The following is a 225,676-nucleotide window of genomic DNA, read 5'->3' on the forward strand; positions in this document are numbered from 1 at the left end:
CTGTGCACTAAATACCTTATAAATGGTGAGATGGAAGACAAAAGCCTAAAAGAATTGAATTAATGGAGGTTGAAAGACATGCTGACGATGAGGAAAAAAGCACTGACTTTTTATTACTAACATACATTTTGGGAACATGGTACCCTAATTCTGCTTTTAGCCACTGAAAAATCACTGTAGTTAAAAATGCCACTCTAGTTGCAAGCTCAAAAATAACTCTGGGCATGTTAAAACAAGGTGATACGATTAAAAGAATCATAGAAGCAGCGTATCTATAGCTTCAAAGAGAAAACCCTGCAGAAAGACCTTTCAGAGAAACAGAAGTTAATTTCCCACAAATAGTTCATTAGAATCCCACACTGAGTTTCAATAGTGAAACACGTATCTGTACAGTATGCAACACACATTTAATGAAGCAAGCATCTGTCATCCCCAATGCTCTCACAATAATGTGGTTCTAGAATTACAGTGATAATTGGACAGATGTATCAGATGTAGTACTGATACTACAAACAAAAGTATTTCAGGTTTGCACTGCTGTTCAGTGGGACAAAGATTTATGAGCCAACAAAACTCAGCCTCAAAGAATACACCAAGCATCCAAGCTTTTGCTTATTGGGAGGCCCAATAGAAGCCATAATCATTTAAGGGGAGGGGGTATGAAATGCCCACACCAGCAAAGTCCAGTACAGCAGGTGGCTCAGCACCATTACCTGACCAGCATCAAACAGTCAGTGGGGAACAAATATTTGGGAAGCAAAAATCAAATCCAAGTCAACAGTCAAGTTTACATTTCACAAATGTCACCGAAGTATTTGTAAAGGATTGCTGTGAAAAGAAACCAATGACTTACTGAATAGTTGTTGAGTTTGAAAATTCCTAACCAGCATGGATATTATCTGCTTTTCAAACTGCATTCAGAAAGAATTTTTAATGATTAAACTTTCCCATCACCCCAACTGACTCCACAAAAGGCTTTGGTAGATAATCAATAGACAGACAGCTATGCACTACACAGAATTTAATCTGCTGCCTTTCAGTACTACAGTAAACTGAAAATCCCATCTTCCAGCTCTACACTGCACCCTCCCAAGAAAGAAAACCAGTACAGCATTAGATAGAATCACAAATTTCCCAGCAGCAATATTACTATTTATAATTAAAGATATAAATAAGCATTAGCACAATGAAATCTAAGAGAATGGGGATTACAGGGGATTATAACCTTAACATATTGTGCAACAGCAGAGATTGATACCATGACCTGATTTACGAGTGTTCACTCTCTATGTACGGCACTGCAGTGCTTTGTAGGGCTTCAGTTTCAATTCTTAGTAATTTTTGGTAACATGAGCACAGGTATTTTATGGTTTGTGTTGCTTTGTTCCTCTTTATGAGAGTTTACTACCATTTAATCATTCCCTGCATGTTAATCCATTGGTTTTTAACTCTATCATCATATGCAGTAGAAAGTACAATGCTGCACAGAAGAAACAAAATTGGAAGAGAAATGACTGTTAAGTACTTTTACCTGAATTACTGCAATGTCATGTCCCACAAAAACAAATCACATGCCAGTAGCGCAGAAGCATCAGTCGTGCTCTTGCACCCTACTCTGGCATTTATCCTTTTGTACTGTATTCCCCTTCCCAGCTCAGCTTTAGGCAATCTTTCACTAATCCAAGTTTTCCATGTCACATAATCACATGATTTATTTGCATCCTATTCCTGTTTCAGTATGAAAAACCCACTGCTGTGCTAGCAGTGCAGGTGAGACAGTGTCTGCCTGAAGTTTGCAGTTAATAAAACAGGGTAAGATAGCACATCACTTCACTTTTTAAGAATTGTATTCATTGTTAGTACATACACAAACTTGCCACTTGATGGTAAGTAATATTCAAACAGTATTAACTTGACTATATGATGGCCAACAATTAATTTTACTGTCTCTGTTAACATGACTTCCTATCTCTGAGGTTGAATCCACTTTCTGCTTGCTGATAAAGATCTAATGTAATTCACATGAAGCAAAGGCCCACATTTTAATAATTAACACTATTCATTATCTTTAAAGAGGCTAAATATGCATTTAAAAACCCATTCCTGACAGCCAGTGTTTAAAGGAGTTGCTCAGAATACACAGTGCCTGTTCCACCTGTGTTTAAGCCAGCCTGAAACCCAGCCTCCATGCCAAGAACCATCCTTAATTCCCACGCCAGGAAACATAGGAGCCTGCAACAGTGACCAAGGGCAAAACATCAGTGAGGGACAGACACACAGGGAGGTCAGGTCTTCGTACATAACTGCTCCTGCAGCACAGTCCCTCTCCCCCCCAAGCAGGGCTTAGTTCCTATTAATGCCTTTGTTCTTCTCTGAAAGCTGCTTAATTGTCGAAAATAACTCCTATCAAAGCTACTCATTTGTCATTTGAAAGAATCCTAAAATACAAGACATGGCAGCAGCCAGCAGGGAACCCACAAGCCTTCCCTGCTGGAAATCCACCACCAGCTGTTGTGGGACAGCAGCTCCCTTTCTCCTTCCCTCTCTCAGCTAACACTAGGGAGGGCTTGTCTCTGGAATCTCCCCTCAGCAGCACTAGCAGAAGCACCCTTCAGCTCCACAGTCTGCTGGCACCACGCCAGGCACCGACAGCTGAGCCTCTGCCCACTCTACACCCAGCTACAAACACATCTGCTTCCCAGCCATCCTCTCCTACGTGTTTTTTCATCTTCCCGACCTCCTTTCCTCTTCTGCCTTTTCTCCCCAGACCCCTCTATCCCCCACAAGTGAAAGCAGCAAGTAAACAAAAGGCCATTCAGCACATCACCAGGGATGAAATGAACTCAACTGCTCTGCAAGAATGCTCCATCATTTTTTTCCCAAACTCATACATAAAATACAATCCTTAGTGTAACTGGGAAGCGAATATCATTTGCTGGTTGGTTCTTCAGCACATAAAACGGCCAGGATTGTGATAGAAGTAATGTAACATTTGGAGTAGAAAACCCACTAGTAAGTGATTCCTAAGGCAGGAATTTCAGATATTTGGTGAGGACATAGCATAGAAAACACTTTATTTATGATTTACAAAATCTGTTATTGTTTCCAGATAACACAAGATTAGAAAAGAAAATCCCATCATTTAAAGCCTACAAAAATCTAGAAGCTTAGATTATTTTCACGCAAGCATTCTCATTTATGGTATTTAATCACACGTGTTTTTACAACCATTGAAAATAAAACATTCCTTCCATTACTTGAAACTAGCTCTTTTTCGAGCATACAAGAGACACCATAAATTGGATTAAAGCAAACCTACACAACTTCGGAACCCATATGTCAAACTTACAAAGTTTAAGAAAGTTAGTTCTCTGAGGACCAGAACTCCAACACATTATAAAAGTTTTTCCAGGTGAACCATTTATGCGAAAAAAACCTAAAGAACAACTTTAAAGCTGACATAAAAACATGGAATGAAGTTCATTTCTGGTGCTATTCCATTCAGTTACAGCATGGGTCAACTTGTCCCATGATCTGTAGAAATACTGTCATGATTCATCACCGTAAAAAAACGACCAAAACCTTATTTAATTAAAGCATCAATTACATGTGATAAACTAGGAAACAACTGTCAGAAATATTTAAAATTAAAAGTACGATTTCCACCAGCATTAACTAAATTCAATCATCTTAAATGCCTTTTGATTTTATGTTCTCAGAGCAAATTTATTTTGTCAAATTACTAGAAGATGCAAACAAGAATGAGCTATTATAATGCCAATATTACCTTAGTCAAGCAGATTAACTCTTGCTAATTATTAAATTACACATCTGGCCTGCTGCATATTCTTAGCTGGCAACAAGTTCTAATTAGCCATTTGGAAGTGTTCAGGGTGGTAGCTGAACACCCTCTGTGCATAAGGATCGCTGTCCGCGGCCGGTTTCTGTGCCGTGTAGTGGTGGTAGCTGTCGGCATGGAAGTGCTCACAGTGCAGGCTAATCCACTCTCGCTCAGTACTGTACCTTTCAGCTTCGGCAAGGATCCTGGTGAGAGCCATGATGTAGCTCAGAGCCATCTGAAGAGTCTCGTACTTGGACAGCTTCTTATCTTGACCCCACTGTGGAACGACCTTTCTCAAGCGATCGAAGGCTGTGTTCAGTCCTTGCATCCGTCTCCTCTCGCGGGCATTGGCAGCCAGTCTTCTCTTGGCAGCGTTCTCCATCCTTTCCGAACTGCACTTCACAACACAGCCTGCTCCACTTCGGCACTGCGTGTCTGACTCCACACCTGAGTCCAGGTGACTGGATTTACAGGTTTTCATATTTGATGCAGCTTCACTTTCACACACACAAAGATTACCTAGCAAAAATTCAGTACCTAAAAAGGGGTAAGGAAAGCACGCATGTGAGTAGCCTTCGCACCTCTTGAATCTGTTTGCCAGTATCAACTACGGAGTATTTTTCTTAGCTTCAAAAAAAAAAAATATAATAAAATAAAAGTTCTTCTGGTTCTTCTGGAAATGTCTGAAAATTGTTTCTTATTGTTTAAAGAAAGAACAAAGAATTTTTTTATGTCTTATGCTTTCACTCTTTTAATTTCTTTAATCTCAAAGAGAGACAAAACAATAAAATCTCCATTCTCAAAATGTATGTTACTGAAGAAAATGGTCCGCTTAATCCAAGAAGGATCTTACTGGATTAAAGGCACAACTCCAAATGGCTATTTCAAATGAGAGAAGTTCTGATTCAGTTTAGGAGAGAATTTTGCAATGGCGAAGGGTTGCGATCTCAAGATGTAACTTCCTAGGAGAGATCTCTTTTTCCTTGGCTCCTGCTGGCCAGCAATGATTGTGTCGAGCAGACAAGATGAGGCTTTATAGAAACTGCAAAAGCTAAACAGGTGGTAGCAGGTGGGCGGGCGGCACGCTGCTTCCATCCCAGCACCTTCCCACCCTGGGAACTACAGGGGGAAAAAAAAACCAAACAGTAAAATCCCAACATTACAGCCTTCATCTGGTGAGAAGTCTTCCAAAGCCATTCTGTCCAGCCCTAACAACTTGCCATCTGGAGTAGTGTCTGGCTGGCCCCACAAGACACTGGGCAGTTAAGCAAAAGATCCTTTCAATGGATAATCTGTTGCAACTCAGGGGAAAAAAAAAAATCCCTGTGCATTGTAGTAATATACATTAAAACAAGTGAAAATTCTGGCTCAGTATTGAGGATAGAAGAAATAACTGTATTAACGAAAAAGGAGAAAGAGCTAAAAGATATGTGGCCAAGCCACTGTTTTGCACATATGGTACCAAAATAAGTAAACTCAAATTATTAGAAATCCTTCAGCACTCACAATTTAAATAAAGTACACAACATTTCAACCAGAGTAGTATCTTGAGAAAAAAGGGGATTATATATTTGTCTGTCAGCAAACTCAATGTCAGTAAAATAATTTAAATATATTTAAACAGTTAAAATGTAGCTACAGATTTATCTAATAATTGCAAAAATAGATAGGTTGTGATATACACAAACATGCAAGTATACAAATCACCTGAAAGCTGCCCTTTTTAATACACCAGATTAAAGTATATATGTATATTTTATGTGAATTAAAAGTGTCTTTTTAGTAATATCTCTATATAAGTGACAAGAATAAAAGAGGATATGAAAAAAAAATCTGCTTGCTGGTAGCAAGGGATCAATTCTGCTACCAACTGAAACAACAGAGGAGCCACCATATATACACACCCACGCCCCATAATCAAAACATTTTTCACTGTACTTGTATTATTAAAATCATAATTACATAAACTTACAAGGAAATACCATATGATCTTTTTATGATGTACACAAAAGGAAAAAAAAAAACCTGCCACACAATGATTTATTATCTGTATTGATTTCAAACTTAATTAAATTGTTACCAGCATTCATAAATTAGTAACTTTTTTCATTAGAGACTGAACATTGTATATTTAGAACTATAGCTCAATTGTTTTCATTATGACTCCAAAACTTGGTGTAGCTGTAAACAGCTGATTAATCCCTAGCAAAAGCAATGACAATGAAATGAGGTTGAATAATCCAAAAACAATAGGATGCAATTGAACACTAATGGACTCCAGCATGACAGATGTTGAACGTCGGCTGTTACGCCCAGTTGCTCTGCTCTTAATATTCCGCATCCTAATGATCATGAACAGAGACGATAGTTGGGGTAGGGAGTCTCCATTATTCCATTATCAAAATGTATGCCACTTCTTCAATTTTTAAAGAAGTACAACTTCATCACGTTTCATTAGAAATGTTCAACTTTGCTATCTGTGTGCACTGACCTATTCTCCCAAACATAAAGAGCTACTACCACATGCTAAAACGCCACTTTCTGACTGACAATTTCTGATTATCTGTGTGAGAACGGCTCCCTACAAAAACCCACAGAAACATATGTCTTTCTCAAAAGGATCAGCAATTAGAATTTGTGAGATTTCTGTTTCTGAAGATGCTCCATGGGAAGTACCGCATGTGTGGTAGAAAAGAAAATCCACATCTGACCTTCATGCTATTGCTAAAGCATGTTTTAGTGCTACTGCAGCCTTCTATCCCAACGAAGTTTGTTAGTTAAACCCTTCGTCTCTTACAATGAATCTCAAATGATTTTTCATGTAAAAGAACACCAGAGAATTAAGGTGTTCTGTAAGTTAACAAATATTGTGTGTTCTCATGAAATAGCTATTACTCAATTCAGGTAATTAATCACTCTTCATCTTAAGGGTGCTGCTAACTTCATACCATAAATACTAAAAACTCCCCTTTAAAATAGAATATTGTATTTTTTCACACGTCAGCAGTTTTCTTTAACTTAATATATCCTGCCAGTATAAATTACAATAAAGACTTCAAATATACTGAAAAACACAGTGCTTCAGAAACTTTGTATTTTACTTCACTAATGCACAGCACACAACAGTGCTGTTCATTTTCCCTTCCTAATTGATTCACCGCCATTATCATGCTTTGACTAACATACTGCTACAATCTCAAGAGAGAAGCTGTGATTTATCTCTCCTACTGAACACACTGTAACTTCAGCTTAAATGATTTACTATCAAATCACAGGACAAGAGCCAAGATCCATTTAGACTAATAACAAACTGCTAACAGGATTTTATAGCTCATAGGCAAAGCTAAAAAATGCTCTCTGGCTGATCAAGATACCTGCTTTTCCTCACTTAAAATTTCATAAAGTTTCTGCTTCATGAAAGAGAAATACAAAAAGTATGAAGGTCTTATCCACACCAATTTAGTTCATTTGCACAGCCTCCTTGCATAGCCTTATGACAATGTTACCTCAAACTAAAAAATAATCTGCTTTATTGCTCAATGAATAAGAGAAAAGGTATCAGTTGGAATTTTCACAGGTTTCTTTCTCTTGGTTTGATTTCCTCTATATTTCAGCTTGTCTCAGTTAGTGCTTACATAATTTTATTCCCTCCTCCCTTTACTTTTAACAATTTGTCATAGATATTACTGATTGAAATTTTTTTCAAATTATTATCAATATTTTTATTATACATTTTTTAAAAGCTATTAATATATCCTGATGTGATAAACTACTGTGGTGCTAAAAGCTTTTCTAAATCCCAACTTATTTAGTTTCATGCATTTTGTACATCAACCATTTCTCAAAAATTTCCCTTTTACTCTTTTTTTTTTTTGTCATAAAACAATCTCAAGCCAGAAAAACACCAGAATCACCAGAAAGAAGTTCTGTGTCTACCCAGTTGCTCAAATTTCAATCTTTGAATCTCTAACTATGCAGGCACCAATTTAGTGCTACTCAGTGATCCTGGCAGCATTATTCTGGAGTCATATTTTAATTCTAAAACAGTATAATTAATCAAAATATTATGTTTTCCTCAGAGAAAAACAAGAGACAGATAATGCTATTTCAGTCATAAACCAGATTATTTTAGCAACTTCAACTCACCACTGGTATTAGGAAAATAAAGCAGAGTTTCAATCCATCAAAGAAATTAGCTAGTTTCAGAATTTATGACTACATACATAAACCCATTCAAAATTGTCTGCTAGGTATCCAAGTTAAAAACTCAGATGCAATTAGCATAGCACCCACCAAGAGATGAATGTCTTTCACCTGTACTACTATGGAAAACACAATCAAATTACTTTTACTGGGAATTGACTGGAGCCAGATACTAAATTTAAAATTAAATGAAGGCAGTACTTCTGGTTGAAGTCTAATTCCTCCCTACTTTCTCTACCTGTATTTAAAAAAAAACATATACAAGCAATGTATCGAAACAAGAATCTTACCTCTCCCTTCTAGCCAGAACTCTTTCATCTCAGGTAGATCCTTTCTAAAAGCCTCAAGACTCCTCACCACTGTAGTTTACCCTGCACAAAGCAGAAAGACTGGCATGCTGTATGCTGCCTAATTAAGAGCAGGTGGGTAACTATGAAAATATGTCCATCCTTAAGGGCCCAATTTCTTGTAACATTTGACTCAGCTCACAAGACAGGCTAGAAATCCATGGTGCGCAGAATCACTTCCTTTCCTGCCTTGGTTATTTGCATTGTTTTCCCTGTCACAGCTATAGGACTATCCAATACCAACAATTCACAAGAGAATGCTGTATCCTGAAGGGACACTTAGACAGTAACTAATACTGGAAGTGGAACAACAATCTACAGCTGCAAGAGGAGTTTGCAGTCATTTCACCTGGGCCTTCCCACCCTGGTACTGGACACCCTTCCCTACAAAGTGCTTAGAACATTTCACTTTCCTCTTCAGTCTCTCTGAGGTAAGCTCTTCCTTCTAGAAGCTCACGTAACTGCCCCAACTACACTTAAGGCTCTACCTGCCATACTGCCCTCCAGTTACCACTTCTCAATTCACCCATTTCTCTTCTGTTCCACATTATCCTTCTCACCTCCCTCAGGTGAGGCTCAAAAAGCAGAGCTCTCCCCAGTGATCCTGCACAGAACACCCTTTCAACATAACTTTGTTTGAAAGCATGCTTTTGCAACAGGAGGTCAGAAACCTCTTAAAAAACCAAAAAGGAGAAAGGAGTCCTTTTACCACATTACTAGAGGAACATGTCTCAAACACTGAGCTGTTTCTCATTGACACTATACACTAAATTTGGTTACATTATGTACCTTTGTATACACACATGACAGATCATGAAAGAAGTTTCCACTTAGAATGATATTGCAACTCACTGCACCACTAAAGCAGCAAAATAAGCTCATTTACAAAGCCAGTGAATTTTCCAACTATCACCTACATCTCATGTGCTTAAAAATACAGTTATCTATCAAGGTCAACTCCACCTGCACACGCTCAGCAATCTGCAAAAGCTGTCCTGATGTTTTTCACATGGGGAGCTACAGACACAACACACCAGGGCACACGTGGTGACCTGGCACAATGTTCACTGGTCACTGCTCCACCAGAACTGTGCAAGGAAGCTTGGCTGCTACAGCACTACAGCTGTGGGAGGTTTGTTCCACAGCTGAACTGACTAGTCCGGGTAAAATACTGACTCTCTGTTTATCTTTCAGATGTGAATTAACCTGATCAGAACTATTTCCAGTAGCACTGGGCAATAAAAATTCAAAAAACAATTTAAAATACTTGTTAAGCATTACATAGGCATTCTGACACAGGCAAGAGCAGATCCCATTTATTTAAGATGTAATTCAGTTTCTTTAAGTACCTTTTATTTTCCTATATACTCAGTCTCAGAGAGACAAGAATCTTCCAGAAAAGACCTTCCATTATTATATAGCTTGAGACTTATTAAAAGCACTATGCATGCTATGCACCATGGAACAGATGAGGGAAGGAATCTAGTTTATCCTCCTGATTCCAGACAGGAATTACTGGTTTTTGATCTCCGATAGATGTTTTCCTAACCTGTTCTATAAAGCCTCTGACAGGGTAATTAGCAGCACAAGTGACAATTTATTACCTTTTCAGATATCAGGTACCTCAGGATTAGAAAGATCAAGTAGATGGTTGGGACATACTTAATCAGCTGATTTGACCATGCTACCTCGCAGCAGAAGGAAGTATAAACTCAGGACTCTTGGGTTCAGCTCCAGGTTCTAGAGAGAGCAATTTTCCAGCGGTTGTTTACCTTAGTCCTGAGGACCTTACCTTAGTCCTTCCCTCTCTTGTGGCCCCTCCCCTTTCTCTAACTTTTTCAGGAGTCTCTCATCCAGTTACCAACCTGCCCGTTCCTCACACCTGTGCATCACAGTCACCTCTGTAAAATACAAGGGGATCTTTGTGGTTACACGGATGTGAACTCCCATGTTTCACCCCTGTGCCCACTGCCCTCCAAATACAATTGCTGGTCCATTTAGCCTCAAACCAGAGATGTTTGTTCCAAATGGATTCTGCAGAGATGGCAACAGCCAAAGGCCAACAATTTTTGAACCTGAAAATGTTAACTAGGATGCATACAATTGTTTTTAAAAGTTTCTAAATGTAGCTAAATTTAATGAGACACATGACACTGAAGCACCACCAGTGCTACAAATGAAACAAAACCAAAAATCCCAAGCTTGCGGCAAAGAATGGATGAACCAAAACCTCTAAAAGGACATCAGCTGTGTTCTTCCTTAATCAATAGACATGGTCAGACAACCTCAAGTAGAGGATATGATTTGTTATTACATTTTACCTGCTGAAAGATCAACCTTTTGCTGGATCAGGTGGTGTTATGGCTTTCCTGTCCCTAGGAGCTCCTTCCTCCCAAACACCAGCAAGGGAGGCAACACAGCAGTCTTAGATTGAGTCCGTTTCCCATGCCAACTTTGTGAAAAAATAGTCTTTCTTACCCTGTAGTAAGTAACTCTTAAATTACCTGTTTGCTATGACATCAGAAGCACAAGAAACACATTAACATTATTGCAATCACTGTTAAAAAAAACCCCTCAATTTCAGTTGCTCTACATTTAAAAAAATACCAAGACCATTCACGAGTTAGCCTTTAATTTTTTTTTTCTTTGGAACTGAGAAGAAAGCCTACAAAAAGCCCTAAGAATAGAAACTGAATGGGTAACTATGCTGAGAGATAGTCTGGAAATTCATCATGGAACAACAAAAAAGCACTTTCCCTAGAAGGCTCTCCCTAGCCAGCAGTTTAAGATCATCAAATACCAAGGTGTGAAAACACAACCCCTTTTTATTTTCTGATAAACCTTTTTCTCTTAATATCTGGCGGTTGTCTTCCTGAAACACAGGAGAACTAAATCTGTTCATACAGTACCTACAGACTTTAGTATTGGCAATGAACTGACTTTATCACAGCCTAGGGAAGAGACAGCTGTTACAGGAGTGGAGCTTTCTGTTTACCCTTGAGGGACAAAGGGAAGCAGACAAAGGGAGATATAAAAGGTGTGTCACGGTATCAAAGGAGAGGAGTGTAAGAATGTGCTCCCACTGAGCTTCCCAAATACCTCATCAGAAAAAAATCTTATTTACAGTCAAACAAACAAAAACACTGGTTGTACATGCAGATTTTGGTCAAACAAGTAGTTTGATGTACTTCAAAGGAGACAAAAAAATTGCAGCATGTTACCTATTATATTAAAACTTTTCTGCATAATTTGTAACTGCGAAATAAATGCACTCCCTGAGTAAAAGCACTGTTTCTCTCCCCAGACATGAACAGCTAATCCATCTCATTTCCAGTAAGGTTTTCTCTCTCGTGTGCCAAATGTCCGCAGGACAGGACCAATAACAGCCACTCTGAACATTCAGATTTTTATTCCTTCCACCAAAAACATTGATTTTCTCCATTCTTTCCTACAGTGAAAAGTCACTGTCTATTGTCTATTCTCTACCAAGAGGCATAAAGACCTGAGACTGAAGCTGGTATCTTCCCTACACCTGTAGCCACAAGAACAAGGAGATGCGAAAGTGAGTGCTGCAATCCACTTATGGGACACTACGGCTTGCGTAAAGTTTCTGTACCGTAAAGACTTTGCAACCTGCATACTGCTTCACTCAAAGTACAGAAATAATTAATGTGCAGAACAATACAAGCTAGTTTAAGGATGAAAGTGAGTGTTGAAATTGTTGAAAAGAGAAATACTTCTTGATGAGTAGACAAAAAACAAAAGCCATAGGGAATGGTCCCCATTTTGAGAAGCGGAAAAGTACATAAGGAAGAAGCTCTGTGTGGGATAAAACATGGTGTCTAATGCCATGAGCCTCTAAAGACCTGAGTATATTTGATATTCCGCCCTAAGTAAACTCACTGAATTGAATGGCAGTCTGCTTACAGTATTAGACACCAGCACCTGGAATTTCAGGAAAAAGAGAAAAGCAATGAAAGGCAATGGGGAAAAACAAGGGCCACAAGATGAGATAAAAGCAGAGAGGCAGGCAGCAACAGAAAGTGATAATAATAAAACATGGGAAGGTTTCAAGTGGACTGAGCTGCAACAGTTTACAGTGGCAGGAACACTTGGTCCATAAGATTAGGAACTGTCCTTTGTTTTATTTCTTCTCATGCCCTCTGACTCATTGTTGTAATGTGAAGAAGAGAATGTAGTGCACCTTGGAAATGAATTAGTTATACAGCTGATTCCTAGCCAATTAGGAAGAAGACTCTCAAAACTCCTCATCTCCCAAAAACATAATTAATGTTGTTTACCCAAAACAAAATTGTGTATAGATGGTGCCACAGTTTATCGACTGTAATAAGAATACATGAAGGAACAATGATGAGAGTGATGCCATAGGATGCTGTAAGCTTTTTATAAAATCATTTTTCACTTCAGAAGGAGTTATTTTCTTGTGTAAACAGGCATAAAATTACTACCCAGTGCCCTGCTTCTCATTGATTTCTACTTGGCACAGTTTGCCAGATGCTGTTTGGTCTAAGTGTTGCCTTGACCTCCACTGGTGACGCTGGCCCCTTTTCGCTTTGTGGTGCAGTATTTTCCCAGCAGGGAGGTCCCACCCCTCTAATAGTTTGGTTGCAACTTTTGCTAAAGGCTTGGAGGTTACCCATATGTTGTAGAGGAAGGGCCAGCCTGGCTGGAATTAACTCAGGAGTGGCGTCCAGCTTTGTGGCTGGAGCTGGCCCAGAGGAGATTATAAGTGCCCCGAAACTAATTAAATATTTTGTCTCCTGCTGGTAAACAAAAGCGAATGAGGGCAAAAATACTAAATGCCTGATTTAACTAGGATCTGTAAGTAGCTTGACAACAGCAACCCTGAAGTCAGTGATGCATGATTTAAAAGCCCCTAATGGGTCAAAGCTGTTACACAAATGAGACTTTGGTCGATTATCCTTCACTTTATATATTTGCAAAACTGTTACATAAATGTACTTCCTATCAGTTTTCAGAGTGTTTCACAAGAGCATTTCTGGGGTAAGAGCCATGAAGCCCAGATATTTATTTGGAAGCATTCTTAACTTTCACTTTTGCACTAAAGAAATACAGAAAGTAAATATAACCACCAAGAAAATAAAGGTACAAATAAGAAGTGACAGTACTTTCAGTAACATTTTCAAGGATATGAACTGTCAAGTGTTGCTTCACAATTATGAAAGAGAAAAATTCTCTCAGTTAATAACATATCTAGTAAAATTTTTTCAATTCAATTTTCTCAGCTAAGTGCCTTCTTCTAGGCACTTCTATTAAAATATATATATAAAACATATAGAATATATATAATCAGTTAAATTATTTAAATGCAGAATAATATATATTTAATCACCTAAATTATTTAAATAATGGATCAAATGCTGTTGATATATACAATTCAGATTTAATGTATTCAGTTGTGTAAATCAAAAATCCACTCTCATGGCATTTTAAATATTGTATGTCCATAAGGGCATACTACGTTTTAAAATACCCTACTGCAGACTCAGTTTCTTTTCTTTTAGAAATATGTAAGAATTATCACATAAATATGCCATGACAATGTTTTAGAAGGTTAAGTGAAGAAAAGTCTTACAAAAATCTCATTACGAAAGAAAATGTGAATTCTGATTTGATGTTCTGTATACTAATTTCCCATGCATGCTTAACTTCATGTGTTTCTGTAATCCTACTGCAGCTAATGGGACTAATCCAGTATCCAAAGGTAAAAATAGCAGTAAGGTTTGATTGTCCAGGACCCCAATACATAATGCTGTGAACTAGAAAGTGACTTGTTAACGAAAGCAGAGCATTCACCTCATCTGCGAGGGCGTGTGTTCAATCTCTGTATTTTCCATAAGTCCAATTTTACTTGCTTTTTAAAAAAAACCCTTTACAATAAGGTTATCTTTATTTGCTGAAATTTGAAACTTACTGAAAAATGGCAAGGATCAAGTATATGAGTAAAAGAAAAGTAAACCTTAAAACCAATTGGTAGATATATTTACATATATATATATACACACATATAAAATATACAAAATATATATAGATCTCACTTCATTTTTATTGTACTTTACCATTAGATTTTTACTTTACAATTTAACTGTTATGCAAATTAAGTAATCCTCAGTCAGTTTAAGTAAAAGTTTATACTAAGGGCTGATGTTGCAATTACTGCTTTCCAAATTAAGGAGGAACTCTTGTAGCTCTCTTGGTCTGCGCCCTGCCCAGACAGCTGAGCGCCCATGCACACACTCATATTCCACATCTGCTCTTTTGTCTGGATGAACAGCAGGACGCCACAGAGGTTTCCCCATCAAAAGAAAGGCAATTCTAAAAGATTAAGATGTTCTAGTTAGGCACATGGTAACATTTGATGTTTCGGATTTTCAGCTCTCCCAAGTGTCACATTTGCGAGCTCTCACAAATTGGATGTGATGGGTGTATTCTAAAAGCTACCAGGAAAGGCAGTTGTGAATAAAGAAACACTTAATGTCATGCCTGCTAATAGATAGTACTGGGCTTAGAATGCACAAAGGACAATGTTTCCCATCAGGTACAAAGTGATAAGCCATGGCTAGAACAGCAAAAATCTCACTTCACCCCATGTATAAAGCAAAAGGACTGAACATTTGATACCAAAAAGCTTGTTGTTTGTTTTTTACTCCCGTGAAGCTAATTGCTTCTTTTAATTCCTAATTATTTCAGGATTTCAAGAGTCTTGAATGTCAGCATTCTATAGGATTTCACCGTAGTTTTCTTTTGAATTACACGAACTCGAGGATTGGAAAGTTTTCTCAGACTTAATTATTATCACAGTGGAAATTTCAAATTAGAAGTTGTAATAATTTTTTACAGAAGTATTTTCAGCCACTTCCCTTATACAAGTTTCCTTGTTTCCATACAAAATAAATTACACAATCATCCTCATTTAATTGCATACATCATCGTTTATGTCATCAACTACTCATGGACTTCAACTCCAGCAAAAAATGCAAGAAGGCAGCTCTATTTCTGTTGCAGCTGGCCTTATTCACATATAATTGAGAAGCAAAAAGATACATATTACTTTTTTCCCTTCTAATTTATAAAAAATGTCTGAGTACAGTAATAATTATATTTGTGTAATTCAGACTCAGTGAAAAATGTCTCAAATAAAGCTGCTATCAGTTTGAAAAATTAGGGATGCTATTAAAGTGAAACCCTAGGAAAACTTTTGAGGAATATGGGTGACAAAACAGGAACATGTGTGTCATGTAGACAGGGAACACAAGCTTGTCTCCACTTTTTTCAGCAAGGCTGTTTTCCAGAAATGGTGTTAATGTTTTCTCTCCCAAAGCAATAAGGTCTCAATACATTGCACAAGGCCTTTGCATAGGTCCAGTTGGAAGAAGCATGCAAGAAAATTTCTCCTAGTTAAGAAAAGACTGGCATAATCAGTCTCAGGTCTCACTAAAAGAATAACATCTGAAAACAATTGAGGAGGGGAAACAAACACCCAGAACTTATGATATCTCCTACTTTTCCTTGGCTGGCAGGAAAGGCTAACAGAAGCGATAAATTCATATTGTACTGTTCTAAGGATCAAGATCCCACTTTCTTTTTGTCCATCTCAAAATACAAGGGCATAGCACAACTTAATCCACACTCCCAATCAGCAGGAAATGTAGCAAAGATTACACCTCCTAAAGTATAATTCCCTTTGGAGCGCTTCCTGGAACTGACTGTATTATTCTTCAGTCGGTGCTAGTGCTTGATAAGACAACCGAAACCTTTGTTAAGAACTTCCAAAATTCAATAGAAATACCAATTAACTGGTATTCTGTCTGGAACTAATTTAATTCAAAGGTGTCATCTAGTACCTTGGGATATGGTGTGTTCTGCTTTGGAGAGAATCAATCAGTGAGAGATTGATGAAGGGGTGGTGAGGTCAGGTTTGCAAATACAGAACCATCTGCAGAGTCTCCTGGGTTGGTACCTGCAGCATAGTAATTTACAGGAGCAGGTGTTTCCTTTTAATCTACATTTTTTTTCTGCTGAAATTGTAACTCTATTGAAAAAGTGCCTGCAGTTTTTTATTAAGAGGGTACTTTGTTCATTTTTGCTATTAGCTAACTACTGAAAGGTTTCCAGAAGTTTTAATGCCCATAATCCTTAAAAATACAGTTCAGAGGCTGTGATGTTAAATATGGAAGTCAATCAGACATCTTCAGAAAGCTGCTACATATAAACATAATAAAGCCCAAAAGTCTGTTTTTAAAACAGAATTATATTGTTCAGGAATGAGCCATTTCTTCCCGAATATGGGTGACTGAAATTATCATAGTTGTTAAGATTACAATTTCTTTCTGTTTACAGCCATAAATAATTATGGAGAAAGGAAGCTTTCTGAAACAGAAAAAAAATTTCAAGACCTCCAGATGGAATTTCCCACCTGAGTTGAGCTTGGTAGGATGGGCACTTCCCCTTTGGTTTGGATCCAAAGCACGGCAAAAGGTCAGTAGAGAATATATTTGAATTTAAACTCAGGTTCCTGGGTTTGTTGCACCTCACACCCTGCTCCAGCTCTACTATGATCTACATTATCTCTTCTCTGGCCTAACATCTTTCAACCCGACTCCCACATCATCCAAACTGTCTTTGCACCATTGACATCAACTGGTGGCAAACAGGGACATTCTGCCCTTCAGGGTTTGAACAGTGCTCACATTCTACAGTCTCTACACAGGCATTACACCTCTTGCTTGGCACAAACCTCCTTCATTTCCTTAAAACTTCTGCCTCTTCAAAATTCTAGAGAATTGTTCTGGAGAATTTTCCTTGGATTTGCCTGGTGTATCTTATCTACTCTGCAACTCTTAACAGGACAAAAATGACATACAGAAAAGTAGTTTCTTGGTTTGCGTGTATCACCAAAAAAAGTCACAGAACACTGCAAAGTGAATAAAACTTGGGTTTATATGAATCGCAGCATTAAAACCCAAGGAACATCCTTCTTTGCCAATCAGTGAGGCAAAACCCAAGTAAAAGTGCACCTCTCACTAAAGAAACCAATCGAGTTAGAAATGTTTATTTTTAAATATTCTGTTTTAGACATTATATCTAAATGTCTTAGTCTAAAACAAACTTCCTAGGAAAAAAAACCATACACACTATTGACTATCTGTCATATACCAGATTTTGTTCTTTCACTTTCCTATTCTTTGGAAATTTTTATTTATGGTTGACAGTAAATGTCAGGAAATAAAAGGACAATGACTCAGCAATTGATAAAAATCCCTTGTTCTGTGTTTTGTTTAAGTCTCTTAATTAATTTCAAGACAGATTTACTCCTCTGGGGGAAAAAAAATAGATGTGAAAATCAAATGTGCTTAATTGGCAGATTTTTTCAGTTTTTAATTGAACTAATTTAATTTTTACCTGACCAAGCATCGCTCTTTATTTTAATTTAGGGGATTTTTTTACTTCTGGGAAGGTTCCCTCTGTTCCCGGTGTGCTTCCCTGTCATTCTGATGAATACTGAGACGAAGAAATCTTTCCTTTCCCACAAATAACTGCCTCATCTGTTGTTAATTTCCCATCCCATCCCTTATGGAACACATGGCTCCTTTCTATGACCTCTTGCTGTGTGCACATTCATGAAGTCTTTAATTTCCTCCTGCAAAATTTTCCAAATTTAATAACAACTTTAAATGTATGTTTTCTGTCTATTCTCATCTAAATAATACAAAAGAAATGCAAAGCATTTTCATGAATCCTTTAAGCAAATCTGTTAAATGGCTTATTGAATAAAAAAATGGCTTCCCATTTTCTTTACAACCCTTTTAGCTCGACATTCATTTCCACAGCAATAAACTTGTATGTTTTCTGTTGCTCACTAATGTTTCTTGTTTTGCCTCCCTCCTCATGGCTATGTGCTTTCCTCCTGGCCCCTACATGAGCAGTGCCTCTGCAGAGACACACTTTGCCAAAGAAGCAAAATAAGCAAATGTGCATTTAAATGTTCATGTCTGGGCTGTTGAATGTAGCCGTGGATTTACTCCAGCCTTACAGTGGCCTGAAACTTCTGTTGGACAGTCTCACAATAAATAACACTCAAGTGCACAGGAATTTTTGGAATTGTATTGCCCTTCACGTAATTTGCTCTTGGTTCAACACATCTCTATGCCACCAGTCCTAATTAAGAGAGCAGCACAAAACATTTCTGCAAATCCTCTGCACCAGAAACACTAAACAAATCCTTTACAAAAGATGTGAAACGAGGCCACACAAATTCTAAATAATCTTTAAGTTTGCACAACCTATTTTTTGTACTGGGAAAAACAGAATTTGTCACAACAACTAATTTCCTTTACTGTTAACTGAAAATGTGCAATATATTAAAATAAATCTTAGTGAATAATCAGGATCACCAGGTCAGCTACACAACATTTCATGAGAATAAAGTTGCTTCTCAGAAAATAAGTGCTCTTTTTCTTGCCACTCTCAGCAGCCTTACTTGTTTTGCATATGGTTGCATGTTTAATTAGCAATCTTTCTGTAAGTGTCTGCAATTAGACAATGATGATTAATAAAATAACTCCTTTAAAGCTCCATTTAGGCAGCAGAACTGCACAATCAGGTATAATTAATTCATCATTAATAAATCATGGTTGATTAACTAATATGTTGATTACAAACACATTACTGCATAGCCTCCCACCTGAGCTCTGGTGATTTTTCTACCCTGAAAAGAAACAAAGTAGTAGTAAACTATTAAAAAAAAAAAAAAAAGCTTTAAGCAGCAAAGATATTTGTTTGGTCAGGAAATTTATGTAACAAGCCTTTTTAAAATGTATGGACTTTGTTCATTATTAGTCCTCTTGAGTAAAACAAATAATTGCACTGTCTATTTGTTAAATGTGGATGGGTGAACAATAACTGGTTCTTTAGTTCATTTATATTCCTAAGGAAGGCTTTTTTTCCACAAGCATCTCCGATTATGGGCCAGGTTCAGTCTTTGTCTAAGGCAAGAAGAAGAATTAAATGCAGCACCACAAGGCTGCAGCACTGCTGCTCCAGAAGATCCAGGTCCCCTGCCAGAAAGGGAACAATCCGAGCTGTGGCTAGAGGAGGCCAAGGCTAAAGCTGCCGTAGCAGCCGGGCTGCTGAGCTGCCTCCACAGCTGTGATTTGCACCTGATAATACATCCACATCTATAAATCATATTTCAGCTCCACAAACTTCAGCAAGACTGAATACAGGAGAAGAACGTGCATTTCCATTTGGACTGCTTTTGCTTGCCACCTAGCCCCTGAGCTGAGTAGTGCGTTTAAATCACTTTTTTGGTATGTTCTTTGTAGCTGCTGGAGATAGAAAGTTCTGTTTAAGTTAATTCTAAGATTCTCACACTCTTACTACTTGTCCAGCTACTTGGACTTAAGTAAGATGTAAGTAACAAGTTCTGATAAAATCCAAAGTAAATGGAAGAAAGGGAACTTGGCACAGCTAAGTTCCTCATGATTTATAAAGGGATGACATCCAACTGTTCCCATAGTATGAGACTGTCTTTTGAATTCAAAACACTTCACCCTGAAATATTGCAAAGAACTAAAGCAAAGCTTAGGACAGAAGTGACTTGAAAGGGAAAACAGTTTTAGCTAGAGTAACTGAAAGTTCCATATTCCTAATTAATCCAGTGAAAGACAACATCATGGTAACAAAATCTAAAGCAGCACACTTCATGAAGATTATACAAGAAACGTTTAGTTTAGGAGAAAATCTTCAGGTTTGGAAAAGTAATCGACATTGCTGTAACCAATAAAGTTTCCTTTCAGATCTTAATCAGCTTTATGTGCATCACAATGTCAATCTGTTAAATCTTTCTTCTAAACCTTTAATTAAAAGTATCGACTAAGCATTAGTGCTATGATCAAAGGCAATACCATTCAACTTTGAAAAATACTGTTCATAAAAGAGAACCACAAGGTACGTTTCTAAACCATTTATATTTTTTCATATTTTAATTCAAATAAGTTGATGAACATGGCTGTCATTTCAATATATAGCAGAGAAAATACCACTTTTTTAAAAAATTAATTCAGATGTCATGAAAAATTATCAACATGGGAAACGTTTGATTATTTTATCAAACAGGTGTTTACAGTTTAATCCAGGAAGCAGTAAGGGCTTTTAACATGGAATTTGGAAATCAAGAGAAGAATGATTTAAAAGCAGAAAAATGAGATAGCTGCACTCAAACATTTTCATAGGTCAGTGTACATAGGAAGTGGCAAGATGGAAGTGAAGAATACCAAGGACCTTGAAGATCAGAAGTGAGTACTTTCAAGTAATTTTAAAAATGGATAATGAGTAATCTAAGACTTTTGAGAACAGTAGTGATTCACTGCCTAGAGCTGAGACAAAACCATCATAATCAGAGTATCATGGAGATTAGTGATTAGTGAGAGGAGAGGGAGATTGGTGTCAATTCCTTCAGAAAATCAGGTTTCCTTTTAATACAACAGCAGTTTGCCCTGCAATGTCAACTCTTCCGTCATTGCGCACGGAAATCTTCAACTCTCCTCCACGGCGGGAACATTGAAAAGCTAAACAGAAACAAGAGCCCAAAGTTAAAAAACTCGTGTGCATCACAAATTATTTAAAAATCCATGAAAACTCAGGGAAAGGAGGCTTCTGGCTCCAGAAAGCAAGCAGCACCAGGGACACCCTGGATGAATTGCCTTTATGGATGAAGGTCAGCTGAGGGTATATTTCCAGCTAGAACTTGCCTACTGAGTCTGACAAAACTGCTACTTAATACAAGCAGTGAAGTGTAGTTTGCTTTGTTGTAGCAAATTAAGTTTCTTCTGTGTATCTAAGAAGTCTTGAATTCACCCTTCACGGGATACAGTTTGTGGAGGGAAGAAGGAAGAACACCAAGTGTTATCTGCATGCAAATGAATACCATTTTACTGGCACTGAACACCCAAAGTTGATGCTACACTCAAAGAACGTGCCTGGCTAAAGGGTGAATAAGCTCACAAAGGCAGTGGGAAAAGTCTACAAAGAAACACAGATCCTGCTTCATCTGTCACAAACTGATGCCAAATTCTTACAGAGGCAGCAGCAGATAATGATTTGTAGAATCCTGAAGATATAATTTAATACAACTGGATAAACTTGAAGTAGAAACAGCCTTCTGCTTGTAATTAATTAGAGAACTAAGCTTTTGCCTGAACTGTTGAGTCCTACACAGGTGGGATGATAATGTTCACTTAGCATGTGGAGTCTCTAACTTGTTTCAGCAGTCTCATTTTAGTTGCACGGCTTGACCAGAAAATGGTCTGGTTCAGATGGCATTTAGAAAAGGTTTGAGTTTCAAGCAGTGCTGCTTTTGTGAAAGGCTCTAAATGGATGAAGAGGCAATAATGTTCACTCTCCTTACTCAATGAACTTCCAACTGCTCCAGAAATTGTCCAAAGCTAAAGGGCACATTTTTCCTCTCAAACCCACAATTTATAAATTGGGTAGAGGTTGCATTCAGATCCCAACAGAGCACAAGCTCTCTGATGGCATATATTCGGTATGCTTTAAAACTATTTCTCAGCCACTGCTGCTAAGACAACTCTCCTTTGATCAGGAGATTAGATTCTCAGACAAAGCAAGCACTCTAAAAGAGTGGAAACAGGAGCTATTTAGAGATTGAGATTGATACTTTCTGTTCTCTTCCATTTATAGAACCATGGGTTGTTTTTAACTTGTCAGAACACCATCTATGAATGGAGTAATGCTTTAACTTTTAGACTGTTGAAGATCCAGGCCTGCTAAAATTGATCAATTATTATTTCCAGGTGTGAAGACACACCTAAGCTATTCCACTCCAACCTGCTAGCAGATTTAAATAAAAGAGATTAATTATTCCAGCTCTTCAAAGGTTGGTTTGGTTTTTTCTTCTTTAAATGTTCAAACAGAACTGGCTCTTTCATGTCAGGATTACTGAGATTGTTTTGATATCGGTCCATTTTATCTTACTTTTAAAGAAAATAAGAAAAGTTTAAAGAAACTTCCAAAGCAGAAGAAAAACAAAAAATAACCCACAAAAGAAATTTTTAGCCAAGCTTATATAAAAATAATACTATATCTATTCCTTCTCTCACACAAAAGCACTGATATTTCACACTATGTCTAAGCATAAACAGGGCTGCATGGAACATTTCAATAACTAGAGGATTTCACTCAAAAGCAATGCCTCTGGAGGCATTCAGGCATCTCTGATGTGCACTCACCTTTTAGATCACAAACTTGTTGCAAGCCTATTCCATGTCTGTATTTGCTAGGAATACCTCATACTATACGCAGATTTTATACATATTTTCTACGAAAACAAATATGTACAATTGTAGAAACAACATCTAACAGCTGAACTCAGAGCCCTGGACTCCTCTCTGATTAACCTGACACAGAGGAAAGTTTAGAAGCAGCCACAAGGCCTGTGAGATTGAGTATGCTGATATCACAGTGTCACACACCCCTGCATTCACACATCAGCTGGTGGCCGTGTACTAACATTATCCTGCTGTGTTGGAGCTCCTTACCAGCCTAGATGTAGCTCAACAACCACTGCTTACAGAATTTAAGGACTAATGGAATTTCTTCATAACGTCATCAATGACATCAACTTAGGAAGAAATGACACTCTTGTAACAATATTTATTTTTTTAAAAAAGTCGTATTTTTTTTAAATTCCTAAACCCTATAGAGGAATGCTGAAAGAAACACTTGTTCCTTACGTAGGTGAAATTAAGATCTCCAAAACGTTTTTTTATTCTAAGAAAGAAGGTGGATAAATCTGGTGATTGATAGAGGGAAACACCTCTCCTTTGAAGAAATATTACACTTGTGCATAAACCTGATGTTGTCAATCTATATGTTGAGATTACTTGGAAAAGATGAAAGCTGCAATCAAAACTCTTGACTTCATAAGAATTCAAATTAGCAAAAACTTAAATACAGGTAGATTTATTGTACCTTAACGAAGCAACAGCTTCTGTCTTTTTATGTGTTTTGTTGTCGTTGGTAATGGTGGTGGTAATTTTTGTTTAGTTTCTGCCCCCCAAAAAACAACTCTTAAATGCTATAAACTTGTTCTATACTGGAAGAAATCAGAAAAGTTAAAAGCAGTAACAAGACAAAAATTTCCCCACAAATTAATACACTTGTGTGAAGTAAACAGGTATAGCAAGATTCCCCTATCTTAACCTGAGATTAAAAACTGTCCTCGATAAACCCTTTCTCATCACAATAATTTGAGAAGTCCTCCCTAATTTGTTTGGTTATATGGAATTCCTTATGCACATTTATAAATGTTACCTTAGAAATATGAAAACAATGTGAAGGGCTGGTACACAGTTGTTATACCCTGCATCCATTAGCAACTGTGAAAGTCTATATATCTCATATGAGAGATTATAATTTTCATACATTGCAGAGACTCCTCAAATGAAAGAAAGGCAAGGACTGATACAAAGCCCTGATTTAACCTGCAGCTTAAACTCAAGGACACGTACCCAGCTTCAAGAAAGATCATAAAGTATTTCACCATGTAAAAGTACTGGAAAATTCTCTTTGTAGTTAGTGGGGGTGGTTGTTTTTTGACAAGTCAGTCTAAAAAAAGTAGGAAGAGAACCCAAACACAGGAAATTAAGTCTGATGCTTCAGCGGAGCTGCAGCTGACCTCTTCCTAAAGGTCTCAATAGCCAGAGAGATCTGACAATAGATTTAATGTTCCTCATTTTTATATTATTTTGTATGTAATCTGTTTGGGAACTAACAGATCCTTCATTTTATGGAAGAAATTCTTCCTTTACTCTTGCAATAAAAAGTATCGGATATTACAGAAGCTACCCCAGAGGTTTCTAAAAAGTCCAAAGATCCTCTTATTTATTAATATTTGGTGATATGGAATGTCCGTGAATGCCAGCTATCTTTTCCAAATAATCTCATTAGCAATAGAATTTGCCAAGTACTACCTGATACCCCTCAGACAGACACATGTAAGGAAAAGTTATTTCTCATAAACATATATCAAATTAACTTGTCCTATTTAAAACAGTTTTGTATGATTTCTACCATAGAAGAAGTTTGAGGACATATATGCATGGAATATGAATTTTAAAAAAACCAACACAAACCTGTCTTATGGACAGATAGGACTGTTTTTGTGCTAGACACATTAAAGAAACTAATTACAGCATTAATTGCCTTGGCTGCTTGAGCTAGTTTCTCTAAAGTGGTAATGGGACAGTACACACAAAATACATGAAAATGCAAAACAGGTAGAAAGTGCCAATTGTAAGTGCAGACAGAATTCCAGTCTGAGTACTTAAAGAAGTAGTGTCTATAGATGGCATGGAGAGTTTAAATTCCACACTAACATCCAAAATGTCGAAATCTTCTGAGTCCGTAAGGACACATAACCAAAGGCACTTTTCATCTTCAGAAAATACGTTGAGATTTCCCCCCCCACCTCCCAAGATTATTTAAGCTATCACAGATTATTGTGTGGTGTAAATGCAAATGCAAGATCTTTGGGACAGAATGTTAAACCTTTCCTTCAGACCATGATGGAAAAGGTCTTGATCATGATGGATCCTTTACAGACCTTCCATCCTCAAGAAAATCCATTTTGAGATTCATTTGACCAAATACATGAAGGCTTATATTCAGGGTAGCTGTTTGTTCAGAAAAGTGTTTACTTTTATGGACAAAGAACCTTATTAGATCAAGTATCCAACCTCTGTTCTAAACTAAATGTGACCAAAGGCTTGTGTGCAGAATTGTCCTGGGTCCCCTCTTGGGGAACCAGGTAGGGGACGAGGGTATTTTGTATTGTTTCCCTTGTTCTTCTGTTCTCTGGCAAAGCACTAGAAACATGAGAAGCCAGGAGTCACCTAATACCTCTTCATCTAGCATTGTCATATATTAACGGTTTCTCTTGATTTTTTTCCACCAGGTTCTTAAGTTTCTTGCTTAATAACAAAGATGTGATCTAATAAGCATATCTCATTGATTGAATCAAAACACATAAAAAACATCAACTGAGGTTCACCAAGCTTCAGTTATGACGAAAGGCCATGAGAACTAAAGTCCAAAAGCCAAGATCAAAAACTAACTGCAGAGAGTTATGATCCAGAAGTCAACACTTCAAACACCCCAGGGCATGGTGTGTCATGGTGGTGGACAGGAAAGAAAGCAATTTCTCAAAGATTATCTCACACACAAAATATTACATAATATTCTATTCATCTTGAGGAAATGGATAGGGAGTTATTGCTACAGTTTGGATTGCAGTAGTAATACAACCTTTCCTTTACTAGTTAGTAGATTTACATAAATTGACAGCTTTGCAATAAAACAGTTTATCTTACCAAGCATTTCCTTCTTCCCCAGCTGCTCTGACCAGTAGCTGCTTAAAACAGCATGTGCAGATCCTTAAAAGAAATTGGAAAACAAAGTAGAGAATTAAATTATAAACACTACTTTACAGAGCAAGCATAGTCAAAATGTAAATATCATCAATCAAGGGCCACATGTGTTTAGAGTATAAAAACCTAGGAGTTTGCACAGCAGACAGAACTTAAGGCTTTAGAATTTCAATTATTTATGGCAAAGCAGTATTACTTCCACATCATCTAGCTTCAATGGAAATCTTGCTTAGATGAGGGCATCATCATTAGCCACAACTCTCAGCTGACTAATAATTAACCTGTAATGAAATGGTACCTAAGCAAAGAACACCATCCTTAGGCAATCATCACCACACCGAGTGCATCACACAACAGACAGTAACACATCTTGCTGCCCTAAGTGCACAGCTAGCTGAGTTCTCAAAGGCCTGAGAACAGAAACAGTTAAGTGTCATGAAACTAGAGAAGATCTCAGCTGAAATACGTAGGAAAAAACCCCCAAACAAACAAAAAATCCAAACCACCACCACAAAACAAAACAAAACAAAAAAAAAAACACCAACAGAAGTGGATATAAATTTCCACTGCAATACTCATCCAATACTGACCTAGTCTTTCACTTTTCTCTAACTGGAATACTTGAGGGAAAAAGATCTGAGAAAGACACAAGAATATGTGGCCTAATGACAGCAAGAAGCTGATTTGATTTTTTCTGAATGAGTTGGCCTCAGTCATGAAAGATTTTGACAAGCACTCCTTCTATCTATATAAACCAGTAATTTATAAGAGACTCCAGAGTACAAAAACAGATTAATGGATTTTAGTAAGAACCTTTGAACTGAACTGAAACAAAAGTATGAGTTGCTTATCATACAAACACATACCTGTAACAGGGTCTTCCAGAACTCCATACCAAGGTGCAAAATATCTGGAGTAAAAATCATGGCCTTTTCCACTGGAATTTCCCTTAACAGTGAGTATGAGTCCTTTCACTTTTCCGGTCTTTTCAGCTGACAAAAAGTGTTGTGCACTCACTTTCAATTCTTCCAACACAGACCTTGAATATAATTATTACATTTTAATAGCCCATATTCTTCATTTTACATGAATGTAAGTATTGAAAAGAAAAATAAAGCTATAGAATCATCTTCTCTATAATTCAAAACCAGCCCTAAAATATTAGGTGAGATAAGATTCCTAGCATTGTCCTCCCAATGGTATTTGACAGAAAATTACCCTGAATCTAATACACTGAGTGAACTCTGGAAAAATGCTCAAGCCATGCATTTCCTATTTATTTCTGAAACAGAGCACCCTGAAATATTAGGCACCAAAAAAAAAAAAAGAAAAATCACACTTTGTTTCAACATTTTAATCATTGAAAGAATTATTGCCTCACTACAGAATGTACCAAGTGTTCCACCTCCTTTCAGAGCAAGCAAATAACTAAATCATTCAGGTCTTCATGGCATTCTAAAGCAGTCTACAACTGTCTGATACCTCCGTACAAAACAGTCTGAAAGAATGAAAATAGCAAGTACTCAGCTGAGAATATTTCTCCCCATTACCTCAGACTTTAACCATGAATTAGGCCAAACTTCAAGTTCATAATTATAGTAATTTGGCCTGATTAAAGAAGTTGTGTTTCAGCAGTAAATACCTAAATCATACTTGAATTAACAATGAAATTCAGCTGAGATTAACAAATGCTTTGGACTAATTTGAATTGGAATTTCCTCTCTAAAGCTACTTATGGGGCTCTTAAGCATGTGTAAGCAGATTACAGTCCAATGGAAGTAAGAATCCCTGGCATTCTGTCAATGTGCCCTGAACTGAAGCAGGACTCCTAACTTCCTGCTAGGTTACTGGATCATTTTTGGACTCAGATGGATGGGAAAAATACACCATCATTTAAACTGTTTCCTACATCTCCTTCTCTTGAAGACAGATTTCAGAATGATCTTACTCAGCTTGCAGCTTCAATAAGTTCATATTAAAAAATAAAATAACCACTTTACACAGAAATTTAAAACAGAGGGTTTTAATCTCCACCTGATTTAAAACTAGATAGAAGAGCCTAGTGTGTAAGGAATAGAGATTAAACAAGCCAACTCAATTTCTGCACTCTTGATTGAGAAAACTGAAAAAGCGTAAGACACCTTTCGTAAGTATCACTGAGGCGGACTAAGAGTTTCTTTGTGTCAGGAGAGTAACAGAGATCTTGAACAATCATGTCACCAACGGCTGCCTGGTGGAAAATGTAAAGAAGACAGAGAAAAAAACCATCATCACTTGAATATAAAATATTATTTCCTTAGCATTTCTGTGAAGCACATTCCCTGCTAGAAGAGGGCTTATGCAAAGTCTTCCATGCAACCCTCAAGTTCCTGCAAGCAAGACAAGCAAATGCACCAAGTGCATTAATGGATATGGCTCAGTTACAAGCTCCATATATGTCTACTTGGAAAAAAAATCCAGGATCTAGAGGAGTGCAAGAACACAGACTGCCCCCTAATGCACACAAAAGGCTGAAAATGCCATTGAAATAAATATTGACACTTCAGTCAATGGTAATGGGAGACACAGGTTCAGCTGCAGCATTTTGGAGAATTACATTCCCTGACCTACTGAGTCATTACTCAGAGCTTTGAAGTTTGGTGTTTCAAATTCAGGAGTACATCAGGCAGTGCCTTGTCACCATTTTTTAGCCATTTTAATATATAAAAATAAGCAAAGCTATTATGAATGTTTTTCTAAGACAACTGATAGATTCTTTTTTTACCTTTATTAATTCTTCTACTTCCTTAAGTTCCTGAAGAAAAAAAAAAACACACTGTAAAAAATGGAATATATATGTATCTATCTATGCAACTATAGACAGACACATATACCTACATACAATACAAACACATACTTTCCTTGAAAACCTATCATGAATAAAATTTTGACTGACCTGGGGGTAGGCTGCGTAAAGCGGCAAGTCCAGGACAATATGATCTTTCACTTGTCTGGCCTTTAATTCCCCACTCAGTGTCACAAATGTGAGAACTGAATTTGTATTTTCTGGAGAGAAAACATCGCAACATTATCAAACATAAGAATTTTAATCTAAATTATTATAGCCCTAGGAGTAGCTCAGTATACTCAGAAAAAGTTAGTTATGCAGCTCAAATATATCTAGAGTAAGTCTGTATTCTGGGCAAAATTCCCAACTAACTCAATAAATCTGCTGAGGCTAATAAACACAGCAATGGTCACGGAATCCTTCCTGCACATGCCTAGAATGAATGAGAATGTCCTTTTAACAGAAAGAGCAATATTCCCTATTCATCAAATCCTACTGTACCTCTCCCAGGTGACATTCGCATACTTGGCACTTTTCTTAAACAAGAGTAATAGTAGGGCATTGAAATCAGAAGGTAGGCATCAGACTACAGCCTTGTAACGACAGAGCAGTTGTAAAAGGCAATACCCAGGGTATCTCCATTTGTGTTCCATAAATGTTCTGAATGTTCAATTGCCTTTTTGTAGAAAATGGAGATGTTAATTAGAAGTAAATGTTCTAAAAAGTTACAGTAATGCATAGTCTGTAAACATACTTTGTACGTGAAATAACACAGCAGCTGATGCAAGAGTTGCATGACCACAAAGAGGAACTTCATTGGCTGGGGTGAACCATCTGAGCCCAAAGCAGGAACCTTGAAAAAATAGAGTCTATTTAGTGCTGTGAAGTGGAAGAAGTCTATTTCTTCATTTTGTCTCAACATACATAGAGTGATGATGTTTCAGTTAATCAAAATGCATGTTACAATCAGTTTTGGTCCTAAACACACTTTTAGGTACCCATTTTGCACTGATTTTGCAGAATAGCTATCCCTTTTGAATCAGGTCAACAACCTTTGCATGCTGCAGAGATTTTTCTTTTTCCTAAATAGGTCTTATTTAGAAGATAAAGCCTCTATGCCCTTGTGTATTATGAAATCCTGAAAAGGCATAGTCATGATCTCTATACACCTGGAGGCTGGGTTACCATTTAGAGGTTATAAATGCTCTTGTTGGTATAATGGAACCTGTATTGGAGCTAGCTCAGTTATGAATTATTTTGCTTAAACCACTACTCAAGTCTGATAAAAGTCTCTAATGTCTACTCACCCTTCATTTCACTAGAAATCATATTTCTATTTGCCGTTTAAAAAATTTGGAACACACATGAACAATACTTGATTTCCTGTAACTTTTGCACATGCATTTCAAGTGAATAATTACCACACAAATGCAACTAAAAGTGGAAAAGAAACAAATGATACTTTTTTTTTTAAATCCAGTCTTGTAATTGCCACTGCAGAAAATTAATGCATTAAAGTCAGTCCCCTCTAATGAAAACAAATAGGAACCCAATAAAACCTTGTGGTGGAAACTAACGGCCACAGCAGTGAAGTGCTGTGAGGGGGGGCCCAGCCCCCAGCTGTGAGCCTGCTCCACTTGTTAATGCACTGCTCCAAGTGGAAACTGCAGCTGGGAGCAAGAGCACATGAAGGATCCATGCCCATGCCTGAGTGGAGACAGACAGCTCTGTGACCCAGAACACCTGCCTGGATGCTCAGACATACAGCTGGACTCGGACTGAGAGGACATTGAGTAATCTCATAAATTCACGTGTCCCTAAAATAACGGAGTTGATTGGTTTGGTTTTTTCTTTAATTAATATTAAATTAAACATACTGATCACAAATGCCTGCAAAAACATACACTGTATCCAGGAGCCCTCACCACACCAATTAATGTTCCAGAAGCAGATGATAAATGGCATTCTGATGTTCCTGGTTCACTCCCACCACCCCTCAACACAGCCAGTCTCAGGTGTAGCCGAGTGACTAAATTTTTTTGAAAGAACTTGTGCACCTCTTGGGCAGCTGTGTGGGTCTGAGGCCACAAGCTAGTCCATTAGATCAAAACCACTTTAATGATAAAGAAGTTGGCATTTTGTATCCTGTCAGATAAGGATGACTTGAAAATAAATGTGTTAAACATATTGGCAAAGTGCTAACATGAAAAATGGAAAGTATTATCCCTTCTTGCTCCAAGCGATTAGTCTAACCCTAAAACAAATTCCAATTTATTAACAACAGCAGCAAGCAATTATAGTTACTACTATCCTTAATATTTTTAATTACAGTGACTGTACCGCTCCCTGAACAATCTATCAAACAACAAAGATGATAAACATAACTCCTTAATCTGCAGTCTAGGTCCAGACTAGTGGAGTCCCAGCCCCTTGGCTCATTCCACCACACAACTGCCAAGTGAGCAGATTCAGCAAAATGATTCAGCTGAAAATGAATCCACAGAGTGAGTCTGAACAAATTCTGAATCTGTCTGACGTTTTCTGTCTTGCCCCGTGTCTCTCCAGTTCCTCTCCCAACATATCCACATGCCCTACCAACAAACACCAAAACTCCCTCCATTTAAACCAATCAAAGGAGCAGCCTAATGTGTAAGATTTGGACCACTTCAGAAATCTCAGCTTTGTTGGAAATCTGCATTTTCCAGTACTGGCTGCACAGACATCTTATGAGACTTCATGACAAACTCAAATAACATTATAGATGCCCCAGCAATGATTCTCTGAACAGCCAAGCCAGATTCTACTCACTTTGCAGTCCTGTGCATATGGAATGAGCATATTCCATCTCTATTCTTCTGATTGTATAAGGAATTATTTCAGGTTATTATTAGTAATAAGGGAAATACTAATTGAAAGATGTCTGCACAGCATTTTTAGGAGACTGTCTATAGACAACTTGCTTATTTAATAAAAGGCACTAAAACAAATGGTCTGAATTATGAATAAGTATGTTTATATTGTAAAATAAATTTGAGCACAAATACTTTCAAGAATCCACCTGCAATAGCCTTATTATAATCTTAAGATACATCGCAACTTCAAGACTTTGGTTTGCTGTCTTAAAAATTAGCACCATTCCTTATAAATGTACCCACAGTGTCCTCCTATTCCTTTGTTAGATATTTTGGAGAGTAAACAGAACCACTAACTTTTGGTAAAGTCATCTTCAGGTTTCAGTTTTCTGATGAAAGCTGTTTCTGAAAGGTTCATTTCTGTTGCAATTTTTTGGTGCAAATCTTCATCCAAGTCCTAGGGATTTAATAACAAATCCAATCAAGAGCAGGCTAAAAAATGCAGTCATTTAATTTTCTATTATAATAAAACATAGATTGAGTTTTAATTCAAAATACTTTCTGAGAGTAAAAAAAACTTTAAGCATAAAAATGGGATAATAATTGTGGTACACAGCAATTTCTAATATCTGCCCTATTAGTTTACAAATTCTTGGACTATGTAGAAAACAAAATCACCTAAAAACTAAACTCAGTCTTTCCAGGAACACAAATCTCTTTTGGTTGTTGTTAAAGTCACACAGAGAAGTTGTTATTACATAACCTAAAAAGAACTACAACTTTCTTTTTACAACTCTGAAAAATCCTTGCCAGCAAGAGGCCTGTAGTGCTGGCAAAGGCCAAGCCGGCTGCTCAGCCCTTACTGCTGTGCCCACGACACTACTCTTCAAAAACAGGAACAATATGCTCCCTCCGTAGGAGCTGAGAACAGATAAACTAGAAAAAAAATTTTAAAAACTGCTGAAGCTCACTAAGTGCCTGTGATTTAAGCCAGTGAACACTGATCCCAAGACACCCAAGCCCCAGGGATTGTATAACATTCTCCTTGGCCCATGTTCCACTGCTCTTTCCCCACAGTTATGATGACTGGCCAGGTTTGAGAATCTGATCTTTAAAATACTGAAATTCAAGTGAAACAAAGTACTAAAGGGACCCGGTCGCTCTCTAAGAGATAAAAATTTTCCCTTTTAACTTTATTTACTTCCCTTAATAACTAATCCTTTTCAGTCAATAATCCCATACTACAGATACAAACCAGTAACTGATCAGTACACTAGAGCTGTACTTGCAGACTGAATTCTATGCGGTTAAACAACATTCTAACATTTTACAGTACAGTTACATTCCCTTTATCCCAGTAAGAGTTCTGTCAGTTACTGTAAAGGTCCTAAACCAGAACAAAGACCAGTAAAAATGTTGTTAAAAATAACTCTTTTTAATAACACGAAACTTTATTGAAACACTGCCATCCTGTGGCACCTCTGAAACACAGAAAGGGCTGGTTTTGCCATTCTTGCATTTCTCCCGATTTTTTCTGTAAAGCATCTGCTGAGACTCTGGAGGGAGCAGAGAACAGTTGTTTTGCATGGCTGCATCACACTTTCTTGAAGCTTAGAATAAAACGCTGAATTAGGATCTCAGCTTTAGCTGTGACACTAAAGCCTCTACTTCCAGGAATTGTAGAAAAAATTTTTAAATGTCTGCATTCCAAAGTCATCATGCAAGTAAGTAGGCCTCAAGATATCTTAACGGAATAAAGTAAAATTAATATAAAAAATGCAATTAGAAACTCATAATTTCAAAGCAGAGATCATTTTGAGAGTATGTAGATTTTATGGGGCCAAAAATACCACCAAAGAGAGACATTCCCAGTCACACCTTTAGCTGACCTGGTAAGTAGGCAATGAGATTTAGACAGACTTAGGAACATCTAGAAAGGATTCATATTATCATTACAAGCCATTGCCATTGGCTGCTTTACATATATTTTCATATTTACAATTCTTATCAGGAGTTACAATACAAACAATACAAGGCTTTTATAAATTTCTAATCCATCTTAATAATTATTTTTGGTAGAAATCAGAACCAGTTAGTATCAACTGTTCACAACACCCAGATGAGGAGGATAACTACTGTCAACTGCAAGAAAACTACCACGCAACACTGAAGCAATATAAACTGGCTGTTTAAATTTGGCCAAAGCTGAACCCAACACACTAATGGTAAAAGACTCATACCCAGGTCAGTATCTGTTCTTTTTCTTTCCAGAGAAAGAGGAAAAATGAAAGAAAAAAAAGGGAGAAAACCCACACCAAAACCAAACCTCACAGTTTAATCCTCCTGTTTTACAGCATTACTTTTCAGATTTCACTCTGAATCCTTCTTAATTCTTCAGAATCTTTATTCTGAATCATTCTTGAAGAAATTAAGCCACTTTTTTACTTACTTCAAAAGAAATCCAGCCTATTCCTTAATAAAATATTTTTTAAAGCCCACAAAAAATTCAAATGTTGTCTTGTATGATATCGTTTTGATGAAAAAAAAGAAGAGCACCCCTATGCTAATTTCTCTGTATTCTGGAGCCACAGCAAACAAGTCTTGAAAGCAGAATTCCCGAGTAAAGAAAGCAAAGACTAATGCAATGCTGAGCACTCAGTCCAAGTACAGAATAGCAAATGTCATTGCAGTACCTCAGAAAACAGTTGAGGCTTTTTAAACTTACATTTTCAAGCAGACAAACTGCCGCAGGATTTCCAGAAAATGGCCGGTTTGTAAATGCATCAACCGTAAAAATTGGGATTTGCATTGTCCTGTGCACCTGTCTAGCCGCAGGCTATGTTCTGCAAGGTACTCTCTAACCTTTTTTACCCCAATGAACAGCAGAACTCCAAGTTAATGTTTCCCTGAGGGCAGGAGGAGTCAGCGGCCCATCCCGTCACTTCCTAGTGCCGACACGGATTGAGACTCCTTCCTAGGCCCCCGGCGCTCTGCACTGATTTTTTTTTTTTTAATTAAAACACACATTTTAGCCGCCCTCACCACTAGCCACCGAACTTTTCAACGCGCCCCTTCACCACAGCGCCCGGCCCAGTCTGCCCCGCACTGAAGGAGGCGGGGTCCTGCCCGGCTCGGCAGGTTTGCTGAGGAGACGTGGGCAGCCATTGCGTACGCCCACACCGGGCAACCTTCCTCATCCTCACTCCCTCCCAAAGCTGCGCCCGGGGAGAAGGACACGCTGAGCAGGACACAAGCTCCTGAGCACGACCGACCACCGCCACCGCGGGCTTGAGGCGATGGCGGCCGGAGGCGATGGCGGGGCACGCGCGCGCCACACCCCCACCTTGGGCCGCGCGCGCTCCCGCTTGGCGCCAAAACGAGCGGCGCCGGCCGCGTGACCGAGGGAAGAGCGCGCACGCGCTCGGGCGGCCCCTCGGCAGAGGAGGCGGTGAAAGGAAAGGGCGGGAACGCCCCCTCCCCTACCCCGCATGCGCCGTCGCTCCCTTCCACCATCCCCCCGCTTTCCCCCCGTGAATCGCGCGTGCGCGGGAGCTGCCTAGGCGGGTGTGAAGCGGCGCGCGCTGCCAGTATCGCGATAGTCGCGCGGCCCGGACGCTCCGCTGCCCGTGGGCGCTGCGCAGGTGTGGGGCCCGCCGGACGGCCGGGAGTGAGCGAAGAGGCGCGTCCTGCCCAGCGCGAGCGGGTGCCGGGGCAAGGCCAGGGGTGCGCGAGAGGCTCGCGGTGAGCGGAGAGGGCGAGCGGGCCGAGCGAGCGGCGGCGGGGCCCGCCCGGGGAGGGTTCCGCGGGCGAGGGGTGGTGACGGGGGGAGCTCTGGGCCCGCTCGGCGCCGGGTCGGGCCCGGCGCGCGCCCGCGGGCGGGGGAGGGGGGAGGCGGTGCGGAGCCTCGTTCCCGATCGCGGCCGCCATTTTGAGCGGCGGAGCCGAGGACGGCGGCGGCGGCGGCCCCAGGAAAGCCGTGGGCGGGGGTCTTGGGGCGGTGAGGGTGCACGGGCTGGGCGGCGCAGCACCTCCGAGGCAAGAGGTGGGCAGCGGGACGCGACGGGGGGCACGGCGGTAGCGGGGCAGGCGGGGGGCGGGCGCCCCGGGGAGGCGCGGTAAATGGCGGCGAGGAGCAGGCGAGGGGTCAGGGCCGCGGTGTCGGGAGGACGGTGGGAGGCGGGATCGCGATGGCTCCGTGCCTGACGAGGCGGCGATGGCGGCTCCCTTTGTGGGACGGTGGCGGTGCCCCCCCCCTTAACACGCCCTCGTCACACGCACACTTCCCCGCCGCCCCCGGCTGAGGGCAGACAAAGGAAGGCCCTGTGGTTCCAGCCCCTTTCTCAACTGTTACGCTCCAAGAAAAAAAACAACCAAAAAAAAAAAAACCCAGAAAGCTTTACGGAGCGGATGTGAAATGTACTCTTAGTAAATGCCGAGCTTCACGTGCCGTGCCTGCCCACGTGCTGCCCGCCGTCCACGCGGTGCTCCCCAGTGGCAGGGCTTAAATCCCCGTGGTGGGGGCTTTAGATACCATTGGGATATGTTTAGACGCAAAGTTTGAAATCGGGAACAGAAATAAAGCTCATGATCCATTATGCTAGTTATCTAAATAAACAAAACCCACCAGGTTTCTTTTTAAGGGAGGAACTTAAGCATGGATGGAATCTCAGTGGGTTTTTTTAATTTCTGTTTCGTTGGGGTTTTTTAGGATTTAAATTAAATAAAAGATGGACTGGAGTGGAAAACACAATGGGCCCAATGATACAACTAATGACGGAACAGTGGTACGACTCCGAGGCCTGCCATTTGGTTGCAGCAAAGAAGAGATTGTTCAGTTTTTCCAAGGTACCTCCAGTATAGTCGGAGTGTAGTGGGTTTCTTTAGAGTTTTCTTGTATCTTTTATGTAATGTTTTGTACACGTTTAATACCTGTTAATGGGGTGGATGGGGAGGGATTGTGCTAAATTAGTTTGTCTTAAGTAAGAATTATGTTCTGTAAATGAAGCATAGATAACCACAGATGTAGTAGAACACAGAATATATCTAATTTAGTCGAGGTGGGAAACATACTGTGCATATTGGGGTAACCTGAATGTTAGCATTTGGATCAGTTAAATTGCTTGATTGGTAGCTATATTTTCTTCGTGTAACTTAGGTGGTTGTATTTTTGCATAGTCTAAACAGAAAAGAAGTATGGCTAAATCCATAAATGTTTAATGAAAGATCATGGGCTTAAATTGTTGGGTGATGGGGGAAACAAGGTGGTTTTCTTTTTCGTTGTTGTTGTTTAGATATGCTTTAAGTATTTGCTACAGATGGGAATGTTTCAGCCTTTAACACTGTTCCCCTTGACGGGGTTATTTGTCCTTGGGTTAAAGGGTTGGAAATCGTGCCAAATGGGATAACATTGACGCTGGACTACCAGGGGAGAAGCACAGGGGAGGCCTTCGTGCAGTTTGCTTCAAAGGAGATAGCAGAAAATGCTCTGGGGAAACACAAGGAAAGAATAGGGCACAGGTGGGGATGGAGAGTTTGGGATGGTGTTAAATCTTTATTTTTTGGGGGTTGTGGGTCAGTAATGCTTTTGGGGGGTTGGGGACCATTGGGGAATTGGCTGTTTTTAAGAATTTTTGTAACTGATCCTAAGTTAACTTGGGAAATACAGTAGATTTGGGGGGTGGGGGAGACAGTATTGCACTGGGTAGTTTGCTAAACTCAGAAAATTGTTTCAATCGTTCTTATGTAGGGTAATTTGTGATAAATGCTGCTATAGCCAGACATTGTTTTTCAACAGTATGTTTCTCATACTGGAAAGACATGTTTTAAGCTTAATTTGTACAGCTAGAATTTTCACATAGTAATTTCTGCCACTGTAAAGTGGGTTTTTTTAATACACTTAAGATTCTTACAGTTTTGAGGAGAAACTTAAGTTGTATGGTATCTCTAGTCACTACTATTGGCTTGTACATTTAGTTCTAGAAAACGTAGTATGGCCTTTTGTAAAATTCAGACTGCTTCTGCCTGTGTTCTTACTGGTACCTTGAAAATCCTCTTTTATTAGATATATTGAAATCTTCAAAAGTAGTAAGAGCGAAATCAGAGGATTCTCTGACATGCCAAGAAGAATGATGGGACAACAGCGACCTGGACCATATGATAGACCATTAGGAGGAAGAGGGGGTTATTATGGAGCTGGGCGTGGAAGTATGTATGACAGAATGCGTCGAGGAGGTGGTGGATATGACGGTGGTATGTTCATCTAATGAACACAGGTTCTGTTGGCAGTTTCATGTTTCTGACATACTTGTCAAGAAATAAGAAATGGCAGTAGCTGTAATGCCCATTAGGTTTGATGTATTTATCTGAAAAAACTTGTATGTATATATCAAAACGTGTGGCTTAGTATTTAAGATGAACGTAAATAATAAGGGAGCTATTTTCAGCAGAATCTGATCTCTCCGTTTGCATGTTTTAGTCTCTGTTATATAAAAAATGTATTTTTGCACCGTGTTCAGAAATCCAGGTTTGACAGTCTGCAGAGGCTGTTTGCAAAGTGCTGGGTGCCCAAAGACTGCAAAATTGAGTGTTGTGTGTGCATTTCTCTGTGAATTTTGAGCAGTAATGTGATCGTTCCTTTCCTTCTCTCCATTGCACAGGATATGGTGGCTTTGATGATTATGGTGGCTATAATAACTATGGCTATGGAAACGACGGCTATGACGACAGAATGAGGGATGGGAGAGGTAAAAGAAATTAATAGTTTGTCTAAAAAGGTTTTCCTGTTACTTGAGTTGCAAGACACAGTATTTCCAAGACAGAAATAATAGCTTCATTCTATTTTGTAAAGAAGGTTGTTTAAAAAGGGGAGGGGATTGGGGAATCGTAAGAAAAGGTAAATAGATTGCTTAGGAGGGCTTCTGGTAAGGTTTGGGTTGATACATGGGGAGTGTAAACACCGTGCATTCAGTGGTATAATTCAGTGCTTTCAGAAAAAGAGTAGTGATGACTTTTGGCTTTTCATGATCTTAGAGGTGTGTGGGTTTTTTTGGTTTGGGTTTTCCAATAGGCATGGGAGGACATGGCTATGGAGCTGGAGATGCAGGGTCGGGGTTCCATGGTGGCGGTCATTTTGTTCACATGAGAGGGCTGCCTTTCCGAGCCACGGAAAACGATATTGCTAACGTAAGTACCACGGGGAAAAGGGCTTCCTCATGCCAGCAGTGTGCATGTCCCTATCTGTCCTAGTCCAAACTCGGGGAGAGTTCTCAAGTCACTGCTACATCTGCTGACTAAAGCCATGGCCCTTCACGTGAGTTGCACAAAGTGAATGAGCTTTTATAAAGCTACTGTCCGAGGTGGGATTACCAGAGAAGTCAGCAAAGCTATATTTAACGTTAATCCTTGCACTCTTTGCTCTTTTCATTTCCATAAAAGGTGTATTGCAGAGACAACAGTTGCTGCAATCAGTATCCTCATTTTAAGGCCTTCAGAATTTGTTTAAGCTTATCTGATTTTGTGAAAATGACAGAAGATGTGAAACTTAGATTGCTTAGTTTTGCGTATTTGTTTGTTGACCTGAGACTTTATTTCAGGAGGGACAGGGTGGGAAGGCTGTAGAGAGCTGTGTTGGCTTGGAGAGGACTGTACCCCTCCCCTTACTCATAAGAGATCAGGGTGATAGATAAAAGCACATCCGCAGGGTTTTGCGAATGTGTTCTTGTGTCAGTGCAGATGCATTGTTTGTAGGGGAAGAAGTTTTTTTGGGAGACGAGGCCTGGTTTAACATAGCATGTCCTTGGAGAGAGACTATATTGCTAGTTGCACGTATATATTATATACACAGAACTCCATTCTTAAGCTTGTGTTTGTTTTCTTTTGTGGGTGGGTTGGTTTACTTAAATGGAGGTGTATTTTCTTGTGTCAGTTTGATTGTTTCATTTAGGGGAAAGACTATTACAAGGGCTAAAAGTCAGGCTTTGATCTGGAGCAGTGAGGAAGAGCAGTCTGATTGACAGGCAGCTTTTCTTGAATTCCATGAATGAATCCTTGCGTTGAGAAATCTGAAGCAGCCGAGCGAAATTAAAACCAACTGATTATATTCCTGTCCAGGATGGTGTCGCATTTGACTTGTGTTGTTTAGAGCAGTGTGTGTGGGTAGGAGTTGTTTGTATCTTTGCTTTCAGAGAAAGCTCCTCAGGCTCTGTAGCTGCAGCGCTCCAAGCTGTGTAGTAATAATGGATTGTAAACGTAGGTTGACCTGATGTTCAATGTCCACACTCACTAAGTAATACTTGAGAAATTAGTGGTTAAATTTATGTGGCAGGATGACATTGAATTGATGCAATGCACCACTAACCAGGGGAACGGATACAAAGTACCTGGCCTTGAATTCTACATTAACGCAATTTGGTTTTTGTTTTTTCCTTAGTTTTTCTCACCATTGAACCCTATAAGAGTTCACATTGATATTGGAGCAGATGGAAGAGCTACGGGAGAGGCAGATGTGGAATTTGTAACACATGAGGATGCAGTAGCTGCGATGTCCAAGGATAAGAATCACATGCGTGAGTGTCGTGTTCCCTGATGCTGCCGTTTGGCCAGCCTCTAGCAGGGCTTTGAGCAGCAGATCCACCCTAAGGTTTTCCCCATTTACCACATTGCAGACTTGCTTGTTCGTGGCCTTCTGTCTGCTACCTGTAGGGGGGAGGGGAGTTGCTTTGTATCTCTGCTTCTGGTCTGGGAAATAAAATACAAAGTGAGGCTTTTTTTGCTTCTTACAGAGCATCGATATATTGAACTATTCCTGAATTCCACTGCTGGAGGTGGCTCTGGAATGGGAGGCTATGGCAGAGATGGAATGGGTATGCATCAATTGCACACTTAGCTGATTTTTTTGCCAAGTCTATTGAGTTCCAAGCTTGTAATGGTGCCCTCCTGGCTTTGCAGATCAAGGTTATGGCTCTGTTGGTAGAATGGGAATGGGTAGCAATTACAGTGGCGGATATGGAACTCCTGATGGCTTGGGCGGATATAGTAAGTACAAGTTCTCTTTTAAATGTTTGAGTGGAAACTGTAAATATCTGTTGTCTGACAGACAGGGGGCAAGGGTGGTGGGCTTTGGGCTGGGAGAAAAGAAGGAGGAGCAGTGGTTTTTTGTAACTAAATCTTTGGGGACTTTACACGCTGTACTACTGCAGCAAATGCTGGTTAAGAGCAGTAGTGCTGGCGTATTGTTAGTGTAAGTTGTCATCTTCGGTCAATTGTTCTGTATTACCCATCCCATTTTTTCTTTTTTTAAGGTATGTATGCGTGACCTTGTGTCAATTGTTTGCAGGTCGTGGCAGTGGAAATAGTGGAGGATACTATGGGCAAGGCAGTATGGGTGGAGGAGGATGGCGTGGGATGTATTGAAGGATAGCTTTGCTTCTGCAAAACACCTTGGAAGAAACAGTCTCTGGTCTACTAGACTTTCTTACAAAACTTAATTTCTTTTGTATTTTAAGAACTTTATAATGACTGAAGGAATGTGTTTTCACAATATTATTTGGTAAGCAACAGATTGTGATGGGAAAATCTGTTTTCTGTAGGTTTTATTTGTTGCATACTCTGACTTTAAATAAATTTTTATATTCAAACCACTGATGTTGATACTTTTTATACTAGTTACTCCTAAGGATGTATTACATATTCAAGACTACAGTCGGTTTAAAATGTTGTACTATGGTTCCATAAAGGTGGTTGTACTGTAACTCCTATGAACACTGATTCAGTTCTGTGTAATCTTGGTCTAGTGAACAAATTTAAACATTTACTTGTTTAAGGGGAGAAAGGTAGATGAATAGGTTAGTTTATTTGGTAATGACTTTCCTAAACCCTTTTGATAAGTTGTATGTAATAATTGCACCACGGCATAAAGCTGTGGAGGCGCAAAGGCATTGTTCTGGCTTCTTCCTCCTGCTGCCAGCACCCCCCAGCAAATGCACACCTGTGTAAATGAGCAGCACCCATTTTCTGCCTCCACACCACCAACCAAGCAGCTGCGTTTCTTCCCACACATTGCTGTAGTGTTTTAGAGCCTGCATTTCACACATGTAACCTGCAAATCAAACTGAAACACTAGCACAGCTTTTAGCTAACATGACATAGGTCAAATACTAGTTAATTTGAAGCTTTTTACTTAGTATTTTTTTTCACATACATGCTTTTAGGAAACGTGGGGGATTTGGAAGCAAGTTACTTCTTTTCTTTCTTGAATTTATTGTATTTAAACACGGTTCAGCTTTCTTTTTCACTGCACGGAGATGATTTGTCTGTATTTGTTCAAAGTTTGCCAAGCCATTCTACATAGGAGCTCATTAGAAGCCAAGATCTCTAAAGCATCTATAGGCCCAATACTCGCTCAGTAACACACAACCCAAACACATTGATAAAACTTCTTGTGCATTTGTGACATGTAAGATATGTAAGAAACTTACTGTTTGAAGACACTTAACATACCTGATGTGTAGTGGAAAAAGGTATTTATTCTTCTGAGCCAGTGTGATCTCCCCAATTAACTGCTTTGTCCTCAATGCCTCCCTTAAAATGTCAAATGTGATCTTGGGTATTGCAAGTCTGTCACCTGTTTTGCTAGTACTGTGTTATATCTGTAATAAATGTCTTCTTGTGGGAGAGAGGAGAATGGAATTTATTTCACTAGAGAATGGGTGTCAAAGGGACTGGAAGAGCTGAAAAGGGTAACTGGCATAGGAAGCTTTCCAAGCACTGGAGCAGTGCTGGCTAGGAAGGGGAGGGAAAAAGTTCGTAATCATTTGAACCATTATCGCTCTTCAGACCTAGGGGGTTGTTGGTCTGTTGCCAGGGAAGCTGAGGTGTTGCCCAAGTGGCAGTGGTAAGACCAGAGTTAATTCAATTGCAGGAAAAAATACCTCACAGGAAGGTGGAGGAAAGGTGCACTTGAAGGAAGCTGGTTTTTACCGTGGGTATAGCAGAGAGAAAATCCTGCCAGCTCTGCAGCGCCTCCTCGCTCGGGAACACCTGGGGTTCCATCTTGGGAGAAGCAGCCCTGACGCCTTTGGAGAGCAGGCTGGGGTTGTGCTTTGAGCTCTTTTGTACAACCAGGCAATCTGCAAAGAGACCACTGCTCTTCAGTCCCAGCCAACGCAATTGCACTGTGCAGGACAGCGAGTCCTGCCTGCCCGCCCTGTCCCTTCACCCTTAACGAGAGCAGCGTTCGGCCTCGAGCCTTTCAGCTCCCTGAAGCAGCATTTAAAGGGCAGAGGAATCGTTTCTGAGAGCCGTGAGCAGAGGTTGCCCAGTCCGTGAGGCCGGGGTAGTTTCATGGCCGTGTATTAATTACAGCCTCGGCTCTGGCAGCGCTGGGAGCTGCAGCGCTCCGCTCCTGCCGGGAAGCGCCTGTGCAGCGGCCACGTGAGGGCTGCCAGGAAGGGCCGGGCGATCCCTTCACTCCCGGGCAGGCGGAGCAAACACGGTCCGTCAGACCCTCGAGCCCTGCGCGGGGAGCAGCAGGAGGAACATCGGGTTGTCTCCGGGTGCTTGCTAATGCCCCCAGAGCAGGGAAGCAGAAGTCGCTACATTTCCCAAGAGGAATAAAATGCTGGTCTGATCCTGTCTGAACAGTTCCAGGCTCTCATGGGTACCCCCACAGTTCGTCCTGTGCACTGTGAGAAGGATTTGGAATCAAGAGCAGGGTTTTACAGAAAGACGAAGAAGATACAGCATTAATCGCAGTGGTGTCCAAAAACCTTAAAAGCAGGCCAGGTATGTAGTTTGATGCCAAGGGAAATGAAACCACATGGAACATCCAGCATTCATTTTGTTCAAGCCAGAAGTCTTACCTGCAGTCAGTAACAGCAATCTGAATAATTATACACTTTTCCCATGCAAATAGGGCAGCACAGAGGGGAGGAAAAGATGGCAGTTAAGCAACAGAAATTAATTTATTGCACATTATGGAAATGGACGATATTCTTATTTTAAAAGATTGCCTATTTTAAATTATTTCTGTTTAGTTGCATACCTTTTGACAAGTTACTTATTAAAGCAGTACAGATTAGCTTTATCCTACCATCTCTATCCTACACCAAACCCTACTGCCTCCATGCCCCACATACAGCCCACCTGAAAACACTCAGGAAGCATGTGAGCAGCAGCTGATTGTGTCTTTAGCAGAGTACCCCATTTCCCAGCATAGGCAAAGCTTTCTAAGCAACTTGAACAAGTCATAATAAAATAAAATACTCTGAATTACAAATTTAAATAAAGTAACATTATTCTCTTAGTTAAGTTGCAGATTACTTAAATTTATTTTTTTCCAAAAGTTATTTACAGATTTACAAGTATTTGTGTGATATTTTACAAAAGGTTACATCACGTCATTTTAAAAACATTTTTCTTTACAAAAGCTACATAAGCAACTACACTGAGGAGTTGAAAAGAATAGCTATGTTAGCTTTTAGGATATTCACTAAATTCCTATCCTCAGAGACAAAGCCAAGCTAAACAAAGTGCAAGGACAACTAAAAGACCTGTTTGCAAGCCTCCCTTCTGCTGTCAGCAATGCTACTCCAAGCCCATGGCTGAAGGAACTACGGGGCTGATAATTCTGGAGAGGGCTGGAGCCCATCCTAGGAGTGGCTAAAGGGAAGAGGGTGCAGTGCAGTCAGGTGGAAGTGACGGCAGTTTATCAAAGGATATTATTTCTATTTGCCTACGGAAAGAATAAGGATTTTCTGTTCCAGCAAAAGTTACCGTGTCAAGAGCAGTTAGACTCAGAAGGGCTCTAAAGTGCTCTGCAAAAACATGAAGTTTAGGAACCAACTCTGAAAGACGGTGACAAAACAAGGAAGAACCTTCCTGTCCAACACAAAAAGGATGTGGTCCCCAGTATTTAATCCCAGTCTTTCTAGGTGGTTTCTAGAGCTATGCAGTGACTACACGGACAAGCTTGAGAGCATGACTTGCATGAAAATAATGCAGAGACTTGTTCAAGGTTACAGACAATGTCAGACGAGGTCTGTGATGAACAGCTCCCTTTTAATGGAAACACAGATATATCAAATTAATAGTTCATGTGAAAAAATCATTCAGCAAAACACACCTTCCTTCAGCAAGTGCCCTGAGGCACTGTTTGTTCCCTGCCTGACAAAAGCTCCCCTTACACCTGTGACTGCACAGAACAGAGCTGCCAGTGCAATACTCTTGGATGTATCAAATCCTGGTAATGAAGTAAACTAATACACGGTATTTGGCAATAATTTCTCAGACCACTGCATTAATTGCCATACTTTTTTCCAGTACAATTGAAAACCAGCTACTGCATGGTTTTGCTTCACAACAGCCTATTACAGGCACACTCTGTGGCAGGATTAGGTTGAACTTGTGGCACATTAGCCTGTAAGAGTATCACCTTTCTCCAGATCATCTTAACAACTAAAATACTCATCCAATACACATTGACACTGAGTCTCCCATATAAACTGCCCTGCTTTCTCACAGAAGAGCTGCTGAGCCATTTGGCATCTGGATTTTTTTTCTTTTTATAGGTGCATTTTCTACATTTGGGTCCCATTTTCTGCATTTGTTTCAAGAGGAAGCAGAGCAGTAACTCATCCACAGTACCTCGAAATTGCAACTCTACACTGCTTACCTGAAAGTCTGGAAATACTGCTGTACACTCTTTAGTGGGTGTTTACAGGATGAGCTAAATACCAGAATTTATAAATATCTTATGGCACATTAGAAGAACACCTCTGTATAAGTATTGCATGGCAGGAATCACAGACTCGGACAGGCTTTGGTGAAGAGGGCAGAGGCAGTTCATTGTCAGAACAGGCATTGCAGAAGATCTCCCCACAGTTCCTACAGTGATGCTAAATAATGGGCAGAAGATTAAAAATTTAAATTTACAACAGAAATGTACCTGGTAATTGGATACCAACAACCAATACACACAAAGCAATCCAAAATGTAGTTCCTTTCACTTCTTGGGTCGGAGAATGGAGTTGGTTTGCAAAAGATAACTCATCTACATCCCAAACTATGATGCAATCCTACACAGATGTTTGTCTAGGATTGCACCACAGACAGATACATGGTCTGTCTAGGACCACATTATATATATATATATATATATATATGTATATATATATATGCTTTGAAGTTTTTATTCAAGACCTGAATTAAGAATATATTCTGCTACATAAAAATACAGCATGAACAATGATATTCAAAACAGTGGATGCTTCTGTCAGGTAGGTAATTGAGATTTAACATAGAAAGGTAAAGAAAACTTCCTGCACACATTAATAAAGCATGGAAATTATTGTCACATTTTACTTTAAAATGACAATAAACTCATATTTTCTTACTCTATTGTATAAAAAATGCCATAAAAAGACTTCTACACATGTCAAATTCTAACAGTGCCAGAGCTGATAAGAGTTTGAGATAACAATTCCACAAAGTAGTTAAATAATTTTTAACTAAGCTGCTTTGTGGAACTTCACCAAGACAGTGTTTCTTTTGAAATTAGGGCCCAGCTTCATTGTATGTTATCAAAGAACTAGAAAAACATCTGAAAAATAACTCTACATTCACCTGATCACTGACATTTCATGCCACACCTCTAAGATAATTAATAATTACATAATACTTGTGAACAAGTTGGGAGAAATTTTAAGTTTTACCTTCCTTTTGGAAAGTGAAAATTCCTTTTCACATAGCTTGCAATGAGTGGCCTCTTTGTCCTTCAACCAAACCTGGCCCTGGAGAAAAAATTATCATAATTTTATGTATCTGATGAAGTTAAACTTTGAGCTCCAGGGGACAAGACAAACCAAGAGCAGAACATTCACTGTTTGAATGCCCAGTGCCCTGGGACCAGTGTAATGTCACAAAGACACTCTAAAGCAGCACAGGACTGCTCCAAAACACTGCAAAACCTTAGGGGCCAAGACAGACCATAGGTGCAAAGAGAACATAGTAAAGCTGGGAAATGGCTGAGCTGGAAGAACAGTAAGGCATCCAAGCCTCAGAGTGAAGCCTATGTCCCTGCTCATCACGTGGGAACAGTCCTCAGGATGCAGGGAACCAAAACCAACCAGGACAGTATCAAGAACTGTCAATTTCCTTCTGTTTAAACCATTTAATAAACCCAGGAATCTGCTCAACCATTTCAGACACTTTTACTCAGACTGCAGTAATGTACCAGGTGACACCAGATTATCAAACGTGCAGACAAAAATCTCTGCTCTCAAGTGCTCCCTGCTGTCTTTAGAAAGTCCCAAACCTGTCAACATTACACATCACATTTTAACAGCTTTGGTGCTACAAGTTTACTTATTTCCTAGGATGATCAAATATTTATTGATCACTGAGGAGTACTATCTGTTTAAGCTCAGCTGGCTACACATTCTGTCCCAGATACACTCTGTAAATTAGAGAAGGGTGTGTGCCATGGCAAGAAAAGTGCCAAAATGCATAGCTGTGCATCAAACAAGGCTTTTTTCCAGGGGGTTACAGGGAGTCTGTGGTTCTCTCCCACTGGAGAAATCATACAATGAGTCTCTCTGGAGTAGTTGCTCTTGGAGAGAAGTCTTCTCAAGCTTATGAAAGATTTCAAAAAGAACAGTTAAAAAAAAAGTTTATTTTCTCAAAATGCTACTGACCTGCAATGCCTTGTTCGCTTCTTTTATATCTTCTATTTTCAGCTTTGATCTAAAGAATAAGATAATGCTGTTTCAAACTTCTACATGGTCAGTTATGCTCTAACAACTTAAAAACCTGGTTTGAGAACTTAAAAAATTTTAAGCCAAGTGCTCTGAAGAAGACCACATGATGTCATCATGGAGGAAGCAGCCTCCCCACAGCCATCCAGTGCCAACCCACTGAGAACTGAGTCATGGGAGACACACACAAAGTTATTCTATAGGGCATCAAAGGCCACGTAAATCACAGCAGAACTACTGAGAAGACAGAGATGATTAAATGAAACCTCAATACCACGTAAAAATAAGGAGAGTGGGGCTGGCCAGGTGACCCCTTCCATCCTCTACAGACTGTGCTGGTTCTGCCTGGGATAGAGTTCATTTCCTTCCCAGGGGCTGCAGGGTCTGTGTTTTGGATTTGTGCTGAACACAGGTTGATAACACAGAGATGTTGCTGTTATTGCTGAGCAGGGTTTACACAGAGCCAAGGCCTTTTCTGCTCCCTGTAGGGCCACGCTGGGGAGGAGACTGGGGGTGATGGGAAGCTGGGAGGGGACACAGCTGGGACAGAGGACCCCACTGATCAAAGGGGCATTCCAGACCTGATCATCATGCTCAGTATATCCAGTGGGGGAAAGGAGGAGGAAGAGGGGTGGGGGGGCACGCCAAGGTTTGGAGTGATGGAGTTTTGTCTTCCCAAGTCACCATTCCACGTGATGGGGCCCTGCTCTCCTGGGGGTGGTCGAACACCTGCCTGCCCATGGGAAGCACTGAATTAATTCCTTGTTTTGCTTTGCTTGCAAGTGTGGCTGTTCTTTTTCCTACTAAACTGTCTTTATCTCAACCCTCAATGAGTTTTCCAGCTTTTACCTTTCCAATTCTCTCTCCCTGGTGCGAACAGTGGGGAAGTGAGTGGGCAGCTGTGTGGGGCTTGGTGTCTGGCTGGGGCTCAAGAAGATCAGCACTGCCCTGCTGGAGCCAGAGCTGTTACCTTCTCCTTGAGGCTCTTCTGGGATTGCCACAAATGGCAAACCAGGCAACTGTTCTCACTGCGGAACAAAGCCTAATGCCCTTCAAACCAGGATTTTCTGTTCACAGCACTGTCCTTACCCAGGAACTTACAGGTACCCCACCAGCCAAAAATAAAAATTAACAGGCCTGACCTAACTAGACATACTGACTTCTGATAATAATATTGTCATATACTGTCTAATATGCATGACCACTGTCCCACTATTTTTCTTAATTCAAGTTTACATGACAAAAATAATATGTATAAATGATCATGAATAATGAAATTACTCGCTCAGCTTGGATGCCAGTTCTTGGAGAGCAGCTTCTTGGTCTTCACATATGCTTTTCAGTTGCTTGTTCTTTTCCTGAAGTTTAAGGAATTCCTTAAAACAAAACAAACAAAATAAAATTAAACCAAATTATTCTCAAATTGTGTTTGCCCTACTGCCTAGAAAGCTGCTCCTACTGAAGCTGCTCTTGCTGAGAAAGCCAGGTCCCTCACACTATTAAGGTTCCAAATCCAACCTGAACAGCAACTGCTCAGGATTAAACTCTCTTAGACCCCAAGAGATAAAGAAGCATTTCTGCTTCTGTAGCCCACTCGAGGGAGAAAATAAACCCAACTGACTGGAGAGCCCAAGACCACTAGAGAGCCATGGGTATGGAGTCAGAGAAAAGCTGAAGCACTTTCTGGCCTACACTGAGAAGGCAGAGCCTTCAACACAAATGAGAAGGGAAAACAACTATTTCATTTTTCCTTATCCAAAGTACTGAGTTCTGCTCTGAGGACTAAATGGGGAGTTAAAAGCCCACTTTTTTCCTTATTCTATTTGTGAGAATACATTAATGTAATTTTTCTTATATATTTGCAGAATTTTTTTAAAATACCATGTCTAAGTCCATAATTAACTTTGCAGTCAATTTCTAAATTACTAGTAAAAATTTGCTCCAGAATTTACTTTCTTAAGATTAACTATTTCTTGGGTCTCTGTTCTCAGATGAGATACAGTTTCCTTTTCCTTTTGAAGATCATCCTCTAGGGTTTGCCGCCACTCTTTCTCTATCTTCAAATCTGTTTCCAGCTGAAGCCTAGAACAGAGAAAACAAAACAGAACAAAAATCACTGTGCACAACAGTATCATTTTTAAAAACAAGACCAAGTTTATTTCTGCGTGCAATAGACTATTATCATAATAAACTATTAACTTACATGTTTTCTAAAACAGAAATAATGTGTCAATATAATGATATTTTAGATACCAGTGTAATAAACAAAGCACTGTCACTCACAAATGCTTTTCAAAGTAAGTTTATTTAAAGGACCAAGAACATGGCATAATTTTGAAGAGCTGACCTTTGAAATGAATAAGAGACAACTAATCACAAAATTCTGAAGTGTTTTTAAAACATGCATAAGGCAAAGCCCCTTAACTTTATACAGCTTGTTTCTAAAATAAACCAAACCAACCACAGTGTCATTGGTGATGCAGGAAATGATTGCAGGTATCTCTGATACCATAAAAGTTATTTAATTTTACACCCTTGGATGTGAATCTTCTATTTTAGACTAAGGTTTACGGCATTTTGAACAGAACTGAAAATAAAGGGGAAGGACTTTAATTTAGTATTTTTATTGAGCTTTCTACACAGGTGACGTTCAGCATAAAGAGGCATACAGATGCTATCAACTTAACTGAACTTCAGTTAAAGGAATTAGGACTACTCTGATGGCAGACCCATTCTAGCTGGAATTTTAGTATTGGTTTCACAGAAGAGTTGGTGTTTAGAATGTTATGGAGAATGCAAAGAGTGGAAGCACACTGCTCAACCTTCTAGATCTAAACTGTGCCAAAACAGTAAAAGAGGAAAAAAAAATCTCAGAGTATTCATGCAAGGTCTTTTGATGGGAAACCTACATCCACATTAATTTTCCTCTTTTAAAACCAAACCCACTTTTAAAGGAAAGACTTACATTTTGGGACACTACCACAGCATCTGGCTGGAAAAGAAGTGAACATGACCTGGAGGTTTCAGAACTGCAGAATTCTAAGGCTGGGGTCTGAACTGTTCTTTTGCCCAAATCTGCAGAGGTGACTGTGGTAGTAAAGTGAACATTTGTCATGACAGTTGAACAAGTGTATTAACATTCAGAGTTCTCAGAGGCAGGGGAGTGCTAATAGCTGGATTGGAAATCACTAATTTTTAAGCCCCAATCTTTGTGCCAGAGATTTACTTAAATAACTGATGCTTTATCTTCCCAAAGACGGAAAACACCTGTCCTTACAGGGAGCTTTTAACATTACATATTGATTTAAATTAGTACTGAAGGATGTAACGGGAGAAAGACTAGAGGGTTGGCTTTTACATTAGTTTTTAACTTTTATGACTCCAGTGGATTTTCACTTTTTATTTCCTGTGCAGAGGTCGTTAAACCCCTTCTACCTTATTCTTAAGCTGGATCAACCAAACCACTGCTATGCCATTTTAAGTTACTTGTGGGCTTTGTTAAAGCGTGTTTTACTACTACTCCACTACATATTTCCCCCACTTAGGATAATTTCCTACTGAATTAAGCTGGCACTTTTAGCCAAGAAATAATGCTGTTCTTCCCCTTCCTTTCAAGCTGTATGTCATTTTAGAGGCATCCAAAGCCAGCTTGGCTTTCTTGGAATGACATATTTCCATCTGCCTTGCCAGTACCTAACATAAAGACCTTTAGTATTTACATTCTGTTCAAAACCATTTAACAACAACCAGCCTGTATTAGGACAGAGGACATATTGCAATGTAGAATGTTTACTGCCGTGCATTTTTCCAAACAGGAAAGAAATACTCACAGCTGTTTCTCCTTCTGGGAGAATTCGTTCTGCAGGCTTTCAGATTTATTCACATACTCCTGTTTAAGTTTCTCATCCTCAGCCTCAGCCTCCATTTGAGCCTTCTCTGCTTGCTGCAATCTGGTGTAATTCAAATCAACTTTGGGTAAAACTGAAGCTAGAACTAGGGTGTAGAGGGTGAAGAAGACAAATAAAAGAAAAATGGGGAAATAGAAACATTTCTAAATAAAAACAAAGTTTGGGGGAAACTCACAAACTCAAACGAGAAGTCCATACAATGCCTAGGGAACTAGCTCCTGGGTTTGCATACAGTAAGAGAGTAATCACTGTAAGTAATCACTGTTTTATTTTATGCTCATGAATAACAGGTGCCAAAGCATGATACATATTTTAGAATTGAAGCATTTAACTTGATGCTTTTCTTTTTCCTTTAGCATATGTTCATATGTTATTTTTGAAGCTTTTTTTTCCCCCAAGTAAATCCTGTACTTGGCTTGCACTAATCACCCATTAAGACAGGGCAGAGCATGTGTTGTGCAAAAGCAGCTCAAAACAATTGAGGCATAAGGTTGCATACAGAGCACTGCAATCAGACAGCAAAAAACTTAACTAGCCTAACACAACAAAATACACCCTGACAGGTCCCACTACATTTATAGAACTACCTCAACTACATCATAATTAATTTAAATAGTCTGTATTAAAAATAATGCATTCTTACACTGGTTAAAATAGCTCCATATTATAGACAAATAAAAATGATTAATCAAGAAATGAGGGATTGTTTTTTGATTTAATCTTTTATTTCTGAATTCCAGGTTTGTTCAGCTGACACTTCCCTTGGAATGCATTAGTTCACTGTGGCTCCTCTCTGGTTACCTCTTCAAACCAAAAAAAGGTGTATGTAATGTAACAAAAGTAAATGTACTGAAAGGGGACTTGTGCTGTATCATGGTTGCACCTGTCTGGAGAACACAAGCACCTGTAAAATACCACTGAATGTCCCCATCTGATGCACCATGTTCTGCAAAACTGTTCTAAGGGCCTCTCAGGTAAGTGGTGGGAGAAATCAGTGAGATGGTTGATTTCTCCCTTCCCAGCCGCTCACCAAACACAGAACAAATCCCAACTTGCAGTGTCAGCTAAAAAAAAGATGTGTCAGCAACATGTTTGCACTTGTGCTTCTGCTGATGAAGTTGCACCAGAGGGAGTTTCCAAAAGCTGCCAGTAAACAAGTGAAAAAGGCTGGAGTGAAACTACCTTATAAAGGGTGCGCTATCTCACTTAACTATCCCAGGGGTTTTAAGAATGCTCTCAGTCACATTTGCAATGGTAGTGCACAGAGGGCCAAAACGTGGGAAGGACAGTATTGGGAAAAGCAGGTCCCTCCCCTGTGCAGAAGCTGAATGAAACTACAGAAGACATCAACACCAAAAGCACGTTAAACACTTTCCTAAATCACAAAATCAACTGCACAGTTGTTTCCACAAGCAAGGCAGAAAGGGAGCTTGCTACCCAGAAGCTGCAGCACCATCCCCTAGCCCAGAGCCAGGGCTGGCTGCTCTGCTGAAATTCAGGCAGATGCTGAGCTGGCCCCAGTTTGCAGCTGGATTTGCCATTCAGATGGTACTGGGGCAGATACTTGTTTGCATAATAACAGTGAGATGGATAAGGCTCCCCTTTCTGCTATGGCCTACCTGTTGTTCTCATTCAGTGTTTCTGATTTGGGTTTTCTTTGCAGATGGAAGATACTTATTTTTATTTTTCAGTAGCCAGCTCATGTTAAAGGCTTTTTCTGCCTCCAAACCAAGGAATAAGCTAGTACATAACCATGCAGTAGAAATCCTTTCTGTGTTATTGCATCCTGTCCCCACTTTTTCAAACACATCCCCTTCTGCTGCAAAACACAGATTATTTTCCCAGTCAGCTTCCACTACAAACTCCGAGCAAACATCAGGAAGCTTATTAAGGGCAGTCAGCAGCCTAAACTCTTCTTTCTGCAGTGCAGGCAAGCAGCAGCTCATAGCAGAAATATGAGTTGTAAAGGCTGCCTAATGATGCGTGGAGGGAGGGAAAAGGGTTTGGGCACAACCACAGGTGCTGATCTCAGTGTACACACAGCCAGGCAAGATCCTCAGCTGACAAACAGGTTAGGCAGCTTCAGGATCTGGGCCCTAATTGTAAATCCTACTCACTACTACACCTACACCAGGGCAGCTGTGCTAGGCAGGAGTCACAGCTACGGACTTTGCTGGAGCACTCTGTCTCTGTCTGGAGTCCCACACAAATCAGGCTCCAAACACATTTTCACTCTACGAGAGTATTTTACCCCACATGACATCAGGGAGATGGAACTGTGCTTTAACTGCTTGATGCCCAAAGCCTATCATTCCTTCACTGTACACACAGAACACAGATGCTGACACCACCCTCTTTTCTTACATCCATCATTCTGATAGAGCTCAACTCCTTTCCTCAAACTCCTGTCACTCTATTTAAGAAACAGTGCTAGTTACAACCACAAAACCCAACAGAGAGCGTGCTTTTGGGATAAATACAGCCTAAAAGTGAAAAGAATAAGCAGGGGAGAAGGGAAGTATTAGCCAGAAGGGCTACTTTTTAAATCTCTAGTACCAAAGAATCAGAAAAATCACTAATTAGAAACAAGCATCATAAAAATGTACAGTCAAAGTAAAGATATCTAACCTCTTAAAATAAAATTTGACAAAGAAGTGATTCAATAGCATTAGAAAACTAGCTTACATTTGCTTAATAATAGTGCAGTAATTTACTTTTTTTTCTCTCTTTTTTGTTTTTTTTAGGAGGGGTAAAGTGAGATCGGAGATGATGTTCTTTCAGAAAACAAAACAGAACCCAGCTACGATCAGTTACAGTGCAGGATTTCTAATACCACTTTAAAGTTTTAATTGGAAAATTCTGAAGTCCTATTTTATCAGCAATAATTTCAACACAAGAGATCTGGAGGAGCTTTCAGAATGATATATCCTTGACAAGTTTATACTGGTGCTGAGCCTCATTGCTGGCACATTTGACGAATGACATTGCAATAGTCCTAGTTTGAGTTAACAGATCTTTGTCACTTCATGAATGCAGTGGACAAAAATCAAAGACAGATGAAGGCAGCAAAACAGTAAAAACAAAAATTGGGATAAAAGAATAAAAAGAAAAAGAAAAAAGAGGAAAAAAGGATGTCAATAAAAGAATATTCATGTCACTAATTTTTTTAATACATAAGCATGTTTTTCATAATCAGATTTAAATGAAAAAAAAGACATGTCAAACACCGACATGACAGGGCTTATGGATATGTTATATTTTACAATTAAAAAGGTTAATGTTGCATATAAGGCCACTAAATTAAAACATATGAATCACATTTTAATATTATGTAGTACATGCAGTCTAACCATAATGTAAATTTGTATTTTGGAATTTTAGTCTTTCACTTTTCAACCTTTCAGCATGAAAACTCATTAAGTCATTGAAAATAATGGCACTTCCAAAGCAATGGACAACAATTACAACAGCTTCAGCAAACAACCAGTGATCCTTGAAGGCATTAATGTTTATATTAAGCATATGCTTAAGTATAAGCAAGATTAATGCTTCAGTTTCTATTGCATTTCATTCAGGTGGGGAAAAAAAAGTAGGCAATAATGAATCAGAATTTTGAAACAACTGAAAGAACAGCTTCTGATATCAGCATAAAAACCTAGGACCAGAAGAAAGATGGTAGAGGAAGAAAACTGAAAGATTGAGTTTGTATTTAAAGTGAGTGTGTTTGTCAAACAGGAAAAAAAAAATCCAACAGCAAAGCACTAATTAGAAGCTTCAGAAAAGTCTGGTGTAAATGTTCTAGTTGAAAATTATATTTCAATGGCTGTAGGAATGCAGTAGGATGTAAGGGGTTGGAGTAATGAATGAAGAGAAACAAAGATGGGGCTGTACCTTTGTTCTAGTTGTTTCATAGTTGCATTAATTTGATTGGTCTTATCCTCTAACCGACTAATTATTTCATTCTTTTCTTTCATAGCATCTTCAGAAACCTGTGTTATAAAAGAGGTTAAAACTGAAATTGGTATAATTACACCACTATCTCATGGGGGCTTTTTCTTCGGTATCTGAAGGGGAAAATGTTGAAATGGCTTCAGGTTTTGATTCTTTTTAAAGATTGCCTTCTAAAAACCCTTGAGGACAGTATGTAAAATCTTATGCCTAGAAAATTTGTAGTTTTATACTTTACAAGCGTAGATGCTATTTAATATTCAATAAGTAAAAATGTTCCCCTTTGGTTTCCTTCCTTAGTTAATCAGTTTGGAAATCAACTTAAATTCAGTGACCAAGTAGCCCTTCAGAACCTTACCAATAAAGAGCTAAGATGCTCAGTCCAGAAAATCACCAAGGTTCTCCGACAAATCAAACCCCCACAGATCCTAACACTGGAGAATATTCTCCTCGTATTTTTTTCTCCAGCTCTATTTCTGTTTCTCAACCTCCGGTCCAGTTTCCTCACACTTGCAGATGGAAAAGTAGAATCCCTTGTCCATCACCTCAATTGTCTCTCCGCAGCGTCCTAATTTTTTCCCCTCATTCTGCCACAGATTTGTCTGGTTTCTTGTGCTGGTTTTCATAATTTATTCCATACAGCAAATTCATGTTCAGCATAAATAACTCACTGGTATTTGGTCATTTGTTAACTGCATTTGGGGTCTCTGAGATCCATATTCTCCCAAAAAAGGGATTTCATTGTTAGAGATTTTTTTAATTTGTTAACAGAATTAAAAATAAACCCAAAAGTGTAATTAGCTTTTTCCATTTAACATAATCTTGTCTTCCTTCCCTTACTTTGGAAGGTCAGGGCTTCTCTTCAACTCTCCACTATGTGCCTACATTCTTCGGGCTTTTTAATACAACGCAGGCCAAAGAAAAGTCATTGCTACAGTACACTGTTACTCTCTCTGTTTCACATAGGATATTATTAGGCCATGATCTTATCCTCACACTTTTTTCTTGCCTAAACCCAGAAAGTGACTGCCTTAAGAACTTCTTTTTGTGAAGTTATGTTTGCATGGGTAATGTTCCAAAATGTCAAGCTGACCTAAGAAGCGCAAGGAAACCAAACCTCCAGGGACCAGCAGCATTCAACTGAACAGAATGGTAATAAAGCATTTCTCTCCCTTTGATCCTTTCAGCAGTTTAACAGCAGATTGTCCCTTTACCTGCAGCTTTTGGTACATTTCCATGTTAATTGCTTTAACTTCATCAAGCTGCTGCCGCAGGCCGATGAGGGTGTCCTGCTTTTCATGGATATCTTTCTCCAGCAACTTCATGGCAAGCTCTATCTCGTGTTTCATACTAACTTGAACCACTAGCTCATTCTCCATATCCTATAAAACACAAGCACAATGCAACACAAAGTATTTAAATAATTATGTAATGTTTTATTTCTGTTTTGAAACTCCAACAGAGCTGCAGCACCACCTATTTTACCACTTCAGAAATTCTGCCCCTCTTTAGCTTTGCAAATTACCCATACATGTTACACTCATACACTAACTGACCAATGGGGCTTTTTAACTTTGGGAGAAGACAACTCACATTTCAATAAATTACCCTGCCAATGTTGCACAGAGTTGCCTATATATTAATTACAAAAATAGAACTAAAGTATTTGTATTTTCACAAGAAAGATTTAGCATAGATAGAGAGCATACAGTATTGCTAAAAACTCACCTAAAAATTTATCAAAGAAAAATGTGGGGTTTTTACTGTTCTTCAGCAATATTATTATAGAAATATTGATGCTCTGTAAAAATTCCCTTTTTATTATAGGCAGTTAGAGAAAAGGCTACTGAAGTAAATTAAAGGCAGCATCTAAACTCAACAAAAGTAGAAATATTCCTACACTGAGCGTTCTGCAGCGCAGTCTGCTGCAGAGGCGCAGTGCCAGGGAACCCTCACCTGTCGCAGCTGTGCCTCCTCCCGGAGCTGCCTGCGTGCTTCATTGTACATCTCATCCAAGCCCTGCCTCGAGTGTTTGTATGTCTGAAGCTCTGCTTCAACATCCACTTTAGTTGCCTACAAAGATACAGAGGTTCTGTCTTTCTTCATTGCAAGTTCTGCAGTTTAATGGCATAAATTTAACACTTGTGAGGAAGATAAAGAAAAGCCTAAAAACACATTCTCCAAGCATGGGATAAACATAGAAAGAGCTGTTTCTGCTCTGTGGCCATTGGTTTGAGAATTGAAATGAGAATTGAGTAATATTAACATCTATACTGCAGTACTGTCCTCCTTCAGTGTCACTTGAATATGCAAAATATACATAAGGTAATAAAACAATCTAGTGTCCTAGAATTTTAATTTACTTATGCCATTTATAAAGCTCCACAGATTTAATAGGTCCTTTCCCTCATGAAAGTTATTTCAGATTTGGACATGTTAAGCTTACTTCAAGACAAGATGTACAAATTTTGAACAAAAATTAACCACATTATGTTAAAATACTAGAAGTGGTAAAACTAACATACCTCTAGATGATGCTGTGTCTTCATTAAAATCAGAGTATTTTCACTCCTTAATTGATGGTTTTCTTCCTGAAGTTTAATTATATTGTTTTTGGCTATTGCTAACTGAAAAGAAACAAACAAAAAAGCTCACTTTTTTGAGTAGAAATAAAGAAAAAAATATTCTGATGAATGCAAGACCAAGACACACTCTGCTCTATTCTCCCTGTCTGCCAAACAGAGGATTAGTTGTTTTTAAAGAAAACATAAAGCTCCTGGTTTTAGTAATGAGTCACTTTCATTACACAGCAGCAGCATGTTCAGGATACTTCACTGTTTCATGTCTGGTGAAGAACATGCTTTCGTTTCATTGCTTCATTATGACTTAAAGATACATTATGACTTAAAGACCCTCAACTCTCATTCCTCATCCTCAACTTTTTCTTTCCACTTGGCTTCAGGTTCATCCTGTTTTATTTCCCTTTTTTGGCATCTTAACATATCATACTGAGCAGCTTACATAAGAAAGCCTCCCCCACATGAAAAACGAACATATTTACAAAAGATGACACTTTATAACTGGGCCCTACAGTATATACACTTTAATGTCAGAATTATAAGCCAAAGAATCAAAACAGCTGGACAATTGGGCTGAAGGCTTGTAAAGGAACCAGAACACTCTGAGAAATAAACACTCAGAAAAAATGTTTTCACTCTCTCTGGGTACGTTATTCACAGAGTGAGCTAGCTATCCCTTCAGCAGCTGAATTTAGAGTTTTCAATTTTCCACTTCATTACCTTAAAAAGGTGCTCTGTCTTATAAAGCTAAAAATATTGGAAACTAGTCAAGTATTAAAGGTAACCAGAAATATAGGCTATAAACACAAACCCAGAACCAGACAAATCTAAAACCTGTATATAAGCACACAGTAAACAAGCAAGAAACAATCCTTTGGCTACAGCTGAGAACTGGAACAGAAATTGCTTGGTGAACTACTTTCTGTCTCTTTGTAGTAACTGGTGTCATCCATTCTGGACTAGTCATCTGCACAAATCAGACTGACATCTGGCATTAAGAAAGGATTCTCTTCTCATTTTTTCCAAAGTTGGAAACTGTAACATTCTACAGAATTAATTTACTGATGCTAGAGGCTACCTGGCAAGCCGACTTCAAAGCCCTGCAGCGGCTGCCCCTCTTCCTTAGGCCAAAATAAAGGTGAACATATTATCCAGAACTTCCATAGATTAAAATAATGCAAGTATATTTAGAAAAACAGTCTTTGAGAGAAAATAATATGCTATACATTACTAAAATAAAATAGTACCTCTTCAATCAGTTTAGTGTTTGACTTCTCCAGTGAGTCAACTCTTGCATGTAGACTGCTAACTGTGCTACTGAAAGAGAAAAAGAAACAATGGTATTCAAGATTACATCAAAACCCATTCAACCAAGCTCAAAAGCTTTAATGCAAGGTACAGTGACTAATGGTTAAGAGCTAAGAGGTCTGTTCCCATTATTGGAGGTTTTCCTAAGAAAATTACTCTCCTTTGTTGAACATTTATGTACTTCTTTCCAACTCTCAATGTCATCCCTCTAACTCAAACTCCTGGTTGGCTAAAACTTCCCATGTGCTCTCCCCTTCCTTTATCCTCACAACTATATTGCATCCAAAAGAAAAACAAGTTCCCTTAAAAGACAATCCCAGTGTTCTTTCGCCCATATAACAAAACCATTCTCCAGATTCTCTTCCTCCAAAACGCATTCCTTTTACAAAATCATTTGTTTCTCCGCATTTTTTTGAGATTTGTCCTCAGGCTATCTCTTTCTTGATGCTCCTTGACTTCATTTAGGAGTCTCATCAGAACTTTATTGCCTTTTATTACTCTGTTGTTTTTTACAGTATCAAATTACATCCAGGCCTTTTCCATAACCTGATTGCCTACTTCTACAGGAAGCACCTTTTTTCAGGCTGCACTTCACACACAGGAAAACAGAAAACCTATTCTGTAACACCATTTACTTTTTCACATATTTCTCTGTGGTGTCCTCGGAAGTTGCCAGTTCATTAAGAACGTCAGGGAAGAGAAGGTTAATGCATTTTAGGATGTCTAAAAAGGAACAGCTGAACTGAAGTAAAATAGAGGAGAGTTGCTGAATCACTGATCTGGCAGGAAATTCTATGCATAAACCAGCATACGAGAACACACAGAGGCTCACCTGGATAATGGCATCAAACAAATAACCACTGTTCTTACTTGTGGTAGTTCCTTTCTCCTCATTTTCTTTCACTTTGCTCAGATTTTCTGTGCTGTTGAAGGTTTCTGCTCAGTGACAACATTTCAGAGCAGAATATCCTTACTCCAACAGGAGCCTTATAGCAACCAACAATCCAGATTACCAGCATTAAAAACTTTAAAAGATGATTACATTTCAAAAAGGATCCAGATCACCTGTGGTACAGATTCTACAGAAGTTCTTTGTGGCTTTGTTGTTTGGTTTTGGTTTGTTGGGGTTTTTTAGCTTTTTAGCTCCTCAGACTGTCTAGTTTTGTACAATACTCCTCATAGAATTTAAATCACTGTTCTTCTATATTCACAGTAACAAACACAGTGGTGGACTAGGTTTGTTACATCCAGCAAAGTAAGGGGAAAATGCTGCTTTCCTGAAAATTGTTTCAACAGGAACCACAACCTACCACATACAAGTAGCTTCTAGCAAGCAACGAGCTTATTCAGTTTCAGTCCTAGGCATTAAAGCCAAAAACTAAAATATTCTGAAAGGCAAAGAAATAAAAATATACAGATTCACCAGAACACTCAAAACTACTTCTGACAAACTGTTAAATAGAACACAGTTAGAATCCAGACCAAGCTTTTCCTTCCCATGAAGTTATGAATCATGAGGACGTTCACCACTCTGGCCTGCTGGTTTTGTGTTTCTTTGAAGAATAAAGGTTTTGACTGTCCAAAAGCATGAAAACTGACACTTCCTGAGTCTCTCCAGAAGAGTGTCTTTTCCTACTTCACTAAATCTTCAGCCTAAACATGAAGAATTTGCAGCTCTTTCTCTGAAGTTCTCTCACAGAGCTGTGCTACAAAAGGCATTTACCTGTAAGCCTGCCCTGACACCCATACTTCAAAGTAATACTTACTTCAGTTGCCTGTTTAGTTCCTCAACATAATTCTTTTGGTCCAATATTGCAGCAATCTGTACATTTCTAAAGCAAGTACAAAATAAAATTAACTTTAACAACATGATGTGCTAAACTATGGACTGAAAATACACATATTTACCATGTGCAAATGTCCATCTTAATCGTGTTTTTAAAAAGAAAGGAAGCAACTTCATCTCACACTCATGAAGGCAATATATCAGTGAGACACAAAAAAATCCAATGCTTTAACTGCAAATGATTTCTCTACATGAAACATAACCTACACAGTCTGAGAAGGATAAGGATGTTTATTTACTCTGCCATAACTCTGGCTCTTTTAAACACTGACCAAACCCCAAGCTGAGGGCTTAAATGCCTGTAGGTTCCTTTTCACTGCCACCTGGCGAGCCTCCACTACTTGGGGGCAGTAGTGATGCTGCTGAGGTTTCCTTCAGACTGCAAATATTCTTCCAGCTGACTAGTAACACAGAACAACACACTGGGGCATTTTTCTCAGGATCAGAAGATTTCATCTTAAGGGAACGAGACTTATTTCTAAAAGAACAGGCCCCAGCCAAGAAATTGTTAACATGCAAAATTAGGAGGTATTTTGTGAGGACATACCTTTCTTTACCCCCAATGTCATCATCACTCTTCAAATACACAGAGAAATCGATCACCCCAACCTGGTGGAAAGCAAAGGTACAGCTTCATATCATACAAATAACTGTATGGTTATTTGGCTGTTGGTATTTACAGCCTTGTACTTATGCAATTGATAAAACCTCAGTTACAGCATTTTTAAGATTCGTCCACTTTCAGCCAGAAGCTGAAAAACCTGAACTATAACACTTTAAACAAGATTTTACTAAGTTTAGTGTTTACTTGGTTTATACAATGCTCTCCTGTCAGGATCCTGTTTGTTCTTTCCATGTCTTTTCTAAAAATCTCTCCTCCAAAAACTTTTTTAAAATATATTTTTCCTATTAAAGCAAAATACCATCGCTATTAAATAAGGTGAAATGTTCTATCTGTAAAAGTTACCTTAAATCAATTCACTATGGCTGCACAAACACATTTCACCACTGAGTAGTATTTTTTTAACATACCAAAACAACGCTCCTGGCTATGACTTCCATCAAGCTCCAGAAGTTTGCCTTTCTGCTCAATAAAACCTGCTGCTTCTGGCTTCTCTGAGAATGTGCCTTCTTCATACTACTCTTCACAAGCAGAATAATTCTGGATATTTTACAAATGTCAGATTTGGACAAATTGCATTCAGAATCTCATCTGCACAGCCACTACTACCTTCTCAAATCGAGTTTTATCTCTCATGCAGCAAGGCCACCAAATGACCTGGATAACAGAAGCATAGCTAGCAACAGATTTTGTGATCCATAATACACATTTAATTCTCAACGTGGAAGAGCAAGTTGATAAGTTTTCTGTAATTACAGGCCTGTTGATGTTATATTTTCTTTTACACAAGATCAGTGCCTGAAACCAATACTAGACAGTAACTAGAACGAACAACTGAGGACAAGTTAACCATGTGATTCAAAAGCACACACACCCAATTAGCTGTGACTTTTCTTTCCCAGAGGAACTGTTTTTTCATCAAATACATACTGAATATAGTAATAACCACTTAAACTATTATGATTCTTTTCCACAAAGAAGCTGAAAAAAAAAATCAGGGCTGAACACAGTCCACATTTATTTACAAATACAGGTGTATCTGCCTTTAAACAGAATCTGTTAATATTTTCTTGGAAAAGATTAAGGTTAAAAGTCAAAGCCCGTTGTAAAGCAGGAAGAATTCCAAGTCTTGCTTTGCAGAATCGAAGTAGTCACCCTCTTATGAGGTCATAAGTGAGTGTTTGTTTCAGGTCCTTGTATCATTCCTGTGATGTCCCAGAACAACAATAAATGAAGCAAGCAGGGTAAACTGATCATGGAACTATCCTTGTCCCACAGAGGAAAAAGATGGGTCACACAAGTGAGATGCAAAGAGCTCTGCATTGCTACAACAGCTCCCATTTGAGGACAAAGCACAAAACTTCACCCTTGCACTCTGACCATTATCTCAATCTAAACGTCTGACCCAGCTGGTGATAAGGGGGTAAGGCAACAGCCCCACAGATCCAGCAGCTGGATCATCACACCCTGAACAGTCTCTATGAAGATTTCTAACAAGTCACAACTCCAAAGTAACAAAATTCACTGCACAGGAAAATCTCACAGATTGCACATACATTGCTTTACCTGGATGGACTTACTTGTGAATCCAGATCTTCTCCCTTCACACACAGGTTGGCATCAATCACATTTAGCCCAACTAACAGCCCAACAATAACTGCTCCTTCTTCCTCCATCATTAGTGCGTGATACTCATAAAACTCACTGTGTTAAAGCAGAAAATTGCATCTTACTGATTTATTCATTATATATACATCCAGTAAATTAATAATAAGTGACATACACATCTAAATTTCTCTTATTCTAGCCTTACTACAACATCCTTAAAGATGAACTGTGCCTGCCCATACTTTCACCTCATAAATATTTAAAAATTCAAAGTGCATGGTTTGTCTCAGAGACTATTAAAAACAAGGATACTGCCTTTGGCTCCAGATGGCTGAGACATTGTTGGGGGGTGGGAGTAACAAGATTTACTTTGCCTTTAAAAGAAAAACCCAAAAACCCCAGAAAAGGCTCTACCCTACACCTGCTATTAGCCAGTTTTGAAGAGATACTGCAACAAACGGATGTTTGGCCACACTGAGTCAGACAACTCTTAAGTTGTTAAGAAGCAAGCAGTGCAAAAGAAGAATGGTAAAAAATTACTTTGTGTGAAACAATGTCTGGAATTTAATGAATACATGCTTGAAATTCAAGGAGCCAAGGAAGAGATTACATGGATTAAAGAGAAGCATAAATGGCTGAAATGCTATAAAGGTTTATAAAATATAAATACTTCACTAAACAAAAGAACATCAGGACTTTCTCCTCCTTGCACATTTTAAATAAAATTTTAGATTCTATGTAACAAACTGTGTTTCCAATGGAAAAGCCCATAGCTGCTGAACACCAATGACAACCTGACAAACCAGCATTATCTAGGCATACAAAGTAAATCTTAAAAATACGTATAGCTTATAAAATTGAAATTAAGATGAGAAGTATCCTTCGCTGTTTGTGCTTTAATTACTCCATCAGACAGGAAAAGTTATACTAGAAGCGAACAATGCCAGTGTTAGAACTGTGAAAGCAAAGTTCAAAGCAAGAGCCCTCTGTGCAATGGCAGCTCAGTGGAAACCACACGCATGGTAGGGATGTAGGGATGAATTCACCTCCTCTCCAGAGGTTTCAGCGCTAGTTCTGCACGGTGGGGGAACACAGGATTATTTTTTAGGAGACTAAACCTCTAAAAACAAATTGCAAACAAAATCTAATTAATTGTTTACCTGAGGAGATCTCTCTGAATGATTAAACAGCGAAGATAATCGGCCATTTTCTTCTGCATCAGTGCTAACCGTAACCAGGCCCGGGCACGGCCCAGCGGTGTCCTGAAACAAAGGGCATGAAGACAAACAGTCCCAAATTAATAACATATTGATTAAATCACGGTCTTTAACACCTTATTAGTCTACTGGTGGAGCAATTGGTGTTTCTGAAGGTGTATTTTAAACTATTAGTTGAGCATCACCATCTGAAAAGCCATAATGTTTAGGCTTTGACTCCAAGCTTTGGGACAACAGAAAAATTTTAAACTACTCAGCTGAGCTTGGGAGCAGACCCTGGAAAAAACAGGAGTATAGAATGCACAAGAGCCTGATAATCTTGAAAGTCCTGTTTTCTGCTGAAGTAAAATATTTGCAACTGTTGGGACTCCTTTCTGCAATTTGTTTATAAAGAGTTCAGGGGAAGTGCAAGAAAATGAATTGAATGCCCATCCAAGCCACCACGGCAGCTTCCCTTCCCAGTCCTACTCTCTGGCTCTACCCAACACTTTCTGAATCCTACCTTTACTAGTGAACAAATTCAGGGCTATCTTAGGAAGACAATGCAAAAAACCATGAAAACAGATGTAACTGGCAAACACTTATATCCAGCAAAGTACACCTGGACCTTTACAAGTTCCTCTTCTAGTGCTTGCATACTTACAAGTGGTAAGCACATAAATGAAAAAAACCTTCACAAGTTGTATTAAAATAAGAGCAACACACTTGGCAAAGGTTATTATTTCCTCTGGCCTGCCACAAGAGTAAATAATAATTTACATGCCTATGTGCTTTAGATAAGGTCTAAAGCTATAAATTAGAATCCTTATGCTGCCATATACCAATCACAGCATAACCAAGCCCTTTTGGAATTTCATGTATGGCCAATTATAAAGATAAATACAAAAGCAGAGTGCAGTGGAATGGGAGGAGAATAAATTTACTTCTGAGTAGGACACTGCAGGCAAGAATCTGAAAAGCTGCCTAATTCTTTCCTCTTTGGTATGTCACCTTTTGGTTTTATAGAGCCTTTGCTACCTGCACTCATTAATGTTTGCTGCAGTTCTAGATTGCAGGAGTGAGTGATACACAACCTGCTCCTTTTTGCATTGCTGTTATCCACCTTCCATTCACCTGTGCTCTCCCCCAACATCATGTGGTAGCTGTTCAAAGGCTTGATTAATGCCAAATAAAATCATGAGACACCTGCAGATTCTCAGTCAGGTCCTTTATTTTCCTGCTGCATTTTACCAATACTACTTACTTAAGGCCAGGCAAATCTCTGACACTTGCTGCTATTTCCTCAGCTTCTGGATATAATTTCTCCACAAGTTCCAGAGGACCCCAGATGGTTTTATTGTAACTTAGAAAGGATTTTCTTACTACAAAAAGAAAAATCAAGTAACTGAATTAATTGAAATTACTGGAGTAGCTTCCTTCAAACTAGCTGGTGTGTGAAAAGGTTAACTGCTGAGTCCAGACTTCCAGATAATTCCTAACTGAGACACTGGTCAGCTCACCAGTATCCAAAGCCAACTTCTAAATTACTTTGCTGTGAATATAAAATCGATGTGCTGAAATAAAATTAATATAGAAAGGACGTTTAGCTAAAAATATATGCTAAATACACACATGCAGCTGTGGTAATCCCTGGACCGCTTACAACAAATGGTGTACAAAAAACCAAGTTGGTAAATGTGGAAATATATGTGAAGAATTAATAATTACACTACTCATTATAAAAGGTGACCATTTGCATATTTTTCAATTCTTTATGCAACACTACATATTTTTTTACCTACTTCAAGAAAGAAAGGAAGAAAAATGGCATGTTTGGGATGAGAAATATGCAGCTAGACCAATTTCCACACCTTTCAGGCCATGCTTCAGGCAGTGCTCCATGACAACAAAGAACTGCTGCAAAGGTGGGTAGTCAGAATCCAGAGTGCGCCCAAAGCTCAAGGCTGATTCAATGAGTCCTTTGATACTCAATTTAGCCATGTTCAATAGATTTGCTCTTTCTACAGCTGTAGGGTCCTTTACAGCTAAGACAACAGAGAAAAAAATGTTATGGTTCAAGTGTTAGGAGTGACACAAAGAAATAAAGTGCTTCATAGCTGCCTTGTTCAAAGAAAAACTTACCTTAACCTAATAAACTCAATAGAACAATTCAGTAGGTGCTATAAACCACCATGTCATAGAAAAGCATCCCACGGAAAACACATTCCTAGTGTTTTAATAGGTGAATGAAGTCCCGAGAGTTCTTAGGTACCATGTTGTCTCACCAGGTCTCAGAAGCAGCCAAGTCACTGCAATTTAACACAGCACCTCTGCTGCACTCCAAACTGCTGCATGGCTGCAACCAGTGCCCCTCCCATGGTATCAAAGCAGCCTTCCTATTAATTTATGTATTTATTTGGTGTATTACAGCCTACCTACAGAAGCAGACATCACACTTTTTATATATTATCACTTTCCACTGCAGCTTTAATTTCACAGTGACATGAACACATGCCTTCCTTCTCAGGCTGTACAGAGTCGCTGCCACTAAACCAGGAGCATTTTCTAGAAAATATTACGTACTGAAAATTCAGTTTCTCATCTAGCCACAAAGTATTTTCTACATGGAAAATCTTAAGAATTAAAGGTTTTGCTTTAACTTGAAATTTTTGATAAACTTTACCAAGTGTACACTGCAAAAATACAATTGGGGATTAAATCTAGTCAGTAAAAAACCCACAGCTTTTTACAATCATCTTAGTCTGACAGAATGGACAAGGTTCCTCTTCTCAGAACTCCTGCTACTGAAAACAGAGTGCTCAGGAAATTCTTAAGCTTATTTTCATTTATAATGAAACAAGTCAAGCGTTCAGGCCAGACTATTTTCTCAGAGACAAAACAAGCCTCTGTTTATTCACTATGATCAAAGTAACCTGGAAAGAAACAAAAGAGTTGATGATTTACTGTTTAATTAAATCCAACAAATGAAGTAAAAAAAAACCACTTTTTTTTTTTGAGACATTGAGACATAGATGTCAAAATATCTGAGGAAAAAATATGCATCTGAGGAAAAAACGTGAGCCTGTTCCTCTGCAAATCTGAGTATAGGTATAGGGCCTTATCTGTTTGCACATCAGAAAGCACAAAGAGCCCAAATCATCATAACAAATGGATATTTTCTCAGCTCCTCAACAGCAATGAAACTACTTGTGTCATTTCCTGCACAGTTTAGGCATTTAGGGATTAGATACTAGAAACCCTGGAAATTACTATCTAGTATTCTGTTTCCCTAGTTGCCTGCCAAATACCCAACTACCCTACTATCATACAACATAACCTATCTCTGCTTTCTAGGAAAAAAAAAAAAAGACTGAGATTATGTACCTGAGACAGCCTTAAAAACTACTTTTATAGTTCCCCAGTACTTCAACAGAAAACCTCATAAGACATTAGAAAACAAACAGAGATAATTAGAGACAGGGCTCTGGCAAAACTGTACTCAGTTAGCAGCCACAGCCCACTGGTTCGTCTCTTCCTTCCTTCCTGCTCAGCTGCTGGGGACTGATCAACCCCACCAGGAGCAGCCACCAGCACAGCATCCCTGGCTGGGACAGGAGGAGGCTTGCAACAACAGGAGCCTTTGTGCTGGCAAAGCACACATCCTGCTTTTTTATTAGCTTTGCTACTGACAGTATTAAATACAAGTGTTAGTGTAGGAAACGCCTTGCTCAATGCAGACTTCAGGTGGGTAGCTCTCCCTTGCTACATATCCTGTCTATTTCCCTAAAGGCATCATAAAAATTCCTTTGTCAGGTGACCTCATTTTGACTTCTGGAGCTGATCCTCCTCAGACAGACTTCTATGTCTGCTATCCTTTTAATTATCAGCCCTCTTGTCTGTTCTTTCTGAGGTGAAATGCATTTTAGGTCTGTTTTTAAGTGCAGCGTACCTGCATGGTTTTTTTTAATCTGCTTCTTAAAAAATAAATGATAAACAAATATTTTAAAATTTAAAATCAAGATTTAGAATTTAACATCGTGTGTGAAATCCTAAATCGTAGCTGCTGCTCGAGTACTCTACGGGGTACTGCACAGACAGCAAAACAAGCTCTGCAGAGCTCTTCTCCCCGAAGCAGCAGCCCCCGAAAGGGCTATTTGCAGGTGGCACTGCTGTCGCCAGCATCACCGGGTCTGACGAGGGGCTCGGCCTAGGAGGCGACATTCCTCCGCGGCTGGATGAGCAGCCGAGCCCCTGCGTGCAGCCGCTCCGGCCGCGGGCTGAAGGCGCTGTCCCTGCGGCAGCGGGAGCGCAGCGGGAGCCTCTCCCCGCCGGCCGCAGCCCTCCCGGCGCGGTGCCCGCACACCGAGGCACCGCACGCACCGCGGGGCCCCGATACCGCCCCGTGCCCGCGCCCCTCGGCCCGAGCCTCAGCCCCGCGTTCCCCGGAGACCCCCCCGCCCATCACGGCCCCGCTCCCGGCGCCGCAGCCCCGCTCACCCATGGCTGGAGAGGAGGAGCCGCCGCCGCAGCCGCTCCGTGCGGGCCCGCGGCTCCTCCCGCCCCTCCGCCCGCGCGGCGCGGCGCCCCCGGCGGCGGGAGGACCCGCCCCCGGCCCTATCGCGATAGCCCCCCCGCCTCGGGCACTGCCGCACCGCGCCCGGCCCCAGCAGCCCGCCGGGAGAGCGGCATCGGCCGCAGGGATGGGCAAGAGCGCCAGGGCAGCCTTCGGCACAGGAAGGCTCGGACATGAGCTAAGCACAATCAAGCAGCACAAACTTGAGGCTTCTCTACCGTTCTCTTGTGACATAAAGCTTATATCCCTAGCATTTATTCCAAATAATAATTCTCTAGCATTGGATAACATGTATCAGGATAAATAGTAATGTTCTAGAAAAATCTGTGAGTTCAGTGCCTTCAAAGGTAACTTGCTGGGAATCAAAACCAGTATTAAAAAAAAAAAGTAAGTTTTTGGGGTTTAATTTTTAAAAGCCCTAAAATGTGAACCTGACTAGAAAAGAACCAAAATACGCTATGGTGTTTATCATCAAGCATGTTTGTCACATCCAGATGGAATCTCAGTTGATGCTTACTGCACCCTGAGCACTACAATATGGTCTGCTTAATAATTATTCTTTCCTCTCCCCTTTTTGGGCAAGATTAACCATCAACCTGTAAAATAAAAAGGTGTTCTTCACCTTGCCCAGCTTCAGAGACTGCACACAAACAGCAGAAAGGATATCACTGCCTGGGGCTGCAAGGGAGGACCAAAGGAAAAGGGCAACATAGGGATAGAACACAGCCCATGGTGACAGGGACACTTCTTATAGCCACCATTCCCACCTCTTAAAAGGAAAAAGGAATCTATACATTTAAACATTCAACGGTTCTAATAGTCATGCTCTGATTTTACTAGTCCGGCATAAAACAGCTTCCTTTTTTTTTCATTTTTGAGAATCCCAGCAGCATATAACACATTAGGCATGCATCTGCAGGTTTTCCAGCAGCATCTATGGCTGCTTCTGCATGAGGAAGCTGCTTTAAAGGCAGCACACAGAAAAAGTGGTCCTTTACTGCTAGAAGATACTCACTTGCTATGTATATTCATTAAAACATGAAGTGTTTTGGAGAATCGCATCTCAAATTTTGTTTGAGACTACCAGAGCAAAACATGGTTTCATATGTAGACTGCTGCTCAATCTAATTTTTACCACATGACTAGAAGCAAGGATGCATTTTAGAAGTAGATAAGGAAATGTTCTTGTGTTTGTTTCTCATGTAACTTCATGATGGGATGGCAATACCTCTAATTTATTTCTTAAGCTTTTATTAGCATGCACACGATTTCCTGGATAAGCATTACTTGGTGTAAGAAAACAGATTAGCCAAATCTTAAGAGTTTTCTACACATAGATCCTAAATACAGGGACAAAAAATCTCTTCTAAAAAAGTATTCTGATGTCACTGCTATAATAAAGAGTATATTTTACCCTATTTTTTTCATCTTTTGAAAGAGCCAGAGCACAGACACAGTTGATGAAGCATGTATAGTCACCTGAAAAAGGAGGATATCCTGTCAACTATTCAAATTATTGTTGTACTGTTCAAAATATTTGCCTTTATAAAGTGAAGTATTAGCAAAGTATAAACAACTGTAACAAAACCAACAGCAAACTTTTATTATTTCAAACATTACAAAAAGTTAGGGAGTAGTTTAAAAAAGTGAAAATGCTCACATTTAACAAATTTGTCTGCAACTATATGCACACAGCTACTTGACATTGATCCAAGAGAAAATAAATGCTAATGATTCTGAAGAATCAAAAAAATTGATGTTTCCACCAGCAACCTTGGAAAGAAACTCAGTCTCTTCAGTCTAGAATATGAGGTAGCTTAAAGAAATTAGCACAGATCTCTCAGGTTAAAAGTGTTTTCTGTTGTTTATATGCCATCATCTTTAAAAAAATAGAACCTGAGCATGTAAATGTCTTCGTCAGCAAGATGCACCTCTAGTTTTGTTTTCAGGGAAATTTTTGTTTTAAAGACTACAGATCAGATAAACTGAAAACAGAGTTTTACTATGAAGCATTTCACTTCAGATTGATCTGCTTAACACATTAGTTAATAATAGGGAACTAAGTGAATCAGCATCACATATCTCCCTGATGTATGCAAAATCAAGAGATTAGAAATGTCATCAAGGGATCTTCACATGAGAGATTAATTACATTATGTATATAAATATAAAAGGCTTCAGCATTTTTAAAAACAGTAGACTTCAAAGGACAATGTGAGGCTTTGAAGAAGAGGAACTTTTTCCTATTTTTTTTCCAAACAGCACAACACAGCACCTTAATTAGGAATTCTAACAGATGGAATAATTGTATGTAAACTACATTTTCAAGTTTTTAAAATCAAACTGAGCCCAGAAAACTGTGACTCAATACAACAATGGTTTACACTCCCTTCCTCTTCAAGTGTTTCCCCACTCACTTATGCAGATAACAGTTCACCAAGGTAAAAGAGAATATAGCAATTATCCAGTAGTGGAAAGAACAGAGTGCTTCAAATTTCTGGTTTGTCAGAAGTAAGGTGGGAGCTTTAGTAGCACTGTAACCATCAGCTTTTTCAATAAATATTTGTCATTTTACTGAAAGGAAACTTCCAAAATAATTGAATGTTTCCTGTTTTGGCTGCCTCCAGACTGAACAGTGCCCATCAGCACTGATACCCCAATAATCAGTTATTTCCATTAAAGAACAGCAGAAGAAAAGATACAAAGGCCTGTAAAACTTTCCATCTTCACACTCATAAGATGTTACACTTGTGGATACTTTCATGAGCTCCGGCTGGAAGATTCAAGATGTGGCAAGTTAAGGAAGAATTTTGACAGCATTTTGCTTTCACAAAACCTGTTTGAATATGCATTGGTGTTTGCAAAAAAAGCAGCTAACAAGGCTCTTGCTGTTTAAATAGGAGATGGAAACAGCAATAGCTAAAGCTTACTCAGTACAATGTCAGAGAGAAAGAAACAATTACCAAGTCATCTGAAAGTGACACTATTTTCCTTTCCACCAAGATTATTCATGAAACATGTGTTAAGTGGAAGAAAGCAATCACACTGACGTTAAGATGCCAAGAAACTAGAATGATCATGGGAAAAAATGCAAAAGCATTAAAAATTAAAAATTCAGTCTTCGAAATCAAAAAATTATGTCAAAGTTGACTTGCAAGTCAGCACTGACATTTTCTGCTTTCAAAGACAGAGAAGTATTACTGCAGGCCTGGGCCCTAGGGTATATCACCGTGTCCCGCAGCCATAGGGAGGAGGAGGAGAGAAGATCCAGCAGGCAGGAATTGTGCAGCAAGATTGATTTATTTAGTTATTTTTAAAACTCTTTTATAGACTTTTTTCTTCACAGTCTAATTGGACAAGGATCAGCCAGCCCTTGGGGGTGATTGGCTAAAATCCTAAAACATCCATTGTCAAAATATTTTTCTACTATACCATAAACAAGACTTTTCAAGGCTGCAGGTGTTTGGTTGTTTACATAACTCTGCTGCCTCTTCTGTGAGAGAGAAAAGTCTCTCATGGACTTAGAAAATAGCAAGAAAATCCTTGCTAGTAGCATTTTTGTATCTACAGAGAAGGTTCTAAATCCATCCACTAGCTTGATCTCAAGTATACGTCTGGCAAATTTAATCAGCACATTTTGTGCTGTGTTGCCCATCACTAAATAATCAAAGACCATCCCATCCTTACCTCAAATCTCAGTAAGTCAGTCTTACCTTTCCCCTTTCCCAAACCAGCGTGGAGAAAAAGGATATCATTGCCTGGGACTGCAAATGGCAGAGGAGCTTCTCCAAGGGAGGATAGCAGCACAGGGATGGAACACAACCCACCATGACCAGTTTGTGCTTGGCTCTTGTGATAGCAACATTCAGGCGGCGCCAGTCCTTCAGGAGGGTGCCAAGCTGTTAAATAAATGTCACTTGCTTTTATTTTTCCTATTTAATAGACATAAACCACTCATTTTCAAAATGCATCTAAACTGCTAAAATTGACTGAAACGAAGTTAATATGACCAACTTACATTTTCATCAATACTGCTCCTAACAAAAGACACAATTATTATACTTTTGTCTCTTCCTTGGTATTTGTCGACCGTGTTGACTTCCACTCTGTTCTCCTTCCATTTTGCCATCAAATCAGTGATTGTTTTTAGCTGATGTCTGTATGGGGATATAATGCCAATGTCTGAGGGCTTACAGCCAGCCTGAATGAAGAAGAAACAGGAGAAAAAATTTGTCACTGCAGTTGGCTTGGGAGACTCAGTACCATCAGAAGACCATCAAGGATTTTTTTAATTTAATTTTTTTTTAAACAGTGCTGCCAGATATTGTATCTACACCAATGGAACTGTAGGTGTGACTAAGCATGAACTAAAGAAGACAGGAAACATTGGTTACTGCAAGCTCCCAAGCTTTGTCTTAACTTAGCACAAAGACAAGATATCTTTGAAATCCTCACTTTTCCTTCATCTTTAAACTGCAAGGTTTACTCAGAGCTCCTAGTCTGTAATACTCCTGAAGCTGACTGGATGAAAAAAGGAACAAAGGCAAATCCTCTCCCCTCCCTCCCAAGAAAGTCCTCATCTCTTAAAAGAATTTGGCATCCAGCTTTTGTTTTTTGCATCTCAAATCCAACCAGGCAAGGGACAGGGAAGGGAACGCAACTCAGGCTCCTCACTACACTGACACGTAGCCAATCTTCAATTTATCCTTAAGATTATCCCCGAAAGAACTACCCGATACATACGGTCACCATTACTAAAGCAATGTAAAAATTAGTTATAAAGCTCTCCCTCCAAACCATGTAATAAAGCAAAATATACCTTAATAAACAAGGATGTGAGGAAAAGCACTATTTTAGCTTCTGTCACATTACTTATGCCACCTTTTTCTGCATGTTCTGGTGCTGGGACCTTTAAAGACAAAAAGAGAAAATAATGACTTTTGCTGTCTGTAATGGGGTACTATATTCTGTCCCTAACTCACTGAGTCATACGTGGATTTATACTAATGGTATTAATTTACAAAATTAAGTTAAATGCTAAATTTTACTAAACAGAAGAGCCTGTATTGTGAATTAACTTCAGAATACAGCATTTGCAAAACAAATTGGAACAATCCCCAAAATGAGTTTCTAGCACTGGATAGTCACCTTAAGAAACTGCCAGAGCTTAATCCTCTGACTTTACAGTTCACACATTATACATCATATATCAAAAAACCCAAAAATTGACATTTTCCAGTTGATAAGGTAAGAGACCAAATTATATTTTACATGGGACTTTTGCTTTAATGCTTTCCATACAACAATATTTACAATAAATTTTCCTCATCCCATAGCATAAAGGATAATTTTTTTAATGTTTTAAAACTACAGCAAGAACTATCCAAAATGGTAGTACTAAACTGAACTCCCAACCTTTAAATAAAGTATTCACTGAATTTACCATTTCTTAACTATTACCTCCCTTTCCCTACATCCTGTATGAATGAGGCCAACATGCTCAGGATGTAAACTCTTAGTCATTGTGGTGTCACAGTTTTGTAATTTTTTCTCCTTGCTTGGTTCTTGCCTTCTCTGAAGTTGAAGTAGCACCAATAAAAATGAAGGTGTCCCCGATGGAGGGGGAAGCCTCCAAAGTCCATGTGCTCAAGTTCTCTTCAAGCAGAAGAGCACTGTTTTACTGCACAGTTAATTTCTAACCACACTGGCATTAGTGTAGCTAAAAACTACACAAAAATCATTTTAGGAAAGAAGTACTAAAACCTCTGCCATGCTTATGGTAACACATGCTTACATTTATATTTCTCCTGTTCCCATAGGACACTGGCAGAACCCCCAACAAAAACAACTTAGGCCTAGAATTTCTCAAGAGACTTGCCCTAAATCAAGGATGTCATTTTTTAACAGCTAGCCCCAAGCTGTCAGAGAAGTGCAGACTGACACAGGGGTTGGCAGAAAAGAAAGAAATAGATTTCCGATTGCTGTCACAAACACGTTGCATTGTTAAGCAGAAAACAATAGAGGCATTTTTTTCTTTTTCTAAAAAGCCAGCATAATAAATGTAAGCTCCCTGGTGGCGTCATGGTGTTTTTTCCTCTTCTTTCTCTCTGTTTGCATCCCTCCCCCCAAGTCTATTTCTTCATAAGCTTTCCTTGGTTAAACACTAAAAAATACAGGGGAAAAAAAACCACTATGAAGTCAAAGAAAATAAATGCTGGTTTTGTTTGTTGTCATGTTTAGTGGGTTTTTTTTCCATTTCCCCCTCCATGACTACCACAATACATGGAGTTCTGGCAGGAAGTCCAAAAGGAGAAATGACATCATAACCTCACGTCTCAACAAATCTAGACTATTCTGGAAATAAAAACTTTCCTCCTGGCTCTAGGAAGAGGACAGCTGTCTTACACTCGAGATGGGCTTTCCAGGGAAAAAAAATGGAACAGAAACTCTAGTTTTCTCATTAGCAATTCTGCTGTGATTACTAGATGAACAGTGTTTCAGCCAGGTTCCTATTAACAAGCCTCTTCCCTGGGACCACCTGTCTGCTTTCCTGGGAAAGGGACTGCATCTGTCAAGGCATTCCTGGAAAATGTCTCTGTTTAGTTTAGACATTTTTAGAAATTTCTCTAAGTCATCAAAGTAAATACTGCTTCTCTTTAGGTCATTGAAGAGATTCTATCAGAACAGTTATAAAAAACATGAATCCTGTACAATGTCGTGGAGAGCATAGAAAGACTGGTGAATTCTAACCAGGGTCAGCATAAAAGATCATTAGTTGATGTAATTATTGGCAAAACACAGTATTAATAGGAATCAACATAAAACCTATTAAGGAGGAAGAAAGACTCAAATCATAATCCAATCACCAATTACAGTGACAAGTACTAGAGACCACAAACAGGTACTAATTTACTAATCTTTTTCCACACGGGTTTGAACTCTTCCTCGTTTTTCCTGCAAGTCAGTTTCTTTGCAGAAGTTTTATCCACACTAGAATTTTACTTTCCCAGCAAAATTTTGAGTCTCCGTGAAAGGACACACCTAAACCAATTTATTCCTCCCTTACACTTCAGTGTATAGAATGTCTGCAAAATTCCATGGAGAATTGCAGTTACTCCTGCCACTGGCACACAGCTTTGACACGCCTGACCCTCAGGTGCTGGAAATAAGGCCATTCCCTGGTTGCAAGGACATCCAGTATGGCTACACACTTTGAGATACACTGTACAGGAAAAACAAAGTTTACAGTCCATTCCATATTTTCTGAAGTATTATCTAGATTCAGGTTTTCAGCTGTTCTCAGATGCGATGTTTCCAGCAGCAGTTGTACCACCCCTGCTCAGCTATGCCAACAATACCAACTTTTTTGTGCTGCACACTTTACCCGGTCCTAGAAAACCGCTTTCTGAAGTTCCCTGTTGTACCCTACCTAAGCTGAATGAAGTTTTACATGTTGATTGTATTGAGAACTTGCCTCAAAATACAATGTTGAAAGAGCATAAGGAACTTTACCTTCTCCGTGTTCAGAAAACACACAGGGGTGTCTGGATCAAGGACTTCCTTCAGCCATGTCTTTGAAGCATCCCCAAGGTCCAGTTTCAATTTCTTTAGGTTGGGCAAGTTAACAGTGGCATTTGATACCTTCTCTGAGCCACATTCCAGTTTGCCTTCATATACCAGCATGTTACTCAATGACATAATCTTACTAAAGATATAAAAAACAAAAAAAAAGGCATAAAAATCTTGCTATTTCAATCCCACATTAAGAACACAATTTAATAAATGAAAGTTGTAAGTACCTATTCATTCTGTATTGCACAGTTAATTGGACAACAGCATTTTGGTTTTGTTCCAGCCTTTTAAATAAGCTTTCACTCATGCCAAGATCTCTGTTACAACACAAAAACAAAAATCAGAATGTGTCAATCAGAACAGTGCAAGAGCCTTCCCAGAATTTGTTATTAATAATTGTCCAGAAGCATTTTATCTTACCTTGCTTCTGCATTCAGCACAAGTGGAGGCAGCTGCTGATGATCCCCCACCAGCACAAACCTTTTGGAGCACAACAGTGGGCCCAGGCAGATGAGCTGGCTTATTTGGGAAGCTTCATCAACAATACAGAAGTCAAATTGCTTCTGAACAAAGATGGGGTGATTTACTCCCATGCAAGACGTTGCTACCACGGGCTGAAAATTGAGACGTGCTTTAAGGATAAGGTACACTTTATATCCTCTAGCACTATGTTCTCCATGTTAAAAAAAAAAATATTTCCCATTAAACTAAACTGTAAAATCAAAGAAATCAAATTATTAGTCCTCGAAATCAGACCAGCATAATTTAGATGTATATTGGCCTGACATATTCTTGCACCAATTGCAAGTGACAAACAAAACCAGCTTTAGAGCAGACTGTAGCAAATAACTTGTTCCTGTCATGTGTTCAGAATGATGCCAGGTTCTATTCATGTACAATTCACGGAGTGTGCTGAAATGACTACTGTGAAAAATCAGGAGGTTTGGGGTTTTTTTTTTTCAATACTGAACAGAGGATAAAACAACAACAGCAGCACAGTTCTTGCCATGGCTGTGCTTCCACTGCAATCCAAAACGACTAAAATAAGAAATGCTAAGTCATTCCCTTTATGACTTCAGTCATTCCCCTGCAATGTTTATCAATAAAAAGTAAATGGCACCTTTTGTGAAGCTGGCATTTAGTCCAACTACCATCAAGCTTTATTCTTTCAGCAAATTTAATTTAAAGCTGCCATATGACCCAGCTCCCATTATGGTTTGCATTAACATTCACACAGACAGCACTAATCTTTCAATCAAAAATAAGGGTTTGGCCCGGTCGCTCCACAGCATTCCACTTCCTCTTCCCCATCTGCTGATTGTACTGATGGCACAATGAGCACAAGTGGGAGGGAGAAGGGAAAAACAGCAGCGATATGTGAATAATGTTAAAGGAGGCTGCAGCAGCCCATTCACAAGATCTCAGATAAAAGCACTGGAGTCTTTGGGGCTTATTGCTTACAATGATGAGTTACTTTGTGTGGACATAAACAAAGCTTCCCAACTTTCGGACTTAATGTAGGTCATTACTGGCGATAAAGAAATTGAAACAATGCAGAGGTTGAGTATCTCTTTCAGCTCAGATTTCTTACAGCAGTACACACCCTTGGGATGGGTTCCTTCTCTGCAGCATCCAAAAAAATACTAATGTCATTATCTTTAATAATTTGTAGAGCTAGCAAAAAACATTTCTCTCACCTGACTATTATAGACCTCTTCCAAATCTGTTACAGACTTAACTGATTTGGACCTGCAAATTTCTTCTTCTGTATATTTCTGAATATCTGGATGAACCTTCTGAGCTCGCCCCAAGCGCAAGAAGCCAACTTTGAATTTGGCCAGTTTCAGAAGGACGTTGTCTACAGCTGTGTGTGTAAAACTGGTCAGAAGGACACTGAAGCCACAAGCAGAAAGAATTCTCACCTAATGAGTGGCAAAGGGAAAGAAAAGGAGAAGTTGTTAGTTTATCTAAAAGAATCAACAATCCCATGTCTAACAAGGTGAAAAACACGAGGGGTTTCAGAGGGAGCCAATAATAAGCATGTCTGACACATGATCTGCGTCAGTCGGCCAGATGTGTCAGTTGGCCATTGTCAGTAGTCTTGGAGGTTCCCATGAACAGCAGGCTCACAACACTGCTGCAAACAGTGAGAGCCAATATCTGGATGTGCACTCACAAGGAACTGCACTCTTAAGATCCCCACTGTAAGAACAAGCCATGCAGCCCATTCCCACAACACTGTTCTCCATGGCAATTTAGCCGGTACAGATTCAGTGGAATGGGCTGAAGATAGCACCAGCTGCCTGCTCTCCAGCCTGATGACAACTGGAAGCAGGATAACACTGCTGTTCTAAGAAAACCTCACTCAGCCCACAGTATAAATCCAGCATGCTCCTACAGGACATTCCTGGGGAAAAGAGAACCACCAACCAGAGGAGATGGTAGCAGACTGCACATAGATTCAGCCCCACAGGTTGATAAAATTTACAATGGACAAGTTACTGACTTCTCAAGAAGTCCCTCTTTTGAGCTATAACTCAAGATTTGAGGACTTGCTCATATTTGGAGCCAAAGAATTTTAGCACTAAAGCATCACAGAAGTGATTAAATATCACACTTCAATCTCCTCCCTCCCACATATACTCCTACGCAAGCAACAGACAACCCTACTCCACAAAATCTAGTTTTAGTTCCATCAAATATAGGTTAAGAAAAAGAAATGTGTTTTCTTCTTTGAAGTTATACAGATACTGTTAGATTAAGTCATGACACTACACTACACAGTTGGTTTAATGCTATCTTCTAAATCTCACCAAAAAAATTAAGCACCAAGGTACATGATCTTACTAGAGCACATATCGTAGTGGTTTTTCCTGTTCCAGGCATACCCACAATAAGTGTGTAGTCTTTTGAAAGTAGCACTTGTTTCATTGCCTGTTTCTGAGGCTTATTTAGACCTTTTAGAAGAAAAAGCAAAATTAAATTACTACACTTCATCATAATTGTAATAATTACTAAAGCTAGAACAAAACTATAATTTCCTCCTTCACTAAAGTCCTTAATAAAGACAAGAACTGAGCAAAGTCTGTAGGTTCTAATGAAGGTACGACATTAAACATAATACACAAGATAAGTAGTAAAGGGTCTGCACTACAGTCCTAGAAATAAGTTACTGAAGACATTTTTACTTTTAGATCTTTTATGACTTTTTTTTCTAATATCTTAATTGATCACCTCCATATATTGTGCCTGGGCACTTGTGTTTGATCATACCACTTTCACATTCAAACACACAGCTCACAGCAAGGGGTGATGAGTTGCACATACAGCAGCATCTTGTTTAGAACAAACATTACAGCAGAGCTTGTTCGCCCCAGTCTGATGCAAACAAGTAGCACATTTCACCAGCTTGGACTAGGCAAACTCAAGCAAAATAAGACTTCAAACTGAGTTGTTATAAAAAAGTTCAGTTTGCTCTAAGAGAATTCAGTTAAATTTATGTTTTGACAGGCAACTCTGTCAGAGAACAAGGAAATATTTCCATCAAATACAAGATACTGTCTCATACCTAAATAAGTTTTGTTTTTAAATAAAGCACAAAGCATCACACACCACAGAGCTCCCAAGTCAGCAAGAGCGATTATACAAGTGAATGCTTACACTAAAGCCCATCTCCTTCCTCTCCCTCAAGGTCAGCTTCCTCTATCCCAAGAGCTGTCTCTGTTCATTCCTTTTGTAAAGGTTACAGAGGTAATTATATGGCACTCTGTTTGCAACTGCAAGCTGCAGCAACTAACAAAAGTAAAAAAAAGTTGTAAACAAGTATCTGATCAAGTCTTCCTGTTATTAAATTAGTCTTCAACTAGTTAGAAGACATGCAAGGTAAGAACTTGGTTTTAATTTTTAAGCTGAAAATTATCACTGGACCCCAAAGTAGGAAAAACTTCTTATATTTATCATGATAAATACTTTGGCTATAGAGATATACTACCAAGCGAGCATTTGGGGGAAAGTCACTTTGTACCCTTTAAAATATTTGCAACAGTTTCTTTTGCTTCAGGAGGAAGGACAGAGCTCAAGTGCTGAATAAAACGCGGTTTCTGGAAGTCAATTATCAAGTTGCGGAGCCTTTCACTGTGGATAAAAATAAAACAAAACAGAGTTACAATAAGAGTAACCGGTTGAGAAACTTTATCTGAAAATATTGAAACCATGAAATTAATTTGATTTTTCATACCTGACTGGGGAATCTTTCATCAATTTAGAAAGATTTTCAAAAGGGACTCCTGTACCAACATCTCCTTCGTCGTGATCCAACCTAAATACGGTGTTCTTGGGGAGGTTTGACAAATTCCTGAAGGATGATAATAACATGGATAAAATAATTCAGTTTACCAGCAATATGTTGATTAAAGACTTATTACTACATGTTATATTACATCTTCCAGAGATCCCAGAGTGAAGCAATACCTAATAGAAATACACTATTAACTGATCTAAATAAAGCATGATCCCAATGAGGGATAATAAAACATAAGCCAAATTTAAAGAAAATATAGACTGAATAATGAAAGTTACTATTAACACAGTAATCACTGTGTCCATATAGTTTCATGTTAGAGACATAAGCAAATACAGTTTAAATGTGCTTTTATTCAAACAACCTAGTTAAATAGACAGGCATATATTGACCAAGTAGTGACATTTTCAATCAAGACAAGAGAATTTCTGGAGGGTACCCCAAAGCCAGTAGGAAGAGTCAGGATATGTCACAGCTTTTTGGACACCTAGTAGTACCCTTCCTCAAGCCAGTACAAGAGTGTTTACAAACAGATATTTTTCTTTTTATCTTATTACCTGCCCAACAAACAGGAGACTTTTGTTCCACTGACTTCTCTAACATAGCCAGTAGCCAAACCAAGTAAACCCTTTTCCTCTCCACTCACAACCACTCGATCACCAACCAACAGGTTTGTTCCAGATATGGCACCATTTCTACGCTGGAAAAAATGTAGATACTGTCCCTCAGAAATTTCACAGACTTCATCAACTCTGATCATGTTTCCAACACAATCTCCAGCCTTCTCTCTATTAAGATAGATATCAAAAAAAGAAATATTTTAATATTAAGATCCTCCCTGAAAGAGAATTATTAATTAAAAAAACCCGCAAGTTCAAAAACTACACCACCCACAACCAACCACCAAAACCAAAATACAAAAAAAAAAAACAAAAGGAAGGAAGGAAGCATCATTGGCACGAGTTTAGAAATTACACCTTACCTTTCCAAAGAAGATATCATCCATATATTTTTATATCCCTTTTTATGCTCTCCACTTTGCAGCTCCAAGGTTAACATCAGATACCAGAGGCTGAAATACTCTAAGTGGGAGGGTTTCAGGTGCTGGGTCTCTCTGTCAATGACAGGTACCATAGCAGGAGGAAAGGCCACACTGGCCATCTTCTGCTCTACAGCTCTAGGAATAGAACCAACCACAGGAAAGGCTCAGCCTGTATCCTTTTTCTCCTGCAAGCCCATATGTACAAAACAACAATCTAAATATCTACTGTAACATACCAGGTAGATTAATTCATCATTACTTGAATGAAGTTGAATCTGTATCCTTCCTTTGTTCAGAAGGATAATAATCTTCTGATAATTATTAATTAATTTATTAATAAAAATAAATTTAATTAACTAATTATTTATATTAGTATAATTAATTATATTTATATTATTATAAATAGTTAAGTTGTTGGTATTTTATCTTAATAATTATAACGTATTAATTTATAAATAATTAATTTATAAAATTAATTAATTCATTAATAATTGCATAATCTTATATGAATAACTTTACATCATCTCTATGATTTTGAAGGGCGATAAGTTAATCAAACACCAGATAAAGGCATTTCAAAGACAGTAACGTGTACATTTACAGAGTCGATCTTTTACCCCTTTTATTGTAACATACAAATATTATTTTGATACTTAGCTGAGCAATGGGGATTTAATAACTAATACACAGGCAAACTTCAAGTCAATTTATTTAAAAACTTTATATCAATAGACGTTATACCAAATCATGTATACAAAACACAACCAGAGAGAGAAAAGCTTATTCAGAAGTAAATAGCTACCCAGCTATAATTCTGTTGCTGTAACAACTGAGTATTAGAAGTAGGATTTCACAGAGACATGTCATGTATGCCCACAAAGCTCCCTCAATGTACAGTTTTACCCCTAGAATTTTAAAAACAATCAGGCATTCTGTTTACACGAGATCACCCCAGAGGCTCTCCTGTTCTAACATACCTCATTTGATCATTTCCATATACAATTTTGGTTGGTTTTTGTGCAGCATAGAGACTAAAACTTGTAACAGATCTTAAAACAATTCAATAACTTAACGTGAAATTTTATCAAATATTTGTTTATGACTTATTTTTAACAGTAGATGCAAGAAGACTTCAGCAGAGTAGTATCAATGTGTCAGTACTTGTGTGATACCCCACAGGGAAACAATCTTCTGCAGAGTCAACCTGAAAAAGCGGTTGTCCAGCCAGAATTCAGGCCCAAAAGATTGCCTTTTGTCAATCTTTTGCAAGAATATAGCTTTTTTAACAGATCTGTTATCGTCATCAAATATTTTGTTGAGATTTATCTCAGATTTTGTCTTGCAGAAAGTGTACCTGAGCAAACATATTAAGTCTCCGTGAGATCAGGAGCTGAATTATAAAAGTTGTAGAGGGATCTGTGGAAGATTCTTTTGGGGTGCTAGAGTCCTCAATAAGTACAAAGCTGTCAACCACAAAAATTAAATTATTGTATCAAAAGACACAATTATTCAAGCTCATTTAAAAACATTAGTCAGACTTTTTTTTTTTACCTGCTGTATAAAAAGCAGTTGTGCATTTGGGAACAATATTTACATGCTTGACTGTCATCGATCACAGGAGGCAAAGCAGCAAGCTGTGAATTCTGCCTTCCCACAGAAGATTTATAGGTACTGTGCGTTAAGTAGAAGGCCACATGATTTCTTAACTTCATTAATTCTGTCAAGAAAAGAATAAACTAAGCTGATGTTCCTGTTTGCAAGAATTTCTACCTCAAAAGTAATTAGCTATCAACTTTTTAGTCAGTGTTGGGGTTTTAGGAGTTCTCCTCGTCTTTTTTATTCTGTTAAAGGAATTTTCCCCATAGGTGTTGCTAGGGGGACAAATTGCTGGATACTTCAGACAAACAAAAGACCTACCCATTGGAGTGGGGTGCATCTGGCTACTCTTCTGTTTCACCTGGGTGTGCGGACAGTCGGTCCCGACGTTTGGACAGAGAGAGAAGCTGCTTTCTTCGGCTGCTTTTCCTTCTGCCAGAGAAACCCCAGGATCCCAAGCCCGCCTTCCCTGCTCCACTGGGAGCTGGTCTGTGGCCGCCCTGCCCCCGCCGCTGCTTCAAGCCTTCTCTACGTTGTAGCTGTGCTTGCCCTGCCTGCCTGGACTTCTGGGGGTTCCCACTGCAGCTTCGCAGTTTGGATACATCGCATCTGCCACCCGGGATTTGTGCTTGTCCCTGCCGCTCCAGCCTGCTGGTCCAGCCTGCTGTTCCTGAGGGTCCGGCCGGACACCGGGATCGGCTGCCCAGGGGTTTGTGAAGCCTTTGTCCCATCCCTCCCTGGGATCCCAGGCCGCCATTGCCGCGTGCTCCCCGAGCTCGCTCCGGAGCGCCCCCTGCAGCCGCGGGGGAACCATCGCACCTGCCCCGCTCACCGGGAGCCTCCAGCGCCCCTGCCGGATGCGAGCAGAACTGCACCCAAGGGGAAAGGGCCTGACAGCTGAGAAGGCTGGCACTGGGTTCGTGCTTCTGTTTGCTGTTACTGCCATAGTTATTGCTGTTCGTTTGACTGGTTATACACATATAGATATATAATAATAAAGAACTGTTACTCCTATTCCTCATATCTTTGCCTAAAAGCCCTTTGATTTCAAAATTATAATAACTCAGAGGAAAGAGGGGTCGCATCTGCCATTCCAAGGGAGGCTCCTGCCTTCCTTAGCAGACACCTGTCTTCCAAACCAAGACAGTCAGCTAAGAAGTGATTATTCACATAGCAAAGTCCTTGTGCCGTATTAATAAAACAACTGAATTTTAAACATAAGCTTAGTAACATTATAACAAGTCATGCATGCCCAAGTACAGCTATTTTCATAAGGGTAAACTTTATAGTTAAAAAGAAAGATTTTAATAATAGTTAAGAGAATTATGGTTTCCAGGGAAGGGGAACAACTTTACCTCTACGGTCCATGCGAGCTCCAGAAACAGGATACATTGTACCAGTTTTTAGATAAAGAAGAAACCCAGCTTCAGGATCTACTCTCCGCTCTAAATTCAACAATGTGTACAGAATAACCTGCAAAAATTATATATAAATTTATTCCAGTATAGTTGTTGTGTTTTAACCCCAAGCAGCAACCAAGCCCCACACAGCTGCCCACTCACTTCCCCACTGTTCGCACCAGGGAGAGAGAATTGGAAAGGTAAAAGCTGGAAAACTCATTGAGGGTTGAGATAAAGACAATTTAGTAGGGAAAAGAACAGCCACACTTGCAAGCAAAGCAAAACAAGGAATTAATTCAGTGCTTCCCATGGGCAGGCAGGTGTTCGACCACCCCTAGGAGAGCAGGGCCCCATCACGTGGAATGGTGACTTGGGAAGACAAAACTCCATCACTCCAAACCTTGGCGTGCCCCCCCACCCCTCTTCCTCCTCCTTTCCCCCACTGGATATACTGAGCATGATGATCAGGTCTGGAATGCCCCTTTGATCAGTGGGGTCCTCTGTCCCAGCTGTGTCCCCTCCCAGCTTCCCATCACCCCCAGTCTCCTCCCCAGCGTGGCCCTACAGGGAGCAGAAAAGGCCTTGGCTCTGTGTAAACCCTGCTCAGCAATAACAGCAACATCTCTGTGTTATCAACCTGTGTTCAGCACAAATCCAAAACACAGCCCATGCTTATCTACCGTGAAGAAAACTATCACTGCCCCAGGCAAAACCAGCACAGTACTAAAACCAAAATACATTCTAAACTGTATTTAGTTCTTCCACAATTTATTTGGCTAAACAGCCATTACTATCACAACTCTTCTAGAAGCTACAACTAGTAAGAACTTGACCAAGGATTTAAATTAAAAGGCATCTTTAAAACCTTATAACAAGGCTACTACCTCTCTAAACCAGGCCAGCTATCAGAAAATCTGTACAACACCAATTCCTGAAACAGTCTGCCTAAACCTAATATTTGAATGTAGTAAGAAGAGACTAAAGAACAGATATTTCAGGATAAAACCCGTAAGTGTGTTTGAAAGTGGTAAATGTAGATACTTTTTACTACTCCCTTCACTTTCATTTTATACCAGCCCCTTTGGGCATGCCAGGATGACCTATCCGTGAATTTAGATTATAACACATACAAAGTGTTTCATATACATAAGACAAAATAGGCCATCAAACAGGGAAGTATACACAGCCACTGACAGTGAAATTAGACATTTGGTGTTTGTACCTGACTTCTGTGCTCTATGGAGTTTGATTCCTTGCCAGACTTGAGCTCTAAAGGCATTACCCGAGATTGTACTCCAGACTGGCAATGGATTTTCACCCTAGCTGTAACATCAATCTTTCCCTTCAACCCAAATCTGGGAGACCAGATATTCTCTTCAATGTCCAAGATATCGACAATCTCTATCTTAGAAGATACATCTTCTGGTTTTCCACCATTTGACCTAGGAAGAAAATTAAGCCAGAAGTTAATAATTTCCCTTAATTCTTAATATTTAAACATTAAAGTGTGTTGCAATTAAATATGTAATGTTTCTGCACTGTAAGTGCCCTTTTAGGCACTAGCTTTACAAATAAAATGCATCGACTCTCACTCAAACTATCTTCCCATTAACAGAGGAAGCATCACATCATAAACTAACTGTAGTTTTGCTATTCACCCAAATATCAAAGTTAAAATAAGACTTTAAACTGTTTTTAATAGTTTTTGGTCTTTTCTCAATAACCACACTCTAATGATATACACTTGACAGTGGCATACAGGTTTTACTCAGACCTGCCATTTCATTGAAACTTTAACACCCTGTGGTTATTACAATTAACAGCAAGAAGCCATAGACAAGAAGAGCTCAGCAGCAGTTGAGTAAAATCACCATTTCACTGAAAAATTCTTATATTAGTCAAAAATTCCATTTGATTAATAGCTTCACATTCTGATTTGTGGTCTTGCTCATAACTACAGTAACTCCTAGTTTAGTCAACAGCTCAAATATCCTTGCTTTTCTACTCACTAAAAGCTCTAGTCTGTACCACACTGTTCACAAGGATTTTAAGATTTGTCAGTTCACCCCTGGGCTTCATGTCTTGCCCAGTACTCACAACAGCAGCTACACATGCAGCACAAGATCAGCTCTATGGTCAGTGAGGCCATGAGTTAGCTCCAAATCACTGAAAAGATGTAAGAAGTTCTAAAAATTAAAAGTAAACTGAGTAAGATATACAACATAGAATGGTTTAAACTTTTAATTCTGGCTTCTTACAGTTTTAGTTGCATTTTATTTTGGTTTGCTGAATTGTGCATGAAGTCTTCTGCCCATTTGAAAAACGATGGCAAATATTCTTCCACTTCTTGCATTATTTCTGCTTGTTTCAGATTTAAGTGATACCTAAAAAACAAAGCCAGGCACATTAAGGAAACAAAGTATTAAATTTGCTGCTGGTACAAAAGAGATTTGCCTCAAGTAGCAACAAGATCAATGGAAGTAACTGTCAAGTTTTTATAAGTATCTATAAACAGTAGACAATGACAGCTTCATAGAGGTTCAACTCGATTCATAAAACTATTAACTGAACATCTATTACAAGAGATATACTATAACAGGATATCCATTTCTGATGTAACTTTTGAAACAACAGGTACAGCACAGTGAGAACATCAGCATGGCAGATGAGATGAAACAAAACTAAAAGTTTGACTGCAGGAAAGGAGCACCAGACTCATGCATTTAAAAATGGCTATTCATACAATTTATGCAATGTTGAAAAAAAAAACCAACTTAAAAGACCATTTGCTTTTTGTCTGAATATCCTCATCTGCTCCTTGCTCCTCACATACATTTTGACAGAACATGACATAGAATCTCATCACGTGGCATTAGACAATTCAGGGCTCGCATTTACTGGAAATGATGTCATTATTCTACAGCAACAGAGAAATACAAGTGGGATTTTGCACAAGAAGGTACATACGAGTGCAAACGACCACAGACAGCAGACTTATGCAACTTATTTTTGAATCCCAGCAAACAGTAGCCTACATATGCAAAAAGGATTGCAAATTAACAGTTTCTTGGAGGCCCAGAGTGACATAAAGACCTTTAAGTAATCTTAGCAGTCGCAATTCAAAATATTACCTTCAAAACAGAACTAAGAGTAATAAGTCTTATCACTACAACTTTAACTTTTGAGTTGTCTGAGGCCAACAGATATTGACACTGCCCAACATACAATTTATAACAGTCTAGATATAATGTTTTTTAATTTACATGAGTAGAACTGTATTTTAATCAAGTCTGCAGCAAAATGTTAAAACTGACAGCCATTCATCTTACCATTTTCTGATGGAAATATTAAGACTATTTATTTGGCTAGCATTTCTATCAGCGTTGCTGAGAAAATAAGTTAAAGGTCTTCTAACAACTGAGCTTTAAAATAACCCGATAAAGATATGAAATTATCAGACATTCAATGCTTGGTCAGTCACAAGGTTCTAGTCCATTGCTGAGGATCAGAATTAACTATTTGTCCCATTCAAATCAACTTTGGGAGATGCCTGGAAATCTAATGTTACAGACGCAAACACTGCAACCTGCTTGGCCTGAAAGTAAAAAACCCCCCGGCACACTCAGGTACTCCAAAAGACTAGTTCAGATCTATAGAAGTAGCTCAGCAGGGAAGGCAAATAAATTTACATTGTCAAATGGGGAATTATCTTACTAAAAGATCCCCAATTTCCATTACGAAAAGTCATTTGGCAGAATACTCTCCTGATACCAGTGCTACATTTTTTGAAGTACAGCTTAATCTGCTAGTTCAAAGTGTTCCTGCCCTGTCTTCCAAACATAAAAGACAGCTGTAATGCTACTTACATTTCTTTGAGATACTTTTGTCCATAAACGATTTTATTTGCTAGTTCTTGTACCTTTTCTTGTGTCAAGTTATTTGTTACTGATTGCTGGAAAATGTCATGAAGAATTGTACCAACGAGCATTTGACGGGAACCAGACTCGGAGCCCTGCAACAGATGTTATTATACATGAAGATTTGTGCCCATTTCATGTCAAGTTCTCTATAAAATTTCTGGATTTTATTTGCTGCATATTATGCATTACACTTATTTAATTGCAAGATCACGACAGCTTTCACCTCACTAATGACTATCTAGTCAAACCTGACTGTGAAAGCAGCCAAATTGAAATGGGTCTATCCTATTGCTTTATCTCTCACATTTATCCCAACCCTGACAATGTTAGGATACAATCCCTATGTGACTGGCAGGTGAGAAACAAAGGCTCAAATTAAAATGGATTTTGAGAAAGTTTTGCCTGTGGGCTTTTCCTAATGCCAATACTTACCTTTACAATCTAACACATTTCCTTCGTGAAGCTGTTTCCTGTTTGTTACCAGCTCACAGGAAAATCATTCCATGTATCATCAAAATGGCTCAGAAACCCATCAGCAGGGCTGGGCTCTGTAGACTCACAAGAACTGAAAGTGGTAGTAAACGACCTTTACATGAGTCACCACGAAACAACTGGAAGCCTAAACACTGTGGTATTACGGATCTCTTACAGACCAGTCACTTGTGGATTGCACTCACAACAGGTGGAGGGTGTTTTCCCAGTCAGGACCCAAACAATTGTCCCAAACAATTACTTTACTCCCCTTACTCCTCTAATATAGGGTTGAAGACCATTCCACAGTCTTAATGTCCTGTACTTAATTTTCTTGTTTCAGTCACAGGTTTCCAGCCAGGCTGTTTACCACTCCTTTAAAATTTCCTTACTCATTTGGATTTATATTCCTATCATGTCTGGAAGTTTTCATCAACTGAAACTGGCAGTTATTGCTTCTCTATTTATCAGCATATTTCTCATATATCAGCAAGGATACTACCACAAGAAACTTCTCCTCATTCCAACATCCAGCAGCTGGATTCAGATTCCAGAGTTAGCCCACACCAATTATTAACTGAATTCACTAAATTTTTCAGAAGCTCTTAACTTGGCCAAGTGTGATTATGTTCTCATATGGATGGCAAGAGGCACATTCCTCACAAAGGATTCATATCCACACAAAATGTGGCAAGAGATTACCAAAAAAATTATCAGAATTCTAAGCAGAAGGACCAGTTCTTTAGGCCAGTAGCTGTATTAAGACTACTGCATTATTTCAGGTGCAACTCTCAAAAAAACAGAGAAGCTCAGCCAGAGACAGTTTCCATCCCAAATTATTCTGTGTTGCAAACATTATGAATTGCTAATAATGACATTTTGCAATACAGCCTCACAGCCAGATTTAATACTGAGCTAACCCACCACTCTCAATGGAACAGTAACTCACTGACAGTCTGGAGTTAACACTTACCCTAAAGCGTTCACTCAGCACTGCCCTTCTCATACAACGAATACTGTTTGAGATCGTAGTGCCAGAAAGCAGCAGGTCTGGGTACAGAACCAGGTATCCACACTGGGCATTTATGACCCAGGTGCCAGAGCTGCACTCCCCTTCTAAATGAACAATGTCCCCTGGAACAACTGGGACAGACTCCCTGCAAGGGAATACACTGAACCAATTATTTGCAAGTGACAGACACAATGTGTAAGAAATAACACATTAACAGAGCAGATTCAACATTCTTTGAAACAGGAGGATTTGGGTTGGGTATTTTTAAGAGAGAATTTCTCCACCTAGAGAAATCCTGAAAGTGAATAAAGGCATTTTTACTGACAAAACTTTGATATTTTTAAGTACATGCATCAGGACAACCTGTAAGTAGGGAATTCCTGTTGGCTTCAAGTCATTCCAGATTCATGTGTTCAGCCATTTCAGCGTCGTCATGTTTCACATTGGCATACTATTTTTGCATTATGTGAGATCTACCTTCTTACTTAACAATTCTACTTATTTCAGAAACTCAGCAAAATCTAAAAATATTGGTATTGATTCAGAAATTTCAAGGTTCAAGATCTTTTCCTTCAAGAAATAGACTCTCATACTTTTCTCCCACCTTTCAATCTTGGACAAAAAATGAAAAGCAGTGCTAAATAGCACACATACCCCCTTGTATTTCAAAATAATTTCCAGTCTTTTCTTCTGTCACACACTATGTAATGCACAAATGACTGATTTAGAATCCTATCCTTGCTTGAAAAAAACTTTGCAGTAGAGCTCAAACTATGGTGATTTAACAGGCTGCCTAAAACCCTGCCATTTTACAGACATGACTTTGAATATTTGTACGCACAATGAGGTTATATAATTTGGAAGAACACTTCTAAATAGTGCAAAACAGTTAAACAAAACAGCCTGCTTAGACTTTAATGTCTTGCTTTTAGTTACAACAAAGACAAATTAAACCTGCAAGGTAGTAATACGCACTCAACACGTTACCTGACATCACTTCTCTCAAGCGGAATGTCCATTATGCTAGCACACTGATAATATTACATTAAACAACGATTGTTTCAGGATCCTGTATCCCTTTTAAGGCAGTAAAACTCAACTCAAAGACAACACCAAGAAAATTGATTTAATAATCCAGTAGTTAATGCTCTTTTCAAACATCTATGTGTCTGTATGGATTACCAGCCATTCCTAAGAATGCACAGTTCTGTATCTTCCAGGGAGGGAGATGCTGTAATTGTCAAGTGTTTCTCAGAGTCACTTCCATTTCTCTGTATTACGCTGACTTCCAGCACACGATATCTGTTGTTCAGCCCATTCTTGAGGATTGTATCAGGTGAGTCAGCCACTTTCTTCTGAAAACTGAAGTAGCAGCTAATTACAAAGACAGAACATTATTTGAAAACAGCCAACCTACATACAAAAAGAGAGAAAGCTTCAAATATAAACCAAATTTTACTCCTCTTCAGTTTTTATAAATACATTTTTTGGGGTTTTTTATTTCTGTATAGGTAGAGTGTAGGAAATCTCTATAAATATTAAGTAACTTACTATTTATTACAGTTAGCGCTTCATTTTTGTGTCCACATTTCCACAAGCACTTGTAAATTAATTATAACTGTACTGAAAACCCTGTGCTTGTGAGAAAGCTTGTATCTCCCTGCAGGCATGAACTCCCACAGTCACACAAATGCCTCGAACACGGAGCAGTAAATTTTTACCTATTACCTGAACTTGATTAGAAAACTGATATTCAAATTTCAGTTTTCCAATGGCCAAAATATGAGATAGAGCGGCCAAACCTGCCGCTCTCCTGTCACCGAGCAATGCCAGGAGGAGCTCCAGGGCGGGCGGGGGCAGAGCCCACGCCGGGCCCCCGCAGGCCGCCGGGCCCAGCGCAAACACCCTCGGCAGCGGCGGGTTCCCCTCACCGGTTATCCCCGGCGGTCCCGAGCGCTTCCCACCTCTCGCCCATGCCCGAGGAAGACCGGTTCCGCCCCATCAGCCCCCAGAACCCCATCCCGCCTTCCCGCGCCCGGAGCCGGCGGCGGTTTTAAAGTTCAAACCCCCGCGCTCCCGGCCGTCTCCGCCCAGCTGTGCTTCCCCGCCTCGGTCGCTACCTCTCGGCCATGGGCAGGTCCCGTGCGGCGCTCGGCTCGGCTCGGCCCGTCCCGCCTCAGCCGCTCGGCCCCCGCGCAGCCCGCTGAGCGCGGCTCCCCGAGCCCCGCGCCTCACGCCGCCCCCGCCGAGCTGCCGCGCGCTCCGCCAGCCCTGCCTCAGCCCCGCCCACCCCGGCCAATGGCAGGCGGCGGGAGGGCGGCTCCCGCGCGCGCGGGCTGAAGGCGCGAAGCGGCGCGCGGCTCCTCGCGCCACCTCTCGGGGAGGGGCGCGGCCCGCGCCGTGAGGAGCGGTGAGGGCTGTGAGGGGCGATCACCTCGCTCTCAGCCGTGCCCCAGGTTTATTTCCAGTTTTTCAAGTCCCGTCCCTCCCCCGACCCCACTTCTGCTACTGGTTCGGTGATATGAGGTAATATTAGACGCCCCTCCTGCTCCCAAGATGCTTATGGGCCAATCTGAGCCCGAGAGTCAAACCTTTCCCCTCATAAAAGATGTGTTGTCCCTGGCTTTCTGAGATGATACTGAAGGTCTCACTCTGCTGCAAAGAGGATAGTTTTGGCCCATCGTTAGACATTCCACCAGAAGGATCAAGTTCAAATTGATGAATTTTAAAAGATGAGGACATTATTAAGCCACTTCCGTTTTATTTGGGATAGTCCTGAAATACACGCAGTAAACTACATTAATGTTGCTTTCCATTGCAACATTGTTCTCTAAGAGAAGCTTAATTATAATTTAACAGTTACATGTTGATACTATTAAATGCAGTCACAATGTGGTGTTAAGAGATTACATAAATTCTTTGAGCCCTTGCTAAACCTGTGTTCTGTAGTCTCTTCCATGTTGCCTATACATCTCCCATACACAGAAAAATCTCTACAGAATATGTTTATGAAGTACAAAATATGCTTTAAATATCTTTTTGAAGTTATCTAAAATTCAACCAGTCTGCGGAATCTCTAGGGAGAGTCCTAGTGCCAAAACCTGGGCAGAAGCGTTCAGACTACATCTCTTTTTTTCTGACATCAGTGGTTGTGAAAATGTTTACAATTTTAAGATACATCAGCATTTTCCAAGTTTAACTGTGTAGATTCAGGAATTAATGTTAAAACACTTTCATACAGTGTTAAATTTTATTTAGAAAAACTAATTCTGAAAATACAGCACAGTTCCATCAAGTAGGAATGTTTTTCACATTCAATACCTCAAGTATTTAGGAGATACTTTTTAGTTCTTTTCCTCTCAAACATGAACATGCTGGGTTCTACTTTATTCTGCATAACAACTGTTTAACTTATCATGACACTCCTCAAATATATCCCTTGCAGTAGAACTAAAATGTAAAACTCTTAATCATCCCTAACAGTATCCACATGAAAAAACTGGCATCTGAAAAGATGCTTTTTTTGCCCACACAGCAAAACAACACAAAGAAAGGCACTTTAGTTTTCCTAATACAGTGGATTTATCGCTACTGCAAGAGCTTTAAAATGTAAAAATTCACTGTGATATTGGTTAGCTTTCCTTTATGTGAAACTAAAGATCAGATGAAAAAGCATATTTCTTGTCTCTTAAGTAAGAATAACAATGTTGTGCATATTTACCTATAACGGCAAACATACAGATAATTCCAGAAACATGTATTCCTTCTGGTTGCAACATATACCAATCACACAGACATTATCTCAAAAATTTTAATAAAATATATCCAGATGCATCTCATTCTCTGTCCATAGCTACATTGTAAATTTCAAAGAAATACATAATTTTATGAAACTGGGGGGAAAAATTGAGCCACAGAAGTTGATATTGAATATATAGCTGAAAATTCAGTTTGTTAAATTTGTCAAAATTAAGCAGATCATTCTTACCATCCACCACTTAGCATAACCATTGCCAATTCTCAGAAGACACTGCTAAAATATTTACAATAAATAAATAACTTACATGAAGTAAATGCTTTACAGTTTCCTGAATCACATGAGTAAAAATCAAGAGTACCAATGCAAATCATGTATAAAATAATTCCTTCCAGAAAAGGAATTGTAGGAGGAGGCAAACATGCAATAGTCTATTGCACACCATACTTCAGAAACAGTACATACACACACCTACAGACTCCAATACAATCTTAATTTTCTTTTCCGCATGAGGTTGGATATGGCCCATACGCCTGAACAAGTAAATGCAGCAGCATGCAGTCTTCTTTGTCACCATGGTTTAAGGTAGGGAAAAACCTGTTTACACCAGCTAGTACTGGAAAGTATGTAACATACTCAGCCTTGAATAAACCAAGAATAAATCAAGAAGATTCAGCTCCACAGAAAAGCTTTCTAAGATTAGACCCCTACTACCTGCCACAAGGACATCTTTTCTAGCACTCATCCCCGTAAAATTCCCCCTTGCTTTTATTTGTGTAGTACAGCATTTCTTAGAGTAGAACGTATGCCAAGAAACTGGCTTCCAAATTGCAAGATTTCTAATACTGCTAAATCCATCTTGCTGGTTCTAACTTAAATGGCTGAGGAGACTTTCCTGTGTACCAATGTGAAGACTTATGCATTGTTCTTGCATACAGAAAACTTGTACAGAGAAAGAATGAAAGGCTGCTTAAAGTGTGGTCTGCAAGCTTAGCTTCTACAGACCTGCCAAGGATCTGAATACCAAAATCATTGCCTTATGTTCAAATCAGTTTATTCCATTTAATTTTTAAAGAGCAAGAGCTACCTAATTACTAGCTTAAAAAGCAGCATAATCAGCAGCATGTAACTCCTGGAATGGTGATAAAGCTAAATAACTAACGGCTTAGGAACCGTATAAAACATGGGTGTCATATCCAAAACTGTCGTTCCTAAAATTCATCTAATGAAGCCAAGAAGATCAAGTGCATAAAAAGTGTTTAGAGCTAGCTAACGTTATCTTGATGTGTCACCTGGTTTTGACTCCAGGAAATTAACCACATTTTGGCAAATAAAGATGTCAGACAACAGCAGGTCCACAGTAACAGAAAGCTTTTTTTTAAACTTCAAGTAATTTACTCATCAATATAATTTGAGGATTGATAGTGTAGTTTTACAGAAAGGTCTTCTAAAAGAAAGAATCAGTTGAGGTGCAAGAATTGTTTCATAAGTTCATATGTGGTAAAAGCCACAGCCTGGGAAGGAATACAACGAATGTAATTTAAGGATAAGCCACGGTATAGTCCTCTCCGTATTCCATGTTGTTGATACACGTATTTCAGTGTCTGCACCATTGTACTGGAAAAATAAGAACTCAAATCATTAGTGGATACACACATTCAATATCAAAATAATTTTCTTTAAATACAAGACACTTTTTACTTTGGTTTTAAGAGATCCATGGAGAAAAACCCATGGCATTCCACATAGCAAAGCCATATATGACTAAAAAGACAACCTGAGTTTCCACAAGAAATTTAGGCCCAAGGGCTGGGAATCGGAAGAGGATGGTGCAGTCCCAGCTAAACAACTGTCAATCTGAAAACACCTGCCCTACATGACATATTAAGATATTTTACACCAGAATGGCTCCAGACATTCATTCTCTTGCCTAACTGGCAGGAAGGACCTGAGAAGCATCAACTCTTTTTACAAATAATAACCTAAGTATATAATATTTGACCTTATTAAAAGCAGAAATTGCACTGTATATGCAAAGAGAATTTTCCTCAGATACTTGTATTGAAACTAAGCAAACAGACATAAATGGAAAGCACTTAAGGTGCTTGGTACTTCCATGCTCTCAAAGAGTGCCCTTGGAGAACATCTTCCGTATGTTCCAAAGCTTCAAGACTTCCTACTTGCTTTATCCTCTCATCCTCTAAAGATATATATGTGTATCTCCTTCAAGGCACAGCTCTCTACACAACCACAATAAAATTGTTAAATTGGGAAGCCTTGTTTCTGTAAAAGTAGTCCTCACAAATGCAAAAAATAAAACCCTGAGAACAATGAACACATTTTTATTTTTAAATTATCAGGAGTGGAAAATAGCCAAGCAAAAAAAAAAAAAAAGGCTGCTAAAGAAAACCAAACAGAACCTTCACATTTAAGCAACATTGAGGTTGTTTGTGAAACAACCAAGGTTGTTTGTGTTTGGTCACTCAGACTACTCTTGGTAGGACCCAACTTTCCATGCAGGTGGTTCACACTTCATTGCACTGGATTCAGACATACACAACTCCACAAGATTGAAACTAACCAAGAGAAAACTGTCCCAGAAATGAATTTGATTGAGACAATTTGAAATTCAGGAAGTTTTTCAAGATGAGAGCTGATTTAATACTATTATGGTTTAAGTTATTACGGTGCTTCCACTTCTACTGGAGGAACCTCAACAATGTGTGGGGTGTAGGAGATTACTGTCAGTGTAAAAAAGCTCAAATAAACTTGTATTATGCAAAATCAATTTATGGAACAGATTCTGCACCATTAAAATACACTTTGAAACAATTTCATTTGAGTAGAAGCATTTGGTCTCTTAAGAGATTTCGCTGATATTAAAGGTAGCACAAGTTGCACTAAAATACAAAAAAAACCATTTTACTAATACAAACACAGGATTATTAACAAGGGTGCCATTGTAATTTCAGGTATTTTTTTAATCCCAGATTGATAATGGCAGCTTTTGTCTGTGTGGAAACTTCCTTATTAAAAGAATGAAGAAATAACAACATAGTAGTTCGGGGGGGGGAGGGGGGGGGGGGCGTGTTTTCTTATTTTTAAGATTTAAAATTAAGAGCTGAACTTTGCTCAGACATCCAAGAACACAGTTACTATGGATGAAAAGGAAATACTTACAGGCACTTTTCAGAGTCTGGGAGTACTGCTCCTAACTGCATTCGCCTACGAGTTACATCCAGGGGATATCTACAGAGAAGATATTTAAACAGCAGTTCAACCAGATGTGTGATGACTGTTTGAACATTGTTTAAACAAGAATACAAAGAAGTCCATGCACAACCTTCAAGATCCCTTTTCAGTGAGTCAGGAATCCAGCTTAGATTCTTAACGCAGCTGGAAGTTCTCCAAAAAGGGAGAATCTCCTTACACAACCAAAACCAGCAAACCAGAGCTCTTAATATATTCCATTTGGCACTAGTAAGGAAGAGACATGAAGATCAGATGAGAGTATAGAACAATCTGTAAAATGTTGAAGGGAGAAGACCCCTCCATTGAAAATAAAATTAACAGTTTAAGGATTAACAGACAATTATATTTGCAATGCAGTGATTTAGTGAAAAATCCATACCGTGTAAGTCCATTAAATTAACTTATTTTATGGACAAAATAAAATAGAGCAAGGACAGAATGAGAAAGGAAGAAGCAAGCAAAGTAATAAAAATGGCAAATACAATATCTAAGACTTGTCCTTTTTTTTTTTTTGATCCTATGGCTTCACATGTTACATAGATTTGAAAATAAATTGGAATAATAAAATACCGCAAATTATGTTCAGGGTCAAAATTTCTTAGCTTTCCAAAGAAGCTAAGAAATAAGATTGCTACTAAAAAAATTCCAGTGGATTTTAGGAGATTTGCCTGAATTTGTTTAAACAACTCATTGGATATCTCTTAAAGGACCCTAAAGATTATTTTAAATAGATACTTAGTAAAAGAAACAATTGGAAATACCTGAATTTCAGTATTTGATTAACTAATTTTAAAACCTTACTAATAACTACACTTATATAAAATTGTATCAGATAAAAGTTTCTTCAGAATGAACAGCTGTAGAGAGGAAAACCAACCCCATACCCAAACTTACGATATCGTCTGAGCTATTGCTCCGGCTATGCCACCACACAGCAGATTTACATGTGTTTTCAAAACTAAGACATCGGGGTTATCTAATGAAGGCCGTCCAAGCAAGTTAGGTGCTTGAGCAAGTCCAATGCTCTTTAAGGTACCAAAGGTAAAAAATGAAAAACCTAAAAGGAAATTTAATTTTATGTACTTTCATTGATAAGCAAATTATTTGTTGATATATCATCATAAAAAAAAAGCTGCATTTACAAAATGAAACTATTCTCCAGTTCTTTTAGAAGATTTTTCTTAAGCAGAAAAAAATAAACAATATTTTGAACTTCTACTGTAACTTCCGTCCAAATGAATTTGTGTTTATACACAACGCTACAAGACTGTTTTAAATAAGCTAGACTGCGAGTTTTAAGTTACTGGATCGCTGTCAGGAATCTTTCCTTGCTCCTAAGATCTTTCTAACTGAGGGACATCTCTCAGCTTTTAAAAACGAGTGTAGTTTAGCTGGGCTGTTCTGCTCCTGTGTTCCACCTCACCGCTGCTTTACATGCGGGAGTATTTACGGAAAATCACCAGGAGATGGAGCCAATACGGAGGCGCTGAGGCTTCATTTACAGCGCGCCTGCTCCCATGGATCTGCCTGTTTGAGAGAAACAGCCTCCATACTTTCTTGTGGGAAAACTGGGAAGCAAAGACAACCACTAGTTTACCTTTCTCACTCTCAACTCCAAATTTCAGAAAAGCTAGGCTTTGACTATTGAAGACACTTTTTAAGGAGCACCACTGAAGATGATTTGAACAGAAGCTAATTAACTAGGTGTGCAAACACATTAAACAAACTTCGTAGTGCACATAAGTGCTGAAGGATTGCCATGTTCTGTTTTTAACTTACCGGCATATGGCGCCATTCCCACCACAGTCGGCATCAGCCCTCTGTAGAACCCACTAAAACCACCTTCCTTTGAAAGAAAAATACAGCAGCATTTGTGGCAAGAAATACAAGTGTCTGAAGTTACACAACTGTTCATACAGAGTCCCATGACAGCAATCTGACTAGCACCATCTACCACCAAGGAGCTAATGTCATGTTCTGGTTCTTGTGCCTGAAGAATTGAAGGGACAACTGCCTGGCTCCAGAGGAGACAAATAAGTGAAAATGAAGGAGAAAAATCTACATCCAACATCATAACTGGAAACATTTATGCATTATACATAGCCCTCCTCCACAAATCTTTTTGGTAACATTACCACTTCTCTTGAAAAGCAACTTCTCCACTGTTTCTGACCTCCCACTTACATGAGCCTTAGCTACAGCTTAGCAGCCCAAGTCAAAAAGCACCATCCAAATAACTTCTTACATTAAAAATTCAAAGTGCACGCAACGAGGTCATGTTATTTTGCACTAAGCCATTATGTTCAATGCAGTGCAATATTATTTAAAGAGCATACTTTGCTTTGACAAAATCGAAGATTAAAAGAAAAAATACCTTTGTGTAAATCATCTTGAATGCATGGATAATTCCCATGTACTTGTGTTCCCCTTTTACTTGGAACGCCAGGCGAACTCTAACCATATCAAGAGGGTAAGTACAAATCACTGCTGTAATACCTTTATTAAAAACAAAAACAAAACAAGCAAACAAAACTCACCTACACCTTATCTGATTCTAGGATTATTTTGAAAAGTAGAATTTCCTTTTGTGATAGTGAATACAATAGCATATACAAAGTATTTTGTTAAAGAAACACTTAAAGTCACTTACAATCAGCAAACAGGAACACTAACTCCAGCAACACACAAAGGATTTGTTTGTACTTGGTGTTCACTGAAGCAGCACACCTAGGCCTAGATTTTCCAAGATTTATGGGCCTGACTATATTCACCTGAGCAATCTTATTGAAATTCATAGCTCCTAAGAATCAGGCTAGTCAAGCACATCAGCTTTACTGGATTGCAACCATGAAACCGAATCCTACCCTATTAAAAAAAAATTCAAACCACCAAATTTACATGTTTTATTTCAAAAAGGTTTGGTGTGATTACAGATACATGTATCTACTGCATCTGAAAATACTAAACCTATTCTAATGACACACTAAATATTCTCTAATTACATTTAAAATAGAGCCAGGTTCATACTGATGAGGAATACTTAACTGTGTTGCATTTCTGCATTTTCATAGTTCCTGTTACATCAGCACTTCTACTTTAAAACTGAGCAGAAAAGCTTTCTGGACTTACAGTGCAAAAAAAATGGAAAAAAATTTCAAATCTTAGGACTCATCCAGTTATGAGTTGCTTCAAAATGGCTTAAAATGCTGACCAACTTGCAATTTTGGAAACACATCTCCAGTGCAGAAAACAATTCTAACAGTTACCTGAATAACAAATTCTTTCCAACTGCTAGGTTTTGAAATAAACCACTGAATGGCTGACAAATTCTTTGGAGGGAATAGTTAAAACTGTTGACTAACAACAGCATTTTCTGATGATACACCACAGTCACCTAAAAAAAAAAAAAACCACCAAAAAAAAAAAAAAAAAAAAAAAAAAAAAAAAAAACCCAAACAGAAAAAAAAATCTGGGGAAAGGAAAAAAAGAAAGTAAAAATGTTTGTAATTGGCTCTGTTTTCTAGCAACTGCTCTGATTTATCTAAATGTAACTTTTTTAAATTTGGTCCAACAGAAGATAAGCACACTTTTTATTCTGATTAAATGGTGAGGAGAAAAAAAAAAAACAACACTCTAAGTGAACTATCCAAAAATCTGACAGTGGTCAACTGTCAATTGAAAGCCAAGTTTGTGGGTTTCTAGAGTATCCCACCAGTAATTCATTTTAGAAGACAAAAACACCTCTTTTGGAGATTTTTGACAATCCTCTGAACAAAAGCAGACATCTGCGGTTTATTTCTGATGTTGTCTCACCCACAGGATTCAGAAGTTGGAAGCTGTAAAACACTAAAGCAACTTCAAGACTGTTTCCACTGACCTACATGAAATGCAATCCCTCAGTATAAAGCCTTTTCCTAATGGATTCCCTGACATGTCCAGAAATACCATAAAATAGATTAATTCAAGCAGTTTAAAAAAAATTAAGGGGGGGGGGAAGCACTTTTACAGAGCTTAAGAATGCACAAGAAAGTTATCCCACTTCAGAAAACGGACTTTACCCCCACTTCTCTTTTCACTCATGCACTGATATGTACCCAAGAACTTCCTCTGAACAAAGGATAGCAAATAGATCAACCAAGAGCTTGGTCAATGCACTATTTAGTGAACACAGTCTGAAAACAGCACAAAAAAAAGAAACTGAAAGAAACCGTATGTAGTAAGGACTTAATTAGAAACTTTTTTTTTTACTTTTTCTTAAAATCTTCTAGCCATGAATTCTGGAAAAAAAATGGGATTTGGGACATCAGCCACAATATATGCTGTCTTGTAGCAACTGGGAGAGTCATGTTATTGCTCATATAAGGAATGTACATACAAGGGATCAAGATTTCCTTTGGGGCTCAAGAGAGACACTATCCTTTCCAAGAGGAATGGCAGTCAGCTGTGGGACAAAGCCATTGTGGTGAAGTCTACAAAATTACTGATCTCACCTCTGCTCCCTAAATACAATATTACGAGAAGTCAGAGCACAGCATCTTAAGGCTCAGTTCCAGTCTTGAAAAAGCAAAGTCTATTCCCATTAGTGATAGCCAAGCCAAAAATCTCTCCTGTGGTAGGTTAAACAGGACAGACTTGAAAGTATATCAACAGTTAAGAGATACATACAGCAGTTCCCACTGTCTGATCTGAAATAATCGTAACAGGGAAGCGGCTCTTCAAAGAGACGCTTCCTCAAAACCAGCAGACTTTTTCACTGCCAATGCTGAGTCAGAAGACAGGGAAAGACATCCCATATTGTCCTCAAGCACCTCTGACCACTCTTGGGGACACGATACTGGGTTACACAGACTAAAGACTTAGTGACAGTGCAGCAGATTAGACTGTCCTTGATTTGCTTCCCAGGCTTTGGGAGTTAACAACTGAGATTAGCTCTACAGGGATTTATCTGTCTCCCAATTTCCCTACTATCCCTCCATTCTTAGTAATTTTCTTTCTTTGGAAATAAAAATAAAAAACTATCTCAAGCAAGAAAAAAACCCACGTGAAATACATTTACATTGCATACAGCTGGTATGCAAATTCTTGTAATCTCTGTATTATGCTCTTTGTACTTATCAGTAGCTCCAGAGATCAAACTAAGCACTGCCAGGAAATTCAGAGGAATACAGCTCAAAGAGCGATAAGCACAAGACACAGCCTTGAACTGCAGAAGATTTGTTCCTCAGCTAATATAAATTTATTCAAGTAGCATCTTCTGAACAAAACAAAGGTTCAGAAACTACATACAGAGAAACTGCTGATGACAAAAATATTTACCAGACAGGTTTAAGAATGCCTAACCTACCAGTCCTAGTATTTCTATGTTTCCCTCCAGAGTGCATCTGAAGAACTAGACCAGATTCTTTTTAAATGCTGACTGAAGAAGGTAACTGTTAATTACATACTATTTAAAATGGAGACAGCCAATATCCTCCTAGACAATGCTAAATCGGTACTATTTTCAATCACTTTTAGTAAAAGTAAAAAGCTAAAAGCAAAAACATACTTTCTGTATTAGTTTAATGTAATTTGAGTTTATTCTAGATAACATCTAGTCTTTTTTGGCTTTGTTATTTTGAAGTTAATCAAGTGCAGGAGAGGAAATATACATTTCTGTGCATTAAAATACACATTTTAATTTGGATTTTCTATTAGAAAACTTTTTAAAAATTAATTTGTAAAATCATCCTGTGATGTTTCATTTAATGTTAGTTGTTCATTTTTGTTGTTATTTGATAATTTTCTTTCCTAAACCCCACTAACCTCTATGATTTCTCTTCTGCCCAGCTCTGTCTTTCCTTAAAAGAAGCTATACACTATTTTTCTGTTAATGAGGTGTTACAGCTGAAATTTGAATCACACAAGACTCAGGAAATTCAGAGTTAGAGTTTCCACAGTAACTTTAACTTGGTCTCCTTAAATATATGCATTACAATAGGTTTTTCTTTTCCCTCCCTCCACTACCCCCATCCTCACTGCCTTGTTTTCCCCTGTGGATATGCTTTGGATCCTATTTATCACTTACAGAAGATACTTAAATGTTTCCCACCACTTTGAAGTGGTCTGTTGACCACTAGTCGTGTTGGAAACACTGACATAAGCAAGATTTAAGTACAGTGGGTACAGAGAAGTGAAAGCAGAGAGCTGCGTGGCTAGATGGTGTAGAGGGGGAAAAAACGTTAAAAGAAATACAGGTTATCTATTCTCAACTTCTTAATACTGTTTCCCATGAAACTGTGAAGACCCCTCTGCACCAACACTGGGGTGTGTGCAGCACATCATCTCCTTTAGTGTTTAAGTGTGGAAGAAACAGAAAAATATCCTTTATTGGAGCCAGCATAGGAGGAAAAGCAATATTACCAACTGCTTTCAAGTCTTTTTTGTTTGCAAACCTAGAAAACTTCTGTACCAGATTTCAAACACTCTGCTCTTCTTAGTGCCTCCTCCCCCCCATATCTTCTCGATATACTTAAGATAAACCCTCTGCCTCTTATTATCTAAAGAATATCCCAAGAAGCAGTTAATGCCACCTAGTAAACAAAGAGTAAGACACTCACATGTGACCCTATATATATACACTTGACCGCTATGTTCATTTCACCCCCAAGTCAAGCTCAGTTCCTGTTCTGAGGGTCTAAAAACGAAACTATTGAGTATATTGTACTTAAACACACCACAAAGCAGTTCATTTGATTGTAGTTGCCAGATAGCACTGTATATTAATTTATTTTTGTTACTCTAACCACACAAACCAGATTTAACCAGTAAGGTGCTTACAACAATGCCAGATGCTATTAATTTATTTACACAAAGAATTCCACCACATCCAACACTGACAGAGTTAAGCTGATTATTCAGTGTTTTCACAGCGCCTCCCAAGTCAGGTTCCCAGTCTCTGACAAAGCTCCTGGAAAAGCTAATAATAATAATCTTGGGGGGGAGGAGTGAATTGCACAGTTAAAGCCACGGGAAAGGAAAAAAAAGGAAGAAAAAAAAAAACCAACAAAACTATCTCTGGAGTTTTTTTTTTAACTTCTTCCAGATAGAAAGCCAGCCAAGTTCTGGAACATATCTTACCAAATAGGTTTTCTTAGTTTTTAGGACTCTTCTCATTGTTTAATTTCATTCTCTTTCTTTTTCCTCTGGTGCCACACAAAGCCAGAATATTTTAATGAGATCTTCCTAGTTTATCTAAAGGTAGTATTAAAAAATCCCAGATTTCTTTTTCCAAAAGAAGCTAAGTATGAACACCCATAACTATTTAAGGACTAGACAGTACTAAGCCTATTTTACAAATTAAAAGCACATGAAGAATCACTTCAATTAAAACGCAATCCACTATTACTTACCTTCCCGTGTTTTTTCTTAGCTACTTTTGACTCAATGACTAGTAAGAGGAAAACAAGTATATAATCATACTATACACTGGCAGTTTACTGATGGGCTTTTCTGCTGCTATATCACTAATTAATAAGTGAGAGATTTTAACATTCACAAATATGACCTAAAGAGCATCATGACAATCCTGTGCTGGACATGAAAAAGTACAGATGCTTCTGGCAAATCCAAAGAAACTACTAATTTAAGAAGCTGCAGTTCTCTCTATTTCTGTAGGCTTATATTCAACCTAGAAGCAATGGCAGAGTGGCTAATGAGCCAATTCTACCAGAACCTGCCGCTTTATACTTCATATTGATTACACTGGTTTTTTTGCTTTTTAAATGTCATAATAAAAGGCTATAAAAAAAACTGTGCTTCACAACATAGCACAGAATTCACTGCTCACACAAATATATTTTAGAGAATACTCTTAGACAAACAGGTTTCAATTAGGCAACCATGTTAAATTAACCATTTACTAGTATATTTGCTTAATACAAATTTGCAGGAGTTCGACCCAACACTACATCAAATCATCCTCTAAATAAATATTAACTTCTCAGCAAAAGGCATGTCTGAAATCCAAGTACAAAACTATACCTGCCATGGATCCAGCCATTAATCGATGCACATGCCCAGAAATTCCAAGTTGTTTCTTTATTACCTATACAATATGGAACATTTACAGTAGTCAGATACCAGAAAATACAGGGAAATACACAGCACGAAGTTTATTAGCACATTAGTGCAAACTCTGCAGCAGTTTCCAAGAAATTTATAATGCTACAAATTCAATCCAGAACATTTAATTACTGTTAGAAGAATTTTTTAACACTGCTGCTGTTTCCAACTTCCTATTAAAAACATGAAAGTACTAAAATTCTACTAACAAAGCAAAACAGTAAGTTGAAAGTATTTGTACTGTTCACTTCAGAAACCAGATTAATTGTTTATTTAGTTACCATTTAATGTGTGTTAAACAAGGCAAACTGAATATGTAGAGAGCAAAGGACACTGAACAAAGTTGAAAAGTAAGAAGAATCAATTTTTCTTACATGCACATCATGTGAAACACTCCCATAAAGATTTTAACTGGATTAAAATAAAAAAGAAAAAAGAAAGTAAAAAAGAAGAAATAAAAAGGAAGAGAGAAAGGACAAACATTTCAGAGCAAGAACTTGCTGAGTTAATTACGGCCTGGAAGGAAGTCAGAAATTAGTTTCCAGGCTTTTATCAAATAACTGGGACTTTCACTTTCTGCTATAAACATCATTTAATACCTTCCTCCTTTAAGAATTTTTTTTTCTTTTACATACCCACGCAAAATACTGTGAAGATTTCTGGTCAATTAATACATAAAGAAAAGTGCTATAATGCTAACTGGTGTCTTGAAATTGCGGATTCATAAATCATTTCAATTATAAAGCATGGCATGCAGTCTTTTATTCCACACCACATAAAACATGCACAGATCAACAGCATTCATGATTACAGCACAAAAAAGAGAACCTACAAAACCCATTACAGTAACTTCTTTGCATCAGTCTCCTGAAATTTACTCTTAGGGAAGGGAATGACAATTTCAATCGCATTGTCTTCAGTAAATATTGTACCATTTACTTGGTTGGGTACTAAATCTGACCTTTCAAACATGAAATTTCTCCTCTCTAGTAGCAAAATGGTATTTTTTACCACAAACAGCAATGCTTAAAAACATGTTCATGCTAACAACTGACCTCCATGAGATGTTGCAAGGATTTATTATGAAAGGGTAAATGCAGGAAAACAGAAAGGAATCCACAAATCTTGCAGAACCCTGAAATGAGCATTTTTATCTTCAAGGTCGTTTTTATCTACAGCCTGACATAATAATTTGTCGGGTCAAATATAACAGTCATATCCAGACAGACTTTCAAGTTTAACTGATTCTATCCATCAAGTACTAGGAATTCCAACATAAATACAATAAAGATGTTTCATTTTACATTTTTTCCTACATTATTCACAAAGGGCTACCTCATAGCAATACAAATAGCAGCAGACTTTAAATTACCTTTTGTTTTCATTGAAAGAAAGGGTATTATTCTCAACAATACAAACATTTAGAAATCAATGTGAATTTCTTTTTCCTTAAGCAACATTGCAAAAACTTCCCTGTTGCCCTGATATTTTTAATGAGTAGGTTCTGAAAAAATTAAGCAACAGCTAGAAAAGAAGTACAGCTAATTAATAAGACCCAGAAATTTCAGTGTTAGTTTCAATCACTCAATAAGTCTGTATTTATTGCAGGCAGAAAAAAAAAGAAAAGGAAAACAATAAATTCAGCTACCTTTTTATATTGGTCAAATGCCATAAACTGAATAGCACCATACGGGAAGATTCTAATCATCATTGCCCCATTTCCTTTATACAGCCCAAGGTAGCCTTCCTTTTTGGGGACAGCACGCAACGTAGAAAATACTCCTGCAGCAATACAAAAAGAGGTATTTAAAACTGTGGGAAAGGAAAAAAAACCAAAGAAATGCTACTGTAAAGAAAGTAAGCATATAAAGCTAAGGCTGCTTTATGTTACTCATGTAACTGTGGAAAATCCATTTTCACTGCCCAAACACTGCTGGAAGGGAGAGGCTTAAGGTTAAGTTTTATCACCTTTCTCATCTCCCAGACCCAGTGAACCTCTGCACTCAGGCCCCAGGATTTGCCCAGAATGTGAGCAACCTTACTGCAGATGCCACTATCCACCCACAGCAGCTAATGGCAGTAACACAAGGGAGGGAACTGGCTGTCTTGCAATTCAGTCAATTCTAAATAAATAAATATGTAAATACTTTAAAGTATGGCAAAACAAACTGATATTGCTACATGCTATATTGCAGATTAAATGCCATCACTGAGGAAATCAAGTAAATATGTTGAAGACTCTCATTACTTACAACTTAAACGTCTCGCACTCTTTGTCTCAGAGTTGTTGCAACAAGAAGCAATCCTGCTCCCTTTTAATAGGTGGGAAATAATGCAAGATCACACAAAGTTTGGCAAAACCTATAGTTTTACCATAAACATTAGTTATGCACAGTTGCTGTCAAATTCACTTTCTACTTTGATTTTATAAAAGAATTAACTGTGACAGTCAGTTTTCATTCACATGCAACTACTAAATAACTAAGAGTGGAACATGAAAAAGACACATTAATCTTGCTTTCAGGCAGGAAAAAAAGAGTAGCTAACAAACTTTCATTTGAAGTTTAAACCAAACAAGTAATTATTAGTTTCTGGGGTTCTAAGAATATGAATAGATTAGTGCACCTTGTTAATATATCATTGTATGTGAATATATTATTAAATATTTTACAGTTAATTTATTTTTAAGATGTCATGCTTATTACATGCATCTGAACTTACTTATGCCAAGACTAGAATTTCTATCCTGCAATGATGAGTTACTGTTCCTATTTCCTAGAACATATGCTCTGAGATCCACGTGGCACAAACTCCACAATGCAAAGGTATAAAAACAGATAGTGAAGACTTTGATGAACTGACCCATCGTGTCTCTGCACTTACAGGTACCTCATCCACATAATTCTCCTTTTTTGCCTACATGTAACATGGACACACATTCAAGTCAGACACATTTCAAATAATCAGCATCATATTTGACTCCCAAAATAGGGAAGAACATAAGATTTTACTAGCCAACTATGGCACAGTACAAAGCAAATTGAAAATGAGGATTTAAAATCTCAGTCAAACCAATTATTTCACCCTTCAACCCTTAGGCTGCAAACTTCAGTGTATACTTGGGTTTGTATTACTAGAACACATTGCTTGTGTTTCCCTTTTTGCCACAGTGAATATATATCCACTGAATTTTATGATTTAATGTTTTATTTTTTTCAGCTTTTAAAAAACATTATCTTTAGTGTCTAAGTTAAAAACAAGTTTAGTTACATGCGAAATTAGGCAAGTCTTTTTTTTTTTCTGTGACAATTACAAGCCTTAAATTTTGGAGCAAAAGTTATGACATATTTCAGTAACATCTGGCAGAAATGGCTCAAAGACTCCGCACAAGAGGGCACTGTTACAGCCCGCAGAGAACAGTTCTGGACACGTGAGTTTGCTCTCACCATGATGCAACACAGATGCCGAATACAGATCATCTGCACCTTACACCAGGCATAAACCTGCTGCTCTCTCCAATTCCCACCAGCCATGGCACTCTCGGAAAATCAGGGATTCCCACGCCCCCTGGGAACTGGGACCCACTGCAGTACAGTTTTTACTGAAATGATCCAAGCTTTGAAGCTGTGATTACCAATCTCCTGCTGGCTTCTGTAAGGGGAAGATCAAGCCTAGCTCTTACATGCCTTATTGAGGATTACTCTGACATCTCAGTCTCTAATACATCAACTGATACCACAAGTTACACAGGGCTTTGTTTTTCTTTTCAAACAGTAACAAAACATGGCACAGAGCCTGACCAGACAGATACAACCTTCCGTCTGATGAGCACCTTTTTTATCAGCCTCATCACCGAGTAAATCAATGTACCCAAACCACACACGTTGCATTTAAAACCAAAAATTAGACACATAGCAGCCATCTTACCTAGATGTTTGTAATGGTGGTTATGAGCTTGCAGCAAAATCTTTACTCGATCCAGTGGTGCAGTAGTTGTTTTGGCACAACATCCTGCAACACCTTTCCAAGACAGAAACAGAAAAGTGACAGAATACAAAAGTTCTTTAGGTCAGCAGCTAAATAAGGGACTTTTCTAATGTAGTTAACTCAGTCAGGAACTGGAAAAAGCCTCAATGACAAGTAAACAGTTTCTATTAGATGCTACAAAGCCCTTGAAGAATTAATGAAACATTTAAGCTACTTTTCCTGTTTACCCAGGCCACTGTCTGTCTCAGCTGCAGAGGTCAGTGCAAAAGGAACTTTCCTGAAAGTTACTCAAGAGTTTTCCATCGTGTTTCCTCCTTCCCTTTTGCGTGAAAACAGCCCTTGCTGATCTCCCCAAGGAGGTGGGCTACGTGTCTGCCCGTGTACCCTGCGCTACTTCGGAGAGCGAGATCCAACAGAGAGTGCGGCATGATGTAAAAGCTTTAAATAAATACAACCTTCTCCTACCCCCAGCAAATCAGAGAGCTGAGACAACTGGGAAGAATATAGGAAGAATAAATAGGCTTTTTCTCTAAGAGGTTACTGATGCGGCGTTCTGTTTGCCAGGCTGCCTCGCACCCACCACCTTCATCTCCTCAACAGCAGCCGCAACAGTCTGACGACAGGGATAACCCACCCTCCCCGAGTACCCAAGGAGGGTTTGGGCTCTGGGAACATTTAACTGGCGGCTGACCGGGGCTCCTCGCTGGTTCTGACACACGTGCGAGTCACTGGCGCGCACCGCGTCACCCGCGTTAGTCTATTAGGGGAAAAAAGGAAAGCGAGCTCCCTGCTTCCCCGGGTGACGAGACTCGGCAGCAGTTTTACCGGGGGCACCGACACGAAAGTCCGCCGCCCCCCGCCCGAGGCACCCACCTCCGGCGATGAAGGAGCGCAGCCAGTAGAAGTCTCGGTGCGCCGCGGCCGGGGGCAGCGCGGCGCCGGGCCCCGCCGCCGCCGGAGAAGCCATGGGGCAGGGCCGTGCCGGCGGCGGCTCCCTCAGGCGGCGAGCGGGCGGCGCACGGGGCAGCGCGGTGCCCCCGCCGCGCCGCAGGGGCGGAGCTGGGGGCGGCCCCGCTGAGCCGCGGCCGGGCCGCCGGGCCACGCCGCGGCGCCTGCGGATCGCGTCAGCGGTCGGGCCGCCCCTCCGCACCCTGTCCGCGGGAAAGGCCCGGGTTAACCCCGCCGGAGTCGCTGCAGGGGCCGCTTCTCACCCCTTACCTGCTCCGGAGCACGATGAGGCGTGGAACCGGTTTATTAGGGCCCCCGGGGATCGCTTGCTGCTCCTTAAAAACAGTCATCCACGCACTTCGCGAACGGGTATTTAGACCTATGGGTGCACATAACCAAAACCTGAAGAGCTCTAATTAGGTTATACAATAAAATATATCGATTTATTTTTAACCGTTTAAATAGCTACTTAAACTTCGTGCTGGAACATTAATATTTCTTCTGTCTACAATTATAGTTTCATACCCAGAAAAAACACTCAGTATGATTATTTGTATGCAAGTTTCAAAATGCATCAAAAAGGGAAACCGATATTGAAAAAAAAATAGAGAAAAATCAGCGGGTTTAGATTTAGAAAGCTCAAACACAGTATCATTCTGCAGCTGTCAACATTTTGGACAATTTTTTAGGTTTTCTGTGATATCTCTGTTGCCTACACTGTATAGGGCTTTCCAGGAGGCATTTGAACTTCTGTTTTCAGCTCTTGAAAAAAAACAAAACACCTTCTGAATGCTGGTGCATGGAGCAAGGAGGGAGAGCGTACCTGATGCCGTCTAGTGAGAAAGCTCATGCTGTCAGCTTTACTCTTAGTTTTCTGCAGTTACTCACCTATTCCTCATATACTTTTTGCCCCGTACATCTTGATCTGGATTTCAAGTATTTCATATACCAATATGCCTTTTAAAAAAGTAAGTCCTCTAACATGAAAAACCCCAGTTAAACAGATCTCTATGCTTGCACAAAAAAAAGGAATCACTTTCCAAGCAAATCACCAGAATATTTTTGCTTCTTGCTTGTGTCAGATTGCCTTCAAGAGAAGTTACTAATTTTTCCCTTTAATAGATTATATTCCTTAAAATTAAGCATGCTTCAGAATCAAGAAAACTTCATTTTGCTCTGTTTGATCATTGCATCATTTATATATTTGGGAAATGGCTGTTGCAATATTCATTTTTTCCAATAACTTTAAAAAAAATAGATTTCTTCTAGAAAACATGAAATAAGTTCTTTATAGGAGAAAACTCTCAAGCCTTTTTACCTTTTGTAATAAACCTGCAAAATTAATATTTTTTGTTGAAGTTATTCTGATTTTTAAGTCTAATGGAAAGGCAACTGTTGTGTGATTAACTGAAGCAGGTTTTGTAGTCACTGCTGATGCCATTTTCTCCACCCAGTTTGTATTCTTTTGGGTTTCTGCTCAGGAAAAGCCTCCTCCCACCACAGCAACCATACTGTGTTAACAGCTCCAGCTGTAGGAATCTAATTTACCGATTTCACACAGAAAAGCACGGCAACTGCACTAACAGCTGAAAGTCATCAAGTTTCTAGAGTTTCACCACAGACTAGAAAAATCAATAATCACATAGATTGGCTGTTACTTCTCTTAGCTACAGACAGGATATTTCAAGTAGATGCTTTGTCAACCCTCATAATTTAGGGAGGTGTGCCCCATGCATGCATACTGTTTAGGAAAGCAGTAAAAAGCTTGCATTACAAAACTAAACAGAACATCTTGTATAGATATACTAACACACAAAGGAATTCAGCAACAAGCTTTACGTGAATGGCTTTGTTGGGGTTTTTTAAATACTTGCTGGTATAAAGTGCTCTCAGGTTCTGTTTTCTTCATTAGCCTCTGTAGTATTTCATTTGCACCTTCAAATTGTAACATTGTCCTAGCTGTTACTTCATCTTTTTATCTTGAAGTGTTTACACCTTTTACAGGGTTTCTCTGGTGACATCTCTTTTATGACCCATTCTTAAAAGTCATCAGCAATTTTAATGTCATTTGGGTTATACTCATGTGTGACACTGTGTCATCCTCCCACAGTAAATCAACAGTTAGCAGGGGAAGACATTAAAATTACAGTACTCAAGAACAGAGCTACAAATTTGAAGAAAAAAAATGAAGCAGGTAGGTAGTTTTAGCAATTGCTACAATTTATTTCTGATTTTTTGTTGTTGTTAAAGATGCTTGGGTTTGTAAACATTTTTTAAATATGTATCAATTAAAATAGATTTTCAAGACTCAAGTCAGGTAAGCTCTCCTCCTAGTAGTGGCTACTAAAAAAATTATTTTCAGTGTTCTTAAAATGCTGGTGTACACCAAGCCCTCTTTTGGGATAGTTGTACAAATTACCCTCAGGTATCATATCTCTCTGGACCATAAGCTTTTTAAGTCTTTAGACTTGCTTCTGGTCTTTACTAATTAGTGATCTGAAGTAACATCTGTCTAGCTGCCTGTTCATTTACCTGAAACCATATCTGAGGACATCAGAAGTATGTAACTTTCCACACGAGACTCATTCCTCTTCTGCCACAAAAATCACAGCTTGCAGATTATAAATACTCTAGCAAACCTCAGTTCCTTGGCACTGTGCTATCTTAAGCTCGCTTTATCTCTGTCAGCAAGTAGGCAGAAGTGTTTCTTCCTGAGGTAAGTAAGGAGCCAGGTATGACCACAGGACAGGAAGTATCTTCACTGACAGGGCACAGCCCTGTAGTAGGACCCTGGGAACAGGCTCCAGCCTCAGTCACAGGGAGGGCACAAAGCAGGTCTATGGGGCATCTAGAAAGGCAAGAAAGGAAGAGAAAATAAGGCTCAAAACAAGGCTAGAGACAAGCCTAAGGTTCATCTAGAAACCAAGTCCAGACAACACACAAGACCAGAAGCAACACCCAAAGTAAGCACACCTACACCTTAGCTTAGACAGGGAACAATGGACTGGCCAGGCCTGAGCTTAAATGGAGTTCCTGGGCCCATGAATCAGGTGTGTGGGTGGAGGCCCCAGGTGAGACTGCAGGTCAGGAACATCTGTCAGGAATTATTTAGAGTAAATGCAATGGGCCTGTATAATGGGTATCAGAAAATGAAATCGTAGTCCCTTCTGGCCTTAATCACATAAAACGGTGTTAAGGCTTAAAGTGTCTCTGTTCAGCATGCCTACAGATGTTAACCTGTTTTCAGTGCCAATCAGGCAGGTAGATACTATCTACAGAACCAGGGCCAAGAAAGACTAAATGAGGAAGTCATTGTCAAAACCACAAACAGAATTCAAGAGTTTCTGCATTAAACTCATGTTGTTCAAGGCTTTTCTCTTTCAGATAGTGCCAACTAACAATGCTGTGGGTGCTTTATCTGATCATCTGTATTATAAATCCAAAGGCATTGAGAGTGTTTGGCCTGTGCTCAGCTGAGTTCACAAGCACAGCACCCCACACCAGTGTGGCACGCAGGTTCGTAAGTCACATCTGGGCTGTGAGCAGGCTGGTCACTTTGTCACACTGGAGTCCGAGCTAATAAACGTGAGGGAGGCTTTGGTAGAAAGTAGAAGCTGTAATCCATGTTTTGTAATCACACGAGCAGACAGCTCTAATGTTTCACTATCATCTTTCCACTACGAGGGAAACAGGGCTAGCTAAGATAGGCCTGGTTAGATCAAATCTGTCCCTCAAAAAGCAGTTTAGGTGTCTTTGTAGTGTAATTCTCAGAGCTTTTGGTTTGTGAAGGGCTAAAGCTCAGCATCAATCTAACCTTTCTTAGCTTGGACTGATGCTGTGCCTGTTGCACAGGTCTGATCCAGATGACTCTGCAGGACTAATTTAGGGACAGCATACATCAATAATTCTGTTTCCAGGGTCAAGGCGCTGAGGGCACTAATAATGGACCTGACCAGCTGCATCTGGAGTCTCCACCCACATCTTTTGCCCATGGGCCCAGGAGCTCTATTTAAGCTTAACCCTGGCTTACCTATGGGCCCTGTTTATTTAGAGCTTTGGTTTAGGTTTGGCCTTTTTAGTCTGCATGGACTTTGTTCAGCATTCACTTAGGTTTTGTGTATTTGTCCTTATGCTATGGGTCCCCAGACCTGCTTGTGACCTACAGATTGAGTTCTTAGTTTAACTTCAGACCTACCTCATCTCCTGGAAGCTGTTTTATTACCTGGCCTTATGCCTGAATGCAGATGGTGCTACTGGGCCTGTTCTGTTTACCCTATGTGTGTACAGTGGGGTTGGGTGCTGGCTGGTGAGGTCCTTGTCCTGCTGGCTGTTGTATGGGGCTCTCTGTCTGTCAGGGAGCAGCTGCCCCTCACAGCTCCCTCATGATCACCACAGACTCAAATTTTGCCAGAGCTGCCTGCAATGCAGAGCTACTTACAGGTTTGTGCACTTTATTTCTTCACACAACATTGCTCAGTTTTATTCTTTCTGTACATAGGTGTTATGTGTTTTATTCTGAAGAATAGCATAGGGATAGGAGCACTGTGTCAGATCAAAGGTCCACCAGCTTAAAACCTTACTCAGAAAAATAGCTAGTGACATGTACACAGGGAAGGAGGCTTGGGTAGCATACAGGGCATTTAGTAGACACTTCCAGCTTCAAGTAATGTATAGCTAAAATAGTACTTCTATGCTGTGTGATTTTGATTAAACTTTCTTCCATTAATTTTGCTTTTAAAAAAAAAAAAACCTCTAAAGTGTTTTGTCTCTTCAGCATGCTATAGCAGTGAGTTCTGTGGTTTGACAACGTTGTATGAAATTGCTGTCGGTGTTCTGATTAAATGTTTGATATATTGCCTTGATATCCTCTACTTTACAGAAACAGTTACTGTTTCTCTAAACACTCATTGACTGAATGAGTATCTCTCTCTGATATTACTTTCCTTGCTGGTTTTGTTTGTACAGTATATTGGTTGGGTTTTCATCCAGATTGCTGCCTTTCTAGGATGGAAATATTGGTACATTTAGCTGCTCTGTGCGCTTTTGCATACACTTGCTGTTTTGTGTCTTTTGAGCTTCCCTTTACACCTTTTAAGCAAACCAGACTGCATGTTATATTTGAGGTGTAAGAGGACAAGAGATCTGGGCTAAATAATGATGTTGTAGGGGTGTTTCCTGTTCAGTTCTCCCCTTCTTTTGTAATAATGCCCAACACTGCACTTGAGCACACAGAACAGCTTCACTGGTGCACCTGTCACAGTATCAGGATTTTTATTTTGAATGGTAGGAGTGAAGTTAGAGGTTGTGATTTCCATATTTCCCTCCATGTGCCTCACTTTGCATTTTAGTGAAAGGATTTCATCTACCATTTTGTTGCCCAGACAGTCATTACTGTGAGATCTTTTTCCAAACGTTTATGCGCAGCTTGTCTTGGTAGGCTGAGTATCTTACTGTTGCTAGAAAAGATTGTGACCTGGTGCTATTTACTTTCCAGGATGAAAGACCTCAGACCATGAGCACATAAGTCTGTGGGTGCGAAAATGAACAATTGTTAGTTCTTGTTTGTTTCCTAGCCCTTGGCATTGTTTCTAATGCAGCTGTGATTGTGTGTGTTGATGCTTGGGTGCTCCGATTAACCTGCTTATTCTAAATAAACCTTAGCCCTCATTGCTTGTAGCTTCCCCCCAAGTTACTAATTTCATTCTCTGCATTTTATTCAAGCCCACAACTTCCAACTTATTGCCATCTTCCCAAGAAACATATTCTGATTCTGTGGGGTTTTATCATTAAGTTCTAGTTCCTTCAACTTCTGCATGCAGCAGTTTGGGAGCAATAGTTATTTTACCTCTCAGACCACCTATTATTTTATCTTATAAAAATAGCTTGTGTTACCTTATTTTTTAGCAGAATAAGTCTTTGGAATGACATAAGTCTTGATATCCAGCCCTTAGGAGGAGATGGTATGGTTACACCTAGCAAAGAGAACTTGTGCACTGCTGAAATTCCCTGCCACTGAGGGCAACTGTTCAAAATTCAGGTGTCTGTGGTGTAGGTTTCACTTTGTTTCATCTGAAGTGTCTGTGAGCTTGGCTTGGATTCCCAGACTGTACTCCTCTTTCACTGCAAGGACATGTAGGGTAGGTTGGAAGAGGATGGAGGTACAAATTGGTGATAGGCTTCCTACCCACTGTCACTGAAAAGCAGCAGTGACAAGGAGTTGTGCAGATCTGTGCCACTGCTTCTCCTTTATCACGTCACTTAAACCAGCAAAATGTTGGCATTTAAAGTATCTCTAGGAATGGATGGATGTGGACAGTACTGCTCCCTTGTGTGCAGCAGAAAAGCCTCTCTGCAGGCTCACATTTGACTGGGTTGGTTCACAGTTGAAGTGCTCTATAACAGCTACAGACGTAATAATAACGAAACCTTTTTTAAAAAGTACTGCTTGGGTATATTGTTTCACACATCCCATTTCCACATCTGTTTTTCAGTCTGAAGAGATGTTAAATTTGGTGGCCTGCTTTTCACAAAAGGCTGTGGTGATAATGAGTGGTGGAAGAAGTCAGTCAGTGGACTGACTCTTCCTCTTACTATAACATTTTACTCACCCCTTTCCCTCTGGGAAGGAGCAGCAGTATCATCAGTGGCTCTTAATGGATGAGGTGGGGGGATGGGGAAAGAGCAAGGCTCATTATAGTTAACATCCTTGCAGGGAGGATGGGAGAGGATGGCTCAGCAGATCTTCCTTCTCAGCCAGCATCTTCCCCATGCTTCTGGGGGTATTTGGTCCACGCGTGGGATGGCCGGGGCCTGATGGACGCTGGTGTTCGAGAGTCCTCCTGGATGACACATGTAAGGCGAAGGGGGTTTGACCCTCAGTGAGCCCCTCGCCCGTCACGGCTGACCAGGCTTTCCCTCCTCCGGGCTAAAAATAAAAGGGATTATTTTATAGAGTGCCACCACCGTAGCTGACCGGGAGGTATGCGGTGTCAAAGCACAGCCTCCGCAAGTAACGGGATAATTTGCCTTTTCTCTTATTACCGTCATTTAATTTATTTTGTTGTTGTTGTTGTTGTTAAATACCCCCCGGCGTTACCAGCCTGCCACGCCGATGGCGGCCCTTGTGGGCAGCTGTGGGGGCGCTGCCGCCACTCTCCCTGTTCCCGGGGCCGTGCCGGGTCACCCGGGGCGCGGGGGTGTGGGGGGGCGGCGAATCCCGCTCCGGCTTCGGGGATCCAGGGCGCGTTTTGCCGCCTGCCGGGAGGGCTCAGTGCGGCGAGCGCCCCGCCGAGCCGCCCCCTCCCCGCTCCCTCCCGGAGGGTCCGGCCAGGGGCGACGCCGCCGCCGCGAGCACGGAGCACGTTTCGCGGCCCGGGGCTCCTCTCCGCGCCTGGGCTCGTCGCGCCATGGGAGCCGCCCGCCCGCAGGGGCCCGGGCCGTGACCCGCGCCTCGCCCCGCTCCGAACCATGCCAGCATCGCCCCTTCCTGTGAGCTGCGGGCTGGCCGCGCCGCAGCCCTGGTACGTGTGCGGGACGGGTCCCGGGGCTGCTGCGGGCGGGGGGGGGGGGGGGGGGGGGAAACGGCGCGGACCTCTTCACTCGGACCCCCACCTTTTTTTTTTTTTTTTTTTTTTTTTTTTTTTTTAAATCCCTGTTTTTCCACTCCTTCCCCTGTCGCTTATTCCGTTGGCTAGTTGCAAAGTTGAACTAGGGTGGACTGGGGAGGGGGAGGCAGAGGCACCACCACGGCCAGGCTCGGAGCCCCGCGGCTCGGGCCGTTCCGAGGCGGGGAGGAAGGCAGGCTGGGGGTTATTCAAATGCAAAACGCAGTTTGTTGGCCGAAAAGGCGAAAAAGTCCGGTATCCCTGGCTGTGCTGGAGCGTGTTTGAGCTGCAGCAGCCAGAGCCTGCCTGGAAAATCCCGCCAGGCAAGAGAAACTGCCTGCAGCCTGCATGGACGAGAGGGAACAATTAAAAGGACCCTGCAGGGCCGTAGGGGCCCCTGGCCAGCCGGAAAAACCCCGCAGCCCACCCCCCCGCTCCCCCATAAAACTGGCGAGCGAGGGCCGTGCAGCATCGCCCTGTGGAGGTGTCACTGGTGTGCGGGGCTGGGGGGGAGCATCCCCGGGGGTAGGCTCCCCGCCTTTGCGGCGGGAGAAGCCGGGCGCGTCCGGATGGGCGCTGCGGGTCCTCAGCGCCGCCGCTGGGGTCGGCCCCATTGTCTGCAGCCCCGGGGAGGGCTCCCGGGGTTGGGGGAGCAGCGGCGGGGCTGGGCCACGAGGAGCCGCTTCCTCCCTCCCAGGAGGGCCCTCCTGCCCCTTCCCTTCCCCCCTTGGGGTCCGCCTGCCTGCACTGAAGGAACCGGAGCCCTGCAGGGCTGTAGCCCCCGGGGTGCTCCTGGGCGCTGAGTGCTTGTCCAGCTGTTCTTGGAGCTGGGGGAGAAGAGGTGGTGGTCTTGTGGCAACTGGAGGCTTGGTGCTGGCGGGAATGCTCCCTGCCGTGCTCGTGATAGAACCAAGGGAGAAGGATGTGGCTCGCCGAATGGGTAAGGAGAAAGGACGAGGCGGCCTGCTGGGAGGCAGGACCAGCTAACCTTACAGAGGTATGGCTGCTGGCGCCCGAGGAGCGAGCAGGGGACCAGGCGCAGCAGTAGTCAAAGGAGACGCGCCAGTTGTGTGCCCAGTCTGTCCTACACTCAGCCAGCCTATCCTGCTGCACCCCAAAGATATTTAAAGGGCAACGTAGTCGGTATCACTTGTATCTCGGCCTACGTAGCAGCTACCCAGCGTGGTGAGATTGCTGCTCCTTTAAGGAGGAGAGGGGAATGTGCAACGGGCATCTGGAGCAGGGCGTGAGCGCACCAATGTCAGTGTAGACCCTGGAGTGAGGCGGTGGGAGTCGACTCCTGTAAACAAGCTGGCTAGGGTGGCTGTACCAGCATGGATCTGGCTAAAGAACTCTTATTCTAGAAATTATAGTACAATAATGACAAAACGGGCAAAGATCACAGCATTAGATATCTAAACATGACCAAGTGGATTTCTAAGGCAGAGGTGTCTCTTTAAATTTTCAAGACAATGGAAAAACCTGTGAAAATAATAATAATAATCTTCCAAATAATAATAGTTCGCCCCAGCTGTGCTCAGTGCTTTTTGAGGTACTCTTGTGGAGAGGCAGAAAGCTATTCTGTGGTATAATTACCCTGTTTTCATTATGTAAGTCAAGACGATTTAGGAATACAGATTGAATTGGGAAAACTTAGTATTTAATCTTGGTCTGGGCAGGTAGCCTAGTCGACTCTAACTGTAAAGGAGGTGAAAGCTAGTTTATGCTTTTCAGAGGCAGTTGCTCCAGCAGCACAAGGGATGGTGGTGGTTGCTCTTGGGATGAGGGTCAGTCCCTCAAGATAAGAGGAGTTTGTTGTGCTTGGAGGAGACAAGGGCAGGCTAGGTTGTGCAAAGCAGGTAACTGGGGAAGAATTCAAGGTGAGATGTACCAAGGAACTTTGATGTAGTTTCTGTAGGACCTGATTCTTCACTGTGTAGTCATTCAGAATCTTCACTGATATTGTTTTATTATGACTGGCATAGTACCCGTGGTTGTTAAAGCTGGCCTAAGCACTTCCATCCTGCTTTCTGTTTTCAGATACTTAAAATTTCAAAACACCTTTCAGGCTGAAATTTTCCAGGCTTAATCTTTGCCTGAAGGTTCTTCCCTCCACCTCCCCCTTCTTTTAGCTGAGTTTGAGATAAGGTGATTCAGTTAATGGTGGTGGGGCTTTTTTTGTGGTTTTTTTTTTGTTGTTTTTAAGAAAAGGCAAACCCTCTGAAGAATGGAGTCATATTATCAAAAAAAAATGCAGTGCATCAATGCAGAATTAGACAGGCATATGATTAGCAAGGGTGTTCTGTTTGCTTTGCTTGCTTTTTTTTTGAGTTCAAATGTATCTGGAGTGTTCTGGTGGATGGGGTTTTTCTTTGGTGAGCCTTTAGAAATTACTTCACATCTTTTTACTTTTTAGCTTTCCCCCTGTGGATGTCTGTGTTTGGCTGCACTGCACACAGGTTAAAGTAAGCCCGTGCTCCTGCCTGGCTGAAGGGAGGATACTTGCACATTGTGGTGTCAGTCTTCACAATGGATTTTTGGCTCAAGTTGTTTGTCTGAGGCTTGATCTGATTTGTGGTTTAGGCGCCTGTGTGTGGTTCCTTGCCCCAGTTCTATTTTTTCCTAATCGTTCTAATAGAGCTTTCCCTAAACTGGGAGGAGGTTTTTTTGTGGTATTTTTTTTTATCTGTGTAAGTCACTGTGCAGGCTCCAAGGTGCATGAAGTCATGATACTGCAAAATGCTAACCATGGACATCTCCTGCTGAATTCATGGAGCGTTTCACAGCAGCCTCCAGCTCCTGATGCAGTGAGGTGGAAGCCCTGCCTTCTCCTCCAAACACAGAGGTGGCCTTCTGGGGCCAGCAAGGACAAAAATTTAGGATGAAGGCCTTGGTGCTTGGTCTGCTCAGCATCATCCTGTGTTGCTGATGAGTGAGTAAAGGATTGTGCCTTTGTCTGTGAGAAACTGAGGTGTCATCCTGCAGTGCCTGTCCCACATTCATGTGCTGCTGGAAAGTGTTGGCTTAAATCAAAATTTGATGTATGTGGATGAAATATGGCTGGTTGCCTCAAGAGTGGTATAGTCCTGTAACGCAAAGCAGAAAACCTATATGGTGGAAAATGGAGTGGGGAGGCTTCTGTTCAAGGCTGTGTATGAAATAACTCATGGTACTGAGATGGCAGATGAGAAGTTTCAGTTTTATTTCTTAACCAAAGCCAAATGTGTATTCAAGGATTAAAGTAGGGGGAAAGGGAAAATTAAAGCTGATTCCCTCCTCCTAACCCATTTCCCTTCTTTTCATATACAAAGTGTTCTGCAGAGCAATGAGTAGAGCAGGGAACTAGGCCAAATTGGAAAGCAGGTTGGCTTTGGTGCAGCTGGGAAGAATATGCAGATGATATGACATGCTTTTGCACCTGAAGGTCGGATTTTTTTGATGTCTGTCTTCTCTGGTGTCTCTTGCATCTTCCTCTAGAGCATTCGCTGCCAGAAGATGAGGTGTTCTTCAATTCTAAATCATGCATCTGAGCTTGTGTGAAAACTTAGTCACATTGCGGCCCTTACTGCTTGGGACCTGCATATTATTAAGTGGCTTTTATGAAAGCTTCCAGGTCTGTTTCCCCTAAGGGCAAATCTCGAGGGACTTTTTAAAAGATACCTAAACACTGAAACAAAATGTATTTAAGTACCTCTGACTGTAGTGAAACCAGTGACTAGTGAAACTAGTGACTGCTAGCTGTGTCATTTTTTTTCCCTGTACTGCTCTATTTGTTCAGGGGTCACTCACCATCTTTCATAACACCATAAAATAGCTGCTGCCGTTTTTTATGAGGACACATCTTCTAATATCTTTCTTTTTCCCCTGCCATCTTCCAACAAGAATCAAGTTATGTAACAGAATCTTGATTGACACTGTCTCTAGAATGAAAACTTGCTTTATCTTTTTTTTTACCCATTTGTTTAAATTGAAACATTGTGGGTGGGTTTGTTTGGGGTCATTGTTTGCTTGTTTGGGGTTTTTGTTTTGTTTTTTCTGGAGGCATTCTGACAGTATGGGGTTAAATTTCTTAATTACTTTTTAGACAGAATTCTCATTATAGTTGTTTGGAATTTTGACCAAGACAGGACTAAAAGATTTCGCCTTTGATTAGCTTTTTTAGCAGTATTTGTGTGGATTATAGCAGTCAGTGGAGTTGTTCCAGATTTATTACCATGAATGAGCAACACTTAAGCAAGAGATAAGTTGGCGCAAGTAACAGACAGCTCCAAGATGCACTGGCGTTATTCAGGGCAGTTCCCTGCAAACTCTCCTGTCACCTATTGCCCCCTTTTACATCCTAGAGACGCCTGTGCTCCCCTGTGAGGGAAGGCATGGCAGATCTCACCTGGTTGGGCTTTCAGAAGAAAGCATTGAAGTAAGTTTCTCTCCAGGATGATAGAAAAGTGACCAGTTAGTATATTGCCCCATGAGGTTTATGTTTTATAATCCTGTTGAGTCCCATAGGTGTTTTGGAGATATAATTGATTACTTGCTGTGAAATATGACCGATGTGATAAAGCCATTTGTTGTCCTTAAGAAGTGGCATGAGATGATTTGCAACTGTTGCAGATACCAAGCGTCCTTTCCAGTGCTTTAAATGGAACAGGTAAAATATTTCCTAGTGTTACAGAAAACAAAACTTGAATACCAACCTTGCAGCTACCTAGTATTCTGGTCCTAATCGTGGAAGAGGAAGCAAAGAAAGAGCAACATGACTTCTAGGACATGTTACTTAAAATGTCAGACAGTTTTAGCTAGCAGTTAAGGTGGTTCTGGCAGACTAGTATTCAAGACTAGGGCCTTTTCTTAAAGGGAAGCAGATATCTCTTGCTGACAACCATTTTGCCCAAGAGCATACAATCACCTTGCAGGTCAGGTACTCAAAGTCCCAGACAAATATAACTAAAGTCAAGCAATAACCCCCTAGCCCCCAAAAATTTCCTTTTGGGGTCTATTTAGATCTCTTCTGAAAAACTAGTCATTCCAGTAACAAAATTGAAACAAAATGGATAAAAGTGTTGCTGTTCTTGTGACCCTGTATTGTCATCTCTGAGTCAGACAAAGCCTTTGCCATCTTTTATAATGCAGCATTTAAAGCCAGGCAATTTCCTACAAATATCAGCATTCTTCTTCTAGCGAGAAAAAAGGAAGTCTTGAACCACTCTGTTAATAGCCTCTCTAATTTTGGCCCTGAAGACAAGTAGTGCTTTGGCATTGACAGTTTCCTACATTCTTCCCAGACAGGTGTGTTTCTCTGTATTAAAAGATAAAAAAACAAAACAAAACCAACCAACCAACCAAAGAACCCCAGGATGATCTTACCTCTTCAGTCCTGAAGCAACTCTTTTGCAATTTTCAAATTGTGCAATCACAGAATGGTTTGAGTGGGAAGGGACCTTACATATTGCCTCATTCCAACTCCCTGCCATGGGCAGGGACACCTTCCACTAGACCAGGTTGTTCCAAGTCCCATCCAACCTGGGCTTGGACACTTCCAGGGATGGGGCAGCTACAGCCTCTCTGGGCAACCTGTGCCAGGGCTTTACCACCCTCACAGGGAAGAATTTCTTCCTCATATCTAATGTAAACTTGCCCTCCTTCACCTTGAAGCCATCCCCCCTGTCCTATCCCAATGCAGGTAAAGACACGTTATCATGTAATTGTAGTAATGATTTTAAAAATTTACCAAATTGTTATAAATTAGGCTTCTGATTGGTAATTTTGATGGTCATGCTTCCTGAACTTCCACAATAACAACTGCTTGTGTAGAGAAGTAATATGAGCAAAGCATTATTCACATTCAGTGAAATTTTCAAAAATCCAGTCACTCTTTCCACTCCAGACCTCCTGTATTGTCTGGTCATTCTTCTGTTTTAGGGCTGACATAAAGAGAAAAGACTTTATCTCTTCAGTCTCCCTCCTGATTCACACATTCGAATGTTGCCTGGCCTTTGTTGATGGCTTGCTTTCTTCTTTGCTATCCTGGCTATAGGCTCTGAAAGTAGCTCGCATTTCCTCTCCTGCTACTGTTGTGTAGCTCCTCTGCTAATGGCTACAGATGTGCCTGCTGCTTGCTCCCAGCTGGTTTTGCAGCCCTCCAGGCCATCCTTTGGAATGAGGATCCCAGTCTCTGTCACAACCCAAAGAAACTGGGAAGGCTTTTTGCAGGCTGCCAACAACTATGTCATGGACCTGCTGATGTGATGCCGATGCCCTCTTTGATTCATGGAGTGACTCCTAATGGCCATGTCCCCCTTCCCCCATGCGTCTCCAGAGAAGGGTAGAGGGAGGGGAGGACTTGGATTACCTTCATTTCAGCACTGTATTTGTTTTACTACTTCAGTGTCTGACCCAACTTTTATAGAGTGCTTCTGTGGGAGCTATTCAGGACTCTTCTGTGACCTTTGAAGCTTCACCCGCAACTATAAACAGCTGCACGTGTCTACTTAGTTTCTCCAGGTTGGATGTGTTGCTGTGATGGAGGAGGGATGCTATTTATTCAGCTTGTTTGTTGTGTGTTTGATGGGCACTCTTTTCTGATGTGACCTGAGAAGTGTTTTGCCTTGTCTTGTATATGGCTCTAAATGGTATTTGTGCATGTGAAAAAACCCGCTGTCTCAGTAATCATGTTCATCTGATATGTAATATGAAGATGTGATGCAAAATAATCATGTCATGTTTAGATAAGATACTTGGCTTATATGTTGTAGTACAGAGGGTCAGTTGGCTTACTACAGCTGAATGAACAAGAGCCAGGCTTCAAAATGCTTTAAGTAAGCTACTCAGAAAGAGTTTGAGGAGTTACTGTTAGCCTTGGTAGGTGCTGTGGCCACTGGGTGGCCTGCCCAGGGCTGTGACAACAGCTGGCCAGAAACAGGCTGGCTGTGCCCGCATGCTGCTTTGGGGAGCAGCAAGCTGGTGGCCCCACACAGAGGCTGTGAGTGTTGGCTGTGCCGGCCCGTCCCCTTGGCAGGATAATGAACTTCTCTTGGGGCAGTGCTGTTTGGGCTGCATTAGCAAAACTCTCCCCACCTTCAGCAGAGCTCAGACCAGGCTGTGAGGAAGTGCAGCCTCCATGAGATCACCCTGTTGGCTTCAAGGTGGGGATTGAGGTCGTAGGAGGGGATGGTGATGTCAGGAACCTGGTAGCATTCTTCTTTCCTTTTCCATTTCCTTTAGAAGCTAAGATTCCCTTTCTTTTACTTCCATTTGAGGTCAGGATTTTAGACATCATCCCCATACTTGTTCTTTCTTTTCTTGGCTTCTTCCCATCAATGCGGTGCAGATGGCCTGGAGGTGACTTGATTTGGGCTTAAGGAATTCAAATGAATGATGGTAAAGGGAAGGTACCTTCCTGCTGGAGACTATAGAGCTTCTGGCTCTGCCTGTTGCCATTTTGAGACTGCCCTTGTCCACCCACCTGATCTATTCAAACAGCTAAATAAAGCTTTAAAAGTCTTCCACAGGTACTTAAAAAGCACTATGTGCTCAAAAATATATATTTGTGAGAATTGCTTTATTTTAAAAAAACCCAACCCACCTTGAAGGAACTTGGTTTGGAGCATGGGAAATTTGTTGTATCTTTTGAGATGATTTAATTTTGTTTGGGGAGTTGGGGGACCTGTGCATTGCAGCTGTGTTTGGGGACAAAAGCTTGGGACAGATGTATGGTGCTTTTTTGAAGATAAATTTATTACGTCATAGTGATGAAGCAGAGACATCTTCCCTGCATAAAATATCTGATATAGGTAGACAGTATGGAATCAAGGCTTGGAGAGTAATACAGTGTGCTGTGAAGGTATTCTGGAAGATAATACTGGGAAAGACCAATTCTTCCCTGATCCCATTCCCCTGTAATACCACAGATTGATCTCTTTGGGGAGCTAGTTACTTCTCCCATTTTATCTGGAATTGTACCATGGTGGGCTACCAGTGGATGGTGAAAGAATGATAGATGCCCTGGTGATGATATATTGAGTACACACAAAATAAACTGAGCTTTGTTCTTCTGTCCCTGAATGTCCTTACACTGATAAATATGAACTCCCCTTTACTCAAAGGAAGTTTATTGGTTAATGAACTGTTAATAAAATTGAGAAAACTCAAACTTTTTAGAACTGACATAAAACAGTAAATATGTGGTGTTGCCTGGTCATTTGAGTTCAGTTTGCTTCTTTGTATTGCAGGCCTTTAGGCAAGCTTTTTATTTTGTAGTATACTAATATTTTCAAAGCTCGTGCTAGTTGAACATAACACCCCATACTGCTATTTCTGATTCTACCTCTGTATTTTTAAATATTAAAAACTGTCAGTTGAATATATGTGCACCTTTTATTAATTAGAAGTATATTAATGCTGTTTTGTATCTTTTTCTGTTTCAGAGTTGACATTGTATCAGCACAGAAAGCAGCAATGGGAGTATGCAGTTTTCTATTGAAGAGGTCTCTCAAGAGCTCATGATTTTTTTCCATCTCTCCTCTTAACATTCCTCCTGCTCCACAGACATGGCTCACCATGCGAGGCCTTCCAGATCAGCCAAAAAAGAAGAGTTAGGCAAAAGGAAAACTAACCAGAGCAAAAAGAAATCTAGCCAAGTGAGAAAGAAAACCACAAAGACTTCCACAAAAGTTGTTAGTTCTGGAAAAGGTAAAAAGCCAGTGCAAGAAAAAGATGTTAAGAAAAAACAGCAAGAAAAGAAACCAATCATGAGCTCTTCAGGTAGACTTCTCAGGAGCAGTGTAACCAGAACCTTGTCTGGAGCATCTTGGGTGAGTTTGGAGAAAGCTGACAATATCCTCTTTCACAACCAGGATTCTTTCAACAGCAATGGCTTTACAATGTCTCTCCGTAACCGATCCTTCTCCCGAAGATTGCCCCAAACTCCAGCAATTGCAAAACCCAGGAAAGCTGCAGCACAAAAAAGGCTAGAAACAAAGGAAAAACATGAACAAGAAGCCCTGGCAGGAGTACAAGAGAAAAATGATGACACAGGTGAAATAGCTTTGAAACAAGATTTAGCACAAAATGAGTTAGCTGCTCTGCCTGTAGAAGGCTGTCTGTGTAGTGCAGGTGAAGAGCCTGTTATCCCATGTGCCAGTCAGGACAAGGAGGTAGAAATATCTGAAACAGATGACTCCATTCCAAACAGTCAGGTAACTGATGATGGTACAGAAGCTTCAGAGATGAAATCTAAGCATGAAGACCTGCCCTGTGAGCAGATACCCAGTGATCTTGATGCAGGTAGTTTGGCTGAAGCATTTGTTGAAGATGCTGCGCTGGTTCTTCCATCTTCTCCTTCCGACTCTATCATTGCCTCTGAATCAAACTTGAAGGTGCATGCAGAGACCCCCTTCAATGTGGTGCCTAACAGTACAGAACCTGACTCCAGCTCTGTTGATACCTCAGACCTCAGCTCAGCAGTACTGATAGAGTCGGTCACACTTGCCAAATTCCACATTGGAGCAGGGCTGGACATGGTGCTACCTAGGGAAGAACAAGACTTGGGTTCTGCACCTCTTGTTACCTCAGAGTTTAACTCACAAGAACATTTATTAGAAGATGCAAGGTCACTTGCAGAGTCCTGCTTGAAGGCAGGCTGGGATTTGGAACCTGGGAATAAAGACATTGGTTCAAATTCCAGTTCTGTAGCTGCCTCTGAATCAAATTTGCTTTTACATTTTGAAGGTGCAAGCTCACTTGCAGAATACCCCATGAAACTGGTTGTGGATTTTGTACCCATTCACAAAGAACTTGATTCAAATTCAGATTTGAGTTGTACGAGACAGAATTCAGAATTTGACACGAAAAACATATTTACAGTATGTGAACCAGTCTCCAGTACCTCTTTAAACAATATTGAAGTAGAGGACATCGAACAGCTTGTTAAATGTATTGATGCAGAGACATTAATTTTGAATTCAGGATATATCCCCACTTTATCTTCAGATTTAGAAAAAAGCACAGTTGATAAAAGCTCTGCTGAAAGCTCTGGACAATTCTCTGCAAGTTTTCTTTCGGAGTTGCCTTCAAGCATGGAAATCTCTGCTCTTGCCTCAGAAAAAGCCATAAATGCAGATTTGCCAGCTGACTCAAGACTGCAGCATAATGATTATTCATCACAGCTGGGAAGTGTCGGAGTAAGCTTGAATTTAGTTCAGGATAACGTGAGCAACAGCACTGAAGCAGTTGAGGCCTCAGGGCCATCCTCTCTTAAAAATCCAGCTGGTGATTACCCTGTTCCATATTCATCTCTGCTCCCTATGCTGGAGAAAAAGAAACGAAGGCGTTGTGGGGTCTGTGAGCCCTGTCTGCGGAAAACAAATTGTGAGGAATGCAGCTGTTGCAGGAAGCGCAAAACTAGTCACCGGATATGTAAAAAGAGAAAATGTGAAGAACTGAAAAAGCCACCACCACCAATCACGCTACCTTTTGAGGTAAGACAAAGAAGTTTCAGATTAAGTCATTCTTTTGAGCTTTGAGGTGCATTGTATAATTCTGCAAGGGGAAATGCTGGCCACATTACAGCTTTAGAGAGTTCAGCGCTACCGTTGGTGCTAACAGGTTGTACAGTAACTTCCTCTTGTCATCTACAGAAGTGTAGGTTAGAGTGAGCTGGAGTTAGTCTTGTTCCTGTTTTGTAAACCCATAAAATCAAAGGTAAATACGGCTTTAACTCTGTCCCCCAGATATTGGTGTATTGGCCAAAACAATGGATTAATTGGAGTGTATAAAGAAATGAGAAAGATTTAAGCACTAAATGTGGGGAGGAGGGAGATTGAGGGTAGTCTTAGGAGACTGTGAATTACTAGGGAGAGTGTTGGTATTTTAAAATACTGAAGGCTAAAAGCAAAGGAAGGCAGGTTGTTTGCTCTTTGGTTCAGTTAAAGTAATTTTCTTGTGATGACAGATTTGGTGGAAATCAATTTATAAACTTCAGGACCAGGTTGTAGCTGCATTTTCCTCTTTCGCATCTTTCTGCCTTTCTAATTGTCTGTTCTTCTGTTTTTCTCATTTCACTTCTCCTTCCTCTCTCTCTTTGTCTTTTACCACATTCCCCAGACATACTTTCTTTTTCTGTGTTTCTTACTCATTTTTCTGATCCATCAGCCTTTTATAACCCAGGTCATAACTTTTGGAACAAAGAGGAGGGGAAAAGACAGTCTGTATGCCCATGTGATAACAGCACTGACCTTCTGAGGGATTTCAGTTCAAGATCAGGCTTTAAATCAGGTAAGTAGGGAGTTGAACATAGATTTCCCGCATCCCAACTGAATTCCCTGACCTCTGGGCTGCAGCATTAGACTCTGCACTGCCAGGTCCTGCTGGGAGTGTTCTCTTCATATGATCCACTAGTACTTGAACCACAAAGGGGGAAAGGCTGTCTTTGTAGTTAAATCACTGGGACATTTGCCTTGGGATGTGGGAAACTGAGGTTCAAGTCTCTGCACCAGTGTGTACTCCAAGTGGAGCAGTTCACACTGGGGAGAATGCACCTGCAAAACCTTTCTGAAGAGCCATTTCATTAAAATGGTGTGTTCTTACAGCAGGTAGAAATTCCTGTCATCTGCGGAGATCTCAGGAGACCTCCTGTTTTCACTGCTCTGTCCTGTGCTTACCAGGATTGGCAGAGAAGTCCGTTCTGGTTTTAAGGTAGGCAAGCAGAAAGAAGAGTCCTGTAGCAGTGAGGGGATATTATATATTCCCCTTTGTGGGGGAAGTATATTTTAAGATATGAGGCTTAGGAAAGTAGGCTTAAACAGTTTGGCTCAGAATTCATTCAAAAAACCTCTTTGTGTCTCAACTACTCCTTTATGCTCTTAAAAAAATGAGGGGAGGGACAGCTATAATGTGACTTAAGATAGATATTAAAACAATAAAGGTGGTAGAGACTTATCCTGACTTTTTACAGCAAAAGAGTAGTGACATTGTGTCCTTTTGTATATTTAGTCAGTGGGATTGAAGAAAAGCTCATGGGAGAGAATTTGTGGAGTTGAGGTAGGAAGTGATCTAAAAGCCATGTTTTAAAAAGGGTTTTGGCAGGGTCAGTGAAAGGAAGCACTCCAGCTTTTCTGTCAACCTTTGTTTTCCAGGCTAGGCATACTTCTTTTCTTGTTGCTCAGCCTGACCTTCTCCTTGCAGATTAGCTTTGCCCCTTCACCTTTGTCCTCTCTGGGCACTTCTTTTACTTTCTTTATGAGAGATTCCTTGTTTTTATTCTTTTCTTTGGCAGCTTTTATTTTGGTGTGCTTTTATTTCATTAGATTGGTCACATTCTGTATGATGTATTCAGAGCTGCACCAGAGGCCTCCTTCACTTCTCGTTAAATTTTGTATGAAATTCCAGGGTGCTGCATGGAGGAAATGAATTGTTCCTGACATTTAAGAACATGTCAGGTATTTTCTTATAAAATTGTATTTGAATGAAACCTGGTGCCTTTTCAGATATTCCTAGAAAGAAGCCTTGCCTCATTTTCAATCTCTAGAAACTGTGCTCTGAGAAAATGAGAGAGAAAAGTATTTCTACAATGTTACATGAGCTCTTTAAAGGTGTTGAGATACAGGGGAAGGTGTTCGGGGATGGGGAATGCTATCACCCAGTTTAGCAGCTATCCTTTAGATAAGATTGTAGGGGATCCCATTGTTTTCCCAGGCTGGTAGCACTGGGACTTCTGGGACAGTAATGTGTTTCAAATATAAAGCAGCTGGGGAAAACCCAAAACTGTATGTCTCTGTCCATGGTATAGAAAGTGAACATAAATAATTAAAAGAAATGAGGTTGGTTTCAGTGTGTTCCTTGTTCAGAAGAGTCATGCTTCTTTCTCTCATCTTGGTGGAATGTAAGCATTTTTTGGAGGTGATTCACTGGGAGGAGAGTGTAGGGGGATAGACATGCTCTGCTGCTCCTCGGGAACATAGTTTAAATGTTGGTGTTTTGCCTTAAAGGGAATTATCTCTCCCCATTCTAACTAAAAAATGCAAAAGTCCCAGTGAAGTCAGTGAGAGCTCTGTGCATTAAATGGCTGTATAGGCAGTGTGGGATTTGGCAGTCCAGACATGCTGCTTATGAAAGAAGTGTTGGTTTTCTTTAAGAACTTATGTGGATTTACAGTTTTAGGGAGTAAGGCCTGGCTCATAGAAGCCATGAATGTAAGCTGAAGTGCGTGTTCCAACACTCATGCCCACATGTGCACAAGCACTCAGCCTTTGGAGAATATCAGTTGCATGTTTGGAACTGGCATTAGTTAGGTTACAGTTATTTCCATTAATTCACACATAATCCACATAGATTTGAGAACTACATTAGACTTGAAAAAAACCATTTAAAAATAACAGCCACATAAACCTTCAGTGATATTGTACCTTCCTGAATGTAATGGGTTTTGCAGGGATGTGACATCATGAAAGTCTGGATAAGGCCTTGTAGGCTGTAGTTCCCAGCCCCTGTGTGTAGCAATATTGTTGCATGTAACGCCCCTCTTCCTGAGGGATTCACACTGTGCCTGCTTGGTTAGGAGCTGGTAAAGAAGAATCCTAAAATGTATAAGGGAAAACAATTTTTTGCTTATTGAATTTTTTGGAAGAGCAGCCCAGTAAATAAAATGTAAAGCAAGTTTTCATAAGAAGAGGAAAAAGGCTTTATCTTGGGTTACTGTCCCTCTCAGAATGAGTAATGCAGGAATACTTCACAGTGAAGAGTTTGAGAAGCTTACACAGGATTGTGATGTTTCCACATTTTTGTCTTGTCTTTAAAGACTGCTGTTTTATGAAATAGTATAGCACTTACTGAGGGCTATTTTGCAGCTATTTCATTCCAAAAAGTGGATTTAATTCCAAGAAGTGCTCTGATTTGCTGCCATTTCATTGCATACTGTCAGGGCTGTCTTGATGAGCTGCAGTGTGGGGTGAGGATTTGGTAGACTTCAAAAGTAGCATGTGGACAGGGAAGGTGGCTCAGGGTTTATTTTCTTTTCTCCATGGCAGAAGGATTCCCGTTTTGGCCAGGCAGGTGTTGCAGATGGAGCGGCACACTCAGTGCTGATGCAAACACCGCCTGCGGGGTGCTCTCAGCCATCGCCGGAGCTGCTGCTGGTGCCGGCTGTGCCGGGCTCTGGCAGGGCGGTGCGGATCTCGGCTGGCTCCCAGCTCGCCAGCGCTCTCCTGGGGGAGCTGTTGCCCTGGCCCACGAGGGTGTCAGGCTGAGCGGCTCCGCTTACCGAGCTGAACTTGTAGGGGTTCATGACCCCGCAGCTCCTCTTGCCCAAAAGGCCATAAACTTGCAGGGCTGCTGCCGAACTGTCAGTGTGGGGAGCCCTCATCTCCAAAGGCTGCTTTCTGCAGGGCTTGTCAAGGCAAGGTGCCTACATTTTAGGGCCCTACCTAGGCAGGGAGCCCTCTTGGGTTGAAAGCATCTGCTGGGGAGGGCTTTAATTCCTATTAGAACTAAATAGCTAGATTTAGTGCGACCTGTAGTCAACAAACTGACCAAAAAAATGAGGTCACTGAGTTTAAGTTCATTTGGGTTGCCCAAGGTGTCATGAGACATCTTATTTAATAGCTGTAATCTGAGTGACATGAAATATTAAATAACAATAAGGGCCTGCTTGTCTGTGGGTTTTTAACACACTGTCAAAAAACCCAGACATATTAAAAAAGGATGCTGCAATTCAAGTTGGTTGGGAACTTTCCAGTAAGCCATTCCTTGAATGGAAAATGCTGATTTAACAGGAACCTTTCACAGCTATCTGTCTTAATGCAACTATTTTTGGAGGAATTTTCTCAAGGCTTCAAATGAAATTTCTGTTTAAAACTTAAAACAGGAATGAGAATTACTAGAACATGTTGGTGGTAAGGGCTTTTTGCCTGATGTGGACCAGGGGCTTGAACTTTGGTCTCCCACATCCCATCTGTCTCCTCTTGAATTTTTGAAAGGTTTGCTCTGCTTTGGAACAAACCAAGTGTCGAAATCTCAAAAAAATAAAAGCAAAATGGAATTCTTGTTTTCCATCCAGGCCTAGCTATAATCAAGAAATTTAGACTTTGTGGTATTTATTTTACAATTGACTCCAGAAATATTTAAGCCAGTTGAATTTTAAAATGAGTGCACATAAAAACACTAGTTAATATGATACTTGAGAGTAAGGGGATAGCACAGAGCTAGAGGAGCTTGGTAACATGGGTGATGAGCAAAGCTGCATGCAGCCTACCCTATTCCACAAATGCAGGGCAGGGAGTTGGAGTTGTGCAGTTCACTCTTATTTTACACAGACACTCACACTCTGTAGGAGTGTAAAATAATTACAACTCACAGTACTTTGTCATTTCCCTGTGATCCTGGGTGTGGACTATAACGCAACCTAAATTACAGTGAGATGGATTCGTTTGTGCTCTAGTTACTTTCAGAGGCTGTATGTAACAAGTTGCCTCTTCACTGCTCCTTATTTTCTGTGCTGGTTCTTAAAGCTTTTATGGGAAAATTATTTGAAGAGGTTTCTTTTCTTCCTTGTGTCTGAGGACCCCTAACACGAGCGGAAAGTGTGTGAGTAAAAAGGAAACCTGAAACTACTGTCCAGTGCACACACCAATCTGAGGACTAAATCAGAACATGGGGTCTTAGGTTTCTAAGCAAACAAAATACTGTTCCTCTTTTTCCTCTGTATTGTAAAGCATCTTAAGTAGCCAAAAATACGAAGAAGAATCAGGTCACTAAGTGTATGTGATTTCCACTCTCTCATTTTTAATATGCATAAAGACCCTTGGAGACTTGGGGTATTTGGGGAAAAAATTATAAATCAGTATTTTAACTTTACCTTATCTTAAATCTTATTTAATACCTCACTCTGGTGCAACAAATGAAGAGCTTGGATACAAGGTAGCATCAGACAACAAAAAATGGGCAACAGCTTTCTCTGACTTAATTGCTATGCTGAAGAATGATTTGTGTGTTCCCGTCTGAGCATTTCTGGTATTTAACTGATTTGCACCAGTAAGTGGAGAGTAATTAATTAGAGTCTAGCACTAGATAAGAAAACAGTTTCTGACTGCAGTTTGTAGCTGATGAGAAGGTGTTCTCTTACTGGTTTTATCTTTAGCGCATAAATCCGTGGCCAGCGTTCTGGTTTAGATGTCAACTGCGAATTGTTTCGGTGACTGCAGCGTTAGATACGTTGTTATTTGTTTGTTGTCCCTAGTTAGCGAATGTCTGTGTGATCCATGAGGGCTCGGTGTGACAACTGGTAGAGCTGTGATCCCTCCGTCCTCCTTCCATCCGGATGAACGTTTTAAGCAGGTGGAGTTGTGGGAAAATAATTGCACTTGATGTTTATACGGTGGCCAGTTCCCATCGCAGTCCGTTTGCAGCAGATTTGTTCTGTCGGGTGCTGTAGGAATAGATGAAGACAGAGGAGTATCTTTCACCGGGACTGCGGTGGGAAGGCAGGGGCCGCTGGCTGTTGAGTCCGGTGGGCGCTGGGCTCCTGGCCCCCGGCCGAGATTTTGGAGCGGGCTGGTGCAGCGTCGTGTTCCCTCGGCTTGGGAGAGCAGGTGAAGGCAGGCCCTTTGGCTGCGGCCTCCACCAGGTGAGCGGCGATACCCACTCTTTCCAGGACGATGCGGGTGCGGAGCCCCACGATGGCCGCTGGTGCCTGACGATGCATCCCCGGTGTTGCTCGCAGGGAAGGTCAGGGCTGTGCCGCCCGGTGCATGGCGGTCTGCGCACGCGTGCGGGTGCACGGAGCCGTGTCCTCGCCTGACCCCACTCTCATCGCAGCCCTCGTCAAGCCGAGAGACCCCGGCCCTGGTGCCCGGGGCGGGTGGCCCGCCCCGCCTGGGCCGTGCTCGACGCGCGGGGCGGCGCCGGCTCCGCGGGCGCGGCGAATCCGTGCCGGCTCTTGCGGGCGGCCGCGCGGGAACCCCTTTGTTCGGGCGCGAGGCCGCGGGGGGGCGCTGCGGGCGGTGCGCGCTCCCGCGGGGCCGCACGCGGCGCGCGCCCGCGCGGCCGCCGCTGCGGCAGGAAGCAAAGATGGCGGGGCAGGGGCGCCGCCGCCGTGAGGGGGAACGCGGGGCTCCCGCGATGTGAGGGGCGCCGCGGGGGCGGCGGACGGGCCGCCGGGAGCCGCCGCCGGCCCGTGGAAGTGCCGCGTGTAAAGCACTCGGGGTATTGCAGAAATATCGCTGTTCCATAATAAAAATCGGAGGTGTCTGCCTGCCTTTGTGACCACAACTTATATTCTGCAATTTGATGTTTTTTTAGGTTCTAACAGAAAACAAAAGGCCTCAGAGGAGGAAGCAAAGAGTTTTAAAGGTAACCGATGATTGCTTTGATATTTATCCCCTCCCATTTTGAGCAGCATTTTCTTGTCATGAAGGCAAAGGGTTAAACGCTGGGTAGCGGCGCTTTCCAGCTATTCAGCAGATTAGCTAATTTTAAAAGCACAGAACATGTCCTTTCTTTCCTCTTTCTCTCCAGCATGTTGTAGACATATTTGAACCTTCCTGCACAAGCTGCAGACCAAAAGTTTGCTTTCCCTTGCATTGAACGTTCCCTTTAACTTCTTCTGTTCCTAGTTCCATACTTCCAAACGTAACAGTTAAATGTTTTTAGCATACAGGTTTTATGGCATCTGAAATTTCTTGTGAGAAGTCAATGTTAAACTGCAAGCCAAGTTAACAAAAGTGGATTTTTTTTACTTACTTTAGTGAAGTTTTGATTTCCTCTTTTTCTTTGAACTTTAGAATACCTCAACTGAAACATAAAATTCTGTAAACTCACAACAACCTTCAGTTTCACGTGGTAACACGTTCCTTCCACACTTTTAAGATGGCTATCTTTCATGATAACAAAAGATTGGTCTTTCAAATGCAAATGTCTTAGTTTTTATATGAAAATACAGACTTGCTACACTCATGGCTAATGTTTGGGGTGGGGGAGGGGGGGGGGGCTTTTTTTGTTTTTAAGTAACAGGTAGTATATTGATATTGCTTCTTTCAGTTGATCTTTAGAATGTTTTGAATAGAAATAAATCATTAATTCTGTTGTTGCAAACTAACATGTTGGAGGATGGAGGGGGCAAGTAAGATGGATGGTATGTGTAAGATGAAGCTAGTGAAAATAGGAACAAAATGTAGGTTGTTAAACTTACTTTGTTGAACTATTTTCTTATACCAGCTAAATGAAATAAGACAGTTTAGTATTGTTTCAGTATACTAAAATTTCAGAAGTTGTTGGACATACTGGATTTGATAAATGCTGACTGGTCTGTAGTGTAATTTTACTTGAAAACATCCCAATTTCTTAACAGTTTTGTTGTCACTGTTACACATTACAGAAACTTTGGCAAAACAAACCAAAGTTACAATTAAGTAAGGAGCAAGTAACCTGTCCAGCCTCAAGGGTGTCTGTCTTTTCATGTAGAGTAGTTGTGCAAACCACCTACCTGTGTGCTAACACTAATTGTGATTGTACAACACTAGCACTATTTTTTTTTGCATTAAAATAATTAAGCCATTAGTGTTTTCATTGTTGTAGGTATGATTTTAATTATTCATTTTAACTACTGCTGCTCTTTGTAACATAGCGCATGGGTGTAGCTAAAACTTGAAGTATTTAGTCATTCTGTGTTTTGTGCTGTTGACAGTAGCATGCAAAATAAGGAGTGTTTGTAAATGAGCCAGTTTATAATGTGTAATTGGTGTGATGCCTGCTCTGGCAAAGTGTGGAAAATGTCTTTTTTTGGTCACAGACAGATACCTTGTATTGGGTGTCTGTCTGCAGCAGTGGTACGCAGTTCGTCTTGGGGTTTTCCTCTTGAGTTCATTTTGCCACTGTTTGTGATTAGATGGCCAAGCAGGTTGCTATGCAATATGATTCTGTCATTCCTCTCCTTTCCAAAAAGCCTTCTGAAGTGTTATTTTCCACCCTTGGCTCTTGAATGGAAAGGCTTGTCTGGTTGTGTGTGTGTGTGTAGTATCCATGTCAATCATTGAACCTGGGTTGATTTCTGGTTTGACTTTTCCTTTGCTGAATTGATTCTGTGGTATTTCCTCTTTGGTTTTAGGTACTGTTCTTTGTGTTTTCTAGTATTTGTCTTTGTTTTGTGGTGCCCAAGTGTGTTTCCTAAGAGTTTGTTCAATTGCATCCACCAAAGAAGGCACAGTACCTCTGAAGGCGCATCTCATGAAATACTGGATTTGGGTTGGGGGGGTTGGCCTTTTTTTTTGGATGGGAGAAGGGAGGCTGGGCATCTTAAGTTACATTGCAGCTCTGTCAGCTGCAGTAAACTTTAAAAAAGTGCATAATTTGCAGACTTCTTTACTAGGGCATTTTTAGAAATGTGACGTTGTTATATGACTCTAACCTGGCTTCCGCTATTGGTGGGACAGCCATGTAAAGTATTGTTGTCTTATCTGTTGAGTTATAACTTCAGTGTTTGATTTTATGGTTGATAGTGGCTGAGGGCATCTGACCAGGGACATTTTCAAACTTTTGACAGGATATGTTCTTTTTTCTTCGTATTTTCTTCAAGTAGTATTCTTAACTTTCTTAAAGGAAGAGTTGTAGTACTTTCTTCCTAATACATGGAGGGGTTTTTTTTCCCCCCTAGCCTTCCCACGTTTTGATAGATTCACATTTATTTACTTAGAGGGCTTGTGTTCTTTCTAACTATGCTGCTTAGGACCAACCTATTCACAAATTCTGTAAAGGGAGAAAATAAGCAGTGCTTTCCAATTGAAAATGGGTTGGACAGATATAAACAAGACTAAAAGTGATACACACTATTACGCTGTACCTTTTGTGGACTATTTATAATTTTCCACACTCATGTCTTAATGCTCCTTTCTGGTTATTGGAGGACTCATTTAGGAAATTCATCCATGCCATAAATACTGTATTAGGTTCTCCATGTTTATTTTGAACGAACATCTGAAATATTCATCACTTCTAGCAAGCAAGTGCACATTAAAGAGTCTTTGTAAGCTCACAGTAATGGATACGAGGGAAGGAATATATTGAGTTTTCCTTAGGGTTTATATTGTGTTCTTTTCCCAGTAAAGCAGACACTTCTTTAATTTTATTCCCGGTAATGAAAAATCTATATTGAAGGGATTCACACTTAAAAATTCATTTGTCTGCATTTCAAAAGTCACATTATACACCCTGCTTCACTTAACATCATCCTTTTTAGCCACTTACTGGTGTTCTGGCTCAGTTTGGGCAGTGCAGTGCACCTCTTCCTAAGGATGGGGAAATACTTGCAGTCCCTTGCAAGTTCATTAACACACAGCTTAGAACAATGGGACAGTTGCATCGTGTTGTCAGGAAAATCTACCACGTGTAGGCAGCAGTGGCACCAGTAAGGAAACCTCCCCACAGATCAGGAGGCAGCTGGTGAAGCATAATCCATGGTCTTTCCTGGGGGTTCTGGGGAGCCAAGGCTGCCTTTTGGATGGCTGCGGGTGTTTCTTGCCCTGATGGAGATTAAAGAAACGTAAAACAACAACAAAACAAAAGGAAGAAATTAAAAAGGGAGGGGGAAAAATAGGGAAGAGACTGTGGGAGAAATCAGAATTACATATGCGGTGCTAAATGAGTTTTGTGACTGCCTGCACAGTCTGTGTTCTCTGGTTCTGTTTGTGTGTTTCTGCATAAACACGGCAATGGTGATCGAGGGCGCCAGGAAAGTGCGAACAGTGCCTGCTCACACTCTGTAAAATCCCCTCAGCTGAAGAAGACAAGCCAAAAGCCAGAGATGACTCAGTATCTAGAACTTTGGGGTTGTTTATAAACATCATATTAGGAACATAAAAGTTTCATTTTCACCAAGGCTTCAAGTAGCTGATTGAGCACCCTCTTAATTTTTCTCCTCCCTACATACAAAGCATGGTCTTGTAAAAAAAAAAACAACTTTAAAACAAAGTTGGTTTGGCAGACCTACTATTGCCCTTTTTATGATGCAGTTTTAGTTTTGCAGCTCTAAGAAACTAAAAATACACTTTTTTTGATCAAGGTCATATATATGTTAACAAAGTTTAGGAAAGGAAGTGCTAAAGTTCATGCTAATGATTGGAGTGAGCAAGGATTGAACTGATTTTGAACATTTAGAATAAATTATGGTGCATATTTTTAGTGCAGAAAATCTGCCAAAATATTTAGCTGGATGGAATTAAATTTTATTACTTTTTTCCCCTTTAAACTGAGATATGAGCAAGTCAATGGATGGAATTGCACTGCTGTGGAATTTTACAGGGAAAGAAGGAAGAATGGTACAATACAAGTTGGAAAGGATATTGTCCAGAAAGCACTTATCATACTTGTTGCGGGCTTTTTAAAATAGACATTATCACCTTGGAGCATATACTTCAGTAAATATCATTTAAAATTACCTTGAGTACTGGTTGAAAGTTTCTGCCTGTTTTTTGCTCCCTGTCTTTTTGCTCCCTTTTTTTGGTAGGTGGACCTTACTTTTGATATCAGAGCATCCTACACAAATCAGTTAACTTATATTCTAAAAGTAAGATCATTACCTGTTACCTGGATTTTTTCCAACATTTTTTGAAAGAAATGTTATAATTTTCACCTTTTTCAAGCTGAATGTGCATCTGTCTAAATGGGATGAAATCTTTAAATTTTTTTGCTCCTGCTAAGCTCATGGAACCAGTCGATGTGAGCAGGCATGATTATGGTTGTGATTTGGCACAGGGTACTTGCCCGTGCAGCTTTCCCAGCACTTCCACATGAATGCACTCCTGAACATGTGAAGCACTTGCATGTTGTTTGTACAGTTCTGCCAGGATTACTCACGTATGTAGATGTTTTTGAATAGCGCTCTAACAAAGAAAGCCTTTGTAAGTGATCTGTAGATTATTAATCTTACTGTAGTTATTTTCTAATCCTTAATTTTTCCAGTTTCTGGTAGAGTTGAAGCCTGTCCCTTGTGGACTCTTTCATGGGGTGTGCAGAGACACTGTGCTGGCCTTGCCCCCTTTTCCTGTAGGGCTCCCTTATTCAGTGCTGCTACCTCTCCCATCCATGTCTCCTGTCCCCGTGCTTGCTCAGCAGCACCACCGTGCTGCTCTTTGCCCCACAACTCCCCAAAATGTTGAGGGAAGATGTCCTTGGAGAGGAGACAGGGAGGAGCAGGGTTTTCTGTTTTAACTCATTTGCTGCTGTAGCAGAGCAGTTGTGAGGATAGTGCCACTCCTCAGGGATTGGTAGGGGCAGAGGCACATCGATGCTGGGAAACACTGAGTAAGGCCAGGCTGAACCTTGTGATCACAGTGGTTTTGAAGCGGTTTGCATGTTTTGAATCACTATTTATTTGTAGATCTTGACTTTCATGGTATGTTTTAGTGCAGGGCTTTCCACTTTATTGTATTTAGAAGTGGAGCTTCGAAAAAGGTAGAAAATGTGTTTGTGATCAAAAATGTCATAAAATATCCAGTAAAAGCAGCATCCTTTGAGGAAAGAAAGGAAAATGTACATGAGGAGATGAAGGTCAGTTGTGTAGGTATATTGACTGATATGTTGTTTAGATGTTCTTAATGAAGTTTTACAAAATAAATACAGGGTTCTCTTCCAGGTATGTTGTTTTGTGGGTATTGTTTGAATTCACTACTGCATTAGGAGCTTTATTCAGTACTTGTACTTGCTGTACATAATGCAGGCATTGAAATAACTGAGATGGCTCTGCCAATTCCAGTAATCTGTTCTCAGTATGCTGCTATACATACGTTTATTGACAATAATATCTAAAAAATGCTTTGAAAATCGGTACTACCTGTTTAGGATCTGATAGCATATTACTAAGTAAGTTTGTTTATTGCTTTTTAGCAATTGATGTGGGAGAAAACCATTGAGAAGCCCTAAACTTACCAGAGTGGCAGCAGATTTTTCACTTCTGTGATTTTTTTTTTTTTTTTTTTCCCTTTCTGCCATGTTATACCAAGATTTTTGTTTAGTGTTACTGATTATGGGAAAGTTACTTTAGCTGATACTACAACAGCAAACTTTCCCACTGACGTTAGTAGGAGCCTTGCTTTTGTAGAGGCCAAGAGATCTGATTGCTGCTCTAAAGTAAATTCCTGATTGTAGGATTTCATTGGGGAGGTAAGAAGAATTCATGCTTTCTTTTTAAATGCTAAATGCATGAAACTTAAATGAGATAAAGAAAAAGGAAAATAGCATTTACATATAAGCAACTAACAATAATTCCTTTCCATTAATTTATGTAAAATTAGTATATAGGCTATATACAACAAGGCTGTCCTTGTTTTCCTAACAACTTTAATATTAAGCCTTCTAGAATATTAGGATTTTTTGAAGCTCACTTACAATTGAGTGGTTTGTGTCTTGACTGAATTCCTTTCTCAGTGTTTTGTTTATGCTGTCTGTATTGCATTATAATTTAATCAGTGCCCCATAGTAAAATGGTGCTCTACATTTAATTTTCCTAGAATAAGGAGTTTGGACTTGTGAATAAGAGGAAAAGCTACTCTGTGTATATAAATGCAAAGCATTCACTTTTGTGACAGATGATCACTGTCTGAATTCTGCAGTGCAAACACCAGTGTTGCAGTGCTGCTCCATAACACCATTGCTGTTATTCCAGGATGGAAGTGAAAGCTGCTACTCCTGTAAATAGCAAGTGGAAGTTACAGTGCAAATTCTGCTTTGAGCTTTACTTAAACCATAGGTGTGCAAGCTCTCAGACAGAATAGGAAACATAATTTGCAATTTTTTTTGGCTTTTTTTCCTCAGGAGAGTAAGCAACACGTAGATGAAAAATCCTGAATAGTGCTGCCTTGTAGCCTGGTGTCTTAAGTGACTCAGCATGACTATTTCTTTTTTTTTTTTAATCTGAATGAAGCTGCTCCTCTGACATACAGGTCACTGACTTTTCTATTCCTAAAGAGTATTGTTTACTGCTTTTTGTCTTGTGGGCCCTCATCAGCTTTAAAACCAGGCTAGAATGGTGTTGTGTCCTTAGCAGTTCTGGTCTGAGAGCTGCTACCAACATGTAGTAACTTGTAAATAATGTAATTGGTTGTACAACAGATGGTGGGGCACTGAACCTTGGTCCTAAATTAAGGAGCTGAATATCTTCCTGGTTAGATTACAGGAACTGTTGAAAATTATGTTATTATCTTAGCAGTTTGGATCTTTACTGCGCTGAACCTGAAGAGAAGTTAAGTTGTCTCAGTTTGGTTCACATGTGGTAAACGCAGGAAAGATCATTATGAATACTTGTTCTTGTGCTGGGAGGTTTTAAGACTGTATCCTTTTATTTGGTTTAAACATAATTTTTTTAAAAATAGGTCAAAGAACTTGAATTTGAAAATTCCCATGGATGAAAAGTGCATCCAAACACGTAACAAGATGCTTAAAAGAATTTCTTTGCTCTTTCTGTCTTGCTGCAAAAATGTGCACCACAGTTCAAGGCCAGACTTCTCTGGGCTTAACTTATAGTCATCGAGTCTTATACTTTTGTCTACTAGAACAAGGAGCCCTCTGTTATCAGCATTCTTTTCCACACAGACTGAGCAGGAGTTTGTGGCTTTTCAATTTTCTTTCTCTTTGGTAAATTGCAGAGAGTGAGTATAGAGTGAACTTGAGGCTTTCACTTCAAGATGTTTCAATCCTTTGTCATTCTTGTGGTCCTCGAAGCCCTCTCCAGCATATCAATGTCTTGCTTGAATTGGGGATGCCAGGACAGGATGCTTTATTCTGCTAGCAGGTGCAAAAGTGCAAAGTACAGGATAGAAAGTAACCAGTCTTTTCCTAATTATACTGTTCTTTATGCATCCAAGAATCGAACTAACCCTTTCAGCCATAAAGTTGCACCAGGAGTTTCTATAGTTACTGTGCAGTTGATAATTGACCGTGTTAATGTCCTCCTGGAAGGCACTTCTTTCCAAGGTAGAAACCTGCCTTTTGGGAATACAGTCCCATGTCTCCTGCTAAATACACAATTTATCTTTAGCTGTAGTGAAATGGTTGTCTAGCCAGCTTAATTTAGGAAGCATCATGTCTGGCCTTTGAATTATTTGCTATTTTTATAAGTATTAATTTACTGCTCTTCCAGATTGTTGCTAAGAATGTTACACATAGCTGTGATTTGCTCCCTGAAGTCCCTGTTATGAACACTGTGATCATTCTCCATTTGCAGGGAAGGGCCAGGCAGCACTTCTTAACACTGTGTGCTGATGGTTTCATAAATGAGTAGACCACAAGAGACATTAGCTAGGGTGGGTAAATTCAGAGACTAAATTTCTCTCATCTCTGCTTTTGAGCTAAAGCACATTAGGGGAACGTTCTATTAGGGAATACATATTGCTGCTGATTGTATAATTTTTCTTTTGTGGCTTAATTGAGTGCTATATTTTCCAGAGCTGCCAAGGTCTCTTTTGAGTGCTTGGTTTCAGTGTTGAAGACAAATGATTGAGTAATTCAAAACACCAGTAAAAAACAAATCAAACCAAATCCAAAACCCAAGGAAAATGAAAACGACCAGGCAAGATGCTTGTTTATATTTGCTTCTGTGGCGTAAAAATTACTGTAGTGTTTGGGGTTTTTTCTTTCTTAACAAATCCACTTCTTGGATGCCTGCATAGGAGAATGGGGTGTCCTTCACCCTCTGTTTTTTCTTACTCCTGTTTCTAGCTTTTACAAGATAGAGCTAGGAGTTGATGGAAACAATTTGAGTTTGTGGCTGAGAGAGCCTATTTCCAAGTAGTAGTCCAGTAAATACATTTCTATGGGAGTCACCATTTGGAACCTTTACTGTCAGAATTAGTATCCTGTAGTTTTTACTTTGTTAGTAAGTGTATCCTTTAGGGTCTGATACTGTAGATTTTCTTTGTAAGTGGTCTCGCTGAAGTAGTTACGCAAGGTGAGTGGGAAGGCTCTGCTATGGTAGTGGTGTAGGAGAGAAGAGAACAAATATGTAAAGACTTTGAGGCTGTTATGTACTAATTCCTCCTGGAAAGACGTGATAAGGAGCTTTTCTGGTGGGAAGGTTGGCTGGTGTTTGAAGAACATAGCAAAGAGGATATAAATGTAGATTAAATGGAGATGAAACTGAGAGCTAAGATGTAGCTTGGAAGAATGTTCTTTGCTGTTGTGGCTACAGACATAGAAAAAAAAAGCAACCAGCAACTAGAGCAGACTTTTCAGCTGTAGTAAGATCCAGTGTGAAATGGTACCTACTGTGATGCTCAAGTTGGTGACAGGGTGGTTTTATACTCGGGGAAATTGGAAGTGATGGGGATCCCTCCAGGAAAGCCTGAATGTCCTGCCCCAGGTCAGGTTCCTTTCTCCAGATTTGCAGAGCCTCTTGTTCCCCTGAGTTTCTGTATAAATCAGCTTCTGTGGTAAAACTTGTCAACATAATTTTGCCAAGTTCTGTCCTGTCCCTCAATGCCATCTGTGAATGCTGCTCTCTTGAGGAACAGAACACCTTATACATTCAGGCTGTGTAACGTTAACAAATGTCCCCAATCTGTTTCTCTGGATTAAGACCTATAGAAAATGTGCCTTAGCTGAGCTGCTGTAGGAGTGTGGTACCCTGAGAGACTCCTTCATGTCCACAGTTAAGCAGTGTGCTGGTAACTGCTTTGTGCCTATGAAGAGATTGATGGGGAATATGCCCCAGCTTGCATCTTGGCCTCTACTCTGCTGTTCTCTCTTTCGGGAGCCTGCTTGGAGACCCTGTTCAGGCTGCAGCCTTGGGCAGTAACTTATAGCAGGTTGCTGCTGTCTGCATTATTGCAGTAGTCAAACATGTCATGTGGTCTGAAATAGTTTATTCTTAAATGTATTACTGCATCTGCCTTTATTTTAATGAAAAAAACAAACCAAAAAGAAAACTTAGCTGTATTCAGGAGGTGGCCTATAGCTTCCACAGCATCCCACCTTACATTTGCCTCTGTTCTAACCAGTGCACAGTTTCCTACATAGCACTTGGTATAAGCAGCTGTTTCTCCACACCTGTGCTCTGTCTCCCTGTTGCCTGTCCTATCCATGTCTTATCTCCTTATCCCTGTATGTTGGTCCTGTCCAGTGCAAGTCCTTGATTCCACTGAATTTCTGCATGTCCTGGGGAGCAGACAGTAGACAGCAGGAATAAATGACAGAAGAGTAAATTGCTGCTGGTCAGCTGGGTGGTGCTTTCTTGTCTCTTGGTGAGCCAGTGACATCTGACAGTCGGACCATGAATCAAACACCTTGTTTGAATGTTAGATGGAAGTACATTTGGGGTCTTTCCCAAACAGTTTTTCTGAAGCAAAACTTAAATTGTGGGTTTGGAACTCTGAGGAGCTGCCAGCTCTGTCCCAGCTTGGAGGGTCATGTGGGGCTGGCTGTGTGGCTGCAGACACGCAGCAGGATCCAGGCTTACTCATGGCACCGCAGCTTGCAAGCGCTTCTCACCCACTTATCCTTTTGTGCTGATGAATGTTGTGACCCTGGAAGAGCTGTCTTTTGGGCCGTCCCAGTTTTTGACACAAGCAGGGGGTGCAAGTATTGTTTGATCTATTGGGCACTGTATTCTTATGGGACCTGGGCAGAATCTTACAGGGAGGGTTGCTTAGGGGGGACTTGGCATTAGTGTTGTGTTACTCATCAAGATTGCTTGTAGAGCCATTTTATCAGTAGTTGGACAGGGCATCATCTGTTATTTCTTGTTTATGAGAGTAATTGATCACGGTGGTGTCCTTTAGTACAGTGTGTATTTTTACCACCTGTAGAGGTTTGAAATGAGAGACACAAATCGATGGCCTGCTTGCTGTTCAGATGTGGAAATATCTTTGGGGTAGCTTAAGCATTGCATTTTGATCGTGAGTTGGTGAATTCTGTGTTACCTCAGGGGGCATCATGTGTTAAGAGAAGTTAATAGTAAGTCTGACTGTTTTCAGAATGTCAAATGATTTGCTGTAACTGGCTGTTTGTGTGTGCTGGAAGCATTAGCTCACAGAGTGAATTCTTGTGTGTGTGTATATGAGATAATATCTGGTTGAAGTTTAAGTAATACAGCAACGGCCACAGCAGACCCTGTGGTTCCTGTCCTGATAGCACAAACTACTTCAGAGCCTAAGCTTGAGCATGATTAGTTAGTGGCTCATGTCTCCTGGCAGAGTAGAGCTCTCCTTAATGAGAAGGAGAGGAAATTACTAGTATTGATCTGCTTTATTCTTCAGCTTTTCATTACATTTGTGTAAAAGCCTTAGAAACTGATCAAATCAGACTTCATTGCTTAACTCTCATGAAGGTTAACTCTGTTGCTTGGGGTTGTGGTATCCTTGTCTGTAGTTTTCACTGGGTTTTTTACATTCAGATTCAGGACTTGAAGATAGATTTTTCCTAGGTTGAGGGGAAGAATCAAATGAGCTCTGTCCCTTGTAGTGTGTCTGCATTTCTCTTTGTGGTGGGAAATACTAACTTCACATACTAACAGACTATCCAGTGGCCTTTTCTGTTTTTGAGGGAAAAGAAAAGGTATCTTTTAGGATCCATTGCAGTTCAGTAATAGGAGATAAAGCAACACAGTGCTCCAAAGGCAGAGTTTGATTAAAACAATAACATCTGATTTTATGACAATATTTTGTCTTCATGTGGAAAAATAAAATATAAACTAACTCGTGCCAGTGATATGATTCATCTGGGTTTTTTTTTCTTCTTCTTGCATGTGGGTAGCTTCTAGTAATGTTAGTGGAAACTAGGAAGTATGAAGAATATATATATTTTTTAAGCAATTCCACCTTTGCTGCTGGGATCACTGGGGTTCTGTAGGGACACAGCGCTGTACCTGTGCAGTACTAGCAGATAAAGCAGTATCCTGGGTTTTTTTGAGTGTAGCAGTGCTTTTTGATCAGATAAAATATTTTATTGAGGAACAGTCCAGTTGGGAGGACTGTGATGACACTTTTGTACTGAGTGCTGTCAGTGGATTCTGTGTCAGATCTTCCCATTTCTGCTAATTGTGGATGAAGCTTCTTCCTTCCCTATGCCTCTTATGGCTCCCAAATTACCAGACGTAGGTTGTTAGTTCTTTTAATGCAGTGAACAATCCCTCTAACGATGAATGGAATACAAAATATGGTGTTATGTTGAAAATGTACAAATGATGGGGAATTAGTTTTCATCTATTTGATTTTATGTCCTCAGCCTCCTAATTGTCTGAATAAATAATTTTTAATAACAATTTTACATGGTTGGGCAACTTTTGGATTGGTAGAGATACTAGATGTACTTTTGCCTAAGAAAGAACAACAATTTCATATTCTAGTTCTGTCTGAAGTTAAGGTAATTGAAATTCAGCTTTTGTGCGGGTATAGAATTGTGGGGTTTTACTCTTTTATTGTGGACCAGAAAATATTTTCTGGTACAGTTACAGAGACCTGTGCAATGCATTTAACCCTGCTAGCAATAGAATTGTGGAACCCGTTCAGCTTTTGTGGATCCCTTAGAAAGTGCTCAGTGACCCCCTGGGTCTGGGAATCTTTCACTGAAAATCACCAGGATTTTCAGTGAAAAAAAAAAAATGGAGGAGCTCCAGCTCACAGACCATTCGTCAGCATCTGTGTGTAATGAGAAGACACTAAATAAGGAATCTTTCTGTATATAATATCTGTAGGCTTGACTTAGCTGCATAGGTGCTGGACATGTTTTTACATGACATTTCCATGAGACGTTATGATGGCTCTCCTAAGATCTAGGACATGCTGTGGATTCTTGGGTTTGTGTTCTATCAATTTCAAGGTGACCACTGAGCTCCAGATAGAGCTGGCTCTGTGTGCCTTGTTTTGCCGGGAGGTTTCTGGCAATTCCATCTTGATGCTTATAATAATCATAGGAAAATAAATGCAAAATAGATTTGAGTTTTCTCAGAAGTCGATACCCTTTGTTGGTATGACCACAGAACCATTTCTGAGTTAACTGAATGGTTCATAGCAGGTGGTATTTTCTGGGCACTGCTATGAGGTAATGCCTACATAGGGTTAATTAGCCCGTTGTATTGCTGGTTTGAAAAGCTGTCTGGGTGGGTTAAGGTTACAGGTGATTGAAGAACTCTTAAATGTTGGAATCAGATAAAGTGCCAGCACTATCTATTGTGATTTAAAATTATTTTTTAAAAGGAAATTTAATATAATTAAAATCTGAATAGCATAAGAAAAATTGGATTCCTGCCTTCATTACTGTTTTTGCCTAAGTTTCTGCCTTAATTTGTTTTATTTTTGCTTTGCATGACTCCTTACTTCATATCCATAATACTATCTTAAGGCTCATATGTATGTGCTTTCTAGGACACAGTATTCTGACTCTGTCTAGATTTTGACATTGCTTCAATCACTTGTACTGTATAATATCAGTGAAGATGAACATTTATAACGAAATAGTAGAATTTAGCATTTACTGAAATACAGTTTTGAATAGCTTACATGAGAGACTGTTGAGAAACATGGAAATTTCCTTCTAAATACAGAAGCTAAACAACTGTTTAAAGAATAACTTCCAAGTGAGCTGATGTAAATTGGCTTTCTATTCATTGCTGCTTAGGGTTTGTAATTATTTAAGGACTTGAAGCAAGAATGGTTGGTTTTCAGGATTACCTAGAGTGTCCAACCAAGTGGTATATTGGTTTAGCCAGTTTATTGGTCTAGCCAAATTAATGTAATTATGCCAAAATACTGCTGAGCTTTGTGGTATGAGCCTTTGGATTTCAGTCTTGCTTTTAGCAAAAGTTTTTAACCTATTTTTAATCTGCTTATGCAAATTTATTAAAAATTGAATCCTTACATCTAATTCTAAATGCTAACATCGTTTATCTGACTATTCATTTCATTAGTCTCCCACCACCACCCACATTTACACAATTTCTTCCTCTGCCCCTCAACAGTGGGGAAAAATAGTTATAAATATGGATAAGGGTCTTTAGCCTTCAGGTTATTTTATAACTTCCTGTTTTGTTCTTTTCCGATGTCTGTGCCTAATTAGGATATTTCTCGTATCTGTCAAAGGAGGGTTTAATTGCTGTAAATATGAAGCCTCTTATTTTTAACATGCTTTGAACAGCTGTTACAACAAAGGTTTTTTATTTTTGTTTTATAGGCAAATTTAGAAAACAAACCAGTAAATGGCCGCAGACCAGAACTCATGGAATGCAGTATATGTGGTCATGGTGAAAAATACAGGGTGAAGACAAACCAAGCAGTACCCACTGAAAATGTGCAGTGTAAGGAGAAAGAGAGAATGACTGGCTTAGAAGCAGAGAAGTGGGCACATAACGAGAAGCCATCCTTTGGTGTCCATGTCAACGGCGACATCCGTGGTGCTGTGACGGGCACCGAACACTTGAAACATGCTGACCACAGTGAAAGAGCAGCCGCTCCCAGTCAGTTTGCTGAAAAAAAATCCTTTGTGCACACTATCAAAAATGGCATAAAAACCCTGCATTATTCACCACCAGAAGCAGTTGCTTCACTGAAAAATGTATCTGTAGAGGAAAGGACAGATTTGACAAGCAACTCCCACATGCAATGGCCGAAGGGTACCAATCTGAATAACGTAGTAAGCACTCTGACAAGTGGCACTGGCTGTGTTCACCCAGAAAACCAAGGGAATCTTTTAATGAAAGAGGAAAACTGCACTTGCAGCATCTCTGAGTATTCTGATAAGTCAGTTTTGCAGACAGGTTCCAGCTTGGATCTGCAGGAAAGCTTGTGTTGTCCTCCACTGCCTGAAGAGGAACTGCAGACAGGGAAGGATGGCTTTAAAGTCCCTCATGTGGATACACAGCCTGAGAATTCTGCACTCCAGCCGACTTTCCTGTCCTTGATTAAAACCCGAAATTTAACTCTGGAGCAGGTTGTAGCTATTGAAGCTTTAACACAGTTGTCTGAAGCTCCTTTAGAAACAACTTCACCAGCTAAAACTGAAAGTACTGAATGTCCAGGAGAAGCAACTTGCAACTTGCTCCATGGTTTTAAAAGGGATATCTCATCCTCCTTCACGTCCTCTGCATTACAAGAAATCAAAGACACTTATTTGCAGAATGAGCAACAGCTCTTGGCTCACTGCACTCACTCGCAGAAGCAGCTCCCTAATAAGGCAGTGTTATACAATGGCCAAAGTTCAGTGTCTGAATTGTGTGATAAACCTGCCAGTCTGGCTGGGGAGATGTATAAATTACAGTTATCCTCAAGAGATACCAAAACTTTATCTGACTTAACATCTAGTGCAACATCATTTTCAGGATATGATTCCAAGAAAAGTTGTGCTCATGAGCCAGTCACCCTTGCAGGGTATTGCAATGCTTCATGTAATGTCCAGCAAACAAGGAACAGCTTGGAAACTCCTGGCCAGTTAGAGCAAAAGCCAACATGTAATGATTTGAAATTGGAAGGTAGTTCTTTGATTAAAGAAGGAGGAATTCACAGCCAGGATGAAGAGGATGTAGCTGCACAACTAACTCAACTGGCAGCGCTGATTGAATCAAACCAGACAAATCCAGAGCAGAAGAATGACATAAAGGCATCACTGCTTAATCTAATATCACATGAGAGGCAGCCAAAATATAACCAAGATGTGTTGCAGAAGAAAGAATCTGTATTTTTTAGGCAAAACTATAGTTCCTTACTGTTAAAGCAAAAGCAAGTAACAAATAAGAAAGGAAATGCTGTGCCATGGAAACCAAGACACAGAAAGAAGCCTCAAGAAGTATGCTATCAACAAAATAATCAAAACCAGCTAGAGCTGTTGTCATGCCAGCATAGTGAATTGCAGGACATTTGGATATCATCAAAGCTGCACAAGCTTGGTCAAACCATGCCACAGGACTCCAGGGTAGCTCCGTCTGAAAAAAAATCTCCAAGAACCAAAGTACAGAGAGTGCTCAGTCAAAATACTTTAGGATCACAAGAAAAAACTAGATTATTTCTCCCACAGGCACAGATAAAATTCCACAGATGTTTACCTGAGGCACCGCAGGAGAAAAAAAAAGACAGGTTGTTTGGCTGTGAAGTGGTGAATGAGCAAATGAAAACTGCAGGCACCAGTGACCCACTAGGCACTGATCCACTGAAAAATGAAGTTGTTGCACGTAGCCAACATAGCGACCTGTCCTCCCGTAATCCTCTGGCTGTTTCACAGCTGAAAACAGCATCCTTGTTGAAAAGACCAACTGAAAACCTACAGATGTTTACAGAAAAATGTATTTCTCAGGTACAGCAAACAGCAAATGTCAGTCAGGCGCATCCTTTGCCACCAACTTTTAACGAGTCTAACCTGAGAGCTAACGAAATGTGTAGTGAAAACAAAGCCTATGTTCAGCAGGTTCAACAGGTAGATCCGAAGTCACAGGTGCTGCCTATTCCCTGTGGTGGGGCCCAGGTACCAGGTTCTGCTGAAGCTCTCAGGAATATGGAGTGTATGGGTGAGGTGACCGTTCTGACATCAACCAGTTTGGGTACTGACCACGCCCAGAGCACAGGTGACTCAGGGTGTTCCCCAGCAAAAAACACGCTCAGCAGTTTCCTTGAATCACCTATGAAGTTTCTTGATACCCCTACAAAAAATTTAATAGACACACCTACCAAAAAAGGACAATCTGAATTGCCAACTTGTGACTGTGTTGGTAAGTGTTTTTGCTAACTTTTGCCTGTACGTTTCAAATGGAGGTGTGCTCATGTTGCTTCCTTTAATGTGAGGAAGTGTATGTGACAGCTGTTGCAAAAGAATCAGTGTTTCAACCATTAGAAGAAAGGAGGAAATTATCTTTCCCCTCTTTGTAACTTTTGCTTGGTGTTCTTTGGGCTTGCAAAACACAGCAGAATTGAGTATTTTTTGTACTCCAGCTGGCAGGTTTAAATCCTCCTCTTAAATTTGAACCTGGAAGAAAGGGAGATTTTCTGTTTGTTGTTCTGCCATTGCTGATTTGTGCTTTATGTGTACTTACCTGCATGGTATCAGGTCATGATTTTCATGGTGTAGAACTGGTTTGTGCCTGAGTGGGCTGGGCAATAGTGTCCCAGTGTATTGTCCTTGTTGCCTAAATCTGTTAGGCAAGCAGGAGAGCATAGCTGGGGGTGGCCTTGTTCCTGTCACTGTTAGTCCCAATGGCCACTGTGAGATGGCCTGGAAGAGTCCATGTCCAAGGGTCCTGACACCTGGCCACGTGGAGGAGAGCTCAGGTGGAGTTGAGGTGGGACCACTTGCAGAGTAACTCTGTTGCAGCAGGAGATGTCCGAGCAAGCTCTGCATGGAGGGTTGTGCAAACACAGCTCGGCTGAGAGTGTGAGACGCACTTTGTTGTCGCTATCAGAGCACCCAGATGGAAAGACAAGTCAGACCCTTCACAACAAATCGTACGCAGGCAGATTGTTTCATCTTGGCTTTCATGTTCTGAATCTACAGAGTGCTTGTTAAGAGGCCTGGGTTATGTTTTCTGTTCTGTAGGATATGACTATCAGTTAATTTATTTTATTGCCCTCAATTCCCGTTTGTCTGAAATGAATTAGTAATGTTCCTACCAACAAGGATATTGGGAATTTTACTTAGTCAGTACATGCCAGCTCCTCTTATGAAAATTTTAAAGAATGCAAAATATTGCTATAATTAGGGTTTTACTTTATAACATTAAAAAAAAATACTAGCAGAATCATCAAAAGAAAGAAGTATAAAATAACTTCAAAGTGTCTGAAGAAAAAAGCTTGTCATACTCTTTGTTCATGATATTTCAGGATCAAATTTTATGTGTTCTAATTTAATTTGGAAGGCATTTCCGTAAACTGTTTGTAAGTTTACTTTTAATGGGGTAAATAAATTTTGTATGTGCCAACATCATTTTCTTTTCCTGCTTACAGAGCAAATTATAGAAAAAGATGAAGGGCCCTATTACACGCACCTCGGGACAGGACCAAGTGTTGCTGCTGTGAGAGAAATTATGGAGAACAGGTGAGGAAAATTCAGCTTTTAATGCTCATTGTATTTTTGACTGTCTAAACAGGGAAGAAGTAGAGCTCTGAGAAATGAAGTGCTGTGTTTAGCTTTGTTTTACTGAACTTTTGTCAGTACTTATTTGTAAAGTGTTTTCTTGTTCAGATGTGCATGCAGTGAACACGAGCACTTCAGGTCCAAACTCGTGTCTTTTCTGAGTCCTTGCAACCTCAGGGCTGAAGTTCAAGTGCAGCGTGTTCTGAGGTGCCCTTGAAGTCAATAGGAAGGACAGAGATCAGCAGCTGGCAGAATAAGGTTTTCTGGTGTCCTACCTGTGAAGAAGCTGTGGCAAACTGGAAAGAAAAAGGTCGTATTAGTGACTGGTTGCACTAGGATTTGTATGTAGATCACATTTTCTTACCCAGATAACATTTCCTTAGTGGCAGAAGTTTATCAGAGGAGAGATGTCAAAAACTACTCTTGCAAGTAGGGTTTTAAACTAAAAGGATTTTTTTTTTTTGCTTTATAAATACTTCAGGTTTTTTCTGTTCTCAGTAAATATAAATTCATTAATCCTTTATTGAAAATGTTTCCTCTTTTAAAATGGTCTACAGTAGTTTGTTTTACTCATGAACTTTTTTTAATGCAGGTATGGAGCAAAAGGAAGCGCTGTAAGAATAGAGGTAGTGGTTTATACAGGAAAGGAAGGAAAAAGCTCTCAGGGGTGTCCAATTGCCAAGTGGGTAAGTTTTTATGTTAAATCAATTAAGTTGTTTTGTGTGGTTTCAAATGATGTGCGGTCCTTGACTTCAAATATAATCTGGTCTTTAATGAAGATCTGATTCTTAATTGATTGAAAAGTCTGCCTGAATGATGAAGCTAAGGAAAACAATTTGTTTGGGTTTTTTTAAATTTAAATTTAAGGTGTGGTGCTGTATGTTATGTACGGTGGTTTGAATGAATGTGAAAGGAAGAGGCTTAACAGAGCTAGCAGAGATGAACAAGGGTAGAAATACCCTGACAGTGTCTGCAAGTTGGGGTGTTCTGTAAAATATGTCATTGGAAATTGTGAAAGAGAGAAAAGAAGGGATGGTTGCTTGAGGGAGTTGGAAAACTATCCAGGAACATTTTTAAAAACCCTTCTCAGTTGCATGACCACTAGAAGAAAAGAGAGTGATGGGAGAATTTCAATCTCATATGCTAAGGGGTTCATTACTATTTTTGAGGTACTGAACTCAGTATTTGAAAATGTAAATGTTATGATGATAGTTTTCACCAAAGTCTTGTCTTGCATTGCTTCATAGGAGCCAGGAAATGAGGTAACAGACACAAGCTCCAGGAGAGAGCTTGGAAAGAAATGATTGTCCTTAATCTTTGCTGAAACCACTGAGGGAGGTAAAAAGTAGACTGGAAATCTTGTAAACTGAGTTTTGGAAATAATAAAAGAACTTGGTTGTTAAAAGAAAAAAAATGTATTGCTGTATTTAGGAATTTCAGACTTGATTGAAAAAACTGAAGGTAACTGTACAGTTGATAGGGTAGTGCTTGTAACTACATGCCAAAAATAAGGTTATTGCATATTGTATGTGAGTGAATTTGCATGTTAAACATTTACTGGTTGTGGTTGGAACAAATGTGTTTTTTATACTCAATACATAAAATATTTTTCAGAAGGGAATCACATATGCGCTCGTGCTTCAGATAATATTTAATAACAAATTCAGTATCCAAGAAAAAAAATTAAAACTAATTTCATAAACAATTCATCCAAAAAGACTGGTAAGATTCTTCTCAGTGTTTCAACTAAGTAAAACACTTAGTTTTAACAGAGGACAGGAGCTAAAAATTTTACCATAGAAACAGTTGTGAGCAGCTAAAAGGAAGAAGGCATTTAAAACTAACTCTTAACCTTGATTTTTCTGTTGCCAGTATCAACATACTGTGTTTTATATAAGACAGAAGTGGCAGGATTTATGGTGTCCCACAGGTGTGTGCATTGTGACAGTCGAAGTGCTGGGGTGCCTATGGAAAGGGCTGGTTTAAGGTATAGGGACCTGCTCTCCAGTTAGATTTTCACCTTTCTGTATGTGAAATGTTTGTGAGAGGCAACTGCAATGTTCATTTAACTGGAGTTCTAGGGAGCAGTGACTTTCTTTTGTGTGAGTTTACACCTAAAGAGGAAGAATGTTTTTCCAAGTCTGCTGTTACTGTGTGGCTGTTCAGTACAAGAGAGGGAAAGGAATCCCTGACATCCCCTGTAGAACTGTTTCATCCTGAGTAAAATCCATATTTTGGGTTGATGTTCTTAATATGCTGCATTAATTTTTCATGGGCAGTGCTACTTTTAATCCTTTTATGGAGCATATTTGGGTTTTGGCTAAACCAAAGAGACTTAATGGTGAAATTTGTTTGAAAGCGTCTGGAAAAGGCTTGCTGTGCTCTTTGATACTTGTAGCCATGAGGCTCTGTAGCTGCACAGGGACTTTCACTTACTCATTTCCAGTGTCCTTTGGAACAGACTCATTTCTGCTTTGTAGATGGACATACTCTTGCCCTTAGGGTTCCTGAGAGACTCACCGCTGAGAGCACTGGGATGGAGCTCTGCTGAAGCAAACAGAATAAAAGAAGGGAACTTATCTGTTGATCACATTGAACTATTTTTTCCCAATTAAATTCCCCTATTTCCACTAGGTTATTTTATTTTTTGGTTCATTAGAAACATTTTAAAATTTAAGGAGGCTTTCTAAAATACCTGTGTCCATACATTTTTCTGTTAGTGACTGCATTCCATAATACTGAGTGACTCCTAAGTTATTTTCTCTTAAGTGACTCCCAACATGTACCTGGTGTGTTAAACATCTTCTGAGACAGACTCCTTTCTCCTGGAGGAGCTGATGTTCTCTTCCATAGGTTTCAGGTTGCCATTAACTTGCAGAATTATTTCTCTTTCACTCTTTTAATAATAAGCATCTCTTCTGTATTTTTTTTAATGTGTTATATTTTAGGGTGATACTTTGTGCCTCTGGATATGAACAAGAATGCTACTATTAGTTAAACGTTTTCAGTAAATACTGCCTAGGGTTGGAAACCTTGTGCCTGTGCTATGTGTTGGTATCAGACTGACACCCACACAAACTGGGAAGATGAGCTTGTGATTGTTTTCACTGCATGAGGCAGCAAGAACATTGCTTGACCTCTGGGTTTTTTTCTTTTCCCCATCAAATTGTGTTGTCTCATTTGTTTGTCAAAACAGAATTAATAGAGTTTTGCCACAGATTCCAAATGTGTGGATATCTGTGTAGGTGACAGGTGTGTGGTCAGAAAATAACTTAGCATTCTGGGACACTTGCTGGGATAAATGTATTCTTCCTTCTTTTCTGTTTGGATTTCTTTTGCTTTTTTGCTTTGTCCATGTCATCATACTATTTCTTAGTATGTTAAAGAAAGAAAAGTTTTGAAGTACTGAAATGATTGGCCTGTCACTCTTAGTAGCCTGTTTGTGTAATGAAAGGTTTCATGTTACTGTGCATCCCCTAGAACCAGCCAGTGGTGACTGAACTCACTGGTCCCACTGTTTCATCAGAGCTTTAGCTGGTAACAGATGTGTTGTGGTTTGGTTTTCTCCTGCTCTGTGTGATGGTAAGTTACAATTACCTCAATTTATGTGAAAGTTAGCTCACTGTAGGCATCATCTTGCAGCACTGAAGCCAAAGGCACATCACTGCAGACCTCAGAGGGGGTTGAGCTTTGGGTCTTGCTGGTTTTGGATTAAATCCATTTCCTGTGGGTTCCTTCTCCTGGTTTCAGTGGATGTTGACTTGGATCACCTAAGGTATCACTGCTATCTTTGCCTTCATTTGGAGTTGCAATGCAATTTTTAAAGCTCCAGCTCTGGAAAAAAGATGAGAGAGAAGAAATGACAAAACCCTCCAGGTCAGGCTGAGGTTCTTTTTGCCAATATTGTGTCTCCATGACTGATAAATAGCACAAAGGTGGAAGAGCAAGGCAGTTGCTCACTTTTGCTCCAGAAAACTCACTTGGTTTCCAGTAATTCACAGCTTTGTGCTTCCCTGAGCTGGAAGCAGTGTTTTTGTGTTCAATTGCCTTTCATAAATGTTGTCATCTTTTTTGCCTTTCCTTCCTGTTCTCTTTTGCTGGGAGTTACAATGTTGGCAATAATGATTTCATCCCTGTGCTCCATTCCCAGTAATTCCTTGCAGTTGTTTTTGCTTTTTCACTGTTGCAGAGCAGCAATTTGGGATTTTCATAGCACTTTCAATCCTTATGCCAGATTCTCATTCCTGCATGGTAATGCCCAGCTCAGAGTCACTTGAGAAGTTTGAGCTTTCCCTGTGCATCAGCTTTCCTGGGTGATCCGTGCCTTGCCCTCACAGATACCAGGCTGATGTGATCACGGCACTAACTGATTTCTTCCGGGGGCTTTTTATAAAGCTGGGTCCTCTTGGGAATCTTCAGGCGCTCTGGTAATAATGTATGAAAAATCAAGACAATGTACATCACATTTAATACTGTAGTTGTTTGATCCTTGAGTTTCTTTTGTGGGTATCATCTGAACTTGGCAAATGGCTGCTGTTTGGGGGCAGGGAATGGTGGTTTGGGTTTTGTGTGTATGTTTGTTTTTTACTATATTGTTCTCTAACCACTTCTGTCAGGGCTTTAACTTAAAAAAAATTCTTGGGTGTCCCCTATGAAGCTTTTCTGACATGGGAATCTTTCCAAACTTCTTGTTTGTGAACATTTGAGCCTTATCTTCTCTGAATGCCTTTTTTTTTAAATTTGTTTTGTTTCTTTTTTTGTTTGGTTGGTTTTGGTTTTTGGGTTTTTATTAACAGTTGGATGATCCGTTGACGTTTTCGATTCTGTTATCTTGGTGGTAGCCCTAATTTCTTTGAAAATACCATGCTATGGTGCTTTTATGCCTTTTGGAAGTTGTTTCTTAGACTCTTTCGCTTATGTACTGTTTGCCCTTTTTGAGTTTTTTATTTATAGTTTGACAGATCTCTATTTTATTTATGTTGGTTGTTTATTAGTAGGCTGTATAAATAATAAAAAAGTAGGAGTGGAATAAAAACAGATAAAAATCCTCATTCCAGTCCTGTACAAACACAAACCTGATACTAGCCACTAAAACTAATGTTTTTGAAGTAATGCTTAGATGGCCCACTGTTATAATAAAGATTTTCTAGATCACTGAACTGATAGGAATTTGTAATTAAATGCCAGAAACTACAATTTGTGAAGTCCTGAGTGAGCCTTAATAACAATAAACTGTTCTATAGATGCAGAGAAGATGTTTTTCTTCAATTTGCTAGTTTGGTTTGAGTTGAGAAAGTCATTGAAAGTGGGAATTGAGAAAGTGAGAAAATGGAGAAGTTACTCCTGCTTTGACTCTCGCTCTGTTATTGTTGGTATTAGAAGAGATGTGTAATCTATTAAAGGCAAATGGCTCTGTGATCGTTATTTTCTGTATCCTGCTTGGCAGTTAAGGGGTCAGAAGTTACAGTGCAGCCCTGTTTGTAGGGGACAGTGAAGCTGTCATGTAATTTGGAACATGAGTGGGGAATTTTAAAAATAGATTTGAAAGAGGCTTTAAAGTAAATTCTGCTGGACTGACTGTCTCCTAGACACAGGTGTAAGTAGGATATGCAGTTCCGTTTTGCTTTAAACAGCCTACTGTACTTTGTGCTTTTATTTCATTTATTGAACTGTCTTTATGATTAAGTGATGTTCTCCATAGGAGAAGTCTTCAAGGAAATTATTTTTAGCAGATAGAGAGGGTGGTTGGTGGGGGTTTTGCTCACTTTTTTGGATAATGTTTTATTAGAGCATCACTTTCTTGCCATAGTGTTGTGCCACATTATGTTAGTGTGTGTAGCTGTGCAGGCACTATTTTCAATGTTGGCTAAATACAGAATTAGAGGAGTTCAGTTTGGACAAAAATGTTTGTAACATCATCCAAAGTAAAGCTGTTCCTTAAGTAATAGTAATAAAGTAAAAAATGAAGGAGAAAAGCTGTGTTAAGGTAGACAAGGTTAAGTATTATTAAAGAGCAAGAATTTTGGCATTCTCACTACTTTATTTAAAGCAACGTGACCTCTGAACAAACATCCCTATCAAACCAAGGGCAGCTTTCCATGGCTGCAGTCTGGCAGAAAGGGAAGCCTAAGGGAGTGAGGAGGGGAAGAGCAGTGGGAGCTGAGACATGGATTTTGTCCTCACTTCTGCAGTGCTGGTGGCGTGATTGCAGAAGAATCAGCCTGTATGTACTGCAATCTGCTCATCTGTAACCAGTGCAGCACTGGTGCCAGGAGCAAATGGAAAAGAAGTGTTTGCAGATAATTGCAGGTATTGCACATCAGTGATACTCCTGCAGAAATGGCTAAGGAACTTTACAGGATTGGATTGACAGCAGCTGTTCAGAGCTGTCTCCTTTGATGCACCACCAAGAAGAGAGAATTCAGCAAAGTGGAACTCATTTCCATTTTCATATCTCTTAGACATGCTGAGAATAAAAGGATGTAACATTTTCTAGTAAGAAAAGAGTTTTAATGTGGTTTAGTGTATGTTTAGGGGGCAATTAGGAAAAAGGAGGGCGGACTCACTTCTGTGACAAGCTGGACCATTTGTTCTGCTGTCTGTCACAGCACTGCCTGCCAGAACAGCAGCAGGTTTGAACAGCAACTTGCACTGGCAGATTATTAAGGAATTGTAGCAGAGTCTTGTCCTGTATTGAGGGATCTCCATACACAGACTCTGTACAGAGGCAAAATCTGCAGGTTAGAAAACTTGGAGCCACAGTGCTCTAAATGAGTTTCCTATTTCAGGAAATTACAGGGAACAGTTAAGTATGTTCTCACTTTCAAATCAATTACTGATACCCTGCAAAGGAGACATAGTTTATTCTACTGAAGAAATTCAGAATGGGCTGGAGGGAATACTGCAGTGGAACCACATGGAGGTGAAAAAACCCTAAAAAGGACTTTTTTTGTTGATTCTGTTGTTCTGGGGGTTTTTTAATCCAGTAATTTATAGGAGTGTGTTTAGCGCAGTTAAAATTTTATGCTCTTTGCTAGTGGTGTCTGGTTTCTATCATGTTAAAGTTAACAGAGCTCTTCTGGTGATGGTAATTGGAAAGTAATTTCTCATCCATGTGGTAATTCAGCATCTGGTGGGCTGAACTTCTGCAGGCTCTTAGCTACTTCCATAAGTTGTGTACATGCTAATTTAGGTAGACTGGCTTATGTCTCGGGACATTTTTATTCACAGTGTACTTATTCCTTGTTCTAGAGCTCCTGCCAAGGAAGTAGAACTCAAGCATTTGGACAGCTGAAGCAGGTTTTATTGATAGTGTAACTTTACTGATGCTGTTCATTGCAAACTGTTCAAAAATGGTTTGGAAAAAGTGGGAGAGAGGAGCCAAACTGCTGATGATAAAAAGTTGTTTAGGATAATGTAAGAAGGACAGGCATCATGAAGAGAGCAGGAAGGACTTGCAATCAGAACAAATGGCCACTAAAATAATAGCTAAAACTCACTTGATAAAGTCCCACAAAAAGCAGTGTTGTGGTTTCACATGCACAGTGATGGACACTGGAGTGTTAGTGCTAAAGATAATGGCTCATTAGACATCAGCTTGTTCAGTCATGATGGAAACAGCAAAACCGGTGAGAATTACTGGGAAGAAACAAAGAAAACATGGAACATAGTTCTGCCTCTGTGAGAAAGTGTGTTGCCCCCCAGGCTGGGGTACTGGCTAGGTCTGGTCTCCCAGCAGAACTGGGAAAGGCAGGTGCAGACTGGCCAGCCTGGCAGGAGGGAAGGGGACAAGAAAGCAGGGCTCTCTCAGCTCTCCAGTAGCATGGAGATCTGAACAGCAATGTCTTACCCAGTCTCATTCTGGATCAAGGCTAGAGGGCACTGGCAAGGAGCAAGCTCTCCAGGAAGGAAAAGTAATGTTTTTTTCTTTCACATAATCTGTGATTAAGCTTCCTTGATAATGTAGTGGGTGGTAAATTGCTGCATGGATTTAGCAATGAGTGGGAAAATGCAGAAAAGACAAATCCTTGAAAAGCTGTGAGAGAGCACATCCCCTGAGCTGCTGGTGGGTGACTGGAAGGTGCCTGGCTTCGCTGAAAACCATCTCCACATCCCAGTGCCTTTTTTGCTGTTCAGTCATAGGCAACTGCTGTTAGTCACTCTCAGGGTCAGGATAAGGCTGGACAGTCTGCTGCTCTGGCCTCGTTCTTGTACTCTTCAATTTTTAGTATCCCTTTCTGTCTCTTCACTATCCTTTTATGCAAAGGTGTGAAAAATCTCAACTTCTCCTCTTGTTTATCCCATAACTTGTTGCTAAATTGTTGGCGCAGATTCTGCTGCATATGGCACCTCTTCAATAAATATGCTGTAGCTTTTGGGTCATGCTTTCTGGTAAGAAAATTGGTTAAGTTTAGACCTTTGTGGCTTGTAGAAACAGCAGTGTAGCTGTGGTGTGTTGCCTTAAGAGCTGTTGATTGTGTTTGTGTCTGAGCTGGCTGTGGCTCACCTTGAAGGCTCTCTCATATTCTCAGGTTCTGCTGTTTGAGACTATCTGGGCTAGCTGATAAAATGAATTACTTGAGTTGCTGACTTCCTTTGGATGTACACATCAACAAAGACACCTGGATAGCTGTAGGAATGCCGAACGTGGTAGTGGTGGGTGCACCAACTACAGCACCAGAAGGATGGAACAAAACTGGGATTAAAAATGGTCAAAATAACTGAGCATCCTGCCCAAATTAGCAACCTACAAGGATGGTACTAATGGTACTGTGTGTCCAATAGGTGAGTGCTCCAAGGAAGCTCTGTGGAAGGGGCTGTGTCCCATGTCAGTGTTTCCTTTTGTCCTAGCCATGGTGACATTTGCACACAGGTGAGAGAGTGGGTAGCCTGTCACTTCATGCCCTGTTACTGAGTGCGGAGCAGGGCCAATGGGTATCAGTTGAGCTTTGTGGAGAAGTTTGTTAGAAGTTTTGTTCTTTCAAGAAGTTCTGTGTTGCAGCTGAAACAGATTATTCATAGTTAATGTGGGAGTCTTGATGGATACTTAGCACTGATGACATCGAGTGCTTGCTGAAAGAGCTCAGGAGTGATGTGGCCCTGCATACTTTCAAGAAGTTGACCATGGCATGTAGAATCATTTAGGCTGGAAAGGCCCTCTAGGATCATTGAGTCCCATCATTGACCCATCATTAGCACTGCCAAGTCCACCACTAAACCACATCCCTAAATACCACGTCTTACATGTCTTTTAAATTCCTCCAGGGATGGGGATTCCACCACTGCCCTGGGCAGCCTGTGCCAAGGCTTGGCAGTCCTTTCTGTGAAGAAATTTTTCCTAATATCCAGTCTAAACCTTCCTTGGGGCAACTTGAAGCTGTTTCCTCTTGTGCTATTGCTTGTTGCATTTAAGTGTTACATAATGCTTCAAAAACTTGTTACAAGTCTGTTTTGTTGATTATGTTATTTTTTCAGTGTGAGTCAGTCAGTCAGTCATGGTTAGCTTGTGTGGAAAAGCAATTGCAGGGGAAAGGTTTTTATTTTCCCATTCTAAAAACCTAGCTTTTAAGTTCCTCCACTTAACAAATTATTACTTTCTCATGCCTTTTAAATGCATTAGGGACCAAAATTAAACAAACTGAAGTATTAAATTATTTACTTCATCACTGTTGCTAACTACATCACAGAAATAATGAGTAATACCAAAAACCTTTGGACACAAGGTTTGCCAGCTGATTTCTGCATTGTTCCCAGTCTGAGGAAACACTCCAGAGTTCAGTTGCCATGCTCAGAATGGCTTTTCTGTACATTGAGTGTGGCACTGCTGTGGATTTATTAGTATTATACAGGAGAGACTCAGTTTATTAATTCTGTGAGAATGTCAGGGGTAGCATGTGGAGGGAATCATCAGTTCCTATGGGAAAGCAGCTCGGCTCCAGCTCTGGCTGCACTGTCTCTGGCCATGGGCCCGCTCTGATGCGGAGTGGGCTCTTCTGAGCCTGTAACAGGTGGGAGAAGTGCCTGATCTCTGGGAACAGAAGGACAGGAGAGCTCCGGCTGTAGAGTCGGGTGAGCACATGGTGTAACCTGACCCACAGAAATGAAATTCACACAACTCATAAATCCCTTCACTGCCTTTATGGCCACAAAGGTGATGGGCTCTAAAATGTTTTGGGGTCCAATAACAGTATTGGATTCTCTGCTATATACATAATGAAGCAAATTCCAGCTACATTTAACTCCAGGAAAGTGTGGCCTTGGTTTAAAGGAAACTATAAATTTTCTTTGTGTTCACTTGTCATTTTTCCTGGACTCTGTTTCTAGTTTAGACCTATATGAGAACTTTAAAAGGGCAACATGATGTTGTGCAGTACCAGACTGTGCTATTGAAGTTACAGCCTAGAAATGAAAAAAAAATTTAGAAAGAAGACTAAAAGCATCATTTCATACTGAGTAACACAATTAAGTTGTTATTCTGGCTTGAAGGAACTGTGCTGCCTGAGGAACGTAAAACTCATATTGACATGAGTAACCTGTATTTTGTATCAGCCATAACAGATTTTTGTATACCTCACCTAAATGTAAATGAGTTGGATTATTTTTCTTTCGTTATAAAACATACTGAACCTGTTGGGGAGTTACAACCAAGACTCCTTTTGAGGAATGGTCTATCAGAGGCATTTACTCGTATTCTCATTAAGCTTAAGGCTCATTGTAAGAGTGTGTGATTAACTTTAGAAGGGCCATACTTTCTCTCTTGACACAAATTAACTTCAAGTTTGCTTCTTCCTGCTCAGCCTGCACAGATGCTCTTTTCAACTGTTCATCTGTTGCAAACCTTTTCATTTGCAGATGAATTGTAAGTGTGCTTTGGTCCCTGCTTTTAGTGAGTCAAAATGATTTAGATATTCAGAGGTGATCAGACTAGGGGGTCACATATGAGTGACAGATGCACATCTGGCAGCAAAGCAGTTTTGACATCAGTCCAATAGGGAATCTGCCTGAATGCTCAGATATTTGGAGGTATTCAAAGAGCAAGTGAACTGTTGCCTTCCTGCTTTTATGGTCCATGCCCAGTGCTGTTGTCTGTTATATGTGGGAGCTCTGCTGATGGAGAGGGTGCTGGATGAAGGCCGGGTTGAGCGGCTGCATGCCCAGAGCAAGTGGGTTTTGACGGAGCTGGCACAGAGGTCTGCAGTGCAGGGGCTTGTGCACACACAGCAAGAGCCACACAGGTCCCCAGCCTATGTGTGATAGGGCTGAGGAGGATGGAGCCTCTGCTGCCTCAGAGAGCAGTCAACACTGGAGCGTTGACACCTTTGCTGGAGGCTTTGTGCAGGCTGTGCTGGTTAAAACATGTTGGATGAATAAATAAACCTGGTTTTCAAAGACTGTGTTCTAGTATTACCTAGCTTTAATGCATTTTTGGTGGCCTTAAATGCCACTCTGTTTCAGATTGTGGCAAAAACGTAAATATGTGGGAGTAGGACTATAATTTTTTCCCATTTTTTTTCAGTGGTGTACTGTACTGTCCCATACTGGTTAGCTTGTGTGTGAGGAATAAGGTTTACAAGATTCTGTGTTCTGTATGTCATACAGGTTAGTAAAAACGTCAGCATTCTAAGAACTTTAATGTAGGTAGTCTAGGGATATGTTCTGAAAAATCCCATTGCTTCCCTCACTAAGAACAGTCTGTTCCATCATTTTCTTCTCATTTTTCTTTGCAAGGTGGGAACCATCTTAGGTACTGATCTGTAACGCTAGTAGCTGCCCTAGCGCATGCCTAGGTGTGCTTTTGGAGTGTGTTTTCACATACCTGCCTTCTGGAGTGTTTGGCACTACATTTTCTGTTGTATTTTCAAAGTAACGTTAGGTTCTCAGGGGATCTGTTGTCTTTCTAGAGGTTATTTTCCTTGTAGTGCATCTTCTTTATTATTTGTGTACAACACTTTGAATATTGCTCCTCCTGTAAAATGTACTGCTATTTCTGCTGCAGGCAAAAAAGCAACACAAAATCATGTTCTACACCAGAGATTAGTGTGTGACGCTGTCCCAGTCCTGCTTGCAGATTGACACTCACTCTCTGGGCAGCATTTCTTGCTTTTCCAGCCTTACTTGTCCCAGAGAAGAGCAGCTCATTAGGTGATGCCTGTGCTTGGCAAAGAATAATCCAAGTGATTCTTCCAGGTGATCCGAAGAAGTAGCGATGAGGAGAAGTTGCTGTGCTTGGTCCGTCAGCGTGCGGGACACCACTGCCAGACTGCTGTGATCGTGATCCTGATCCTGGCCTGGGAGGGGATCCCCCACCTCCTGGCAGACACGCTGTACAAGGAGCTGACACAGAGCCTGCGCAAGTATGGCTGTCCCACGAGCCGGCGCTGCGCCCTCAACGAAGAGTGAGTCCCTGCCCTAGGAGCCCTTGAGTGCTCTTGAGAGCTCAGTAGTTCAACTTGCGCATCTAAAATTCCAAACCACCGGGTGTCATTTTGGTATCACACCTCATTCCAGGCTCTTTCTAGAGGAAAGGCTCTCAGTGGGAGTTGTACGTGCCGTGCCCCAGGCGAGGGGTGGCGAGGACCCACTCTCCTGGCTCTGTGCACACAACATTGCCAGTGTGCCCTGTGCACACACAGCTGTGCTAAAAGAGCTGCCAAGAAGGAGGTTTGTGACTTTGTAAAGTAGACGTGAGGTTGAACACTCAAGACTAGGATCTTCCTCTCTATGCCTCTGAGAGGAATTTAGTTTAATTGGTTAGAGAATATATTGCAACTGCAGTGATGCCTGTGTGCCGATTTCTGTGTAGCCCACATTCAACAGACTCTGAGCTGTATGGGGACCTAAATCTAATGCTTGTGTTCTTAAAAGGTCTACCCAAAAAGTCAGATCAATTTGGAGTTAATGGTGGTGTTGCACTTAAGACAGGAGCTATTGGATTTGGGGTAAGCTTTAGTAGCAGGGCTGTTCTTGGTTGAAAATGTTATCCAACTGAAGAAGTCAAAATGAAAGCATGGGTGTATTTATATAGCTATAACTGAGTGTTTATATTTCTGTCCCAAAATTGCGTGTTGGGGAAATTGAGACTGTGCAGAAAAGTCAGCCCTCTACACATGAGTATTTTCTTAATAGAAAATACCTGGTTAAGCCATGAATTTCACAAATTTCTTTTGTTTATGCTCTGTATTATAAAAGAAATAGCAGTGACCTAAAAACCCCCCAGACCCAAGAGCTGTGTTGCCAGCTGACCTGATGTGTCTTTATTTCCTTTTGTAGTCGTACTTGTGCATGTCAAGGACTTGACCCAGAAACTTGCGGAGCATCATTCTCATTTGGCTGTTCGTGGAGTATGTATTTCAATGGCTGTAAGTTTGCCAGGAGCAAAAACCCCAGGAAATTTAGGCTTCTCACTGATGACCCTAAACAAGTAAGATTTATTTATTTTTTTTTCCTCAAAATGCCTTTTCTGATGATTTTCAGAACTAGACATTCTCCACCCCTTCTCTCTCCCACATGTATGTGTAACTTACCAAAAACTCACACCCAACAAAGTTTTTGTAATTGTAGTATTTAGAGTAAAAGACACTGAGATTTCATTCAATGGAATAATTACTATGTATTTAAATACCATAAAATTATTCTTAATGCTTTTTTGCATGCATATTTAGCTCACTGTGTAACTCTGTGAAATGCTAATTCTTTGTAAGTAAAGGCCTTTTTCTAAGGGCCAAGCCTGTAGCTCAGGGACTCAGGCCTTTTGCCTTGGCACAGAAAATGTTGTGCCTTGGGGTTGCACTGCTTTCCCACTGCTGTAGGACCAGCTGACAGCCTGGGCTCCCCTCTGTCACCAAGGATAAACAGGGTTTTCTGTGGACAGCATGTTTTTGAAATAGTTTTGAAGGAATGAATACACTAAAATGTGATGCAGTGAAATGATACTGTAATTGCTGCTTATGAGTGTTAGTGATGCCATACAGCTGAGGTACTACAGAAAATAGTGATGGATTAGGTGAAGTAACAAACCTCAAAAAAAAAATCCAACCACATTAGTTTTTTTGCATTGAAAATATTTTCATGAAGAAGTAATAAAGGTGTTGTAAGCTGGTAACCACTGCCTGGTGAACAGATAATTCCCAGCGTGACTCCAAAGTGCCTTTTGTTCTGACTGTAGGTGTCTGTAACCCCACTTCCCTATGGAGCTCCTATATAAAAGTACCACATCTTTCCTAGCACAGCTGACATATTTTGAGGCACTCCGGTACCAGGTTCTCCGTTGGGGTTACCCTGCCAGTAATCTTCTTATGTACACACAGTTTGAAACATCCATTGTTTCTTGAAAGAGAGATGTCACTTGATTCACTGTAGGTAAATATTTCTCCCAGCTCCTGAGTTTTTGTCCTAAAAACAGTTTATGAAGTATTTCTCATGCACATGTGTGTGAATGCAAGCCCTCAGTCTTCTCTGAGCTGTGTGGAGTCCACTTGCACTGTGGGTATTCACAAACCTCATTAGGGCCTGAGGTGGGTGCTTCTGCCTCAGCACAACAGAGCACATGCTGCCCTTCTGCCCTCCTCACTGAACACCTGCCTGAGGCACAACAGGCCAAAACCAGCTCTGCTTGTCTCAAGAGGGAATTTGTTTTATAAACTTTCAGTTTATAGCAAAATGTATTTATTGGGCATTCTTTCATTTTAGGGATCCCATTCCTTCTCTGTGCTCTGCTACTCCCTGTGTGTTCTCCCCCTGTGTAATGGTATGCATGGAACATTCTGTGCATGCATTTTCTCTGTAGGTTTCTGGTGCTGAGTGAGATGAGGCAAAGGGTGTAATATACTGAGGAAAGAATGGTTTCTAAGATACATATCCTCCTGGTAGGATGGATAATTAAGGATACATTACCCTTCAATGCAGTTCAGAAAACCTTGTGGTAGCCATTTACAGCTGATAAACTGGGTTTAGTAAGAGTTAAAAATACAGTATGATCATGTAATGTAACATCACATTGAAAAAAGTGAAGTCTCCTGGTGTTTATGTATGTTGGTGTTTACTGTGTGGTGTTAAGTGGGTTTGAGGTTTTTTTTAAATAAAATGAAGCAAGCTGTTATTTTTTGCCACTATACACTATGAGAAACTGAAGCTGCAGTTGTCTCTCAAAGCCTGGTCCTTGGAGGAAAAGAAATTAGGGAGTCTGTCGCTGCCCTCTGCTTTCCCAGTTGGTTGGTGATTTTCCTGAAAAAGCAAAAACTTAGGATAAGAATTTAGGGATTGTTTCTACAAATAAGAGCTTAAATATGATGCTGCCATAGAAGCCCCCCTAGCTAATTCTGTATTTATATGGCTTAGCCTAAGGAAGGGAATATTATTTCTGAATCTAGTAGTTATTTCCATTAAGCCCTGAGTTTTGCCCCTCCAAAGAACAAAATAGTTTAAAAATGTTCCTGTTAGAAGTTCTGCTGCAATATGAGAAAAGTACCTGAGAGAAGACCTAAGAGCTGAAGTTAAATGTTATTAGGAGTTTCTGATATGGTGTGTCAGCATAGGCTAAGGCCCCCATAAGCAAAACACTAACAGAAGACCTGGGCTTCCATCCCCACTCAGCTTGGGGCATGATTTTTCTCCTCTGGATGTTACTTCTGTGTTTTTGAGTGCAACATACCTCACTTCTTGACTGTGTATGGAAAATAATGCAGAAATTAGTTCCTGTGTGCTGGGTTCCTTTGACCTAGCAGGTATCCTCTATTGTTATTTGGCTGATTTCTGTTTAACAGTTTTGGTTTAGTCATGCAAAAGTAGACATTTATGGTTAGTGACAAAGGGCAGCAGAACAGAAGTCAGTTTAATAAAATATGAGATAGAAGCTGACCTACTGGGCATCTCTAAACTGGCTGAGATTCTTTTAAAGCAAACTGCAGCACCAAATGTTGCCTTTCCCTGCAGGAGGAACTTCTTGAAAATAATTTGCAAACGTTAGCTACTGATGTGGCTCCGGTTTATAAGAAGCTTGCTCCAGAAGCTTTCCAGAACCAGGTAGGTCTGAGACATCCAGCTCTGAACAGCAGCGCAGTTTCAATCCAAAAAGCAGCCCCCGAGTATGTTCCTGGGTGGAGCTGCAGCCTTTGCCAGGGCCATGAATCCCAGTGCATTTGGCAAGTTTCCATATGCTGCACCACTTTACTTGAACTGGTGGTTAAGCAGCACCCTGAGCTGGGCATATGTGAAAAATGCTTAGAGATAATACTGTAAATAAAATGTTTTTACTACCCAAGACATTTTGCTTGTGGCTGACTTGATTATCTCATTAGCATCCAGCCATAAATATTACATGTTTCATAGGAAAATATATCATTTTGAATCAGTGAGTCTGTCTGGCTGCCTTGATTCTGTCACAAAGCTGCCTGGTGCCTTGTGGGGTTGCAAACCCATGCTTTCAGTCCCGAGTATGTGCAGTTTATTTTCCTTTCAGGTGGAAAATGAGCACATGGGCCCTGACTGCCGGCTGGGCTCCAAGGACGGTCGGCCCTTCTCTGGTGTCACTGCATGCATTGATTTCTGTGCCCACGCCCACAAGGACACACACAACATGCACAATGGGAGCACTGTGGTATGTATGCAGCATCTTCTCATTTCTGCTGTTCACTGGGATTACTGAGAGTTTTAAAGTGCTGCTTGTGGGTTCATTTGCATAAAGGTTTTGAAGTTATTTCAAAATTAACTGCATGTTGCTATTTATCAATGCCCATGTTATTTGCGTATATTTATTACTGTCTACAGAGGACATGAGTTCATCTTATTGCAGAACAGATCAAAAAAGGGATGGGATTGATCCTTCCTACAAAATACCTCCATTCTGTAAAGACACTCAGCTCTTTGGAGAGGCCTGGCCAGGGGGCAGATAAGTTATTCCTGTGAGAGGGTTGATGGTAAAGGCAAATAATTGTCTAACCAAGGAGCTGTACAGACCTCTGTAGAGGAAGAGCTAAAGCAAACTAATTCATTACGAACTTAGCTCACCCAGGCTCATCAAATTCACTCTTTCTTCCACTGGGCACTTACTAGGCTTCATGTTAATGTAGTTACAGGTCAGAAAGTAGACAGTATGAAATCTTGGTGGAGCCAGGTGACTATTATGGTCTTTAAATCTCAGTATGAAAGAAAAACCCACAGATTGGTTGGTGTAGCTGTTGTATGAAATATCTTGATGGATTGCCAGTGAGAAAACTGGTTGGGAATTACTCAGCTGAGTGATCTCCTAGAAATTAAGACCATAGTGTTGAAGAAAGACAAGCTCAAAGGAGAAAAGGTAAAACTGGCAGTGTTCTTTGAGCAGTTGGAGCACTGCAGTGCTCAAAATAGCGAGGATGACTTCTTGTACAGCAGTGCAGGTAACAAGAGTAACTTCTGTATCAAAGGATGTCTATCACAAATTGAATTGTTGTGTTGTTGTGATTCAATAAAATGTTGCATTTACACCTATAGTTAACATTGAGCATTTGTATGTGACAGTAATGAAATGACTGGTACAGTTGTTTGGTGTTAATTGCGTGCTTGTAAGGTGAGCAAATGTCCGTTCCTTTAAAGTATGGAAGCAGGTTTGGGAATCCACCAGGAATGCCAGTCCTCCACAGACTATTATTTTTGCTTAGTGTTGGAAGTATACATTGCAAAATTGCTTCTGAAGCGTAGGAATTCAATGCCCTTAAAGACTCTAAACTTGAAAATGAGACCTCCTTGTCAGACAAACTGCACAATATGCTTTTTGATGAAATTTAGTTTAGATGTTCTGAGAAGAGTAGTTTAAGTGCTCCATTACCTCTTAAATTAAAGACAAAATGAAATGGCAGCTGAGTCTGCTACTCATTTTGCCATATTGGATCCCAGGAAAGTTCTAAGTTATGGCCAGAAGCACCTGGAGGGACAATTAAACCTTTTTTGAGGAATGTATTGGGGAATAGTTCTACAACTGCATTTATATGTAATCACCTGATGTTATTTCAGCTTCACATTATCCTTGCTGGTGTTGATACTTTATGGATTGTATGTGGTGTGTTTGCAAGTAATTCCAAGTCTCAGAAGCATGGAACATTACAGCTTGTGGAAGGTTGTTGTATGGACCATTATGTATCACTTTCTACCAAGTTCTGCCAAATTTTGTTGGTTTTTCAGAACATGACCAAATGATTATAGCTGCTGAAAACTATGCCTTGGAATCTGGTTTTCATGGGTAGCTCACTCACAAATAAATACTGCATACCTGTGTTCTCTTTATTTAGATAGGATTTCTTTAGTATTCTTGCAGCAAGGGGCTATTTGTAAATAGAAAATAGCTGTAAGTATCAACACTTGAGTTTAGCTACTTGAACTGGGACATATATTGTGCAAACAGAGAAATGTGAGAAGTTCCCTCTGCTAACCTGTGAGCTCCCAGAGGTTCCTGTGCTGTACCTGTGTCACCTGTCTGATGGCACAGCCTGGGGGACATGAAGTGGGCAAAAGGAAAGTATGTTTGGGGTTCCCGTCTCTGGTTCTGACCTACACACACCTGTTCAGGATAGATCAGGCCAACAGAACAACATGGTTTGTCTCAGTTGCAAAGGAAAAGCAAAGATGTTTGTATGTGTAATGGTGGGCAAGGCTGCAGCAGCACCTGAGTCCCAGTGGCACCCGCTCTGTCTCCAGCTGCACAGGGAGGGGGTGGGTAGGAAACCTAATTCCATCTTTCAGGTTTAGAAAGGCTGTTTGACTGCTCTGCTGAAACTTGAATGTAAAACATCTGTTATTACAACACAGTGGAAAAGGCTCCATCATTTCTACATGTGAGGTTCAAGAGGACACAGATCAAAGAGACCCAGAATAACACAGTGGAAGCTGTCTGGCTACAGATGGATGTCTGGAGGGAATTACATTGAGTTCCTGGTGCATTTTAAGTTTAAAAGAAGGGAAGAATAATAATGAAGTTTCATAAACATGCAGTTTTTACCATGACATCACTTAATCCAGAATAGGTAATGGGTTTGATCACCAAGCACACTGGAAACCTAAGCAAACCATTTGGCCAACATTTCTTTGGCCTTTGAGCATCCTGGATGATTTAGCTGCATGTTCTGAAAAAAACAGAGTATTGGGATATGCAGCTTCACACTGTAAATGGCCTTTAACAGACTTGGTGGTTTTCTCATGTTTGCTTCATTTTGGTCAGTTTGCAACAGTGTCAGTATCAATAGAAAATACTGCTTTTCGCTTCTCAGCAGTGGCTTCTAAGTTCCTTAATGTAATATTTTGCACAGATTTGAATATTGGAGGGGTTTTTTAAAGCAGATATTTCTCATTTGGTGAGACTTTACACCTTTAACTGTAAGGTTTTAGCTTATCTGTACAGCCTTTATGGCTGGTTTTCCCATATCATTAATTTTCAGTTATCTGTTTGCCATTGCATCCTCAATTTTATGTTATAATATTTTAAGGGGGCACTGACTGTGAAAGTATACATGTGTTAAAATTGGTGTTGTGGTATTTGGGCTGTAGATGTACTGGTCTTCAGGTCTGGATACAATTTTGGATATACATTAAATTCTTAATACATAATCTAACTCAGTATTTAATATATGGTGTTTGCTGGAGTTGGCAGTACTTTCACCATAGTTCTGTCAATATACTACCACCCTCAAAACAGTTCTTCATTTTTCTTGTTCCAGAAAGTGTTGGCTTTTGCATGGAAATTTATAACTGTAAATTGGATAAGGGTTTCAATTTTCAAAATAATAAATATTGTGGATTTAATCTTCAAGACGTTTTTCTGATTAGTGCATCGGCCAGTTACAGGCTGGACATAGTATTCTAAAAGACCATTGCCCAGTTTCTGATGAAAACAAGTGGGAGCCAGGCCCCTCCATGCTGACTTCATTACTGCTTTTGTTTATAATTTAGAAGGGGAGAAGTGCACTGGGCTTTCTGAGAACATCAGTCATATATAATCATGCTCTCTTATATGTCTGACCCTCTCTCACCCTTCATGAATAATTTGGCATCTGCTGACTAGTTTCAAACAGATTTCACTGAACATGGCAGAAACTGAATTGTCTTTGGAGATTTTTTTAACCTCTTGTTGTGAGTTGTGAAGTGTCACTGTTGAGTGAGGGGAGCCGGATCCAGGGAGGAGGTAGCAGGGTCCTTGCAGCCATGGCCCTGAGCCTCAGGCAGGCCCCGCTTTTGCTGGCTGGTGCCCAGCAGAGGTGGGAGCAGGGATCACTGCTGGGCCTGGGTGTGTGGGAGTGCGGGGATGGAGAAGCCCACAGGAAGTAAGGTGCCAATCGCTGCTCACGGAACAACTTGTTGTTTTTTCTAAATCTCCCTCATAGTGCAGAGGCTGCCCAGATGAGGTGAGTACGCATGGAGCCGGCACCTCAGTGAGCGCTACAAAGCAGCTGCTAAATGCCTTAGAGCCCCCTCTCCATCCCTTCCAACTGCCTCCTGAAAAGCTCTTCCTTGTCTCTGCCCCTCAGATTTCCTCCTTTTGCTGCTCTGCAACTGCTAAGCTTTGCATAGAGCTACTGATAAAGTCCTAGCCACCACCTTTTTGGTTCAGGATTTTTAGTTTGTGGTTCTGTAATTTTATTTTTCTAGAAATAATTGTGTGGCGCCTTTATGCAAAACCTGTGCTGTAAAATAAAAAATGTTTGGGTTTTCTTCACCCCCTAAATAATATTCTTCTCCTCTGGAATGTTAGGCATGGTGACAAGATTCTGGGAAATTGGATTGACTGTTCATGATAGGCATCATATTCAGCCTACACACTGCTGGAGTGATACGTTTCCATTTAGGGAGCACCATCTCATCCTTGGATGGTGCTCCCATTGCTTTATGTGTGTAGTTGGTAACTCCTGCGAAATAGCAGCTTACCTAAGCCATGATATTGATGTATGGCTTTCTAGCCATGTAGCAGTCCCTTGGGAATATAAGTGACAAAACTACAAAAGGGTGAATGTTTGTACACGTGCTCAGGCACACAGAGCTGTTGCCATCCCTTGGGAATGACACCAGGGATTATAGTGCCAGTGTTAGTGCTGCTTTCAAGGGGAAGGGTTAGTAAGAGCTGGAACTCAAGGAGTGCTGGAAATGTTCAGCACTTATAATGATGCTAAGAAAATGATTGCAATAAGTTGGAATATTTATTCACATTTCTGATGTGTGCTCATCAAACTGGATATAACCAGCACTCTCCTCTGGGCTCCAAGATCTCACAACACAGAATAACAGGAAGTAGGGCAGTAGCCTAGGAGAACATTTCCTGGGTCTTGTGAGTTAATTACAGCGGGGTGTTAAGAAAGTGTTGAGAGAGGGAGGGAGTTAGAGCTGAGATTTGCAAAAAGTAGAGAGTGGTATGAGTGATTGTTTGTGCTGGTTTGGTTTTTTTTTTTCATTTGCCAGCCAAAACAAAAACAAAAACCAATTCCAAATCATAGAACAAATTCCAGATCGTAGACGCTTGTTGTTTAATGCAAAAATAATTTTTTGTATTTTGTAATCCTTAAAAATTAATCTGAACATCAAAGATACATTTATGTATTAAAAGAAAATAATCTGAGTGCTTAGGAACTTACAGTATGTTTACAGCTGAGATTATTTACCAAGGTTGGCATATATTTGTAGATACTGTAAGCTGAGCCAAAATTTCACTTTCCCATCCAAGACACGTGCCTTGGTCTTGAAGTACTAATAGTTTTTCTGTGTCATTGTAGATCAAACAAGTATTTGTCAGATGTTTGCATTTGAAAGCCCTATAGCATTGTGGCCATAGAATACAAGTAAGCAGTGAAGCCTAGGATGACTGCCTGAGTCTCTACGTAACTTGTGGTTTGTGTGTGGTTTATTTGTAACTGATTCTGCTCGTGCCAGGTCTGTACGTTAACGAAGGAAGATAACCGGAGAGTGGGGGTGATTCCAAGCGATGAACAGCTCCATGTGTTGCCTCTTTACAAAATCTCACAAACAGATGAGTTTGGCACTGAAGAGGGCCTGGAAGCCAAGATAAAAGCCGGAGCCATACAGGTGCTCACAGCGTTCCCCAGAGAAGTGCGAATGTTGGCTGAGCCTCTCAGAGCTACCAAGAAGAAGAAACCAGACACAAGGAGGACCCCGACTGAAAAGCAGCCATTAATAGATAAAAAATATTCAGCACCAGTAAAACTGAAAACTGAAGCCCCAGAAAATCTTGGCAACACTTTGCATTGTTTAGGTGAGTGATGCTTATGAAATTCTGACAGTTGGTTCTGGTTCTGTGTTCTGATACACATCTGATGGGAGGGAAAAGCTCCTTTAAAATAAACTACTTGTATATTCTGCATTTTAAGGGCTAATGAACAAGTCACTGTAGCCAGTGTTGTCTCTTGGTGCAGAAAAGAATACAGGTGATTACGCAAAAATAGTCTGTTGGTGTGTCAATGCCTGTGAAGTATTTCCAAGTTCCCTTATTCTAATAAATAATGGCAGTTTGACCATCCTGAAAGAACATTGTTGGAATGTTTACCTAAATAAGCAACTTGAATTTCTGTCACTTTAAAGTACAAGAACTGTGTTCTCCACTTCCTATGGCAGATAATGGCTTTCTCAGAATCTGAGCTGTGATAATTTCCTATCAATGGCACGGACGCTGCTGCACAGCAAGAGATTTGCAAAATCTCCCAGGTTTTATCAAATGACAGTGCAAATTGTCCCTTGCAGGACTGTTAACAAGGAGCAGGGCAATGGAGTCTGTCAGCAGCAGGTGCCAGGGAGGCCGTGTTTTTTCCTCTGCCACAGCCCCCGTCTGGGCAGTACAGAGCTGTGCCTGGGCCGAGGTGTGCGGAGGCACTGCTGGTCTACACTGTGGTACCCGGTGTCAGATCTTGGGTCAGGCCTCCACAGGGTAGGACTTATTGGATGGGACTGGGCAGTAATGAGAAGTAGAAAAGAAGGAAGAGGTGGAAGAAGCCATGGATGAAGAAGCCATGGACTTAAAATCTCTGATTAGCACGTGAAAGATGAAATTGAAGCACAGCCTGTTAGGAAGAGAGGAAAATTAGCCCATCTGCTGTAATTTTGAATTTTATTTCATGAGAGACATCCAGACCTATGTAGCAGATTTAAGGGGAGGAATAACAGGTAAACATATTTCAAAGAATGTCTGCATTTTGGGGGGGACAACATTTAAAAAACAAAAATCCACTTGCTACACTTTCGTAATTGAGTGCTGTGGGTTGTTAAAACTTATTTTCACACGGTGGGTCTCTCTTCTGAGGTGATGGAGAACGCAATTCTCAAATGCTGTGTTTAAAATCTTTAGGGCAAAGGCCTTGCTCTGGGGTGGGGGCTGTTAATGTCATTAAATGCTTTGTGTTTTATTTCATAGAATGGGTTTTTAAAGAGTTGGATGTGGCCTCCTCATGTCCCCGTACAGCTTTCAGTTTTTGCATACTAACTATTGTGCCTGTCATTATATCATTTTGAATTTTTTGCATTCCTATTGGAGGAATGTTTTTAATTCGTCACTGATTTATAAATTACGAGGAGACAGAGTAGAAGAAAGAATAGTGCTCCTACACTGTGTAAAAACAACCATTCTGTGTATTTATGGAATAAAGAACACTGACAGAGACAGTCTTTTACGAGAGTAAGCAAGGGCTCTCTGGGGGGTGCCCGTCTGCTGGCAAAACGCATGTGAAGCCATTGCAGAGCATGATGCAAAGCCCATCATAGTCGATGGAGTTCTTTCCCACTGCTCCCATGGACTCTGGGCTGAACCTACCCATGATGAGAATCAGTCATGTGAGGAGCCTGTTCCCCAACCAAGCCCAGCAGTAGGCAGCCATGGCTAGAAACTGATTAGGGAACTGACAGAAATTGAACAAGGATGTCTGCACAGAGATCTGAAATAATGAAGCAATTAGATGGAAAGATGGAAGAAAGCCAAATCACATGACTCAAAATTCATTTTGTAAGGATGGATTTACCTGGAGCATGTTGCCACATGCTTTTTTTTTAAAGACAATTTCTGAGCCAGTATTGGAATGCATGAATCATTGTAATTCAGTAACTGTTTTTGCTGTGATGGACAAGATCCATAAACAAGCTCTTTCCTTTTGATCATAATGTGGGGTTAAGGCAGGTCAGAATTTTGACTGATTCACAGGCTGAATTTCAGACTGAATTTCATCAACTATGTAAAAACTGAAGGCCAGCAGTCAGCTGCTGGCAAGCATTTCTGTAGGACTGGGCTGTGTGAATTGGGATTCAGTGGTTATTTCATTTTATCTGTTTATTTTCTTCATCCCTCTGTGAAATACCTTTCCATTTTATACACCAGCAGCCTGACTGGAAATGGTTAAGGTGTTAATTGAGCAAGGTTATTTTAGATATATGTATACATACATAGAGATATTCCTAAAAAGCTAAAAATCACCGTTTTGAAAAATCTGTACTCAGTGTGCATTTTTCATGTTAGAAAGCAAGTAAGAGAGGTATTTTATAGATTGAGAAGTACTTACACTTTGGTGTGCATTTCTTCTAGGGAACAAAACAGATGCTTTAAAACCTGGAATAAAAATGGAGACTTCCAACCACCTTTATGCCATGAAACATACTTCAAACACTACTAAAAATTGCTCTTTATTGAAACAGTACACGACTTCCTCCCCCTTTAAGGTGGATAGTTTACATCCCTATCCGTCTCTCGCACATAAGCCTGGCCTAACTGCAGTGACTAATATTCAACAAGATTTTTCAGTTCCCTACGGGTATTTTGAATGCAGTACCAAGCAACCTCATGTGACACCTTATGTTAATTGCAAGAACTTTGATGTGTCAGTCAAAGACTATACTGGAATTCTGCTGAACGATAAGGTGAATGGTGTGCCACCGATTCTTCCCGAGGTCACTGCTCCAGGCCTCCCAGCCCACAAAGAGCCCCTGCCCACTATACTTGAACATCAGCCAGACAAACAGAATTGTCAACTTCAGTTGGACAATTCTCCTTTCTCAGAGATGATCAGCTCTTGTGACTCATCAGTACCGCTAAGCTCTTCAGCAAAGGATGCCATCATAAATGAAGCTGACTCTTCCCATGGGTGCCCAGGGGAAAAGGGCAGCTCCCATCAAGGACAAATGTGTGACTTTGACTGTGTTGACGAAAAGCAAAACAGTGCACTGGGACAGCCGGCTGATTCTGAAGAAAAGGCTGAGGAATTGTGGTCAGACAGTGAGCACAATTTTTTGGATGATGACATTGGTGGGGTTGCTGTGGCACCTTCTCATGGTTCTATCTTAATTGAATGTGCAAGACGTGAACTCCATGCTACCACACCAATTAAAAAACCCAACCGCAATCATCCCACAAGAATTTCTTTAGTTTTTTACCAACACAAAAATTTAAATGAGCCAAAACATGGTTTAGCGATGTGGGAAGCAAAGATGGCTGAAAGGGCGAAAGAAAAAGAAGCAGAACGATTAGGAACAGAGAATCCTGAACTGAACTCTAGCAACAGGAAAGCAAAGCAACCAAGTGAAAACAGAGGTATTTTTTATGAAGACAATGAGTTCAACCAAATTCCATCCCGCAGAGCATTAACAGTAACCAAGGATAACGTAATCACAGTATCTTCGTACGCCCTGACAAGAGTGGCAGGGCCCTACAACCATTGGGCGTAGGTGTCGGTGTGGTGTGCCCCTCCTGGTGCAGTTACATGGTGTTTCTTTAAGGTGCTGTTAAAGAACAAGTCTCGCGTCGTTTACTATTTGCTCATCTCAACCATTTTAAGGCTGAGGTAAAAACAAAAAAAAAGGGGGGGATTTCTTCTTAAACTGTGACTTTAACATTTGGTGGTGCTCAAGCACATTTTAAGCAAAAAAAAAGTTCTATAGTTTTAATACATTCTAAAAAAGATTTTGTTTAGGTTATTAACCTTGATTGAATCATTCAGTTTATTACCTTTAGGAATTTATATTTTGGTGCTTTAAATCGTCTGTTTACTACAAAAATCATTTATAGGGATTTTAACAGGTTCACGTTTTATGGTGTTAAATCAAGTTATACAGTTATAGCTCTACACAGCTCTTGGTGCTTAACCACATCAAACAGTAAAAAATAAATAAGCTGAATTATTACTTCATGGTGCCATTGCTTTAACAACTTCCAACCATTGCTATATAGTCCAAATTACACATAAATCTTTTAGAAAACCAATGAATTTTATTCTTTAGATTTGTCAGTAGAATGAAGTTATTGGTAATGATGGCTGGAAGTTGTTTCTAAGCTGTAAATATATATTTTAAAAGCACTTTCTATTTTTAAAATTAACTTGAAATAGTATAGTATAAGGATCATATTGTCTAAGGTTTGTGCATACTCTACAGAAGAAATGATTTTATTCTTGCTGTGTAGAGTTCCATGGTGTTACAGCTGCAGGATGTATGCTGATAGCATATGTGGTTGTTTTTAACTTGCCCTTTTTCATTGAAGATTTTATGTTGCATATAAACAAACAGTTATGGATTATAGAAACTTTTATTCTTTTTCAAGAGAGTGTACAAACGTGAAATGAGGAGATGCCTGGTCAATACATGTGTTGCTACTGGGAGTTATGAATATTATCTGGGTTTTTTTAAAGGCAGCATTTGTTACGGTTTCTTTGAGCAGTAAGTGCATCAGTCTCATTTGTTTGCAGCGTTCTAAGTTAACATGGCAACCAAATGTTCCTAATGCCTCAGGGGTAGGATTGTTTTGGGATAAAAAAATACCCCCTAGAGCTGCCTTATTCTATTCTGATAAAAAAAATAATTTGGGAAAAATACAAAGGAAGTGTTGGAAAACTATCAAATTTCTAATATTTAGCAGCAAATTTTTTGTTAAGAATAACCTATCTGTAATATTCACCAACTTTCTGAGTTCAGTTTTTTTACAAAAATGTTTTGTAAATTTTTGAAGCAATTTATACATTTCACGTGGAAAGGGTTGTATCCTTCCTTGAAATTTATGTTCTTCATTTCTCTTGAGAAAGTGACATCATGAAACGAGTATTTGCTAAACCAGAGGGAAAACAGACACTCCATTGCTTTTAAATACTGTAGCATCCCACTCTTCTTTCTGATTCTCCTCTCCTATGTATTTCTTGTTTAAACTTATTTATTTAAACAAATGACCAAATGACAACGTTAGCTAAGGACTGACCTCATCCTGCAACTTCTTCCATGCGAGCCAGTTGGAGCCAGGAGGAGCACTGACGCCAGGACTCCCTGAGGTCCAAGCACTGCAGGATCAGGCCCACACACAAAGCTCTCCCCTCCTTCTGCCTCGGCGCCCGCCCCGGCTGGGGAACCTGTAGGTAGAATGAAGTCACTTTTCCAGTGTGAAAACATACTAATAATATACTTGATAATATTATACTGTAGTGGTGCTGTATAGAGGAATATGAACTATCTGGATCTGCTTTATTTAAAGACAAGGTGCTTTTTCCTTGAGAAGCTGAAGTGCAAGAACTCTATTTACAGTTTCGGTACGAAAAGTACATCAATGGTGTTTTAAACACATAGCGCTAGTCAGGACCTTGGTGCTACAAATCCTTTGGTGCGGCTGTAGATCCATGAGACTGTTCTCCTGTAGCCACGTGAAGCGTTTGCAGGAGCCAGGTCTGAAGTAGCAATCACTATGTCATGATCTTGGGTTCAGTTCTGCAGATTCCTGTTCAAATTAACAAAGCTATTGATGGCAGAGGATGGAGGAATTGAACCAGTTCTTTGTATCTTACCTATTTTAACTAAGACTTGTAAAAACCGGGTATGCTGCAAATTTTAGTTCAAATCTTAATATTAAATAGAGGATACGAAGGGATTGTAAATAATGATAAAACAGAACCAATATTATGCCATTGTTTTGTACCAGCAGTTTTATGCTTATTGACTATGTAATATACAGTATACATCAAATCATTATGGTATTTTGTGTGCCTTAGATTTCCATTTTAAAACTTGTATATTTTTGGTGAGCTGAAGATTACTAGGAATTGCAGCTGTTCATACAGTCAGTAGTACTGTACATTCCTTAGCTGTTCCAGTCATGTATTTGTCCCACACCATGTACAGATTTGTTTATTGGTTTCACTGATAGCCCTGACAGCTTCAGTTTCTGAAATGCTGTAATTCAGCACTCCCATGTGATAAATTTTCTACACAAAATTAGTAAGTTACAGAGCCATCTCTTTACCTTTTAAAATGTTCATACCATTAAAGTGGATAATTTTTACTTGAATCATCTCCTACAAATGCCTGTATTTTACTTATTGGAAACTTCGGATAAAAATGTTCCATTGAAAAACCAGCAGCTTCCCTCTTAGAAGTGAGGCACTGAAAGGTGGATCTAAAAGGATCCCTTCAAACAGGTAGCCCAGGTCTACTTTTTCTTGAAATGGCAATTCTAACAAAGAAATGCGTATCTTAACATAATTAATACTATTAACTGATAGGTGCTAAACTCACAGTTACTACTTCATTAATTTTACTTACATGAGAGAAATATACCATCTGTACAATAACATATCACCCACGGTGCTCTTTCCCTGGCTGTCTATCACCTAAACTGCTTTTTCAATGTGTCCTACTAGGCAGGTTGCCCATTTCTACTTCCTGCTGGACACATAGTGGGTTGTGATTTGAGAAGCTGATCCTTTCTATTGCTGTACTGCAGTATAGAAAATGCAACTATTTACTGGTTTTACAACTCTGTGCTATTTCTTGTAACACTTCAGAATATTTATCAGTCTTGTAGACAAATTGTGTTGTTTTCAGTAAGGTTATAATTTTATAACAGTATTTATCTCTTAAAATCTTCAACTCTGTGGGTCTGTTCTTTCCTTTGCCGCCCACACAACCACTTGTAATTTGCTCTTATGTTTTAACCCAAGTCCTTCTTGGGTAGCCAGACCAGGAGCTGGATCTAAAATTAAGGTAGCTGGCTAGGTCAGACCTGCACATTTTACTTGGTTTCCGTCAGGTGGCACAAAGTTCTGGGTGAAAAAACAGCACATGGATTCAGGTGTGGGCTGGCAGCAGGGTGTGCTTGTCTTTGGATCATTTTTTACAGTGTACCAGCAAAAACTGTCATGATTCAACACAGGACACCTCTGACTTCCCAGAAGAAATGTGTCTCATCCCTTTGTCCATTGGGTCCAGTACTATGACTCCACCTCCGCTATGGAGGGGAGGAGCAGGCCTTGTTGCAGGACCAGTTCTGTTTGACTCCCTGTGGCAGTTGCTGCAGTTGTATCCAGTTAAACAGTGAATTTACTGATTTTTCACATGCTAGTGTATTGCAGGAAATAGAAAGAAATATTTCTATAAATACTTCAGTCACAAGATCTAAGAAGTTTTATAAATACTTACAAATACTTGCAGCTTCCAACTTATAACAGTTGTATTCAGATTTTTTAAGGACTTTATAGGCTAACTTTTACTTAAGAATCTTAACTGCTGGTGAAAGTCCTTGTCTTACCTATGACAGTGCTTCTCTAGATGTAGAACAGGAAATAACTACTATTTTGAGGAACATTTTATGTTAAGCATGGGTAAACGACAAGTTGTCTAGTACTTAAGATTCTTTCTAACATACAACTGCATGGGGGCTTTTAAAAGACCTTTTTAATTTCATTGCAATATTAACTCAATTTGGTGGATTAAATTTGGGTTCTGTTCACACTGCTGCAGCCCTGCTGACTGCAAAGTGCTCATTTACCAAGTTTTCCTGCAATTTCCGTATTTAATTGGATGGATATGGACAACAGTTGACCAATGTCTGTGCCAACTCAGACGTCAGTCTTGCTCTTTCACTTCCCATGCAACTTCTCTAATGTTGAAATTAACTCCCATTTATCAAGCAGCCATCAGCTTTGTAATACATTTTTATATATGGTTGTTTTCTTTTCCATAGAAATCCTGTAATTTCTAGGCTATCAGAAGGAAATAGCTGTGCTCTCAGATACACAAAAAACTCAATTGCACGGGCACTTCCATGCTTTGTGTATGTTAACACCAGTTACATTCAGGCAGTGTGGGACAAACTCTTTCAGGCTTATTGTGGTCACTAAAATTCAGATTAGGGTCTTTGTGATGTCTACTCATAAAATTGTGTTTTATTTCTTGTGTGAAAGCTGTCTGCCAAGCTGTGACGATCTGATCTTAAATAGCAATTAGAGAGGAGGAACAGTCCAATCACATTTGAGAATTCCTGCTTTTTCAGGTCTTGATCTGACTTGCAGGAGGAAGTGTGGAGGGAGTATCTTTCTATTGATTATTGTGACACCACGGTACTGCACTGCAATGGCTGTGTCACAGCACTGCTCTAACCAGTAAGATGTTTCATTGTGGGTATTATGTACAAATTCACCTCTTTCCGCAGTTCCTCCACAGACAAAAATCTCTCCTTTGGTCTCTGCCTGCAGATACTGGTTTAAAAAAAAAAAAGGTTGGAGAGAGTTAGTCTCTCTTGACCCTTTCTTGATCTGTGTAGACAAAAAAGGTAGCAAGCACTGCTGTCATCACCAGCCTGCTGCCCCTTCCCACCATCAAGATAGAGAATATAGAAAGCTGATGGGATGCTGGTTGGACTTGATGGTCTTCAAGGTCCTTTCCAACCTTAATGATTCTCTCTGCACAGCATAAGTAAATCACAGGCAAAGTTGTGAAGGTACAATTGGTTTTTGAGTCAACCTATGTACATGTAATTGCTGTGATACTTCTTTATACAAACACTTCTTTTGGTCCATCTGACTTTAAATTCAGTAGCTTATTTTATTTTGTTTGTGACACACTTACATTCTCCTTGAATCTAAAACAGAGTGCCCAGTGTCAAAAGTCTAGAGGACGTGGCTACTTTAACAGTTCAGGAAGTGGTTTTAGTCTGTTCTGGGATTACCTGATGTTTAGTCAGTCTTCACAAGTTGTCTATGTGCTGCTTTAGGATGTTGCTACAAAATTACTTAAAGGAAAGAGTTTTACATTTGAGGTTTCCTGAATGACCAAGGATTTCTAATAGTAGAACCCGATCAGGCACCAGGATACATACGGATAACTTCTTCTAAGGAGTAGTTGAAAATACGCTGTGTTTATTACTTCCCTGTTAAAACTTTTTTGGTTCTTTTAGAATAGGCAAAACTTTTTGTTTAATACTGGCACATGACTAAATTATGAAGACTTAGTTCTACATGATGCTGTGTTGTCTCCCTGAAAAACACTTAATATGGCTAGTGTTGATTAGTAGATACCACTTTCTACTCTGTACAGGTGACATTGGATACTCGCCACCTTTCTCACTCCATGGTCTTTCTGGATCATCAGCTTTGGTTAGCAGTTAGTGCTGGCTCACTTTCTCACCTGCTGCTGAATGCTTTCAATGCTTGTAACTACTCCAAAGTTTTTCCCTTTGCAGATCTGCTTCAGCACTTGGCATCAGCAGCACAGCTGTCAGCCTGCCCACGAGTCCCCCTGCACGCTGCCCTGCTTTGTATGAAAATCAGCCATCTTCATCTCAGGAATGTCATATGAAGCTATTCTCCTTGGGACTCTCCCCCTAAAATCCATGTCTTTGTCATCTGGAACAGACTACCCGGAGAAGCTGTGGCTGCCCCATCCCTGTAAGTGTCCCAGGCCAGGCTGGACAGGGCTTGAAGCAACCTGGTATAGTGGAAGGTGTCCCTGCCCATGGCAGGGGGTTGGAACGCGGTGAGCTTTAAGGTCCCTTCCAACCCAAGCCAGTCTGTGATTCCATGATCTTACATTCTATATGTTACAGTTCTAGGGCTTTTACTTCATGTTTTTTCATACAGAGCCTAGAATATTACAATTGGGATTTTTAAAAATTCCAATAGAGAGGGACAATTCATAATCTGTCAAAATCACTGTTTTCTTACTTTTTTTAATCAAATAATCAATTTTCCAGTTACTTTTCAGATTTTTTGATGTAGTTTTGACAATCTGTTCTTGTATCTGCAAGTAGCCAAACAAAAGAGACTTTGCAAAACTGATCACCCCCTGAGAAGAAAAAGTCATCCCTTCTCAGAGTACAGGATTTTATGTTGGTAGCATCTCTGTGGAATGGCCTCTTCTCTTTTGAGTCACTCTTAACAGCTCTGCTCAGTTCCTGGCATAAGACAGCTGCTGCAGCCCCTGCACGATTGCAAGAGCAGGAGCAATCAATCATGTTTCTTTATGTTTTCTGGTTAGATCAGTCACAGTCTTTGTAAGATATCCAAGTATTATATAAGTTAAATGCCTGAACTAACACAGGACTGCTTGGAAAAAAGATGTTCTTCCTCTGTGGCAAAAAATGGAATTGAAGATGCTTGAGAAGAAAATAATTAAGTAGTTACTGCCTTTTATTAAAGGGTATTGAGGTATCAGCATCACTGTTTCTTCATGTCTTTCTGAGACATAAAGACTTCAGGATTCTTTTTCCAATCCAGTTCCCCAGTTCATCATCCCAACAATTGCTCATGGTATTTAACCATGAGCTAGCTTCAGTTTTAAAAGATGCAAGATGCTTCTTGATGCTGTATCCCTAATTCTTCCAGACAGTGTATTTTCCTTTCTTTTTCTACTGGGCCATTATATATGGCATTTTTCCACATGCACTTCTATTCAAATGCTAGAATCTTCCAACAGCATACTTGCAGTGAATGCAAGACTGGGGTGCTAAATAACATGAAGGTGACTTGCTTTGGTGTGAGTGATTAACGGTGCTTTTTTCAACACTTTGCACACCTTACACACATTCCTCACAAAGTCACAGAACACAGGTGTACACCTCAAAAACTATGTATGTAGGGAGGACAGGTTTGGCACTTAAACTACAGTTGCCGGTTACAGCAGATGAACTGTGTTCCAAAGAAGTGCTGTTGCAGTGGAGCAAGGGAACTGCTAGTTTTGATGTTCAGTAGTGCAGTTGTTGCCACAGAATGTTTTAATGCTGTCGTGGAAAGTTTTGTGACCTGATCAATATTTTTACATGTATATCTGTATTTTTATTATATTGTAATGGAAAAGGGTCTAGGGTTTGAGAGTTGTCTTAAAGTAAGAATGGAGGCCCTGATTCTCATTTATACTACTGTCCTTTGCATTGCATTGAAAGGATAAAGGGGCCTTAAATGGATGTTACTTTAGCTTACATCCTTCGGAGTATCCCATCACACTGATCAGAGTATAAAAGGACACTAGTATAAATCAAAACAGTTACCAAATGACTGATTTGTACAATCCTGAAATTAATTTCATGGTATCCCTACTGTGCACATACTGGCCAGTAACATCCAGATTGTTCTTAGTTTAGAAATACAGGTTGAAAAGAGACTTGCTTGGGTTTTATCAGGTTTTAAATATTTGCTTATATTGGCTGTCCTTTGCCCAACACGGTCTACAAAGACAATGTGGTAAAAGATTTGTACCTCTTGGTAATGGCCAGCCCAGAAATCTCTCAAAATTGTCAAAAATGCTATTTTTAAGCTTTGGTAGTTTTTCTTAAAATACTTGCTACCCTTTATCATAACTTGGATCCCTTTTACTTGATGATATAGACTGGGGTTGTGACAATCTACTGAACTCCCTTCTGTCCTGACTTCACACCCAGCAGAGTGCGCAGTGTTGCATGCTGTTGTCACACTCCGGTGAGTTTGGGGACATAAAGCTAAAAGCCAACACTTTCTGCCTTCCCTGACTGTGGTGCTACTTGCCAGGGAAAACCCTGGCATTGCTCTGCATGCCTGAGTCCTGCAGAGCTCCCCTTGCTGCCCATGGAAGTTTATGTAAACAACAGCCCCACTACATTGCAGTTAAGCAATGCAATGCAAACTTCTTGTTAAAAAAAAACGTTTGAGGAAAAGGAAAGATACTTTCCTTCTTAAATTTTTACACTGCAGTGATACTGCAGAGCCTAATGAGAACAGATTTTGTGCCAATTTTGCGAATGCCTGTCTAATCCATGCAACTCAAAAGGCAGCAGCTGAACTTCATGAAGCTCTTGTCCTTTAAATGAAAGAATAATTTTAGTCAAGAAGAACAAATGGGCTATCCCAGTCAGTACTGCTAAAAGAAAGCCAGTTCTAACCAATGCAAACATTCATACATTTCAGTCTTTACCAGTGAATTATTCTATGATAATTTGTTCAGTTTGGAAGAGACAGCTCTTCATAATGTGACAATATCATGCCAGGTCACAAGTACTGATCCAAATTTGCTATCATTAAGAACATAAATATGTAAGGACACACTGTACTGAAATGCTATGGCTAGTGAATTCCTTCCTGCCTTGGGAAGATAAAAGATTAACAATATGCCAGAGCAAAAGAAAAAAGTCATGGTTTTTTTTTTCCTTCTCTCCTTCTTCTTTTCTCTCTTTCTTTCTTTCCTTGGGATGCATTTGATATTTATTTTTCAACTTTGAATTTGAGGTTTTATTCCCAGTTACCAACCTATTGTACTGAAATCTGGAACATAAAATTAACATTTTTAAGCAAAAGATTATGTACAGGGAGAAAAAAATCAGAAAGAAAAAGCACTTCATTATGTCACAGTATTTACAGGAGAAAGTGTAAAAATTATTTCTTTTCTGAAAAAAAAAATTTGGGGCCTGATTCTTTCCTAGTATAACTGAGCATAGCTCCCTGAGGCTGGTGGAGCTGGGCAGAGTTATGCTAGCTGAGAAACTGAACCTTAAAATCTTCTTTGCAGACAAGGGAACCCTTACCAGCAGTACTTGAAGACTTGTGAGTTGTGACTGCATGTTACTTGAAAGATCTAATTAAGCTATGTTTTTTGGTGCAAGCAGTTGTTGTACATGATTTCATGTTTATGTAGCAAGATGCATTGAAATGTTGATACTAGTATTCAAACATACATGTAAAAATTGTCGTTGTGGAAATTGTCTGTTCTGTTCTATTTTTCTTGTGTGTCTCATCTGTTTAGAACGTAAACTTTCTTTTTTTTTTTTGTCCTAACTGAATAAGGCTAAATGAATACTGTAATTGAAAATATATTTTAAATCTTGTCATGAGTTTTTAAAAAGACTATTACAAATTGTATCATTCCTGATTACACAGAACTTTGTGGGTGGTTTTAAATAAATTTTATACTTCTATTTTGCACTTAGTCGTCTAATTTTTCTTTCCTGCTCTTAGCACTAATAACCACTATCATGTGTAGAAATGTATTTGTTAATTATCAATAGGACTACAGGGGCTTCACCCAAAACATCAGCAGGTTTCTGCACTGGAAAGGGACAGGCATAAATCCAGTCCCTGTTCTCAGTCTGCCTCTGTTTCAGGCTGTCCCCAGGTCAAGAGAAGTAAGAGAAGCAGCCAGAAAAGCTGAGCTTCGTTTTCTGACTAAAAAGGACAAAACAGCTTGTGAACATGTCTGCACAGTGTCTTTTTGCTACCTGTCTGGCAGAGCAAGCTTATGGGAATCATTTACTGTGGCATGCTGGAAATATTTCAGGTTTTATTTGCTGCAAATCAGAGGGTATGGTTGGGGTTTTTTTCTCAAAACTGACCTCAGCCATTAGCCTGCTTTACTGACATTGTAGTGCACAACAACAATACTAAACAGAATCCATGTTGTTTAGATCTGAAGGAGGAATGCAACTCTGCTCATACTTGCGCCTTCTCCAGTAAGTACAGCAGCAAAATAATAAGCAAAAATAATCTTGCAGGTAACTGAAATCTCCTAGAAAGCAGAAAAATGCTGCTATCCTCTGGCTTCACTAATGCCCTGAAAAGAAACTACATCGTGTGATATGGTACATCTGATTCCTGGGAGATGGATGTGGTCATCCAGCAGGGAGGCCTTGACCCTCCTATGTAAGCTGCTGCTCTTTTAGAGGATAATCCCTACTGGGGTTTTATAGCAACATCTCCCAAGGTGCCCCAGGCCCTCTCTGAACTGTACTATTTTCTTCAACAGAATCACACATTCCAGGGTTCAATATTAGAGTCAGGAACCCCTCACCACAGGTGTCTTAAGAAAGCATATGGATTTTGAAAGGTGCTTCAAGACTTGGACCAGACCCAAAAACATCATTACTGAGGAAGAGCTATCAATGAGGAACATTTCCCAGGTCCTTTGAATATACTGCCAGCCACCTGCATATTGCCTGCCCCTGGCATTCCCACTGGCAGTGTGATCCCAAACAGAGCTGTATTTCCTCATACATGATGAAGCACGTTACATAGAGGGGTTTTAAAGCATAGCTGCACCTCTACCTTATGGGAACAAAACCAAACCAGATTCACCTGCCCTGGTGTCCCTGTTGCCAAAAATGGGGTTACCGCCTGGAGATGGCATTAGTGCTTTTTCTATATCCTGAATTTCTTATATACATTATGCAAGGTAATAGAATATTGATGTAGTACAGTTGGTTGCTTTTAAATTCTTAATCCTTAGATTGCAATGCCTACTAAAATGGTGTTAATTGTTAACAATTGATTAAGCTGCAAAATAAGCTTTTTTGCTGGTACTACAGTTAAAAGTTTCCTGTAGTACTCCTATACTGCTAAAGATCGTAGAATGCTAAGATTTGCTGTTCAACAATGCTAATGTTGATTACTGCTGTTGATAATGAATGTTTAACACAGAGTATTAGTTTACATTCAGAAGGGTATTCATCAAAATATTGGACTTTCTGTGCACTGTGTATATCAGAACAAGCGACATACTCTAATGTCATTTAAACACAAGCAAGGTAATGCTTTAATTAGTGTTTTGGTTCAAGAAGCAGCCTAGGTAGTCTAAAATAAAATACCAGTAATCCCTGTCTGTGCTTTTAATCTTAGACAAACTGAAGAAATATTTAAAATGTGGAAATTTAAACACAGCCATTTCAGTAAATATTGGCTTGAGCACAATTCCCAAGATAGGCCTCCAATTCCATGTCCAGTCTGTTTACTTCTGGGTACTCTTTTGCTTGTGTGATATATACCACTAATACAAAATCCTTACATTCTTAGCACTTGAATTCTTGAAAATGTCCATGTCTTTTTACACCAGGCCAAAAATTACTTACAATCCTGCTGTACCGTGTGTACATCTCCATTTGTAACATAACTGGGTAATACTTTCACGATGTTTGATCCTAAAGGAGTCCTAAATTGCTGCTAGAGGCATGACCTAGCCTTTTTTCAGCTCCTAACAGCAAAACCTTTGTTTCCTGTGGTGTAAAAAGTCAGCAGTTCAGTTTCTTGTGACCACTTTGTTTTACATACAGACTCTGTTTTTGCATGAGAATGACTTTGACTCCCTTCACTTGAGGAATCCCTTCAGGGAAATAAAGCACTAAGCCAGTGCTTCATCAAGGAAACACTTTGGTGCTAGACCCTAACTCACTTCCACAATAGCAGAAAGCCTTGTAAGGACTCACCTGGGATACCGCTCCTACAGATTTTAGGGGTGGGATTTGTTGATTTGTTGGGTTGTTGCAAATTATTTTGCTCTATGAGGGTAAGAGGCTGTAAGTGGTTCAGGTGTGTCACTGCATAAAAATCCTCCCTAGGCCGTAGCTTTGACTAGGGTAGGTACTCACAAAAATTAAAAAAAAGAAAGAAACCCCAAGGGTGTTGTGTGTAGAGTGCTCACCAGCAAGCATGTCAAGTGCGAAAGGCTCTGGAACCCCCAAAGAATACAGGCAAGTATTCCCTTTATATGCAACTTCTATTGCATCTGAGCAAACAGAGTAGAAATCAGAGTTTTAGTCACGCTCCTTTGCTGTCTCCCACTGAAGGAGGCCTTACCTGGGGCTCTTGTTGCACACAGTTCTCAGGATGTTCCCTGCTCTTCCTGTACATGGCAGCCTGCAAGTTAAACCTCTTAATCTGTGCACTCAGGTGTCCTGCACCAGGAATTGTGCCTGTCTGTCCCGCAGAGCAGAGAGAGGCCTGTGCTCTGCTATGGGAAGAGGCTGAACACCGCAGGCAGTGGTGGAAGGGAAATGGGTTCTCAGTTCTCAGTCTCCAGCTTCTCAGGCAGTGGAACTAAGATTTTAAAGGTGGTCGGGATTTTTCTTCTAACTGCTCTTCTTTATTGCCTGTCTATAGATGTACCTGGCTTTCATATAGCTGCGTTACCCCAAGATTATAAGGAGAGAGCTGAGAAATCCGTTGTGCGTGTGCAATCGAACCCAATACACCTAGAAAAACAGGGCCTTCCTAAATGTACTGAGGACTTGAATACAAGTCAGATTGGGTACGAAAAAAGGAATCCTTAAAACTTACGACTTTTTAAAAGGCCACTATTCTTGTGGTTCCCAGGGCATTGTGGATTACATCTCTTTTTTTTAATGTGATGTTCACAGATCACAGAGCACCCCAGATTGGTGGGGACCTCAAAACACCACCCACTCCCACCCTTTGTGGAAAAGAAAGCCTAGGTGGGATTTTCTAGCACCCTGCCCAGCTGTGTCTGGAGAACTTTCAGTGATGGGGACTCTCTCAATTGCTCTCACTGAAAAAATTTCTCTCTTTTATCAAGATGAAAAATTTTCCCTGTGCTTCTGGTGTCTATTACCTTCAAAATAATTAATAATTATTTATGCTGCAACATTTTTACTCATTTAAACTTTGTCAGAAGTCTGTTCTCAATGCATTTATTTTATTCCAATACAGGAGACTACAAAAGCCTTTCTGTCCTTACCTGGGACTCTTATAAACCAACCAACCAACCAACCAAAAGTTACTTGCAATCAGCTAAACCTGAGCAGGTTGATTTAATTCTATTATGTCCTTCCTGTATTCTTTAGGGGTCTAGCCAGTTCAGAAACACTTTTGTTGAATACTTTGTATAGCAGTATGCCATAAACTTCAGTTTATTACATTTATTATTAAACTTCAGTACTGACTGTGTCACATGCTTGAGAAAGTGTAAAAGTACATATGGCTACAGTCAAAAAGACTACAACAGAAATTTTTGTGCTCCAAAAGACCCATGATAATGTGCTTAGATGTTTACATGCTGCACTTGTATTACAATTTAAGCATCAAAACAGCCATTAACTGGACTGTTGCTACCATTCCTGGATATCTAGAAAGGTAAAAATGTGTTTGACTCACTCTGAATGATCTCTTCTGGCCTTCTGAAGAGAATAAATAAACAACCCCATCAACAGCTGCAAAAAGCAGGTTCCAGTAGTGACATGTTTAGATCTGAAAATTAATTCAGGAATTGAGCAGGATGCACGGAAATGTTATTTCCAACAAGAATATGGAAAAAAATAATAAAATTATTTTTCATCATAAAAATTGAGTGAAATAACCATCTCCCTGTAACTGGCATTTAGGTAAACAGATATAGCATCTTTATTCATTTTTTGTCAAGTAGCTTCATGTTAGGCATGAAACACTAATTTCTGTGTCTTATCAATGGTACAGATTATCAAAGGCATGTTCATCAGAAAATCATAATTTCTCTTCCAATTCTGTGCCAGAAATGCATGATACAAATACAATTAAATCTGTTTCGGGGGGGTTCCAACCAAAAACAAGCCTTTTCCACATTTCCTTCTACATTTTTCTTTCATAGCAGACATCCAAGATACCTGTAACTAGTTTCATTCTAAGTAATGCAGGAAAATATCACAGTAGCTCTGTTGCTGCTGTACAGGGACAACTGTTCGGTATTTTAGTTTTTGTGTAAAGGATGGTCTGTAACAGGTATTTAGTCATAATGCATTCATTATGGTATTGAATTCTCTACACAGTGTCAGTAATGTACAGAGATGAATCCGTGGTGAAGCACTCTGTGCTAGTGTAGCTAACAGGAACTTTCCTCTAAAGCACACAATTCTTCTAATTTCCTTACAACCAGCCTTGCCCATGCTGTCATTTTCAACAGAAAGACAAAGCATTCTCACAAAAATAGGACTTCCAGTTTTCCAGAGCTCTAAGGCAGAATGTTATTCCTAAAGGCAGTACCTAAGATTATGTGTAGCTAGCACCCAGTCATCCCTTTTAGAGTGCAAAACCCCTGCTGTAAACACTTTGCTTTGTGCTAAGATCATGACACAGTTACTGTTATGAGACACCCCAGGAGCACTTTGAAGACCGTGAAAATTTGTTTGGTGACGAATGTGATTGTGTTCCTGCTTCTTAGGAAAGAGGCTGCACCCCACTGTGGAAGGTGCCACAGATGAACTCAATGGATTTCCTGCCAAAGGGCAGAGATCCAAAGTATTCACTATTTGAACTGTAGCAGTGCCTGGTACTAAGTTCTCTTCTTTGTGCTCTTCTGGTCATCTTTGTTAAATGTACTGATTGTGCGAAAATATTTGTGATGTTCTTTGATTATAAACTCTAAAAATTATCCTTTCTCCCCACAATATCCCCAGCAGATTCTTAACTCCTCTAACCACCCAGAAAGATGGAAGCAACAATTTGCTTTATGGGTTTTACCTTCTAATTTTATCTTTTTCTCAAGTTGCCTCATTATTTTAAGGTAATTTGTAGAAATCTCATGTATTTCAGACTTCTGTCCTCTCATCAATTTTGGATTAAATTGTCCGATGCACTTAAAAGATCGTCTGGAGAGGCTAGAATTATTTTAAGAAACAAGACTAGAAGTGCACGTATTTTTTCACTGCTACTTCCATTACAACTGTTTCTCATCACAACAGCGTGGTTTGTCTTGAGTAGAGGATACAGAGACCTAAAGAATTCAAAAATAATCATTAGTGTACCATAAGTAGCAGAATCTGCCAGGTAATGGTAGCAATAGTAGCAATATGTATCTGGAAATGAGAAAGTATATGAAATGTTCTACTTAAGGTACAGGAAATCAGGATTGTGGTTCCTATGAGCTTTTGAGGCTTTCTTTAAGAGCCTTTATCTTCTGATAAAAAGGCCCTGGGCTAGACAAGTGCAGAACAGAACTACTTCACAATACTCTGATATTCACTGGCAATTACTTTCTTTAATACAATTTTGCCACTGTCCTTTTCACATACAGTGTGGGAAAAAGTCCTGCAACATTTTCAACGTTTAATCTTATCTCCAGGTTAAAGGGTACAGATTCTGCTTTAGTCAACTGACTGAGCTGGATGGAGTTATGCCAGGAGGAGACAAGGTTTAAAATGTGTAGACTTAAAAAGTAAGAACTATGCTTATGAGTGTTAAACAGCTAAACCCTCATCTAATTTGAAATATATTTTAAACATCAAAGGCAGATTTTTCTTTATATATTATTAACCACCAAATGCTGGCAGAAATTTACTTCCACTTGATGGTCTTCTGCTTCTTTATCTAGATGCCCTACTACAACATAATCCACCTCACTGCAAGTGAGTTTGATATTGCTGCTTCTCAGGATTTTATTCCATCGCCAGCTTCTGCTTTTAATGACAATGCAACACTTCAGAGTCCTATTTTCATTTACGAAGTGTCTTGCTGACTTGCTCTCAAATGTAGAGTAGGCATTCATCAGTCTATTTAACTTCAAAACAAAACTCGTGTAAAGGATTATTTATGGGATGGAAAGCTTTTGGTAACAATGCCAAGGCCATGGGTTCGATCAATGCCTACATGACTCGGCCACTCGCTTAAAGAGCTGGACTCGACGATCCTTCTAAGTCCCTTCCAACTCAGACTAAGAAAGAAGAGAACTCCTTACTGCACTGAGTCCTAGATGCAATTTCCGTTTTCAAAGCATCTTAAGATCTTTGATGCGTCTCTGGTGCGTCTGCTCTGCCTTCATCTCAGATGATCCCATGTCCCCCCACGGAATCGCCCGAACGTTGTGCGCGTACGTTCGGGCGACTTGGAGGGCTACCAAAGGGTCGGGAGGGGGCTGAGGGCTGCCTATCCCCTACATCGACATGGCACCGTGAGATGGCGTGGGGTGTGTCTGACCACTGACGAGCCCTTGGCGGGGCGGAGGGGGCCGCACGGGACCCCTGAGAAGGCCCGGACCGCGCAAGTCCCGCGGCTCCGTCAAGACGGTCCCGCCGCAAGATGGCGGCGCCGCGGCCCCGCCCGCGCCCGCCTCGCCCAAGATGGCGGCGGGGCCCCTCCTTCGAGCCGCGCGGGCCCTGCACGCGGCAGGGACAGGCGCGCGCCGCCTCGCGCGGTCGCAGGCGTGACGTAGCGGGAGGATTGGCGCCTGCGCGGTGCGGGCGGCCGGGGCGGGCGGCGATGGCGGCGGCGCGGTCCCGCGCAGGTATCGCGGGCGCAGCGCGAGGGGCCGGGGGCGCGCGGGCTCCGGCTGCCCTGGAGCGGGACCGGGCGGGGTGGGGGGCGCGGGCCCGTGTTGCTGACCGGGGGCAGCAGGAGGAGGAAGGAGGAGGCTGAGAAGGAGGAGGAAGGGGAGGGAAGGCCCCGCTTCCCGCCCGCCAGGCCCGGCGCCGCCGCCGCCTCCCTTTGCCTTTCTGCCGTGCGGCGCTTTCCGCCTGGCGGCGGGGCCTGAGCACGCGGCCGCGAACGGAGGCTGCCGACGGGGTAAAGGAGCTTTCACGGATCCCGGCGAGCGCGGGCCGAGGGACGGAGGGAGGGCAGGAGGGAGGCGGCGGAGCTGGTGCGCGGCCCGGCCGCGCTCGCGTGGCTCTCCCGGGGTTCCCGTGGCTCCTGTGCCCTTGTGCGCGGAGACGGAAACAGCCGTGGGTGAACGCGTGCGGTGTTCTGCCCGCAGCGCTTCTCCGCGGCGGCCGAGCATAGCCGTGGAAAACAGATAATACATGTGAATTCTTGGTTCCGCAGTGTCACCTTTCCCTTAGTGTTCCTGGAAATGGGAATACGTTTTTGCGTTTTGAATCGCGTTAATCCCGTTGTTAAGGGGAGATGGAGGTTGTGCCTTAGGAAAATAAGTTGCCTTACAACTTTCTGTGTTTCCCGTACGCGACGCATGTTGCCCACCAGGCTTTAGGGATGTAAAACTAATATTTCAAGACTTTTATTTTTTCTCTTCTTTTTCTGTTTTTTGGGGTGGTTTTGGGTTTGGCGGTTTTTTTTTTTTTTTTTTTGGTTGGTTGGTTGAGGGTTTTTTGTTTGGCTGGGGTTTGTTGGGTTTTTTTTGACCCAGAATTAAAATAGCCTGATGGTATGTGTTTCAAAGATTGCAGCTGCGTTTTATTTTACTAGATTACAGTTACAGAAGATAGACACCCCGGAGATTCTGCCTTTCTGCCATGGCTCAGTTTGGAGGACAGAAAAATCCGCCTTGGGCTACTCAGTTTACAGCCACTGCGGTGTCTCAGCCAGGTCAGTTTACACATCACTCAGTGTTTGAACCCTGACATCTAGTAGATTTGGAGATTCCATACTTGGGTATGCACTTCAGAGTGGCACGATGCTAACTAACTTATCTAAACTCTATTTAAGAGGTTTAAATCGGGATTTTTTTCCCACAATAGAGACTTTAAAAGTCATTGCTTAATACTGTCTTTTGGTTTTGTTTGTTATTTTGTTTTCTTAAGGGGTGTGAGTAAAATCCCAGGTGAATTTGTATTGATTGTTTCAGTCAATAAATAATGTATCAAGTTATTCATATCCAAAGATGTGTAAATCATATTAAATTATGTGGTTCTAGATTAAATAATATCAGCACTAGTAGGGCATTACAGATTTTTTAAGTGCTGTCTGAGTTTCATTTCCTGGGCAGCCTGAATCAATGTTTACAAATTTTTTTGCCTTTATTAATAGGTTAGATGTAATTCACGTAGCAGAAAGCTCTCTGAAATTTGTTACATTGGGTGAGAAGGGGGGTATTTTCTTTTTTAATGCTAAATTGGAACTTAATGATCCCTATAACCGGAGGTTTTGCCCTAATAATGGTAGAGAGTTTCCTTTGATTTAGCTAAGAAGGGTTGTGAATTGCAGGCCACTGTTTAAAAACCTAGCTGGCTTCATTTTCATGTTTCATGTTGGTTTACAGCACAAAAGGTTTGAGGCAAGAATGTGAAGCTTGATGCATGATGAATTTTGGTGCTTCCATTTCCAGTTCTGAAGTGCCTTTTGCTCTTCTTGAATACAAATAGTTTGTGAATTAAATGTTGTAGTTATGTTGTGCAGTGTGAAGAGGCTTCAGCAAAGCTGTGATACTTGGAGGGTTCAGGATGTGTTTCTGCAGTTGCTCTGATTTGATATGAAGTTCAATGTCACACCTCCTTTGTCAATGGCTTTGTGTCTGGGAGCCAAGCAAAGGTTGGGAATGTTTGACATTCTTTGGAGGTGCATGTCTGGGGTGGGAATCTTTCTCCTCTCCTGACTCAGTTTTCTTTCCCAAATCCTCTATCTCCAGTTTTTCCCATGGGCACTGATCCAATCACTCTGTGTATCCTCAGAGACTGACCACCCACCATGTATTTCACAGTACTCTGTCCCAGTGTGCCTTTTGCTTTTCCTCCATGCCCATTCTGCTCCGTTCCCTAGCTAAACTCTTGCTGTCCTTAACCAGCTGCCCACAGGCAGTTTTTCGCTGTTTCTCTGAATAGCTCACACTTCCCTTATCCAAATGGCACTATCTCCTGTAGAAGTTCCCTAATAGCTGGATAGGGTTGGGAGTGTGGGAGAGACAAACTTTGCTTTTGGTTCTCATGTTGGGCTAGGGGAAATGTTGGAGCAATCAAAGAATGGGACGATTTGGGCTGGACTCCTTGATATGTTGACTGATGTGACAGCTAATCCATCAAAAATAGTGGTGGAAGGTGGAGGACAAGATCCATGTCCTGTTTCAGAGGGAAAGCTGCACAAAACCTGCCAAGGGGAGGAGCTGGCGGTAGTCTTTAGAGCTTGGTGAGGTAGGACCAGGAGGGAGCCCTGGAGGAGGGGTGGATGGAGCATACATCAACTTCTTATCCATTTTCTTATGCTCATGACTCTGCCCTGGGCCAGCCTACTTCTGAGCCTCCTTAAATTAAATGAAGTGCAAATGTAACTGGGATAGGACTGGTCAACATCAGTTGCTGTGAGAGATTTTTCACCTGCCCAATGAGGTCAGTATCTCCAGGGATTTATAGCTGTTCATCTGACCCGGCAGCACCTGACTCAAATATGAGACTCATTAAAGATGTAACATTTGGTTGCACTTTTGCCTTCTTCCTGTGCTAGCTCCACGTTCCTTCATGTTCATAGTGTCTTCACGTGTTAGTGTCCTTTCCTATTCCTGCTGCAACACACAGTCACCATGTCTGCATCCTCTTTGTTCCCTGTGTGCACTGTTGAATCCAGTCCCTGGAGTTCTTCTGCCCAGCTGCTGTTTTAGTACATAGTTGTTCCCCTGCTTTTTTAATTGGCTATTTTGATTTATAATACAGAGCACAGGAAGCATCTTTTGGAAGGTAAACAGTGCTCTTTGGCACTGCTGGGAGCTGAATAACAGTGTTCCTGGTTGAACTTGCCCCTTTTAATGTGAAGTTGCAACCTTCCAGAGAAGCTGTTTTCCAAAGGAAGAGATGCTTTCAGTGCTCAGGTGCTCTGACCAGCCTGAACTGCTGCTCACCTGTGTTGCACCCAAGAAATTGTACATATTGGCTTACCCTTGTGAATCTCAGTGTTAGTAAATTTCTCTCGTTTAAAGAAAGTGCTTTCAGAGGGTTGGCCAAAGCTGTTACATATATTTATGCATGCTAGCTGTTTTTATCCAAGTGCCGGGTTCCTTCGCCAAAGCTTTGAGGTGCTTGGCTGTGAGGGAAAGAGACCTTGATTTTTGTAACACAAGCAACGTGATATATAGTTTTTTTCAAACTGTCAGAAGCAGTGAGTGATGGTGTTATAAACCCAATTCGATAATTGCAAAGAGGGTAATATCAGGATTGGGGGTTTGTGTTTTTCACTGTTTTGGTATGGGGATTTTTTGGTGGATTTTTTTTTAAATTGCTGATGTGGATGCTGTCTTGGCCATCCCTGGTGAGGAAGTAACTGAGTTAAAGCTCTTAATTATTAAGGTGTGACACACTAGTTGTAGACTGACATGCTGTATAGTGAAGGGTTTTGCGATCCCTTTGGGAGGGCTTACTAATTACTCTCTCTCTGTGCCTGTGGTATTGGAAGAGAGATGGGCAATTCCAGGTGCCAGCAAAGATCGATGTGTGAAGAGAAACTCCTACATGTAACACAGTGAATTTTTGTCTACTCATCATCTCGTGATTTTATGCATCACAAGACTAAAACCAGAATAAAGCCCCCGCCATGCTGGTTGAGCATTGTTAAAGCATGAATTAAATCATGCCTACTACAGAAAATTACTTTTAACTTGCATAGTGATGTGCAGACTCCTGAAACACCTGCAAGGGAGAATTCCCTCCTCCTCTCTAGCTCTTCATTTTTGGCACATCTTTGGTTTGTGTCGCAGTGCTTGCCCTGTACTGTTTTCAGTGTTACGATAAAAAGCCTGGTTTTATAGAGCTGTAGTGCTGGGGAAGTCCTGGCTCTGCTGTGTTCTGCCTGATTGGTGGTGTTGTCTTTGCTGTATCAAGAGTTAATTGCATTGGAGTGAAGAATGGTGCAGCTGATGAGAGCTAAAGTGCCTGGAGCTCAGTGTCCTGTTATTGCTGGTTGCCCCTGTGAGGTGACTAAAGCAGTGTGTAAGAACAGGGCGAGCATGTGTGGTCAATCTCAAGCCACTAAGGAATAGTAGTTGGTGCACAGTTTGCTGGCTTGCTGTAAACAGATGTCCCATGACAAATACACTGAGCCTGGTTTCTGGTGTGTGCCTGCTAAAAGGAGTATTTTTGGAGTAGGTTGTGTGGTGTTTGTATTGCAAGTGTGTTAAGCTTAAAGAAACTTGAAAACCCAAGGACCCAATCTCGCAATTTCTGGCAACTGTGAGATGTCTCCCAAGCCCTGCACAGGGTACTCCTTACTGTAACTGTAATAAACCTATGTCACTTACCAAGAAGATGTATGTAGCTATGTACTTAGAAGATCTTTAGGGTTTAGAAGTAGGAGGAGGGACTACTAAATGCTGTCTTTGTGTTTGTTGCAACAGAAGTGTCTGTTACCTAACCCAGGGCTGCAGCCTAGGACAGCAGTTTCTGTCTGAGCCCTTTCAGCTGGCCGTGCCGTGCAGTATTTGGTGCCAGTGGGAGTTGTTTGCACTGCATTTGAGGGAAGGCATCTCCATCACTGTACTTACTGAGATCATTACAAATCGTAAGAAGCTATTGTTTGCCACTGCAGATGCTTGGTGCCAGTAATAATAATATGGCAGTCAGATGTCAATTCCAGACTCAGTCTGTGATTCATTCTCTGTCTGTTGTTTTTCTGTGTGATTTTTTTCCTTTTTTTCCTCTTTATTTTTTTTTTCTTTTTAACTGGTAATGCAAACTCAGTTGCCTAATTAATTGTAGCCTGTTTGACCAAGATGAGTACACAGATGAAAGTCCTGGAATACTTCGGGGCAAATCAGTGGGAACAAGATACAGCTTTGAAAAACTTGTTACTACAGGTGTTATCCTTTGAGGGGATCTTGGCAGTGTTTTTGTCTTTGCCCTTTCTTAGTAAGTTGATCTGCAATGTTGTAGATGATAGATACCCAGCCGATATTAAATGCTCAAAAAGTGACAGTAGAGATGGCAAAAAAAAAAAAAAATCTTGTGTTTCTGTAGTTGACAAAATGGGATAAGGGTCTTAGGAGGGGCTGGGAATTGCTCGAGGTAATTCTGGGTTATGCTGAAAGGGAAATTGCCATAGTGAAACTGAAGAGCTGAATAATCCCAAATCTGGTTTTGGGAGTAAGTTTTGTGGGTACCCTTTGTACAAAAAGTGGGAGAAAACTTGTGAAATTTGCTTTTGATAATGCTTCCCAACTTCATCCCCCCCGTGTTGGAACAACGTTAGAACTTCAGAGTGAATGACAATAGCTGGCATAGTGACACAGATTCAAAGGTAACAGGATAGAGCAAATTTCTGCACTAGTGGGAATTTCTGTTCGGCATATGGAAGTGAGAAAGATGAATGCATTGGTTATTTGCCTTGAGTGAGCCAGGAAAGTACTACAGCCAGGAAGAGTGAAAGTTGTCCCAGGATGCAGCAGCAAAGCTTTTGAATTATATTTAAATGTCTGTTTAAGGTGTGTTATGTGAGACATTGGTGAGGATGCAGTTGAGGGTTTTTCTGGATGGTCCAAACTGCACATTCAAACTGAAACTGATGATCAAGTAGGAGGCAAGAGGATCAAGACAGTGGAGGGTCTGTCATGAGACAAGCCTCAAATTTTGTTTGCTGGCTTCTAAAGAAATGCAAATGTTGGGATTTTCCAGGGGGAAAAAGTTAATTAAATGCTGTACACTACGGAATGCTTAATTTCACTTTCAGAATACTATTACTTTCTGGAATGCTTATGTGACAATACTTGATACAGATCATGGTGATAGCAATTATTTTCACTGCTTTTTGTGTATTTCTTTCCTGTTTCCTTCCAAAACTGTAAGATGGTCAATGCCATCAACAAAGATTGTGCTCTGCTGTAAAGGACAGTGTGGTAGGAAGGATTACATTATTCAGGACCTGTTGAGTTGGGTACAGCATTATGGTAGTGATCACCAACTACAAGCAGTGTTTTTCTGCATTCCTGGATCAGGAATGAAAGCTTCATTTTGCATCAGTAAGAATAGCATGGAGCACAAACTGCAGGAATACTGTAAATATGCTCTTCCTTCCATTGTGCGTCTTTGATGTCTTTGGAAGAGAGAAGAACCGTGTTCATCATGAATGTTGCTCAGTCCCGAAGATGGCTGGCTGACCCGTTTTTGCTGGCAGTATGTTTCCGTGCTGAGTTTCTCTCTGGTTTTATTTAAACATGTGGACTAGACTGATAACTTAATGAAGTGATACTTGATCATGCAGCTGCTGATAATTTTTTAAAAAGTCCTGCCAAAGAGGGAGCAGGTTTCCAGATAATTTTGCAGTTTTTTGCTGAGATTCGCATTTTGCAAGGCTCTTTGTTGCCTGAAAGATCCATCTGTAAGTCTTGAGCATACCTCGTTCAGAAGCATAGCCTGTGCATAGCTGCTCCTCATGATTTGCTTATGTTCTGTGGTGAATTAGAAGCTGGTATGACAATAAAATAAACTAATCCTTCTAGGCAGTTTGAGTCTGGGCAGCACAAACCCTTCCTATCAAGAGCTGAAGAGAGCTTGAGTCCCTTACACATGCGGACTGATGAAACTCTCTGTTGAAGGCTGTTCCTTCTCCACCAGCCCCCACTTCTACAACATCCAGCTCACAGGGACAGAGACAGCACTGAGTGAAGCAAAAACTTGCGTGATTTCAGAGGACTCATTCCGTAGGCCTCTGTTTCATAGATGCTGTTACAGTAAAGATTTCTCTTGCCCTCAGATAGAATGAAATGTATTAATTTACAGAGCAGAGCAGCACTCTTCATTTGGCTCTTCCAGGACCTGAAATACCCTCAAGAAAGTATACGGGGGGTGTGTGTTGGGGGTGGGTGCGGGTGGGGATGACAACTACAGAGCTATAAAATCAAGAGCAGCTCAAGAGAAGGAAATTTAGTGGTCTCTGTGCCCCTGCTGTGGTTTACTACTGGTAGATGAATTTAAAAGAGAAGCAAATGGGATGTGATCCTTTTTCTTGAATTCTGGAACTTCATTCATCTCCTTGGTGAGCTTGACTCAGGTGTAAAGCTTCGCACAGTGCATCCTGTGTAAGCTGAGGTGCTGGGAGTGCTCACTGGCCATGTTCCCTTCACAGCTGCCCTGGGCGTGCAGCAGCCCTCGCTGCTCGGAGCCTCCCCGACCATCTACACGCAGCAGACGGCGCTGGCAGCCGCCGGCCTGACCACACAGACCCCCACCAACTACCAGCTGACACAGACCGCGGCGCTCCAGCAGCAGGCGGCAGCCGCGGCCGCGGCCCTGCAGCAGGTAAAGCAAACACAGCGGCCAGCGCTCCCTGAACTTCGTAAAGCTAAAGGATCCAGCAGAAAACCAGAATGGAAAATGGTGAACATTGAATGTGAACCTGTCTTATCAACGGTGGGATTTGGGGTTTACAGCTAGCAGTAGTTGAATTAGTCTGTGAAGGTGGGAATTTTGGCTATGGAGGTGCTGATTTTTAGCTGTGGAAAGCCCTTTGGGAGAATGAGTTTTGCTGCATCTGAACTGAGAATCTCAAGTATCTCCCATCACTATATATAGCCTTTATAGCATTTTGCATGATATTGTAATGTGTCCTAAATACTGTCTGAGTGTCAGGCTTAACAAAAATTTTTGACTTCAGCTAGAAAGAGAACATCAGGGTCAGCTCTAAAGGCTTAGAATATTTTTTACAAAAATGAACTATGTTGATACTATTAGTTTTTTTTTTTTAATTAAAATTGTTAAATATTAATTGTTTTTATCTAGAACTTGCTAAGCAGATAACTTTTATTTGATATTATTGTCATAATAATTCTCCTGTTTATGAGATATTTTGCTTTTATCTGTTTCAGCAATATTCACAACCTCAACAGACTCTCTATAGTGTACAGCAACAGGTTTGTCTGATTCTTACTGTGTACCTCACAAATAACTTTAAAAACAATGCCAATTGTGTGTCTTGTAGGATTTGTCTCCGAAATCACCCTCATATGGGAAGTATTTAAAGAAACTTAAGTTATATTTTGTGTAGTGAAAGAGAGCTTGAAGTTCATAAACTTGGAAAAATGTATGAATACAGAATGGAAGCCTGCCTTCCTTAATGCGAAAAAAAAAATTTAAAAATACATACTATTCCATGTGTAAAGGATTCCTGCTGAACTTTGCTCCAAACAGGGCCGTGTATTTTAACTGCTGGAAAGATGCTGTCCAAAAAAAGTTCCCTTTTGGGTTTTTATTATGGTCTTCAAACTTAACAGGGTATTAAAAAAAGAATAAAAGTACAAGGGAATTACATGCCTAAGCTGCTTCAGCTGCCAAAATTTTTTTGGTATTGCTATTAACTTTCAGTTAAAAAAAATTTAGTATTTCTCCTTTCTGGATAAACCTGGGTTATACAATCTTAAAATGAACCCCACAAGCACAGTTTTACAGATGTGCAAACTGCTGAAATGACCAAACCCCAAAGGGCTATTAACTGACTCAGATTAAGCAAAAACTCTTAATTGTAAAGAGGAGGTAAAATTGTACAATTTCCTTAAGCATATAAAATTGATTTATAACTTTATTTATTTTAAGTTGCAGCAACCTCAGCAGACCCTTTTAACTCAGGTTAGTTTGGTTTTATTGTTTGGTCTTCATCCCCAAACACAGATAATGCAAGAGTGCAAATTTGTGACATCTTGGGTATTTTAATCTGTAAAATGAACTAATATGAACCGACATTTTATTGGTACAAGTTTATTTTATCCAGATGTTAAAATATGCATAGCCTTGGTTTCAAAAATTAATAGCAACCACTTTTCCTTAATCTTGAAGAGAATATGTGTGTTGATTATATTTTAATTTTTTTTTGTTTGAACTTCAAGTGTCCAGTTGTTTTGCAGTAAATAACAAATGGGGAAAATCTTTCTTTTCTTTGTGAAGGAATTTAACTTTCTGTATTAACAGATTGTGTACAAAGAGTTTCAGAAAGAATCTTGCTGAGCTTGATGGGTTTAAAACATGTAGCCATTTAACACACTGAAAATTGCTCTAGTTCCATTTTCACTTGAACTTTTAAACAGGCTTTAAAAAGGTAAAAATGTTTGACTTGATTTCATTATCTTGCTGTGTTCTGCTTTTGTAAGAAGGCAAGTACATGAACTGTTGAGTTAGGGAAGAGTTTGTGTTGGCCTCAGCCTTTACTGACTTCTAACACTACAGGTGGGATATAAATGCAGAATGACCTCTTAAGCGTGTATTCCTTGCAAAGTTGGGAATTCGTCTCTGCTTCAGGCCCACTGTATGGGTTACCTGTAGACAATAATGCAGTCTTCATGCTTTTTGTCTGGACAAGGTGCGTTTTTGGGGGAAGCTGACTCTTGTAAAAAAGAAGGATAAACAAAGCCAGTCTTCATTCAAAGTAAGAAAAAAGTCATCTTCAAAAAAAACCAACAACCCAACAAAAAATACAAAAACCATCTGAAAATGTCTATTCTAATTGCTATAGTCATTTTAAACTGCTGTCTCTGTGACTGAAGGACCTGTTCCCTGTCAGTCTGCCAGCTGCTTACAAGATTTAGAGTTGGCTTTGTTTTGCTTGCAGCCGGCAGTCGCGCTTCCAACCAGCCTCAGCCTGTCCACGCCCCAGCCGGCAGCACAGATCACTGTCTCCTACCCAGCTCCCCGCTCCAGCCAGCAGCAAACCCAGCCACAAAAGCAGCGTGTCTTCACTGGAGTGGTGACTAAGCTACATGATACATTTGGCTTTGTGGATGAAGATGTCTTCTTTCAGCTTAGGTAAGCTGTGAGCACTGGCCTGCAGATGTACTCTGTGATACTCTCACTAAATCAAAGGTTTAGATGATTGCACGCTAATTCTGTGACTCCACTGATAGGGCCTGCAATAGTGTGTTGTTTTCATTCAACAGTGAAAGCCAGAGAGGTTAATACATGCTAGGTCTAAGGTACTTCACATGAATTTTTGAAATTTTTTAACACAAAACCCAAAGCTGGGAGACCCAGAGGTTATTAGCTTCTTGTAATAGGAAATTGCAGAATTTGTGGGTGATGAAAAGCATAAAATTTGCTGTCTGCATGTCTTAACTTGGTATTATTTGGGGAACTTTTGCCTTTGGGCCAAAGACAGGGAATAACTAAGTTCCTGTGCTTACCCTGAACTGGAGTAGGTAGCACCAAAGCTGAATTTTGGGGATAGATGCTCTTCCTATAAGCTTTTTTTAATGAACTTTGCCTACTTTCTCCCATCTTTTAAAAAAGACTCTCACATACATTTTCTGTAATGTTTGCAGTGCTGTTAAAGGAAAGACACCTCAGGTGGGTGACAGAGTTTTGGTAGAAGCTACTTACAATCCTAATATGCCATTCAAATGGAATGCCCAAAGGATCCAGACCCTTCCGAACCAGGTATGTGGGGTTACCCAGCGTCACTGGCAGTGACTGACTCTGGTTTAAGCTCGCTCCCAACTCCCCTGTGTTTGCTGCCAGAACCAGAGCCAAGCGCAGCCGCTGCTGAAGACGCCGCCGGCCGTCCTGCAGCCCATTGCTCAGCAGACTGCCTTCGGGGTCCAGGCGCAGCCACAGCCACAGTCCCTGTTGCAGGCACAGATCTCAGCAGCTTCCATCACACCTCTGCTTCAGACACAGCCTCAGCCCTTACTGCAGCAGCCACAGCAGAAAGGTGCTCCTTCAGTGCATACCTTTTTGGGGGATCCCTCTGATGCTTAGTGGGTGATGGTTGTTTTCTTGTTAGTCAGAAGGTTGAAGTAATAGCTGAAATAATATGGAGGGGACTGTACTGAGTTTTCAGATTGAATACGTCTGCCTGCAGTAGCTCAGAAATCACCTGGTTAGTGAAATCCCCATGGACTCCTGTTCATGTTAAAATTTTGTAATCTGAAAGCAAATTCAATGTAATTTTTGTTCTTTCACAGACAAGTTGGGGAGTTGAAAGTATTAATAGCAGTGCAGTTCTTCAGCATCTTCTGCTGTGTTCTGCAAAATCAGGTTTCGCAGTTGTATTGTTAAAGCTGTTATTTCTTTGCTTACTCGTTTCAGTTAGCCAGGTTGGCATTTGAGAGAGGAAACACTGCCAGATGTGGCAAATCTAAAACAAAGGTGGTGGAGTCTCTTGAACTTTGAGGGGCTGAAGAAACAGTAATGGAATTGATAGGACTGCTCTTACCACAATAACAGCAAGGGTAGAAGAACCTAAGCAGACTTGTTTTGTGTAAATGCTTACTACAGTCTAATTAGTCCTAGTTGTTCATTGGTGTTTAGTAACATTTGCTCCACTTAAATCACTTGGTTAAATGTCTTGAGACAGACAAAGTATGTGCTGAGGGATTGATGTGGTGGTATAATACATTGATTTAGGAATGATTTTTCAGGATGCCAGTTGTTTTTACGTATGAGTAGCCTCAAAATGAAGGTTTCAGTTTTCCTTCAGTTCAGTGAGTAGAGAGTATATCTGTCTTAATTTAAGTTTTCCAAAAGGCTTAGCTATTTACTAGGACAGATCCTACATGCTTGGGTTGTATTACTTCCATCCGAAGAAGATGCTTTTAAACCGATTTCATTTAACTACAGTGTCAGTTTGCATCCATGAAGAAAAGCTTAGGTCTCATGAGTTTCTTTGGGTGGGTGTTAATAATAAATAGATTTGACTGTAGAGTTAGTTTAGAAAATGTACACGAGAGAAACAGCTGTAAAGCAGCAGTGTTTGCCAAGTGTACATAGTTGCCCTCTGTTCTGTATTGATCCTGTACATTTTGTACGTGTTTCAGGTGGTTTATTACAGCCTCCAGTCCGTCTGGTTTCACAGCCTCAACCAGCTCGAAGACTAGACCCACCATCCAGATTTTCTGGGAGGAATGACCGAGGTGGAGACCCTATGCCAAACCGAAAAGATGACAGGAGGTATGTAGACCAGGCTATGATCCAAGCAGTCCATAAAGATCTGTCCTCACCCAAAGCTGAGCTGCTTGCTTCCAGAGGGAGTCAGCGACACTCACAAGTCGTGTTACCCTTAGGAATTAGTGAAGAGTTCTTATCTACCTGAAATTAATGAGTTGTGTAATCATTTTCGCTTGTAAAGAGACTGTACTGAAACTTCTCCTCTTTTTTGAGTTGTCTCTGACAGGTCTGGCTTCTGTTGTGCTAGAAATCATGTTATGTTACCAGCCTGCAAAAATATTTGTGTTTTGTATGTGTTCTTTAAGTCGTGAAAGAGAACGAGAGAGACGTAGGTCCCGGGAAAGATCTCCCCAGAGAAAACGCTCCCGAGAGAGGTCGCCCAGACGAGAGAGGGAGAGGTCACCTCGGAGACCCCGACGTGTTGTTCCTCGTTACACGGTTCAGTTTTCCAAGTTTTCGTTGGACTGGTATGTTTATAGTGCCAGGTGTTTACCTACAGTTCACTTAATCATGGGCACAGCTCACCATGAGCCATGTCAGCCCACATGCATGTAATTGGGTGTTGAATGATGATCCTGACTTTAAAGAAAGCTCAAATATGCAATTGCTGAGAACCTTGTATGATAAACTTGTTTGAGGTTCTGTGTTACTTTAGAATGCTATTGCATATAAGCTTTATAACCTTGTTTAATAAATATTCCCTAACATGCAGACACCTGAATTGGAAGAGTGTTTAATAGTTACCTGTTTTTAAACTTCATCCATGACATTCAAATATAGTGTCCTTGAGATTTTATATACAGTATCAAATATACAGTGGTTGTATTGCCAACTGATCTACCTCTTAATGATGTACTTTGTTAATAGTTCTTTTTTGCTGTATCTTTCAAGTAATGCTGTGTCTTTCAGCCGTAGCTGCGATATGATGGAGCTGAGGAGGCGTTACCAGAACTTGTATATCCCGAGCGATTTCTTTGATGCTCAGTTTACATGGGTGGATGCTTTTCCTATGTCTAGACCATTTCAGCTGGGAAACTACTGTAATTTCTATGTAATGCATAGAGAAGTAGATCCTATAGATAAGAATGCTGCTGTCCTTGATCCACCTGATGCTGATCATCTCTACAGTGCTAAGGTTTGTATGCTTTTTCACTAATATGACTATTCATTAGAAATTTTTATCTGTAGGGTGCAAAAGTGAGTATAACGGAACTGAAAATATTCTACAGCCATTTGAGCAAAATACAGCGTTTTAAGCTTTTCAGTAAAAAGCTAGTATGTAGAGCTTAAAGAATCATGACTGAAATTCCGTTTGGTTTTGTCTTACTAGAGCTGTGCTAAATCTTGTGTTTACTGAGGGCTCTTCCATTCTCTGCACCCAGTTGCAGGGATGTGACTGTAGGAAATAAAGCCGGCTCCTGCAAGATCTCTGATTTCTTAGGCAATTCATTTTGAATAGTTAATTGAGTCCTTTTTATTCCTTCAAGGATACTTTCTGTGCAGTGTGTGTTATTCTGTTTAGTGGTATTTTCTTTCCTTCTTTCCTATTCATCTCAATATTTATTGTTTTGTTTAAAGTAAATTGATGTCTATGTTTAACATGTAATACTTCTAACAGAGATTGCCCTAGAAATCTCAGATCAATTTTAATGACAGATTTCAGATGGAACAGGTTTTAGGAAAATGTTCTGATGAAGGGGTCTTATACATGATTACAGCCCTTGATGCAGCATATTTTGACATCAGATAAAGATAGAAAGACTTAGCTTACTTGCCTTCTGTGTATAAAAACTGCAAAGCCTTGGCTCAGGTATCAGACATACTGGTTTTTTCAGTCTATTTGTGCAGCGCGGAAGCTGCCTTTTAGGAGGTCGAGCTTCAAAACAGTCAGTAACTGAGAAGGAGCATCCTGTTTTATCATACACCCTGTTTAGGGTATAGAGCAACCTTGTTAAGTTTGGGTATGTGTGTTTTTAAGTTGTGGTCATTGTTTGCCAGTTGTAGTGAGACCTTCACAAGACTGCTCTGACTTGCACCACAGGTGATGTTGATGGCTAGTCCGAGCATGGAAGATCTCTACCACAAGTCATGTGCTCTGGCTGAAGATCCCCAAGAACTTCGTGATGGATTTCAGCATCCTGCTAGACTTGTAAAGGTAAATATGCTTCAATGCCAGACACTTTTGGCAATAAAGGTTGGTTATAGAGCTTTACTGTTTTTGACAATAAGAGAGGAGCTTGTAGACAGCTGAATGATGACTTCATTTTTCCTCTGAAGAGACCTAGTTTGTATGACAGTTCTTTTTCCACTTTATAGGAGCTTCACATTTACTGCTTTGTTCAACTTAATGAAACTCAATTTGTTAGCTGTTTTTTACAAGCACTTACTTGGTTTGTAAGGGCTTAGCTGTGAAGAGAATACACATGAAGCAGCATTTAAGCAGCTGTGTGTTAAGTGAAACTTAACCATTAAACTGAACAGGATGCAAGTGCTGTGGGGTTTCAGGACAACAGACTTGTTTTCCAGTTAAATTCTAACTTAGGGCAAACGGGAAGACTTTCATTTATAGGTATGACGCTCTTGTGGTCTCATCTTTTGTAGCTTTTCTTCATCATTTTTAAGCAGACGCATCTATAAATGTGTATCAGAGTTAAGGCACCATTGACGTGACTGTCTTTTGAGTTAGAAAGCTTTTAATGGCAAAGGAACAAACCTATACCAATAAACAAACCTGATGAAAAATCTTGAAAGCAAGAATGAGTGATGATGTTTAAACCTATTCCATTGCTGAAATAATCTGTGGAAAAAAAATAACTGAACTCTTTCTTGACTGATTCTCATTTTCAGATTTCAAAATAATGTGACGGTTTACTCACGGATTTCAGTGTGTGTGCTATGAAATATTCTTTGCGCTTTGGGAAAATGACTTTTTACCCCCAGCAGGGGAACATTCAGAAGACTCTTTTTGTCTAGTTTTTAGTGGGTATGAAAGGCAAAGATGAAGCTATGGCTATTGGAGGACACTGGTCCCCATCACTGGATGGACCTGATCCAGAAAAGGACCCTTCGGTGCTGATAAAGACGGCTATTCGTTGTTGCAAGGCTCTTACAGGGATTGACTTAAGTGTGTGCACGCAATGGTAAGTACTGCACTGCAAAGCCAAGTACACTGTAGAAGTAAATACTTGTCTGTTACTGGGACTTAAAAAAAAAAGGGAAAAAAAAAAGGCTGGAAAACTGGAAAACCCTTTTTTCTTTGTCAACTGCTCTTGGTAGTTCAGGTAAACTACTCAAAGGATGTTCTGTTTGATAATAAGCTTGATTGGTGCCAACTGTGCTGAATACTGCATTAAGAACTAATTAAAAATTCTGGATTTATTTTGACATGTTATACTGTAATTTTTTTAATGAACGTGCGTTGAAAATATTTTTCATTTTGTGCATAGCTGGAGAGGATCGTCAAGAGAACTTCATTTCATTGTTCTTTTGTTATAAATAAATAGCCGTTTGTTATACAGCCATATTTTCTCTTGATGGGTTTCTGTCCTGTATTAACACTCACTTTAGTTGTACTAATACCAGGAAAGCCTATTGTATGCTAAATTTGAAGTGCTTTATTTGCACATGAAACCTGTGTGGGCTAAGCAACAAGTTGTATAAAAAGCATTTTGTTGGCTTTCCTCCTTTTCAGTTGCAATACCTTATTACAAGTGTGCCAAAAGAGAAAATATGGCTTCCATAATTTTTTTCTTTAGATAAACCTCAAGGTCTTGCAGCAAAATTTCTTTACTTGATGTGCTACAAGTGATCTAGGCTCTTTAAAATGTATTGTAGAATTTTTTTTCCAACATGCTTCTTCCCTTGCGACAGGTACCGTTTTGCAGAGATTCGCTACCATCGCCCTGAGGAGACCCACAAGGGGCGTACAGTTCCAGCTCATGTGGAGACAGTGGTTTTATTTTTCCCGGATGTTTGGCATTGCCTTCCCACCCGCTCAGAGTGGGAAACCCTCTCCCGAGGATACAAGCAGCAGCTGGTCGAGAAGCTTCAGGGTGAACGCAAGGAGGCTGATGGAGAACAGGCACTGAACGCTAATCCCTTTTTCTATTTCTGCTTCTCACAGGCACAGGAACACAGGCACAAAATGCACATACCACATACTACACAACATACATACATAGGAGGAACATAACTGGTAACAATGACTGGTAAACCAGCTTTCAGCAGTGTAGTGAATGTTGCTTTTTATTTTTATTTCAGCTAGTTCACTAACTCTAAATGTGTATGCTGATATCACAAATGGAATTAAATTGTGCTTATGATGCGCAGAAAATTTTTTTATCGTAGATGTAGTTGCTGGAATCTGGGACCAGTTGTTGAGTGAGATTCAGTTTATGAATAGCTGTCTTTAAACATTTTGCCATTTTCTGAAATTTCTAAATTCTCTCTTGTGGCCAGTTCTAATTGTGGTATTTGAAATTGAACAAACACTAGTCTGAAACATCTGAATTTCAGGCCATGTGGCTGATCAACATCTTGGAATAAGGGAAGGTCTGACTGAACAAAGAGTAATTTGGGGGATTTAAAATCTGGGGGAAGATCACCCACTGTGTGGTTACTTGGAGACCAGCAGTGTCTGTGTAACCCCAATATCCTTTGTGGTGTTGCTTATCACCGTTTTGTGTTCCACAGATCTGGCTTGTATTGGCTGAGTGGCACTGTGATCATTTATAAAGTGGTAGAATGTGTGTGTGAACTTGTCTAAATAATAACTTTAGGAGAAGACTATCTGAAACAGTTGTGACCTTGCACAGATCAGCAACAAAATTTAAGAAATAACTGAAATGCTTTCAAGCTTTCTGAATAATAATTTCTAAATTTTATTTGTCAGGATGAAGAGGAAAAGGATGATGGGGAAGCTAAAGAGATCTCTACGCCCACACACTGGTCTAAACTGGATCCAAAAACAATGAAGGTAATAAACACTTTTAAAAATTTGATTCCATTGTACATTTTCACCCATAAGACGTGACCTGAAATACAGCTGTATGTTCCCTTAACTGAGCAAAAAAACTTTAGTAGTGTTTTGCTGAATTTATAGGTACTAGATGTGATATCACAGTATGCAGGAATGACTCCTTATTGTAGTGAGTACAGCTAATTGAATCTATTCTGAACTTTTGAACTTTGTAGAATTAAAGGGTAATAATGTATGATACGTTAACTGGAAAACGAGAGTTCTGCTGTAATCAGCCAGATTACTAGTTACGTTAAAAAAGTGGGGTCTAAAATACTTAAATCATACATTTTTGTACAATTACTGCCTTTTTAAACTATGTCAGGAGACATAATAAAAAGTTTCCTCAAAAGGAATAATAGTAATAAACTATTTTAATCTAATAAAATTCTTTCCCTGCATCTGTGAAAAGTTCCTCAGAAGTTTATTGGGGAAAACATCACTTTAAATGTAGTAAGTTTTTTGTATCAGTAACTGTTAGTGTTTTTCAGCACATGTTTAAAAGAATACAGTTGACTTTTCAGTACTCTTAGTTTTTACCTCGCTTTCTCTACTAATCACATCTTTTGTGATGTCACTGCTTGATACACTTACAGAGCTTTTATTTACCAGGTAAATGACCTTCGCAAAGAATTAGAAAGTCGAACCCTTAGCTCTAAGGGACTGAAATCTCAGCTGATAGCTCGACTGACAAAGCAGCTGAAAGTAGAGGAACAAAAAGAAGAGCAAAAGGAGCTAGAGAAGTCTGAGAAAGAAGAGGAAGAGGAGGAGGATAGGAAATCTGAAGATGATAAAGAGGTTAGGATTTGGACATACTTGGTTTAAGTGCTACGTATACATAAAATATATGAAACATTTGTATAAATATGTATAAGCATAAAAAGTGAGGCATGTGCCTAGTTGTGCTGGGATCTTGTTCTCAGGTGACTGTACTGGGAACTCTTGCTGTAACTTGAGCTGCTGAATTGGAAAGAAATCTTGGCCAGTTTGAATTTCTTTATATCAGCCAAATCAGCTGAAATGTGCAACTGTGCTAAGGATGTCTGAATTAGTGTTTGACCTTAAATGTAAGGAAACATAAATCCCAGACTCCTGAGAAAAACCATGCTCAAGACAAGTGAACATAATTTAACAAGACCTTAACTCATTAAATCTACATGAAAAGCAGTTGCTTAGTTGTGTTGGCCTCTGTGTCTCACAGTCCAGCTTCTTCATGTGGCAGATGGTGTGCTTGGGTTTTTCCCTTATTACGAAGCTTTAATTTTTGCTTTTGCATACTTGCTCTATATTGGAGTTTGTCAGTTTTGCAGTTCATAGTTGTAGTGCTTAGTCTGGTTTGCTATTGTACAAGGATAAACAAGATCTGTGCAGTAAGGCTAAAGCTCAACCGCAGAAAAGGGGCAGAAATGTCTGGCTTGTGCTTTAGTTGCTTTTAAAGTTGCCTTTTTGTGTGTTACCTGCTAACCTGTATGGGGTGACTGGAAGTTTAGGTATCTCTCTAAACCTTGTTGATGGAGGAAAGGCCGTGTGCGTGCTAATTCTGTCAGCTGCTTCTGCCTTCTCCCAGAGCTTGGATGGGGTTCAGCTAGCTTGGGTTTCTTACCACAGCTTTCTTAGGATTGGAGGGGAGCTTTGATTGTGCTGGCTTTTTTATGAAGCACAAGCTCTGCCATGACTTTTTTTGTAGTCAGGAGACTTCAGTATTTCTCTCTTGGCAGTCAGTAAGCTGGTGGCATTTTACCTTTTGTAACCTTTTGTTTCATTTGCAATCTATAGAGATTGCATTTCCCATAATCAAGAGTTAAGTAAATTGTCATCTGGTACTTGTTAAAGCTGTGTTGGTTATCTTTGGAGAGATGTTATATGAAGCCTTTCTATTCCTTTGTAAGGAATAAACAGCTTGCTGCACTGTACAGCTGTGCATTGCTTTCAGCAGCTTAGGCTTTCCTTTGCTTTCCTCAGGGCAGTGAGTCCTAGAGACTAAGGTAGAGGCTGAAACTTCAGCTTTTGATTATGCTCCATGTTGGGTTTTTGCCCCTTTTTAGGAAGAGGAAAGAAAACGCCAAGAGGAACTGGAACGTCAGCGGCGGGAGAGACGCTATATCCTGCCAGATGAACCAGCCATCATCGTGCACCCAAACTGGGCAGCAAAGAGTGGCAAGTTTGACTGCAGCATTATGTCTCTAAGTGTTCTTCTGGATTATAGATTAGAAGATAATAAAGAACATTCCTTTGAGGTAACTCAGCTGTGCTACTTACAGTTAGCCATTCTTGATTCTTCTAAATTTTTGTGTGAAAGTTTTTTAATTGCCAAGTCTTTGATACATGGTACAATGGCAGTATAGTCACTGCACGGTATCCAGAGGAATACACAGGTTTTCAGATATGGAATGGAGTTTGTAAAGTTGCTTAAGGTTTCCATATTCAAAGCAGATAATAAGAAATCTGACTCTCCATAAAATTCTGATATGGTGAAAGTTGCTAAGATGGCACTCACAGCTATTTTATCGTAATTATGTACATTTTTAATACATGGTTTAAAACTTTTTGTTAATTCTCTTTTCTTTCTTCTTTATGTGCAGGTGTCATTGTTTGCAGAACTCTTCAATGAAATGCTTCAGAGAGATTTTGGTGTCAGAATTTACAAAGCACTGATTTCTCTCCCAGAGAGAGAAGACAAGAAGGACAAAAAAAGCAAAAAAGATGAGAGAAAAGAAAAAAAAGAAGAAAAAGATGATGAAACGGATGACCCAAAACCTAAGAGAAGAAAATCCGGAGATGATAAAGATAAAAAAGAAGAGAGAGATGAAAAGAAGGTCTGCAGTTAGCCCATATGCAGTTCTACCCTGTCTGGATCAATATTAAAGTGTTTCTATTTCAGTTTTACATTATTGCATTCAAAAACTCAGCTCTTGTAATGTTAGTTAACTGATTTGAGCTTTTGATCTATTTAAATATGCTTCAATTATATTCAGTAATTTAAAAATTTTACAGGTGTATTGGGAGTATTTTAACATTTAGCTGTATCACAGATTTGTATCTGTATCTTGAGTGACTATGCATAAATGTAGGCAAATTTTGTCTGGTAGTAAGGTTTTTGCTTTGCTGGTTTTTGATTCTGACTAGATAAATATTTAGGAACTTTTGTTACAGAGGGAAGATAAAAGGAAAGAAGATTCTAAAGATGAAGAAGAAACTGAAGATGACAATAATCAAGAAGAATATGATCCAATGGAGGCAGAAGATGCTGAAGATGAAGATGAAGGTATCTTGAACTATGAATTTTGTGACCTTTCATTTTTTTTTTTTTTATCATCACTGATTATGTTCTTTCAAGCTGGAGAACACACTGGAACTAGGCAATTTAAATTATTACACTAATTTTATATTAGTAATTCTGACCAGTTCTACGTAAAATGTAAGTACCTTTATGTTAGGCATTGTATGAACATAGTTAATATAAACTAGCTGTGGTGCTCTAAGTAAGGCATGCATATAGAAGTGGTTTTATTTTTTTCAGAATGCAGACCACTCGCAACTCCCATTGAAGTCAGTAGGAGATGTGAGTATTCAGCACCTCTGAAAAACCAAGCCACTTTTACGTGCCTAACTTCCTACTCCTGAGTTCTGGAATGTCATCCTGGTTTGGCTAGGACAGAATGTAGAGTGGGTGCTCTTTATCCGATGTTACAAGAAGTTGGTTTTTGTTTGGGTGGAGCCAGGTTAGCCTGAAGAAATAGGGAAAGGGTCTGGAGGACTTTCCAGGCAGTGGCAGCGACTCTTTCCCTCCTCAGAGACTCAGAAAGGTGCAAGACAGCGTGTGTAGTTTTTGAACTGTACTTTGGGGTAGTTGCCTTTCTTTGGAGAGGTTTTGCTAGAGATACAGGTTTGAACTGTGTGGATATTGCAGTCCCAGCATTTTTAGTTGTATTTTTGGCAGAGTACTGCACCAGCTTTAAAATGCTGGTGCTAATCTGTGGTTTCCAGAACAACTCCTATTTGCTTATGATTTGTGAGAGTGGCCTGGGCTTGTTTGTTCCATACTAGTGCTGCTGCTTCCCATAATCTGTCCCAGTCAGTAGTTGCTGAGGAAACCCAAGAAGCCATGGAGGTGCAGGAGAAAGTGATTTGTTCTCAGAAAAGGGTTGGTAAAATTAGCCAAGTGTTGTAATGCATAGTTTTTTCCAAAGTTGTCCTCACAAGGAAGGTGAGCTTAAAGCTGAACTTGGCACATGATTCTCTGACCCAAGACTTGCACGTAAGGTACAGAGCTGCATGCCATAATCCATCCCAGCAGTTGTCATATCCCTTTCTCTCTTTTAATCTAGTTTTACTGTACTGTCTACCTTTAGACAAAAAACCTGCCATTTGTAATTCACATCTAATAAGTGATGTGATCTGTAACTTGGAGAATCTAAGTCATAGGAAGAGTAATCTCTCACTCAGCATGAGTATAAACACATGATTTTAGTTATATAGTTTATATGGTTTTTATTATATGAAATATTTGAGAGTAAATAATACAGAATCTGAATAGGAATAACCCATAGCTGAGTGCAGACTCTGCCAAGCCTCATTAGGGAGAATTGTGATTTCCTGCATACCTCTTAAATAGATGGAGACATTGGCAGAACTCATTTTTGCCGAGTTAGCATTTGTTTCAGCTCTTCTGTCCTGTGTATGAAACAAACACAGGGAAAAAAATTACAAATGGCTTATGTTAAAATAAGACTAGAGAAAAAAATAACAGGGCCCACTACTACACATTTTTTATTATTTTTCAGGGAAGTATATTGCAGATGTTTGGGGGTTTCTGTGGACTTTTCCAGTGGCCACATGTATTCTGGTAATGGTTATATAATCGTTTGCTGTGGGTATGTTGAGTTTTCTTTCTGTTTTGCAGACCGGGATGAAGAGGAAATGAACAAACGGGAGGACAGAAGAGAGGGAAATAAGCATTGCAAAGAGAGGGCATCTAAAGATAAAGTAATTAACACCTTTCTTAACAATTGCATAGACCTTGTTAGAGGTGTCCTAATTACAGCTTAGCTTTATTTTTATTATAAGACCTGTTTTTCACTTTGCAAACAGCTGTTAAATAAATTATTGAGGGCAGAAGGAGGGTTTCCTATTTTATAATTAGATTAATTCTATGACCATTTTTTACATTTTAGCATGAACATAAGGAAATTGTGTCTACCAGCTGTTACTATCCATTGTGCTAAATTTCTTTTAAGTATTGAAAGATTACTTGTCTTATATAGCTTAAATTAGTCTCAAATAATGTGGTCTAAGTAGGTAAATGCTAGTAATATTAATTACTTGACTGAAAGTAACGATAAAATGAACTGAGAAAAAACTTCTGTTAAGTGAGAACTTGGTGTATTTTTGGAATGATATTTTAACTCCCTAATGATCCCTTAATCAATTTTCTGTAGGAGAAAGACAAGACCCAGATGGTAACTGTTAACAGGGATCTCCTCATGGCTTTTGTTTATTTTGATCAAAGTCATTGTGGATATCTTCTGGAGAAGGACATGGAGGAGATCTTGTACACTCTTGGACTACACCTGTCACGTGCTCAGGTTTTGTATAGTACTAAAAAACACTTTCAAAATACTACAGGAATATTTTAAGTGGGAGAAACGTAATTTATCTTCTAAAGGCTTTGCTTACGTATCTGATCACTTATTTTTATGCAGCCACTTCGTATTTACAATGAAATACTAGTTTAATCTTCTGTAAATTGTCTTGGAGGGAAAAAGCTGAAGTTTGCAGCTTATAATATGCCCATACTGTATATGTAGCTTCTGTCTCAAAATTGTATTTATTCTTTTCCTAGTTTGTTTGCATTTTAAGCATGTTAAAGTTCAAAAAGCTATGCAATTTCTTTTAAGTTTTCCAAGTTAAACCATTCTTGTTTAGGTAACAGGATGTCTGGGTGTTAAATAACACCATTATTTCTTCCCATGGCTGTGTCATAGGTCAAGAAGCTGCTGAATAAAGTAGTGCTTCGAGAATCTTGCTTTTACAGAAGACTAACAGATACTTCTAAAGATGAAGAAAACCAAGAAGAGTCTGAAGAGCTACAGGAAGATATGTTAGGTGGTGTATATATTTTTGATTTTGCCTCAAACTTTCAGAGTTGTTTCTATGTGAATGGTAATGAGAGTTCTGAGGTATTTGATTTCTGGCAGAAACTAATTGAGCCAGCTTGGAAAAGTAAATCCTTGGCAATTCAAAATCAACAGGGTTTGTTGTGCTTCCAACACATAATGTTGCAACTCTAGGAGAAATGTTAATATGGAACAGGAAGAGGACAGAGGTTAACGTTCAATATTGATGAACATCATTTCTCATTATATTAGTTTTGAAGTCAGGAGGATCAGAGTGTAGGTAGTAGAATAGAGCTGAGTTTTGAAGACTAATTATTGCAGGAAAGAAGCATAGAACAATGTCCTGAAAGAGGATGCTTCTTTTTGGCAGGGGGGGAATTGGGGTCAGGGGAAGGATGGAAATGTGAGGGATAGACCAGCAAACTTGAATCTGTATTGGTTCTTTTAAGAAGTTTTTGAGGTTGGTCACTAGAGAACGACTTTATGATGATTTCCTGATGCTGCTGAATGCAATGCAGGGAACCGCTTGCTGCTGCCATCGCCCACTGTAAAGCAGGAGTCCAAAGCCGTCGAGGAGAACGTTGGGCTCATTGTGTACAACGGAGCCATGGTGGATGTTGGGAGCCTTCTACAGAAGCTGGAGAAGAGTGAAAGGGTGCGGGCAGAGATAGAACAAAAGCTCCAGCTACTAGAAGAAAAAACAGGTGGGATGTTGCTTTGAAGGCAGTGCTTACAGGGTGCAAGACTTTTTAAGTAGATAAAATCAATTTGGGTGATATTTGTGGTCTAAATTTTACTCAAGTTGAATGCAAGATTTCCAATGTAATCAGAACTAAATACTATCAAATGGTAATTCAATGCAGTTTTTAATGTTCTTTAAAAATTAGTATTATGGTGTTGCATGTAAATAGAATATTAAGATGCAAAGTACACAGCATTGGAAGTGACTTGATGTTTTCATTTCTTCCCTTCCTAAGACGAGGATGAGAAAACCATACTACAACTGGAGAATTCTAACAAAAGTCTATCTGCGGAGCTAAAAGAAGTTAAAAAGGACCTTGGCCAACTGCAAGAAAATTTGAAGACCTCGGATGATAAAAAATTGCAATTTGAGAGTCAGCTGAATAAGACAATCAAAAATTTAGCTACTGTTATGGATGAAATACAGAGTGTTCTTAAACAGGTTGGAATTGTTTAATTACGTTTTTTTATTTATTGTAGGCAAACTTCTGTAGACTAAATTATTGGAACAAACACTTCAATCTAAAAACAATTTTGAGATGAATTCAGGGCAGCAGTATCTTAACGTATATAGAGAAGAAGCTTAATGTTTGATTGATTATTTAAAGATAGCAAATTAAATGTTTTTTTCTTAACTTACAACATATGTTCCTGACTTCAGTATTTTTAAAAAGGTATAAATATTAATGTAGATCTCAAACTGTCTGAATGTTTTCCTGTCCTGATCTTGTCCATACCCAGCAGTCCAAATCTGCTCCTCTGTTTGACTGGTAAAGAGTACTTTTTCAAGGCAGAACTCAAATACTTCAGTATGTGGGAGTATCTCAGTAAAATGAGTTTTAAGCAAACCACATAAGCTCCAGAGCATTTCTACCCCTCAGTTTTTCAGGAAGATACTGGAATTGCTTATAACTAAACCGAGTAGGATACCAGTTCACATAGTATTTAAAGGTGACAACAAACAGTGTCTGTCTCATGCTGCTTTACAGTTCATGTGAGAAGTACAATTTTGACAATTCCTCTCATCCTCTCCCTTTTTCCTTTTAAAGGACATTGTGAAAAACGAAGATAAAGATCAGAAATCCAAAGAAAATGGAGCAAACGTATGATAAACTGCTGCTGTTTAGAAGAATGGTGTTACATAATGTAATATAAATCATGATACCAGAATGTATGGGAAGTGATGCATGTTTGATTTTAGTAGTATAAATATCCTAGTTCCAAAAGATGTATAAAGTTTTATGAATATGAGTGTCTCCTCCTGAAGATTGCTTGTAATTCTTAGCATTCAATTTGAGACACTCCTTGAGTGAAAATAATTTTGCATTGCAAAAAGTTTTAGGATGAACTTTGTTATAGTTTTAACCCTAATAAAGTTCATCAAGGTAATGAACAGTAGCAAGTATTTAATTACCAAATGTTTTTCATTGAAGTCTAGTGAAATCAAAATTTTCATTATTTATAGACTTGCCATTTTTAGGTTTTTGTCTTTATTTCGGTCTACTTAGTCTTTTTAAATTCAAATATAAATCACAAAATAGCATGCTGCTTAATTTTACAAGTAAAGGTTTTTTTTTAAAAAAGCTTCTTGGAATTTTTTTGTTTTCACTTGTCACAACTTTTTTTCCCTTCCAAATATAACTTTCTTCCCCAAAGCTGCTTGTATTAAAGCCTCGTATTATACAGTAGTTCAGATGAGTTAAGAAAGCAATAGAAACCTACCAAAATACTGGTAGGGTTGTGAGATTTATATGAAAATACATGGGCCTGTTTTAAATGTGTGTCATTTGTGTTCATTAAATTGTTCTTATCTTTGGATTAATATATACACTCCTTTTTAATAACAAATGCAGTGTATTAAGATGTATGGTTGAATAGCAGGCCAGTAGATGTCAGAATAATCCCTTATATGGAGAAAAAGCTGCGCGTGTAAACTGCCTTGGATTAAATTTGGACTTACAAAGTGTGTAATTACTGCTAAGACTTCAGTCCGCTGAAAAAATGGATCCACAAGTATCTATACTGCAAGTTGTAATTAAAAAGGAGCAGGACACAACTTGGTTTGTGGGTAAGATGGCCTTGCTTTGTGTTCACAAATCACTAGAGATCGAAACTCACAAGTTAATGTGACATCCTTGTCAAAGGCAACTTACTCAAAGAATGTGAAATATCAACAGTTGTATTTTGGTACAACTTTCAAGAAAATTAAGGGGTTTGATAGTTGGGACAGAAGTGTTTTCTTACAGAAATGGTTAATTTTAGCAGATGTTTTGTTTTTTAGCCTAGATGTCCTAGGTAACTAAATACCTGTTAGGAAAGTCCAAGTGCCATAATATGTATGAATAACCTACATGGAAACTCATGTAGCTTTAATGAGATACACATTAAAATGCCTGAATTTATGTTCAAAATAGTCTAAGCTGGTGCTTTTATCACTTATCTTTCTTGGCTCTTTTGGAGCTAAACAAGTGAAATATCTTTCATTAAAGTAACATGCATAAGCTTCTCCCTCATTCATCTCCGTTGAGTCATTGTGAACAGTTCAGGTATTATACAGTCAAGTAGGAAATACTATAAAAACACTAATTGTATATAAGTACACAGAAAATACATGTTTTAAAAACTGGGAGATAACATCTCAGAATGATTGAATGAGGATGGTGATAAATTTATCTTATGAAAAGCATTATCTGTGGTGTACAGATGGTGTTAAATTCTTTTGTAATCAAATTATATTTTTCACCTTTACCTTTGTACAGATTGTTGACAGCATGTTTAATTTTTGACGTTGAGCACCGTTTATTTAAATGGATTTGAAAAAATTGCATCTGAAATACTTTGTTCCTGAATTTCAGCAGTACATGTGAACATACAAGAAAATGAGTCTAGAATTCAAGATAATGACATTTTAGGCACACTGAAATGTCTGAAATATTTTGCTGGGGTATTTTTACCTTAAACTGCTGAGCTGAAAGCAGTTGTTAAAACAAGCAGGTCTCATCTCATTCTTCAGTGAGGGGCCCTGTGAGACAGTTGCTGGAGTGATACAGATTTTTACAATATTTAAGGAAAAAAGCATTTGTTAGAATGACTGTAATCTTTCTCTATATTGCTTTGATGTAATAGTGTTTCAGATACTATGTACAGTCTGCGTTTATGTTGGAAAGGAAATTAAATGGGTAAATAATAAAGGGAAAAAAAAAAAAAAAACAAGGAAAAGTTTTACAACCTATACAGAGCTTGATCAGTCTCCTGAAGCACAAAAATCTGAGGAAGAACAGGCACCTCTTACAGGCTGTGTGACTTGCTGGACCAAACACCACAAGGTTCTGTATATGACCCATATTGATGCTGTGTATGAGCTAAAGCTTCTTAGTAATATTCCCAGAAATGTTACTAATTCTTAGGAAAATTGAATAGCATATCAGTAATGGAGGTTTGGAGAAGCAATCTTTTGTCAGTTTTGATTTATGAACAAAGTTTTTGTATTTCATGTCCACATTTCCCACCTCATGGTCTTTGCACTTCTGAGTCATTCATTATGTCCCAGTTACTGGCAAAAAGCTTCTAAAAGTGAACTTGAGCTGGGTCGTATTCGGCCTTGGCATCCCATTTGTTTGGACTTCTTAAATCATCACAGATGATCTGTAGAAAGTAGTAGATCTTGGACTGCCTTGTTCTGTAGTGAAGGCCCTGCTAGAGCAGGCCCATAAATGGAATCTGATATCTGGTTATAGATTTATTTCCCTCCCTTTTGCTATTTTGTCTAATGAGGGCAGATTAATGAGTGTAAACCATTACAAAACTATGTTTGGCCCTGTGGATGTCTGTGAATGAGGCTGGGAAGAAAGATGCAAGTGATACATGTGCATGCAAACTGACCTAGAATAACACAGGCTCTCTTGAGGCCCCTTTGCTTTAGCTCGGGCAGTGAAAAGGCACAAGTCTGTAGTTTCATTGCTACATAGAAACAGTGGCAAGTAAACCAATGGTGAGTTTTTGCCAGCTTTCTCTAGTATTGAGGATTGCATGCAGGAAATGGAGCTGCTGCCAGCACTGCTGCATGTTGTGGCACAGGGTTTTCTTGACTTGCCCAGTGCTTGATGCCTGTGCCCATAGTGCCCGGGCACTGCTGCAGAAAGACTCCTGGACTGCAGAATGATTTCCCGGTTGTTGGTTTGTCCAGTGTCCTCTGGCTCAGTCTGGAATGCCCTGAGTGTACAATGGAGAAATTGGAATTCTCTCTCTGGTGTCTGGGGGTTTCCACACATTCAGCTTTTACAGTTGAGTTCTTTCAGTATCTAACATTATAAAGCCTAGTCCTTTCATATAACTTCTTTTTCAGTGTTTAACTGCTTTGAGAGAGGGGAATGGCTTCCAGTCCATCTTTCTGCTGAGTAATGTGCTATGTGAATATCTGGATTTATGTAACACAGTTAACTCTCACTGATAATTTTGTCAGGAATGTGCACAAAATGTGGTTTTTTCTTTTGCTTTTCTGTACTGTTTGTGTACCCAGGTCAGGTTCTTACCCTGAATGCCTTTGTTCAGTTTGTATTTAAAAATATAAAAGATAAAATAATTCATTTTGAGTGACTGAGTCTTACAGCCAGCAATAGATTGCAAAATGTGTAGGTAGCACAGTCACTACACTTACACTGGTATCTTCCAGAAAGCAGAAGTGGGTCAAGTAGAAATTCAGCTGGGACTTGCATATTGCCATGGAGTGTGACAACAAAAATGCCATAAATAACGGATACCTTGACTCAGTTATCGAAACTGCCAGTGTTTTCCCAACAAGCTTTTATGTTTCTGCATACCAGGTTTCATTGATGTATTGCACAGAAGTTGTTGTAGTAAAAAGCTCTAATAACAAAATGCATTGCTTTCAAGTAAAACCTATTTCCATTATTTATTCATCCACTATATAATCTGCAGCATCACAATAGAGAGTTTGGAATACTCCGAATCTCCCCTGACATTGTGTGTTTGGTAGTGTTGCAATTGTTTCATACTGTTGCAGTATCTTAGTATCTGAACTTGTCTTGAAAGTGTGATGCTGCTTTTGATTTCTTGTATCCTCCTGGTTTTAAATTATCTCTAACAAGTGAATTCTAACTGGTTTGAGGATTTGGATCAGGTGCCCCACAGGAGGTGTAAGAACCAGTACCTTTGGAGGTGTAATTCAATAATGCTATAAGGTGGTGTATCTAGTCAAATATTAGTTCAGCTCTCTTTATTCTTCTCTTCAAAAGGACAGCAGAATAATGCTGCTGTGTAGATTTGTTTGTTGCATGCTGCAGTTTGATATTTATGTGTAGAAATTACCTGAGCTGGATTCTAGCCAAGGTGACAGATTCCCAGTGCCAGGTGTTCTGATGGGAAATTGATTGCCAGGTTATTTTCCCCTCAGCCTACTGAGGGACACTAGTGAAAGGATGCTGTTGACTGAGTCACTGTTCACGTTTCATCACAAACAGCTGGGTAGAGGGGGAGAGTGGGAGGAGAAAAAACCACAAAGAATCCCGGCCTGAAGTCTCCCCGCTCTGCTTTCCAGCAGATATTTTTCAAGTACTAATTTGCTTTATGATTTCCTTGCAACTTTTCTAGTGGTTTACAGGATTTGTTTGAGTGTCAGATGGGGTTTTTTCCCTGTACTGCTTAAATATTCTTGGTTTTCCTGACAGAGGGTCGTTCAGTTACATTCCTGTTTTGTCGTGCAAGGGGCAGAGACAGCTGGAGAATAGCAGCCTTCATTTTTGGTCCCTTTTTAGCAGGGCTGGATGGTAACCAGCAGATCAGCATCTGAAAAAGCAGAAATTGCTGACACGTGTTGTAGAAATGAGCAGCTGGAGATAGAAGTACCTTGCAATGCTGGTCTCAAAAACACAATTGTCTCACAGAGCAACCTCCTTTGCTGTGACAGTCCATTGCTTGTGTGCAGAGAACAAGTTTAAGGAGGGTAGGTGACTTTAAGTATCATGTACACGCTGGGTAGATGGGTTACACTTTCAGCTTGGCTCTTACAAGAAATGGAAATTTTGAAAGTTCTCTTAGGCATCTGGAAAGACTCCTGTCTGTTTCACAAGAGATAGTCTACATCTCCAGTTAAAGATTTTCCTTTTCAGCTTGTCTCCCCATGCCTTGTTTTATCAAAGTACTATTCAGGTGAGGTAAATACTTCATTAAATACATAATATTAAATGTAACTATTAGAACATTCATGTTACAAGTTGTAAAATCCCGGGGAAGAGTTTCCAAAAGCAACTTCAGGGTTTTGGTAAACTGAGAAAATATTGCACTCATCAAGCATCTCCTCTGGTATAAGAAAGCCATATATAATGTGACTAAACAGCTGAAAATATGGATTAGCTGCTTACCAGTATTGAACCTGATTTTTCTGCCTTAGTGTTCTTCCTGAAATCAAGCTAATAACTAC

At 40.1% G+C, this 225,676-nt stretch overlaps 7 protein-coding genes and 1 non-coding gene across 31 annotated transcripts; 4 read left to right on the plus strand and 4 right to left on the minus strand.

Annotated features, from left to right (window-relative positions):
• Positions 1-3,044: 3,044 nt before the first annotated feature.
• On the minus strand, positions 3,045-34,937 carry PBLD (phenazine biosynthesis like protein domain containing). Of its 2 annotated transcripts, none has more exons than XM_010400751.4 (9): positions 34,285-34,937; positions 31,917-32,016; positions 29,462-29,560; positions 28,816-28,925; positions 28,645-28,674; positions 28,022-28,110; positions 26,747-26,919; positions 25,824-25,886; positions 3,045-4,378 (listed from the first exon to the last, which is right to left on the minus strand). In XM_010400751.4, exons 1-9 carry the CDS (start codon positions 34,366-34,368, stop codon positions 3,867-3,869), a joined length of 1,260 nt encoding a protein of 419 aa, XP_010399053.2. In that variant the 5' UTR covers positions 34,369-34,937; the 3' UTR covers positions 3,045-3,866. The 2 variants fall into 2 exon arrangements, with proteins under 2 accessions (XP_010399053.2, XP_020439473.1); XM_020583884.2 differs by lacking the exon at positions 3,045-4,378 and adding an exon at positions 20,268-21,002 and having other exon boundaries at positions 34,285-34,897.
• Positions 34,938-35,086: 149 nt separating this feature from the next.
• On the plus strand, positions 35,087-42,232 carry HNRNPH3 (heterogeneous nuclear ribonucleoprotein H3). Of its 9 annotated transcripts, none has more exons than XM_039554248.1 (10): positions 35,087-35,300; positions 36,268-36,404; positions 36,938-37,076; positions 37,621-37,763; positions 38,216-38,302; positions 38,614-38,741; positions 39,988-40,123; positions 40,340-40,420; positions 40,506-40,592; positions 40,894-42,232. In XM_039554248.1, exons 2-10 carry the CDS (start codon positions 36,287-36,289, stop codon positions 40,968-40,970), a joined length of 996 nt encoding a protein of 331 aa, XP_039410182.1. In that variant the 5' UTR covers positions 35,087-35,300; positions 36,268-36,286; the 3' UTR covers positions 40,971-42,232. The 9 variants fall into 9 exon arrangements, with proteins under 9 accessions (XP_039410182.1, XP_039410180.1, XP_039410185.1 ...); XM_039554246.1 differs by having other exon boundaries at positions 35,087-35,282; positions 37,621-37,808; XM_039554251.1 differs by having other exon boundaries at positions 37,621-37,808; positions 40,859-41,197.
• A 1,629-nt stretch (positions 42,233-43,861) lies between these two features.
• Positions 43,862-68,893, minus strand: RUFY2 (RUN and FYVE domain containing 2). Of its 4 annotated transcripts, none has more exons than XM_039554240.1 (18): positions 68,821-68,893; positions 66,195-66,368; positions 65,588-65,705; positions 64,288-64,389; positions 63,100-63,223; positions 61,445-61,506; positions 60,818-60,883; positions 58,991-59,057; positions 57,690-57,791; positions 57,121-57,237; positions 56,379-56,546; positions 55,108-55,205; positions 51,139-51,258; positions 49,261-49,390; positions 48,590-48,684; positions 47,249-47,297; positions 46,268-46,345; positions 43,862-45,451 (listed from the first exon to the last, which is right to left on the minus strand). In XM_039554240.1, exons 1-18 carry the CDS (start codon positions 68,822-68,824, stop codon positions 45,308-45,310), a joined length of 1,818 nt encoding a protein of 605 aa, XP_039410174.1. In that variant the 5' UTR covers positions 68,825-68,893; the 3' UTR covers positions 43,862-45,307. The 4 variants fall into 4 exon arrangements, with proteins under 4 accessions (XP_039410174.1, XP_039410173.1, XP_039410175.1 ...); XM_039554239.1 differs by having other exon boundaries at positions 58,991-59,060; XM_039554241.1 differs by lacking the exons at positions 66,195-66,368; positions 68,821-68,893 and adding an exon at positions 66,126-66,191 and having other exon boundaries at positions 58,991-59,060.
• A 1,582-nt stretch (positions 68,894-70,475) lies between these two features.
• On the minus strand, positions 70,476-92,425 carry DNA2 (DNA replication helicase/nuclease 2). Of its 2 annotated transcripts, none has more exons than XM_039554238.1 (21): positions 92,330-92,425; positions 91,392-91,571; positions 90,171-90,354; positions 88,673-88,818; positions 87,065-87,190; positions 86,029-86,248; positions 84,762-84,879; positions 83,362-83,527; positions 81,751-81,945; positions 81,326-81,556; positions 80,706-80,822; positions 80,493-80,602; positions 79,316-79,425; positions 78,166-78,390; positions 76,889-77,082; positions 76,696-76,785; positions 76,409-76,601; positions 73,716-73,805; positions 72,915-73,097; positions 72,649-72,795; positions 70,476-71,685 (listed from the first exon to the last, which is right to left on the minus strand). In XM_039554238.1, exons 1-21 carry the CDS (start codon positions 92,338-92,340, stop codon positions 71,629-71,631), a joined length of 3,093 nt encoding a protein of 1,030 aa, XP_039410172.1. In that variant the 5' UTR covers positions 92,341-92,425; the 3' UTR covers positions 70,476-71,628. The 2 variants fall into 2 exon arrangements, with proteins under 2 accessions (XP_039410172.1, XP_039410170.1); XM_039554236.1 differs by having other exon boundaries at positions 91,392-91,583.
• Positions 92,426-93,445: 1,020 nt separating this feature from the next.
• On the minus strand, positions 93,446-110,337 carry SLC25A16 (solute carrier family 25 member 16). Of its 2 annotated transcripts, XM_039553983.1 has the most exons (9): positions 110,179-110,337; positions 109,246-109,338; positions 106,967-107,100; positions 105,238-105,301; positions 99,593-99,714; positions 98,998-99,064; positions 98,113-98,275; positions 97,147-97,215; positions 93,446-95,583 (listed from the first exon to the last, which is right to left on the minus strand). In XM_039553983.1, exons 1-9 carry the CDS (start codon positions 110,270-110,272, stop codon positions 95,427-95,429), a joined length of 963 nt encoding a protein of 320 aa, XP_039409917.1. In that variant the 5' UTR covers positions 110,273-110,337; the 3' UTR covers positions 93,446-95,426. The 2 variants fall into 2 exon arrangements, with proteins under 2 accessions (XP_039409917.1, XP_019142227.1); XM_019286682.2 differs by lacking the exons at positions 109,246-109,338; positions 110,179-110,337 and adding an exon at positions 107,571-107,954 and having other exon boundaries at positions 95,339-95,583.
• A 7,213-nt stretch (positions 110,338-117,550) lies between these two features.
• TET1 (tet methylcytosine dioxygenase 1) lies at positions 117,551-181,146 on the plus strand. 3 transcript variants are annotated; one of them, XM_039553516.1, is made up of 12 exons: positions 117,554-117,773; positions 126,281-128,332; positions 135,147-135,197; positions 148,998-151,521; positions 152,750-152,840; positions 153,472-153,565; positions 165,066-165,274; positions 166,149-166,299; positions 168,810-168,899; positions 169,336-169,473; positions 174,765-175,104; positions 177,415-181,146. In XM_039553516.1, exons 2-12 carry the CDS (start codon positions 126,404-126,406, stop codon positions 178,548-178,550), a joined length of 6,753 nt encoding a protein of 2,250 aa, XP_039409450.1. In that variant the 5' UTR covers positions 117,554-117,773; positions 126,281-126,403; the 3' UTR covers positions 178,551-181,146. The 3 variants fall into 3 exon arrangements, with proteins under 3 accessions (XP_039409452.1, XP_039409450.1, XP_039409451.1); XM_039553518.1 differs by lacking the exon at positions 177,415-181,146 and having other exon boundaries at positions 117,551-117,773; positions 173,228-175,031; XM_039553517.1 differs by lacking the exon at positions 135,147-135,197 and having other exon boundaries at positions 177,415-178,550.
• Positions 181,147-195,026: 13,880 nt separating this feature from the next.
• Positions 195,027-221,750, plus strand: CCAR1 (cell division cycle and apoptosis regulator 1). 8 transcript variants are annotated; one of them, XM_039553735.1, is made up of 26 exons: positions 195,027-195,074; positions 195,992-196,111; positions 202,562-202,812; positions 203,301-203,345; positions 204,025-204,057; positions 205,034-205,227; positions 205,740-205,854; positions 205,936-206,128; positions 207,234-207,366; positions 207,669-207,830; positions 208,273-208,498; positions 209,405-209,518; positions 210,337-210,503; positions 211,234-211,444; positions 212,255-212,338; positions 212,993-213,178; positions 214,426-214,617; positions 214,963-215,196; positions 215,534-215,645; positions 215,901-215,942; positions 217,284-217,366; positions 217,819-217,965; positions 218,365-218,485; positions 219,015-219,200; positions 219,474-219,679; positions 220,287-221,750. In XM_039553735.1, the coding sequence occupies exons 2-26, from the start codon at positions 196,039-196,041 to the stop codon at positions 220,344-220,346; spliced, it is 3,570 nt and encodes a 1,189-aa protein (XP_039409669.1). In that variant the 5' UTR covers positions 195,027-195,074; positions 195,992-196,038; the 3' UTR covers positions 220,347-221,750. The 8 variants fall into 8 exon arrangements, with proteins under 8 accessions (XP_039409669.1, XP_039409670.1, XP_039409673.1 ...); XM_039553736.1 differs by having other exon boundaries at positions 204,031-204,057; XM_039553739.1 differs by having other exon boundaries at positions 202,562-202,734.
• Positions 210,122-210,185, plus strand: LOC120410252. Its single transcript, XR_005602267.1, has one exon. It is a non-coding gene; the product is annotated as a small nucleolar RNA SNORD98 (small nucleolar RNA).
• Positions 221,751-225,676: the final 3,926 nt, after the last annotated feature.

The sequence above is a fragment of the Corvus cornix genome, chromosome 6 (assembly GCF_000738735.6).
Source record: "Corvus cornix cornix isolate S_Up_H32 chromosome 6, ASM73873v5, whole genome shotgun sequence".
NCBI classification, from domain to species: domain Eukaryota; kingdom Metazoa; phylum Chordata; class Aves; order Passeriformes; family Corvidae; genus Corvus; species Corvus cornix.

Excerpts from the sequence above, each read along its gene's own strand:
- TET1 (XM_039553516.1), top strand. The coding sequence starts at position 126,404 with ATGGCTCACCATGCGAGGCCTTCCAGATCAGCCAAAAAAGAAGAGTTA. Across the intron at positions 128,333-135,146 it reads CAATCACGCTACCTTTTGAG|GTTCTAACAGAAAACAAAAG; the intron begins GTAAGACAAAGA and ends ATGTTTTTTTAG. Across the intron at positions 175,105-177,414 it reads CAACACTTTGCATTGTTTAG|GGAACAAAACAGATGCTTTA; the intron begins GTGAGTGATGCT and ends CATTTCTTCTAG.
- CCAR1 (XM_039553735.1), top strand. The coding sequence starts at position 196,039 with ATGGCTCAGTTTGGAGGACAGAAAAATCCGCCTTGGGCTACTCAGTTT. Across the intron at positions 206,129-207,233 it reads GCAGCAGCCACAGCAGAAAG|GTGGTTTATTACAGCCTCCA; the intron begins GTGCTCCTTCAG and ends TACGTGTTTCAG. Across the intron at positions 217,367-217,818 it reads AGAGGGCATCTAAAGATAAA|GAGAAAGACAAGACCCAGAT; the intron begins GTAATTAACACC and ends AATTTTCTGTAG.
- RUFY2 (XM_039554239.1), bottom strand. Across the intron at positions 57,792-58,990 it reads ACACTAAACTGATTGAAGAG|TTAGCAATAGCCAAAAACAA; the intron begins GTACTATTTTAT and ends GTTTCTTTTCAG. Across the intron at positions 57,238-57,689 it reads AGACACAGCATCATCTAGAG|GCAACTAAAGTGGATGTTGA; the intron begins GTATGTTAGTTT and ends GTATCTTTGTAG.
- HNRNPH3 (XM_039554246.1), top strand. The coding sequence starts at position 36,287 with ATGGACTGGAGTGGAAAACACAATGGGCCCAATGATACAACTAATGAC. Across the intron at positions 40,421-40,505 it reads CTATGGCAGAGATGGAATGG|ATCAAGGTTATGGCTCTGTT; the intron begins GTATGCATCAAT and ends CTGGCTTTGCAG. Across the intron at positions 40,593-40,893 it reads TGATGGCTTGGGCGGATATA|GTCGTGGCAGTGGAAATAGT; the intron begins GTAAGTACAAGT and ends AATTGTTTGCAG.
- DNA2 (XM_039554236.1), bottom strand. Across the intron at positions 90,355-91,391 it reads TGCATTCTTAGGAATGGCTG|GGAGTCTGTCCCAGTTGTTC; the intron begins GTAATCCATACA and ends ATTCCCTTGCAG. Across the intron at positions 81,946-83,361 it reads AACTGCTTTTTATACAGCAG|AGCTGTAGAGCAGAAGATGG; the intron begins GTAAAAAAAAAA and ends TTCTATTCCTAG.
- PBLD (XM_010400751.4), bottom strand. The coding sequence starts at position 34,368 with ATGCAAATCCCAATTTTTACGGTTGATGCATTTACAAACCGGCCATTT. Across the intron at positions 29,561-31,916 it reads TGAAGATGACTTTACCAAAA|GTTCCTGCTTTGGGCTCAGA; the intron begins GTTAGTGGTTCT and ends TATTTTTTCAAG. Across the intron at positions 26,920-28,021 it reads CTCAGTGATACTTACGAAAG|GTCTGTGTTGGAAGAATTGA; the intron begins GTGTCTTACGCT and ends ATTATATTCAAG.
- SLC25A16 (XM_039553983.1), bottom strand. The coding sequence starts at position 110,272 with ATGGCTTCTCCGGCGGCGGCGGGGCCCGGCGCCGCGCTGCCCCCGGCC. Across the intron at positions 109,339-110,178 it reads GCGCTCCTTCATCGCCGGAG|GTGTTGCAGGATGTTGTGCC; the intron begins GTGGGTGCCTCG and ends TGTCTTGGAAAG. Across the intron at positions 99,715-105,237 it reads AATGGCTGGATCCATGGCAG|GTATTACAGCAGTGATTTGT; the intron begins GTATAGTTTTGT and ends TTTTTAATAAAG.